The sequence below is a fragment of the Patagioenas fasciata genome, chromosome 2 (assembly GCF_037038585.1).
Source record: "Patagioenas fasciata isolate bPatFas1 chromosome 2, bPatFas1.hap1, whole genome shotgun sequence".
In the NCBI taxonomy this organism is placed as follows: Eukaryota; Metazoa; Chordata; class Aves; order Columbiformes; family Columbidae; genus Patagioenas; species Patagioenas fasciata.
Window position 1 is genome coordinate 152,253,289 of NC_092521.1, and position 288,358 is coordinate 152,541,646.

Genomic DNA, 288,358 nt, shown 5'->3' on the forward strand with positions numbered 1-288,358 from the left:
CTGTGTTCCAGCATGAACTTGTTTTTCTTAAATAGATTTGACACTATTCCTAAGCACATTTCACCAGGACCCTTTTACAATGGCATTGACAGTCTTTGTCTGTTTTAGAAGTTCCTCAATGACTACATTCTGAGATTGCTTTTGTTTTTCAGATCATGTTAGGAATTGTTGTCACCTTGCAAGTGAATAATACAATCAATTTGTAATCCATTACTTTTCAGCTGATGAGTTTGTAGCTTTCTCCAGGATTTAAACATAACGTATTGCAGTTTGCCCTTATAAAATCAAATTCCATTTCTAAAAAAACAAAAAGTCTTTCTAGCAGGTAGTAGTCTCTATCTTTTGGTCCCCATCCTCTTTACAAAGTAATTTTTGAACCTGATAGGAAATTTGAACCAGCTTTCACAGACGGTGTGGTCTTGGAAATAATTACCTCCTACAAGTTTTGTAAAACCTGAGGTAGTTGAATGGAGAGGAAAGCAAAATGAATGCCCTTGGTGAGGTGAAGGCAGCCATATGAACCACAGATCATGCTCTGTAGCAACCAGCCAGCCAAGTGTTCTGTTCATGCCATGCTGGCTAGTTAGTGCTTGAGTGACCTCAGCCTTGCATGGGGGTTTTTTGTGGTGAAGGTGGAGAGCAGAAGATTCAGGGATGAAGCATATAATTCCATAAGAAATCCAATTTTTGTTTTGCTGCTCATGAACTCTTGCCCTGACCTTCAGGCTGGAGGAGAAGGCTGGGGAGTAAGGCCAGAGTTTGTGGGTGCAGGGGCACCCAGGTGGTGGCTGCCCGGCCCCTCGCTGGGCTCTGGGAGCTGCGTTCCTCAGTGCCCGAACTCTTTGCACATTCCCTTATGTGATATGAAGGATTTCTGTTCCTGCTGCCTGCCCGCGGGCTCTGTGGTCTTTTGCACGATTTCAAACGCCTATTGGCTGCAGTTATTGCTGCAGTTATTGCATTGGTCGTTAAGCTCTGGGCGATACCCTTCATTGCACTCAGGCTTGTCTGGCTGGATGACAAGAAGTCATGCCTTCTTACATCAGCTGCCCCTGAAAAAAAAGGAATTAGGAATTCCCTCACTTAGCCAAACTGAAGTATATTTAATACCACCTTGTGCTTTTAGCAGATTTGATTGATCAATGCTATTGATACTTCCTAGCACAAGAGTATAAATGGATAGCTTAGGAAAATTTGTCTGAAAGTTAAAATGATCGGTAATCACTTAAAGACATATGAAAGTATTGCCTTGGTGACTCAAAATCAGTGTGCAAAAGCTTCCAGGCAATGAAGTCATAATGTATTCTCAAAACCAGCTTACTCAGGAGCTGGGTCCACCCAGAGATGGCATTTGCACCATGTTTGGCTAATTCTATAGATTGGTAGTAGTACGTTTATAAACTTGTGACTCTTTACTGTAACATTTACATTTTTAATATAAAAGACTTTTTACAAAACAGTAGGTGAAATGTTTGCCCGAGCGTAGTCAAAGATGAGCTCATTTGTTACTGGCACGAAGAAATGGGGAATATGAAGAATTTGTTAACATGGAGAGAAGGGAAATTGGAAATTGTTTTTACAATCTCAAGGTTGCGGCCAGAATGTGTAAGCAATTTTTCTTGTATATTTTTCCTCACAGTATTGTAGAATAGGGTGTAGACTATTACTGTTAAAGTAGAAAAGTAATACAAGTTGTAAAAAACAGTTGTAGAGGTTTATATAAAATAAAAAAGCTATTCAGGGTAAATAATACCAGCTATTCCTTCTGCTAAATAGCAGTTTAGCTGATCAGCTTCATGGGCACTTTGTCAGACAGTAGAAAATCAGGAGAAAACAAGATAATATTTGTGATTTCCTTTTATTGTCCTTCAGTTTGTTTTCATTGCGAAATGTATGTATTTTTTGGCAATCACAAAACAACCAAAATCCTACTGTTTTGGTGAAAAGGACTGAGCTAGACAAATAAAAAATCTGGTTGTGCCACATTTATTTTTCTATATCAGTACAAATGCAATATTTAGGTGCCTGGAGTTGTTAATGACCATATTCATGCATCTTAAATTCTTGTAATCCATTGTTAGTTTGTGTGGGTTTTGCTTTTTAATTAGGGAGTAGGTTTTTGTGGAAAGGCAGGGTTTCAGCTCAAGAGGCAACCTACATGAGGATGTAGAAAGAGGGAGAGGACATGATGAATCTGTTGATGTTTTTGTGCATGTTTTTTTGAAAAACAATGTTCAAACTCTAATCCTTAGAAAGTAAATGACTACTAATTTTTCACTGAGTCTCTGATATCTGTGTTGTGACCTCCTACTTGACTCCTGTTTTCTGAGTAATGATGTGCTTCCAATTATGCCAAGTGATCTGAAGTTAGTTTTTTTTTAAAATTGGACACTGTCTTGGCCCTAGAAATTAACAAGTAGAAAAGACCATTTTTTAAATGAGACTCAATGCAAGGGACAAAGAGGTTTGCAATGTTGTGCATGGGTATCTGGCAGAGACACGGTTCATTCAAAAATCTTCAAGGAAAATAAAGTAGGACAATATTTTGGTTAATAAGTTATAGATTAGCAATATCTGGATAGTTATTTTCCGAACAATGGCAGTAACAGAGGTTCTGCTGTACTTTTTTAGAAATGGCTTTCAGATGGGAATCATGGTTTACAGTCCAAGACTGAATGTGTTTTAATAAGTTTTTATCAGTAAAGAAGATAGTATTTTAGAATATGAACTGCGTTACTAGACTGTGCTTCCCTGTATTTGTAGATGGTTGTTTATTCTGTTTTGTTTCTTTGTGTTTACTGCTGCCCAGGCCTTTGGGCATAATTTGGAGGAAATAATCAGTATGGTGTAATAACCAGATGACTGTGACTATGTCATCGTAATATTTGGAGTACCAGGTTAGAAAACTGTGATTTTGAAAGACCTAGTAAATTCATTCATATGTTTTCTTTGTGCATTGGAACAAGATATAGGTCAGGTTATGAGAGGCCTTAACATGGTAGAATATCTTGTCAGTGAAACTTAGGCTGTTTTTCCTGAGTTTGTTATACTTTAGTGGGGATTATTACATTCAAGTTTTTTTTCTTTTAAATTCCTACATTATCTTTCTGCATCTTCAACCTCACTTCCCTCTTCATGTAATAATTTGCCTTGAAATATCTGCTATTAAAATATGTGTACCCTGAAAGAGAAAGCTTCGGAGAAAGATAATCTGGAAGTGAGTTATTTAAGTATAAGAATAAATTTTGAATTGTTTTAAAATGCTGACTTTTACAGGAAGAGTCACCGAAGTATTGACTGATTCTCTTTATGTCTCTGGTGATTCTTCCATACATAAAACATTCATACGTTGCTTGTATTTTTTCCAGGGAGAGAATATATCTATGCATTTTGTTGTTTATATAAAATGCTTTTTCTAAACTAGTTAATTATTCTGACCTTAATAGTATAGCAATTCTGTACTCATAGAAGCTATATACTGTCCTTTAAAACCTGTTCATTGGTTAGTTGAATTAGTTTTAGGAGTGGATTTTAAATATAAAGTTAATACAGTTTCTGTGCAGGCATCAAAAAGATACAGAAGCCTTTTAAGGCTTCGATATAAATTGGGCATTCTAATTTGTATTAGAAAAAATAATGGAACTTCAACAGTGATATTTTTCTCCAAAGCAGTACAGATTCAATTAAGACAAAAACAAACCACAATAGAACATTTATCTAAAATAGTGTGTGCCAATTGTAATGGACAAAGTGGTGACCCTGCAAACAAGAGCAGAGACTCAGTCAGGGCTATCCCAGAACCACTTTTCACCTTTGCAAATTAGAAAGGATTTTGACTTTCTGTCTAGTAAAACAAAAACCAGAGAATTATTTTTAAATGCAGGAAGAAAAATTGCCAGCTACACTTATTATATGTTTAGCCTGTAGTGCTAGACATTTGAAATAACTTGATCTTTAAAGTAATATTGCAGATCAGTGTGTCTTGTACTGTGATTTCAGACAGTGTTTTTAGCTTTCAAACATAAACCCTTTGCAAGAGAATGCTACTGACATGCCCAGATGCCCTTTGCTTTCCTAGCGGTTTCTAAAAATTGCCTCCTTTTTAAGGCAAAAAAGGGAGAAAGAGTTGGACTGTTCTGGGGTGGGAGTGTGAAATGGAGATTGTTTTAAAATTAGAAAGAGAATGTCATAAGTAGTCTCCATTTGTGTATTTCTTTTCCTAGAGGAAAAATGAGAGGTATTGGTGGAAAGTATTTTGGACAGTAACTTGGTGATATTAATCAGGAAAGAGAGTGTGGCTGTTTCCTGAAGATGGGATTCTCACACAAGGTGCTAATACAGGCACGCAAAAGACACTACAGAGTTAAGGAGAATTTAAAATCCTTTTCAGGTATTCAGCTTCCAGTTATTACTATGCTAGCTCCATTCCACTACTTAGGCAATCACCAATAGTAATACTGGGTAATTGCCTACATAGTTTTTATGAAAAGTAACATTTAAAAAACCCCATCAAAATAGTTTTTCTCCCGTTATATAATCAGAATGAAAGCCAAGACTGACATCAGGGCGTTTACTCTTCTTTGTGGGTCATTTTGAGGCAGAAATTCAAGCACCTTGGAGCGATCACTGGTTTTGAAGAGACTGCTTCTATCGTTTATGGTGGTACGGTAATATTATATGGGAAAATGTGAAATGGCGAGAGGAGTGGAGATCAGAATAAAGCCAAATCGCTACAGGCTTTGAGCAGCAATGGGCTGTAAAATTAATAAGGAGCAACAGTTGGATGCTGCAAGGTTAAGCTTTAATCCAGTGCCTAGTAGAAAAATAATTTATTTATCTAAATTTCTGTTTCATAGTGATTGTACTGTGTGAGTTATTAAATAAAATAGAAATTCTTCGAGTCCATTTGATACATTTGATGACACTGACATCTTCACTCAACTTGGATGAAAAATAAGTCCTCCGTGGATGAGAATAGGGAGTATGATTCCATTCCAAATCCATTTACAGTAGAGCTTCAAATTGAGGAGGAAAGTTGCCTTTTTATCAAAATTATTTTTTATTGAGAGAAGCAGAACTGCGTGTTACATATACATGTCTTCTTGCATAGTGTACATTCTGATACAGTTAATTCAGCCAATTTTCTGGTATTATTCTCGAGATCTGTGCCATGGATATTAGAGTCCTGTGTATGGGTACATTTTTCCTCTGATTTTTTCCATTTCTTCTTCTGGTAATAGCTGTATAAAATTGAGCATTTTAGTTGAAATTTAGAATCATTAAGGTTGTTCTGAAGGATCTGAAGCTCTCCCATATTTTGGTAGTTACTTATGTTATTGTAGATAGAGTTGCCTCTAGCTGTTATATGTTCGTTTATTTTTTTAGCTCAAGCAGAGATGGAGATTAAAAATATCTGTTCACAAACAAAAGCACAAACAAAAGCCTCTTGTTTTGCATCCAATTTATACATAAATGAATATTTCAGTTTATTACAAGAGCTGTTGATTTTCAGCAAACCTTCAGCTCTGAATGCGAAATTTGGGGGATGAAGCAGACCACTTTTTCAAAATGCCTGCACATGTGCTCTGTTTAGATTTGGGAAGAATAAGACCGAATAGTTTGCACGCAATTTTTCCTGGAATATCAAGTAGCATCTATTGCTTTGGTAATGAAAAAGGTTGCTGATTATGATGCCAAAAGACTGTCTTACTGGGTGCTTTTCAAATCTTGTTGCTCAGAGATGGAAGGGGATTCTGTCCCTGTTGGAAAATCACACCTGGCAAGACTTTAGGATCCCCTCCCATTGCCATCAATAGATTTCATGTACGGAAAATTTGGTCCATCAACAATACTGTCAGACAGCAGCCAGTTAAACTGGATTTTACCAGACTCTTCTAAAAAAATCTAGTACCCGTGACATTCTAAAACATAGTTATATTAATGACTTTTTTTTTCAGTTGAGATTTCAATGTGAAAGGTTTGTGATTTGTTCTGATTTTGGTAAAATCAGAAATTTTTCACACTGAGAAAAAGGATGGTCTTTGTATGCCAGGGGTAAGAAGCAGCAAAGCTTAAGATTCTGAAGAAATCTACTACCAATTGGCAGTTTGCTACAGCTGTTGAGTAAATATAAGCATATTTAAGCATGGTTAGCTCAAAATTATATACTTTAGTTATTAATTAATAAAAGTATTTGATTTTATTTTTTACATTTTGGTTCATTAGCACCACTAAATTGGAAGCCACGACATTTAAGAGTTAATAAGAGTTTTGTGCCATTAAAATGAGTAAGTGCAGAAAAAAATCTGAGGATCTGAATCTGCGGAATTTACACAAGCAGCCCTTTGCATCTCCTGCTGGATATGCTGTACTGTACAATAAGTACGATGTAGAAATTGGTGCCAAAGCTGGCTTATGGACTGGAAGCAGGCTAGCCTATTTGTGAGACGCTTTGCCAAAGCTAATTTACTTTGCTGAAAAACAGGCTAAATTAGACAGTGTGCAGCATTAAGCAATGCGGTTAAACTGCTTCCAGTTACCCAGGCTGGCTCCTTCTGAGCTGCTTTGGCGATCGCTCCACATGCCCTGACTCAAATTGATGTGTGTGAAATTTTAGTCGTGTAAGGAAGGACTGTGGAATCATACCCATCCTTTCTTCTCCAGAAGTTCTGTCCTCAGATACATGCAGAATGTACAACTAAGCATGTCTTCAAATAACTACAGTATAACTGTCATTGCATTTGACCTCAGAAATGTGATTCTCTGAGTAAACACAGAAAATGGAGGCACTGCAACTGATTATAATTAAATATAAGTGGCTAAGCACAGATCTGTGGTATAAATAGATGTGTTACAGCTGACAGTTAAAGTTTGAGTTCAGCTTACGTGTGAGACTTTGCATTACTCATGTAAATCAATGTTCTCACTTACCAGAGAACCCTCATAATTTACCACTACCCATAAAGTATCCTCTCTGTAATCAATAGTGATTCCTATATGGAATTACTGTGCAAAGCAACCTTTCTTCCATCCATATCCTCAGCTTGATTGCCATATGGTTTGGCACCACGACAGAAAAATATCCAGTGAGCTCAGTAGTTTTCTGCGTGGAAGGACTTAGCTGTCCTAATTTGGTACAAAAATTCCATTCAGTTTAAAGTAAGCAAAGCTGGAATTAAATACTCCGAATGGTAAAGGGTTGAGCAGAACCTTCAGGGGGAAAACTATTTGCAATCTCACTCTGTTGAGACCTTATAATTAAATTCAGCTTAGTTTTATTCTATATTGAAGTAGAACATGATAATTAAAAATAGTGTTGTCTGTCATATTGCTAACAGTAAAGCATGATTATTCCTCTCGGCAATAATCCTAAATGCTGCACTTGAGACTGAGAGCAGACCATATTCAAATGAATCTCAAAACATTTTACTGTTTTCTGTTTGTGCGAGCACACGGCGGTGCACATGCAGACGCGCTGTGCTCAGCTCTGCAGTCTGCCAAATGGGTATGCTGGGCGCAGGGGGGTCTGCACCCCGTGGGGAGCCTGGGGGTGCCCCTGCGGGTGCCCCTGGGGGTGCAGGGCTCTGGGGCGCTCGCCCAGGGCACCTCATGGAGCTGCAGTCCCTGCCCAATGTGATTCCCCCCATAAACCGGGCTGAAGCTTCAAACAGTGAGGCAGTGACCCTGCAGCACGCAGGAACCCGCATCCTCCGTAACTCATCCCTTTACTGGACAACCCCACAAGTTCACGGGCAATCCCCGTGTGAGGGAGATCCCGGCAGCAGGCAGAGGTCTCAGTGAGTGGCAGGAGCGCTCAGGGCACCCGCATTGACGTGAGCCCCTCAGGGAACCAGTGCAGACTTGTCTTGTAATGGGGTTAAAAGAAGCTGTAGCTGGAAGTTGAGAGTTCGGTGTACTCACAGAAGCCTAAGCTTTGACACCTAGGAGGCTGACAGGACCAAGACAACAGAGCCAAGTGAATCCAGATTTTACAGTCAGTAAAGCAGAGGTTTTTCCGAATCGCTTTTGTGGCTTTGGATTGCCTGAATTCCACTTTCGGTGCCTGGTGTGCATCCTGAGTGTGTGGCTCTGGGTTCCAACAAAAATATAGGCTACATCTCAAATAAACAAAATTTAGAAAATAATTGGTTTTCCATTTTAGTATGTGTTTGCGACTACTAAAGTAAAAAAAAATTCCTGTCATTTTCTAGTCACCTATGTAACACCTCTGGTGGAACTGAGCATACTTCTAGTGACATAAAACAGACACTTCCAAGCATAATGTTTTATAAAACTGGGATTATCTAATGGGGTAATGGAAGAGTTTTCTAATAAAATATGGTAAACATGATAAAAAAATGGCACTTTAGGAAAAAAAAAAATCATAATTGTCCTTGGCAATTGTCCTTGGATTACAGCATCGAGGAGTGACAAAATGTATTTGAATTAACAAATCTATTTAAGCTACAGAAATCTGTGAAGTGCACTTTCCTGTTCTCGTTCTGTTTCTCACATGAAAGCCACTTATTTTTTTGTTTCACCCATATTCATGTAAGGATAACTATGTATTTATATGCCATACATTTTTTCACATAATTTGTGATTTATAAAATACACATACCACAAACCACCGTATTTTGAGAGTAAGCAGAAGCACAACTCTTCACTTCAGTAAGTATCTTCCCATAAAGTGTCTTATGTGTCTTTTTCTACTTTTACCAGCAGAACAGTGCAGTATTTTTAAAGTATCTTTTTGCTGTACAATGTTAAGACTATGGGAAAATACACAGAGGCTGTTGAATCGCTAATGATTGCTTTGCATCAGTAAAAACATACATGTACTCACAATATTGCTTTATTAGTGGGTTCTTCAGTGATAGTTTGCTCAGTGGTACAATAATATCTCAATTTTAAAAGGTTAAAAAAAGGAAGACAGATAAAGGATGGACAAGTGCTGAACAGTAACTCTACTAATTCTCATATTTGCAGCAGTATCTTAAACTCAGCAATTGCTCACAAATACCGCGTTTGTGTTTAGGTTGAAGTTTGCTGTTCTTATTTTAGGTACAAGGAAGGACAAGTTTAAGGAGGACAAGCCCCTTCAAGCTGTTCCAGCCGTATAAATTGAACTCATAAAGATTTATCTTCGTAATCCCTGCCTCTGCTTTTCTTGACCGCCTCATTGAGATGCGTGGTGCCCGATTTCTCAGTATTCCGTGCACAGCAGCGCTCACACTCACAGCACAGCTCCCGCTGCCTGCAGCTTGCAGCTGCGAGTGCTCAGCACTTGTAGAAGCTACGCTCCATCGTACCAAGCAATTAACAACCACGCGTGCAAAGTGAGCAGCATCGCACAGGAAATCAGTGCAAAGGCGGGGATTCGGTTCCCCAGGGCTGCACTCATGCCTTAATCATGAAAACGTGTTCTCTGCAGTTGTCTGCTTCGTTCACTACGTACTTCCAATGGCTGCAACAAAGACAGTACAGATTCTGCAGAGCACGCTCGCTTTTACTATGCAATGATTCATCCTCCAGCGCGGGTCTTTTCTATGCACTACACAACACGCAAGACCCACGGAAAACTCCCTCTACTCTCAGAGGAATCACATGCAGTTCCCTCACCACTCACATAATCCACCAGAGTCCTTGTCCCTTTGTCTGTCTCTTCTACCACCAAGAGAGCTGGGTGCACGAGAGTGACAGGATTCCTGATCCAATTCCTGTGCTAAATCAGGCCCCAGATTGCAGCAGCAATGAGTGGCGGGAGCAGGGAAGATGGTTTTGAACGCCAGTAGCCCCAGGGCTGGAGCGTGTCCAGATGTTTCATGGAACAGCTCTGGCCGGCCAGTCGCACACAGGTGTTTATTGGCTTGAAGTAAAAATCAGGAATACCAAGAATAATTCATCCACCACTTGGCTCTTCAAAAAGAACAGGAACGAGCACAATGTGCAAATCTAAATGGCAGATAACAGCAGCTATTAGCTAACAAGCATGCTTTACTCACGGAGTTGCTTGCGTGATGAACTTTTTATTTTCCTGGAATGAACTCATTTTAGTACGAAAACTGATTGCGCATATTGTCAAATGCATGTAGCCAAGCAAACGTACAACTCATTTTTTTCACTAACATCTATCATTTTTAGGAACAAAAGATGCTGCTGCTACCTGCAATAAGTACAAAACTACTTCTTAGAAATGTGATTTTCAGTTTACTTTCTCTTTATAATTATGAGCTATTTAAAAGCAAAATACATCTAACCGAATCAAAAGTAGCATTGCACACTTACATTAAATATATTCATTTTCACATGAAAATTACTTTAAGGAGCAAAGAATTGCTATATATGTGGAAAAATCAAAGGAGAAATGTAAGAAACTATTCCAAAGAGGTTCGCTACGTTGCACAGCACAAGCTCTGCGCAGCCTCTGCGTGACCTAGACCGCAGCCAGCTCCGCACGATTTATTGCTTAACTTTAATAAAGCGAAATCCAAGCGCCTTTTCTGTTTTGTTATTTCCATTTTAACACTAGCAGTAGCAGACAGAGAGAGTTTAGCTTTAGCCTGGGAGCTAAAAGAAATACTTCCAACATACATATGTACTGTTACAGTCTGACTTATAAACGCGCAGTAGTAACGTCGGCAGGAATTGAGCACTAAAGCTGGAGACGAGTAAATGGAGAGAGATGCTGCTGTATGTGCAGCCCCAGCGTAACGAGGACTCTGGCTGCTCTGGGAAACTTGTCATGTCGGTGAGTGAGGTCAGGCAGCGACAGACGGCTCTTCCAGCCCGAAATGGGGGCTTGCCCCGAGTCTAGAAAACTGAAAACAGTTCGAAACATGCATTTAAGTAGAAATGAATGTTATTAAAACAAATTGTACCCATCATTTAGAAATGTAATCTGAAAGTACTGTAGCTCCTGGCTTCTGTTCAGATGATGTCTGGCAGCGTGCTGTGTATCATCCACAAAGTATCTTCCAGAATCCCCAGCACCCTGGCTTCAGGGACCGCTCTAAATCTCACTAAATTCTGATGATTCTGATGTCATTTTCTAAGCTTAAAGTGTTCTTTCAAGTGACATCAATCATGACTCAACCTGGCCTCTCCTGCCATATGTGACAAAGGCTCCTATTTTTAAACTTTCAGACAAATACAGCCTGTATAACTTCTTTTTGCCAAAAATACGTCAGCTCAAATCTCACTATTCCAAGCATATTCTGTTCTTTTGGGCTACTTGTCAGCTGGTCTATTTATATCAGCTTTGTAAGAAATTAGATGTTTTTCTAGAAGTAAAATAACAGACTTGGAGAACAGAGCTTCCACCTTGCATTATTAATAGAATTCATGATAATCTGTGGTTATATTGTCAAGAAGCACAGAGACTAATTGCACAGAGCCAACAATTCACTCAGCGTGGTGGTTAGAATGGATAAACGGATAAAAATGATTTGTATTAGTGCCTGCAGTCTCTTGTAAATGTCAAATACTTTCTTGACATTCTAAAACCCAGGCTATACAGCGAAAGTGGGAGAGTAGCATTTCGTATTAATTTAAAAATGCATAAAACTGATTATCCTCTTCTAGCACTCAGTATTTCACTGTTTCATGAAGACTCTGGATGCTGCTCATAACTGGCTCTACTCTTTCAACTCATCATGTCTCTCATTTTTCTTTTAGCAGAGCAGTAAATGTTTTACTTCAGATAAATAAATAAAATTTTACTTCCCGTGTAAGAAGATATTTACAAAGATTCCTCACAACCTGCTTTTCCACTTGGAGAAAGTTGCAAATATTCATCTCCCCTATTTCCCATGCGTGGCGGTCCTGCACGCCCATGAACCAGCTCTTCCTTTTGTGTAAATCCCAAATGCATGCACGTATTATATCTTCAGGTATTTCACCACTGGCACTTCAGCTTTTTCTCTTCACTTTAATCACCTTGCAGGGTTCAAAGAACACCCAGACATATTCTCATGTGTTAGTCTTTAAAACATTCACAAAATGCTCTTGTATAAAGGATTTATGATATTTCCTCAGTTAACCCCATTTGTGTCCTTAGCATACATCTGTTAGACTCTCTTTTGTTACTCTGCTATAGTAGAATGATGCACAGGTGTAATTGAACTGGCAAAAGTGTTCTTACTTTTCTAAACCAGATCACTTTTATTTAGTACAACTGACATCTTACTCATTGTTCTCGTTAGTATCCATATTTATTCCAAAAGAATTCTGAAATGAAATCATCAAAAACCTACCAGCTGCACAAGACTTCTGAAACCTCTGTCGTCTGAGTCTGTCTTACACATTACAAAAACATGCAAAAAGGCTTAGAGATAGTTTCAAAAAAAAAAAAAAAGAAAAAGAAAAGGAATATCCAGGTGGCTTTTTAACTGTGGAATACAATAAAATAAAGTTTGGAAAGTATTACACAGAAATATAATAATGAAAAAACAAGATACGCAGTTTACAAGTTGAAATATATAGTGCTGTGCCTTTGCTTGAGCTGAAATCAGCAAAGCAGCCAGAGCTCACTGTGTATGGGTTTACTAACTGCTTGGCAGCTCTGAGGTTACAAATGTATGACTGGCAGCTTACAGGCGTGCTGGTCAACACCAGAAAATCTTTTAAGGCTTAAGGATAATTAAGGTTAATTATTCTGAAACACTGTTTCAGAAATTTCAGTAATAATTGCCTAAAGTGACAGAGATGAATTGCTGCCTCCACTTTGAGAGCACTTGGGATATTACTTCAAAGTGTGTGAGAAGATTTATTTGGAACAGATTGTAGGTGTGAAAGAAATGAAACCCTGGATGAACAGCTAAGCAGGAAAGGGCATGCCAATCTAACAAAATCCTACAATTTGCATTAAATAATTTAGACAAAGAGTCAATAAATTCATCAGCAACTCATATCTACTATCATTTGCTTGACAGGAATTAGATGCATTTGGATTGAAATTCACTCCCAGATACTAATCTCAGGTATTAGTCCAAAGATAATAACCAGACAGCTCTTAGATGTTTGATTACTCACCGAAATATTTATCGTCTTTGCTGATCGCATCTTATCTGAAAGCCAGACCCTGAGCCCAGGCAAGTCATCAGCTTGGTTCCAGGGTAGGAGCTGCCAACCCCATTGTGAGGAGTGTTATTGAAGTCCAAGGGACCACACATGAAACGAGGCTCTGAAGTTCAACAGTAAAAGTCAGGAAGACCTGGCATTAGATTACAAGTTTTCAGAGCAAAGATTTCCTGATTTCCCAGGCACAGAAAGAGAAGAGGTAAAACTCTGATATTGTTAAAATAAAAATGAAACTTTTCTACTAGGCTCGCTATCATCACCGCATTTTTATCCACTGCCATCTCATCTGTGCCACACTATTCAGCTGCATGAACAATCCTGTGGTTTTAAGTGGTACAGACAAAAGTCATTTGAGGCTAGCTATAGGGAGAGTTCCTACTATCACTCATTTAGGGGTTGAAGTGGTGTCAGCTATCTGCTGATATTTCATACTTGTCCCATACACATAATACAGAAAGCAGGAGCAGCCATTAGGTACGAATAGTAAAGCAATCTGGACTAAGCACTTTCCAATAGCACAAAATGAGGCAATTTACCAGGAAGAGAGGGAGTTGCATTTGCATGAAAGAAATCCTAAGTTATTCACAAGGTGCTAAAAGAAAACGAAGAATCATCAATCCTGAACACTGGAACTGTGGGATCCATAAGGATTTCACATGACGCGAGTGGGCTCAAGCCAAGTAAGTGGAGCTGTGGAGGGAGCAGAGCAATAGCGCTGCCTCCCTGCAATGCACTCTCAGATTTAGGGAGCACCTGGCCTCTCATGTTTTCCGCTTAGATTTTGTGACAAACAAGTTACTGTAGCTGGGAGCGACCCAGGAGTTCTGCAGAAAATCTGAGCGTGTCTCACTGGGGATACTTAAATGTGGTTGCAAGGACAATAACACCAAGTGTACAAATGCATTACAGTTTGCCAGTGGTAGCAGAGTTAATACCAGATGCCACCATCCCACTGGTACAAAGTAGGTGAACGTGAAGGAGGCTCAGGATGAAGAATGCACCCACCTCATCAGTGATACACGGATACTTCAACCATGCATGTCGGAGGACTCACTGGACTTGAACAGACTCTGAGAGCAGGCAGAAGATGACTTCTGGAAACCACAAAGTTGAGAGCTACATTCAGACCATGACACTGTGATGGGAAACCATGTGCAGAGTCTGCCGCGATAGCGTTAAGAGCTGCGCATTGGAAGTGCTTTATCTGACACAGAGCGTGACTTAACTGCTCCCTGATAAATGCTTGTAAGTGGAGGGTGCTGGGGTGGAGAAAGCTCTTTCTTGTAGTTAAGGGGCAGTAAACAGCACCTTGCTGCTTACATCATCTTCCCATGATGTTTTCACCCATGAGTTGCTCAGCTTTGCCCCAGGCTTGTAGACTTCCCAGTGGTACAGAGCCCAGTGGCACCCCTGCTTCTCCCTCCCAGCGGTCCTGGCCAGCCTCTCAGCTCCACGCTGCCCTTGTTAAACTATTGCCCCTGACACAGAGAGGCTTTTTGAGAAGGCTGGTTAGGAAGAAAGGAAACGAGATTAAACAGAGTAGTCACTTGAGAACAGTTGCAGAAATTTTGTCTTTGGTAGCTTTGGAAGATAGGAACTCTACATCTTTTATGGTTACATTTATATAAAGAGTAAAGGCTTTAATTACAGAAACTCTTGCTTTCAAGCAGGCAGGAGGGAAGCCAAAAGAAAAACAGAAGAGTTTGCAGTCCTAGTGTCTGATAAGCAGAAGTGTTACATAAACTTCTGAAGATTAAAAACGGAATAATTTTCCTCTTTTACTAAGTTACTGTATAATCTTATCACAAATAGCATCTCTCATTTCGAAGGGGCTGTGGTGTTACCAAGGGCAGTCTGTACCGTGGCAGAGACTGGCAGCGCCGGCCCCGCTTGGCGCAGCTGCCCTCAGCTCCGCGCCGCCACAGCGCCGGGCCCCGCGCCTGGCTGGCAGGCACGCCGCGCGCTGTTTCAGAAGCGGGGTGCAGTGCAGTTGGACTTTTGAAGGGAAAATAGAACTTGATACTTCAGTTCCCACAGGATGCCACCACACAGACTATTTTCTGTAAAGCGAAACCAGCGGAGTGGTGTTTTACACCACAGTATCGCATAAAAGGCAAGACAGTTGGCCCAGTGATACTGCTACACAGACAAATTCCTGTGTCTCCTGACAGGTTCACATTTCTTTATCTGGCAAGCATAAAGTTATAGTCTATGTACAAAGCAGTCTTTTCATTTAGGGAACAATTAAGCTAATCCCAGCAAGATTTCATGTTTAACTAGGTTTGTAGTGAACAAGTTTGCCGTCTGCATTCAATCAAGCTCTTTTGACTTTCACAAAACGGATAAAACAGCCTATTTGAAATGTAAAATTCTAAGCTTCCTGAGATGTGGGAGAGTCCTGCCTGAGTAAAACTATGCATCTATGTGTGCTAAAACTTTAGTATTATATCGGTAGGCTTATTTCTTTAATCTGTCATTAATCCTCCAATTAAGCAATAAAGAATGTTTTGGTAAGGCTGCTTTTGTCATTAAAATAAATCGGTATACAGGACAGCACTTGATAAATACATAAACATATATACTTATGCACACATGCACAATAAAATAAAGTTGCTATTGGCAAAAGGTAAAATCAGCTGCACTCATGACAAGACGCAGACTCTTGGCCTTCAAAGTCTCACCTATTCAAAAGCATGGTTGGAGTGTGTGCTTTTTTCAGTTTGGTTTGAGCTGGGGTTGGATCCAGCTGTGGCCAATGATGATCTGAATTCAATGAAGTCAATAGAAGACAATAATTCAGGTTCAGTTCTGTTTTTTGACAAAACAATGGTTCAAATCAATCTTTGGTTTTGGTTCTACTTCCAGCTTAACAGCTGTGTAAGGAAAAACATCTGGAATAATACCCCAGCAGGGCCAATGACTGAGGCTGCTTTTCATACTATCCAGATAGCACCAATAATAACAAAGCTTTCAGGCCAGCTTTCAACAACAACAAAAAAAACCCAACCAACCAAAAAGACTCCTTTTGTGCCTTACGATCAATAGTAGCCAGGACTGCAAATGGGACTTTGAACATACTGTCTCCATCTGCACCCGTCAGGAGAACGGGCCAAGACCTGTTGTTCTGGCTGGGAAGGAGACAGGCAGAGCACAGCTCATATTAATACATACACAGCTGAGCTCTCTCCCCCAGTCAAAGTGGCTTCACGACTGCTAGAACCAACCTTCTGCTACCCCTCTGCTGTGCCCAGGCACTACCCAGCATGGATGGGCTGAAGCCCTACCAGGACGCCCCCAGGCCCTCCTGCGGGATACTGAATCCAAATGTGCCACGACAGCCTCTGTGGCTGGTTGGCGAGAAAGGCGGCACTCACTGGATCTCGTTGCACCTCCTTGGCAGCCTGCACTGCTCTGCCATCTCCCTGACTGTTCTAGTGAGCTGCTTTGAACCAGGCACTACATCATTGTTCCATATTCATGTGGTGCCTAACACAGGCCGGTCTGTATTTGGGAGTAGGGGTTCAGAAGTTGCATCAAAGTAGGTTTGATGGGGAAGCATAACCCACATGCGGTATGCAGAGCTCTCAGAGAGAGTAAAATATGAGAGGGTCTTACATGCCCTATGGAGTGGTCTCAACCCATGCTTCCATCTGTGCAACTGCCCCATCATAAATGTGCGTCTTGATCATAAAACATGACCACTCCCACCACTTGAGGCCTAGACCAATTTCAGGGAATCATAATTTCTTAGAAATAAGCCAGTAATGCAAATATAGGAATGGAAGGGGACACACCATGAAATTTCCAGAGGTCACACAGAGAACAAGCAGAACTGCTCCTTGTTGCCATTTTCTTAAGCAAGAAGCACTGAAGCCAACACTGGCTGCATAAAATTTAAAATTGCTCCTGTTGTTTTTTACCACACGCTGCTCTCATGTATCCAACGGGCACAGGGAGCTCTCAGAGCAATTCTCGTTTAATGGAACAAAACAGTGTTCGTGTGCTTCTCCATCTGGATCAAATGCCAGCTCTTCACCCCCATTTCAGAAACACATCTCCAGTGTCCATTGGGAAGGATGTAAAAAATGTCCTTGTATCAAATTTTTGGTTTCTCACTGTTTTTCAAGACAAATTAATTGTCCCTGACCCCCTTGTATGACTGAGATTACTAAATTAAAGCCGTATAGGGGCCAAGAGGAAAAAAAGAATGAAACTCTCAATAATCAAACGCAGTTTAGTAAGTTTGTGTTAAACCTGCGATCACTGTACTCTTGCTGTAAAAATTAATGAAAGTGAAGCAACAGCTTTGCCAACACCACGAGGATCTGGAGTATTCCTTCTGGGTACTACATTTCAGCTCTCCATAATTCCAATAGTTTTGGCTTTGCTTACCAATAAAGATTTACTGGTGCTTATTTATATTTACCAAGGAGGGAGCAGAAACCACAGAACATTCGCAGCCAACTTCCCAACCTCCTTGTTCAGTGACTTACAAAACCAAAGACGCATTTCCAGGGTAGCACTCGCATTTGTAACATCCTCAGTCCCTCTCTGCCATACCCACAGATCCTCTGCCTCTAAAACATGTACCAAATCCATCCAAACTAAATTTCCATGAGACTGTGTATAATCCTATAGAAAGCTGGTTACATCTTTGCTAAACCACAAATCTAAATTTCACATGAGGAAAATCATAGCATGCCTTCTGTTTTTTTTAGCATATTCAAGTTGTGAAAATTAGTACAGCTACTGAAAAGAAATAGACCTAATTCTAAAATAAATTGAGACCTATTTTCTCTGTTTATTTCCTATCAAGAAGTTTTCAAATACTGTTTGTGTCATTTTGAACCCTTTTAGAAATCCCGAAGATATCCTTCTCCATTCACTATTGGAAGTGCAGCTGGCAGCTTTGTGCCACTAAGTCTTTAAAAATTTTTTTAAACAGACACATGTGTACAACTAAAATAGAAGCAAAACAAAGGCTCAATAATCACAAGGACTTACCCTCTTAGTTAAGATGTTGGATGTCAGCTACACAAAGTATTTTATTATAGAGATGTAAAATCATTCCATACAGTCTTCCAAATATCCAACTTGTATTTCAGACACAGATACCAAGAGGGACAAAGTCTCCAGCTGTCTAGAACTCCAAATTCTCTCATTTGTACTGTCATTTAACATAAGACAAAATTTAAGACCAGACTTTAACTGTTTCCAAATGCTTTTGCGTATGTTTCTGCTGAAACCTTTAACCATAATCTAGCACCAGAATTCTTAAACACCAAATACACTCACTGTGTTCCTTTAATTTTGTGTTCAGATATTTTTCTGTTGAATGCTTGGTATTATACATTAATCATGGTAATATATGATAAATATTTAATGACTTTGGGAGCAAAAGGATTTGGGTAAATTGCAAGTACAAATGATTTTAAGTGTTGATACACAGAAAACTTTTAATCCTGTGAGGAAATGACTATAGATACTGTAGTAGCAAAACCAGACTCAGATTATAACTTTAACTGTAATTCTCTGAAGAAGCTATTAATCCTTTGAAAAAATCTCTCAAAAACTAAACACGAGCTTTACTGAGGAAAATATTCTCCATGCACAGTAGAAACCTGAGCCTAAGTACATGTGGGAAATGCAGAATACTGCACTGAAACAAAACAGAAGGTGCCTAAATGTCTTCTCTCTAATCCTAGTACGTGTTAGGCTTTTTTTTTATTTTTTTCTGGAAAAGACATAACACAATGCAAAAAGTAGCTCAGTTTAAGCACTACTTTCGAGTCCTACAAATCAATGCAACCTCCTGTGGGACTTATGAGTGGCCTAGGAGATAACACTCCAAGCACTTTGCAAGCCCAGGCAAGCTGGTGTCTCAGTTTGACCCACTGACTTCAGCTTTCCCTCTCAGAAAGAAAATGGTATATTTTGGGGTGGGCTGCAGAAAAGGGTAAATGTATTTTGAAGGAGAATTTGGCTACAAGAATGAAAAATCAAGAATTTCAGTCCTTGTTCTAGGTTGCTTTATTTTTTCATTTAAAGATAATTGTAGTATTACAGTGAACAGAGAGATCTATGGAATAACTTACTACTTAGGTATTTTGCCTTTTAAAGTAATTAGGCATATATGTTATTGTGCAATTTACAATAAAGAAAAAACACCTTCAGTGATGTATCAATAATTTATTGTTTTGCATAAGAAGGTAAGATCAGATTTCAGGTAAGACATCAACCAAGGACCTGATGGCAAATTCAAGTATAGAGCTTGGTACAATATTAAAAAATACTACCATTTATTTGACTATGGCAAACAGCTAAAACACAATAAAAACATCTGGACTTGACTGTCAAAACATACAGTTCTCTAAAAACCCACACAGCACAACTTGAATATGTGGAATATTGGAAACACGTTTAGTCGTCTTTGTTCCCAAATTCCTAGGAGTCAAAGGAACAATCTTCCCACCCTTGGTATCCCAGAACAATTCAGCATATGGGCTCAGCGTCCATCACAATAAACGGGTTCGAAACTGTTGGGCTAAAACATTTTTGTGCCTTGACCTGCTATCATCCCTGCCTGCCTCACCGATGCCAGTGGCTTCCATTTTTTTTTTTAAGCAAGCGCTACAATAATGCTGATTTTCAAGAGCAATCTAGTAATTTAGTTACAGCTATTCCTCACCCCTTGAAGATTCTGTGCACATTTTACTCTGTTGGCTGGATTTATGTTTTTGTGATTCCCTTTCTTTCGCAGGTGTTACAGTTCAGGAATTAGCTCCTGGCTGGGAGACGGGGCAGGCAGCCATCCATCCGTCTGGGGAGCTCCTGCCAGGACGGTGCTGGGGATCCGAGGGTCAGCGTCTCCGCAAAGGCCGCGAAGCAGCGCGCTGCTGACGGCTGCCCCGCACGGCAAACCTGCTGCCGAACCTCCTCCCACGCCGCGGTGGGAATTCAATGAATTTCAAAAGGACGAGAAAAACAGCCTGCAGGACGGCCAGGACTGTGCCGAACAGGGAGCTTGCAGATTACTCTAGCATCTATTTCTTAAAGAGAAAAGCAGGTTCCTTATGTGAGCATTACCGCACGCTAATGTCCTGAGACAGCCCAGGTTTGAAGCAGCATCAGGAGTGTTTCCGTGAGGACTAAAGCCTGTCGCATTGGAAATGGCCAGACCCCAAGAGATGCCGAGTGCCCTCTTAGTTTGGGTTGGTTGCAAGAGATGGTGAGGGCACTCGGCGTCTCGCATGCAAAGGCAAACAGACCCACTGAGTTCCAGATCCCCTGAAAAATAGTTTGATTTCCAGTATCTAAAAAACCATGTAAAATGTTTTTGCAACTCGCATAATTTCCATGCAATTAATTTAATCCACAATTTTCTATTTATGTTACAAAAAAGTTGAAGTCCACCAGGAAAATGGTGAAATTTGACAAAAGTTACATTATAGCTGTTGAGCAGTGTGTGTCTGTACTGGGATTCAGTACATCTGTAACTCTTGCATAAACATTTCCAGACTCCTAGGGATTTTGCTGTTGTTGCTTGCATTTCATTTATTTTATACAACTCTAAGCCAAATGCAATGACCCACACATTAAATACGCATTTAGAATAAAACTGCAAAATCTGATGGCTTTATCAGCGTATAAACTAAAATAAAATATTTACATGGAATGTTGAGCTCCATTTACAGAGACAGTGTTTCAAATTACAGACTTAGTAATCTCCTTAGTAAATGATCACATTGACAAGAAATTTAAAAACTTAACATCCCTTTTCAACCCTTTCATAAATATATAAAGTTTCACTAAATTCTTTTCTCTTTAAACAAGACAGCTATATTCTCTTTACAGATTAACATGAAATAATGTTTTCCTGTTTGAATGCCACAGATGTGATGATCTGAAGTCGGTAAGTTCCTATACACATTCTGTACTTACAGGACATATTCACAACACATCACACAGGTGTTACTTGGTCTTTACAGAGGTACTCATTTCCTGCATATCAGTAGTAAATAAACAAAAATACCAAATTATCTATATTAAAAATACATAATCTAATATACATTTGCTGACACTGCCACATCAAATTTTAAAATGAGGTTTCCAACTGTGTCTGGCCAGTGACAAGAATACTTTTCACAGTGAAGTCTACATCATTAATTTTTTAGGGGTGGAAACAAAATATGTTACACTACTACAAAGCATCACTACCTAATAAACGATAAAAATAATTAATCTCTTGCAACTGCTTCCCAGATGTCCAAAGTTTCCTTGCTAATTGTCTGAAAATTTTTGATGGGGAAACTGTTCTAAAGGATGCCAAAAATTAATCAAATCAATTTAAAGGGAAAAAAAAAGTTTCTACTTTGTTGCTATTTATATCATTTTGCCACTGATTTTACAGAAGATTAATCCCAAAGACTTTGAAGTTATATACATAGTAACTCACATTTTTTTCCCTATTTAAATAAATATTCCTGCGAGTTTTCTTTGTTGTGCCACAAAGCATGCGTGAAAATGTTTTCAATCCATGTGTGCTCACAGCACGGTATTTCACAATTAAGCCACTGAATACATCTTTCTTTCCATGACTATGTAAGTGCAAAGGAATACTAGAATCACTCTGTACAGATAAGACACGGTTCACATCCAACAAAGTAAAAACACTTATCTTGATACATAATTAAAACTATGATGTCTTCCTCATAAAAACCTTGGTCACTTTTGCCTGTTTCAGTTCCCTCAAGCACTTCAGTGGTAACGACTTCCAGGTGCAGATGTGCTCTTTATGGGAGCTGTTATGCTTAAAACCACCAAAGTGCTGATCTCCAGTATTAATTAGTATTTTCTGCAAACGCTCCATTAAAAAACTTACCTTGGAAATACACAGATGATGACAGAGGTGACTGGCAGTTTTGTTACACTAGCATTAGCTCGCTTTATGGAGCATAGTAAGACTTGGGTTTAATCTGAGTGTTCCACCACAAAATTGTGGGCAGGAGGACTGAAGAGACAGGAAAACAAGACCAGTTCCAAGTGGATGAAGAGTGCACCTGCTGCTCAGGTCGAGTTAGAAGCCCTCCTACCAAGACAGCAGCCATCAAGCAATGCCTAACCATGTCCCACAGTTAGGTGCTGAGACAACAGCAGGTGTTTTGTCTTTTTGAAACGTTACGAATGCAGCCAGCTCACAGGAACCCAGAAGGTCTCGGTCTCCAACTTGTCGAAAGTTGTTTTAAGCTCACTGTAAGCTGTAGCGAGGTCATCGTTGACTATGACCTTGTCGAAAAGGTGGCCGTACTGGCTCTCCATCACATGGGCAGATTTAATCATTTCGTGAAAATCTTCTTCCTAGTAAGATCAATGCAAGGCATAGTCAGTCCATGGCAACATCCCATCAGCTCATTCTGTGCTAAATGCAAAGCTACTTGCTTATTTCTTATCTCATCAAGAGACGGAAAGTGTACTTTTAATTAATAAAAAAATTACAGAAATTACCATTACAAGTGATATCGGGGAGAGTATTCTCACAAGTAGAATGCTCAACAGGCAATTCTTTAATCTCTTCCCTTGCAGTGACATAATTAGTCACTGCATGTTAATTACAGAGACATTTTCTGTTAGCATCACCAGTGGAAAGCGTTTCTGGCTGTTTACTGTGATGACACATTTAAAGTTTCATTACTTAAGTCTCATCTTACTATTAGCCTGCAATATGTTATAGTGCAGCACGGTAGGAGCTCTCTTCCTATGCCTGGTTCGACCTGGCTCAGTGGATTTCTCTTCATGTTTGAGGAGGGATCAAATCTTAGGAATTTAATTGTTTACACAACTCCGAGCGATTAAACCCATCCTAACTAAGCAATGTCCTGAAGGTTGCTCTTAAGAATGAACTTGTCTTATATTTTATATACCATAGGACATATTTTTAAAGCACATTAGTTCCAAATTATTTCAAAAGCATATTCTACACAGATACAGTCTGTGGCTATATCCATGACCCAGTTTGAAACAAAATCTAAAAAGTCCCAAGTAACATCTGAGGGAAAAGGATACACACCCTAAATGAAGTTAAAAAGTCTAATGATGATCAGGTTTGCTTTAGCTTCAATTAAGATATGATTTCATTATATTTAAAGGAAGTAAATAAGTTACTATGGGGTAATTTGACTTTTTTTTTTTGGTTATTGGTAAAAATTTGTTACTTGCTTAGATTGTTCACCTTCTTTCTTACAGTGTTCATTTCCTTATAACATTTTAGAAAACTGTTTCATCCACAAATATGGGCTTTTAATTAAAGTATCATTTACTTTTAAAATTGATACTTTATATTTGAGACTCAATAATACACTTGATAAAACAAGGACATTCTTATACTTGAATAGAAACATCTAAGCCCACATGCAAATCTGTTAAAGGAAATCCACAGCATTATTTCTCATAAAAATAAAATTGCATTGGGAGGTTCTTCAAGGATGTAAAATCAGGTGACCATGGAAATGTAAATACCCACGAGCATATCAGACAATGAAAACACCACAGTAAATTTGTGATGTGAAGGACATTGGGAAACAAGATACTACGTGTAAGCCCTGACAGGTACTGTTTACGAGATCCAGTGATCACCTTTATTTTCAAGGTAAACCACTACAACAAAACTCTTAACAAGTTCTCATGTTTTGCCATGTCTAAATATACTTACTGTAAATGGTTTTGCAGTTCCCTTATCATCTTTACTTGAAATAATCTTGGCGTTTTTTCTGGTCTCTCTCAAACGTTCAAGTGATGGAGGCTTTATAAATATAACAAATGGTTTGAATTCGTATGTCCGTAAATGTTTCACTGTCTGAGAAGAGGAAAGGTTTTAATTAATTAGTTTATTTCACAAAATGGAATTTACCATAATAAAAGAAAGTCTCCACCAAAATAAATCCATAAAGCCCTTCTAGAAAGCTATTTTTCATTTACTGCCATCCCACCCTGGTGACCAGTACTGATTCATATAAGGACAATTTTCATGTGAATGGTAAGAAAACTCCCCACTTCCATGTGGGCTGCTGGCAAACCCCATCAGTGGGCACAGGCTGGGCTGTGCTCCGCAGGGCCACTGCCAGCGCGAGGGTGGAGGGGGAGAAAAATTCAACACGTTTTAGCAGGAATAGCACTTTTTGTAGCCACTAAAAGTAGTGGGAAAAGGTGTCTGTGACACTCAGTCACAACAGGTCAATGATTTGTTCTCTTCAGTACTGTGTGTCCATGACGTAACTCCTGCCGTTCACTCTTACTGAGTCAGCTGAGTGATGCTGTGCATGGAGTTAGAGACAGGTCTACAGTTCAGACTGTGCACAGGGTGAAGCAGCGATGGGACAGCCAGCGGCTTTCTGTCCTCTTCACACTGCCAGGGCCCACAGGAAAATGCCGTGTTGGCGAGTGGGATCCCAGAATGGCTCACAGGTCTGGAGATCCAAGAGAATTTAGCGCTTCGGTGGAAAACAGGGCCACGCAATGCTCTGGCAGAGCAGCCTTGCAGCACCAACCGCAGGAGCCCCTTCCCAGCTCCCCTCCTCCCCCAGCGAAGGGTCCAGCGTCCCCGTCAGGTCCCCTGCCAGCACAGCCCCCTGCCCTGCTCCCATAGCACAGCCCCACGTCTGAAACCGCCCCAGGAACTGTTCACAAGCTGACGGGGTTCGGAAGTCACAAACCGGCCACCTTTGGTGAAGAAATACTTTGGCTGGGTTTAAACAAACTACTCCAGCTCCTGGAAGCTCTGTGGTTATTTAGTAGCATAAAAATTCCCAGTGGAGCTGTTTAGCAGAGTTGAAAAGCAAGGTCAATGCAAGAACAAACGGGTTAGAGAGGAATGTTCTCAACCATTATCCAGGCAACAACACATTTAGTGCGTGCCTTGACTCGTGTCCACCCTGCGCGAAAACCCTTTGCATGAACGGTCCCGCTAAACAGGTGAGAGAGCGTTGCTGGACTGGATGACAGCTCAAAGCCACTCCGAAATTGAAGTTTCAGAGAGAACCACTAACACAAACCAGCAGAAAGATGAATGAAAATATAGGATCCCTTTGTAAGTAAAACTTGGTATGCTGCAGGCTTGAAATTCACTTAATTACCGAGCTGAATACTCGCTAATATGTACTGAAGTTTCCTTCCTCTGTTCCTTTCAGAGGGTCTTGCTGTGATAAAGGTACCCAGCAAGAACACTCAACAGTCATTCAGTGTGGAATAAAATATACTTTTTGGAAACTTTTTTTTTCCTGGCATCCCCATATGCAATGTGGGGAACTACAAGAGTTCAAAAAACATGCTTACTTACATGAGGTTGCACATCCAACAAACATACTTTGTTTTTAGCTAGAACGGATCGAACAGAGTCTAAACTTGTACCATAGTAGTTGTTCTTATACTCGCCATACTCGATAAACCTGTGGCAGAAGGTAAAAACAACTGGAATCATTTCCATTTTCTCCAGAAAAAAAAAAAAACATGTCAGTTTGGTATATGAGATCTAATTCAGGAGCAAAAATATTTTACTTTACATGAGAGTTTTACCATGTTTTATAAAGGAAATGCTGTCAAGTACTTCAGCATGTCAATTTTAAGAAATCTTCTACTTTACCACTTTCAAATCAGTAACACCTGCTTGTATTACAGTTAAAGAGAAAAAAGTACTGCAGTCCAACAGCCCACTAATGTTTTCCATCACCTCTTTTGCTGAACTAATGCAATGCAATAAAACAGTGGATAAGCTAAACAATAGAAACTACTGAAATTTCATTGCACACTACAGAATATCCAAATTCTCTGTCTCAGAAGAGGAGGAGGAGCGACAATGGTGCTAATGGAACCAAGGCGGCTGGTTATGTGCTATAAAAGTACAAGTACTATTTGCCAAAGAAGCAAAGCACAGTTTGAAGTTTCAATAAAACCCACAGCTTTGTGTCGAATACACTTTTGCCCTCTGAAACACCAGGGCAGAATTTCAAGCTACGATATTTTACAGGCTGCTGGAGAGCACGATGCTACCATTGTCTTCATTTTAGTTTAATTTCTGGCAGGTTTACAGGCAGGGGCTTCATGGTAGATCTCTCAATTCAAAAGCAGAGGAAGTGCCTGGCCTGAAAGAGAGCAGAACTACGCAAACATTGACTCAGGCATGTTTGCAGCACGTCCCGGCCCCCCCTCCTAGAGCTGCAATGCTTCATTGCTATGACAGACGATGACCTATTAAAAGTGTTCCCCTATCCTGAACACCTACAAATTCAGTGTCTTCTTCATGAGCTGAAGTACTGGAAATACTTGTACGCTTAGAAACAGTTGCATTTGCATGTACTGCTTTTTCCCTCTGTGTTTTTGCTAGCTGCTTTGAACTACCGATATATCAAAACGTAATTTTAACACATCTTCAAATCACTGCAACTTATATACATTTCAACTTATTATCTGAAATTACAACGAGCTTCATTTTGTAATAAAGCCATTATTTTAACTGCAGTTCTAGTTAAAATCTCTTCAACATACTTGTTGTTCTGCACGTCTGTCTCAAACAAGTGCTTGGAAATGAAAATGTATTCAACACCATCACTTTCTTGGCTTCTCCTTGGTCGGGTAGTGTCTGCAGTTTCATTAAATTAAAAAAAAAAAAAAAAAAAACAAAAAAAGAGGCACAAAACAATATAATGCAAACCAGTCCAAGAAACAATGAAAAACACACAACACCCTTGTGCAATACCAGGCATGGTGCTTCCCTCACTTCTGAGGGACATAAGGCTGCTCTGGATCTGGTAGGCGGCACTCAAGCACATGACAGGATTGAGTTTAAAAGCATGCAGGAAAAGCAGGAAAAAACTTACAGGACAAGTATCATATAATAATTTTTATTAACTAGTGGAAAAATCCAATGAAATGAGGACAGCTGAATAATAAAAAGAGCAGCAGTCCGTAACAATTACCCCAGCCTTGTGACTTGTTAAACTTATTAGCATACAAGACCATAAAGGGAAACAAAGCTCACCATCCTGATTTATAAAATGTTATGTTCATTAACAACACTTGCAGCTATGGCATATGAAACATGATAATAAAAAAATGGGGTGTGAATTTTATGTTTTAGTGCTTTTCTTTTTCTGGTGATCAAAACTGAATCCCTTTTTCTTTCAGTAGCCTTGTAGTATTATTTGTTCTTCTTGCTGTCCCTCAAGTAAAAGGTATAAAGGTTTTGCTTATAAGTGAAACTTGTGAGGTTGCCATTTATAGATAATGAACCCATTCAAAAGTCATATTTAATACAAGTTGTATGTTATAACATCATGTATTCTCTGTCACATAGGAACACAGTCACGAATGCCATCCGATATCCCGCTCTTCTAAGGTTAACAAGAAGAGAAACATTTCCAAAACAAAAACCCAAATTCTCCCTCTGAGTCCTGACTTACTGAATTTCAGGGAGAGGGATTTCTTTATGTGTTTGTTTTAAATTATAACCACAAATTTGGAAGAGAAAAGAGAGAAGGCAGCTTGATGAATACTGGCAACTTTTAGATAAATATTTTTGGGCAAATGATTGCATATGCTTCAATGTGTTAAATATTTGGGAACATCTGGTGCTTTGTTGTTGTTTTCAATAACCAACTGAAGCAAATATGTGGAAATGACGTGACTTACCAAAACCAAATGTATTCATTTTTCTACCTAGGAAATTCATTCATACATATATTTTATAGAATACCTGTACTTGCAAAAAAAAGTGACAAAATTTCCCAACTTCAGAATGTTGGACCCATATTTTTGAAGGATCTCTATAGGGGGCACAAGTACAAGTAGAAAGCAAAACAAGAAAACAAAACAAAACAAGTCTAACGAGAGCGCTCAAGTCTTTCACATTAAAGAAACCCCAATAAAGTACTGTGGAAATCAAATTAGAACATTGTTATACAAAGTAACACCACTTGGTCAGATGGGGGAAAGAGGAAAAAAATCCCCAAATCAACTTTTCTGAAGTTAATCAAAGGGATTTAATTCATTTATTCACATAATTAAACTGTTTAACATCACTCTTAATTTTTCAGCCTAACATAGAAAGGCCATTTTGCTGAAAGCAAGCATTGGTAACGGAGTACGTTTCACCGCTTTACAGCCAAATCCAGGGTGTTCTTCACCTGAGTTTCATTTACTAAATCTCACTGACATTAATCATGCTAAACTTGTACTAAAAATCTACTGCAATGCCTCTGAGCCAAAATGTCCTATCGGTTTAATCAATGCTATTTAAAATACAACTGCGGCAGCACTTTTAAAAATTAGAAAAGTAATTTGGATGCCAAGCATGCATTTAGAGACCCAAATTTCAAAGTGCCTTAAGGTAATGCAATAATAAAGGAGCATAACACATGTATGGCATTAGGAGAATAGAAGTGTCTTTCTACTTACGTGGCACTGTTACCCCGTAATGCTGGGTGTCACTGATCAGCAATTTTCGTTTAAGTTCATTCAGTCCAACCCCCACAGGACCTGCAAGAAAAGATAGTGCAGTTTCCCAACAGCCAGTTCTATCTAGTCTTCAGGTCTAAGCGCTCTCTGAGGTAAGACTACATAGCACACAGCTATAATATATACTGGCTTTTAATCAGAGTCATTTGGAAACACCCATGGTTCCAGTCTCTCCTAGAACATCCAGTGCTGACAAATTTCAGTGGATGTAGTTGGCAGTTACTCTGCTCTGACATTACTACTGAGGAAAAATCAGTGAAAGAGTTGACAGCACAGCTAATTTTCCTACAGCAGCTCCCCTCGATATGCACTTACCTCCATCCTCAGCCCTACTCCAGACCCCTGCACCCTAACCTGCAGCTTCCCAGCAAAAAAAATGGTTTGGCTTTTTATTTTGCCAGCACATCCCCAACTCATGGACTCGAGGACCCCAGCTGGCATGCAGCAAGTCTCTTCACAAAGCCCCTCCACACACTCCACACGCCACCGTGGCCTTTCCTTGCTCCCTGCAGCTGCCCCATCCCCTGTCAGAGCATTGTCCCCATCATGTCCCCACACCTGGGAGCACCTTGATCCTCCCAGCCCGGTGCAGGCAGGAACACCGCTGGGCTCCGGCCGGCTGTGCTGTCACCGTCCACCTTTCGACTGGGCCAGGGTGGCATCGCACAAGGAGAGGAAGGAAGGGCAATGCTCGCCAGGTCACAACCCGCTTGGGATGTTTGGGTTTCTGTCTTGGTTGTTGATTTTCTTTTAAACTATGCTCGTCTCCTGCCTGCTGTGTGAACTGGTCCAAAGCAAATGTTTCCTTCTTCACATAGCTGCCAAACAGAGACCACTCTTGGAAAGAGGATGGCAGGAAGAAACAAAGACGGCACGGAATTTTTTCAACCCGTCTCCTCCACCTCCACTTAAGTACTGCTGTCCTAGAAGCTACTGAGCAGGCATTCCTCTTGGCTTTTGGGTTGTGCCCAACTCTTAGTGACTTGCTAGTGGTGCGTCAGGTCTCAGTGAGGACACTGTCCTGTGAGGTCTCAAAGGCTCCATGGGCAATCGCTGCCCTCCATGCAGGGCTCCAGCCTGCCTGGCCCCTTCAGTGGTGGGACCACGGTGTCAGGGGTGTGAAGGGAGCTCAGCTCTGCGTGCTCATACATTTCTGATGGGCATTGGCTTTGCTTCCACAGAGCCAGGTCAACAGCAGAACAACACAGTGAGTCACTGGAACCATATCCCAAATAATACAAGGATAATATGGTGGTTGTAAGAAGAATTTCTGCTCTTCTAGTAAAAGTGACACATTTATGCATGGAGAGCCTCTTAAGAGAGACATTTTATACATTAGAAATACAAAACCTAAAAAACATTATAATGAAGTAGTGATATATTGGTTAATTACCAGTAAGAGTCAAAAAGCAAAGATGGATGCTTCAGCACCTTCAGGTGCCCATTTGTAAAACTCACTATCTGCCCTGTCTCAAGTTAGAAACACAAAATGATGAAAAGCAAATGCTTCCTACTTCCCTACCATCCCCAGACTATGGTCTCTCTGTAAAACCTTAGAGATTCTGCATTTCTAATTTTTATATGTTTACATAAGTTAAACACACGACTACATTTCAAGTTCCATCTCTGACCTTCCTGTAAATTAATCTATCAGTACGTATAAATGTTTATTTAATATGGTGTACAGCAGCCTCTACTGGTGCATGTCTGCAGAGGAAAGCAATGTGTCATGTAGATAATGGCATTACTTTTGCTCTTATTAAAAAAAAAAAAAAATCCTTTTTTAATAGTAGCACTATTTAAGGCAAATATGGATTTTTATCAGAAATATAAATAAAATTCTCAATATATCCTAGCAAAGTAGAATGAAACAAGTGGAGTTCAAGTAAAAAAAAAAAAAATCATTGTATTTCTTTCAAGAAAAAGACTTTTCCCCCTTGAATCTACACAAATATTATTTCCTCTGTCTACATGCTGTCAAATCAACAATATGCTTTTAGCTCTATTTATATATAAAGAATCCAGGCTTTGCTTCCTGTGACGGATGCCTTGGCAACTTAGATCAAATCTGTTTCCAGACCACAACCTTACTACTACTTTGTCTCCCCTTCCATTTAAAAATAATCTTTAAATTTACCTACTGCATATTGCTCTACTTCAGTGCTGTCTTCACAAAACTCTCATAACTCCAACATATGGACATTGAAGACTGATGCCTAATTAGCAAAACTGTCCATTATGCTGATTTTTACACTACATCTCCCGAGCATAATGTACACTTCTCTTCTGACTATTCATTTTAATACAGCAGAGAAAGATGTTGGTTTCTAATAATTATGAATCTGAACATGATTTGAACTCAAGAAGTCAATGAAGCATCAGGATTGAAAAGGACAGTCCAGATTCCTAGGGTAAAATGCCAGGCATGTGGGATCTATGACTACAGCATAGATTTGGTTTACTATAAATCACTCCAGGCAGCAATATTTAGAGTTATGGCGACAGATTTAGAGATATTTTGTTTATGTTTTTAAAGGAACATTTATGTTGCTTGCTGTTGCATGTTGAGTCATGTAAACTAAGTAATGGTCAACTACTGCACAAATAGACTGCTGTGCCTATCTCACTTTTTTGAGGGACAATTACAGAATTAAATGACCAATCATTAAAACTTGCAGTAAATTTTGTACCATTCAGACATGTCTGAAAAAAACTGAAAAAATTGTTTGATGTCCATTCAGGTCTCAGAAGAGTTAACCCAACCAGACATTCTTTTCCCATAGACACATACTGAGCTCCTAGAAGTGTATTTAAAAGAAAAAAGAGAAAACTGGTCTTTCATGAAAAGATTCTGGGAGTTAGGTGACAACATCCCTGCTGAGATCCTAAAGACCCCGTAAATAACACGATGTGACAGAGGTTTTGTGGCTCACTTATTCCTGCCCTTATATGTATATACACATATATGTATAATATTCCTTCCCTATAATGCAATGATTGCACACACATGCCCAACTGTAGTTCAATGAGAGATGCAGCAAGAAAGTAGAACCTCATTTTTTGTGTGTCCCAGTAAATTATAACTAGCAGTGGGAGCGTACCTTGTGATCTGCTGTTCACTGAAGCAGGATCAGTGAGTTCATACTGGTATTCCCACGGGCAAGGCTATAGGCAGTATGTTACATCCCATGCATTCATCACTGGACCATGCTGACCTACCCATGCTTTCAACCAGGAAGTTTAACGAAGATAGCAATTCTAGGTCTCTTTTGTCGTTGTCCAGATGGTTCATGTGAAGTAGTTTGGCCATGGTAGGCCATTTTCCCGCACTACCGCTGTAGATCTATTAAGTATCTGCAAGCCACTACTGAATACATGTTAAAGGTAAGTTAGGTGATGCAGAAACCTAGGAGCCACTTCCATTTCATCTACCCTGCTCTGAGACAGACCGCCACACAGCTCCTTCATGATAAACCCCAAAGGGGATTTTTTAAAAAAACATAAGCAATGTAACAATAGAGAACTTTTCCAGCCCCAGATTCCTTTTCTTCACGGTGATGACCAGAAGGACACTGTTGTGGAGGGCACTGACAGCCTAATTCAGAGACAGAGAGGCTTTTCTCACTGTGTCACAAACCAGTAACTGTTCCTTCGTGGTGAGACACCTCTGCTCCTCGCTTCCACCATGGCCCACACAGGACAGATGCATCGCGATGGGTGATCACAGCATCTGAGAGGCTTTGCACGCATCTGGTGATACCACTGCCCACACATGACTGCGTGCATGCTGGGGGACATGCTCATGGTTTATTCCTGCTGAGCTTGCTTTATTCTAGTGCTGCCCCTTCAGAAAGCTCTGACTTGGCTGATACTACACCCTGTATAGTATGTGCCACATACATTCTGACTCTTAGGAAATAAAATTTGTGCTAGTCGGGCCCTCACAGTTACTGAAGCAGAAACCTTTGTCAGCAGGACTTTTTCCTCGTTAACATAAATGAAAATTCTAGTGTCTAAATAATATGTTTTGTATTGAAATATTCTGCCTTTGCCTGATAGGCCTGTAAGGTATCACGCTTAGGATGCAGGCGGTAGATGCGAAGGAACACTTCAAAGATTTGTTGCCACCCTGGGAACAGTAAGTTACCGAAAGACAACTGGTGACACAATATTGGATAATTTTGTTTTTAGCAGACTCATCACATTCATAACAACTAAAAGCACAGCAGAAGCATCTGTATCATTGCTGCTTCAGATGATGTCATTTTAGCCCCAAGGATAAGCAGGATTTTATTCATGAACCTACATTTGCAGACAAGGTAAATCCTTGACAAACTAATACATCTAGCCGAACCAGAGACTAGTACATATCACGCTACAGGGTGCTAAAAATTACTGTGTGTGCAATTTGCATTCTATAAATTAGACTAGACCAATTTAAAATGAAGCCAAAAGAAATTTGCATTTCAAAGTTGTTGAACTCCCCCTAAAAAGGGGCAAAACGAAACCTAAGCAAACGCTTCCAACAATAAATTATACATTTAGGTCTAGCATGACACAACAGACATTTAATGCCCCCACCAATCAGAGCTAGAAATTAATTATCCGTCCTTTTGTTTCCTGGTACTAATATCTAAATTGTATTTGACGGATTATATTGAATGCTGCTACTGGCACACAAAAAGCTTTTTTAAATGTGTTTGCTTCTACTATACCTGCATTGCTTAGCTCTGCTAGTTTTTCCACATTTTGCCCAAGACATTTTTATGGTATTGGCCAGACTTAAGCTGCTCTTAATATCCAGAGAAAAACATTAGAATTACTGAAGTCTGCAATAAATTCCTGAACTGCTTTTGTTACTGAAAAAGCACACTTTCTTCATTTGATTTATTACAACAAAAATCAAACTAAATCTCTAGGTATTCCTTAGATCAGGCATATGCAATTTGTTATAAAAAGTCTACTTATCACACTTTTGCACTGCACTCTGTTGATGTAACTGTAAAATCAACTCAACCATGTTATTACTTGTTGTATATAGCCCACAATCTCACAGTGATCACACTAGTAGGTGGCTGAATTTTCGTGCTGGAGAGTGACAAAACTGTTTATTAAAAGCTGAATTCAATGTTCCCTTGGATATGAGTGATATAAAAACACAACAACTCAACAGTTCAAAACAGTCCCTGATAGAGGGTCATATTTCTCTGCTCTGCTGCTTTCAGAATGGAAGAAACTCTACTAATGAGGTATCAGCCTATTTGCTACTGCAAAAGAAACAATAAGCCGTGATACACTACCCATTGGTATGAAAGGTTTCTCATGACTCCTTGGTACTCCAATGGTTACCTTTGAAAAATTTAAGATAACGTACTTTCTGTTTTTCAGGAGAGGGAAGCAATGCATTTTGATTAGCTAATAAATGTTCTAGGGAAGCCATGGCAGTGACAGATTATAGAAGAACAGAAAACTGATGACATCTTGAGTCTTCTGCAGCTATGCTTACATCTGTCCTTGGCCTACAGAAGTCCACCTCTCATCCACCTTTCTCTCTACTTGTCTGTTTACTTATTCTAACACACTACATGTTTCCTTCTACTTATATATTGTCTTTGCTGACCACAGGTACTTATTCTGTTCTTTTTTGCCTCTTTTTTTCCACATAGATATGTTGATTGATCTCTAAGAGCAGAATGCTAACCTAATTCTTTTGAGTTTTGGTACAGCTTGACTGCCAGGCTCAGAGTAGTAACCACGGTAGCTATATTTTAATGTCAACTCCCTTTGGTTTCGCAAGACTTCAAACATGACCTCCTAAGCATCCTTACAAGCAAGATGGGACATCCTGTTTAGATAGGTGGACTACTGTCTAGACAGGTAAAAAACTGGATAGATGATTATGTTCAAAGGGAAGGGGTTATTGGTCTGCATGCTACTGGGTGACTCATTACAAGTGAAGTTCCTCAGGTGTCTGTCTATCCTGGGACATACTCTGTTTCATATCTGTATTAATAACCTGGAGGAGGACACAGAATGGGCCCTTATCAAGTTTGCAGATGCCAAATCAGGTGATGCAAGTGACTTGCTCAAGGGCAGGGCTTCCATTCAGAGGGATCTTGATATGCTACAGGCATGGGCTCGCAGGAGTTTGTGAAATTTGATGAGGGCAAATACAAAGTCCTGCATCTTGGACAGATTAAGCCCCACAACGTTCCAGGCTGGGGACTGACCGGCTGGGGAACAGCCTGGATGAATGGGACCAATGGGTCCTGGTGGGCAGTGGACTAAGCACAAGTCTGCTATGCACACTGGCAATGAAGATGAACAGCCAGTTGGGCTGTAATTAACAGGAGCACAGCCCACAGACCGAGGAAAGTGGTTCTTCACCTTTAGTCAGCACTCATTAGACGTGCGAGAAATACTCTGCCCACAATGGGCCCTGCACTACAACAAAGATGTCGATAAACTGGAGCAAAGCCAGCAGAGGGCCTCCAAGGTGGTTGGGAGCTGAAGCACATGAGCTATGAGGAGAGGCTGAGGGAACTGGGTTTGTCTAGCTTGGAGAAGGGATGTCTTCAGGGGGACCCACCAGCAACTTCCAGATACCTGCTGAGAAGACGGAGGCCGCATCCTGACTGAGGTGCGAGGTGGAAAAACAAGAAGAGACATGGTGGGAAGACAGGTTCCCAAAGCTGTCATGAGCAACCCGCTCTGAATTCACTGTTAATCCTGCTGAGTGGGAGGCTGGACCAGGTGACTTCCTGAGATTCCTTCCAATCTAAATGATTTTGTGGTAAGCATTGCACTAATCAGCAGTCCCCTGTTTTACCAGGTCAAAAATAAAGAAAACAACTTACCAACCAAAACTACAAGTCTGTATTTGTCATTAGGTTGTCGTCTATATTTTGCAACTTCTTCATATGTTGGGATATCTGCTGTATCATACTGATCACTCTTCTTGCACTCATACATAGATTTGTTTGTTTTTTTATCTTTTCTGCTAAGACGAAAGCTTCTTCTAAAACCAGCTGCAATAAGAACAGGTTTTTTCAAAGTAAGAAAATAAGTCTCCTCAATACATTTGAAAACAGTCTCTTCCAAACATTCAGGGATTGGTGCATGGAATAAAAATCGTACTATATGCTTATAAGCCTGGTCATTAGAATGGTTTTTTCCTGCAGTTTTATACTATATCAGGTGCCTATTTAAGATGCAAAATTAAGATTACCAATAAAATCATAACAGTTGTAAAAACAAGCTTTAAAATATAATTACAATAAGTTGTTAACATATTTAGATAATTTGAGTCTCTTATACATTAGTATATACACACAAGGAAATTAATGCAATCTGGAATCTCATAACACACTTAATGCATTTCCATTAAATCACCATGGCACGCAGACACCAAATACAACATATGATGGAAATACATCTGGCAGTTGAAAGGGTTAATGAGAATTAACTCCCTGAACTTTTTTTTTTTTGTGCTTAGTTCCATGCTGATAGCATAAAAAAGTGCACAAAACCTTTCCCGAAGATGTTTAAGAGTAAAACCAAACATTGTTAGTTAAATTTCAAACCACTATGAAACATCTTAGACAGCACAGTACCCATATTTGGGATATGTTAGCACGAAATTAAAAGATAATATTCCTATTAAATTTGCATTTACAATTGCATCAACAGTGTCACATCAACAGTGCCTATCAAGAAGACTGGAAATTCCATATAGATTTCAAGTAGTTTCAAAGGAGATAATAATAGGTATTTTCAAGCAGAAGACCACAAAAAAACCTTCTACGCTGTATGTTAAAAACTAATTTACTCCTCTGTTAGTGATTACCTTACAGTTTTCCAAGTAAATCCTTTACATTGAATTATATTACATTTTACTGTTATCTCTGTGGCACCACTTTTGTTGGAGAAGGAACTACAGAAAGGACTGCAAAGGACTGCAAAACTGATTTCATTTGGGGGGCAGGGGGGCGCGGTAATAAAGTAAAACACAAACTACATTTGAAATACTGGAAATTTCCCAACATATTTTTTTTTCTCTCAGAACATTTCATAGGACAGTAAACACATGTAAACTTTTGGTGACCCCAGATTTTTCAGCAGTATGTTTTCATAAACTTGTAACAGCACTTCTGTTTAGGTGTTTGAGAAGTAATCATATTACAATATTTTCTTCAAAGGTAGTATCTGGCAAATTCACGACTCAGTTCTGCAAATATTTAAAACCAGATCTGAAGCTAAATCCTTCAAGGCTTAGTTACAGGCTTAGCATTTTGCACACACACAGTTCCACTTAGCATAAATCTTTGCAGAACCTGGATCACAAAGGATGTTAACCACATTATTTTATGGATGTGAGCCCCTACACCTATGGGAATCTACAACACACGCATAAACACAAAAAGGGAGGAAAAATTTATTTGAGAACACAGTGATGTCGATCCATTTGTATCGAAAATATGAATAAGTAAAACGAAAATTGATGGAAAAGGAGAAGAGTTAACATCCACAGAAAAGGCTGGTGACATTTTAAGAGCTACAGTATGGTCTAGACTGAGAAGGACATGGGCAGGGATAGAAAAGGGACCAAAATATGAGATATGCACACATACTGAAATAAACTGAGTTATGTTATTTTATTATTTAAAAGAAGAACACCAACACTGAAGGGACAGCAGGCAGAAAAGTCCTGTTGGAGTGCTGATAGCTGTGAATTACACACCCAAGAGAGGGCCAGGGAGAACTTGTCTGCCCCAGGGTGAAGTCCGTCATGACATGAGGATGTTTTGTTGCTACATAACTACACCTAACTGTATAGACACATAGAAAGAAAGGTTAAAAGTGACATCAGCAATACAGACAACCTACAAGTTTCCTGAGGCCTCATCTAAAAGGATCCAGATAAAGATTAAAAACAAACAAACAAACCAGTTGCCCTAAAAGCAAGCTGAAAATGGTTCCCATTTTTTTTCTGTATAATCATTTTACGGGGAAAAAAAAAGGACAAAAAGAAGAAAACACAAAGAAAGAAGAATTCTTCACCATTCTCTACTAAATGGTGTACAGAATAAAGAGCTTTGTCATAAAAAAGAGAGTCCAAATATCTGGAACAGGTTAAAGAGTAAGGGTAGTGATCAAACAATGCTAAAACGATCATCCCCAGTCTAGTTTGGTGTTGACCTCATAAATACGAAGAGCTCTGTGCCTCTCCATAGTTGCTCACAGAGCTGTTACCAACAGCCCGTTAACCTTGGCTTACACATCAAAATGCAGAATCTTTAGGAAAAATATTATTTTTGCAAAATCTTTGTATCAATTCAGTCTCTGTTGGTAGGTTTTAGTGAGATCATTTGTAACTTGTTCCTCTTTTCTCCATCCACTTTATTCAGATTTCATTACCAAACTACCTGGTGGTAGGTTATTTAAGAATTTTCATCCTTTCTTCTCTTAAAAGAGGGAAAAACAGTGTTGTTTTCATGGGGTTTGTTTGTTTTGGCTTTTTTTTTTTTCCACCAAAAAGGATAAAAATCTTTCAGTGCTGTCTTAAGGCTGAGTTGTCCCTTGTCACTTTGAGAGACTGCTCGTAAAGCATCACGAAGACTCAGCTGATACGGTTCCACTGCAAACATAGCTTTCCTTGATTAAAACATTTGCTATTTCTGGGACTGAAACTCACTGGTAAAATGAAAATAGTAATATTGTCTTGTACTTGTAGAAGGCTCAACAAGTTCACCTAGGACTTAGACTTTACAGGAAAGCTATTATACTAATTAAAAAGAACAGACGAACATGGGAGCCAGAGATAACGAAGTAGATTTCCTGTATGGCTGATTTCTCTGCAATGTGCTGGGGAAGAAGCTCTGTAAAACTACTGAATATTAAAGACCTGTGATATGCCAACTGCTTCGTCGCTTTAAGACTATTGTCAATTTGAAAGTCATTTCAAGTGCTCCTCAAAGCCCAGCTGAATAGCCCTATAGAGAAAGCCAAGAAAGCTTGCTTTAAGTAGCTTTCAAAACTGAGGAAAATGTACAGTACAGACAGAAAGGATGAGACTGTTTCAAATATATCCAAAGTTTTTATGATTCTGCTACTGCATTCCTGGAAACATGACTCTCTGTCTCTCACATCTGCCATTATATATCCCCACATATGTGGCTTAAATTTACTACGACCTTCAGAAGCTATTTTATAAAGAACTGTTAATAAATGTTTTTTATTGAACTCTGCATTTATGATTGTGTTATAGGTTGGGCAGCTATGACTGTGTAAAAAGATTAAGTTGAACTGCAAAAACATCATGCTTGCTACAAGTAAAACCATTTATGAACAAGCAAAAATATTCCGCTAATGTTTGCATCTTTAAAAGTTTAGGAAAAATGAAAAAAAATCCTTCATATATTTAAATTAACAATAAAGCATTATTAAATATATAGTGAAAATCACTACAGAAACAATAAACCAATACTGATATGCCATAGAAAAATAAAGTTTATATAAAATGATTAAGTTTAAAAATAAATTCTTATAAAGAACAAAGGGAGAAATAATTGCTTGCCCAGAGTATTTGATAACATAAACCTCAATGAATATGAAAGGAGCTGCAGGCTACACTGTCTGTGGAATATGGATATCAGCAGAGATTAACTTTAGTTGCCAAGTATGCAGACTATAAAATAAAAGGGGAAAATTCTGTTACTAAAGCAACATAAAATTCTGAACACTGGGAAGCTTGCATCAGCTCAATGGTTTCAGCTACATGATCAGAAGCTTATTGAACACGTAAACCCATAAACTACTGCTGGAATGTAACAGGCTTGGTGAAAAAACAGTACTGGGAAGAAAATATGAAGAACAAATGTTCTCAAACTACAAATGTCTCCAAACTTTATAACACTTCTCAACATGAAATAAAAGTCAAAAGCCGCTACTAATAAACCTAATTAAGGCCCAACAACAATCCAAGAGAAACTACTTACATCTCTGAGAAAAAGAATGAAAAAAATTCAAGCAGAAAAGTGTGATTATTCATTTAATCACTAGCAATATGCACTTGGTCATCTCAGAACAACATCCTTACATTTACATGGAGAAATCGACTTGGGCCTCACATAGGAATCGAAACTATAAACAGACAATGCATCAATCTGTCTCCCCTAAAATATTTTAAAAGGATGCTGACATACAAAGTTGTGCTTATTTAATCATATCATTCTAAAGAAGAAGCGAACAACTATGCTGTGTGATTTTAAATCCAAGTATATACATTTAACTATAAAGTTAATTTCTCAAATTCAGAGAAATTACACTAACAGGAATTTAAATTCACATGCATTTCATAAATTTCCAAGTAAGGCTCTAGAAAAAGCACTTACATACACTTTTGTTCATTTTTATTCATTAAAACAATTGCTTAAGTGTATGTTTAACTTATGTATAGTCTTCACTGAATTTAGTCTAATTTTACAGAACTTGTAGTGGAAAAATGCTGTTTATGGGTAAATGGATTTGCAAGTACTTTCTGTATTTGTATTACTGACAAAAGTAAGTTTGGTACCGTGGTCATTACCTAGGTTTGAACACAATATTTTTACTAGATGTTTCTGGATTTTTTTCCCCCCGCAAATATTGCGGGTTTTTATACAGAGTATTTCTATTGTTGCAGAGGAACTGCACAACCACAGAGCAGACTTCTTGCTCTGCCTGCTTCTGGACTGATTCCCAGCTTGCACATTTAGACAGGTTAATAAAAACTTAGATTATGTCTGGATTTTTAAGACAAAATTGAGAATAGTAAACAGATGATATTCATCTATATTTACTGTATGTTCATAAAGGTTCAAGTAATGTAACTAGAATTTAAGCCTGGCAAAGGTGCACTCCTAATGTTCTCCCCAGCAATTCCTCAGGAAATTACTGCAGAAACATACAATACTATACTGTGAGTTAAATATTAGAATTTGGTGAAAAATCATGAAATTATCAGAGTCACTTTAGAGGGGAGGGTTCAAATTAATAGCAGTATAACCTTGGACATAAAAGATCTGACCCCAGATGGTACAGACATTCTGCTTTCTGAAAGCTGCCTCTCCATGACCACCTCATGTGTGTTTCAAGCACATATCCTTTCAGAGAGGGTCAGACGTTCACAGAACATCCTGGTTCATAGTTCAAGATGCTAACAAATACAGAGCCCTAAACCCATAAAAAGCCATAAAATCAACTGAAAATTCATGAACTGATATTAGGATTGCTGTAGCTCACTTGATTTGATTACACACTATCAAAACCAGCATGAAACATGAGTTAGTCATTTCGGTTTTAGGAAGTAATCAGTGTATCCATAGTTTGAAAGCTGTTTCTAGACTTTAGACATACAAACAATTTACCGTACTTCAACTTACCTCATACTAACTGCCCATATGTGTGAATACAACCTGCTGTGAATTCAAAGTAATACAGGTCAACTCCTCCATCAACAGTTGGGCTAATTCGGACTACCTTGCTCTTGTAACAGCTTACAACATATCAACAGTCACTTAGGTGTCACTAAAATACCCTGAACTTGGTGTGATACAAGCTCTTCAGGAATAATGTTTGAGGTTTTGTTTTCAGGGTAGTGTATTTAATCAAGACTTTATGTTATAATGATGAAGAAACTTGCCTAGAAATGCTTAGTTACTTAGTAATCAAGGAGTGTTCTTTGCATCTGGAGTAACAGTAGCTCCTTCCATAAGACATCTCCTCCTAGATGACTGAGCCTTTTTGGAATGGTAGACCAGAATGTTTCACTGAAAAGCTACAGCACAAAGAAAAGGTGGATTCTCTTTTGCCACCTTCATTCTCAAATAAAGTATCAGCCCACTAAGATCTGATTGCAAAACTATGATAGTTTGATCTAGAGAATTAATGCAATCTGCATTTGCGGAGAGAAAGAAACGATGAGAGGGTGGGGAGAAGGTCCTTTCTGTTTTAAAGAGAAGATGCAGTTCATGTGGAATCAAATCCAAACTATAATTTTCCAAGTATACTTCAGTCTCTCAATATGATTACAATTCAACATTAATTTAGTTGATTATCTAACCAAGGTAAGAAGTTTATTTTCAGCATGATCAGATGACCCTTAGTTCTGCAAGTACATGATGAAATTATACCCCATTAAGGTTTTGGAAAGAGGTTAAAGTTCTTTCAATTGCATGCTTTGTGTGTTCCTGATGTTATTTATATACCACATTTAAAAACAGTATAGAGCAATATGAAAACCATCTTTAATATACCGTACTGGCCTAGGATGTTTCAGTGCGCCCAGTGGCCTGGATGTACTAAAGCCCTTTGACAAGTTTCTTCCCACTCTCGTAGTAGAAGGATGAAAGCCTTGGGAAAAGGGCTGGTTGCCACAAAATCCGCTCCAGCCAGCCTTCAGCTGGCAGGAATTCTGGACAGTTTCAACTAAAATATTTTTACATAGCTTTTAAAATGGCACAAATTAAAAAGCTGAAACATATCATGGAACATTCACCTTTTTTAAATGTTACTTTTGTTTGAAAATTGGAATCTTGACGCTGAAGCCAAAGGACTCCTTCCCCTCCTGACAATGATACATTGAGCTCAGACTAGCTTTAAAGCTAAATCTAAGCTATTGAGTTATTAGGACTTATTTTATTTTGCAACGTGGAAAAAGAACCGGTGCCTGCAAATCTGTTCTGTATTCTCATTGAATCCTCCCCAAATTATTAGACAGACATCTACAAACCAAGTGTAAGCAAAACTTGGATAAAACCTTGAAAGTGTGTCTTTAAAAACTTAGTCAATCTTTTCACAACAGAGTAACCTTCTTGCTTCATTAGACACATTTCTTACCTAATGTACTTTAAAAGTCAGTATTTTTCCCCAATTCATAAATATTTTTTATTGACTTAAAAATCAAACCAGTATTTTATTAGCTTATGTTGAACCAGATAAAGGCAGACACTACATAAATCCTTTATGTCAAATCCAATGAGCCATTTCTGAAACCTTAATATTCATGCTTTTCTCATGCAGAGTAAGGACATTTATATGCAGATTACCCCCAAAAGCACAGTGGACACAGTAGTTCCAGGGAAAAGAAGCTGAAAGAAAGGAAGAAATTGTCTGTTGTAACCAATTGCTCACCTAGGTAGGATCCACTGTTGTGACCAGCACATTCAGCATCTTCTGGACGAAGGGTAAAAGCATACAGAATAAGAGCCAAGAAATAAAGCAGAATAGTTAGAAGCCCAGCAAAAACCACAGAAGAAATTACTTTAAAAATGACAATTGTACAAAGCATAGCATTAAAAAGCCTTCAATAAGCCATTTTCTTAAAAACATAAAACAACATCTATTGTTTTATATTTTAGCTGGAGATTATTCTGGAATTTTGCAGCATGCACAGTGATGTTTTTACCTTTTCAAGCGAAAATTGTGATGACAGCAAACATTCTAAAAAGAATGCTAACACTGTATTATTCACACTTTATCAGTTAATAGAAAATATGATGCCACTTAAAAGAAAGCAAAATGTGTTTGATGTAAATCAAGCTTTTTTTGTAAATTATACATTATCAGACTTTAGCTTTAAGTTTTGGCTCACTGGATTAGACAGAAAGGTTTTTGATCAAAAACACATCCTCTCACTTGATATAAAATAGCTATAAAGTATATTTTTTCATGCCACAGGCCCTTTGATCAAAAATACAAGCTACAATTTCTAATGCCTTTATAAACAAAGGCCTCTTAAGTTTAAAAAAAGTACAAGAGATCAGCTGCTATGACTTTAACATATGCTGCAAGCATCACAGGAACCGGCTACGCTCAGAGAGAAAACAATAAAGACGATACAACGTGGATGAACTTTCTGCCATCTCAGAGAAATACTCTGTCACTATTAATTAGAAATGCAAGGCCTCTCATGGCCAACGTAATTAAGTCCGAACCATCTCCTTCCATCCCAGCCCACTACTTTCCTACACATATCTTCCCAAAGATCAAGAGAGAGAAAGCAGTTTGAAACAATAGTTCAAATTACTGATCTTTATACGAAACAACCACCAATATTCTGGTATTTTTATCTACTTTAAAAGATGATTCAATGTATTTCGTGGCAATATGAAAACATTATATGTAACATCTCTTAGAAACGTTCGACTATATTCAATTTAATTTTAAACACATGTTCTCTAAATAAAATTACTGGGTTATGCAGGGAAACTTTTGTACATGTACCTTCAATTTCCTCTGAGAAGCACAAAGGAAAAATAGGAAAGGAAATCATTAAATGGAGTGAAAACATAACTTAAGAAAGAAAAGTTAAATTGAAGAAGAAAAATGCACCTACCACACTCAACCGCTTCCTCATCTTAGAACAGCCAAAAAACAAAGTATTATTGTTTAATACTTCATAAATAGGAAAAAATTTAGCTATGTAAGCTACTCTAAAATCCTCTTGATAGTACCTATTACACTGAAGCATAGACCAATATACCAGCACTGTGTTTAACTTACATGTTTAACTACACTCAGTTAGAAAAGAACCTAAAAAGACACTGAAATATTATATAGACTTGAAATTTCCGGCATGAGATTTTTTCACTGCTTATTTGCTAGCAATGACCTTAGCCAGTTGTCATGGAAGAGCTCGTTTGTATCAAATACAAAGTTTGATAATTCCACTTAATTGGCCTTAATCTTGAATTTCTAAGAATCACTACCATGAACGTGATCTCAGTATTTTTCTGCACTTATAGTAACAACTGCTACTGCCCTAGGAGCTGGGTTTTCAAGAGGTTTTTGTATTTTTTGAATGCCTATAGTGGTACCTGAAAAAAACACTGAAAGAATTTACATACTCATTTTTCCTCTGACAGTATCCTAATACAATAGGTGCACTTCAGATTTTCTGATTACCTACAGTAAGTTAATAAATTTCGGCCTCCTTGATAATGGAAAACAAACATTTTTACAATCCTCATTGGCCTTTTACAGAAAACAAGATAAATATAACGAATTTTTGTTCACAAAGATATTATATACTAAGGCCTAGATTTATATAGATATTTTACAATCTACATCTCACTCAAATTTCCTTTCGAATATGGATAAATACGCCTAAAATACAAATATTTCAAAGAGTTTCCATGAAGCATGTCTTTCTGTGGAATGCAAAGAAATTATTCAAGAGATATTTTACAATCTTTCACGTGTAACTTATGTACCAAACAAAGGGGAGGTCAAAACCCTCCTGCCTGACTACATGGAAGAGCTTTTTCCATTTCATGTTACGAACTGGATACAAGAGTCTCTTCTGCCAGGGGAAGAATACTGTTTTGCAGAATTCTTTCTTGGTACTTTTTTCTCCTGAGGACTTGTGTTTTAAAATATTAGTTTGGAAGACTTCTATGAAGCCTATTTGAAGGTTATTTCTACACTCAAGATGACTGTACAGTTTTTGTAGGCTGGAAAGTCCTCTAAGGTGAGCACTGTTTGGTTGACCACATCTGGTGCCTTAGAAGAGTGCCGACAGTTCTGTGAGTTGAGAGCGAAATTGCTGGATCCTTTTCCCTTTGCTGACCTTAAAAGCTCCAAGTTCTTGAAGTGACAAATGCCCCAAAGCTGGACTCAGAATGGCAGGTTGGCTTACAGGTACTATTTCTTTCTCCTCTGTGCTGAGAGACCTCTTACACTTTCTGATATGTACGACAAGTTTTTCTGTATTTCCATGGCTTTTAATAGGCTGCAATGTATCCCCTGAGAAGAAGTCACTAATGCTCAAAGCCAGTTCACATCAATACATCTAAAAAGTCTCCTGAATTCCACAAAGTTATTTGATTTTACTAGTAGTTGTGCATTTCAAAGTATTCTGTTTGGTATTTTATCACTGGAAACAGAGAAGTCGTAATTTAAGAACATCAAAGACTGGGCCAGGAAAAAAAGAGGTCTCTATGTACAGACAGGTTTACACTCACTCAGCCTGACCTTTGGAGACGTGCAAGAGTGGAGATGGTGGAGCTACAGCAGCAGGACTGAGAACATCTGGAGGGAATGCAGGCCTCTGGGCTACCCCTGCTAGGGAAGGGGATGGTCTTGTCCATCCATGGTATACATTAAAGACATTAAGATTCCCAAGTGCACCAGCTGATGTCAGAGAGCACAAGCCAAAACACAGAGTGAAGGAGTTCTGAATTTTTTGTTGAAAAATCTTCCTTCTTAATACTCCTCTTGGCTTTCTTGGGTTGCTCCACGGTTGAACGTAACAGTCTATAATGAAAAGATCCAGGAAATCAATGGGTCTTCACAGCTTCATGCAGCTACGAAATAGTCATCAACTTGTAGCTCCCAATTTGCACTTTACCAGGAATTTTACCAGGGCTACTGCCTGTCCTTAGTAAAGCCAGAGGTTATTTGCCAGGGAACTTTCATAGAATCATAGAATAGTTTGGGCTGGAAGGGACCTTCAGAGGTCATCTAGTCCAACCTCCCTGCAATGAGCAGGGACATCTTCAACCAGATCAGGTTGCTCAGAGCCCCATCCAGCCTGGCCTTCAGTGTCTCCAGGGATGGGGCATCTACCACCTCTCTGGGCAATCTGGACCAGTGTTTCACCACCCTCATTGTAAAAAGTTTCTTCCTCAAATCTATCCTGAATCTCCTCTCTTTTAGTTTAAAACCATTACCCCTTGTGTCATAACACACCCTAGAATTTCGAAGTTTGGAGACACTAACAACTGGGATAGATCTTCTGAGGCTAATCTAGTTTCACTAAATTGAAGCAGGACGAGAAAGGAAATAGAGGTGTTCATCTGAAAAGAACAAATTCGAGACTAAAGGTGGACAGAGACTTAAGAGGAGGAAATCTGATGGGAAGCAGGAAAATAAAAGCAGTGACAAAATGGAAAAAAAGGTAACACAGAGCAAATAAAACACTGAGACACTGAGAAAAGAAGAAATAATATCAATTAAATGCAGTGTGATAAGAAGGGAGAGTAAGTTATAAAGGAAACAATCATGGAACAGGCTCAAGAAACAACAACGAAGTGTAACCAAGATATAAATGGGGAAAAAAGAAATAGCAAACACAAGTGCAATGGAAGCTTAGGAAGCAGGTGTTTTATTAATTTCAGAAAGACTTCAATGTAGCCAGTATGCTATACTATAACAATGCAAAACAGTATTACATACACTGTATTTTTTGTATGTATTTTAATAGAAATATACTCAGGTTTGGTTTTGGGGGCCTCACCTAACTTATATTACTTACGAAGCCCAAAACCAGTGCTACTCTGGGAACTTCCTCAACTCTTTGGAACAGCCCAGCACCAGATTAATTTTTTAAATTTTTGCTGTCTTTCAACAGTGTTTTCATCAATGAATCTTTCTTACATGTTTCTCAGTCTAAAATTAGATCCAGCAGCTCTGTTCTAGTTTTTTATCACAAATAAGTTACATTATTGCTTAAATTCTATTTCACTCTAGTAAACAAGAAACTGTGAGGTACGATGATCTGCATTACAGTGAATCTATTAAACACTCCTGATCTTTTAGTGACAGTCCCACACAGCAATTGACATTTATACTGTTTTGCAGTTTTTTATCCTATGACTTTGTAGATTGAACTATACATATACATTCATGTTATAGAAGATTTACAGTGACCTAAGTTAATCTCTCATAACATCATCAGATAACAGTAGGTCTAGCAAGATAATCTGGAAAATGAAGAAGGATAGTCTTGCAGAGAAGGACAGAGCAAGAGTTTATGAGATCCATTTCCACTTCTGTCTCATGTGACCTTGACTCAAATGTCATCCAGCTTCAGGTTTCCTTAGTTTCTCTGTAGTAGCAAGAAGTTAATATTTGTAAAGACAGGAGACTTCTGAACAGAGATGCTAATGTTCTAATTTAACTCTATGGGTCTAGTTTATTTTTTTGTTCTTACTTTTAACAACCTGCAGGTGGGCAATCAAGTTTTAAATATGAACACAGAAAAATACTGAGAAGAAAGGCAGAGTTAAGATTGTGCAGCAATTATAACATGGCAAAAGAGTCCTACTCTACATTTATCCTAAATGTTTGCTCTTCAAATACAAGTGGAACAAAGCATTTATTCTTTTAGCCTGTTTAAATTGTTTTGTTGGCAGAACATGATCTTCAATTCACAAGACACTCATCTATGGATAAACTGGGTTACATCTCAGTTGAATGAACAACATTTGGCTGCAGTTAAATATTTCCTCTTGCTCATACAATGCCAATCACATACGGTAAATCAAAATGGAAAGTAAAATGGGGTTTAAGACCTAGAAAAACTATACGATGATGGCTTTGCCACAGTAAGTATTTACATTTAGCATTAAATATACAGAACAAATGCATTTTCAGTGAAAAGACATCTCTGAACAGCTCTGTCATATATGCTACGTACATATACATAATTATATATAACTATACACACAGGGTATGAATATACACATAAGCATATGCATGCATGACACAAGTTAACAGAAGTTACAGGCTACACTAGTATAAAATATAAAGTTACCAGCAATTTTCATACCAGAGACAACACATATATATCATAAGAATAAACACAGTAACCACTGTGGAAGCAAAACCATGCTGAAGGCATGTTGTGTCTTGGTCAATTATTGTAGTTTATAATAAGTGCAGAACAGTAAGTTATTTGGTTGTTAGTCAAAGAAATTTACTTTTTTCCCTCAAAACAATAGGTGATCAGTGTTTTATCTACAAGTCAAAGTAATCTACAAATGCAAGAATGACCATGTTTGTTGGCAGTGAGTATTACAGTCAGAGTAGTAGTCTTTGTGTTCAAAGCTAACAGGCTGGGAACTATTAAACAAATGAACTCTTGCCCATGCTGAGTCTCATGTCACTCCCAATTAGGTGGGATGCGGTGACAGGAGAACTTACAGAGCCAATTCCAGCTGCAAATTTGCGCCCAAGCTAAGCTGACCTCCTAAAGCCAGGAGCGCTGCTCAGGGTTACTGAGGAACAGCAGGTGAGCAGTTTCAGACACAGCGAGGCTGGCTGCAGGCAGCCAGGCACAGCACTCCTGCACGCCCCTCTGCACCCCCCGTGCGAGGGACACTGCACACCACCGTCCACCACACAGAGGGTTAGTCCTGCTCACACCCTCCCATGCATCTCTGTTCCTTTACTTGCATTCCATGTTCCTATTTTCTTTTCCATGCTGCTTTTTCTTATAATTTTTTCCCCAGTATAATTTTCCCATAGTATTAATCCACGAGCAACACTGTTTTTTGCCGAAACATCATCACTGTTAAGTATTAAAAACAATGCTGAAAAGGCTTGAGAAGTGTGGTATCCCTCCATCATCTCTGCACTAACTCAGAGCCTGGGAACATCAATCTTGTCGGCAGGTCTGCACGTGTAGCTGTTACCTATCTCATGCTTTTAAAAATTACCAAATCTTAACAGCGAACTTATTGAGGTTTTCTACCAGTCATAAAAACCCAAAACAGGCCAGAGTTTATATCAGTAATTTTTCCATTCACAATTTCAAAGTCTTTAACAAAACAAATATGTTAGTGTTTGATTTAAAAGGAATCAAGAAACAACTATAGTGCAAATACTGACTAAAGTAACGCTCTTGCATAATACTGTTAATTGTGCTAATTTAATAATTTCAAAGCCCATCTTCTGTGGGATTTTGCCTAAGGGGGTTTATGGGCAGCTTTTGCCCATCTGTTCTCTCACTGCTCTCGTTGCAATACTTTCTCCTTTTCTTCATCCTCAACATGAAATTTCTCTTCCCTGTTTTTTCCTTTATTTCTTTATTCCTTCTTTTTCTGGGTCTTCCTCTCAATGTAAAATCCTCTCTTGTCAATGTAGGTTCCATATATATTATCAATTTTCTACCACCTTACACCCAGATACCACCAAACTATGCACTCTCTTCACTTGCAAATGAAGAAGCGTGATTTCACTTACCTTTCAATGTTTAATGTATACTGTTTTGTCCCTTCCTCCAGTGTCCATATGTTAAATATTTTTCACTTTGACTGGTGCAATGTGAGAAACAATCTCTTATCTCTTTCAATAAAATAGCTAAATTCTTGGAGAGGTGTACGTATGTATCTTCCACAAAGCTAAAGTATTTACTATTACTTATACTCGCTTTACACATAGACACAATGAAACAAGTTGACTTGGCTATTAAAGCGAAACTAAGATTTGGCATTTCCATTATAAGCTGATCCTTTTAATAGTCTCAAATTAGGTTGGGTTTCTGTTGTTTTCAATGTAAACAATTCTTTCTGAAAAGGTTCCTTGGAAAAGATTCCTCCCTTTCCTTCACATGTGCATACATAACAAGCATGGTCAGCTTCTATGTATCAAAAAAGGCCACTTGTTTTGCTTCCAAATTTATGATACACAAATATGTGTACAGATTAACAACTCTGAACAACATGCACTGCTATGCTGAAAAGTATAAAACATTCAAAATCGGAAACAGAAAGAACACTTTCCAAAAGTAATTCAATCTAGCTCCTCACAGGTTTTGAAACACACTTGATTATCACACCAAATCCTGATGGACATTAATGTTACTGTGAATACAGTTACTGACTGTGTTCCAGAGAGCTTGCTTTCTAGACAAATACAACAATCTTTCCTACTTCCAGAACTGGCTTGAGAGGGGAAAAAAAGAAGTTGTAGGATACTTCTTGTATGTTATAAGATTTTAACTAATTTTTAGATTATTTTTCAATTAAAAGGACACTACTATTGTGGAAGCACACCTAAGAAACCAGAGCTGACTCACCTTTTCTTGGTATCCAAGAAAATAGAATATTTCTCCTTGATTCTCCCTATTAAAAACAAAGGTATGTACCCAGGTTTCTTCCTCATTACAAAACATGGGATCTGTGGCATGAGGTGACTGAGCAGAGCAGGCTGACATCCAGTGTTACTTACCATGTCTCAAGAAAGTTTCCTAGTGCAGCTCCCCATCCATCAGGAAAGGGACTTTTACTGGCAGCTCTGTTGAAGTCAAGGTTTTCATCTTTGGAAGGCTATGAGATTTTCAGCTGGCAAATTGCCCTTTCCCTCCAAACTGCTAATGGAATTCAGGTCATACAACTTGATGGGATCAATTGCAATAGGAAGAAACCTCTCAATAGACAGCTAGTTAAGGAAGATCTATAGAACACCATTTTCCCCACACAGCTACCCTTCCAAACATTGGAGAACGCTATATTAAGCTGAAATCCCGTAGTACAGGATTAAAAAAGAATCAGAAGAAATCAAGCATTATCAATTTCCCACCTCCTTACAGGGGATCTTGTTAAATACAACTTTAGAGGATAATAATCAGTGAGGCATAGCCCACAATACATAAAAGGGTTTAAAAAACCAGACCCAGCAGTCCTTTCCAATTCTCCGTTCCCTGTGTCACCTTCCTTACTTGTTTCTGCTACCGGCAATATGCCGTTTGCTCAGCTGAGTAATGCACGATTTTCCAGCATCTCCCAGGTTTGGTAAGGTGATCGCTCTACACAAATACCGACACGGTCTCCACATCTCACAGCCTCACGGCTGTGCTTGGCAACATGAAAAATATGCCTAACTTTAGAAAGATCACAAGGGTGCAGAGTTTCCCAGCTTACGTGGAATCTTGTTGATAAGCCAGGCAAGTGGAAGGTTTTCCTGAGAGCAGGTCAAGCAACACCCTAGTCACACACTTTTTTCTGTAGCTGAATTCTGGTCCTTAAAATGGCCACCTCTATGAAGGATCTGAATTCCCTTGCAGCACTAAATGCATGTTTAGTGTTCAAATGAAGGGATGGACCTCTACTCAGAACAGCACTTCCCCTCTTCCCGTGGAAAACTGGCAGATGTAGCAGCAGATTGTCCCAAGAAATGAGGAAGAGAGAACATGACAATCCTACATTACTCTGCAGTCTTCCCTCCTTCAAGACACACCACTGCCTTCAAGATGGTGTTTAGTTGGACCTTGTTTTCTCTAAAGAAAGTATAAAAGACAGTGACAGTAGGCATACTGCTTGACCCTAAGGCTCTGTCATGTTGTAAAGTAAAGTGGAAGAAGAGGAATATTTCTCCCTTGTTTAAGCTAATTGAGGCAAAGACAGTGGAGACAGCAGAGACAACAACAGCCGACATCATATTGCGCTTCTTTGGGTTGTAATTTTGGCAATTCCGAATCAAGTTCAGACTGCCTATTTGGAAAGGCAAGATGCATCTTGTAAAACCTTTCACTTGAAGATCACTAAAAAGATGCACTCCATTCTGAAAGGAATCATGCAGTGCTGCTGCAGAAGATGATTTACCCCTTCAAAAGCACCAGTGCCACCTTCACTGAAGGCTCTTGTTGAGGGGATTATCCAGATTCAAGAACAGTGGACAGGGAGAAATAGCTATACCCTGGGATCAGACACTTTGCCAAAACTGAGGCAGAGCAACTTGACCTAGAACCTATAGAAACAACAGGTTTACTACAAACTGAAGGAGCTCTTCTTTGTTTCCATGATCTATGTAAATTAGAAAAGCTATAGCACAACCATGTAATCTGTTATTGTAACTACAAAGCTAATCAAAGGCTTTGGAGTTAACAATAGCATTCAGGCACACAGTCAAATAGTAAAATGGAATGAAAGATTATTAGAAAAATAAAAGTAATTGTTAAACTTCAAAACGCAAAAGCCACAGCAAGGAGTTAGGAAAATTGCAACAGAAACCTTGGTGAGAATTTTTAAAGTTAAAAGCATTTAGTTCTGAATTGAGTGTGCCAGCATCCACTGTTTGCCATAGTACCCATACTTTCTGGTTTAATGTGAGAGAATGAAAGATGCTTGGAAATTTTAGACCACTTTCTGAATATTTCTAGTTAAACTCACAAACATGTTTGTATTTAAGATTTAGATCCTACTGAAGCATGATAGTTCCTTACATTGTACTCACTTGGTTATGAGTCTGTACAACTGAAAGAAATAACAGGTCAAGTAAAATATGCAATAATACTTAAAACAGATGTTGATGTAAATTCCAGTGGAAAGAAAATACTGTTTCGATGTACGCGCTTTCTTTGAGCTTATTTTTCTTATATTGTGCAACTACTGTATTTAAAAGCAGAGACTATTAAGAACGAATTTGTTTAAAAAAGAGTAAGTGGTTCTGTGAAAGCCTGTCAAAGAACTGAATGTCCTGACTTAAAAAAATCTATGCTGCTTCATACGACACACAAAATCACCAACTGTATGAGGGAGAGAAGGGGAGACTATCTGACCTTTTATCTCAGTCTCAATATAAATTTCACTGTATTGATGCAGTCCAAGTTATATAAACCGTTGAGCCAATCCTGTACTACTTCAACAGGAAAAGAACACTCCTCAACTTTTGAAAAATTACATATCAAAACATTAATTGGGCTTGGTGCTTCAAAAACTAAGTCAGAGGGTTGGGAAAAACTGTTAGCTGCTTTTAAAGCTTTTAATGTCAGCTATTATATTTATTTTCCTACTGATACAATGTGATGAAGAAGCTATTTAGCTCAGGAAAAATGCATCCTGTAGTCACAGGGCTGAAACAAACCGCTATTTTATAAGGTTAGAGATCAGGAGTATGATTTTTATCCCAGGTTAACAGACTTACATGATTTTCTGTTGGAAATTTTCAGTGGCTGAATCTGTACTTCTGGTCTTCTTAGTGCAAATCTCCTGTAAAATGGGAGGTGGTGAGGGAAAGACACAAAGTCCTCAGTTTTCACCACAAGTTTAGGATTAGTAAACATTTAACATCATGAGACAACAGCAAAATATCCCAAAGACTTTAGAAGAAATTAACTTAAAATGATGCAATCTATTTACAATCTAAAAAAATAAATCCTCAGCTTCCAATTTTTGAAAGCTCTCCAAAACCTGCTGCAGTTCTTATTCCTGCATAGTACATCAGTGTGAACACAGATACTGATGTGCTGTTTTCCATATGTTTTTCCTTTCAGTCTGGATCAGTGTCATCCTATCAGTTTTTGTCATTATTAATTCTAGCCAGACAAATAAGGAAATCCAAAGTATTCCAGCAACAGGTTTCCAAGTTCAGTTGTCTTGCTGCAAATGCAGGTTTATCATAGCCGCGTAATCTATGAGCATTACATATGACAATCATGCTAACTTAACAACTCGGTAAATACGTGTCTTCTCTTACTACAAAAAATAATGAAACTACACTTCTCAGTAGCCCACCTCTCCTGGAAATGCTTTGAAGGGATCAAGCCAGCTCTGGGATTGGCATCACCTTCGTGTTTGGCCTGCCACCAGGTTGCATCATCCTGGCTCATGATCTGAAGGACATCTCCTTTTCTGAAAGCAAGGCCAGCTTCTTTACAAGGAATTGCTTTATCCTCTTTGGGATCATAGTCAAATAGGGCTCTGATAAACATCTGAAATAAACCATGTTTTATCTTTAGAATAAAAAATATTAAATGCAATCCAAAGGTATCTCCTATTTTTGCTTTTACTGTTCAAAAACTTCAAATTAAATAACATAAAGCAATAAACATTTACTGCTGTAAAACATCCTTATAAACATCTAACATTAGAAGCTCATATGGAAATATTAAATTCATTGCTACTCCAACTGCAATCCCAATGCAGGGAAGGTTATAAGATCCAATTCCCAAAGGCAAACAGGACTTTGCAGGTGAACAGTGTGCCCATATGGGGAACAGAAGGGAGGATATTTTAAAACCACCGTGCTATCAAGTGTCTTCCGCCCAGTGTAGGATGGAAGAAAAGGAGCACTTGGAACTAAGCCAGGTCCTCGAAGAAGACTGAAAAGTACCTTATGTCAACTTCACGCCTATACAGTTAGGGCTTAAGAACCATGTTTCACCCTCTTTTAAATTTAGTGTGCACTACACATTGTTGCATTAGAAAAACCAAATCTGGAGGTGCAATCACATTCTTGGTTCTGTCATCCAAGCAAACAATATATATTTTCAGCATAACAATTACTGCAATAGCTTCTGAAATAGTCTTGCCTACCTTGCCTTCCTTTACTGGCATTTCTTCCTTTACACTAGGTATAATTTTAAATGTAATTGCTCCTTGAGACTGAGCCTGGTGAACATTTGAAAAGAAAATGAGAAATAATTAAAAAGAAAATGAGAATTAAGCTGTACATTTCAAAGAAATATTAAAAGGAAAAGAAACTCAAATTAATTTAAAAATACTGAAATTTAATGAATCTCTCCTCTCCCAAGCATGATCCATGGAATTTGACAGCTTCACCATTCCAAACTTTGCATTGCAAAGAATAAAATACCTGCTTGAAATGCTTGGTTTTATTTGCTTCACTGGTGGCCAGAGATGGAGTGTTAAAAACTGGGACCTGCATGTTTCAGAGGTCCCACTTCTGCACTGAAAGCAGAAGCAAATACTATAGCAAAAATATATGCATATTAGAAGCAACCACAGGACTCCTGGCACAGTTTGGACATCCCTCGAAAAATCCAACTAACATTTCATTAAAAAAAAAAAAAAGAAAACTGAAAAAAAGAAAAATTCAAATAGGCTTATGCCATATTTATCATATAAAACTATTGGGGGGGATTTATTCTTTTGGCAACTTTAAGATACTTGAAAAGAAAAACATATTTGAATAGACTACGTGTACTTAATGGAAAAAAAGCCCTCCACTATAAATCTTGAAACAAGTTAGCCATCATCAGCCACCTCATCCATTCATCTTTCCCTATATCCCACTTAAAGTGTGTCTGGCTGCATTTTACTTATTAACCACAATATATTCCCACTGCCTCGGTGACATTTTGCTGTTGAAGGAAGTGCTAATCAGCTGGAGCCTCTGCTGCTGTTGCACGCAGCCGACAAGTTCCATAAGACCGGGAGAGCGCCACAGACAGCCAGCGATTCAAGCAAAATGGAAACAGGCCCGTCCAGTACCGAGTGAGACATAGTTCTGCCGGCACGTCTGCGCCCCAGAGCGCGCTGCTGGACAAGCAGCAGCCAAGTTCTTATTGCACCAGCCGTAGGGCTGGAATCAATAATTCCGTTACTTCTGAAACAAGCCCTAACTAGCTTTTGATGTTTATATTGCACCTCGAGGAGGTAAATGGGGAAATTGTTCACACCTTTTCTAGGGCTATTGTGCTTCTAGAGATTTTTAAATATTAATTTCTAAAGGAAAATGTGTTTCTGTAGGGAACATAAAACCACAAAGCAAGTATAAATATCAGCGGGCTAACACTTGAAATGAATCATCACAGTTATTGAACCAAAGCTGTGAGACAGCCACTCAATTCAGCAGGACAGCAAGGTATTTATGCACACAGAAATGCCTACACCATGAATATAGAGCTGTCATGACCCTCACAGGTTTCTTTGCTGTAAAAATATCAAATATTTCAGACAAATTCTAAATTACTTAATGTGCAATAGGGCTCTATAAGTGAATAATTAGGATGGCTTCAGAAAATCTGTAGTTCAGAGGACTACAAACAATCATATAAATGGCTATACACTGCAAATCAATACTAAATATAATCTTAATATACCACTTTGTTTATTCTATCAAATACATGTATTTTGAAGTAATTTTCACATGGAGTTAATGTGTTATTAATAATTATGAATACATTTAAAAGTTTTAATTCAACAGATCATGGTGTGCCTGAAAAACTGTAGATTGTACACCGAGGACTGCAATATTCTGCAACATATTTATAGTCATATTACCATCATAAACTCTTTGCAAGTAATCTGAAATTGCATATATATACGTAATGCATGGATAATCATTCTTTAAGAGAAAGGAAATAGAGGTGTCACTGGAAGAAAAAGCATTATTGTAGAATATACTTTTTTCTAAGAAAACACAAGTCTAATTACTTTTTCTTGACTCCCCTAAATTAATTAAAAAATGTTTGGTATTTACCAAAATATGTATTATTTCTTCAGGTTTTTTATCATCTACAGGAATCCCATTGACTTCCCTCAGCTCATCACCAACATGAATAAGACCTACAGAAGGCAAAGAGGAATTGTTCAACAGTAGCTACATATTATACAAAAGATGCCATTAACATGCAGCTTTTTTCTCCATTGCTTATCCACTTTAAGCTATAACTTAAAAGCAGGAATATATGGTGAACATAACAACAGCTCCTGTCCTCACAGATAAGTTTGAGATGGTTGATTTACCCACCTCCCGTCCTTCCTCCCGAAAATAAGAACAATTTCTCTGTGACTTTTCCAGACTTCTACGCAGATGTTTGAAAAATGTCTGTGCCAACTCTTTTCCTACTCATAATACTTTCTTATTGCTACACAGCTGCAAGTACTGCAAAGATCACTTAGGCTGTGAGTGCTAATTTGCGGCACAAATGTTTCCTAATTTTACAATATATATCTAGATTTACTCCATTACCCCATGGAAGTGTGAAACACGGCTGTCCTAGATTTTCCTCAATGCAGAGAGGCACTTCAAAGTAAAATTCAGGACCTCTTGCTTGAGCTCTTGCAGATTCTGAGCACCCCAAACTAGCAATAGCAGTCTAGGATGTGCTGGTATTTTGAGAATTACCAGCTGAAACTCCAAATGGATGTACTAATATAAAATCATTCAGCCATCCTAAGTTCCTCAGCGGGTTGTAAGCTTGGCATATCCTTTCATTTCCAAGTGCGTATCTTCACATGGAAACAAACCACTATATATATTAAAAAAACCCTGTATCTGCTAACTCAAAGATGCCCAGTTGCAAGTGAATTGGGGAAAAAAGAATCAGCATGAATATCTTCACCAGTGTTGAAATATCACTCTGGAAAGCTGTCCAAACCCCAAATACTTTTGTTTGTGATAGCGATGTATTTTGTGTGTAGAATCTGCTTCCATTTTACCTCATCTTCTTCTGAGCTATAGAACTTGAATAACTAGTGGAAAAGATCAAAACCTTACCACTTCTATCTGCAGCTCCTCCACGCATTATCCTGGCCACCACAATTGCACCACTCTGTTCATCCCTTTTAATAGTAGCACCCTTACAAAAAAACAAAAAAAAAGTTATTTGGTTAATCTTACCATAATTTTAATTCACTAGACTAAAAAAGCCATTTGCTATGTAAAACTGCAAAGAAGTTGACATCGTATTATAGCAATGTGTGAATAAGCCAGAAATGGTACTTGCCTATGAAAAGAATATACAAAATATGTTGCTCTGTTACCATCCTATTAAAACATGAGTTCTTTTCCATTCAGAACTGACTCATGCAGTTTGGAAAAATGATACAAGAAGTTTACTGTTCGACTTCATGTTAACTGCAGCGTACCTTACCTGAGTCTGTGGCTAAAACTGTACTAAACTATTACTAAGAATTGATAAATTGTTTTTCCTACATTAAAACAGGCCACGTTACATACTATGGCTATAAAAACTTTATTTCTGCTCGTAATAGTTGTGCTTTATGCTCAGAACTGCCTGTGTAACCCACTCATCATAGTTTTGCCTTCCAGTGTTATCAATGAATAAAGACGAATCTGAGAAATGCCCCTGCACACCAGGGCTCACCTGGACGACCCGCGGGACAGCAGTGCGGAGGAGGGGAACGTTTCCTGACTTAGTCATGGCTGTTTTCACACACTGCACAAACACAGCAGCCAGGCATTCAGGTAAAATGACATCATGTAGTTAAATTTCCAGCAAACAGCTGTCTAGATGAGAAAAATGCCGGGAAGGACACAGTGGTGAGGAGAGGCCTGTCCTGCCAGGCAGAGGGGAAAGGGCCCGGGGGAAACGCTGGCCCAGCTTGGAAGGCAGAACCCGCAGAATAATGACATAGACTTTAGTTAGTTACGACGTACCATACAATCACCTCCAAAAAGGTTATTTGATCCAGTATTTTCACAAAACAACACAGAAAAGGCACGTCCTGGCCAACAGCTTTTTATCTGCACATGATCACTTTGCCATGTCAATGTATTTGTTACAGTTACCTGCGATAGCTCTGACTTTTTTAATCAACAGAGGTATTTAGGACTCTGACAGGTAAGTCAATTTTCTGAAAAATTCCGTATTTTTATTATTATTATTTCACCTCTGAGTACAAGACAGTGGTTAGAATTTCCTGTCATCAGAAAATTGTTGTGCTTGAAGTAGAGTACAGAAGTACTCTATAAATAAAGTTCCTTTAAATAATTAAATTGCTTTTACAGCTAGTTCATATATTTGTTTAGACTAAACATGAATATCATGTTTATCACTGTTTCAACTTTTAAGTGTTTCATGGATGTGAAGCCGAAATAAGTACAAGTAAGTAACGGGGGTATGTTTCACTGCAGTTAAAAATTGTACTGACTGTCAACAAACTTGTTTCCTTTTCCCTCTGCCTGTAAGATGGAAAAACAGCACAAAACAAAAATGGGAGATTAATTTACATTTTACTACATGCAAGCTGCATTTATTGCAAATAGAGAAAAATTAAAACAGACACCACACAATATTCTCTTTGTATGAACTTCTAACAGTAGCCAGCAAAACTGATGTGCTGTGTTTGTGCATTTTATTTTATATCTTAAATTTATTATTATGACATTCTATCCATAAGCAAAGTAATTCTGCAATTTGTCATCCTTATGTGTTGTTTATATTATATTGGCAAACATTTGTTTGTATTACAGTTTCAACCGAGTCTGAAATTCTGAAAAGATAAAGATTTAGCCGCAGCTAATCTCACTTTAAAAGCTCATTATTAGATTTCTAAGCAAAAAGAACTGCACACCATTAGGAACACATTAAACAAAGCATTAGCCCTTTTGGCCTATATCTCCATATTGAGTTCTGACATTGCAGCAACGGCTATTAATTTGGAGTTTATTATTAACACCTGGAAGATTACAACTGTTTACAAGTACAAAGCATCTTTTTGATGGATATTAAAATAATTTACACATGATGATGCTAGAGCCAAATATAAATACAGGACGTTTCTACCATATTGTCCCCAACAAACAGAGGCTCTCCTAATTAATTACGGGAAAAGCCCCGAACAGAAAGGCTTCCTGCCTTTTACCTAAATGTCAACACTACTAAATGCAAAAGGTACGGAATGACTAACAACCTTCCACTACGATCACCCAGCTACCCAGACCCTAATGCTGCTGTCTGAAAACAGGTACTTCATTTCACCCTGTTTTTAGACAGACCCTAGAAAAAAAAGACCAGAGTACTGACCCAGCCAGCATATGGAAGCAACGACAAGGTTCCTGTCCAAGTGGAACGGTCACCTCATGCTTGACGTGATTATCACTAATGGCACAAAATGAATTTTCCTAGCACAGGTTAGACAATTTGACAGATGTCCCAATAAAGAGAACAAGTAAATTTGAATTTTCAAACAAAGTACAAAATCAAGTTTGAATTCACAGGGAAATTATTTAACGCAAGTTAGCTCGCTGTCAATAACTCCTCTGTGGCAAACTCAAAGGGAATGGACAGACCCACTAAAAGCACTGTTTGAATTTATGTATTTTTGCTGTACCTATAGTACACAAAGAAAAAAAGAGAGTTACTTAAATTCCCCTTCCCTCCCAATTTAGGATACTTAAAAGAAATCATCAAACACAAGTGGATTTCTTCTTGAAAATCCCAAGAGTTGACTTTCTGAAAAAGCAGCTTCTCTTGTAATGGTGCCAGCCCTGTTTAAACTATGAGGTATATATAATCTGGCAAGAATTTATCCATATGAGATGTTCAGCTCCAGTACTTTTAGTTACATGTGCAATGCAGCTCCTCATTTAGAGCTTTAAAAATGGAAGAAGGTTAGACTGGACTTTGAGAGCTGGAAAATATTTTCAGTGTTGCTAGCCAAAAGTGTAAGTTACCCTAAATGAGACATATACAGATGTAATAGCATAGCTCAGTTTAAAATACTTTTAAAGGGAAAAATAAGGAGTTTGGGAGCCATATGGTGATCAGACTGAGAAAATGTTTAAAGGTATACCATGCAAAAGCACTAAAAATAATACAAGCTCCTTCAGCAAGGCTCTTTCACTTTTTTTTTTCCTCCCCCATCTTTAATGTAGTAACACTGATTGATGAGCATCACTCAGGGGTTCACAGATGTGAGCTTTATTAGTTCATCCATTTATCTGCTGGTTCCAGAATATAAACATTATAAGCCTTTATTTTTAAAGAAAGAAAGACTAGCCTGTAAAATAAATTACTAATAAGAGAGTCTGAAACATCTGTAATATTTTTGCATACCTTTCTGTTAAATAAAAGCACGTGCAGATGCTGAATGCAAATAAGTACTTCAATAAGCCTTATTTTAATTCATTCTCTATAGAAAACGCAAATACAAATATCAGTTACCTACTTTATAGTGAAGAGTTATTTAAAAGTCGATGTTCACATACATGTAGACTATGCACACTAAAGCTGTTCTTACACTCAAATTAAGTCTACCTGTAAAATAGTCCGGTTCATTCACTAATAAGAACTGAGCTATGCGGACTCAGAGTGAGAGGCAAGCAAGAATCTTCATGGGCAGAACAAGTAAAGGACTCTTTTAAATCTCCACAATTCATTTCACTCAAGTTCAGCTATGGAAATCATGTATCTAGTTGAAGCTAGGTGTCTAGGCTCCTCCTGCACTTAATGAAAAGAAATAGGCAGCTCTGGAGAATTAATCATCCTTTCATTAAGGCAAGCATCTTTAATAGATGCCATGGTTCATCCTCTGGAGCTGTCTGCTCTTCTCTTGACTTTAGACACAGCACAGAGACTAGTTCTCAAATGGCTAAATTTACGTGAAATGAGTCTGTGTGACAAAGAAGCAATCATCTTAATGTGAAGAAACATGTCTATTCAGAATAACTACATGACAGCTACAACAAACCCAGAATACAACTGGAGAGCTGGAATTAGCCAGGAACTGAACTCCTGGTAGTGTGGTTGTACATCTCGGATCTCAGGAATGCTAACCAGGAACAAGGCAGTGGCTGAAAAAGCCCTGGAGAGGTAGGCATAAGTAAACCCTCCAAGATATCTGATAAAAAGCCTAATTATAATCACGTGAATTTTGGACTAGTTCTGAAGAGAGATGTTTCTACTTCTCTTTACATAAGTTTCGAAGATGTTTTAAATTACTTTGTTCAGATAAAACCTCCTGACACAATTTCACCTCACTTGAGCGAGACACTGCTAGAACGGCATTTGCTAATAGAGCATTTAGAAAAACAAAAGCCAACAAAAAAACTCCACCACAACTGTGGAAGGATTAACAATTTTAAACCATCTCTTCCAAAAAACTGGAGGAAAGTTCAGCATTGACTTCTGAACTGGGGAAATCTGGCAAACAGAAAGCCCTCCCACAAACCATGTGTTTCCCTCTCTTTTGAGATGATTACTCCTTGGAACTCGGGCCTCATTAATATGCGATTAACACAGGCTCAGAACACCGGTGAGGTGCTTAACTCAGAGAAAAGCACGAACAAATACAAGAGGAAATGTGGTGCAGCTTTATATAAAACTGGTCACTATATATATTCCAAAGAAGTTACGAGAGTGCCTAATTTGCTTCACAGAGAGTACAGTTGAAAGTCATCCAAAAGAGATGTCCAATTCAAGAACGTCCAGAGTGTGCAACTGATTTAAAGCTTACTGCACTGCAGAAAAACAATCTCCACTGTTTGTGTAAAAATAGAGAACAAGAATGTATCTGCGGTGAAACAAAAGTTCAAAGAGCTCAGTATCTTCAAGTCAAGAAACCAGGCAGTCTCCATCCCAGAAAAAATATTGTATGGTACCTTCAATCTCAAGCTCAGTATGAAGGATCTTGATATAACTATGCAAGTGGAAGTCAGACTTTTCGACTGGAGAATAGTGAATAGACAAGCCAAACAAGTAGAGACTCTTTGATCTGTGCTAAGAATACCCAATACTTTAGAACAGGGGTATCAAAATCATTTTCACCGGGGGCCACATCAGCCTCATGGTTGCCTTCAAAGGGTCAGATGTAATTTTAGGCCTGTACAAATTTAACTATTCCTACATTTATAGAGGCCTAAAATTACATCCGGCCCTTTGAAGGCAACTGTGAAGCTCATAGGTCTCCCAGTGAAAATAAGTTTGACACCCATGCTTTAGAACAAGTTCTGAAGGAAAAGCCACTAAAAAGACATGGAAACAAATAGAAAATTAGATTTTAAATAGTTAGTAAACATAGATCGTGGCATATCCTTTCTTTAATGCAGTAGATCTAATATATCTAGTATAAACCTGTCTCTATTTATTTTGCTGTGCCATATTTTGGTAAGACCTTATCTGAATTACTATCCATGCCTCTTCTCAGCCCTTACCTAAGTGAAAAAAAGAAATCTAGGGAAGACAAAAACAATAGATTTGTTATGTATTGTGGTGATGGTGTCATAATAAGTCACTATAAATCTGCCACAAAGAAATGAATGTTTGACACTAACATTAATAATGCCAAAATGGAATGCAGGTGCATTATGGAAAAGGAGAAGGACACTATACACTATTCTTCGAAGTCTTCCTGTAGAACAAGTAACATGCAAAACAGAACTGACCATAAACTTCTCTGACAAAAAAGAAACATTAAGATAGACAGGGGATTTGGAAAGAACACAAAAACTCCTCTCCTGTACAGATAAGGTACAATCTAGAAATGTTGGCTTAAGGGCAGCTTTTGGAAGTCATTCAGGCCAATGTCCTGCTCAGGGCAGGACTATTGTCAATGCCAGATGAGGTCAGGCATTACATTATGGTTGAGGTTGGAGATCCCACATCTCCGGTCACTCTGCTCCAGTGCTGGACTTTCTACCTAATGAAATACTTCTGTTAATTCTCAGCATAAGCCTCTCATGGCTGCCACTTGTGGCCACTGCCCTGCATTTCAGCATCTTTCACTGCTGAGAAGAGTTTGACTCCACTGACCTTGTGAGCTCCCCACTCTCAGGTAGTTGTAGGCTGAAATTACCTTTGTCCTTTGCCTCTTCCTAGCAATAGGTCTATCACAGATTCCATTATAAAGCTGTTTTCATCTTGGTAAATATACTAGGTAATCTTAAACCGAAGGACTGAGTTATCTCACATTTTTTATATTTTCCATGGCCACAGTCCTGTCTAGTAAAAGAAAGTTCTAAAAAAAAAAACCACCCACCACTCCTCTCTGCTACCTCTTTAGCACAAGAGTTGTGCTAAGTGGGGATGTACCTTTTTAGGAGATTGTACCGGTTTTGGCTGAGACAGAGTTAATTTTCTTCATGGTAGCTCATATGGTGCTATGTTTTAGATTTGTGATGAGAACAGCATTGATAACACAGGGATGATGTAGCTATTGCTGCGCAGCGTTTACAATGTCAAGCGCTTTTCTGCTTCTCACCACCGAGTGGGCTGGGGGTGCACAGAAGCTGGGAGGGACACAGCTGGGACAGCTGACCACAGCTGGCCAGAGGGATATCACACACCATATGATGGTGTGTTCAGCAATAAAACTGGGGCAAGAAAGTGGAAGGGAGGGATGTTTGGAATGATGACGTTTGTCTTCCCAAGTCACGGCTACCGTGTGACGGAGCCCGGCTTTCCTGGAGACGCAGATGGCTGCACACCTGTCTGTTGGCGGAAGCAGTGAGTGAATTCCTTCTTTTGCTTTGCTTGCACATATGGCTTCTGCTTTATCGATTAATCTGTCTTGATATCAACTTGTGAGTTTTCTCACTTTCATCCTTCTGATTCTCTCCCCCATCCCACTGAGGAAAACAAGCGAGCAGCTGCGTGGGGCTGTGCTGCCAGCAGGGTTAAACCACAGCAGACACACCGGGATCTGGAGGATCCCACCGGATGGGCAACAGTGGAATCTGAGGAACAGTCCAAGGATAACCCTCAGCTTAGGCAACTCCACTTTTCCCTTTAGGAGTGCTTAAAATCTCAAAAGCCAATATACAATGCATGTATTTCATATAAGTTTTCAGACAATCTCTGTTTTGTTTTCGGAGTTGCGATTTCTCTGAGACACTTTGAGATATTAACTTACAGTATCTAATTCACAAAAGTCTTAGTAGTAAATCATGATTGAAACACAAAACTATGTAAATTAAGATTTTATTAAGATTTTTCTGACAAATTCAAGAAAAGCACCAATAAGGGTGTCTTCATTAACATTAAAAATAAGCTGCTCAATTAGAACTCATTTCATACTATATGTTCAAATTTCTTCACACTTTTCAGAATTAATACTCTTTCTGATACTAAAACCTAAAGCTAGTTGGTTTTTTTCCTCAAAGAACTTCTTTGCTAAAAAGAAAAGGAAAACTTAAAGCTGTGATTTAAATATTCAGGGAAAAAAAAAAAAAAAGTTTTACTATGTTGAAACAAAGTAAAAACTTTCCATACAGTCAAACATTTAATTTTGACCATGGGCACCTACAGTCAGTCAACACCAAAACTTCCTTCTTTATCGATGCCAGAAATCCATCAAGAATAAGAGTAATAGTAAAATATCTACTGCGAGACAAGCTACCCCTGCACATCTAACAGAGGCATCGCTCTCCCACTGTCATCTCCAACACAAAATCATGGCTTTCGCAAAGTAACTTTGAAATATTTTTTAGAATTGCTTTCCATTAAAACAAATATCCAGTACAACATAAAACAAAGCTCTCACTGGTTTGCAGGAGAAAAGGAATATAGTTAAATTTTATACAAAATGACTTTCAGTCTACAGCAAATAAAAATAACCAAATCAGTAAAGCATTTTAATATTCTCATAATACAACCTACGTTTAGTCCTTTCATTTTTCCAGATATCCCCATGAAGATATTAACTTTCTAGTATTCATAGTCCAAAGTACAACAACAGACATCTTAAATTTGACCAGATTTCAATTCAAGTATTTTAAAATATGTTTTTATGCTTTCTTTTCAGTGTATCGAAAGGTCACCTTTTTTTACATGAATGGTAACAGGCACAGTTCACAACAAAGGTCAAGATTTCTCTGGGGATTCATTCTCCCTCTCTCATTTTAAAACAAGTTCGTGATGTGAATTCAAGATAAAAGATGAATATATTATTGATCTAAATACTCAGACTTGCCCACATGTATAATGCTCAAACACCATCAAAGAACACATTCTTATTATTCATTTCATGTGCTTTACTTATAATGACTGTGAATGGAAGTCACAAGTGTATTACTGAATGTTATGAATAAACAGGCGTAATGTCTGTCTGTCTGTGTTTCAAGTTAATGTTACCCATTCACACTCATAATCTCAACACTCCCCACCCTGTGCACTCACACGAAACCCCAAAACAAAAGAAAGGGTTACTTACCAATGGTTCCCTGTTTTTGACGAGCCTGATTATTTTAACTGAGTCTTCCTCCTCATCAATATCATCAGGCATTGGGGGCAAGACAGGATCGTAGTTCTTCTGAGCAACAGTATCATGTACAGAGAGCAAAGCCTGCAAACATTAACAGTCAGTATGTTATTTGACATCTGAGACATTTATGAAAGACAAAGCAGAGGATATTATTCATAGCCTGACTTTTCCAGTGTAATGCACGTAGATCGAATATAATTCTTGTATACAATTTTAACACATGTCAAACTGATGAAAAACTCCATAAAGTATGTGTTTTCATATACAGAACGTATGTATCTACTAAACTGTGGATACAGAACAGTGTCTTCATACACACAAAAATACCAAGTGCTTTGCACATTATCCTGAAACTACGAAAAATATGAACAGGAGAAAGCCCAACTCTCCTAAAGTATGAACGTTCTACTAGTCCTAGATAAAAAGCCTATTTGATACAATAAGCAGTTCTATGAAACAAATGAGCAAAATAAGCATCTACCAGTACTTCTGTTCAAGCATGAGATGTATGACAATAAGCTGTGGCCCAAATATTCCCTTCAGAGGAGCTCTGGAAGCTTACCTGGTTACCAGATCCCTTTCATACTAGCTCCCTGTCACATAAGATCCAAATTACCTTAGGAATTCATGATTGAGATTGAGGAACATAATGTTGAAATGATTCGGTTCAGGCAGGTGCTTATCAATCACCTGTCGCATGTCTTGCCTCCTTTCTTTTTCCATTGCTTCTCCAGGCCACATTTCACTTGAACAATAGGTTTTTCAAAGAAAACCCTAATGAAGTCTGACAAAACGGTCGATCTTAAAATAATTTATGAGTGCAAGGAAACTGAAAATCTTGAAAGTCCAACTTAGAAAGCTCATTCTCCTAATGCTCAAAAAAAACTCAGCTATAATCTAAAATTCACAGCTTTTTCTAAATACAGAACTCTTAAAGATCTTTTCTGTTTTGAAAATGTTTCATAATTTGTAACACCTTTTAAATTGGTGAAAAAAACAGTTAAGTAATTCTTTCACTTTTGTAGTGAAAACTATGCATTATAGCAGGAATAACAGCAACAAACATACATATCATTCTGTCTACTTTTTCCAGTTGCTTCTGTTTTCAAGTAGTTGCTCCTCAATACTTGAATATTTAAATTTTGACCTGATATTTTTTCCCAAAGAGTCAATATTACAAAATATGTAGTCTGATTAGTAGAAGTAATTTGCAAATTGATAACCTTGCTGACAATAGAAATAAAGCATTTTGGAAAACGTGCAGATGTTTGGGATACAGCAGAACACATCAACATTGTAGATATGGATGATATCAGAAGGTTTCATAAGAATGACTGTAATTATGAATCTATTATAACAATTACAATAATAATTAAGAAGAAATTCCTTAATAAAGAACAGAAAATGGCTACAGTTCTCTGATACCAGTTTACTTGCTACTTAATAAAAGGCTGAGTACACAAATGATCGGAAACTTCTCAAGGATAATACAAATGTTTAAAAAAGCATGACACTTCCATTGCAATATTCCAGATTTTTTTCTTCCTGAATGGATTAGACTGTAACAACAGAAAACAATTCCCAGGCAATGCTACAAGCTATCATGTCAAAAGCAGAAGGCGAAGAGCATATCTTGAAATTCTGAACTTCAAATTTGAAGTTAGGGCCTCAACAAAATAAACAGAGAGGAAGATCATACCTGCTTCATAAGAAGTTGCTATTGTTTTACTAATTTCTACGTATATTGTACAATTTGATGAAAACATTTCAACACACTCTAATTCTTCCCAAGATGCAGTTATTAATTTGTACTATTTACCATCAGAAATTACCATCTCCCTCCCACCAAATGTTAGTTTTACTTTAGATCTGCGCTAAAAACCTCAGGCCAGCAACTATGTTTCCTCCTGGCAATGTGTATTATGAAGCATTACACATGTAAAGCCATGCAATCAATGCAGTCCTCTAAGGATGTATGTGAAACATCAAAGCTATACTAAAACAAAAGTAGTGTTTGCTTTTACTTCAGGTTACTTACAGTTAAGACTTCTAAAACTAGTCTTCTGCAATTACATTTTTCGACATAATGTAGGGCACATTCATGGTCTGGTTCAATTTATTAAGGTTCTACACTGCAGTTTAAAAACAATCAGGCAGATAGAGAAAACAGATGAAAATAATCCAAAGCGCCAACTTCCAGAGTAAAAGGCAGCAAATTAAAACATGTTCAAAAGAATCTACCCTTGACAATGAAACTTTCAGAACAGATTCTGTTCACTGCTACACTGAACTATGCCACCAGCGTAAGATATTTCCCTGCTCTGACTGCCAGATCCTGGACACCACGCACAAAGCAATGATGCAGCCCATTTATTATAAACCGATGTCAATAAATGTCTGGTATTTATGAAGCTTTTCTTCACTCACAACTGGAACTTACCAACCCCTTCCCTCCTCCTCCCCAAAAACATACTAAACCACAATATACTACAGTTTTCAACATAAGATCTTTTCCCAAAACTCTAATACTACTTTATCTCAGTGCAAAGATGCATATTTTAGGTAAGAACATGAATGTCAGAAATTATGTCTTTTCTCAGTCAAGCTTCCAGAAGAGCTTCTGTGACCACAAACTTGTTCATGCTACACGCTGAACATGCCGAGATTTCTTTCCTGCTTGTCCTCCACCATCGCTTCTTGTAACACGCTTCGCTCTGTCCACTGCAGCTGCTCTTGAAATAGTCAGCAGTGCAGACACGGGGCAATAATTAACCTGCAAACAAAGCCTCAACTAGAAGCGATCAGAGCCCGTCCTCCAGAGAACATCCGTACGCTCTGAACACAACGAAGACATGAGGATATGCACAGCTGCTCTGTACTGTGCAATTAATATAATGTATGCTTAGTTAAAAAAACTCTGTGTCAGGCTAGACTTTTATAGAAAAGGTTGGGACTTTTTAAAAAACAAACAAATTACAAGTGTGAAGAAACAGAAGTTGGATCTTATGAGGAACAAGATATACATGGAATAATTGTGCAGGAAACGCACATGGCAATGGAATGGTAGTAATGTGGGGTTTTTTTGTAGATAAGATTAACTTATTCACTGCCATTATACTATTTTTTTTTCGTATTTTTAATACTTTACTTATCATAAGAAACTCTGCAGATTATTTTTTAAATGTTTTTTTTGTTTTCAAATACAAAGCTCTTCAGAACTATGCATGTATGATCCAAAATTTGGGTCATGTGTATTTAAGTACCTCTGGAGAAAAAGATTTCATTTCAGCTCTAAGTTCTATGCTTATGATTCACTAATGTAAACATGGTCCATATTTAGAACTTGAAAGAAGGTATGATTCAAACTCCTGCACTACCTAAATATAAATATTGATGTTCAGCTAAATTCTTAGACATGATCTAGCTGGAAATGAATACTTTCATCAGACCTCTGAAATGTCTAATAACTAGTGCTGTATTTTTCATATTAAAGCTATCACTGATCATTTCACAGTTTATAAATTGAAATTTTACACTATCAACTTACACAAAGCAAATCTGACATTGGAAACATTCAAAGTTCTTTTTCTCAAACTGTTCTGAAACCTTAAATGTTTATTTAAATTGGGAATGTTATTAATGAAAACAGTTCTATATTTTGAAAAACGTGTATCATTTAACTACACTGACTACATTTTTGCTCCTGTAAAACAATGACAAATTTTATATTATTTTTTGCTTCTGTTTATATTTTGAGATCTGTAAGAGTAAAAATACCCCATGTAGCCTCTGACTTGTGAACACAGCTCCTTAAGTTTTTAAATTCTCATTATTTAAAAATCTCAATTTAAGCTTTACTTTTCTGAAATGTTTTACATTTACTAGTCTAGAAAAACATTTTAGAGAACAGTAAGTTAAGTAAAGAAGCAAGACAGAATGGACAAAGAAACAAAACCAGTCTCTTTCTTTATGGTACTTGACAAAACAAGATGGGGAAAATAAATAATTAATAGTTAAGATTATCGATATAAAGCTTGTAGGGACTCAAAGCAGCCTTTATGAAAGCCAACAGCCACAGTAGATGGTGACACCACCAACCCAGCTGCTGGTGACCTGCCCATGGAGCGGTCCCTGCCCTGGCAGCAGAGTCAGCAAAACGGAACAAAATGGTCCATGACTTTGCTGCCCCAGTGCACGGCCTGGAGCATTAGCACTGGCCACCTTCTCTGGTAGTTCAGCCTAAACTCTATCAGGTGAGACAGAGACGTTTTTCCACCTCTTTGCTTTGCTGGGGTGACAGTAACTTCCACTGAGGTTGGCACACAGAAGTTGCACCAGAGCAGAAAAGTAACTTCACCAGCAAAGTGCCCCTGGACTCACCTGGCAGAGCTCGTCCTCCAGAGAGCTCTACCATATCGTGGTTTCCTCTGTGATGGGGTTACAGAAGACTGAAAAAGACAAGCTAAAGATGTCAGTGGAGAAAATTATTCAAGACTGGAAAGACTGATTTATGAGTAGCTTGCATAAAGTTAAAATCAAGTGAATGAAGTCATTCCAGTGACAGATATCAAAGAAGGAAAGCTGAAAGAGCTGGGAGGAGACTGAGCTCAGTGAAGGAAAGACCATCAGAGCATCAAAACGGAAGGAGAAACATAAGAGATGTAACAGCCAAACATGTGCAACAATTTAGAAAGCAGTAGAATAAAACCAGCAGAAAGCTGTAGCATAATGGTGATGGCATACAGGCTCTAGGCTCAGAAAAGCAATTTGACTTGAGAACAGTCTGGAGAAAAGAAGGAATAAAATATGAGGCAGTCAGAATCAAGCTACGCATTTAAGAGCAAGTGGTAAACAGCACAAAATTTAACAGCAGAAGAGGGAGATAATTTAGATTGGTGGGTAGGGGGAAGAGAACAACCTTTCTTCTTCTACAGGAGTCTTTAAACCTACTATCTTGAGTACATAAACTAGACTTTACATTGATGTATGGGTGGCTTCCACATCCCCAATACCATTCTCCAGCAAATGAGTGGTGAAACAGCCATCAGAACAGGGGTGGGCATGGCAGACTCTGCCCCACCAACAGTGCCCACTGCGCCAGCACCCGCAGCCCCGTCCTGCCGCAGGAGAAGGGTGGACGAGAGAACAGGAGGGCAGGTGAGAACAGGCGTCTCGACGGGCAGGTGAGAACAACTGCGTTAGCTGAATTCTCCAGCTCAGCTAAAGCTTGAAACATAACGTAGAAGCAGAAGCAAGCAATAAAACCCACGGGCAGGAGAAACTCCGTTGTGCTGCTGAAGCAACCAGAGGATGGCTAGGATAACAGCGAACTGAATTTTTGGTTTTGGCAGTAGAACCAATGAGTGAGCCAACAAGCTGCAGTAAGCACTTATCAGGCAAAAAAGTAATAATATTCCTTCTGAAGGTGCAATAATCTAATCACTTTCTTACAGAAATCTGAGATTTTCTCCTCTGAATAAAATTCCCAAGTTAAATATGTACAGTACATAATGCTACAGAAATCACTGAACTTCCAAAGAAACATGTTTTAGTTATGCCACTGAAAACCATATACAGTGTTCATTTGACACAAGCAAAAAACTGTTGACAGTGATGGTAAGGAATATCAAATAAGTCCTATAAATTAAACATGACTTTCAGTTTGTAATCAGGACACCAATGGGTGCACTAATTCATAGGAAAATAAATCAGAGTTAATTTACTTCTTTCCATCCTTCAAATTTTGTAGTTTTCCTATGTATTTTCTATAAATTCCCTAGAAGTGGAACTTTGTGCGGGAAGGCAACAGTTAGGTATGTACAAAGCAGAAAAAGCATTCCGTGCTTGCAACTGTCCTATCTGTACTTAAACCAGAGTTGCCCTCTAGTTCAAGCTTGTACAGCTGGCAATTAAATCCCTTTTTTTCCTAATTTGACTTTGATGCAGTTGGGTCACAGTAGTGATTAAAAATGTTTAAAACACATACTGTACATGTGTGGGATTGTGTTCTTAATATCTACCACATATTAATGTTTTTAGCATAGCAACATCTCAGTTGGCTCAATATTCAGTATATATTACTTTTTCCTGTACTGTGATGGACTTTATCCATGACTATATGAACTTCCTTTCACAAAAGGGTAATTTCCTTGCCTGAAAATGCAGTTCCTTGATTTCAGATTCACCAGTCTGAACTGATGGGTTTACCTGCAGCTGGTGGCCAGACAGCAATAGCCAACAGAAAAGTGAACTTTCTGCATCTTCAGACTCCACTTCCTCTGGCTCATTGTTCGCAGCCCCCGGAGACTCTTCTGAAGTTGAACTGTTCTCAAGTGTTCACAGAAACACGCAGCCTGTCCCTGTCATCTGCTAAAGGTGTTACTGTTCCTCCAGATGACAGCCATTTGTTTTTCCTCAGTTGTGGACAACGGCAGAATAAGTTCCGATTTTAAATCAACAGTGAAGAATCTAACAAAGTATCTTTTACATTTGTAACATGATTCATGCAGCTAGAGCATTCTTGAAGCTTTAAGCCCTATTGAAGTAACTTCCAAGAGTACAAATAGATGGTTTGCAGAGTGGAAAATGCCAAGACAGGAGCACTCTTCCAATATCTTGACAATCCTTCATCAATTAATTTTTTGAAGAAGTGACAGCATCCTACAATATTGTCTACAGCGGTAGCATGCATCTTTTCTTGGTGGAAAGCCACCCGAAGACACCCCTTCCCAAAAAATCATGTGAAAATATAAACTAAAGAGAAGTAAAAGCTGAAGTTGGAGTTGCCCTTTTTGAAAAAGTGTCTTTTAGAGATGACCCGGCCTTTATTTGACAGCAACATTATATATAAAGTCTTAAAAATAAAACATCTACTGATCCATGAGGTTAAAAGAATCTGGATATACTTGATTTCTCCAGAAAATAACAAGATATATTCATTTATGATACGGAGGCCTTAAATTCATCTACAGAGTACTCATACTATATGGAGACCTAACTAAAAATAATCAACCAGTTTAGTTTTTAATGTAATTACTTTTGCCTACTCTGGACTTTTTCTGCACTGAACACTAGAAGTAGTATTTCTATATATTAATTTCACTAAATTCAGGTATCATTCTGGAGAACTGAAAGCTGCAGTGTGTATTATCTTCATCATTATATATAAACAAATATTTTACAACTACTTAATAAAGCTGTAACTGAAGAATTATAAAATGTTAAAATAGACATGGTACATTAGGATAAATCCTGCCTCTTAAATAGAAACATTCTTTTGAAAAGGCCAGGAAAATAGCAGGTATAAGAAAAAAAGCTTGCAACTTTCTAAAATATCTTTGATAAGGATACTTACAGATTTATAAATTTACAGGTTACAGATTTACAGGTTGATCATGGGAACAGTTTTGCTACTGACTAGAAACCCAGGAATAAGCAGAAAGGGGGAAAAAGTTATTACAAAACCATACTGGACCACTACCAAAGATTGATCAATTAACTAGAAAAGAGGAGACTGTTAAATGAGTTAATGGAGAGTTCAAATAGAACAGTCTGGCAAATGTAAGGGAAAAACACCACTGAAATCAGCATTAAAAAAAAAAAATGACAACTAAAAAAGGGACTGTTTGCATCGTATTATGTAGTTTCTCCATTTTCACTAGCTAAACAGAATTGCTACTTGAATGGGATGTGATTTTATCCACACTGACTTCTTCCTCCTACTAATTCGCCAGCTTCAATAATGTTGCCAACTTTCACATGTTGCATTGTGAACGCTACAGTTACGTGTGTGCAATCTAACGTTCTCACATGGGTTAAAGTTGGTTCCTTCATGTGGGGAAGTCTTTATATACAACCAAATCATTTCTTTGATTTACTTTTCAAATCTTCTATTTTCTGCTGCCAAGCTGCCTGGCTTCACCTTTGTTCCTTATATCTATCATTTTGTTTATTATATGTTGACTGCTAGTGAGCATTCTCATGTCCATACGCCTAAGAAGACTGACAGACAAGCTGTCTGTTGGACATCAGCTGAGTTATCACGAGACAGACCTGAGAGCATTTCCAGGGTCATATGATATACTAATGCAGTATTCTTTCATTTCCTTTATATCATCTTATATCTATGCTTATGATACATTGTATATTCTTATATGTATAGCCTGTCCCCTCCTGGCACATTAACTACTTTCTGTCACAACTGCTTTCTGATTTTCTCCGCCTGTCAAGGCTTTTCTTGCTGTTTTTTAAAGGACTATTTTGCTATTACATTTTTGTTTTACTTCATACCAGTAACATGAACATTCAAGAATAAAGATGGCAACATATTCTGCTGGCACTCTCCACACGAAAAAGTTTTCTATAAAAACCTCCTTTGAATAATGAGTGCAAGCAGAAATGGAAATAAGAAGTCAAGGTCTAAAGCTGAGAAGAGTTAAGAATAAAATCTATTTTTCCTCTAACAAGGTTGCCAAAACGTGTGATGGAGGGCTTCCCAAAGCAGCAAACAGTTTAAAGGCAGGAAACGCTGGGCAGAAGGACCCCACTCACTGGCCAACAAAAGTCTCCCCAGCACGATCTCCTCTCCCCAGCTTATCCATCAACCAACGTTATCGAACCATCGGTGCTGCGGTCGTTGCTCACTGTTGCAGTAATCTGCACACAGTGCTTAGGGGGAAAAGAAATATTTCTCTCTCACTGCTGATATTTCACAGCATACCATTCAAAATCAAGCAGGCTGCTGCAGATTTACAAATTAATGGCATCTGATCTCGCAAATGAGGAGTATGTAGGTAACTTTTCAGTTGACACACGAAGTACAACGCATTCCAGCTTGGTATTATAATAAACTGGTTTGTATAGTAAAATCTCTCAATATATTATAAGAGCACAACTCTTGTAACCAGTCCTATCAGCAAACCTCAAAGACCACTGGTGATTAAATAGTTACAAATCATGGGAAACTACGCTTCCGGAACAAATATTATAGTTCGCATTATCATGTGTGAGCATGAATATTTCATAAAAAGAACGGTCTCCCATGACATGAGTAAAAATAGGAAACATCAGTATATTCGGTAAGACGGGTCTCTAAAGGGACAGAGTCAAAATGTCCTCCAAGTGCCCGGGATACAGGAACAGCCCAAATGCAGCTCAGATGTTAACTGACCTGAAATTTGTATTTGGGTTCTCCAGATGCAAAACCCAAACAGTTGTAGGCAAATCCCAACAATTTCCAATGGAAAATGTTGACTCTGCAGAAACTGCATATTTCAGTGAAAAAGCCCTGATGGAAAAGCCTCCGCAAGTCCAATAACAAAAGAAACGTTGGAAAGAAGACAAAGTTTAGATTGAGATTTTTTTTTTAATTACATGTTACAATAAATGCTTCATGAATTTTCAAAGCAAAACCAGATTTTGTTTTATATTATTATAGCCCAATATTTTCTTTGAGTGCTTTGTATGTTAAAGTTCTTGTAGAAAAACGTCTGCTGTTTCCTGCACAGTAAATCATATTGTCAATTTTTACCAGTGAGTGTAAGGCAGCTTTACAAGGCTCTGCTGATAAAGGCTTACAACATTTGTTTTTTTAACAGAACATGTAGCACTTTGATCAGAACAGTCTATTAGGCCACTGTGCAAATCCAGTAAGCCTCAGATGTCAGGGATGATGGCATCAGAGAATTTACAAACTTCCCAGTAAATACAAGAAGGACAGAACAGGACAGGACAACAGAAAAAGTACGCTTCAAGCTAAAAGCAGCACTTTTTCTTTTCTTTCTTAAAGAAAACTAAACAAATATAGGAACCATTTCTACGAAGAACAAAGTGCCCTGGCTTCATTATTTGCAGTTTTACTTTTGTTTAACTCATAGTTCTATTCTGAAGGAAAGCCAAGGAGGTACTCAATAGATGAAAATGTTTACAAATGCGAATTGTTTATGCTTTGTGAAACCGAAAGTCATGTACACCTCAAATGAACTGCAAATAAAACAGCAAGCATAAATCCTATTTACAATTTTCTGGTGTATGCATCTTTGCCGTTTGAAAGCAATTGAAAAAAAACCCTGAAAACAACTGTATTTTCTCTGAACAGCATATTGAAGTTGTCCATGGATAAGTTAATCTGAAAACATTCCTAGTCATACAAGAGTGGTTTTCCCTTCACTCTGCAAGTTATCTTGAAATTACTTCCAAAATTCTATTCATTCTACAGTAATGAAAGAGAAGCCAAGAAAAATACTTCAGGTATGTCCACCGCTTGTTCCCTCTATGGCTACAGGTACAGCACCCAAAGTGATCCAAATACCTCACATTCCTGTGCACCACGATGCACTGAAACCATTCACAGTCCTGCCTTGTGCGCTTGTTTAGGTACCCGGTTCGTGTTTCAGGCTGGCAGCTGGCAAACCTTTCAGCACACATAAACAGGAGATCGACTCCACCACTGGTATCCTTAGGAGGTTAAAAAAGCCTAATTTCCTGTGGGTCAGAAGAGGTATAAACATCCTTCGGAATAGTTTTAGCACAGCGGCATAAGCTTTTAAAATAACTATTGTTCTGCCCATTACACCGACAACCACAAAGGACATATTTCATATGAATTTAAAACACACTAAATTTACTCTAATGGGGAATAACTTCAAATGGTAAATTGCTCATTTAAACATGTAATGATCAGGAATGTAACTGCTGTTATAAACACGAAGTTAAAAGCTAGTTAGACCTGAATAATGTATCCAAGCCTGTCTCAAAGTTAGTGTAACTGGGATAACATTGTTCAATGGACTAAAACATGGTTCACTCTTGTGACAGACATTTTTGTTTACAGCCACACCAACAAAATAAATCCCTAAAATGTTAATTCCTATAGTTAATTGTTTTAGTTATTCAGATTTCAAATAATTTTAAAAATAAGTAACAATTATGTCCTTGTGCTATGGCACTGTTCCAAAAAGAACTCAACTTTTTCCAGCTTGTCAGAAAAAGAACCAAGATCTACTATTCAAGAAAGAAGTGCAAGAGAATTTGGAAGTTTTAAAGTCTTTCATTCTTAGTTAGATCATCTGTCATATTTACTACATGTCTTTTCTTACAGCGCCTGTCACTGGGGTTCTGCCCCATGACTGACAGAGTAACTCTAGTGTGTGCTTCCCTTCTTCCCATTTGCGTTCCTACTGATGGGTAAGACCATTCGCTAACTTGATTGTGACATGTGCATTGCTGACTCATGGTCAACCTGTTGTCCACCAGGACTCCTGGGTCCTTCTCTGCAATGCTGCTTTCCAGCAGGTCCACCCCCAACTTGTACTGGTGTCTGGAGTTGTTCCTCCCCAGCTGCAGGACCCTACACTTGCCCTTGTTGAATTTCATCAAGTTCTTCTCTGCCCAGTACTCCAGCCTGTCCAGGTCACACTGAATGGCAGCACAGCCTTCTGGTGCACCAGCCACTCCTCCCAGTTTGGTATCATCAGCAGACTTGCTGAGGGTGCACCCAGTCTCTTCATCCAGGTCACTGATGAACAGGCTGAACAAAACTGGACCCAGTACTGACCCCTGGGGAACCCCACTTACTATAGGCTTCCAGTACCTCACACATAGATAAACAAATCCACTCCATTTCCCAGAGCTACATGTTCTGTTCTACTTCCAGAGATCTGTTTTAACCATACAAGATAAACCACAACCAATGTTAGTTCATTTAGTCATGGTAACAGATGCCACATTTTAGAGCAGGAAAAAAAACCCTCTCAGCATAACTGGATATTGTATGCAGTTTTTAAAACACCAGAAATGCCCGATTTATTTTGTCTGAAAGAAAATGCACCTGACAAAACTTTAGAATGACTTCTAGGACATCTTGAAAAATCTCAGGTCTGATAAATGTAACTGCCTCGGAGAAATTATTTTCTTCTTTAAAACACTTCTCTATGGATGAAAACCATGAATACCATAAACTTGTCGAAGTTTAATAATCAGATGCAAACACTCAGAAATACATTCAACAAAACAATTTTGTAAAGTGAAATTAAAATATACAAGTATTCATCTAACCAGACATTTGCTGAAATATCTCCCAGCCTTTTGCAGCAAGTTAAGCAAAGCTGCGAAGTTACAATCATCTTCCTAGACCTGTCCCTTTACACCACCAAACTGGTGGAAGCAGCGATGCAGTGCAGGAAGCTAATCCCAACTACCCTTCACCATACCACGAACACTGGAGCACAGCAGCAGGGAAGGGGAAGCTCTCCTGCTGGCGCCAGCCAATGCTGCACTTATAAGTTGGGTCAGGAAAGTTTTCCCGGCAGAGTAACACACAGTCAGTTTCAGTCAATCCCAAATTAAGCCATATACAAGTTTTTAGATAAAGCCTATGCAACATCATTGGAAAAGACATGTCAGTTATCCCAAGTAATTCCAGATGTGTGGGAAAGAGTTGTTCTAGATATCATTTTGCTCCAGGATTCTAGAAGGAAAGAAATAAAGAAACCCTCTCCAGCCATCAACCTAATGGCAAAAGGCTAGAAAACCTTACACAATGTATGGCATAAGCTCCGATACAGCTGAACAGACTGGGAAGGAACTGGAAATACTGTCACAGCCTCAAGCCTGGCAATGTTCAAAAAGAGACTGCACAACATCCTCAGACACATGGTGTGAACTGTGGGGTTGTCACATGCAGGGACAGGAGTTGGACTCCATGATCCTTGTGAGTCCCTTCCAATTCAGGACATTTTGTGATTCTACTGAGTCCCGCGTAGTCTGGTCAACATGACGGAGAAGGGAGTGGGATTTTTACCATCTCTCTCAGGTATGTTTGCTGTGAGAAGGTGGATTAAGAAGATAACAGGCAAAAATATCATGTGTACTGGTCAGTTTTTTCCCCTAACTCACAGGAACACCTGCAAGTGTGTGCTTGGTGCGGGATCAGGCAGTCTGGCCATGCAAAGGGCTGGGTACCCTGCAGTTCGCAACCTCCTCCTGCAGCCAAGACACACTTGCTAAGTTACAGCAGTTACTCAATCATATTAACCACACTGAGGGTAAAGCACTTCTTCTCCTGAAATCCCACTAAGATTATCACATTGCATTTAATCATTTCCAAGTAACAGGCAGCGAGAGCGAGCGAGTGAATGAGACCAAGTGAGAGAGAGGGGGAGCAAGACAGCAAGGCGGGGTCAGAGAAAGTGAAAAAAGAGAGAGACAGTTGTGGCAAAGAAACTGTCTTCAGACTCAATCCACTAAAGCTTCAGAAGTATGAAATACATGTGGACAGTCACTAAGGAAATACCTTCAGCGAAGATTAGTATCTCTGCAATTTGATGCACCAACATTTCCTCTTGTAATCACCATTGGCATCGCTTACCCTTTCAGAGAAAAGCAGCTTACCACTTTGCAAACTATGGAATAACCAACTGCGCAAAAATCTTCGAAAAGGAAGCATAATTGTTCTTAAAAATTCTGTAGTACTTTGAAGATATGATAGTGTCTCAGGTTTTGAGATCGGCGTTTTACAGGGACTATAAAGAAACAACTGTCTAAAAAAGGGCTCCTTTCCACTCCACAGTTTTTTCCCTAAACTTATCAACTACTGCATTTAATTAGCATTGCAGTATCCAACTACAGCACTAAATTCTTCATTCTCTTTGGAGTGGAAAAATAATGTGATAGTGTGCACTAACAATGATACACAGGGGGGCTTCTAACTGGATATAAGGAAACAGTTTTTACTAGGAGGATAATTAGTAATTGGAGCAGGCTGCACAGAGTTATGGCATGTCTGCTCCCAGCCATCTTCAAGCCATGATGGGAGAAAGCCCTGAGCAGCTGCTCTGAACTCAGTGTTGACTCTGCTTTGAGCAGCACGTTGGACTAGACAGTCTCCTTCCAACCTGAGCAATTCAATGGTTCTATAGTCTACTGTCAGATAAGACATATCAAGTTCCATGCAAGCACCACAGAGAACCCCAGAAGTTTTCAAAATTAGATTTTTTTAAACAATAATATCCATCAGGAATTTTGTTTGGAGTAGCAGGTTGTGTTACTTACACGTAGTGTCATTGAATCAATGGTATGACTGAAAACCTTCTAGCAAAAGCAAATTTTTGATAGATTTATGAAGTACATGAAATAGAAGTTAGCAAAAGACAAAAAAAATCAAGTATCTACTTTATGGGCAACATTAAATGTGTTTCTTCATAACAGGTATTTCTGATTAACATTGCATCCCTCCTTCAAAGCAGGCAAATTGGTTAGAGCAGACAAAAGCCCAGGCAGCCCGAGGGAGCAGAAGCAGGCGTCCGCGCAGAGAGCACTTTGCAGGTGCAACACGTCCTCACCTTGAGGTTGGGTTTGGAGAGGAGTTTCAGCAGCTCTCTGACCTCACTGCTCAGCGGTTTGCTCTGCAGCTCCTCCGCCAGCTGGGTGGGAGATGGAACCGACACAAAGACCATTAGCAAAGCGCTGTTTTACCCAGTGCATCAGTGACAACCCAGAATCTATCTTGTTCAAGGTTATTGCTTTCCAGCGTGTTCAAACAGAAGCCAGCATGAAGAAAAACACCATCAATCACCGCGCTTCTTTTTCTGGCCCTCAGTGGACCAGATTTAAACCAGGCCTTTTGGCTCAGTTTAACACAAGTAATCATTTCTGGCAAGGGTGCAGCCAGATCACATTCTGATTTATAGCAACGGGGGCAAATCCCAGCACTTCATTTAAGTGAATGGTCCTTTGCGTGCAGACAAAGGACTGCTTGTAAAAATGACTGGATCAAACTTTGACACTGTCTATAAAAAACAGTTTCGAATGAGGTGGTGAAATCCACACTGCTTCCAAAAACCCACAGTAGCTGTGCTGTTTAGGAGTGGGATAAGAAAGCAAAGTGCCCCTACAGTACAAGCAATCTGAACCCTTTATTATGTTTACACATACACTAGAAGGAGCTTGTTAAATGTGAAGCGGTTTAATCATAATATAGCTTATAACAGGTCATCAGCAATTCAAGCCTCTAAAATGCACAAACTACGTCCTACCAACAAAATCAGTAATTTATGTTTGGTTATACTACAAAATTGCGGTTTGGTGAACAATAGAGCAGCAGTCTATCGTTCAAACCCATGGCTATTTGGCTCATGTCTTGAGTTTTTTTTATCATGACATTCTCAAGTAATTTGGACTCAAGAGGCATATTTTACTGCAGGATTTCAGACTCGAAATATTTTTCCAGAAGAAAGAGAAGCTAAAACATATTTCACAACACTGAACTTTAGTTTAAAATTCTGGAGCTACATGGCTCATAATCCAAAACGTGATTTCAGGTAATCACTTATTTTCTTTGCATTAAATCAGTATCATAAAAATGTCTCAAAGAAAGATTGGTTATTTGCAGCAAGTAATTTTACTTGTCTAGCCTAATTTTAAATTTGTACTTTCATTTTGTATAAATTTTCGAGATAAATGAATAGAAGTATATTTTGCATAATTATACATAATAGACAATTCTAGAGGCAATTATAGACATCAGATACAGTTTGAATACTTTTTTTTGTTTTTTAACCTTCAAATTAATATAGGGTCAACAGGACTGAAACAAAAATTCACCACCTACAGTCCCACAGCCTTTTAACTATAATTCATAGAAAAAAGGCCATCAAATACATCAATGCTAATCTTAGCACTATTTGTGTCTTAATACCAAAAGATTAGAAAACTATCTCTGAGGAAAGGTCAGAATGAAATATTTTTGACACATAAAGCCAAGTACTGAGGTAATCTGACTGCAGCCTAGTCTGCATGTTCTATGGAAAAGCTCTGCAAAGCTGAAAATAACCTGTGACAGGAATGACAGCAGGTATATGACACAGGTTGCCCCTTGGCTCTCTTTTCATTCTTTAGTTTACATTCCTCATCACTACAGAATAAAACCCGTGCATTTGTGTTTCATTGATGAAGACTCGTAATTGTTCAGTAAGGATGATCGCTTCAGCATTTCTCTCAAATGAATCGTGCACAAGCGTCTATTAACTACAGCAGAACTGGTGCTTGCTTTGATGGTGCAAATATAAATGCAAGTACATAAGGTTTAGAACAATGAGAAACAGAAAGAATATTTTGTTACTGCTTTAACAGACTTTTTAATCTCATAATTTATAAAATACTTGTCCAGATGAGAGAATTAAAAATTTGTTTTCACTCATATAATTTACAAGCTTTTTAAAAATATTTCCCCAGAAGCCTTAAAGGCACATATAACACCCTGTGGCAGAAGAGGAGGAGGAAGATAAAGACTGATAGAGAAGAAGGAAGACAAAGCCATGTTTCCAGATTAACAAACAGATATCACCAGAGCTGCTCATTGTGCTTCTAGCAGGTTTGGACTGGAATTTTGTTGGTGGTTGTTGAAGTCCCAAGATCTGTGACAGCGACCAGCAGCAGGACAAGCTGCTGCTGGGAAATTCAGCCTATTAGTCACTGGGAGCGAGGGGAGAGAAGGTATGGCAGCTAGGAATATGAACATGTTTAGAAAAGAAGCCTCATGACAACTGCTTTAAAAAATAATACAAGAATAAAACCCCACTCATTAAACAATTTCATTAGCCGCACCTCAAATTTGAGTTCTATTAATAAATCAAACAGGAAATATTCACTTGCTAATATATCCTTTGTTTAACTATAGAACAGTTCCTGTCATCAGGAAGACACAACATTAATTTAAAGCCTATTGAAATAAAAGTGTGTTTTATATCACCAACGTGCTCTTAAATCCCCGAAGTTGACAACTGCTTAAGCAATTGTGCCAAAAATTGAATAGCACTTGTATTCTGCAACTTCATGGGTTTTGGAGTTACAAAACCCACTGCATGTAAATTAAAGTTTGGTGATAACTATCGAAACACAAAAAATCATCCAGCATGCCAGCCTGACATCAGCTGCCAAAGGACATCCTTATTCTATGGGACACTGCCCGTAAAACCAGCTGTTCAGCTATACATAAGCAAAATGCAAAACCAAGCAGAGGATCTTTAAAAAGAAGCTGTGCTTAAAAAGTAGGCAGATGTCTAGAGACAATCATGACCCAACATATGTGCATTTTAAAAATACTGCCATATATACATAATAATACATTCATAGGGTTAAACCCCCTGATGTCTCTCAACTGAGAAGTGACAGAGTACTTTAATTTGGGGATTTGCAAAAGCATACATTTTAAATGGGGCTGAACAAAGAATGAGATTGCTCAGCATTTCTGGAAATATCAAGAACTAAGTTTTGCATCCAAAAATAAGAAATTATTCTTATTAAGAATTTTAGCCCAGAGCTCCATAACACAAATGTTAACAGGGACTATTAATATGTCACCAAGAACTTAATGAAGAGAATTTCAACCAGCTTTCTAATTTTCAAAATTACTATCAACATTATTCAAAGCTACTTGAAGGTTAAAAAAATATTACTAATATATGCCTGATGTCAAAGCTAATGTATTATTATATTTGGTATGTTACAGGATATAGCTCTCCTCATACTGAAACATGATTAAATTACATTATATCCTGTTTTCAATAGACTTAAAATAAGTTTAATTTAGTTTTTCGTTAAAATGCTACCATTCTCAATTCATGACATGTAACTGTTTGTAAAATTTAAAAATCAAAAGCTATTAATTATATAAGAAGATAGCTACGATTCTAAAACACCTATAAAGTATACGAAGTTTCAAACATGCTGTATTTGAAACAGATTGTAATACATCTTGCCTTTTGCAAAAAACAACCTGAGATCATCAACTGCAACAAAGATTTCACCTAAACCACAGTTTATTAACCATTTGTCTATTCTGGCCTACCTCAGGTTCAGTCATAGTTTATACAGGTGTGTGCACAATTCATCTGAATCCTAGAATTAACCAAATAGCAAGAAATGGCAGGTCGGATTTTTTTTCTTTAAAATAAAAATTATAGTAACAGGAAATTAACTACTCCATCAATGCCGACCACTTTTACAATTTATTTTTTGGTTATGAAGGTAATTTGGAAAGCTCCAATATCAATAAATCACTACTGTACTTTTTCTTAAATAGGTTTGTTTTTACTTTTTTTAAACAAGCCTCCTTCCTGGGCATTTCATATGCTTCATTTCTGTAGTACTATCTGTCATTTTTCATGTTGTGTCAGCAGTGCTGCTATCTCATTTGTCTTTATTTTTCCAAAGCATTCCTCTTGTCTGTGACTTTCTCAAAACACTAATAGCTGACAGCTTTTCCCCTCCCAGTAGAGTTCCAACCTGTAATTTCTATTACGTAGTTACTAAAGCAGAACAAGAGGCTATCTAGATGCAATGTTTTTATAACAGGCAAGTGAATAAAAATCAAAGCAATATCAGCAACAAGCCCGGTGATGACAGCACCTTTGGAAACATTTGCAGCTTCTCATGATTTCAGCTCAGAGGATTACATTCATATGTTTGCACTATGAGGAGTTCTGCTTGCAGACAGTTTTTTGGGAAACTTGGTACCAGTGATCTCAGCAGGGGACACTTACATCATCTGCCAAGGCTGCTGCACCGTGGAGTATGGGCACGGGGTTCTGTTTTTCATAATAATGCAGTTTTTCATGAATCTGGAAGACAATGGCACAAAATGATAAGTTTCTTTAGCAGCATGAGACACTGTACAAAACGACCTTGTTTAACTAACTGATCTGTTGAGTGTCTGTAACTAAAGAAACATCCTTATAGCAACCTACAGGCAGCAATCACATTAATGTAATTTATCATCATCCTCTGTTGAAGTGCTAAGAATATGAAATCAGATGGAAAAAATGCTCAGTATGTAGACCAACCCACAGGAAAACTAAACATTTGTGATTTTTCTCTCCTGGCTTTCTCTGTCCATATTTTAACATATTGCTTTAAGTATCAATTACATTTTATATTGCTGCTGAAAACACAAAGCATAAAGTGTTTATCCCCAAGATGGATATAAAAAACCCTGTAAATTATGATTTATGAAGTGAAATAATAGCCTGCCACCCACGTCTTGACAGACAGCTTGGTAGAGCGGCTGCCGTCATTAAAATAATTCAGAAACAAGGGCAAAATAGTGCTAATATGAATTCTAACACATCTGAAAGAAAAAGGCAGCCCTTCAGCAAGTTAAAGTCATTTAGGAGCATTTAAAGTTTTTAATGGGGAGTTATGAACATTAAAAATGCAGTGTGCTTTGGTTCTTTCAAAAGGGGAAAGGATACACCATCATTTAAATATCCAGCCTCTTCCCTCCTCCGCAAGTCATGCTTTTCAAAATTTAGATTTTTTTTCCAGTGTGAAAGCTTTAAAGAGCCAAAATATCTTAGAGCTTCTAACAAGTTTCTTAGAAGTTATTTCAGAATGACATCAAGTCCTGTATTAAATATACAATTTTATTTACATTTCTTTCCTGAACATACACAGATGTACAAATATTAATTAAAAATTTTAAAAAGAAGACAATAGTCTGAACTGATGCAAACACATCCCATTCTTAGATTTCTGCTTTAGCTGAGCTGCTCCCAAGGAGGCATGGGCTCCAGATGGTTGGAGGAGTTGCAAACGGAGCTAAATCGGGGACTTGTGTGCTTGGCGAGGAGGGGAACACGAGATCTGGCACAGGCCGTGGGGCACAGAGCTGGGCTGGGAGACCCTTGTGTCTTTGAGGAATCCCAATGATACCCTGCCCCTGCCCGGCGTGCTGCTGGGGGGCCACAGGACAGCTTTAAAGAGCAACCAAGGCCGTGGTCTTTGCACACAGACAGTGTTTGGAGCTGACTGGATTATTTCTGATTTTCCCTCCGGCCTTCACCCCTCTGCCACATTTACTTTTGTCTGCCCGCCCCGCCGGCAGCACCTCCTGCCCAAGACTCCCCTGGCCTCCCCCCTGGACCTTTCTTCTGAATTTAAACTGAACTCCTCACAGCTACACCCATCACAAGATAATGCCATGTCTAGGACACTTTTCCTGTCTTCTGCTGTGCTTTGTAACCCTTCCTGAGTCGGTATGTTTTTACTCATTTAGACAATAGGTTCCTTGAAGTAACAGCCAGACGATACTCTGCTAATGCAACGTGCCAGAGCAAGATCTAGGTCTTGGTTGATTCCTTCACCATTTCTGTAATCTTAATAAGATTATTTCTGTACTTCATTGGTTAAAGGATAACAAAGTTCTGAAACATCAAGGCCAAGCCTGAAGACATCACAGTTGCTAAATTGTAAATTTGTTCTGTACAGCAAGTATTTGTACCTCATCTGGAAACTAAATGCTAAGCGCTATTAACTCCAGAACACGAGTCTGAATTTTACATAACTTATGCAGACACTGTTTACTCAGCAAAGTAAGACTAATCCATGTTGGATGTCACAAAAAGTATAAGTGACTGGACAATTTCATATTTCTAGCTCACAAAGCACAGAAACTAAACAATAGAAGGAGCTGCAGCTCCCTGAGTTTAGCAGAAATTTGTGATTTACTTAAACTGCGAACTTGAATAACTAAAAGGCATAATAAATCAAAAAGTCTCAAATCCATCATTTTTTTGATTGCTTCGTCCAACATCTTGATTTTATCCAGGCTGAGCTTCCGTCAGCTCTGAGGTTAAAAGCACATGCCTGTGCTACCCTATGCCTCTCAAAGAAAACAGAAGTGCCTCAGCTGATGAAGCTGGTTTAATCCTGGGAAACCTGCAGGTTTCTTTACTGGTTAAAAAAAAAAAAAAAAAAAAAAAAATATTGCAAATTCATGCAACAAATATGGTTTTAAGACAAGGTACTGTGTAATTTTAACCGTTTATTTGCTCTGCCTATAACCAGCAAATGGTTGAAAACAAATTTTTCTCTAACAGTGGACACTGGAATCCAGTTAAGCACTGAAGAAAAATTATTAACATTTTATTTTATTTTATTATGGAGGAGCTGTAGAGAGTAACTGCCTAACCAAATCTAATCAGAAGCTAATCAAGTAAGCAGGAAAATGTAACTATTACTAGACAGCTGTAGATATTACCTTTTGCTGCATCATGTTGGAAGTTCTATTAATTCACACGATGACTGACTCTGAGGATAAACATTACATGTTCTATGGTAACAGACATCGCAGCCTCAGCATACTTGCACTCAAAGTGCAATAATGGTGGGCTTTTTTTCAAAAAATATCTGATTTTATTTAATAGTTAGTATTTTGCCTTGCATGTTAGCTGCGTCTTTTTAATCAGATCTCTTTATGACAATATCTATCTTCCATCTCTTTGTAACTTAAAGGATTTACCTAAGAAAATTAAAAGAGCACTGGTCTGTGCACAAAGCTGCAATCAATGCAACATACAAGGATTACCCTTCATATCAGTATAAAATTATCATATGCCTCATAAAAATGGTCCTTCCTCCTGCTCTCCTACATTACCACCTACCTCTAACTCCTGGGAAACTAATGCATTCTTGATGTATGGAGTGCTTATATATAACAGCTTCCTGAACTCAGTCAGACAGGAGATTTGGTGCAATTCAACTGACAAAGTAAACATTTCAGTAAGGCAAAAATGTATTTTCAGGGAACTTCTTCCCTCCATGTGTCTAAAAACGCCTTCCAAGATGTTTTGGTCTGTAATTTTCCCCATGGATCACTATAAGGCTGATTGGCCTCTAGACCCCACAGTGTATTTTTGGCCTTTTCTGAAGACAGGTACAACACTTGCCCTTCCCCACTCACTGGGGACCAGGTCATCTGTTGTCAAAAATGAAATTAAACTGTAACAGAAATTAAAACCCTTCTGAAACACTTCGAGGTAAGTATGAAAATGGATTCAAAACGGTAGAAAAGAGAACATTTACCTATTCAAGTTAAAACATTTCATATTTGCAGTCATTTGTTTGAGCTTCATTCTAGAGAATTTTATCTAATATAAAAGGCAAATTTATCTTATATTCCATGGCTACACTGATGTCCAGTAACCTTAATACTATCGTTTTCTCTCTACTAGAAATGTGTGGAACGTATGGAGAATATACGACTGGATCATTCTTAAAAAATAGAAAATATGGTACATCTGTTTTAAGTTCTTCTGCCATTTAAGCGTAAAGATTGAACCCTGAAAATCTCTTCAGAATCTCTTCACAGATGAGACCAAGTCTGTTAAAGCAAGAGTTATGTATTGTAAATAAAACATATAAAGCTGTTCTGCTGAACAGATGACTAAGTTGCTGGGGATTCGGCTTTTGATTTTTACCTATTCTTTTCACTGCAGGGTACTTTGGGAAGACTTATGAGGTTCTGTGAAAACTAACAATCTACTGTGAAGATATGTCCCAGGAGGGAAAAATAATCATTTGCAAATTTATACAATTTTTGGCACATTGGTAAGCAAGGGAAATTGTTTCTGGAATTTCCCAGAGAGACTGAATTAAGCTTTCTATAAAGTATAGCAAAGATATGTTTTCTGCAGTGTCCCCAGCCCAGACTATTCCAAAACCTACAGAGAACAAAAATCTTAAGCAAAGAATTCTACAAAATAAGCTTAATTTCTCTTTTCAGATTTCTTAATTTTCAGGTACAGTTCCAATATTATATGGCTGAAAACAACAGGGGAGAGGGTGTGTGTACAGAGTAATATCAGTTTCCAAATACCCCAGCTCCTTCTGTGAAGGAATTCCCTTAATACAGGAATAATTTTCCTAGTATTTTGCGGGCTCTGGTACAGAGTTGTGTGCAGGACTTTTCTGAAAGACTCCACGGAACAATACTACACACCTATGAACTACATACCTGGCTTCAGAAAGGGTAGTTTGTATTGGTATTACAGTCCAAGATTTATTAGCAATCTCTTAGAAAGTTCTCCACCTACAAAGTTTCTGGAAAACTTAAAACGGAGCTCCACAATGGACCACTTTCCTTAGAACATAATGCCACCCAAGAAAAGCAATATGTCAGATATGTTACCTCCTTTTTCTGAACTTGAAGAAATATACTCTTTAACTGCTTGATGTACCTACAGCTTCATGCACAGAAACAGAATATTTTGAAGGAGATACTGAAAGTGTCAGCAAATTGAAAGTAGAGTTACCTGTACCTGCTTTGAAAAAAGTTCCCCATCAATGTAAACTTCCAAAACAGAGACAGAAGCCTACTTATGGGAAATAATTCTGAGATGTAAACAGAATATTAAGACTTTCATCTTTCAGTTTTCACAATCTTCTCCATTCCTATCCCTGCTATATAATTACATCAGCTTTGTCTTTCTGTCCTCTCTTCTTCTCCTCTTTTGCATCTCAAAAATAGTTTTTCAGCTTCCTTTCTTCTGTTTTCTTTGTTTTACTCTCTAAACAGAGATTATTGACAACACATTTAAGTCGCCTGGAGCTACCTTGTTGCCTATATGCTTATATTGACATGAATACTCCACTCTGAGGGTACGTATTCAATGACCACACACCTCTCAACTGTTTGAGTAAGCACTAAACATAAATTTTACAGATGGAATAAGTTAAAAGAGTGCTTATCTCCCTTCCTCCAGATTATTTCACTTGTTGCATGGATTGATCTACCTAAAGTTTAGAAGGAACTAGCACAGAAAAGTAAACCTGACAATAAGATTGCGAAGCTTTAGAGCCCACAGGTTTTGTTTGAAAAGCATATGCAAAAATCTTTGTTGGTGGAGAGAACAAGAAGTAGCAAAATGCAGAAAGGACTCGTATCAAAATAAAGCTTCTATTAATAATCAAGAGCAGGCGAGAAATAAGGTGCCTAATAGTTCACATGCGACAGAGTCTTTTTTGACAGAACAACTGGCACAGGTAAAGAATAAGTGTATATAAGAATATATACGCAAATACTTATAACGCCCAAACTACTGTATCAACATCAGTCAGTCATGCTAGCACATAAAACAGAAGAAACATCACACACATTTGTGAAAATATTCTGCCAACCACACAGGGGTGTCACCAACTGCGTCAACACCTTTGGATAAGAGCTTTTTTAATGGCAATGACACGATCCTGGCAGTACGCACTGAAGGGGATCCGGTGAGAAGTTTGTACCGACCGCCATTCTAAGGCAGATGGTAATTCTCAGAGTACGGCACCTTTTAAGAAACATCAGTGGCTTATATCCTTTTATTAGTTATAGAAACATTTTGTTACTTGACTACGATTTCACTGGATGAGGTATCTCTCAGTATGGAGATAAGGTATGTGCAAAATTTGGCTAATTACATGCATGCATGAAAACATGCAACACCACCTTTGTTTAATGCAACAGAACAGTGGCACCGAGGGTCTAATCACCACACCTTGTGCGTTTCTGGGGCTTCACTCTGGACTAGTCTCATCTCTTCTGCTGAATACCCATTAACAGCTGATCTCTTTGTTTTGTTCCAGTAGAAAGGAATCCACCTCATGCTGATGCAAACCAAAGCAGCCAAGTTGAATAGATAGAAAATTACTCTAAAATTGCTCCTGATCTGAATTAGAATGCCAATATAAACACACATACAAGCACCAATACGTGTCTGGAAGGCAGGCTTCAAGTACATTATCGTAGAAAATCCATAACAACGGGCAGAACATTTGCCCTAACTGCTCTCTTCATTGTATTTTTCATCACATATGGACAACAAGTGTCTGAAATCAAAGCACTGACAAAAGTCATGCAGCTTCTGTATTTACTGGCTTGGTCACTTGCACAGATGCATAATGAAAGACTCTCTTACACAGAGAAGCTGTTAATTGTCCACCAAATTTTCAGGTTCACACACCATTTGCAAAAAAGTCTTTAATTGCACTAGTGGCATCACAAACTAGGGAGATGCTACTACAAAGAGGATCATGTTCACAGTAAGAAGCCACAACAGATGAAGAGAATGGAAAAAGAAAGCAAAAGAGAAACTGGTGAGTCAGTAAGTGCTAATTTTGGCTTCATCTGCAATTTGTGTCCTGCATCTGCAATATGTGCAGCAAGAGAAATCATTCCAAGGCAATCATGACTGCTTATTTACAAATAGTCCCAACATTTAGACAGTGAGATTTCAAGATGAGAATTAGGGTTTTCTTTTGATCACTAATAGTGATCACTACCTAAACTCTGGGATGTAGACAGTGAGCTCACTTTCTAAACCGCCCGACAACTTTGAGTCAAGGTAAAACAAAGTACTTGGAAGTAAAAAAAGAAATCATGGGTTACAATGAAACAAATGAAAATAACCATAAAAATATTCACAAACTATAATTACATACCATCGTCTATGCTGAAAGAGTATGCATATTTCACTTGATGTGGAATTATAAGTAAAAGATTGTTTAATTCCCTCCCTTTCTCCTCCCAGAACCCCACTGGACGAGATGAAAGGAACCAGAAAAACTAGCTGTTTTTTTTTCTTTATTTTCATCATTTAGCGGGTGTCTGCAAGCCTATTTACACAGCACAGAAAGCTGACTGAATGCAAAGCTCCGTATTTGTTCCCAGACCTTCCTATAGAATTTATCACTGCAGCTTGGGCACACTAATGAACTTAACTAATGAACAACTCTGCAGTAATATGGCATGATGAACACGAGGCATAGGAAAACTGAGCAGCAAACCAAATGTCAACTCATTTCAAATACCCAATGCAACATCTTTGAAACTAGCTTTCTCGGAACACGTACAACCTTTAAATCACATTCTATTCAGGCCAATTGACTTGAATTGCAGTTAGAGGCACAGAATATTGCTAAGAATTTAGCATTATGTATTTTAGAAAAGAGAAACAATAAAAATGCATAAATCATAGCTAACTACATGAAGTTTGCAAAGAGAATTTCATTCCCTATAGCAACCTTAAACTGTCTCAAATATAAATTAAGTGATTGCACAGTGCAGAAAGGCTTTTGAGAGAATGTTACAAATATCAAAGCAAGGCTCTATAGACATATTAATAGAAACAGATATTCAGATACCTCGATTCTGGCCCAATTTTCCGCAGCAAAAAGTTTCATCAAAACACATGAGCAATTCTCTTTAAGCCCTTGTTTCAAAAAACAGAAGCATTAAGTTCATAAGAATTCAAAAGCAGGTTAATGGCATGGAAATATTTCTGCTTAGACAGTTACAAGTGGGTAGTCAGAAGTCATTCAGACAACTATGTTAGACAACCTTCACAAAAGAACTAAAAACTTGCACTATAATAAAATAATCATAAGCTTCTTTATCACTATAGCATGAAATCACTTTAAAAAACCAAACAAAAAACAAAAGCACACACACATAAAAACCCAAAAATCCAAAACAAAACCAAACCAACCAACCAACCAAACACCCCACCAAACCAGAAAGCCTGCAGACTGTCTGGTATAAACTGTTGTAACAGGCTGGGAGGGATTCGTTCTGCTCACAGCATCCTGTGTGGTGCTGTGTTGCAGATCTGATGGCCCTGCAGTGCTTCAGCTACAGTTGAGCGGTGCTTGTGCAGCCTGAGGCCTCCTCTGTTCCCACAGGGCACAGGCCAGGGGTGGCCAAAGGTCTGGGAGGGGACACAGCAGGGACAGCTGACCAGAGGTATTCCTTGTTTTTCCAAAGCAGCCGTCCCCTGGGGACTGGATGGGCCTTGGTCAGCCGGAGGTAACTGCTTTTATATCACTTGTGTCCACCCCCGCAAACCGCTAGAACAAGGGAATAACCAACAAGGCTTCTAAATTCTTTGATGGAAACCCAAAAACGCAGACTATTTAGCTAGAGACGTTAATACAGTTTGAGAAAGGTGTTTCTAGCTCTGATAAAACTTGGTAACTAGCTCATTTAGCACACCTTTACCTGAGCAACTCATTCATAGGAACTACACGAGGCTCAAAAGTGAATTTGATAGGATTTCATTTCTGCCAGCTTGAACATTTTATCCATTGAAGGTTAAACCCCCACTCATGTTAACACTGCAGGGAATGTTTCCGTGATGACAGGAAAGAAGCCCCTTATCAAGGTCCCAAGTTGCAAAACATGGATGTGATTTCTGCGGAGTTCATTTTTGTGCTACACCAGAACATGAGACAAAAGAAATCGTCAACACACTCTCTTTTCCAGGTCATATGTGTACTTGAAGTCCATTATTCGAAAAGAGCCAAAAAATAAACATGCATATTGAGACCAAGATGCTCTAGCAAAATCTTTGCAGTTGTGTTAAAAGAATGCAAACCAGGCTCCAAGCACAGAATCACAGAATGGTTTGGGTTGGATGGGACCTTTAGAGATCATCTGGTCCCAAGCTCTCCTGCCACGGGCAGGGACATCTTTCACCAGACCGGGTTGCTCACAGCCCCATCCAGCCTGGCCTTGAACACTCCCAGAGATGGGGCATCCACAGCTTCTCTGGGCAGCCTGTGCCAGGACCTCACCACCCTCACAGTAAAAAATTTCTCCCATTTGTTCAATTTAAATCTACACTAGCATCTGTTCAGCCCTTAAAGATAAGGTTGCTAAGAGTCCAGGATTGTGCTGGGTGACTTAAAAAGTGTCCTTTACCCAACACTCAGAATGACCTACATTCAAAACAGAACTCCAGAAATTTCTAATTTCATTGCAATTTCAGAAATAAATTTTCAGAACTGTGCGCTCAATTACAGTAATTTTCTAAGTTACAAAATGTGGTAATAGAGTTAGATTAGATCATATTTAAGGGTAGTTTTCTTGTCAGGTTATGTTTTGTAAAAAGTATACAATAGTGTGTTATCTACAGATTTACAAAGTTACTGGAGCAGCATTATTTTAAATCAGGTGCTACCAATGCAAATCAGCAGCATTGCCTGGAGAGGCCACAGCTCCAACTTACATGCTAAACAAGCACTTGCTGCCGGAATTTTGATTCAGCAAGGACTTGGCTGTGAAGTGCTCATCTGTGTGACAGAGTTGTCATGGCAGATGCACTCAGTTAACACTGACGGTAAATATCATACAATTATTATGAATTAGATTGTTAAAGCCAATAAAAGAAGCACAGTATGCTAGAAATGAAAGAAAGCAACCTCATGGGAAAAGAAGGCAGCTTTTCTCAACCTGAAATGAACAAATGATGTATTGACTTTGTTAAGGACAAAGAGAGCCTTGCTAAAAATTCAGGTTGTGTAAGTTATTAGTTATTCCAGCTAAATAACCAGTTTTTATTGTCTAGTTAGAAACTGCAAGATAGAAAAAATGCCTGTGCACATTGCAGGAAGTTCTACATTAAAACTCTGTTCTCCATGGATTTTTTTTTTTTAATCTGTGGTTTCATCGTTTCCTCCTCAATCATTTAGCACTGTGCCTCATTACCTCATTTGTCTGCCCTTCATCCTTGATCAGCTCTGATGAGCATGGGGCACACGAAGCAGATGATCACAACAGAAAATGCTTCAGGAAGAACAGCTGCACCCAGGGGTGTGTGTGAGGCCGTCTCACAGATGAAGCAGTTCTGAGTTGAGTCTGGCAAGGTCACGAGGGCATTGCCAGATTTGATTTTGTCTTAAGGAGATCTAATCAAAGTCTCAGGCCTGTGAGGGCCCATCTCTTGATTTTTTTTTTTTTTTTTTGTTGTAAAAAAGCATCTCTTCTACTCTTTCTGTATTGAGAAAACCAAGACAGACATTAAGCGAGTAGTTGATGAACCAGGTGATCCTGCTCTTACATCTCTGTGCCATATACATTGTCTCTGTGTACTTGAATTGCACCTCCCTGTCACGCTGCTTTTTTATTGGAAAAAGCACTTCATTATCTGTTAAGTTCCTAGCTAGTGACACTTTTAAGAAAAACATCCTTCATGAACAGTGGGGTATGCCTGCAGATCTGTCTTAGATCTATGTCTTATAATATTTTTAATTTCAGAATTTCCTGTCTTCACGCTACTGTCACCAGAGAATTTGAAAGAAAAATAATAAATGCCTCCATTATGTCTATATAACACACCTTCTCCTTAGCTTAAAAGCAAACAGAGCCACTAAAATTAAGTTTAAAAAAAATAATTCATTGGGAACATTTTGGAGCAACAGCTATAGCACCAGAGAAAGGGTTTTCCTAATCTGGAGAGCACACTGTAAGCAAGCAGTTGTTCATCTCTCAATAAGAATTAAATGCAGAAAAAATACAGCTGACAGGGAGGACTGGTGAAGTTGTTTTTATTACCCATTTTGAGAACAGACAAGGACAGATAAGAATGGAGAGGTGTGAGTGCAGTTAAGTGTGGGATTAGCGGCACAGAAGTTCAGCAGTAACATTAAGTCCAGACGCAGACATTTCAAAGTAAAGGTTCTAGGGTATGAGCCTAATATTACATGGTGAGTGACCAACTTCCCGCCTCACCACCACCTCCCTGAATGACAATCCATCCATTCTCTATTTGTAAAACGGAAAAGTAGCATTTCCTTGCTTAACGCGTGGCTAAAAGCAAGACCAGGTAAGTACCTTGAAAAAAATGTTCCACATATTTAAATTCCTTGGGTGCTGTAGAACTTGTTGGGGCAGCTGATGAAGACCAGACGCTTTCATCAGGAAGAAAGGAACAGATGTATCCTGAAGCTTTTGGTTAATGTGGAAATTTGAAAAACACAACCTCTCTGTAGGCACATATAGAACCTGAACAAAACAACCTGGGAAAACAACAGAGGCCATATACACAATGGCAACACCACACCCAACCCCTTCTGCCCACAGACAAGTAACACCAGACCAGTTCTGTAGATGTAAAATGGTACCAAACACTCTGGGTAAGGCTTGCTCATCAAACTGTGTTCTGCCAACAGCCCTTGGCAAGCAGCTCCGTGGGGGTGCAGGCAGAGCCCAGGACGCACAGGGCACCCCCAGGAGACGGGTGTCCCTGCAACATGCGGAATACAACCACTGCTCAACAAAGCAAAGGTTTGGGGCAGCGCCTGCAAGTGAGAACCTTCTCACCAGCTCGGCCCGCTGGGAGACCCTGCAGCCGCAGGAGCAGCAGCCCGGCACTGGGCTCGACCTCGCCATCAACTGATTTCCTGACTTCCCAGCCCATCCCGGAGAACAATTATTCACTTTGTGATGGCCTCTTCAAAATGAAAACTTAGCTATTCCTCCCATCATCATTAAGCTAAACCCCAACTCTTCCGCTCTTCCCCCATGACTCATGTGTTGCAGCCCTCTCCTCTGGAATTTCTACACTCTCTTTTATTAGCGGCCTTACCTGCAATCTGCCTATGATCAATACATTTTTTCCTTAACTACTGATAATCCACAGCTTGCCTTCTGGTTTTCATACAGTTGATAATTATTATCCAAATAGGATCCTAAAGCCAATAGGAAGTTAAAGATTAAAATAGAAAATACATGAAATGTTCATTTCCTTATTCATTCCCGCTTCCAGAGTACTCTAACATGCTTATTTGTGATGCTAACCCCTTTATGGCTTACCTTGTGAGGGGCTGCCCTTTTTTTTTCTTCCTTTATTTTTAAAAACTTTTATCTTTAAATTATATTTGAATACCTCTGAGGTTTATTTTATTTAGCCTACAACATAAGACAAGAGAAAGAACTCAAGAATAAGAAAATGCTGGTCTGAATGAATATGAAAGCATATGGTAATAAAACTAACATATTAGCTATTTTATTTTTGCAATGTTAAGCAAAATAGATTAAATACTGGCTACAAACCCAGTTATTCCTTGCAGTTTCTTAAAATGTTTATTTTTCTGTAAGAAACACTTTTCACTTTGAATTCATTGTTCCTTATACAATAAAATAAAGCTGCTATTATATGAGATTTCACAGACTCCATGCAAATAGACTTTTTTTTCAGTAATAAGAAAAGGTTTTGATGAGTTTGCTTATAGGAAGAGGGTCCCTAGGCAGACAGAGGAAGTTCAGACCAAAGCCAAACAAGTTGCACTTGCTCCAAAATAAATCTCACTGACCCTTTAGAGCCAAACAGCCTACATGGCTACTGTACACAGTATTTTCAACATTGTTTTTCTGTACTTTTAACCCCATTTCCAAAGGAAGGAGCATCAGAACAATTCCAAATTCGAATGAAGACACTCTCTTGTGTGAGCTGAGGACATGAAGTCCTTGAACAGAAAGAACAGAACATCAAACTTCTTCTCCTTTGAAACAAGCAGTCTTCCAACCGGGCCCACGGATGCGGAAAGATCCCTACCCTTCTCAAATGCATTTTCAAGCAAAGCAAAATCTGAGCAGTAAACTCATCAAGTACCAGTCTGAACTTGCTCAAATCAAAGTATAGCAATTATTTTCTTCCAAAAGTCACACCTATATAAAACATCTTAAATTTGGTAAACGTTTGAGGAAAAATTTTAGGGGAGCAATACGGAACTCAGGATTCCAGGTCTCAGACCGCTCTTCCCAATTTATGGCTCCTCACTCTTCTGTCTATACATTCCCATTCAGTGGCAACCTTTGCCCACCCCCCCCCCAGTATTATTACTTTAACAAACACACTTTTTGAAGGAAGCATTCAGATATAAATGAAAAACAGAAATACCCTGTGCAGAACTGCAGACATAGCACACACACACACACCAAAACTGTTGAAGTCACATATAAAGACTGCAATTTAAAATTCTAATAATACTCTGGATTATGACACCATCTTTTATCAGAAGATTTTTCGGAGGGGTTGGACGAGATGACCTCTGCAGGTCCCTTCCAACCCAAACTATTTTATGGTTTTGTGATTTCAGAGCACATCACCAAAGGAACTAAAATGGATCAGTTTCCTCGTCACTAAAAGACAAGAACCAATCACGGACACAAAATGTACTTCATTTTCAAACGAATACTATTAAAATGATATCTAACAGGAAAAAATTATTGTAAATTAAAGTTTTTTGTTATTCCAGCTACTAATAGTGAAATACTTACAAACAATTGCAACATTTATTTGAAAATCATATCAGGAAATGTGCTTAAGTTACTTTTAAAATATACTTTTATCTAAAGAATACTTGATACAAGCAAGAAAGGAATTGCAATTCACACTGAAGCCCTTGAGCCTTGAGAAAGAGCACTCAGCAAAGTTGCACAGTTGTAATTAAATACAGATGGAAATAATCCCTACTGCAATGATCAAACAGCTGATGTTTTTACAGTGTTTCTAAATACAAGACTTGAGGAAAAACTTATTTAAGATGCTAATGAACTAAAATTCATCAGAAAAAACAATATATACATGTCTACAGTATTTCAATCCCACATTCCAACAATAAACTTCGTTTTTATTTCTTTCTTTAAGGAAATCTTCTATTTTTTTCACACTTAAATACTCTGTTGATACTTCCTTTTTAGGTATCTCCTCATTCTGTGTATCAGTAATGCAACAAAGACTTGCAATATGTATGCCTAACTAATGTGAATTATTATTATGTTTAACAAATAATCCAAAGAGTTGATCTAAACCATCAGGAATTAAATTTTTTGAAGTCTTCATATTGGTCAGACTTTAAGAAATGTGAAAGTCTCCCCAGGTTTATGACAAATCTTTTTTAAACAGCACTAGTGTAATGTTACTGTTTTATATAGCAAAAGTGTTTCTCCATTTGGGGTTTCGTACTTTAAATTTAAAGATCTTTATGAATTTGAGACAAGCAGTTTTTTCTCAGACAAGTCAGCTTTCCGTACTACAGAAAAACATAATTATAATATCATCTAAAAGAAATAAAAATAACTATGCCACTAAACATGGACTTGAAAAAGAAAGAACCAGACTGGATGCAGCTAGAACGTAAAGAACAAAGATCACGTCAAGATCTCACTGACTGGGTTTTGGAAGCTGTCCTTGTCTGAAGTCCTTCTAAGCACAAAATATACCAGCAACAACTGCCATCTTATTGCTGAGAGACATATAGAAAAACTGCAATCCTGAATATTTAAAGAACTGCAATTAAAAAAAAATCCCATTATGTCATATATACGCTTTATGCTGGTATATTGATTAGCAAAGAAAGAGCCATAAAGTGAATTCCAACATAAATTTACAATACTTTCTCTGCCAACACTAATACCCATTCATGTTAAATTATTCCCAGAGTCCAAATTAAAGGATCGAAGAAGTAACTTGCTAAGAATATGGATTAAAAGAACACTTTTCCAAATAAAGAAACCATCAGGGCATGTTATAAATGAACAACTGTACAGTCCAGCTTTGTCAAATAAATACAGCTGAAGAAGCATCTTTAAAGCAAGTCAGGACTGAAGGATGAGAGTTGTCTTTGGAAATCTGCTCTGCATGGGCCGAAGAGCTGCACAGGATGAGCAGGTAGACTCCAATTAACTGCTAACAAGTTTCCTTGAAAGCTAAGTTCATTAGTTCATTTAGATGCTAGAAACAAAAAAAAAGATGTGCCCAGATTTAATATTTCTCTCAATAAATGCCTTGTCCATTCCTTCAGAAAACACAAAACCTTAGATAAACATTAAAATGTTCTCATTTGAGCACAGGTGTGTTTTACTTGTAAACAATTTGCTTTGAAACCTTCATTTCTCTTGATACTACTATTTTTAAACGCTCATCACAAATTCGAAACAAGCTCTTTACTTTTATGCCATTATACAGAACCTAATTTCCAGACATTTTTCCAAAAGTAATGATTTCCACTGTTCTGTTAACAATATAAATCCAAAGCGAAGAACTTTCTTAAACCTGCTCACTAAGTGAACACATCTCTAATATAAATAAAAACTAAACTTCTCATTGTCGGACTTTTTTTCAGCAAACTCCATTCTCTGCATAGCTAAGATTTTACAGAAAGGCTGATTAAACAGTAATTAAAGAAAACAGATAAAATCCCTAGGATTTGCTGCATACAGACTAAGAAACCTTGGCATAGACCTCTGCTTTTTCACTTTCACTATTCAGGCAGAGCCTGCTCAATTTAAATCATTAAGAGTTTGGTTTATTCCTGCTTAGTACAGTGAACAGTATCCTCACAATCTCTACTCAATGCAAGTTAGTCAAAAATCAAATTCGGTTCAGATTCCCCAAGTTCCTAATAAGAGCAAAGAGATCATTTCTGTACATTTCTGTGATGCAGAATTAACCCATTCAAAACCCAAACTTTAAACACAGACACAGCTATCCTTTGAGCTAAAATTATATATACCTATCTATCTATCTATATATATGCAAACAGACATACATTTATCAATTAGCACCATCTAGTGGGGTCAGTACAATTTATGTGATATGGGAAATATGTAGTTCACTGTTCAGGTTTTTCTACATCCTCTGCAATACATTGTCATATAGCACAATTCCAGTAGTTAATACAATTCAGATGTAAAAACAAACAAATAAACAAACCATAACATACCCCAAACTCGCTTTTTAATTAATAAAATTGTTACTGCGCTATAAATAACATTTTAAGAAAATGCCTACACTGAAAGCTGCATGTACATATATATGAATATTTATTGATAGGAAGCAAAAAACCTTTTAGGCATTCATACACATGCAAAACACAATTACTGCTTAATTACTATTTTCTCTTTTGACTGCTCTGTTCCCCCATCACACAGCTCAAGAAAAATCTACCAACCTTTGAAACAAGGAACCCTGAAGCATGCAAATGATGACCAAAAAACCTTCTATTTAAGGAATGCAAAAGCCTCCATCATCAGAAAAGAATTCTGCTGTAAATACAAGTTTTGATAAAAACAGATCAAAGTGCCACAAACACTGGATCACAACCCAAAAGGCTAATTTGAAATTTGCGAAGTAGTTAATTTAAAAGAGGTCACCTCCACTAAAAATAGATCCTAAGAACTAATGGTGCTCATTCAGCCCATTTCTTAAATATGAAATCTAGAAACTGATTTTTAGTCAGCTTTACATTGAAAACTGTGAGGACTAAAGTCAGGCAAATTAATACCACTGAAGAGTTTCAAAAGCAGAAGCTAACAGTAGTAGACACCGCACCCCATACACACCCGTAAGCAGGACACACAAGTAAAACGCAGCAGCACATGAGGGTGCCCAAGTGCAAAACCTCCACCAGCCTCGGCCAACAGGCAAGTGACCTAAAACCATCCCTGGTCCCTTCTCCCTCCCTGCTCACAGTCCAGGTTAAAAAACAAACCTGAAAACAAATAATCACTAAAATGAAGTACAGGCTTAAGAGTATTAGGACAAGTTGCAAGTGTGAAATTGAGCATTTGCTTAAATGCTCTTTAACCAAGCCAGAGTCATGAAAGTGAAGAACGCCCAAGGATGTGCTTCGCACTCAGGTCTGCCTGTTTCTAAAAAGGCGATCGCCACTTAGCAAACCTTTCCAAAGAGGTAACAACAAATCAAGGGGAACTTGGAAAATGAGAGAAAGACTCATCTCTGGTGACATCCCAGACCCAAAGTTAATATGAAAATATGAATTTGTGAAATCTTAAAAAACAGACAGCAAAATTAAAAAGCACTGTACAGTGGTTAGTAAAGAATGATCTGCTCTTCCCTAGCACACTTGGAGAAAGTCAGTTTTATTTTTGTTTCTGGGAATAACGGTAAAAGTGAAAATTCAGAAAACTAGAATATGTTGGTAAAATACGTAGATATGGGGGGAAAATCAAGATCAATAAAAACCAGCAGTGGAAGACTTGCAGTGAGTACTCAGAAGTCACAGAACACAAGAGCAGAAGATCATGAGGTCTGCACAGTGCACCCAGGTGCCAGACTACAATTCAAATTAAATGGAAAGCAAAATAAAGATACTCTAATAAATTTATTAATACCTGAATGCTAGAACTAAATTGTCCCAAATAAGTACAACCAGATAATTTAATAGTGTTCATGAATACAACTAATTCTCAGCATTCCCTGCAGAGGATGGAGAAACTCCAGCATTGAAGTGGAATGTCTGTTGTAGGATAAAGAAGAATATGAAAAAATAATCACAAAATATTGGGGGAAAAAAAGCGCAGTAATTTAGGGAGAGATTTAATGCCATTTCCCTGTACCTTTTCGGACCACTGCAATTCAGGCTCTTGCACTAAATCATCCAAACTTTCAAACTCATTTTACAGGAAGCTTCAAATCAAAGCAAACATATTCATTTCTTTTTATATTGGAGGGAGTAAAACAAATATATTTGTACAGGTGTACGAAATTATAGCCATGTCATATCTTTAAATTTTGGAAAGCTGGTAGAAAACAACAGAAATTGCCTAACGACAGAGGAGACGACAGTAACAAAGATAAGGGAGCTGGACTGGCACTTCCACTATTATAAAAAATAATCCAGAGATAAGTTTAGCAATTTTATTCTTCAGGAAATAAGGATCTATCAAAATACAGATCAGTGATATGAAAGTATCAGTTACTGGGATGCCAAGAGATTTCTGGAGAGTTTTCAACCAGGACCTGCCCCCAGCTCCAGCCCCCTTTTTCAAGTAGAATGCAACCAAAGCATTAACCAGCATGACCTAGCCTGATTTACATCAAAATGTGAATACGCACCACTGGAAATAGGCAAAAATTTAAATCCTATCAGGAAGAAGTATCTTTCACCAGATCATTTTTTTTGTATGTTTATGCCATAGATGAGTTATAACAAAACCAAAAGGCAACACATTTTCTTTTATATCATTCAAAAATGTCAATTTGCACTTGACAGAACAAGAAATTACAAATATTGATCCAATTTAACTGAAGTACTCTCTAACTGTATCCATCCTCGGATGATCAGGCACAGTGTATGAGAGGTCATTCTGACCCACTTTCTTAAATGTTTGGAAAATGAGTGGAAAAGCTGAAATAAGTAAAAACCAGCATGATATTCCCACAGAGAAGCCATGACAGAATGGTTATGAAAGTGTTAATAGAAATAATAAAAGGAGAATAAATGCACATAACACAGAGGGAATGAAAGGTGTCGCATACATTAAAAATTCATTTAGGAGTAGAAAAATAAATATAAAATAATCCAGTTCTAATAAAAGACCAATACACATACTCAGAAAACACAGAGACAGACTGAGGCGGAAGAGAAGACGTGATCAAGCAAGAGGTCTTACTCAGTGGTTACCTCACATGCGACAAGAAGAAAATATTTCCCCTTTGAGAGAAGATAATAATAAAACTTCGTCAGATTATTAGTTAGAATTAGTTAGAAATTGGTAGAAAGTGGATGTTTCAAGATGGAAGACCATAGGCACAAAACTACAAATTTTTTTTTTGTTTGGCATGTGCTCCAGTATTATTTGTAGTTAGTCTTTAATGATATACCAAACTTGGGTATGACCAGCTTAGTATTTCAGATGTCAATTACCATGATGACAGTCTTGGGTTACATTTTTCCTAGAATGTTTGAAGCTTGGAGATCCAAAATTGCACCCTGATTTATGGTTTGATCCTGATTAAAGCTGTGTATGTTTGTAGTGTAACGGATTATTTAATCACTAATTCTCAACAAAACCTGTGCTTTTCCATGAAACCCAATCTGTAAGACATATTAAAATATGAATAAGATATCCCTACTAAATGTAAAGCAGTACTGAAGCTATCTCATACATAATCACTAGCATTTATAGCTGGCGGGTTTTTTTTAAGCCTAAATTTCAATATGATTGAGGCAAAGTCGTGTTTGTGAATAATGACACCATTGCTGTTTACCTTGTGCTGGTTGCAATTTCTAGCAAAAGTCAACAAGAAAAGTTAGAAAGAGATACAGAAACAATATGTATTTACTTTCCAAAGGACAAAATAGGTCTGTTTACCCACACCATTCCCACCGCTCAGTAGATATCAGGTTCTTCATGAAGGGTCACACTGTACCTGAGCCACTGGGGCAGAAAAGAGTCAGTGGCTCCAAGGCTCTCAGAAGCAACAACTTCAGGTCAGACATCTATGAAACCGGGTGAACATAAAGGCAGCAGGAAGGAAATCAGAAGAAAAACAACCTAAAATTGAAGGGGAGAGCACAAAGTGCTAGCATCGGCCTAGCATTCTCTGAAACAAACAGTTCTGAAGCAAAAACGTGTTCCTGCTGACCAGCAGATGCATAAAGAGGGATGTCCTGATGCAGCCGGTACAGTGCGTGAAAGTACAGATAATAACAAATGGAATTCAGAAATCAAAATTAATTATTTTATTCCTTTGCATCAATAATATTGGTGGTTGCATGTCTGTGTGTGTGAGATCCAAGTCCAGAATCTGATGAGAGCAGGATGTATTTGTGTTTCCCTAACAAATTTAATTGTGTGTACTTTGCTAGCAATCTTTAATCTGGAGCAGCCAGCAAGTAAGAGGAGACCCATTTCTGGAAGGGCTCAAGTCTTAAACAGTGGCTGGGTAAAGGGCCTGGGCTTTAGGCTTGGCTATTCAGTCGCATTTAGAGCCCGTGCTGGTATCTGAGAAATCTGTAAACATTGTTCTACTTAGAAATCTGGAAAGTGAAGGTGTGTGTGTTTTCAGTGGTGAACTTCAGCCCTGATCAGCTGGAGAGGAGAAATGGGACCAGGCTCTCTGCTTGTTTTTTGGTGCTTACATGGGCAGAAGCACCGCTCTGCCTGTGGAAACCTTCCTGGCCAGCTGGGCTAGTGGCACAAGCACTCAGCATCGCTGCTGGTCAGACTTGCAAACGGGAACACAGGGGCCACATCCATCTCTCAGTGCACCTGACCAGCTGCTGCAGCTGAGACAGAGCAGTCCTCACGTCCTGGCGTCAGCTGCACTCTCAGAACACCCTTCAACTCTACCACTGATGGAGTATAAAAGATTATATCTCTCATCTAGTTTGCACGTAATGAAATAGCATAACTTTGCACATACATGCAAACTAGGTGAAAGTAATGTTTTCCCTAGGAATTTATATGGCCACATCAGCATGGCACACAAATATCATTTTATGCAGTTACTGTCTTATTTCCTGCGATGGACAAGGAATTAATCCCATTTTTATTTAGTAGACACGAAATAGAGGCAGCCTGCAGACATACAGGGGAGGAGACTCTGAGGGAAAAACTGTGTCTTAGTAAGAAAAATGGAGGGTAAGAAGACAGCTACAAAGCACAGGACCATAACGTATGCGTGTGCAACCCTAAATGGCCCACTGAGGCACCACTGCTTTTTGAAAACAAATCCAAGACAGCTCTAACTTTAGACAATTCAATGATTTAAAAACTGCTGCTACAGGAAAGTTTTTTATACCACAGGTCGCTTGAAGTGGTTCAGCTAGAGCAAGAAAGCACGAAACCATCCCTCTGTAGCACAGAAACGGACCGTGCCACCATTCTGAAGATGCTGCGTCAATCTGTACATTTAGGTTTTGCTATTGCATTGAAGGCACAGTGAAGTTACAGCAATTGCCCATTGTAAATTACTCATCCTTGACTTGCAGAGACAGCAAAGTCTTATGCTGTGCATGTTTTTAAATCATATTTCTTCAGCACCTCATGGGTTGCTGTGCAGTGCCCTGCACCACACAGGTAGCACCGGTGTGTTAAGCACTCATGCGCTGCATCTCACAACTTAATGTAACTTAGATTTGAAGTGAACTTCTACAGACATCACCACACCTGCAAAGAGAGCACTGGATTCCACAAAGATACACAGAAACAACCATTAGAGAAAAGCCTGTGCTTAAAAGAGCACTGCTGTACAAACGATGCTACCTGTAAGCCTAATGAAATAGCGCACACAGCGTACTACGTTGTGCTCTTCTTCCAAAGCTTTAAAAAGGAGATGACTGAAAAAAAGTTTTTAAAAAGGCACTTAAGGCAGCAAAAAATAGAGAAAAGTAATGAGGCACAGAAAAACAAAAGTTGAGTAAAAACTGTGTGTATACCTGCATTTCATACACAGCAGGAAAGACAGTGAGGATGTGTGCAGTATTACACATATTACTGAACACTACAAATTGACTTCATGAGGATTAGCTAGAGAATGGATACAACCAAGATTTCCAAAAAGAAGGAAAGTTAATGTAAGCAGTAACAAAACCTGCTGGGAGGAAACACAGTCAGGCATTTTTGCTAAATCTTACTTTTAAGGTTTTTATTAAATCTTATTGTATCAGTTTCCATGCTTCAGAAGGATTTTATAGCTATCACATCACATCCTTCTTAACTCTTACAATGTTTTTGCACTGCAGAGCCTTGTTTGGGTAGTTATGACTTTCTGTTCTTAAAAGGAAAACAGTCCAAGACAGTAACAAAAAAATTGGTTTAAACACTCTCTCACATGTTCTGCCACAGAACTTCTGGTCCAAGGGAAAAGAACACTGTAGAAAAACAGTTTAAAATTACATTATCCTTGGATGTCTTGAATTTATCAGACTACTATTACTGAGCAGCTTATGAGACCTTTGTTTGGCCTCAGTTTCACAGACCAAAAATGTATTACTTTGGCTGAATAAATACTGTACAAGCTCCATAAGATAAGAAAAATCTGTGTATGAGCATAGATTTGGGTTCTGAAACTCCTCTTCAAACTGCTGCACCGGTTTTGTCACCAGGCTAGTACATTGCCCCCTTGGTAACAATGAAATTACAAATTATTTGTCTTAGAAGGATTGATTTACTTCTTTTATGTCCAGTACATTTTGGCTGGATTTCTGCTACTCTTTGGAGGTTTCCCAGCAGAAACTTTAAATCAATTACCCCTGATCCAAAAAAATGCCTCTGTCTGGATTTTAACCCAAACCCAAAGTTTTTTGACATTCCAAAGCACTGATTTATTCACAAGTTTCAAGTAATAGTCATAGACCAACACTTCACACCTCTGATTTAATAAGCTTATCTGCCTTATTTTTCACTTCAGAAGTCTGTGGGTACACCATACATGTAGAGACTTCTGATACCAACCCAACTTCTACAGCTTTTATGAGACTAAACTGCCAACAAAACAATTTAATTGATACTTTGGAAATTGATATTTTCTTATTATTATTTTTAACATAGGAGGAGTTGATGACAGGAACAGGACTTCCTTAGAAAGATCTAGATGAAAATCTACAAGTGCCTATTACTAAACACACTAGCAACTCTGATGTAGAAACTGCAAGATGCTAAAGATATTGAATGTCCAAACTTCTGACAAAGAAATTAACACTACTTATCCAGTTAAACTTCTACCAAAAAGTACGAAATAAAAACATATGAAAAAAATACAAAAAGCATTTACCACAGAAGAACCCATTCAACAGACTTCAGGACTAAACAATTACTTATGTCCACTAGCTGTCTGTTTCCTAGTTAACTATCTACTAGCTACAACTATATGTTTTTAGTTGAACCATCACATAGGATCCATATTTCACAACTGCACTAACCCATCCATTTGGCACTAACTCAAGGTGCATTTTCTTACAACCGAGGTTACACCATCCAAAGCTACACCTAACCACTTTTTCAATGAATTGGAGGTGCGTTTTTTCACTTTATTAAAGGCACAAATAAGCACAGACATGGATGTGCGAACACACATGGCAAAACAACTTTGTCTTTACTCAGAAAAGAAACACAGTAAACCTGTTACATTTTATAATATGTGGGAAGTTGGGGAGTTTAACTATGATTTCCAACAGGAATCCATATTTATTTTGCTTATTTTTGCCCAGTTATTGCCTGATGTACTGCATTTATATACAATAAAAGCAAAACAAGTCAAAGGGTTCAAGACACACATCCCCAACCAGAACTCCCCCACCTCAACAAGAGAAGCAACCATTCACCCAATAGCTAGCTACCTTTTCCCTAATGTTTCAATGAAAACAATATCAGCCTGAATAAAATAAAGATCCTGTACTATTTTCTATAAATCTTCAATTACCTTATTTTGATTAATCTGATCACTGTTCCCATGGAAATTAAGCTTAAAGGCAGCTGACAGCCTCCAGCTAAGAGTGATCTCTTCCAGTTTTCAGTTGCTGGCTATTGAGCAAGCCTCAAAAAAAAAAAAACTTTGGCTTAAAAAGTAACACTCTAAATTTATGTGGCATTTCATAAGGAATAACACCTTGCATTACACTTTTTTTTGAATGCAAGAATTTTAATGGAAGCAAAACGACTCATTGCTTCAGTGGTAATTACTCCAAATACAAATGCAAAGTATTGTCAGTCATCAACAGGCTTTCTTACAGAGTATTATTTTTCCAATCATTTTCATCTTTAGGTAAGCAGAAAGCATGTGGCAAATTTATATTTCAGTGTATGAATTAGATCATTACCTACAAATGCTTTGGATAAGAAGAGTACAGAAATGCTTGCACCCTCCCATGTATATTCTGTACGTACAACCCAAGCAAGAAGCTTCAAAAATTAACCGGAGATCAAGTTGCTTCTCCATACAATGAGCAAAAAGAAAACCCTTAAATTTCTTCCATGCAGTTTTTGTATTTCTTTGCAGATTTGGTAGCCAAATACTGCCCATATATACCTTACTGCTACATAGTTCCATAGGACTGAAAACTTTGTGCAGCGTGTGTTTTGCCAACAGGACTCGAGGCAAGGCTGGCCCGTGCCTCTTTCTACAAGAGACACTTGCTGAACAAGGACAACCTTACAAAAATCAACATTTCCTTGATCTATGAAGAGCTAGATTTAAAGAAAGACAAACAGCTGCCACCTATTATCTAGTATATCAATATTAATGAATTCAACTATAGTAAATTCCTTCTCCCCTTGCCAGAAATAGTAAAAGTTTTCGGACCAGCACAAGGGACCACATCTGTGCGATGTTTGGACAGTCTGCATTACAAGAGCGATCACTTTACTCTTGCCATGGCTGGGCTTTGCAAGCTTTCTCTGACCGAAAGATGTAAACTATAACGTAAGAAGCAACTTTGCTTGATTCTCCTCTAGAGCATGAAGAACAATTCTTTTTCATTGGTTGTGGAGTGCTGCTGGCTGCCAACCACCACACTCACACCTCCTCCTCCTCCAGATGGCCAGGTGGTAAATGCTTACTCACATTGCCTTCTCCTTCATTTTTCCCATCTCCAAAGCAAACAGCACTTCAGACCTTCACATGGATTTACTGAACTGCAGCCTATTCCCTTTACCGGCGAGGCACAGCTTTTTAAAAATAAATACGGTTGAGAACTCAGCAGTAAAGAACCTTAAGGACTTCAAGCACCAAAGCAACGTTTTAGTGAATGAGCTATCAGTTTCAATAATTCCACCCACTCCAAGGTGGTCCATACATCTCTCCAACTCTCCAGTGCTTTCCCCCCAAACCACAACACACCCACTCTGTTAGATCTAAGATTAGGTGCTACCTATGGTCTACCAAAGCCCAGTCCCACTTTCCAGGCTTGCTGTTCTTGACTAGTGCAGCTGCTCTGAGGTGGCTGGTTTGGTCTGCCCTGAAATCAGAAACTGCTCTTACCATTCTCTTAACAGTTGCAAACACACTAGCCATCAAAATTCCCTCACAAACACACCCTGCTCTCTCCATCTTCTATAAAACATAACAGCAGAGTTCTTCCGATCTGCAGAAAACACAGTTCCAACATTAAGTTATGAAGACTGTATGAATATTAGTTCTAGAGAAAGTACACAGAAGAACAAAGTAATGAGAAAGTAAATAAGTTGTCTATGTTCAGCTGATGTTTGAATATCAGCTCCAAACCTGAAATGCAGAAGCAGTCAACACTATCAGGCTGCCATGGAGCCAACCGCATCTCAGTAAAATCTCCAACCTTCATTCTATATCATTTGTGTCATGCTCAGGTCTTACACTACCTAATACATCCTCCTCAGCCACCATCACCCTCCCAGTCCTTTGCCACATACACAGGTACCACTCCCTCCACCTATGGCTCATCCCTGTCAAAGTTGAGAACAAGTTGTCACCCACGACTCATCAGAACAACTCTCATGATCTGACATCCTTTTCCTCTAGGTTCTTTCAGGAAGAAGATCCCAATGTGTGGATGCTTGAGCTGGTGTCCTGGCAGGAGCACTCGCCATTCATGTGCACAACATGGGAGGTGACCACACACGGCACAGGAGGTGACCACACACGCTCGGTGCAGCCACACCTGGGCGGTGGCTGCAGAACATCGCAGGGCAGGGGAAGCTGCACCATACGACCCCTCCACAAGTGCCAAAAGAATCTGCACAGCTCTCATGGAGTTTGTGTGTAAAGCTCTGGGTAAAAACTGTAAGTGTATAAGCTTGCCCATGAACTAGGCCTGTACCAGTCCAGACCAAAGATTTAGCCCATCATCTGCAGAGTGTTGATTTTATTACTGTAAACGTGTCAAATCAAGCCCTTCTGCTTTGCCCTATTCAGCTCACTTTTTGTAAATGTTATCTTTATTTTTCTCATTCCCAGCAAAGTAACCACAGTAGACTGAAAGCATCTGCATTCACATATTGAAAAATATGAGTCTTCACACTTAAAATTTCCAATACTTCTATACCACAATTATTGTAAAATTTGGGCTACGCAATCCTATGATTCAATTTACATGCCAAAGAAATTACACCAGGATAAACGTGACTATTTTATTTCAGAAAATTTGTTAGCCATTGACATGGACAAACATTAGCTCATACAAAACAATTTCTCAGAACTTCAAGTCAAGTCATATCCAGGTGAAACTAATAGAAAATTAGCACAAACTAAGGCTTTGCAGGGCCAGCTACCAAAATGCTATGCAGTTATAATAAAATCAGACTAGATTCACAAAATATTCCTTATTTTGCAGTAGTTATTTTCTTTTCCAGTGCCATATATACTGCTTTTTGGATGTACCAACTCTTCCCTATCAAGAGGAACAGCAACACCACTTGCTGTGGCTTCTTTTGCATAACGCAAAGTACAGTACTGGCTAAAGATCTGTGCAAGTTCTGAGCTGGCCAAAACCAACCAGTAAACACCCACTGGTTAAGAAATACTTTAATAGCAGCACAACAAATAAGCTTACTCAATTCTTTAGCATTACATCCACAACCGGAAATGTTTAAGGAGACAGGGAAGTAGGAGCTTCATCCTGGAGCTAAACAGACAAACAGTAAAACACATGTCCGGCGCACTAACAGCAAGCAAACACACAAGGAAATTCTTGCAGCTCCTCTAAAAATAAGCTAAAAGTGTAATTTGAACAGATATTTATTTATTCCTTCTGTTCCTCTAAAGAAAGAAAAAAAAAAAACAACAAACAACAGCAGAGCATGTGTGTACTATTTCAGGTTTCAGCTACGTTCATGTTCATAATTACCCTGAAGGATCATCTCTTCACATTTCTTTTCTATAAATCTCTACAGAATTACTGTAGAGGTTTCTGCTATATAAAAAGTCATCAGATGTCTGAAGATTTTTTGGTAGAACTTAAAGAGATTCCTGTAATAAGACAAGGAAATAACAAATTGAGGGAAGCAGACACAAATTTTAAACATTCACTATCTAGAGCCAGTTCTCTCTTCCAAACTGTCAACAACAGTTGTGGGTTCCCTCTTCTTTGCACTTTGCAAACTAAGATCTAATCAACAGATTCCTTTAGAAAAGGGACAGCAAGAACAGTTGCATCAGTTTTTGCTGGTTTTACTTACTACAATAGGAATGTTCTGTAGGGAACAATCCAGTATTTGCAGGGGAATGGGCCGGATGATCTAACACAACTTTTCCATTTCTGACTTCTTAGAACAGTTTAGGCTGATCCAAGTTCACAAAGAGATTTCTGTCCAACAATGAATGAACAGAACTCCAAGACAAGGTTTGGGGCTTTTTATTTTTCTTTTTTCTTTCTTTTCAATATTAGGAGAGCCAGAACAGGAAACTGTATGCCATAGTACACAACAATACAGAAAAGACTATGATAATTAAATACCCATAAACTTAAAATATCTGTAGAAAAAATAGTTCATTTTACACTTACACCTTTCAATCAATATGGAGCATTTTATCCATTTTATAACTTAGGAAAAACCCCTCTTCTAATATTTGAAATTATTAAGCAGCAAGGTAACAAGATCAGTGAAGAATTTTTTTAAGCAGTGTGTCTATCTTAAATAGAAGAAAAATACTGCCTAATTAGTAGTATACTCATGCTCATTTTCTTCCAAAATCAACACATACCAGGATCGCAACATCCTTGGTTTTAAACTAGTACTTTTTTATTATTATTACAAAATACCTGTCATCATTTTCTGCTTGAGGAGTTAAAAACATTTGTCTTTTGCAAGTACAGTTGACTTTAAGAAGTTATTGCTAGGAAAAACAGTCTATCAAAAAAGACACCAGAACCCAGAAAGAAAGATTTGGCACTTGTCGAGCCTTGTAACAGGGAAAAACTATGGCAGATGGGGTTCTTCCCTCTGCTCTTACAGCTCTCTTCCAAAAAGGCTATGGACTGCCTTCTCTGAAACTCAATAGGATCCTTCTAAATCCTTCTAAAAAGGTCAAACAAATACCATGAGTTTCAGATACTACTAATCCCATCTTGAGGCAGGGATATGAACCACATAACCTTTTGAAAGCTCTTCATGCCCTTCTTTGCATACCTGAACTTCAGAGAAATCAAAACGTGAGGTTTGGTAGCCTGTGATATGCACTGGGTCAGACCAGGTGCTCCTAATATTCTCAATCCTTATAAATAAAAAACTTTATATTTTGAATGAAATTAGTATTGCATATTAAAGAAGCGCAACTGGTAATAAACATTAAAGATAAAGCTTCAAGAATTAAATCTATTTTAAGATAGTGTGAGACTTAATAGGACATTAAAAGAACCAATTTACAGGGTCAGAGTTACATGCACGTTTAATACTTTGACCTAAAGCATACAAGATAAATAATAAAGATGGTTGGAACACTTCAGTGCCCTCTTGTTGTAACTGCAATAAAATGACCATTCGCTGATCCCCAAAATTGTGTCTGCCTGAAGAAAGCTTCCTCATTAGCTGTTTTTTTGTCAAAACCAGAAGAACCAACCCACCCTGCAATCAGAAGAAGCTTGATGCCCATGGCAAACAATCAGGAGAGCCAGCAGGAGAAACAACAACTCCAAATGGAGAGTTTACTCATGGTGAGCAAAGCAGTTACTCTCGTGCTCTCTTTGCCTTCTTTTTGGGGGAACGGGCAACAGAGAGCAAGTGAAGGAGTTTGAAAAGGTTTAGGATTTGCCTCAACAGAAAATTAGAGCAAGTGTTGAAATGTCAATGTTTCACAGATCCATGCTCATTTTCTAGCCAGCCTTCTTTAATTCCCAATCCAGAAATAAAACTAATTTAGCAACTGACCTAACACTTTGCTTAGATGCACAGCGCTGTCAGCTCGTATTAGAGAGACGACCAGCGATCCCCTTGCAGCGACCTTCTGAGCCACCTGAGTGAGGAGTCTGGGACTCACCACACCTCAGAAAATGCCATGAAATTCTTCAGGCAAGCAAGTATTGCCAAGCACTCTTCCCGCTTTGTTCCTTTTGTGCATCAACCACCAGAAAGTACTTATGTTTAGTTTTATATGTAAATTCTCAGCTATTTTGAAAATCATTTTGGCCAAGTATCAACATTATTACATCTTTTCCCGGAATAAGATAGCTGAAAGAAATGGAAAAAGGTGACTCTTTCAAACCTACCTCAAAATAATCCCAATTTTAAGATTCCTCTAGATCAGTAACTGAGAAGGGTAACAAATTCTGCTCAATGATGTGCGAGTCTGGACATGTTCACAGCCTGGGTTACTACCACCTACTGACTCATTTGAGAGCTCAGAATTTCCTTCCAGTTTGAATTAGCTATGTAGTAGAGACTGAAGACATTATACCATTTTGTAGGAGTGGAACATTTCTAACCAGCTGATTCATCCCAATTTTCGGCTATAGGTAATTTTAACATTATCAAGGTAGCTCTGCATAGTCCTATGGCATGCTTTGATTTCTTGTTGCTGAACATTTTCATTGCAGGATGCTTTACTGAAGTATTCTTCCAAACTTATTTTAGGTCGTACTTTAGTCCAAAATATTTATGTGCAAAACACAATTTTCAATGGAGGCAAGCCAATAAAAGAAACAGCTTACTAGAATTTCAGTTGACTTTGTTAAAGGAAATTATTTTAAATTAATGTGGCTACTGAACTGTTGCCATACTTGACCTCAGAAAATATATTCCTTCTAATTTTTGCTGTGAACATTTATTTATTTAAGCTAAACTCCAGGTCTTGAATGTTGACCATAAAGAAGTCTCAGATTTCCTGCTACTATTTTGTACTCTTTTTTTCTAAACAAGGGCAAACAACATATGTTTGCTGCATTAGTATTACACTGCCAAAACATCACTCTTAAATGAAATCATCTATGTATTTTTGGTAGAATCTTATTTAACAACTTCCACCCCTGACAGAAACAGAGTTAAAACAAGGCTGGTTTGTTTTCACTGAGTAACAGTTTGTCACCAGTTTACTAGATGGCGCTCAAAACATTTTTCCATATGCTCTTCTCAAAGAAAATCTGACTTAAATGTGGTTTACCTTCACCAGTGAATGAAGGCTCTTTTCACCAAACATATCCCAGAGGAAGGTCAGGTCTTCCTGGCTGTCCACATGTGGCTGCAGCTGGGCTGGCAATGCAGCCAGCAGCTCGTACAGACCTATAAAATGAAAATAAAACACAATCTGTAATCTAGGGGTGATCTCATTAATTTCACTTAACAGTTCTGTGTAATTGGCTGCCTGGATCATGTCATTTTAACTGAATAGGGAGTCTGGAGTAGCCAGCATAACATTAACTTGTACAACCAAAAGAAATATTTTTAAAAACTAAGAAGCAAGTACTAGCAATGTACTTTTTACCTTGTCACAGTTGTCAAGCTTCTACATCCATATATATTTACACAAGGTTATGCAGAAAATTCATAAAGGTTTTGAAAAAAGGACATAACCAGAAAAAAACATACATTCCTTTTCTTAATCGTTATTCCATTTCCCTTGATGTTAGCCAAAGAGTGAAATGAGTCATGAATAGGAAAAACTTCCTTAAAAGAACAGAAACTGGATAGGGTGGTCCATTAAAAAAAGGTTCGTGGTTTCTCTAAATATTTCTTACTAATATATTGCTTAATATTTTTTTTATCCCGTGTTCAGTAGGAATCCACGGCAAGACAAGAGGAACCACTCTGTTTTGCAGGGCTAAACCTTAAAAAACAAAACCAACGCAGCTTTCCCAGACACACAGAGAAATATTTCGGTAACGTTTTTAATGTGCAGGTATTTGAGATTCTCCGTAGGGTTAAAGCAATTGCTGTTCCCGGTTATTTGTGGCACACCTCAGCAGCGGTCTCGGAGGGGCAGACAGTAGCACACTGTTCCACAGTAGCACGCAGCATAAAATATCCATCATGCACACAGGCCATCAAACTGCTGTCCAAGAAACGCAGCAACAGTGTTTGCAGCAGCTCTCTTTGGGGAGGTGACCTGGCATGAGTTGATATCAATTCATAGCACATGTTTAATTTTCCAGTGGGATTACTTGGGGTAAAAAGGACAAAATGCCTTTTTCTCCTGTCTGCTGTCTACAAAAACACCAACAGTCTCCTGGGATCCAAGATACACGGTCCCGCTATTATTTTTAGTCTGAGTAAGTGCTGCTGTTCATCACAAGGACAGATTTACAAGAGATTCTACTGGTAGAGAACACTGTTGTAAGTTATAGGTTACCTATCATTATTATGCATATTATCTCCCTAAAACTTAGAATTCAGAATATTTACTAGTAAACATAATTTCACAGCCTTTCAAGGCACTATATATCTCTTTCAAAACTACGTTGAGTATCTTCAGGATCTGATTACTTATCATTTTCATCTTTTTACTGCCTTTCAGTAAAATATTCTGGAAAAAAAAGCACCTTCCAAATATATTCTTGTTGTGGTCCAAGCATTTTTTGGTGGTTGACATTAATTTCTCTTAGAATCTTGCTTGTATTTAAAACTGCTCCTGTTAATGCTTCAGAAATACTACAAGAAGTGGGTATAACTCAAACCACTACAATTTTACATGGGTAGGTAAAGAACACTGTGCCTTGTCTATTGAGACACAGACAGTGACGGCACTGACACACAGAGAAGAGACATTTGAACGGGACTCTTCACTCCAACCTTGCAGAACTTCAGCATTTAGCAAAAATGGTTATTTTTATCATGCAATTCATGCTTCAAAAACATTTTCATTCAGAAAATTAAAAAATTTCTTTATAGTCAGCCTCATCTTTCTGCACATTGCCACTACTGTTACCGCAAATACATTTATTTGAGAATAACCTGAAGGTTGTTAAAAAGTTGAATAGAAATTTAATGTAATCTTACACTGTGGTGTAGCCGCTTAGGAACTATTCACGTGTACCATTCAGAAGAAAGAAAATATTAACTTTAGCTACTCCCTTCAAATAGGAGATGCACAACAGAATAAGCTTTTTTTATCCTTGATCCAGCAGATCTGCTTAAATTTCACATATGAACAACTATAAAACTCTTCTATCCTTGTAACTATTGTTCCTCAAAGCTTTCGTAATTAAGTCCCCAGGGAAAATAAAATGAAAGTCCATGTTTCTTGATTGATTAGCTGTTACAGCAGTGACACAGGGTGAGACTGAATCTGCTTATAATGAGACTTAGGCTTCCTGCACAGAACTCCCAGAGGAAAACACCGCCCGCCAGCACCTCAGGAGTGATGGACCTTGTGGCTGTTTACGCACAGAGAAGTTTCCATGTCCCACCCAAAGGTGTCTGTGGGCTTCACTTGATCATACAGCCCTGAACTGCCCCTTCTAGGGAAATGAGTGTCTACATCCCTAGTGTGCTACTCCATCGAGAGCGATGCACGCAATCTGTGCAGCTCTCCTGGGGAAGCGAAGAAAATTCAACAGGTGCAGACTGGTTTTCTCCAACCCTATGGCTATGTCTGTGCTGTGGCCTGGCTTTGGCTCCACAGTCCAGTGTTCACAGCTTTCACAGAATAACAGAACAGTTGGGGTTGGAAGGGACTTCTGGACAACATCTAGACCAACCCACCTGCTAAAGCAGGTTCACCAGAGCAGATCACACAGGAATGTGTCCAGGCAGGTTTTGAATGTCTCCAGAGATGAGACTCCACAACATCTCTGGGCAGCCTGCTCCAGTGCTCTGGCACCCCCAAGGTAAAGAAGTTTCTCCTCATATTCAGATGGAACCTCCCATGCTTCAGTCTGTGCCCATTGCCCCTCATCCTATTATTGGGCACCACTGAAAGGAATCTGGTCCCATTCTCTTGACACCCACCCTGGAGATATTTATAAGCATAAATAAGAAAATCAGGATCCAGCTCTTCTCCGTGGCAGCAGAACCAGAGGATGACTCTGCCCAGCATACTGGAGAACACCACACTCCCACTTCTCAGACTCCTCTTGAAACTGAGCACTAGGTATCCAGGAACAAAAAAACCTCAAACGCAAAATCAGACAGAAGGACAACTCAGGGTATTCAGTTGGGAAAAACATAAGACAAAGATCTAGAATATGTCCAAAGTTAAAACTGCATAATTCCAGATCACCTGACTCAGCTACAGCCTCCTTCTAAACAGAAGGTTATGGCAGCAGAAGATGCTAGCACCTCTAAAGGTTTACATTCTGTCCTGGTTTCAGCTGGGATAGAGCTGGTTTTCTTCCTAGTGGCTGGTGTGGTGCGTGTTTTGGATTTAGGATAACGTGGATAACACACTGATGTTTCAGTTGTTGCTAGAAAGTCATGGATTTTTCAGCTTCCCACACTGTGCCAGGTGCATGAGAACCTGGAAGAGGGCACAGCCAGGACAACTGGCCAAGGGGATATCGAATACCATGTGATGTCATGTTTAGTATATATTTAGGGGGAAGAAGGAGGAAGGTGGGGGCAACACGCTTGGAGCAGTAGCATTTGTGTTCCCAAGTAACTGTTCCGTGTGATGGAGCCCACCTTTCCTGGAGATGGCTGAACACCTGCCTGCCCATGGGCTGTAGTGAATGAATTCCTTGTTTTGCTTTGCTTGTGATTGCAGCTTTTGCTTTACCTATTAAACTATGTTTATCTCAACCCACGAGTTTTCTCACTTTTACCCTTCCAATTCTCTCCCTCAGCTCAGCGGGGGAGAGTGAGCGAGAGGCTGCGTGGAGCGAGATGCTGCCCAGGGTTAAACTACCATAGCTTTACAGACAGGCTCTCCTTTTTTCTTGTTACTTCTGTGGCGCCCAGTACCATGGAATTCAAACTTTTCAAATGGGCATTCACATTTTTGCATATGAAGAACACCACTATGTGGTTCTGCACAAATACGCCTCCAACTAAAATGCTGTGTAATTAAGAGATAACTAAAATGCAAAGTGTTGTTCTTATTCATTGCAGTGTGAAGAAACAGTGAAAGTTATGGTTGGCATAGGACTTTACCAGCAAATTGGATTTAAAAGAAAGTGCTTTTGTGATATGGACAGGGACAAAACAATTTGTCAACTTACTGTAAACTAGTAATGAAGCTGAAAGAACCACATTGGCAACTACACATTGGCATGATTTAAATTACCAGAACTGATAACCTGTCAAATCCATCTTTCCAACATGTGAAGGGCTCAAATGTCTTCAAAAATTAACTTTCAGAAAGGACATAGTTATACCCTCTATATTCAGGTGAAATGTTTTGTAAATTAAAAATGCATGTTCGTCATGTAAGCAATGGAATGCGATGTATCTCTGCACCCCAGCGCTGAATGCTACCATTGTAGCCATGTGGCTACCAAAGCCTCAGTTGTTCTATTGCTCTCTCAATTTGATGTTTCTCTTGAAGTCCCACCTCCTTGAGTCATATGACATACATGGACCTTCCATTAAAGAAGCTATTTTACATAACTTTTTGTGGGCATCTTTCCAAAAAACGTATCTATAAGTTGTGTTTAAAAAAAAATCCTGGTGTTTTTAATGCCTGATGTTGGCAACACTGTAAAGGCCCTTGCAAAATAAAATTTGCTTTTTTTATACACACTGTTGTTATTCTATTCAGGTTTTTGTATTTTTTTAGTCTGGTTTGCCTAAATTTAACCAGCTTTTATATTTAAAGGAATCATATGCCCACTGGGATTTTCTAGTATCAAAATACTTCAGGTGTCAAAATTCAGTAAAGTAAACATGACTTACATAGGAAAAACTCATTTACTCCAATTTTTAAGAGCAGATGATTTATTTAAACGTCTCAGAAGACCTAAGCATACATTAAAAAAAAAAAATAACCATGAGCTTAAACATGGAGTTGTAAGACTATTTTGCAGTTATAAGAGAAGTCCGGTGAGTCCTACAACTTGGGGGAAAACAAACAAGCAAAAAACTCCACCAAACCACAAACAACAACAACACAGATAAAAACCCCCATACCACACGCAGGAAAAAACCCCAAAATAAATCACAAACAAAAACCCAGATCACAATGTAATCATCATCCCTGGACATTCTCAAATCATTGAAACAGAGGAGGAAAAAGGGTTCTTTCTAGATAAAATAAGGTCACATAATCCAGTGGCAGTAATAAGAGTCAGTTCCAGATAAACAAGAGACCTCCTAGTTTTAGATACTAGCATGCTGCTATTTGTATTCAAGTTATTCAAATTAAGTACAGTATTAACACTTATGTGAACTAAGTAAAAGCCTGTAGCATGGAAATACTAATAAAAGAGACAAGCATTGCACATAGGAATGCTATAAAACCCTTGTAAGTGTGGAAAGGGGGGAGGCTGATTTAAGGTACTTATATAGTCTATTAAATCTGATTACCTGATTCAAGAATAAAGAAATTTAGAAGTAATAAATTAATATTGGACATACAATACACTTTTCATTAAATTTAGTTCAGCCAAGGAAAGTGACACAGGCAATTAAAAACCAATGACTCGATAACCTTGCCTACATAAATAGCCCATTTAAGCTATACACATGTAGATAAATACACACACATAATCTAAAATTAAAATTTACAACAGCTTGTCATGGACAGAGAAACTACGCTGAAGATTTTGGACTTATTGCAAGAGCAAGAAAGATAAAATGGCTGCAGAATAAGGCTTGTAGCATTCTGCCAGCTTGGACGAAGGAAATAATTTCAAGGGAAAAATCCAGCTATGTTTGAAAACACAGCACTGTCCCTGCTTAAAAAGGTAATAAATACATTTCAGTTTGTTCTTTTAACGCACTTAAGCGGTTCCTGTCTTCAGAATATCTTCAGCTTTTCCTAAACTTAATTAGTACAATTTAGTTTTATTCGATCGGAAGAACAGAGCGTACAACAGCAGCAATTCCAATTCTAAAATGCATAAGCTACATTTGCACATGCAACAAGATTTAAGACTAAGCAGCAACGGAAAGCTTTTAAATCAGAAACAACGGGACCTAAAGAATTTTTCCAGTTCTAGAAAATTGCTTCCTTCGTAGTGTTATATTCTATAGAAGACTGCTTGTTCCTAGGAGGAGAATAAATGGCTAAGCAATTGATGAAAGTGTTCCCGTACTGAACCACTCACACTGCAGATTCCAGATGCTCTACATTCTTGACATCAGAATGGAAAAATTTACTGTTAGTCTAGAGAAATTTAATATCACCATTCTTGTCATATCCTTCATAGCTTCATTATTAGGACAAGTCTGTGGAAGCTATAAACTAGTGCTAAATGATAAAAAATATGGTCTCTGCGTTCCATCACACTTGCATATTACAAGAAAACACCAACTTTGTTTTGGTTAGCGTAAGGAAAGAAACGGGGACAAATGGATGTGCATGTACTTTTGTATGTTAATTAATTTCCTGAATTAGCATTCTGGACAATGATGCCAGACATCGAATCAAAAATTTTTACAGTAACTGAGGGATAATAAACACTAAAGAACATATATCTAAGCCCAGAACAACACTGTAAAACTTTATTGTATTAATAAAAAGGGACACACCAACCTTTAAATTTTCCACTTTGTCAAAGGTAAAATAATCAGCACCATTTGCTGCCATTTATAACAAGCTGACATTTTTTCACATTTGAACTGTATTTTACAGTTCTATAAAGGCTCAGACAACACTTGCCTTACACAAAAGCAAACAGCACTGCAGTAGAAACACTCCTCCTGACATCCATGCTGCTGCGTATTAAAATCACTCACTAACACCAAATACTGAAAATTATTTCATTCTGAAATCTGAGATGAGTATTCATGAACAGGTTCAAATAAAAACATATGGAGTACACATATGCTTTAGGACAGACATACTGCACCATCCTATCAGGCTCCAGTTGTAAAAAGACCGCTATGCGCTCAATTTTATGTGCTACAAATAGTTCTTTTTTTATGTTCTCTTAGGTTATACCACCAAATATATGGGCTTCCTGACACTGCAAAAAGTTAAAGACTAGCAATTCTTCGTTGCAGAACTAGAGTGATTAACTCATTCCAGCATGTACCTTTTTTAATTTTGCAGTTTAGTATTAAAAAATAAACTAATGTGATATTTCAAGGTACTGAATAATGAGTAACTAGATAATCATGATATGCAAGTGATCAGTATCTTTGATAAAGTATTTGTTTTGGTTTATTTGCTAATTCACAAAACAAAGTCAAATGCTGAAATCCTTACAAATGGCACAGCAACAGAAATATCAACATTTTGGATTTTTCCTAATGGAAACAAGAATTTTGCTGTAGTGTCCCTCAAAGAACAAGACTACACACTCACTAAGGGCAATACAGTCTTTGAACTGTATCTAATTTTTATTACTTTAAGCTACAGTAATCTGTTAACCCACCTTAAAACAACATTATGACAGAAAATGTTGAAAGCGAGCAACCATTTAAGCCCATCACTTAAAAAATATTTTTTCCTTCAAACTAGAAAGTCTTTAATTTTGGAACTTGGCTCCGGGAGCTAAAGAATCCGCAGTTGTTTGAAACAGTTATTGGTCTTTTAGGATTTGTCTCAACATGTGTATTTCAGATTAGCATACCACATACCATTACATTCTGATGCGAGTTAAACAGTTGATCCCTATTTCCATTCACACAGGGCGAGACTGTTGCTGCAGAGCTCTTGTTTGTACCTCTCATCAAAGCCTCTTCAAAATTGAAACCCCTCAAAATGTAGTTACTAGACATTGTGTCAACAAGGATACTTTGAAACTTCATTAAATATACTTCCATGAGTATTCAAAAGCTCTCCTATTATCTGCAAGAATAACACATAGATAAAACTGACCTGAAGTGAGCTATCAAGTGTAAATTAATAAGCAGCCTGTGGAAAGCTCATACAAAGATCTGACGTTCGTACTTTTTTCAAAACCTCTTGGCTCCTCCACCGAAGCCTGCATACTATGACACCTTGAATAACCTCAACTAATTGACTGGTCCTTTGTACAGACATCAGCTTGGCAAGTCTTTGTTATTTCTATCTAAATCTTCAGCAACGCTAGAGGAGGCAACAGCAAGTGCCTGGCAGGCAGTCAGGAAAGAGCCGTTCCAGCACTAGAATGTCACTGGGCAAACTCACCATGTTTAACTCATTAGTCACCAGTTGCAAGGTTAAAAGACTTGGCACTGGGGAGGGGTGGCAAGGAGTACTATATGTGCCATTTTACATCTGCAGAAGGATAACACAATATCTCATTAAGAGACCGAATAAAGATTTGCAACAGCAGAAGCCAAGACTATTTCAACTCAGTTGTGCCTAAAACTATGGGAGACACCATCTGATTACCAGGTATCTCAACCTTTCATATTTTGTCTTGAGAACAGAAGAAAAAGTCCTGCAATCCTAGGCAGTACTGATGTCCAAAACCATGCCACTGTATTATTTCAGCGTTGTGATTCACTGTATGACTGAGTTGAAAGTTTAACACTCAAAACAAGTTATGCCATTATACCCATCAGTCATACATGCATACACGTACAGTTGATATCCAAGTCTATAGTTATATAGGAATATACGAGAGAGAGAAGTACATCATTTTATCTCAAAAGTTTAGAAAATTCAACTATTAATTGGATTGGTTTGGGTTGGTTGGGTTGGTTGGGGTATTCTTGTTGGTTGGTTGTTTGCTCGGTTTTGTTTTTGTTGGTTTGCTTTGGGGGTTGTTTGTTTGGTTTGGGGTTTTGGTTTTGTTTGGTTTATGGTTGTTTGCTTGGTTGGTATGTTTTTTAAACCAATATGTTATTCTAAAAGCAAAATCATGTTTGAACCCCTGTGTTCCACAAAAGGCAACTAACAGCTAGCAGTGCAGCTTCACTGTCTCTTAGTAGTACTGAATTTCTTTCAGATTAACAGCTTCAGTTTTATTAAATCAGCCAATACTTGATGTGATGTTGGGCTGAGAAGCCACAGAACCTTTCATGCGACAGTAAATGCAGACGATACACGCGCTCACGATCTCCCCTGGACGCTGGCACAGCTACACACGAGTGCAGTCTGCCCCGGGCACAGCACAGCTGGCATCGCCGCCAACTGCCAACCACTCGTGTACTTACAGCTTTAGGTCCAACAAACGTAGCTATACATTTAAGCCTCTGCTTAGAAACAATACAGGCTCTCGTACTTTCAAATTGACCACAAAACTACACGTTGCTCACAGAAGAAAAAAAAAAGTAAAAATTGTTTCTGCTGCCAGTTCTTTTTAATTTAAATTTGCGTCCAAGAACTGTAACAGTTTTAAAGAGTTTACCATCAGTAAATATAAATGCACACATTTTCTGATTCCACACTGCTGAATCAGTCTAGTATAACATAAAATATTAACCCAAAACAGAAGTTTAGAGCAATTTCATTCTACTTTCAACAAGTTTTCCAACAGTCACCATAAAGATGTTGATACCAAAATAAATATTCTTTCCAACACCAGCAAGTTATACTTTTAAAAATTAAATCTGATAGCAATTAACGCTAGCCATACACCTCATACTTTCCCAAATCTTTCATATTAACATTAGCCTATAAGCCATTTAATGCCTCTGGCAGCTGAGGATGGGGCGAATTCAAGAATGCACGGTAAAATATTAGCTGAATTTATTAATTTAGCATAAATTTTGCCTCAGTAGCATATCGGTTTTCATGAAAATCTAGCCATATTGTGCATTTCAACGTGGTGAGAAATTTAAGTAGCCTTGAAGGGAGGCTGCGGCCGAAGGCACTGACACGCTCCACCTGCGGGGACACCGCTGCCCGAGCCCTGAGCAGCCAGCGCAGGAGCAGCGAGCCCAGGGGAGCCCGGGGAAGCCAAGGGGAGCCCGGGGTTCCCCTCCTGCATCTCCCACGTCCAGGGGAGCAGAAGCCGTTTGGACCAGGATCTCATTGTCTGCACAGCTTTGCCCTGGCAGCCTCTGACGGAACAGCTTCTCCCAGAAATCTTTCCTTCATCACTCTCCTAAATTCCCTTTCCCTTCATCTCATAACAATGAACCCAGATCTTTGGCCACCATGTCATACTATTACTTTTTTAAAACCAGCTCCAAAAATACAATTCCCTGATTTTTATCTCCTTTCCCCTTCTGAAGGTGAGTTTAAAAGGCTAAAATCTTTAGCTTCTTCAGCTTAATTTGTCCTTCCTCCCCTACAAATGTTTCTGATGTCCCCCACTCAGCCAACCATTCAGCTTTTTCTTCTTGTTACTACTGCTTCTGTATTTTTCTCTCTACCTTTTCATCCTTTTCATTATCAAACATTCTTAGAAAAGATCTGTTGAAACTGGCAAGCTGATTAAAATGCATTAGTAGCAAATAAAGGGAAGTCATCCATATGAAAACAGTAAAAGCAAGGATAGCAGCTTTTGGTGTTCAGATGATTTTAAAATTGTCTTTGAACTTCACACTGCTTGCAGTGGTCTCAGTCTACTGGGAGGTAATCCATAGGGACTATGGAGCTATCGTATCAAAACAATATTCCAGCAAAATATTTCTACCAGCATACAGTATATATCAACAGCATGCAGCTTCAAAGAATGAGAACTCAAAAAGGAAGAAACATCACAGAATGCACCTAAAATGCAGTTTGGAAAAGTATCCAACATTTAGAACAAATTTCATATCCTCCTTTCGTATTATTACAAAACTGAGAAGAAAACACTAAAACAGGCAATATTTTAAAGGCTACGTGAACTTACAATTTGGTGAGTAATGTGTTGTGTTTTTCCGATTTAAATAACTAACATGTATTCAGTTTTATGGGCTTGTAATACTGAAAAGGCTCCACTATCTGGCAGGGTATTAGCTCCTATATGTACTCAAGAAGACACTAATGTAAACCCTGCACATTTTTTCTTTCTATAATTTACAATATTCAAATTCAAGAACTGCTTCTGACTTTCATTATATTTAAGCAATTTCACACAGTTTTACTTGGTGGCCAAACTTGGCCCATAAACGTGATTTTACTGCTGACAATACATGAATCAAAAACACGAAGTCTGCTTTGCACATTCATGCGCTAGTTTTCAAGGACAGACAGAAAGGCATTTTTAAACTTGTCAGCTGAGCGAGCCTGATATAGGGCTGAGACGAAAGAAATCCGTAACAGTTTTACGATGTTTTTCACACTAAAACAACACTTAAAGCATAATGATGTCATGTTGGCTCCACCAAAGCCAACAACAAAGCTGCCATCAACTACTGTAAAGCCAGGACTGCAAACTTAAATCTTCCTAAATATATCAGATAAGTGGATGCCAGATCTTGCAGATTTGCTTTACCTGCAAAAGTGCAAGTCTTCTTGCTCAGTCTTCAAACTCTATTTGATGGGTTTGCACACAGAGCTCACGCAGACTTTTGCAACACAGAAAATATTTAAAGCCTCGGATGCAGCCTGAGGCAGGAGCTCAGCCTTCTGTCCAAGACAGTGGCTTTAAGCTATCTTTGACCTGACACTGAGAGAACTATAAACCTTAAGGAAGGAGCAGGATCATGCACACATTCTAAACAACACATATCCTTTAGTATTATTATTATATAAAAATGGGGTTTCTATATGGTCAATGGAGAGTGAAAGAAAGAAGCATGTGCACACATAAGACTTCCTCCTCTGTCTTAAGAAGCCAGATCACACTGGTAAGGTACAAGATAAATTTCAAAGTCACTTGATGAACCTAAATTAATTAAAACAAATGTTTTAAACAAAAGATTGCAAATATCGTAAATATTTTATCATAGTTTAAAGTCTGGTAAATGCCTCTCAAAACAGATGTAAGCTCCATGTTCAGGAGAATATCTACAGGTTAAAACATGGTATAACAAAAGCATGTATGTGAAGGAAGCAGCCGCAAGGACATGGTGACATCCCTAATAAAGTCTGTCGACAAAGTAAAAGCAATGCAAAATTAACTCAAGTAGGTCAACCTTTAGTCTGATCTAATGTGACTGATCATGAACACTGTCCTGATTTTTACAGTGGTCTGATGAAGAGACTACATAAAAAAAATTTAAATCATCAATGATTCCATGTTAGTGCCCGAGTTTCCAATAGTCCATGACTTGGCAACATTCCGATACGCACAGATGATGCACTTCCAGTCACTAGCCCTCGGTGAATTCTTTCACTGATTTTCAAATCCAGGTTTACTTTACTGCACCAGGATATCAGACACAAAAACGAGTTAGGTTGGGGTTTTGTTTGAATGTGTTCATAAAACAGAGTCTTAGCAGACAGACTAAATGAAGTTGCGTCCCTACCCTAGAGATGCAGTTTTGTTAGGTCCCCATAAGTGACTTGCTGACACCCCTGTATCCCAGCCAGTCCTCTCACGGACCAGAGCACCTCCAGGTCGTTACAGGCCACACCACCAGTTTAGGCCGGCAGCACAAGAGAAAAACTGGTCTGTCCACCAATGAACAACAGAGGTAAGATTGTAATACAGGTAGTGTCCAATCAGGACAGAAAGCAGTTTGATGTAATCATCCAAAAAATACTTAAATACCTATAATCTCCATCAGGAAATACCATAAAGAAAGTGGAAAAAATAAATACTGCTCTTTTCCATCCAAATGCAATTTTTTCTTTAAAGAAGCAATTTATATCTTGCAGCAGAAAACAAGTTGAACTCAATGAGCAGTATTATTTAACAGCAAGATATTAATGGTGCGTACCATATTTTACTACAGATTTCCTGGGAGACTGGAGACAATTGAGCTTTATCACACACAATTATTAAAGGTGTATTTGGAACATCATAGATATTAAATAGCACCATGATTAGAGACATTTTAACACATGTTATTTTAAAATTAGGATTTTTTTTTTCCCCCACTTCTTGAAGCCCTTTTCTTTCTTTATTCAGAGAGTATGTCCATGACACTTACTTTTGGACATGTGAACATTCTTAAAACAATAAAACAAGCAAAATCGTCAGCATCAGGCAGCAATCACATCCCCCTGCTGTTCATCTCAACATGTTCTTGAGACTTTGAAAATGTCAGAAAGCATTTGGCCAACTACTTAAAAAAATAAGGCGAGTTTTGGAAGGACACAAAAGGTTGCGTGATAAAGAAAGCAAAGATCCAGAGTGGAAAATCAGCCCAACTAGACCCTGGCAAATATTCCAAAATTCAACTTCAGCATACTAAACAGTTTCAATTGCACTTATTTACATGGGGGAAAGGGGAGAAAAGAAAGGTATGTGGAGGGGTAGGGTTTGGCAAGATCAGTCAAATCCCTTTAACACTGGAATAGGGAGACCAAAAAAAAGCAAATAAAAACAAACACAACCCTCCCTCTCCATGGTAATAAATAAAGAGCCACACCCAACTCTAAAGAGTAATCATTTCATCTAAGAGAAATTTTACATGGACCTGAAGTGTGGGGGAAAAGGGGGAAAAAAAAAAATCACTGTGCCATACAGTCTATTTAAAATAGGAATCAAACACAGTTCCTTATATATGTATTTTTTCTGGATTCCTGACCTGAAATCTCCCTCTTTGTTTTGAAAAGCCTGCTGTTACTTCTTGTGCATAAAACTATGTGATCTAAAATAACAAGCACACGGGTGGAAAGCAGGGATCTTTGTACTGTAACCTCAGCCAGGTCACCTATTCACCAAATATCTAACCTTGAGCAAAAATACTAACTTTAATTGTCCCTAAAACAGAGACAAAAATACTGTCAAACAGAGAGAATGTACATATAACAGCTAGATGAGATTTAACCTTTGAATATAACCTAATATTGCGACAAAGAAGGTGAAAACTACAGAAAGCTGCAGATCTGCCCTCCCACCGTCTGCAGTCACTGACAGGACCTGGAGCAAGGGAAGGAAGAGAACTCGAGACAGGATTTTTCTTCTCCCAATTTGTTAAAGAAGTGTCAAAACTAAATAGTCTGTGTTCAGAAATAACTCCACTGATAACCATAACTCACAGAGGGGATAGTCTAGACTGCTGCAAATATCAAGGCATGTATGATATCATCTTTTTTTTTTTCCTCCTCCTTTTTCAAGTTAACATTGTAGGAACCATGCTGAGGTGAATTCAAATTCTTCAGATCCATATATAATATCTGTTTGGAGTTGTTCTTTTTTGGGGGCTTGGGATGGTGTGGAAGATGATGGTGATGGGACATTTAAAAATGATTTTGTTTTACCTGTGGTGTGTCATATCTAAATTAATTCTAGGTTACATTTAAAGTCTGTTAAGCGTCTGTTGGGACTATAATTAATTATCTTACTTGATGAATTCTTGAAATAGAGACCGTAGACTTAACAAATAAGATCTGGAGGAAACATGCAGTCCTCCTTGGCTTGCGTACCTGTGTCACTTCCAGATCCAGTTGATAACGCTGGCATGATTTAGTCTGCAGAGTATCACGCACGAACGTCAGACCAACACTCTGCAGCCAAAAGGCAGAAGTTAATTTCAGTTTAAGTGCTTGCAGCCAAGTTGTCTACGAAGATTTATGCTATCTCCCAGTTTCTCCTAGAAAGAACAGAAACACAGTTTTACAATTAAGAATATTGTTAGACTGTAAATTACTGCAGTTTACCAAATTCAATAATTATCACAAAACAAGCTTTCGATTTAAGACTCTCAAAACAAAGCGCTTTGCATTTATTTATGACTGTTAAGATTTTTTTTCCCCAAGTAAAACAAGTTTCATTTTATTCAGTCTAGCCTGTAATCCCATTCTGCTGTAAAAATAATTTAACACATTTCTCTCATGTAAATTATACTATTTAACTCTAGCATGTCAGGTATTTCGGGAAATAAAGTCTAGGGTTATTTTATTAAAACTGTGAATAATTTCAGTCACTCAAACTTTGCTACTACTTATCCCGGAAAAAAAATTGCTGACTAGCATAGTAATTTATTCAGTATTTCTACTTAAGCTCCTTTCAATTGTTTGCAGTTCATTTAAGATCTGACATGCACTTTTTATTTGTAACCTGGAAATATAAGATGATTTTTAACTGAAGTTGTAAAAAAGCAGAACTAAGGTAAACAGCAGTTTGATTCGCGGAGCTGATGGAGCCATTACCATGCAGACCATGTAAGGAATTTTTCTGTAATTCATTACTACAAAGTCAGTATTTTTTTTAAGGCATATTTTTAAATAATTGCTCAGGCCTACCAATACTAAATTTCGGGTCCTTATTTTAACCAGTTCTTGAGGAAAATTCAGAGCAAATGTAACAATAGTAAAAACCAATTTCAAATATAAATGAACGTATTTAAATTCAGATATGTTAAAATATAAAACTGGAACACAAACTTATGAAAAGAAATTTGGGGTTAAGACTGGACACACTAATAGCAAGGCAGGGGCTGATGTGTTTGCAGGGAGAAGGAAGGGAGAGGGGAAAGGAGAAGCTAACAGAAAACAAGGGTTTTCTCTAGATTTCATTAAAGAAAAGGGATCCTCGAAGAAAGCAGCATAGTTCTGCTATAGCATAAGAAAATAACTAGAAGAGCATTTTGCTGCTGCTGTTACTGGTTTGTTTTTTGTTGGAATTTGTTGGGTTTTTTTTAAAAAAACACCCCACATTCATATTAATCAGAATGACTTTTGAAGCCATCTTGGCTCTGAAACTGCATATTTTGGACACATTTGTACTTGGCAACAGTCTTGTGGAAGAGTAATATACAGGTGCTGTAAACACTGTATGCTGTTCAAAATTCTGTTTTTCACAAAAAAAAAAAAAATTCCCGCATTGCTAAAAGTATTGCAACATATTAAGGGCCATCCACAAGATATTGTTTAGTAAGTTTTAAATCACAATTGTTAGACATACGCTAGTTGTTAACTCATCCCTAGACTTAAGCCTATAGTTCAAATACTCTGACATCATCTTAAAGTTCATTTTGTTGTGGGTTTTTTTTGTTTTTGTTTTTTTTTAACTCCCATAAACATTTACCCGAAGATTGTGCATTACAGTTTTCAAAGTCCAGTGAATCTGGTTGATTTGTTTGTTTTTTTGCAGGGGTTCTTTGTTTTGTTTCATTTTGGTGTGCGGTGTTTGAGGATTTTTTTTTGGGGGGGGGGAGGGGGAGTCAGGGGGTGTTTTTTTGTTTTTTGCTTGTTTTAAGAAGACAAATGCAAGATAAGTTACAGCCTTGGATAACTTTCTATGATGAAAAAGATTGAGTAAAACTTGAAAACCTTAATTTAAAAATTAATTAGATTAATCCTAAATTAAGATTGTTTAGGGTTTGTTTTGTTTTTTTTTTTTTTAGTTATAGAAGTTCATAGTGAAGAGTTTTGACTAAAAAAAGCACCAGCTTCCAAAAAATATTCTGACATTCATCAAGTCAGAACAAACTCCATTAACTTAAAATTTAAAACAGAGATAATGAAGTTAAGTATTTCAGAGTGAAAGCTCATCTTATGATGACAAAGTTGTAAAACATCTATACGCAAAGCTAGCCAGGGTGCAGTTTAAAAGAAGAAAGAGACATTATTGCCAAGGACACGCTGTATCAATTAAGAAGGAACATATTCACTTTGCATTAATTCTGCTTGTTTTCTTTTTAACACATATAAACGCATAAAGGAGCAGTCATGTTCTGAGCTCACTTCCAGTCCCAGCGCGAGCAAACGCGGCAGCCGCACAAAGGATGGAGCCGGTTTTGGTTTTCACATATGTGAAAAACTGGTTAAAAGAATGATTTACTATTAATGGGACACCTTTGGTTTATATGCAGCTTAAAATACTTCCATCTATTATAAATAAAAACAACAAAACCCATGGAAGATGTTCTCATTATAGGTGCATTATTAATCAGAAATTCAGGTTCCTTAAGAAAAGTTCACTGCAAAACGTGGAAAGTCTTGTTGATCTATGTACGTGTCATATATTTAAACTCGGTCAGTTTCTTTATTTTTCTTTGTTTCACAGTAAATCACTCAATATTTAAAAAAATTCAAGCTCCTTATTATTTAAGAAATGTATATACGGCATAAAGTTATTCCCCCCAGATCCTAAATATATATTAATGAAAAATAAATGACCTGATGAAATCCTTACCAGTAAAATGCTTAATATTTTGCTGGAATGGAGTGGGGATTTTTTTTTTCCTAACTTGCAAATTAAGCTACATTTTTGCAGTGACGATGTTATTTTCTTTGGCTCGCTTTATTTAAAATGCTTTGGAAGTTTTAGCCGGAGCCCAGCCATAGGCAGTGCTGACTGCTGTATGGAATCGATTTGCTGCAACACAGAAATACCAGCTGTTCCAGTATGTCCTGAGAGGGATTACCGAATATTCCTAAATTGAAGTTCAATCCATCTTTCCATAAAAATCAGAAGCCGACGCCAGGAACGTAACGGCAGTATCAAGTGCACCTGAGGCATTTACAATACCCAGCAGGACGGTTACAAGCAGCCTTTAAAAGGGGCTGTTTTTCGGGATTTCATTATCCTGCACCTCGCACCCGATCGGGTGTTGCTGGCGCCGCCCGCGCCGAGCCTGACACCTAGCGGCGGCACGCGGCACCGCCCGCCCGCCCGCCCGGCCCACCTCAGCGGGTCCTGAAAGATCCGCCGATTCTGACCGCGAACGAACAAAAAACCCAAACAAAAACCACCAAAATAAAAATTAGGCAATAAATTACATGATTTGAATTATTTATGTTTATATAATGGAAGACGTTTCAGGGCTGTTCAGCCTGGAGAAAAGGAGGCTGGGGGAAGACCTTATCATTCTCTACAACTACCTGAAAGGAGGTTGCAGCATGGAGGCTGCTGGTCTCTTCTCCCAAGTAACAAGTGATAGGATGAGATGAAATGGCCTCAAGTTGCGCCAGAGCAGGTTTAGATTGGATATTAGGCAAAAATTCTTCACAGAGAAGGTTGTGAAGCATTGGAACAGGCTGCCCAGGGAAGTGGTGGAGTCCCCATCCCTGGAGGTGTTTAAAAGGTGTTTAGATGAGGTTCTTAGAGACATGGTTTGCTGCTAGAATTAGGTTATGGTTGGACTTGATGATCCTGAGGGTCTCTTCCAACTTAAATGATTCTATGATTTCTATTTCTAGGGCTTGTACAATAAATATTAACAAAACCAGATGCCTGTAAAGGAACGGAGAGGTTTCCCCACCTTTGGGTGACTCCCACGTGTTATATGGGCACATTCACCCAGCCAGACACAGTTGTAGTCACTTCACCGCCAAGTTCGTGAAGGTGACATAACTTAATCAGGGTGCCAAATCCCCTGGATATAAATAGCCGGGAGTGAGACAGAAGCCTCCTGGGAACTACTTCCAAAAACTGGAAAATCCTAGAATTACAGCTCTCCAAGGGAACTGTTTTTCTGCATATCCCCCAAATATGAAGGGCCCCTTACCAAGGAACAGGGGATAAACCTTGTTCCTGATCACCCATGCTGTCAATACAGGAGGACAAGTAAATGACAGACAGAGGCAGGGAGATGAAGCAGGGTGGGAGGCAGCCAAAGAGCATCAAGATCAACAGCCTTTCACAATTTTAGCTTTAGCAGCTTCTTTCTAGCATCCTCCACTGCTTTTCAATGGAACTGACCCCATTAGTCACACACACATTTTATTTGTCAAGTTCATTTTTCTACAAAAGATGAGGTAGGAAAAAGGATTCAAATTTGTCTTTATGGCAAGCATAATGCCTTTGGAGGTAGCACATGTGACTTCTTGGTTCTACCTTTGACTCCCCATCCTCAAACTGCCTAGTACCTATTTCTGAAAGGTTATTTTACAAGTTACTTAATATTTTTAGCACTTAATTGAAGATGAATAGATTTCTTTGACATTTAACAAGCAGGCTGAAGACTGACTGATTTAAACCAGGTAAAACCATGAAAGGTATGAACCTAGCAAAGTCACAAAGCAGGACACACACACATAAAACCAAGTTCTTCGATAAAAGATACGCTCAACCTGTTTCTCTAAAGGATGCTACAGTCACAAAGAATATAACCTTATTTCCACAGCTAAGTCAGCATGCCTGCAAATGGTATTTGAACTACCAGATAGAGATTTCATGTGGAGACAGGAAATTTGACAGCCACAGTCTTGCATTCATCATGGGGCCTCAAGCCACTGAGTGACTAGGGACATGTACACAAGCCTCCAAAACCCAGTCAGCACAGGAAATTGCCAAAGGAGGTTTTCTAGACTGGGAGAAGTAAATCTGTTTGGGTAGACAAAATCTGACTTGAAAATGGTGGTCTGCTCTCTTGGAAGTTGTATGGTAACGAGTTCTATTGAATCCTTAATCTCTTCTAAGAAAATTTCCACCTCCTCAATCACAGGGTCTCTGACAGGCTACTGGAACCTGCTGGTGGCTCCTGATGAGCTTCCAAAGCTGGTCAGCTGCCCTGGTAGGTGGTACATGCACGTTGTCAGCAGGAACCCTCAAAAAAATCTTGAACTGGAATTACTGCATAGAGGACACAGCACACAAACACGATGGGACCTCAAAGGCATTGCAGAGGCAAGAAGCTGCCTCTGACTCACTCAGCTGTAGGTATAATGGAGGCAAAAAAAGTGAAAAAACAACTCTGGGTACAGAGTCCAGTTAAGAAACCAGGAATATCTATGGCAACTACAAGTGTTACTAATACACCGACATAGAGAACATTGACAGGTCCAAAACAAAAAGCACAGCAGTTGCCTTCACTACGTTTCTCCTGGTCTTGCCATCACATCAGTCTTTCACCATCAGAAGAATGTTTTTCTGTACAATGTTATAGTAGTGCTCCACATTTTGTTTAGCTTACGTAAACTTTTTGCTTACCCCACAGGGATGTTAGAAACAACCTTGCTTTCTTAAAAGGCTTTAAGAATAATGGATGAGAATTTAGACACTCTTACGCATCCATTGAGAATGCAAAACTGCTTGACTTATACATTTGTGGGGACATCTTTAAGAAATACTCAATTTGGAGAAACCATACCTCTTGTAGTGTGCCTTGCATTTCCATGGCTCAGTTTTAACTGTGAAGCCCCAATGCATCAGAAAAGAGATCTGTTTTTTACATACTGGAAAATTTTCACAGATGGAGAAAAAAAGATGGCCTCAATGATGAAACCTACAATTACTATTAAAAAAAGAGTACTGAAGAAGTCATGTGCTGAAAAACAGTAAGACATTAGAAATTAAAACCAATTAGTCTGTGGTGCTTATTTCTGTGTGTGCTCAGGTCCCACCATACTGAACAGTTTAATCAACACCAGATAAAATTGCAATGGTGGCAAGACTGTTTGCAACCTGCAACTTCTCTGTCTTCAGCACAAAAAACCTGACAGGAGCTCCTGTCCAGACTCAGATTTTAAATGTCAGTGTTGGAACTGAGCAAATTCCTTTAAATGTATGAAAACATTCCTTTAAATACATACACTAAAGTTACCAGTTTAATTTAAAACAGCACTACTGTAGTCGATGTCAGATACTCTTAGACAGATCCAATTTTCTGCAAATAAAATGTACCAACTGACAGAATAATATTAGTTTAATAAACTAGTCTAATAAAGCTATTCATTAAAATGTGACCTAAACTATGTCTCAGATCAAAGGTTACTCTTTTGGTTTGAGTTACTGCTTTGGGTACACTTTTAACACTTTTCCCCTACCTGCAAACCATTCCTTTTCTTAGAAAAAACCTGTCAGCAGGTACCACAGCCTCTCCATCAATTACCTGCACAAACAGTTTTGTTCTGGCATGGTTTTTTGACAGTGTTTGAAAAATGTAACTAAACAAAGAAAACGATAAACCTTAGTGGCCCCAAAAATACTGAAAAAATTGGCAACTTCAATAAATTTCCATAAATGAGAATCATAGAACCATTTAGGTTGGAAAAGACCCGTAAGATCATCAAGTCCAACTGTTCCAGTTCAGCAAAACCTGCTGCAATGTGTGATCTGATAACCTCAACACTCCCCAATGGACAACTATACAAGTTTTACTCCAAAAGGCTCTGCAACTCCTGTTCTGGAAATATAGTCCATATTTTTATAGTAGTATAATTCAGTTTGATTGCACATCCAGAAAAGCTGATGGAAAAATCTCCAACATTTTTGATAAAAATCAAAACAGGACTAAGTCCATGCTTAATAGAATAGTAAGTATTCAATTTATTTAAGTAGTTCAGTGAAATATTTGCATCAGAAGCATACTTGACTGCATAGTCTTGTGGCTCAATAAACATGCATGCACCAATTTTGAGGTCTGTTAAATAGCCACATCAAAAAATCATCCTCAGAAATATATAAGCGTTTGAATACTATTATTTCAAATTCAGACACATCCTCTACAATGTTAGAATATTATTCTAACTCAATGTTATACACCTCTAGAGCTAAATAAGGCATGAATGTTTTACAATGCTTCCATATTTTGTTACCAAAGACCAGTTTTGAATAGCCCTTCTTTTTCAGATTAACTGATCTTCTGAACAGTTCTCCTCTTTCAGCATAACTTTCCATTCTGTTAAAATGCCTTTTTTTTTTTTTTACAGAGAAGATGGGTAAAGGGGAGAGATGAATGAGTAATTAAACAATATGTATTCATTTTTCCAAGCGCAAAAGCAGAATAAACCTCACTTTATTAACATATGTTTTTATTAAAAAACCCACTCACTACAGTAATTCTCATTTTAATCAGTTTCAGATTGCTTTCTTTAAAGTGAAGTTTTAAAACTTAATATAAGCAATCTAAAAAGTATAGGTCTTTAGCTCAATTTTGGAAAAAAGTTCTGATTTATTAAGTGGTAATTTATTAGTTGCATCTTGAGTGTAAGTAACAAAAAACTTCCTTATGTGTACATGTGTGCAGTAAAAACAAAGTACCACACATGGACAGAGAGCTAGTCAGAGGAAGCATGTATGCTTTATTTCCAGAAGTTTACAAGCTTTGCAAGCCAAATTGCTCTGGGATGCAGATTGCAGAAGAAAACAAAGGTGAATCTGAGCAGCCAGGCACTGACATGTTCCAGAGCCGCTGCACTGCTAGTACATCAGGCACACCAGGTGCTCCTCGCAGTCTTCTGTTCCTCCCTGTAAGCTCCCTGCGATTGTATTTCATCCTTGAATTCTAAGTCCCAAATGCCACCGCAAAACTCACCTGCTGCCTCACACCCTCCCCTCCTTGCCGAGATCTGAGAGCACCATTGCATCGAGCCCACTGTGTGATCTGCCACCCAGGACACCCTTCCTTCCTGCTTTATTTTCACTATCTTCATGTCCCTTTTTCTAGGAGTGAAGGTCCCTGCTCTCAGACCTTGCTGTCCCAATTCCACCTCACAGTTTCTGGCTTCACACCCATAGCAACCTTACCCTTTCCCTGGGTGACACTGCTGTGTACTTACCATTCTCGCCATGAATTCATGATCCTCCACTAACTAAACTTGCTTTTACCCCTCTCTTTGCAAACATCCCTACCTCTTGACACTTTGCTTTACTTCCCTTTCAGTTTTCAGTTTCTCCAGTCTCTGTTTTCACTCCTGTCCCACTACTGCTGCAGCCCTAATGACCCTCTGTTTTTCACACCATTGCTTTCCAAACCTAGATTCGGTTTCCAACTCTATTCTTGACCAGCAAGTCCTTGCTTTCCTGCTCTCCAAATACCTCTTCCCTTTCTTCTAGAACATGGATGAGCCTTGTTCACACAAGCAAGAAGCCTGAAGTTATGACATGCATAAGCAGGCGCAGATGGGAACAGATCAGATGGGGAGGACTTTTCTGCCTGCAGCTCTGCACCCTCTTCAGGCAGGAGCCACCCGCAAGAGCAGGACTTTTCCTGTGTCCTGAGTCACATACAATCAATACTCAGTAACATCTGGAATACTCCCTAAAAATTTTGGAACCAATCATATATAGTTTCCCAAGTTAGATATTATAATTCAAAGAAATACAGTTAGAATTCAACTTTACTGCAACACTTCAAGCTTGATTTATTCTATGAGTACAGTCACTCTGCACATTTTAGTTATGTACAAATTTAATTAGCAGAAAATAGATCAATTAGAATTAACTGTAAGTTCTGTCTTGCCAAGCTGTATAGTCTAAGTTACAGTCCCACTGCAATCAGAGTGCCAGTCTGCGAGATTCAAGTTTATTTTCAAGTTTAAAAGTCACTTAATTCAAGTCTAAGATACTGACAGATGAAGAAGAGTCAGATTGAAGGCAAGGGGTAAACTGTATGTCAAGTTCACACCGCAGTGAAGACAAGCTCTCAGATTTCATTTCATTTGGGGAAAAAACAATCACATTCAGCCTTTATGAAAAAAATAATTTAAAATAAAAGGTCAATAAACACAAATAGTAACAGAACTTAACTTGGCAGTGATACCTACATGAAGAATTTTTTTCTGTTTTTCTTGTTCAACTCACAGTTTAATACATTACTTTATGTCTTAATGTATACCATGAAAACACAGGATATGCAAAGAGTCCAAGTTAATGTTGCTGTTGGAAACTTAATGTTTGCATTTCCTGGCTTTTGCAAGTTTAACTAGGTGAACAATACCACATTGATTCTATTTTGGCATTTGCTACAAATACCAAAGTATTTTTTCTTATTTTGTCTGAAACGGTATAAATCAGAGCTAAGCTGTTTGATAGTGAACCTTTGACATTTGTTATTCATAGTGTCCTCTCCAACCTACATATCTTACAGTTTATTAGGCAATGCCAAAGGTGATGCTATATAAATCAGTAAGCATACCTGCTCCAGCATGTGTAGGTAAATAAAAAGTGTAGAAACACTTAAATAATCTGATGCTTTGAAAATTAAAAATATTGTGAATACAGAAATTTTGATGAAGCAATGGAAAAATATTGTACAGTAGAAATGTTTCTTCAAGAGGGTGTCACTGTAGATTCTCTAATAGTGCTGTAGAAGTTAAAATAAGAAGGTGCACTGTTCTGTATATCAGCCATTCCCTTATGCAGCTATGAGTGGGTATAACCAGAGGCAGTTCATTCTTCCCTCTGAATTCAAAAGCTAAAATTCCTAGGAAGTAAAAAAAATGGAGGGATGTCAAGTAAATGAATTCAGCTGAGTGCAGCTACTTGAGGAACCACATACATTGTACAAAATTTATAGTCACTGCAAAGTAACTGGTCTTTTCAGGCATGTATTGATGTGTGTTCCTTGCACTAGCAGCCCTGAGACAGTAAGATAAGGAAACCAACGTGGCTACGGCTCAGCTGCCACTCTTGGCTCCTGTTTTGACAGATGATCTAAAAGCACCATACTGATAGAGGTCAGTTGAGTACTTATTTTTTTTACCATCCTGCATTCTCAGACTCAGACAATTCACTGGAATTTGGTTTTAATAGCTAAGGTAAGAGATCTGTCACCAGTGCCACCTTTTCCAGTCAGGTTCCCACCCTTGGAAATGATGTTGCATGAAAGACTCAGGGGCTGCCCTACCAAATTTAAATAGTTACAGAACTGTAACATTTCTCTGAGGATTTCTGACATTGAAGAGGTTATGAAAGGACAGTTACTGAATAAACAAAAACAGCAAGGAAGCCTCCTCTCCCCTATGCTCCCTAGATAGATGGGAGGGGAGGGTAGAGACAGGGTCATGGTATATTTATCAACTTTAAAGCCCTTCCACTGTTCTTAAACAATCCCACTTCTCCTTTCTAAACATATGAAGATTCACAGGGCTTTGTACCAACCAACCATCAAGGACTCACATTACCATTAACAGTTGTGAAAAGCTCAGGTGGGACTTAAATGAAGAGACAGATTGGAGTTACAACTTATATCAACTGTTGCTGTCGTGACCACACCATCAATAAATACCACACCGACAGAGAGGAAACCTGCTGTCTGATGGCACCGAGCAAGGCTAGAGAGACACAGATACTGCACTCAGAGCAGAATCCAAATGAGCATGTGAGGGCCGAATCAAGTTTAACTATGACGGCCAAGATACCAGAAAAATATTTCTGCAGGTAAGTATTCAAAATAAGATTTTTTTTTTTTAATGTGATGAATTGAGAACATTCTTATAACCTTAAAGTTTTCTGAGCCAGAAGAGGGAGCTCCTGCACTTTTCAAATAAGTCAACATGGTTTTCATCTTGCCTTCAGTAACAAGAGAGCAGTTCTCATCTCATGCCACACAGAGATCTGCATCTGGTTGCTTAAAGAGCAAATATACAGGAAGAATCTAATATGAAACTTTAAGATACATCATACTCTAATTATACACAACTGAAAGATTTTTAGGAAATCTTAAAATTAGCTTTATTTCCCCTCATAAAACTGATCATTCTTACATTAACACAAAGCTGAAATAATTGTCTGCAAACTGTTTAGTAAGTGAAATTTCATGATCTATAAACAATGACACAACAGGTATGAAAGCCCACTGATTTTCCTAACAGTGAAGGGGTGTTCTTCCTATCTTGAAGTTGAGTAAATAGAACACATATCTTGTCTAGAATTACAGGAAATGAAGAACTGGATTTTGATAATTTTAAGCAAGTTAGGAAACTGGAGAAGTGCTGATTAAAACAAATATTTGCAATTTAGTGCTGCAGAATGAAGCTGCAATTGTAGGGTGTTTTTTTTTTTTATGAAGGCTGTTTTAAAAACCATCTCAATGCAGACTAGTTATTAATAAAGTACTTATTTTTCTGCTTTTCTAATGAAGATAAATGACAAATATTTCACAAATTCTGCAGCCTGGTTCCTTACTATAAAGGGAATATTCACCCAAAATAAGAGGAGACCACAAAAAAGTCAAAGGGGACAAAACACAAGTTCATCAGAATATGTTCCTTATATCAGATTGATCACTGTGATAGCAGTTTCATTTTCTAGATTGAGGGAAAATTCATGGAATAAAATGGGTCGGATATATAAAACATCTCACTACAATGAATTTCTAATTTGTTTCACTACATGTGTGTACTGTGAAGAGAATTGCCTGGTTTACAACTGAACTAAGACACCTTAATTCTGGAGGTAACTGGCGTTTCTCTTTCAGTGACACATGTCCAACACTGAAATAAGTTATGTGAAAACTTCTCACTTGAAAGCATTTGCCAGTTTGAAGAGGAAAGTTATCTAAGATGTATGACACAATTTGTGGTGAATATAGGAAATTGGGTATTTCCATCTTCCAGTGGTCTGAGGTCCAGGTAAGCACTCCAGTTTCCCACTTTACACCCCTTTCTGCTGTTTTCATCAAGATTCTCAGCCTTCCAGATTCCCAGGCCAGGGCTTTGGACCTTGATATGTGGTTCCATTTTCCCATGGTAAAAGTGACAACATTCTGGGTTTCCTCCCAAAGCAAATGAAGCATTTTTCTTCCGCTCCTTTCTGATGACTGCATTAGCATTTCCCACACAACTCTCAGCGTAATCTGAAATATAAAACTTTCCATCATCACATTCCAGAAACCAATTAGCCATCTGCTCTGTGTAACTTCTAATTTGACAATCTTAATGTTCTTGAACTAATGCTCCATGCTTAAAAACAGAATTGATATACAGCAGACTCTACTCATCAATTACAAAGTCAGTCTGACTGTGATAGTCTGTTCTACAAAATCTGGAAATTCAGCTTTATGGTATAGAAAAATGATGCTCAGAATTTTCCCATGCATCTGCCATGACCTTCAACTAGGGTGGTGAAGGAAGAGAGAAAGAAAAGCCATGAAGATAAAAAGTAGGGTAAAAATATTTGCTGCCAAATTTCACATCACTGTCAGCTTTTACAGTATAGCAATATAATTATGTAGTCTAAATTTCATACTGTTTTGTAACTACTCTTCTCTCACTCATCAGGCTCCAGATTCATGAAAAATTATTACAGTAAAACTCTATTTTTCATGGTATATTATTTGCCAAAATATCACTGTCAGAGCTCATTTCAGGTATGGTAGTATGATTAGAGCATAACAAGAGGGTTTTGACACATAACTTAATTTTTACAAATATTGTAATTGTTACTCATAACGTTATAAACTGGTTTAAGCAAACATTAGGACCTAGAAGTTAATTCCCTAAGTTGTTCAGTGCATACCAGAAGCTATTGCATCATTATGTAGCCCACCAGTCTGAAACAAAACAAAATACCATCTTCCAACCAAAAGTAATATAGCCATCATCAGCAAGGGAGTGGCAAGGAAATGGAAGTACAAAAGCAAATAAGCACTCTGGAAGAGTTTTTCAGTGCGTTCTAAATTCTTGCATCAAACAGTTCAAAGAGGGGGAGGCGGAATCAACCAAATACAGAGAATACAAGGATAACTCACATCTGGTGGTCTTTGCTGTTAGGCAAATGGACTAATGTGTTTGATTAGTGCTGGTCAGATAAAAGGTTTATATAAGATTTTTACTGGCTAACATTTTGACTGAAACTCTAGAGATTCAAATTAATTTATCAAAATGAAATTTCTCTTCATTTATGTGTCAAGCATAGGTAAAGAAAATATATTTTCTTTTGAAATAACTCAGGTTTTAAATACACTGTTACTCAAGACATTCTTGAAGCCCAAGGCTGTGCTTCTCCAAGGTCAGCTCCTGTGGTCACCCACATCTCTGCTACGACACCATTGCCTCTGCCCTGCCCCTGGCTGGGAAGTGAGGTAGCAGAGAGAGGAAGAAACAAAACTTTTCACACTGTTTTCTAGTCTGAAAACAAGTAGGAATAAGAGAGGCTCAGTTTCTTAGTTTGTAGATACAATCTCCATTCACTAAAGTAATACAAAAATTCAAGTGCCACATCACACTATTTCAAGCAGAGAGCATACACAAAAACAAACAGCTAAATGAAAGTAACCAAATTTAAAAAAAAAATTAAAAATCAAGGGTTAATCACACATAAAATGTACAGGTAAATACATGTAAATAATCAAACAGTGCATTTTGAAGATCAGCAGTGTTGATCTGTGTTGAATATATACCATGCATGTTGACACAAGAGGATTAATAAGAGTGTGAATCTTCTCCCTTCTCTTCTGGCCACGTGCAAAACCCATTCAGGCCCTCATGAGCTACAAACTTAATGAAAAAAACTAGAAGTTCTAGCTGACAAATCAATGCAAACACCACAATGTTGACCGGTGATTTTAAAAAAAAAAAAAAAAAAATCTCTCTTGCACCAAGATGCTTGAATAAGACAGAATAACTCCACTGGGCACGGCCCAGCCTCTAACCTCCCTATGCTCACAGGCAACAGTAAACACAGGATTTGGGTTTGTAGAGTATCTAAGTCATCAAACACCCTGTGATAACACTATCACTTGCAGCACAAACACCATAAGATCTACAGAATGTCAAAGATCAAACTAATTAGTAATGTCATGGGTGCTTATGCAATAAGGGAAAAGCACAAGTATTAAAAACAAACAAAACCACACTGCCACATGAGGGGGAACTTAGAAAAAACAGAAAGGGGAAGGAAAAAAGAAAGTCCTGCAGAAATAAATTTGCAACTAGAGGTTTTGTTAACTCTGAATAAGAGAATAAAACACACCAACTAGGCACTCCGTAAGTTCTTTATAACCATTATAAGCATCAAAACATGCTGTTCAGCACTGGCTGGAGAAGGAGACGAGTTGAGTTTTAGCCAACCCCAGTCTCCTCCCTTTGCTTTTTGAGACCCAAGGAGTTCGACAACCTGCCAGCATCAGCCGGTCAGCTTGATTCCTGACACCAAACGCCAGTAGCGATCAGTCCAACCACCCTCTCCTGGACCTGACACCACCAGAAAGCAGCCAGCCTGCTGGACCAGCAACCGTGCTTCATGGAACCAGCTGCTTGGCAGTTCTTCACCCTCTTCACTGAATTAAGATAAGCGAGATCTGTCTGTGATAAGCAGCTATGCATGTGGAATTGTTTTTGTCTTATCTTTCAACCCCAAATAAACCCACCCTTGCCTGTGGGTTCATGGCAAGCTGCCAAGTGAGGTCTTTATGTGTGCAAGGGGAGAACTATATGAAGCTAAAGGGAAAAAAAAATTGTCCTGGCCCTCACTGAGAGCTAAAGGAAGCCCTGAAAAGCACAGCGCAAACAAGTATGACCAGGGAACTTGATAGCAAGTTCACTTCCAAACTTTGCTAAAGACACCTGCAATATCCAGTAGTCTCACCATAAAACCCAGCTTCGAAGTAGAGAGTTGCTCCTCCTATTAAAAAAAAAAAAACAAACACAGCCCATGTATTCTGTTAGCACTGGAGTTACCCCGTACCTAAGCCCATATTTTACAATCATAAGTAATCACTCTCCAGATATACTCCATCTCACTCACTGTACAGGACTAATCACAGCCACGAAGTATTTGCTTTGTCATTACTGTCTGATGTATTTCTCTTATTTGCTGCAAATCCTCCAAACACTGCTCTGATCCTTTCCTTCTGCATTTCCACACTTGCTCAACATACCACAAGATATTGAAACATATAATTAGTTTATTGAAACACTAACTAAAGTGTGATTAAACTCACTAGAGCAACTCACAGTTGCAGAGGCAGGAACATGATGCAATTCTCTGTTGCAGTTATCCACTGTCTTAACAATACCCACCTTCCCTTTCCCACAATTGGTTGCAATAGCTATAAGCCTTACAATTTCAACAGTAACTGAGATGGATGCATATGTTCAAAAGGCATATTGTGTCATGTAGTACCATCAAAACATTTATACAAGAAGAACTAAATTAAGCTATAAGTGCATATCTTAACACTGCCCACTTTTAGCGCAACCGACAACTACTTCAGTGATACTATTTCAAATCTGATTGTGAAGAAACACAGTTTCCCGCAGCCTTCATACAAAAACTACATACATTATGACAAATCATCAACACCTACACGGTTCACTAGCTAAATGAACCGTAGCTTTCTGAAACATTGCACAACCCTTTGCCCCTGGAGCTTGCAGTAACCAGCAGCCACCATTTGCCCCCAGCTGCAGCGACCAGCAGCAGGAGGGCACCGCGCTTGTTCCACAGGAAAACTGGCATTACCAGCTCTGCTGTGCAGCCTTAAAGACCTTCTAAGCCCATTGATATCTAACAGGCCACAGACACCAAACTAGCTTGACAAGAGTGAAATACACTAATCTGAAACAAAAATATTTCCCTGGCCCACTGCTAACAATACACAGATATTCCCAAACTTGTTTAGTGCAAACCTCTCTGTTTCCACAGCTCTCCTTGCACTAGAAAGGAGAATCTTTCCAAACTGAAGGAAAAAATCCAACTTGTTTTTTCCCTGTATTTCCAGGAGATAATACACAATCAGCCTAACACCAGAGGGAGAGGAAGACCTATATCCATGTTTGTTTCTATGCCATAAGTGTGCTGTCTTGTCAGCACACAATGTTCTCCCCACTTTCAAGAAACTGCATGTCTTCTTTAAAAGACCAGATCAGAAAAAAACAAGTCATGAACAATCAGCAAAAAGAAAGTCACATGAAAGGACCAAAAAAAAAAACATGTTGAAACTTGCTGTCTTATTAATCTGCAGTGAGGTGCTGGGAGGCTGCCAAGTTAATTAATCCAAATACACAAACAAGTTAATGATGACCTGAGGGAGCAACACTGGATTTACACATCGAAGGAAACACTATGTAGGAAAACATCAAGAAACTGCGTGTATTTCAGAGCTCTATGCTATTATTTCAAAAGCTCTTTAATTCACCAGCTGGAACTCTGTAATGAACACAGAGAAGCGGAGCCTCCCTGAGGAACTTGACTGTGGTCCCTGTTCCCATCACAGGGTGGGAATTCACTATAGAAACTTCAAAGAACTGAGAAGTACCCTGGTTATAAGCGCTTTTGGAATATCCTACCATGTACCTTCTAAGGACTCACATGGCTACTGTGGTCAGCAAGTTCACATGATCTAAACAAGAACTAAACAAGAAATACTTTATTTTTTTTTTTAAATTATCAGAGTGTAATGGAGAAACAAAATTATTACCTGGGTTTCTGCTCAACCTAGAATTTCCATGTTTAACTACCAGACAAAAGGTACCTTCATTCTCTAAACAGAAAGGAAAGATATTTGTTCACTCCTGGCTTTAAAGATACACATGAAAACATTTTGGTTCAATTGCTGGTGAACTAAAAAATTGTCAGCCTCTCTGAGAATAGTGAAATTACCCACTTTCTGAAAATATCTTCAAACTAAATAGTGGGGAGGGGAAAAAAAAGGCATTACTTCCCTTTTCATTAGTAGAGAGATCAGTTTACAACCTAAGGATGGGATCAAACTACTTACATAAACATGGCACAGAGCAGTGTACAAACCCACTGACAAACAATTCCTAAGATAATTGCAACATGTATTGCATTTTTCCTAAGCACTCTGTTTAAAATAATGCTCTAAAATCATGGTAAAAAAGGGCAAATATCTTGCCACTTTGCCCCAGAAGAAAAATACATTTTCCAGTATCGACATGACCAGAATCACTATAATGCCTTTTTGCCGCTACCTTCAACCACATTCATGTTCCACTGCATTTTTATTTCATTTTGAGGATACAGTAGAACAGAAGCAGAACTGAATACAATACTGATGGCTGATTTACTATGAGTTAAGTGTCTCCCTACTGCAACCTTTCTGCAGGGTCAGGAAGTTGAGAATCCAGCTGCAAAAAAAAGATTTCTACATTGCATTGTAGACAAGCTACTCAAAACCAACTGGATTTTCTATTAACAAAATGTGTTTATTGTAGGACAAACTCAAGTACCCTCAAAAACAAATATACATTTTACACACTGAACAATCACCCTTATAAAATAGATCCAAGTATTAATTATTTAAAAGAAGTCTCTCCCCTTCTTTATTCTTGCTGCTATGCCAAGCATTAAAATACTCCTTGGCTCAGTTTGTCTTTAACACATAGGCATATGCCAGTATTTTACAGGCTATAATTTTGCTTAGTACCCTAGAAGCAGCTTTCCCAATCTTCCATATTGCATGTAATTTAACTAATGACATAACAGGCTTTACTTTAAGAGTTGATAGAAGCATCACAAAACATTCTGCTGAGATCTGAAAAAGGTACACCTCACCCAATAACCCCACCAGACTTCTCCACGCTTTCTAAATGTTTTCACCTACATAGTTGTATTTGGTTGTGTAGAGAGACAGCTGTCATTCAGGACAGGTTCAGTTGTCATAAATCAGTGGTGGCATAATTGGCCTGCAGAAATGAAAATTTCTTATAATAATACTTGAAATGTTATTTCAGTGAGTGTAAAAACATCCACACTGTCTGTTTAGGCAGCACTCATTATCCACCATCAAGTCTGAACTGTAACTAATGAACCAATGATTACTAGTCTTTGCTGGGAACTCACCTGTCCCAAATCCCAGCATAGGGGGGGTGTGGTAGGAAGGACAGTTAAAACCTTGTCACCAGCTTGTGCACCCTACAGCCATCTTTTTGGTCCCACCAGGACAAGCTGCAACCTGCGCGTAACAGACTCCTCCATTCCATGTCAACTGTGGAAATGCTTGAACTCATAATACTTTGATGTGATACATCATGAAAAAAGAGGTTAAGAAAAGAAAAACACCTGGGAAAGTACCTGACGTCTGGTTTTAGACTTCTATCAATCCAGAGTGTATTTGCAATGTCACGACTACTGTCTCTGTTCTGCTGTTTCTGATCCACCTGGGACCAACACAGCCTGAAAGTCAGTGTTGTGCGTCAATGTGAAAGTAAGCCACTGGTTACCCAAAACTGTTTGTGACCCAAGCCCACTCACCCACATTCTTCCCGTGCTAGCAAAGGCCTGACAGACACCACCCTCCTGCTCTTCAGTCAACTTCACAAGAGGAGATAAAAAACAATAATTAAGAAAACCTCAAAACCCTTCAATATTCAGCCAGAGTAAAGGTCCGTGTAGTACACAATCCTATCTTCAGGAGAGCCAGGGCAGAATATCTAATACTCACTGAGGACAGCACAAGTATTAATGAAAATTATTTTCTCCCCCAGTGACCAGCAGCACAGCATCTGAGCCAGGCTGACTCTGTGCTCTAACCACTACTACTGACACATCTGTAAAGCTCCTTGTGCCCATTTTTTTAAATTTTGACTCATCACAGTATCTTGTGAAAATAGGTTCTACAACTTATGCCAGGTGTAAAGCACTATTTTTCCACTATGTTTGGTACTCAAATTCTCAGAAACAGTGAATAAATAATTTTCTATTAATTTCTTTGCACTATTTATAATTATCTTTCATGTCTCCTTTCAAGCACCTCTTTTCAAACAAAAATTGGTTTATTAACTATTTTTTAATGGAGAAGCCATTTCACACTGATGATGTTCCCTCTCTTGTCATTACATTGGCTAAATATCCCAGTATGTTTAGAATTACATCGGTCCCAGAAAAGAAGTAAATGTTCAAGCATTCACAAAATTTGGGGGGGAAATAATTTTGCCCAGGATTTCAGAAACAGGCTGTGGATTTTTCCATTTCCTTCCTGTCTGTACAGAACCTCAGGATCTTCCCAGCGTTTCAGCAAGTATGTAGGAGTCAGGGCCCAACTGCAGCCCATACACAATAACTGGGTCACAAAATTCAACACTCATCACATCATGAGACTTGCACTATCTGATGGAACAGGACACATGCTCTACTTCTGATTACAAGATCCTGCATCTCTCTTGTCTTTCTTGATTAGGGAAAAAGAAAGAACTCACGGCCTCACCACCCTATTGCAGAGTTTTCCTCCTGGTCTGTAATTTTAAGCCAAGGTATTTTTTGTCACCCAAACAGCAAAAGCAGGCATTTTCTTCATAGTGCAATTCAAAAATATGCTTTCATAGTAATATATGTTAAAAAACCAGTGTTTATAAAGCCTAATACATATGCATGTACACAACATTCTTCTATGCTTATCCCATATAAGAGTGAAACAAAACCATTTACAGCAAGATATGTTGTAACCATGCCAAAAGCAGTAACTCCAAACTGCATGTGAAAGTAATGACAATCCAAAAAACTGTAACGTGAATAACATCATAGGGGTTGTCACAATCAGTCATCAGCTATGAAATAAAGATACAATAATATTTTGATATGTTTAAGCATAGCTGCATAAGCCTGTTTTCCCTGGCACGGAATATGGCAAAGAAAACGTGTGATCCTCACCTGCAGCTTGTGAGCCCTCTAAAAATGCAACAAGCAAGATACTTTATTACAAAAAGCCATCTTTCCAAAGGACTTTTTATTCATGGCATAACAAGGAAATTGTTATTTGGAAACAAATTAAGTTTTGCAGTACATAATATCTAGCTAACTTAAAACCCTAGAGCTACCATTTGATACTTTCTACAAGATATTTCTGCCAGAGAGGATTTTTGCCTTTTAGGCAAGATGATGTTAATAAGTTCACAAATTAAACCATAACTCTACATCACATAATGGAGTCCTTCAAATTCAACACCTCTTGAGCTAGTCATTACAAGTTACACACTACAATCACTTCCTAATTGATCAAGAAATAAACACAATATTGATGAAAGTGCTAAGAAATACATTTAAGATAGCAAATATCTAATGGAAAACAAAAAAGAGAGAAAGGATTCACAATGCTCATTAAAAAGAAAAAATGCCTTCTGAGATTACTCAATTGGAAGCTGAATACAGCTATTCACTCGAATTAGCACATTAAGTTTGCATTTTTTTATACGAATTCTATTAATACACAGACATCGTGATGCAGAAGTCTGCACATGCACTTGTATCCATTTTTGCTTCATTTTAAACTGGAATGTCTCATCTTTGCAAACATATTTACAGAGGCACAGAAACATGACTACTCCTGCCTTTCTCTAGATGCATCTTCGTTTATCTGTCCCACACACTTACCTGTGCTAAATTTGTAACCAGATCCTATATAAATGGGTAGAAGTTTATGCACACTAGAAAGAATTAAGAACCAGCTAATTGTTTAGATACCTGTTAGAAAATAAACTGGAAGATTCCTGGTTTTGGTTCTTGTTTTGTTTCTTGGACCTTATCTAATCATAGTTTCTAGTATGATCGTATTCACATATTTTCTCCGTACCTGTTCAACCTGACTGCTTGAAAAGTGCAATTTCACTTAGATTCAGGAGCTGTACTATCAAAGTAATTACATTCTATGTAAGAAAACATCTAAATTCTTAATCCCTTCACATCTGTAACTAGTACCACAGCCTATGACTTCATATCTCTTGACTATGAAAGATTTGGGTTGGACAAATCCTAAAAAGCATTGTGCATTGGGTCAACCGTTCTGAGACAGTTCCTTCAGAATACAACCTGTGACTAAGATCTAATTCCAGGTTAACAATTTACATCTTGCCCACCTTAGAAAAGCTAGAAGAATTTTAACTGGAACTATGAAATTAAGGTACCTACTCTACCAATTAAGAGTGCAATGTTACTTGCAATCCAAAAACACCTGTGTGTGCTGACTGCTTAGAGAGCAACCATCCAGTTACATGACCCAATTTTGGGACTGCCATACAAAACAGATGGTTTGGAAAGATGCAGAGATCTTCCTGTAGCACTCCACTGCAGAACACAATGCTAAGGTTAAGTTGGAGTGAGGCTTGCCTTCTGGTTTAACAACAGCAGCTGCCTTGCTCACATCAAGGTCTTTTTACATGTAGAAAGGGGGGAAAAAAATTAGGAAGGATTATCTGACAAAATGTTTTAATTTTACTCATATCTCAGGAACATACCCCTTGGGGCAGCACGAGAGAAAGCTTCCAGACATTCACATGAAGATGTAAAGGCCGCCATTAAGTGCTGACTGGAGGTGGACCCCTACATATCAACATACTGCTGGTGAGCTAATGACAGGCAGGACTGCAGTAGACAATGAGGGGAATTAAAGGGAGGTCAGGTACACAGTATATAACTGAATAACAAAGAGGAATCCTGTAGAAGAAAAAGAAGAATGATGTGGTACAAGCAACAGTCTTGTAAAATCTCTGCAGCAGAACTGTTCTGCAGACAGAAGCATGACTAGTTGTGTATTATACTATAAGCGAGACAAATGCTACAGTAATCAACAAAAGAGATCACGCGATCCAAAATATTTTCAGTGTTTAAATCCATAAGATGGACTATATCTTACAGCTATTATCAGAGGATTTTAAATTACTAAGACTTAAATATAGCCTTGATATGATGCTGAATTTGGAAAATATTTTCCTGCTTATGAGTTCAAGTGAGAGACAGAATAATGGCATCATTCACAGAAAATCATGATGGAACATAACAGGAATTTTAGAAATGGTGATGGAATTATGGAATGAATTGTATTATTCAAGAAAGAAAGTAATGTGCTTTTTAAAATTACAAGTTAAGAGTCTCTAATAATTTACTTGAAAACTAATAGTAATAATACTAATAAAAGACTCTGCAGCGCAATTTAACAATAACACAATTTTTTAAGTTGAAGATACAGATTCGGACACTGCAACCAATGAAAAATTTACTCCGTTTTTGTAATTGATATAATCACAGCTTTAGCTAGCAGTGACTGTATGTCAGAAGAATATTAAGCAAGACGGCAATGTGGAAAAGCCAGTCTTGAACAAATTATTTCACAATCTGTATCCAAAACACATACAAAAAGGTAAAAGTGCCAGTGTTAATCCCTGAAAACAAGGCACAATAGTTCAGCTGTTCAAAATGAAATGTATTTTTGTGCACAAAATTATAATTATTAATTACAATAGTTATTAATACTCTTTACTAGCTTTTCATTGAACTCAACAACATGGGTAATAAGAAACAAGGTTTTTTTTACTTTCCTCAGGTCAAATGGGAATTCATTACCTTCTTTTCCTCCGTGACCCAACAGATCAACTAACACAATACTTTTACCTGCTATTGTCTCTAGCAAGTGAGCAACTGAAAAATAGGAAGAAGAATCCCTTCCATTAGAATAGTCTTTTAAAAAGTATCTGTCTAGAATGATCCATTTCATTTTCTTTTTTTTTTTAACCCTAGTGCTGTGTTACTTTCAATAAATGATTTATTGGAGAAGATGCCTCTGTAGCTTCTAAGTTAGGACTGACATTTGAAAAAGTCACAACCAGGCACAAATAAATCAAAGTGAAGTAAGCCCAGTTTTCAATGAAGACAAGAAGGGTACTGATTTCTTCTACTCCACTGATTCCAATGAAAGCAATAAACATTCACAAGAACTTTTAAAACAATGTTCTTCAACTATAATCACTAGTTCTGCTATTCCTTTTCTGATAGTTTCAAGTGATTTTCTTTATGGGTATTAAGAGATGAAGTTATTGAACTTCAATATTAACACAACCGGCTCTCCGCATTATCTCAGTTCTTCCCAGACAACTTCCTCCACAATTAATGTATTGGAGAACCCGTTGTGTTCATCGCATCTCTCAGCGCGAGGCAGACACCACCCAACTTCTTTACGATGCCTTTGGATGCCTTGGTCCTTGCCAACCAGCTGCTCCCCCTTTCCCATCCAAGGAGCTGCACACCCTACGTTCTGAGCAGCAGCAGAGGATTCCCTTCCCCAGTCATCTCCTTGCCTACAACCTAAATAAGGGTACTGTCATATCCTTCACCCCACACTTCTTCCCATTAGAGACAGAATGGTGCTTAGACCATCATGGCTCTTTATCTACCACTCTTCAGAGAAATTCAGCTATAGAGTCTGTAACATATATTTTCTTTCTTCCCCCAGATATTCTTCAATCTTAAAGAAACACATTATTTTGAAGCAATATTTTGAAAAAACAGGTAGGGTGTTAAAGAAACAATTACACATCTGTAACATTACCCTCCATCACCCCCAGCAGTATAATTCACAGAACAGATTTCACTGCTTTTAGTAGTTTCAATGCTGTCCAAAGGCAGGACCGAACTCTGTAACCTCAGGAATGTTCACGGGTTGAAGTAGCAAGAAATCTTTGGTTTACCTTTCTACTGCAGAGTACCCGAGCAAATGATTGTTGGTTACCTAATGCGAGCCTGAGCCTAATGTTCATACAGCTGCTGTTCTTCAGCTGTCAAACTGAAGAGGAATACCAATAAACTACACAACTCTGTCAAAGCTGATTTAAATGCAAATGGCAATCACCACATGCAGGGGAATTACAAGCTTCCGTAGAAAACACTTGTCTCCCAGCAAAAAAAGTGATGTTCCAGCATGTTTCAGGTTATTACTTAAAAACATTGGAACTGAATATCAGTAAATACCAGCTCATGAAAGAAGATTTTAGTTAAAAGGCATGTGCTAACATAATATTGCTTTCTGACTTGTAAATGAAACTGAAGTAGAACACCTCCACTTGAAATATTTAATTAGGCAGGAAATCCAAATCTCATTTCCAATTTTCTTTCACCAAAACCTCTTTATCCTCAACATTACAGTAACCTCATTTATTCTTAACATCAACAGGTGCTGTTTGAATTCAGTGCCAAAGAGAGGATAGGACATAAGCATAATATTACATTTGGAAACATGAGTGAAATTTGGCAGAAGCTAAATGTGTTGAAGTATCTAAGACACTGCACATGTGCTCCTTGCAGCGAACTGTGCCAACTGTGAAAATGAAACCACTTTAAGGTAAGATGTCTTGCAGGTCAGATGTGTGGTCTGCGCTTACTTCATATTCCAGACAATACAGGGCAGAAAACCCAACCCCACAGTGGCCCTCCCTGCACACATTTTCCATCTGCTTTCCAGGCAGCCCCAAAAGGTTGCAATCATACCAGCGTTAACCATATTTTTCATTACTGATAATTAATAGCACCCCGGAATTGTATAACTAAAGAAGTCATTTGCGCATGAAGGCAACCATTGCCAGTTCATCCAGTTAAATTTTTCGCCTTTTTTTTTTCACTTTCCAGGTAACTCACTGACTAGGAGCCAAAGTTGGCTAAATTTCACTCTTTTAAAACTTTGTACAGTTGGAAGCAAAACTTTTGAGGGTTATCACATAGGGAGCAAGCAACATGGAAAGAAACACAGCAAGTTCATTTTTGAATGCTTCGGAAGTTTAACAGCCAGTAAGCTTCCTACCAATTAATAGGTTATCCCCTTGTAAGATCTCGTATTTTCTGTAATCTTGTCTTCTTTATCACAAGAGTGAAGGAATTCTTTGCACAAGTGTTATCCCACCACTTAGGAACAAAAATGAAAAAGAGTTCTTTAACTTAGTAAATAGATTCATAGTTGGATGACTCAGTATTGCCTGCACATAAAGAAAACAGTTTATTTATTTTAAACAAAACAGCTATAAATTCTCTTTTGTTTTCCTGTATCAGGATTCAAAATCACCATGTCTGTCTCAGGAAAAAACAAAAACAAACAAAACACAACATACAAGTAGTAAAACTTCTTTTCCTAGAAAGAAAAGTGAAGAACTGAATCTCTGTTCCAAGAGAATTCCTAACATCAGCCTGCAGGTACTTTGCACAGGAGTGCCCCATCCTTCCTGATGAAGTTGCATTTCTGGCTGCATGAATATCAAGTTGATGGATGTGAAACTGTAGGCAAGAAGTCTGAATCTGCAGCCTGGTGGTTAAGTCACTACCTAAGCACAGAAAACTGGGTTATGTCACTCCTGTAAGAAGGGAAAAATGTGGGTTTGAGCTCCCTCAGGTTGAGAAGGACCTAGAATCGAGGCCTACTACTTCTCAGACCAAGAAGCTAATCAACTGCTAGTCTACTACATAAAGACAGGTATCAAAGGCATCTTCCTAAAAGAAAACTGCAGAAAGTGGTATGGAATTTATTTTCTGATCAATATAACTGTTATATGAGTGTCTAAAGTATACCCTGGTCTCCTACCAACCAGCTTCACTGCACCAGTGCTTCATATCATGGATTTCAAATTCTAGCCAGGAGATCAGAATCTCACCAGCACACGGCCCCCAGGTGCCCTCCTCCTGACTTGCTTAGCCAGGAGCCTGAGCTTCAGAAGCTGCAGTGCTGAACACTGGAAGGCTTAAGTTCTGTTTTAAACCTGGGATAGAAAACCTTGCACTGCTTTTTAAACAGTGTTAAGTGTTTATTTTTTAAACCCACCAGTCTTTAGGATTTTAAATGGGAAGAAAGTAGGTCAGGTTTTGCTACTGAAGCTTTTTCAGACTTTAAGTTTTGTAGTTAAACTCTAAAAATATATCCACCTTTTACATCTCATTAATATCTTAAGAATATAAATCTTTGAAGAGTACTTTGATCTATCAAGAGCCCTAGAAGTCACAAGTATCTATAAATATTAGTCAGAAAAATATTTAAACATAATTCCAGTTTTTTTATTCCAATGTAATATGTCTGACTTATCTTTGATCACAAATTTTTGCAGTTACTCATTAAAAATGCACAAAGAATTTGTCTCTGCACAGATCGGCCACAGAATACTGATCTGAACATTTAACAGCCTAGGGAAAAAAAACCAACACACTCAAAGTGGAACCCACGCACTTGAAGCAATCAAACATCTGCCTGCCTTTCAACACCACTTTCATAGGATTGTCTGCATTGCCACATTAGAGGATATACCACAAGTCCCTACTGTTTGAACAGCCTTGCCACTCTAAGATAATGTTTGGAGTGTTTAAAATACAATTTTTTTTTTTAATCTTTGTGTTTCTGTTGGTGCACTGCACCAACAAGGAAGCTACTATTCACTTATTTTATCAGCAATAGTACAAAGAATATGACACACCCTTCTCAGGGAACTGGAAAAACCTGCTGTGTGAAAGTTGAAAAGTCTGAGTACCCATACCTTCATTTTTCTCCCCATTTCAACAACAGCACTCAAAGGAAACTGCAAGGAAACTGCCTTAGTCTAGCAAAAGTAAAGCTAAGGAGAAAAGCAAGGGCTGTGTACAAAAACACAGAGTTAATAAGCAAAAAAAAAAAAAAAGGACAATCTTGGCACAAGAGCTGATTATTACCAACTGTTGATGAATAAAATTAGGTTGAACATTACAAACAGATTCCTCATGCGTAAGGCAATTTTGCATTGGAACAGGCTTCTAATCAAAGAAGTGAGAGGAAAAGGCCCAGCTGCTTCTAAGGCAGTGGTTCCATATGTCTATAACTGTATGACATAAAGCCTACAAGAGCATGAAAATAAACTCAATTAACAGGGAGGTCCTTTCCTGTCCCACATTCCTAAGAGAACAATAACTGTCAAGCAAATAACATCATTCTGATACAATTCTAAGATACAACTGTCTGCCAGGCAATACCCAAGAATAATTATACCACAGAAAGCAAAACCAGTTATTAATATCACGGCAGGACAAACTTTGCCAAGAATAAACTTCACAGAGTATCTTTCCATAAAACATCGTAGACCCATAACCTCATGCTAAAAACGTGCTCCCTCTACAGCCCAGAACTGCAGCGAGCTCACCTCATCAGTGCCTGCCCCCAGGTCTGGCAAAGCTGAGCCTGGCAGAGCTGAGCCTGCTTAGTCTCCATGCAACAGGGCAGCCCCATCACCTGCACCCCGGTGTTTTGCCGGCCGGCAGCAGGTCGTCTTACCCAACAAAATATCACATTTAACACACTCAATGGGCTCTTTATTTGCTGTCATCCTTACTAGATTCAGCTCAGGCAGGATGATTCCAAACTGGCTGTCACCTGCTTTGCTACTGAAAGGTTTAAATTGTCACTTCTGCCCACATATCGTTAACCAGGAAAACAGCAGGAACTACGATGGTCCAAGACAATTGGCAAGACACTATCAGTCTGCAGAAAGAACATTCTATTACATTAAGTTTTATAGTTTGAAAGAGCAAACTATAGGAAACATTTTTTTGCTAAACAATACCTGGTTCAGTTGTAATAGCCAAGACCCAATTATTCAAGTAAGTACTTCAAGCACATTTTGAGAGCAGATTCTTTGACTGCTATCAAACAAATGGTCCAGACATATCCTGTCAGAGACAAAACTTTGTCAAGAGCTAGACCACTACACCAGAACAAGGGTTGCTTTACAGCTATTTGTGACTCTCTTTTCTCTATACGTCCTCTTGGTCGCTTCTGGAGAAGGTATAACAGCTCTTACATTCTCATTATCAGACCTGCAGTATAGAATTTATCCTTAATTAGCACATAATTTCACTTTAAATTTAGAATTCTAAGGCAATTTCCTTTGTTTTTTGGTTTTTTTTTAGTTTATTTCCCCTCTCCCTCTCCCATGCAAAACCATCATGGTTAAACACATAGGAAAGATTTGCAGAACAAGAGCAAAACTGTTCAGACACAGGTTTATGCAACTTTATCTCAAACTATATTTTCTAAGCAAAGCACAGAGCATGGTAGCTGCAAGAGAGCATTACAATCCATTTTTAGACATTTTCCTACTCTTTCAGTTCATCTGCTTACACTAGAACATCAATGCTCTTTTAAACTTGTCATCAAAATAGCATACACTTTTATTCACTATGAGAGCCTGCAGATCTGATTTATAGTATATCCCAGACATATGACTGCATAATTCAGGCAAGTTTAAAAAAAGTATGCTGAAAGAAGATCCTACCAAGGACTTCGCACCAGCCCTGCTGAGCATAAGAGGACATGTTTTACTTGACCTGCCCTACTAATCTCAGCAAGCTGGACGTTCGCAACAGATGCAAAGCTCAAATGACCACTTTCAAATCCTTGTTGCAGCTTCACCTCCAGCCTTTGATCATTTTTCCTCTGGAAGTAACAAATGAATTTCTGCACCTTGGCCCATGTAACAGCCTCCTCATAATTCACCAGCTCATCTCCGCAGCATCAGCAAGTGGGATTACTCATCTCAATTTGAGATGCATTTCACATACAGAAAGGGATATACTAGATAATAAGACAAATTTCAGTGATCTTAACCATTTACAGACTATTTGATTATTTTACATGCATTCTGACATTTAAATTTTGACATTCAGCAGTCTGACACAGAAGCAGCTAAACTGTAGCGTGAAATCTACCTGAATCAGGTTTCACTCCTCTAAATATTACAAAACTGTAAACACACAAATCGCTTGAAGTGTAATTCACTTTTGCACCAACTTATCTTAAGCTGGAATAAAGTTAGAAAGAATATTTTGTATCCCAAAAGGTCTTTACCTTAAGATAATTATTATTAATAATGGGCAAATTGAAGTCTTCAGAAACACTGTAAGCACTGCAAAGCATACAAAAGGAAAAGCTGTTTATACAAAACTAACTTAATGCTCTCAGAAAACATGCAGACATTAAGAATTGCACCTATCTCAAAAGACACTCACCTTCTGTTTTCTGCTTCTCCAGGCTGCACCCACAGACAATCTACAGAATTCCCTACCAGATATTCTGATTACTCTCCTACGCTCACCCCTGGCTGTTTTCCAGGCAGCCTGAATTATTTTGCTATGATACTGCAATGACAGCAAAGGACTCCTGTGTTCCAAGTAGTACAGCGGGGTTTTTTTTGCATATTATTTTGAAACAATACTTTTTCAAATATTGTCTTGGAAATATGACTGGAGTGATTCCCGCACACAAATTCTAGATCTCAAGTATAGTTGTTTATGCTGAGTCTTGAGCTGATAAAGTCACACAAGCCTGCCATTTCTATTAGTAAGCTTTTTTTCCCCTCTTTCTTCATTTATATTTAATACCAAGTTCATAGAACTACATAGGACATTCTGGCAGATGGTACAATCACACGTCAAGTCACAAGCCAAAATCTGCCATGACAAAATGTCAAATCAGTGATCCTCTGATGAGACACCAGCAATGGAGCAAGAAATCTGCCTCATCTGGATGGCCAGAACACGGCCTCGTTGAGCTACATGGAAACAAGGTCTCAGCATCAAGTCAGCAACTATTACAAGAAGAAGTCCAAGCCAGCCTGACCATACTATCCTCTGCTCAGTATTGTCTAACAAAGAAAAGGAAAAGCAGAACAAACACCATGCCCCATGACAACGCAACTTATTGACTGGGAACCACCCACCTAGACAGAGGGACTGTGGTATTAATTCATATGCTGGGACTGAAGTCAGTTTGTTACTTAGAGACCAGAATAGCTCATCCCTTCACTCCTTAGATAAGAGGCTTTTATTTAAAGTTTTTACTATCCCTTTTTTAGTTACAAGATTCCTGTAGGATCCAGTGGGTTAGATGAGCTTTTCCTTCAGCTTTACTTCTCCGAGGGGTACAGTTCTACCACTCTGTGCCCTTCCAACACATGATCAGGAAGATTGTTTCATGCAATGTGCTGATTCTACTGAAAGAATGGTAAGCACCTGACATTCTCCTTTCTTCATTTCATTATTCTTTTTGCCCCCTCAGCCTGAGAAAGGTTTCACTGCCAAAGGAGGTGAAGACTCATTAGTGAGAGAGGTTTGTTACAGCAATTATCTAAAACTCAAGGTCATATGTTTCTCAGTACCAGCAGCAGGGGCACGCACAAACACATTCAGCCTCCTCACAGTGAGGGCTCTCTTGTACTTAAGTACATACACTATGAAATAATTTTTATGTATTGTAAACACACATACAAGAAAGAGTTTATGCATAAAAACTTACTGCCTCCAGAAAAAAATAAATTACAAACCAGAGGAAATTTGTAGCTTACCATGTATTTGTAACCTCTAGTTTCTAAATGGTAAGTGGCTTTGCAACAACATGAACACTAGATTTTTAATTACCTTTCCTATTACAGTCTATGCCCAGTAAAGAAAACATCACATAGTAAAAAAACATCACAAAGTTTGGCAGGAGGTAGACAGACACGAGGCTTTCAGTCAGTCTGAGGCATGTTCTCACTTCTCCGTTCGCGGAGCAGGCTGTGTGTGCCTGCCACATGTGCCCATATCAAAACCCATTGCTCCAGTCAAGCATTCCAGTGGGGAGATAACATCTCCAAAACTCAGGAATGAGTTTTGGAGAAGAAAAGGTCATATCATGACTTAGCAATTCAAAACAATGTATTATTACATGTAAGGTCTCTAAAAAGTGTTCCAAGCACTGCAGAGAATCTGATTCTTTCCAAAAGCAGCAAAGAGATAGAGAGGAAGACGACACAATTTCCATTACCTGAGAGAAGATATAAAGCAGCAACAGCAGCAAGACACTAACGTTTCTTAAGGCAGAATCACAACCAAGCCCTGCTTGAAAGAGGAAGAAGGTAACAGTATACTTTTAATTCACATATGGTGGCTAGAGCACATAGGTCTTAAGGCCAGCGCTAACCCAAGGGCACAAAAGGGAGTTTAGCCCTTGGCTTACTGTGCTCTCAAATGCACATCTAAATAGGAGGGAAATCAGCATTTGGGTTTGACTGGCCAGTGAATGGGAGCAGTCCACTGCAGGGAAAACACTAAAGACATCCGGGCTGTGCAGTGAGGACACTGTCCTGGCAGCCCAGGTGCCGAGGCTGCTGCAATCCTGCAGACAGACCGCAGCAGTTCCCACCGCATTCGCTGCCAGCACTGTAAGAAGGACACGTTCCTATTTCTATCCCAATGCTGAGGGACCTTATGAGCTGCAAACTACCAGCTAAACAAATATTTAGCCATAAGTAACACTATGCAGAATGAGATTTGCTTTTGGTCAGCTGGGGATAACTTTATTTATTATTTTCATCTTCGCAATGTGGGTAAATTAGAAAACTGTAACACATGTAGCTGCTCTGACATACTGGAAACTGTTAATGCAGACACACTGAACAGCCACAGAAAGTCCAATTACTTAAATGAATACTTTCCAATTCCTATAGTGTGTTGGTCTTTGAGCATCTTAATGTGCATACCACGTTTTCTTTTCAGGTATCCGGAGACACTCCACTCATATAAGCAAGAAGGTGATATTTCTTATTACCACCATCCCAATTGACCAGCTTGTGAAAATGTACAATGCACCTGCTGGCACTACCTGTCACTCCAGAGACTTTTACCTGTGATGACAGCAGGTTTACTCTAATAAACTGCAGTGTTTTGATAAGTAATGCATGTGTCTATTGAACTGATACATACATTTTAAATATTAATGCTATACCCAAGCTTGATGAAAGCATTAGAGAAGACAGAATAAGTGATTTAATAAGGCAGGACATTCAATTCTCTGATGTAAGGTAGCAGCATGAAAAATTGTGAGCTTAGTCTTTAGATGAAGCAACCAGGATGCCGCCTGTTCTCTTTCAAATTTAATTGCTACCACCCATAGGAAGCCAAAAACAGTAGCTGGAACTCATTAAACGGTGTGATAAAGCTGCGAGTCTGAGGAGCAAAATGTAAATTCTACATTAATGAAGTGGCATTTACTCAACTGTCATCATCGATTACACTTATCCACCTACACAACAAATTTACAGAATTAAACATTGTATTACAGCTGCTGTCTGCCTCTATTCTTGGAGCAATAAAAAGTGTATTTAACTAAAACCTATCTTCCTATAGGATGTTTTAATTCTGACCAATATAAAAATATAACACCAAACAAACAACAACCACCACTAATACCACCTTTGGTTTGCTGAGCCAGAAGTGAACAACTAGTAAACAGTTACTAGGTTGAGACTACTTGTCTTGATATTACAGATGTTGGTTATCATGTTTCTCTGTACTTTTTTCAGTCGATTCAGGTCATAATAGCCAACAAGTAATGATTTGGGTCGCCCTTCACTATCACTTCTCCAAGTATGAAAAGTAGCATTTTGCAAGGTTTCTGAAGTTTCCTTGGTAGTCTGTTACCTATTACATATAATTAGCAGATCAGCCAGGTCCTACGCTGAGAAAAGGTTATTGAATTTGCAAAGCCTTCCTAACAGGTACCACCTAAGACCCCTCTGCTGTGTGGAATGTCAGGGTTTGTTTCCTTCCAAAATTCAAATATTTGTCTATACATTACTTTTTAAATCAGATATCTAGGAAAAAAAAAGTTTTACCACTGCTATAATATTCTTCTGTACCTAAAATATCATGGAATCAGGAGTTAAAATACTTAATACTGAATGCAATACACAGCGTTAGAAAACAGCTTGGTAGCTTCTAGGAAACAAGAGCCATTTACAGATGGCACAGTAAAGTTTTCAACTTTTTTCCAATTACCAGACTGTTCCTTTGACTCCCATTTCTTTCAGTAACTGCCTTGCAAATCCTTCCCTTTGTGGCACTCACAGCAGAACTTTCCAGGTCTAATTGCCCATGAAAACATTTTCCTCCACTGTTGCAGCCCTGAAATCTGCTATTTCCAGTCACAACTTCTCCTTCAGTCTGGGTGCCAGCATGCCCACCATCCACTAGAAGTAGTTATCTTCCAGCAGAAACAGAGGGAAAGTACAACAGTATTCAACCATGCACATTTGCTAGCAGCAGCCATCACTCTAAACAAAGGACAACACCCGTTTTTTCTATACTCCTTCCAAAAACATGTTTGCCAGATGACTGACTTCTATCTTGCCTCACTGCTCAGCTGCTGCACGTTATTTTTGCTCTCTGTTGTAATGATCAAGACTTCTTGAAGCTGGAGTCTTCCCAGGGCGTCTCAACAGACCTGTTCCAGGTCTCCTGGCCCAGGCACATGACTCTCACACAGTCAGATGAGGGACCAAAGGCACCACTCAGCACTCATCTCAAAGCATGCCATTCACAGTTTTATCCCAAGGCTTGTCTGCCATTTAGGATACCCTCGCTCAGACTGGTCATGGCAGCTGGAAGGTGGTCCAAGTCACTGTCTATATCACATTTCAAACACACAACAAGCTTTCGAAGCAAGGAGCCAGACACTGCAGCTTGATCTGGGCAGATTAAGCCTTGCTGGGCTGTAGTACTTGTAGTGTCGTCTTGATACCAAGTCAAAATTTCTAGCACATCTAATTTTGATGTTATTAAAGTAACCGATTTGGGTCTTTGGAGAAGCAACCAATCTTTGAATAAGAAACCTACAACAGCTCTGCAGTATAGACTCGATGTTCCTTTCCCCATAGGAAATTAAATGCTGCGGGACTGAAGTTACAGTTTAGCTATATGTGTACTGGAGGTAACACAGATCTACTGATTCAGTTAGCCTTGGAGATTAGGCAGCAGAAGGCTCCTTTCAGGGCCTCTAGGATCTACAGATGGCAAGGGAGCAGCAAAGCAAGGACAGGCTGTGCCCCAGGCAGACAGCTAACAAAGGGCGGCTGTTCATCCTGGTGGGAGCAGCAGTAACTGTGCCTTGGGCTGGTGGGAGGGAGAGAATTAGGGGAGGAGCAAGGATTTTTAGATATGACCTACTAAGTAGAGATTTCATACCCTTGTTAGACTTCAGACTCTATTCACCTTAACAAGGGAGCAAGCTGCTCATGCAGAAGTTGATTTTGGTCACTTCTCCAGCACTGCCAGCCTGAAGATGGTGCAGCTTCAGCATTCCCCCTTTCCCATGCACATTTCACTTAGCACACAATCCTAACACAAAGTTAACTGTGTTCACAGCTTCCCAAATGACCCAGATTACAATGAGATAATTAACTGCTCATGAACAGCAACTCATTGAAAACTTCTATCACAGTATCTGTTAAGCCACTGAAAACCTTCATTACTGTATCTGCCAAACCTCTGAAAAGAAATTTAAGACTGGTTCTTTAGATCAGTTCTCTTTTCGCAACTTTTCTGGACTGTGATTAAAAAAGCAAGGCTTTCTGTCAGTGGAACTTGCAAGGTGTTCTCTAAAAACACACAAAACTCCTCTCCATCTGACAGCTGGAGCTTCTGATTTGACCACATGTAACATGTGAAACAATTATATTCCACTCTCTTGCATTTATAATTAGTGATGTCAAGTCCATTTCTTTAAATAGCATTCACAGCATATTGTCTGTGAAACAGCAGCTCTGCATTTCATATCTGAAACTACATTGTTCCTTTTGGAACAGCTTCATTTGCTAAAGCCAAGCTCAGTCCACCAAACACCACATTGTGAACGCAATAAAGATTTTCTATGCTCCTTATATAAATGGATGTATACATTTCCAAGTTCTGAGACATAATTAGTAGCTCCAAAGCAGTTTTACTCTACACTTAAACTTGTTACACAATTTACAGTGCAATGTGTTTTGTAGACTGCCATCATTAACTGTTGGCTGTATTAGCAACACACTTTCCTATTTTTTCCAAAACTTACACCATCATATATAATGAAATAACATAAGCATATTTAGTCATTCTTGACTCAAAAACCAGAAGCTGTCCTTACAAGACAATAAAGCAACGCACAATTAAGAATACTTGGACCATGTATTAGTACAATGGTGTTTCACAGCTTTATTTATTAATACTAATGATGATATAAAATTATTCTTCGTCTTTCATACTAATTCACACGTTGCTTACAACCATCAATAACAAGCAACAGCCTTGTCCAGTATCAGAAAATTGCGGACAAATGAGCAATCATAAGGTAATCCTACCTGGATCACAGTCTTTACTTCAACAGGGACTTAAGAGCTGCATTTTCCAGATGCTGGAGCTGATAATTTATGGAACCTGAAGGAAAAAGGAAAGGATAGTGGTAACATGACACTGGTTCTAGTCAGTGTTGGAAATAATATGTATTTTCACATTTTTATTCTAAATGTTAGGGGTAAAAGTTTAAAGTAGTTATTTTCCCAACTGTTTCTCTATAAAGCCCTGCTTCAGAAATAAGTCAGAAGAGACTTATTTAAGACAGAGAGAAGATTTCAAAGTTGCAAATCTGTTTTGCCTCCATACCTGTCCTAGACAAACTGGTCTTAAATGAGTAATTAAGCAAAATTATGATTTAAAAAATAGGTACAGGTATGGTTTATCTAATGTATAAATATCCATAAGACTTCACAGATGCATAATCACATCTTACATGTGAACAATATGCAAGTTCCCGTACAAAACTTCAGGTGTAAACCTTCTCCCATTGCACTTAATGGGTCCATATTGAAAACCCTTTAAGCACTTGTGAATTTATGCTTGCTTTGCTTCATGATAGCAAATCACTCTGCTTCAGCAAGTCAGCAATAACCTCAAAACCATTACTGGCTGTGCACACTGACATTCAGCAAATGTCTTTTTCAACACTCTACCTGGCATTATGCACCACCTGCTCCTCTTACAAACTGAAAGCACCTGATGTCTCCTCCTGGCAATCAGCTGCAGGAGCAGAAATGGAGCAGCAGATCACACGTGGAGCACATGGAGCAGATCAGAAATGGAGCACAGAACACACGTGGGGAACAGAACCACAACAACCCTGTTACATGCATGGCAGTCACCTAACAGTCAAAGCAAGGTAGAAAACATCAAGACGGGCCTATGCTTTCCATGTTTGTATGTCACTATTTCTTCTGCAGTTTGCAGCGTGCAATGTTCACATCTCCAATTTCGTAGTTCTATGCTACAGTTTGTAATTACAGTTTATGCAGTGGTTCAATGATTATCTTTAAATACTGATGTCATTGAGGATGTAAACAATGAGCTCATTTCAGGAGGTTTTGGTTGCAGGCTTATTACATCACTGTCTATACTGCACATGGTCCAGAAACAAGAAAGCTTGAATTTTTGTTCTTTAAAAGTAGCAAACACCTATCAAGGCTGATTTTATTTTTTCTTCTATTAAAATATGGCATACTTTAACGGGGTACTGCCAATGCTGGATTTTAACTTGATCAGTTATTTTATGCAAGTAACAAGAACAGCAATAGTGGGATTACATTACCTTTCATGGCTGAATGAAAAAGCAACAAAAATCAAGATGTTGGCCACAGTAACAAGATGTGACCCCAAGAGATTAAATATACTGAAACCCTTTTACATTAGCAGCTCATCTTTTCTCCAGAGCTAAAAACTAGGAGATAAGGTGGATTCTACCCATGATCCATAATGTAGGCCAATAAACTATTTTGGGGACAAAAACCTGTAGTCCTGAAAACTAGTTTGCTCAATGCTGTTGCTTAAGAACACATGGAATTTGTTAGCCTTCCAAAGTGGGGGGAAAATTCAAGTTGTGTTCTGTGGTAGCTGAGCATACCGAACATAGATATTCAAGAACACTAATGTAAAGTTTTGTGCATCTTCAGACATGCTGTTTTTGCTTTCTGCTGGTTTTCCCCTAAAGCAAGACTCCTGGATGAAACAGAGCATGTCAGTGTGTCTCTGTCATTTATGGCTGTCTTCGGAAACTTACTTGTCCAAGAACTTTACTTGAATACCTCATGAAAATGCTCAAAATGTTTCTGTAGAATAGGCGAATGCAAAGTCAGAGTTGTTCTCAGATCTGCCACACAACCAACATGACACGGGACAGAGCCAGTGGCCTGAACTATCAAAGGCTGTTAAGGATACTGCACTGTAAAAGTTATTTGACATGTATTAAGTAATGCTTGCTCCCTCTCTCTCTACTTCTGTAATACATGGCAGAGCACTGTACTTGGTAAGTATTCTATATTGTTTCTGATGTAAACACAATCCAATGAAAACAGCTATAAATGAATTCTGTTAGGCTATATTTCTAAAACTAAAATTAAGTAGGAATGAGTTAATACACTGTATCTTTTCCTTAATGAAAAAGAAACAGTAGCAACCAGGATGAAAACTTTTCAGGAGATGGGGTGAGGAAGAGTGTATCCACCACAGGCTGGAATTAAACCGCATTAGTACAACCATGTGGGGAGCTTTCAGGACTCCTACACATCATTCACATAGTTCTAGATGGTGAAATTTGCTGAATTCACTGCAGCAACTTTCCAAAAGATACTCTAGAAGACAACTAACAATACTCTGCTAGCAGCAAGACCAGATTTTTTTTTTCCTGCTTTTACTTATTATCATAGCGAGTTCTACAGTAAACCTGAAAGCAGAGGAACCAGTTTAGAAGGAAGATGCTACTATACTTTTTATAGATTCCTTCTGCTCCCTTACATGTGCCAGAGACAAATGAAAGGTTCACAGGTGCCCAGGTGCTTGCCACATAAAAAGGGGAGGAAAAGCACAGAAAAGCAGAACTAAGGCTGGAGTTTCAGTGAAAGATAACATTGCAACATCATAAGAAGAGATGGGAGTTGCAGTAGATTCCAACAACATCTTTGTGAGAAGCACAGTACTCCCACAAGGCACTCAGGAAAAGACTAAGAAGTTGCCACTTAGAAAACATACTTGTGACCGTTTCCTATCAGGAGTTGGGATGTCCTATAAATGTTTATAAAAACACAAATAAGCACATTCATTAGCCTGCTTTCTCTGCACCTGGTATTGACTTTTATACTGTACCCTTAAAAACTTACAGCTCTGACACCTACTTAATCTAAAATTTAAATTCCAAATAGCATGCTACTACACATTTTATCACAAACACAAAAGCGCCACACTAGTTCAGGTTCAAGGTCCATCTAACACAGTATCCTGTCTCTAATAAGGACTGTTAGTGGATACCTAAAGAAGAGAACAGAACAGAGTAAACATAGGGCAACCCTTCCTTGATGTACTTTGCCAGCTGACAGCAATCTGCAGCTCTGGGACTTCCTCTGTCTCCTTTTAAGTGTATACATGTAAATATAGACACATTCACATTAAAGTCCAAAGCTACTCTGAGCCTGAAATCATTTAAATCAACTTATCATCATTTAGGCTACTGCTTTACTCCTTCTCATTCTGAGGAATAAACAGGCACAGTCGAAACTGAGAAGTCTCACTGATTCATTCTCTAGTTCCATGAGATTAAATCCCAAAACGTAAGTTACCTGTTGCTTTGAAACAGCTTTTACAAGCTACATGCAATCACCCATTCTGAATACAAAAAACCCTTACTCAATGCAAACAGCAATATCAAACAAAATAATAATGTTAATTCTAAATGAGATTAGAAATTTGATCATCCACATCAATTAGAGCAAACAACACTTTCAGTCAGTAAATCACCTAGCTGAAATTTAAGATCTTTCTGTAAATTTGGCAAAGATGTAAACATCTCTCCATAAAAGGGAGCTGAAGGATGATGATAATACCTCACAACAAAATTCTAATTACTATATTGTAAAATCAACAACTACAAAGCATAAGTTTAAAAAAACCCACCTCATTAAAATTGGGTTGTTGATCTAAGTAAACTTAAAATAAGAACTCTAACCTCATTAAAAAAAAAACTATCTACAAAAAAAAAAAGCTGAATTCAAGTACTGAAGATCATCATGAGGTCTAAAGATGCCAGTCACCGCTGTTCAGACTATTCAGCCTTCTTCAAAAGAAAAAACTCCAAAAATCACTGAAATCTATTGCCCCTGAAGTTCTTCTACAGTTTATTTAGAGGGAGAAAAAGGCAAAGATGTGGTGGGCTGCTTAAGAAATCAAATCAAAAGCTCTGAAAATGTAGAAAGTCAGTTTGTTATAAACAAATTAAATAAAACAAAGCTAGAAATTCAGAAGTGAAAGCACAAAAGTAGCGTGCAAAGGCGTCTACTGCTCTTCCGAGCTCTTACATCAAATATGATCATTTACATTCTTCACATGCAACATACCAAATTAATAATGCTAATTATTGCTCAACACAGACTAAACATAGGCGTTAACAAAATCGGTAAGGAGCTGGTTCCACAGGTGATTAAGTTATTCTCAGCCAATTCATAACAATACCTCATGGTACCGATAACCTACAAATTAAAGTTTACAGGTCTCCCGAATCCGGCTGCGTAGTCTGAATGTCACTTAGTGGTTTAGTCACATCCATTACTTGGTGAAAACGAGCTCCTTTCGGCTCATCCCGCCAGGTTTAAACGAGGCACAGCGGAGCACCAGCCCGACCGAACTGGCCGCTCCCCCGCCGGTGGATTCCCCGGAGCCCCGAGCAGGGCTGCGCCCCGGGCCTGCCTCCCGCGGGCGCGGATCCAGACCTGCCCCCGCGGTACCGCCGCGGCTGCCGGTGCCCGCGGGAGCCGCCTCAGCCCGAGGGAACCCCCGGGCTGGCAGCGGGCCCGGCCCCGCAGGGTTCCCCTTGCCCAGGCACCTCGCTCATGCCCGGGGGGCTCACGCGGGCGGCGGCCGGCCGGGGGGGCGGGGGCCATCTTGGAACCGGCGACCCGTACAGGGGGCGAGGACCCCCCGCTACGACCCGGGGCCGAGCCCCCACAGCCCGGCACCTGCCACATCCCCTCACTCGCCGGCCGAACCCCCGCGGTCCCGCCGGCACAGCACAACCCGGCACAGCACAACCCGGCACAGCACAACCCGGCACAGCACAACCCGCCGCACCTCTCGGCGCCCCCCGCCCCGACCCCGGGGAACGCGGGGCCCCCGACAGCCTGCGGACCCCGCGCACGGCACTGCCCCGAGGAGGCGCCTGCGCGGCGCGGGGCTGCGGCTCCTACCTGTGGCCAGGCCTCCCAGGTGGCGGCGGGCGCGCCTCAGCCTCCCTTTACCCGCGGAGCCGCACGCCCCGATTCCCCATCGCCACTGCCGCCGCCTCGCTGGGCCGGGCCAGGCGCGCCGGGCCCGTCCTACCGGGGCGGGGCTCCGCGGCGTGCGGGGCCCAACGGCCACTCGCCCAGCCCGGGCCCGCCCCCCGCCCCGTGCACAGACATACGCCAAGGAACGGCTCGCGCCCCATTGGCTACAGGCGGGAGGACCGCGCAAAGCGGAGCGCCGATTGGCCGCGGGGGAAGGCGGCGGCCCGCCTCGCGGGGGTCGCATGACGCCAGGTGGCGGGGCGCCGGGCGGCTGCGGGGCTGTGCTGTGCTCGCTGTCCCCGGGGTGGCGAGTCCGGCGGGTCCGTGGCTTTCGCGCTGCTGGGCCCCTCGTGCGCCTGCGTGGTTTTGTCTTCCCGCAATTGGAAGCTGCGGAATTTCGCAGCGTGGCAAGAACTGGGGCTCGGGGAGTCCGCGGGAGTGTGCGGCGGGAGCCCAGGGGCAGGAGACCCGCCGGTGCCCGCTGCGGTAGCGCGTCACGCCGCGTGGCAAGAGTCCCGCCCGGGGGACGGGCCAGGCTGCCCCATGCGTGGCTCTCCTGCGGTCTGGGCCCTCCTCGGCCCACACTGACGTGGGACCTGCTGATGCTATGCGTCCCGGTGGACACTGTGTTGGTCCGGGGGGCAGCGGGAGCGGTGCATTCAGCAGTGGGTTCTGGCCTCCTGCTGTACGGAGCTCCGAGGCCACACACAGAGAATGATGATCTCAGATTTGTCTGGGGTGAGCTCAGGAGAGCGGCGGGGCAACCGTCGGTAGGGGCTGGGGGTTGGACAGGGCTGGGAGGCTGCACCAGAGCAGGCGACAGCCGACTTGTGCGTGAGAAGATGAGACTTTATTCATTAAATTAATCTACTCTTAATAGGATTATTTTTCACATAATAAGATACACCAAGGATTCTTCCAGTGTTCTCCAAGTGAAGGAAAGCTCTGGTATTATAACTACATGTGTTTGCAGCAGCAGTGCTGTCTGATGTCCACAAAACCCAGTGTTCAGTGCACGGGACAGTCAGATTGCAGAAGTGCAACCCTGATCTATACCAGCCTCTGTTGATATTGGTTCTCAGCTAATCTCAAAATATGTCATTACAGGTGGTTTTGGACAGCTTTAATTCTCCTGTACTTAGTGGGGATTTTCTGCATTGTCTTCAAGTAGCATTTCGAGTGAAGTGTTTAATTGTAACAAAAACTTTTTGAGATAAATAAGCAGTTACAGGAGACTATTCGTTTTCTTGCAATTTCTTGGGGCAGATCTTTTATTAACAGACACATATAGTTGTGTAGTGTATATCACAACTAATCTCCTTCAAACTTCTCTGACATTTGTTCCTGTTCAACTTAAAACATTTTTGGCACACTGCAGGATCACATTATTTCATTGTGTTGTCAGTCATTTTTGGTTTAGATCAGCAAATCATTAACTATTACTTCCTTCATATCTTCAAAGACTTGGGCTGTGATCCTTCCTTTTGTGATCCATCAGCAGCTGAAACATTCCAGAAAGGAAACTAGTTGAATGTATGTGGTTAGTTTTTGAACAAATTATTCTCAAAGACAGTAATTACAATGCCTAGAGGTGCTAGACACCTCAAAAGGTTGCCCAGTTTCTGGATTAATAGATTTTTTTTTTTCATTTTTTGAGATAATATTTTAAATATTCATCTCACTTCTCTTTAAAATATCTCACAAGAGTAAGCAAATGTCAAGCTAATAATCTTCTTTTTATGCTGAGTACCACCCAACTACTTTTAATATCTTAAGCCTTAACCTCATTTGCAAAATTAATTAGAAAAAAACACTCCGACTTCTGATACTTTATATGCCAACTTTTAGTTGAGGCCAGGCTGTTGTAGGGGAAGCTTCAGTTCCCCAGGATGAAAGTGCTGACAGATACTAAGCAACGGAACTCCAAAACAAGGCTTCCAGCCAGAAAGATGAATTGCTATTGTACCCATCCAAGTATTACCCTTCTTTTCCTATTGTCGGGATTGGCAAGAGTGAGTTGAGCCCTCCATTGGTTTTGAAAAGGAGCGTATTCTCCACAAACTGAAAACACAGCAACTCCTGTAAGCTGAACACTCCTGTGTGGCAGCAGATGAGATGAAATGGAGAGAATGAAGAACTTTCCACAGGCTGGTGCCTTTTCCAAACCCCAAGCAGACAACCATCTCCAGAGGACATGGTCCAGCATGACTTTCATTGAGAACTAAGTATGCCAATGCCATTAAATCAATTTGAGTCTGATAGTCTAAGAGCCAGACTAGCAAAAGACGGCTGGAGAGTTACATTCAGGTAGGTCAGATGTCCTTCTCCCTTTAATTTCCTCTGAGGGGTTTCTCTGGTGAAAAGGGACTGGAAGAAATTACACTTAAGAAGCTGATGTGACGCACTAGTCCCCAAAATACTTTAAACATGACTGATGTGGTTGGGAGTTTTTTTTCTCTTTTGCTGGCATTGTTGGACACCTGCAAAAGCAGCATCCTACACCTCTCTCGGAGGATGCAGCAGCAGGAAGACATCTCAGCTGGTACCACATCAGCACACCCCTGTGGGCCCACAGGATCTTCCTGGTTGCCTCTGAAGATCTATCCGATCACAATGTGTTGACACATCTCTCTTCAGTTGCTAGGTTGTTGCTACGTAGCAGCTAAAACATATTAAATGCTTTCCTAAAGTTATTTTTCCATGCAGGCAATTGCTCTATCTGGCACAAAGTTGTTGCGTGATTGCTAATGAGGAATGAAACCGAGCCAGTTTCTCTTCAAACCATGGCCAGCCCTTTGGGACAATTTGAGAACTGCTTTAAATATGTTTAGTTGTGTATGTGTAGAAACTGCTTTGGTGTTCTTCACCTCCTGACACTGACACTTTTCCTGTGCATAACTGAGATTCTTGCATAATTTAACAGAACCATCTCAGGTGTCTCCCACTCTGTTCAGAGCAGTCGAGCTGTGTTCTCTGGATTTTGGCAGGCAGCTCGTATCACATTACATTTACAGAAGAGTTTACCAGACTTGCTTATTTAGAAAATTCCCTAGAGAACTGGGATTTTTTTTTTCCAAACACATATATTTGAATGCCTCCCAAAATATTTACAACAGCTGCCTCCGTTTTTTTATTTTCTTGATTTTAGTCTGATATGGGTACAATCATTATTATTCATTTTTCTGTCTCAAATTCCAGCATTGTTGGTGCAAGTGAAATAAATAGTCATAGATTTTTTTTCTGATGCTTGCCGGGGTTTTTTGTGTTACTGTTTCATCTCCATAGTGTTCCAGCAGACAGGCTTGTGGCCGACACAAGGGACTGGCTGAATGGAAGTGGAACTGGAGAAAAAGCTGTTTCAGTCATTGCAATCTGAGGATACTGGAAAATATGTAAAAATTGATTCATTTATTAAAATCATATTTATTTTGTTTTCTCCCTTTTTCCTATTATAATTACAAAACCTTCTGAAACTTGTTGTTCAGCAAAACTCTTAAGTACATCTAGGCACAGTAGATGAATTACGCAAGTGATTTTATTGGAAGAACATGCACATTCATGTGTACACATTGTTTGCCTGGTCTTGCTATTACAGATGCAACCTGTAGTAAAATCCTAGTTTGTTAAAGCAAAGGAGTATTCTAGAGACTCCAGATTTCTGACTGATACAGTAGAAATCTGTCATGTTTGTGTAGGGCACACGGAGCTTGAATACATTAATATGAATAAATACTAAAATGTCAAAGATTATTTTTCATCGGTTTAGGTTGTTTTCCTGAGGAAACAGCGCTTGTGACATTTTGATGTTCATGAGCAATCTGTCTGTGAGCCCCCCTTAGCACTTTCTGAAATTTTCTAGCTGCATTTAAGGTAATTCTGTATTTCTTCTTTCATTATGTTTATAAAAATCTCAAAATACATGAGGTTTTTTCCCTTCAGCTTATAAACTTCTGTTGTCTATAGAGTTCTCATAATTTTTCTGTGAGATCACCTTTACGATTTTCTGGTACATGAGAAATTGTTCTCAGGATCCAGCTATCGTAAAGGTGCATACATGATGTAGACAGACATCTTCAGGTCTTACCTTTTTATTCCTCTACATGGTCAATGTAGAGGCCATGCCATGGCTGGTTTTGCTGTGCATAAGCTATTTTGAATATTCAAACAGTTTTGATAAATAACCAAGCTCAAATTTATCCCTTCACCAAATATCTCTCGCTCTTCTTGCTCAGTCTTATGGTTTTCCTTACTGCAAACCACACATATATCCTTTCTGCCATTCGTACCACCAACTTCTCACTTACTAAATAGAAACTAAATAAAGTTGATTGAGCAGAAATACAACTACTTGTCACACAACAATTTACTTGTTAGATTGATATTTCAAATTCTGTTTTCTTTTGAATTCTTTCCTGCATGTCTTCCTCATTATCTTGCTTCCAAACCATAACACATAAGCTGTTCTGTAGTTTTTATGCTCTTTTATCCAGTTTCATGCTACTGAGACATACATATATATATATATATATAAACTCGTCCAGTCACCAGGCTACAGTCCAACTTGCTGAACTTTGCAATACAGCCGTTGATGCTCCTCCATCCCACTTGAGAAGTTCTGTTGCAGCCTTCTCTGACTTGAAGTCTTCCTGTTCTGAAAAGCTGATTATATTAATTATGAATGGTATTTCAGGTTTTAATGGTGGCGGTTCTCCACCCCATGTAATTAAAAGGTTTTTAATACAATTCCTCACTGTATAATCAGCGTCTGACGATTCCTTGTTTTTATTTCTAGAATCTCGCATGTTAATGATTTATTAATTCTGGTTTGCAGTTAAAACTATTTCATTATTGACATGCAGACATCAAACACCTCAGAGTTTTGCTGCCACCTCCTGATCCCTGGCACACCTACTGATATCTTATTTAATCTTGTTTAATGGTTTGGATTTGCTTAGCTAAGCCACCTACCACCACCAAACTACACTGAACCAAAAGCAGACATATCCTTTCTGCTTCTTAATATTCATATTGTATTTTAATACAGTGCTTGAAGAGAAGAAAAACACATACAGTTGAAACTAAGGACTAAAAATTAGTGTTTGCAATACTTGTACACGAAGGTGTACTTGTGAGTTAAATGCTGATGTTAAAGTTTCTTACAAATCAATTTGAGGATTACTGGGGGAGTTGTGAAAGAATTAAAAACATAATGAATGTGAAGTATAGGATGTATCATCCCTAATTAGGCTTCCACTTTATTTTGCTGAACTCCTGGGAGGGTGAACTGTTCACATCACAAGACAGTTAAAATGTCACTACTTTCTTTATCTTTCCTGCCAGTTACAGAAAACTACTGTTATTAAAGAATTTGGATGTGGCTGCAAGCCAAGAACGTGCTGCTTTGTGAACATGATCCTGCATGAACTTTTTAGTCTTCCACTCACAGACTAAGGAGAACGCTGATGCTCAGATCAGTCAGAAACTGGTGAGTGTGATCCTCCAGTCTCCCGTGTTCTTGAATGGCAGACAGAAGTATGAAGGATAGAACTTGGCTGGATCAGCAGCTATCATTTCATTTCAGTTTGCTGTCTGATTGCCTGATCTCATTTCCCTACATTTTCTCTCCTAAACCCTGTCTAATCCCCGCCTGCAGCCGGGAAGCAGAGTGCAGAACACCTGTGCAAACCGGAGCCATGGCAAAAGGCACAACCCGCTGCTCCTTTCCCTTGGGGCAGTGCGTGGCTGTAGAATGGAAAACAGATCACCCTTTGGCAGCATCTTAAGGTAGCATCATGTACAGTCACAAGTACTGAGTTTAATCTTCAGCAAATGCATTAGAAAAGAGGCAACTGTTCAGGTACAGACACAACACCAAGATTAACAGGAAATACGCAACTATAATCTCACCAAAGTACATCACCTGATAATGAAGAAGGAGACAGATGTATTTTTTTCACAAACTGGCTTACACTTGTGGCATGTTCTGGATTTAAAACTTTTCTAATAAATCAGTGAGACTATTCAAACAGGAAAAGGCGGTAACTGATGCTGAGTGCCTCTGGCAGTCTATTCTAGGGGAAAGAGGTCTGCTTTGGAGATAGCCTTGCCCTCCCAATTCGCAAATGTCTTGTGTATGTGTCTGCAAACTGGGCAATGTCAGAACTGGGGAGATGGTAGCCCAGAACAGACAAACATTGTCAGCCCTGTGGACGTTTCTCTAATTAAACACAGTCACAGCAGCCATAATGTCTGAGATGCACCACCACCACTGTTGCGTTTAGTGAGCAGTAGAGAGGATCTTTCTAGGCTGAAAAATGAGTGCCTGTTACTGATAAGATGCTCATTATCAGTCCAACTGTTATCAGTCATTGTTAAGCATACTCCTTCTCTATCAGATTGTTAAACTAATGTTTACTAGGGTTGCCTGACAAAAATGGAGAGCCACGTACTCCTCCATGTAACAGGAAAGACACCAGAAATTAATACAAATTTTCCTCCAGGACCTAGCAAGATCTACACCTTCCTCTTACACCTAGCAAGGTGTGGTCAAGCCTACCTTTAATATCAGGATTGCACCCAGGTATGTTGCAGTTAGTCTTTAGCAACAGCACAAGCTTTAGAGCTTCCTGACACATGCCAGACACCTTAGTTGGCATCTGTGCTCATTCATTGTATCTGGATGACTCAAGCACAGGCAAAGGCCTTGCAGGCAGTGGTGTGATATAGCCTCAGATTTACCTCATCCTAAGTACAAGCAGAGTTGCAGCTCAGGCTGCAGCAAAGCTCACATCCAGGAAGAACTGGATTGCAGATGTCCGCTGCATAAATCCACTGACAAACCTGTTCTTCCCTCCTGGGTGAAACAGTTGTTGCTTCTCAGCCTTCCCAGAGCTTCTCCTCTCTACTCAGGCACAAGCTCCTACCTCTGAAAGACCCAATATGACTGTGAGCCACTCAGGATCAGCAGAAATAGGGACCATAAGTCTGACCAGAGCTGATGAATGCCGTACTCCTTCTTCACGCTTTCCTCGTGACAGCTCTGGAGAAGGCTGAATTAGGAGCTCTGCTCTTTCTGCAAATGGAACATCAGTTCCTTCTTAACATGAATGAGAGAAAGGCAAGTGTCTGCAGCTCAGACCTGGCATTTTGTCTGAGTGATGGTCTTTCCAAGTTAACTTCTTTACTTCTCTAGACTGGATAACACACTGTGGTTCTTCGGTTTCTATTTTTGGCTAGCTCATCTAGGATGAATTGTAAGCAAGCTGGCTGTGTTTGCTGCCTGCCAGCACAAGCCAGAAAATCTAGTGCAAAATCTCATTATCAATCTTTTATTTTCAACTCACTTAAGTTCTAGTACCATTCAGGCTTGCCAAAAGTGCTGTTCTGCCTCTATAGGGGAATGGTCTTTTCCACCTGGAGAGTACTTTTATCCCTGTTTTGTTCTCTTTTTTTTTGTGCAAATATGCACACACATAAGGGAGAGGCGGGAGGAAGAAACAGCTCCCCTAAGAGGCAAACATCCATTTCTCTCCCTAAGCTGGAAACCTATTTAAATCTGCTTGCTGGGAATCAGCACTTCAGCTGATTCCCAACACATGCACAAGGTAGGGTGAGCAGCTCTGCCGAGTTTTTAAAGAGCCCATACAGCCTGTTACACAGGGTTTGACATGTCCAACACAAGAGCCAGCTTTCAGTTCTTTGTGCTAGTCTACACTGATTCAGACTGGAAAAGTCTGTAACAATTGTCTGCATCATGTGGCTGTTTCTTGCCCAGCGAAAATATTAACCAAAGTGTTTAGTCTGAAATTAAATGTAGGAAGGGTATGCTCTTTTTTTTTTTTTTTCAATAGGGAAAAAAAATAAATCACTTTTTTATGGAGAAAGTTTGATCTGCAATTGAGCAAGGGAGTCCTTTCTCACATGCTTTTTACTGCACCAAAGAAAATCTACTCTCATTCGGCCAAATGTTAGGGTATTTTAAATCTCAGTTTCTGGATACACTGCTGCTTAAGGGTTAAGATGATCCCGGAGGAAGCTTATGCCTGTCGTAGTTACAGTCCTGTTGTTTGTGCATCATTCCCACAGTTCAAATAAGGCTCTCGAACCCCTCTCTGCTCCCAGCCTGGGCACACACTCTCTGTACAAGCCACTACACGCTGCAGCCCAGGATTACATGATGGAGACAGAATTTCCCAATAATGGTTGTTTCCAGCTGCTACATGCTGAGCCAGAGCCAAGCAGCGAATGGAGCGCAGGGACACTTTCCTGCACTTTCAGTGGCCTCTCTGCTGGCATTGAGGCAATGTGAAGGAAGCAGATATCTGATGCAGAGGCTGACAGAGCAAGAGCCAGATCTAAGGCCTTGATGTGGAGATCCAACAGACTGTACTGGAAGTAAGAGCATGTAGGATGAAAACCGGGACTTGCAGAGAGGTCAGGGCTGGCAGGACAGGAATACTGTTTTGAAGCCACCAAAGGAAATGACAGCTGGTGGAGACTGAAGATCCAGAACAAGGGTATTAGGGTTGAGCAGTCCCAGATGGGAGAGAGCTTGGCTGAGGAGTCAGGGGGGAGTTCAGCTCACCTGAGCAGGGAGAGGTGGAGTGTAGGCTCAGTTGGGAGTTTGAGGAGTCGTTTTTAATGAATGTTGGTGAACAAAACAGAGCCAACAGTTGCAACAAAACAAAAAGTAGCCAAATTATCTTCTTATTGTCAAAGGTCTGTAAGTGCAGAGAAGTGTCTGAGAAGAGAGAGCCCCGGACATGAGCAGCTGCCCGGCCTGAGCAGAGGATCCACCCTAGCACCACTTGCATGGGGTCAGCTGCTGTGGCTCCTCTCGGCACCATTCGACGGCACAGGCACCACGCTGTGTCCGCTCCACCAGCTCTGGCGGGGACACGGGAGTCCACGGCGGGAAGGTTTGCTGACAGAGGGAGTTTCTGGAAGTGTCACTGTCGCTGGCATGGCAAGTTGATGAAGTCACCTGCTACGTGTGCATCTTTTCCAGGGTGGATCCTCTAGATCAGTGTGATTTTTACTTGTTCTCTGCCACAATTTGGTGGTCAGGCTGTTGTCTGCATTCTGATGCCAGATATTAGGCAGAGAAGGCTTGGCCATCTTGAGTAACAACATGGCTTTTATCGATTTTAATCTACCAATAATAATAATCATGGCAAAATAAAAATGGTGAAATTTGCTGTGACTGAAATGTGTCACAGGCCACAGCACTGATCAAATGAGCAGCAGATAATGGTTATTATGCTTAGCGTTGCTTTCTTGGGTAGACTCTTGTGCTTAGTTTGGAAATAGTTCCTAATCTTCCTCCTCTGACCAATGCATATGGCCATGACTGAGTGCTCAGGCTTGGCTGATCCTCTTACTCCGGATTGTGTTTAACAAAAACTCCAGCTGTCTCCAGGTTTTCTGTGTGCAGAAGGTTATTAAGACACACAGCCTTTGGCATCCCTGATGCTGATCTTCATTACTGTCTGCAGCAACATGTCACCTTTCGGGTTGAGCCAGTCTACTGTCATTTAAGATCAACCAGATACTGATACCATCAGCATTTAAAAGTCTCTTGTATGTGGTGTTTTGTAGACCATGAACAAATACATTCAATAAGGCTGGTGCTAACATAAAGCCTTGTGGGAATCACTCTTTTGGAACTCTAGGGGTGGATTTGTGGCCCACAGCTTCATGAAAATGTTTACTGCAGAGTAACACCCCAGTTGCCATTGATACTCCTTGAGGGAGGATGACAAGTATGTCAGATGGTACACAGGGTTACTTTGAGCTGAAGTCAGCTACACGTTTCTTGTTCTCTTGACAGCCCTTTTTGACATACTTAGTGACTGTGATGGTGCCGATGTTTTGTTCAGCAGGAAATCTGACAAAATGTCACTCATGAGACCTGACCAGGGCGTGCCAGGATGGTTCCTGCCATGTCAGGCTGGTGTGGAGACAGACGGACAGTGCTAATGTTTCTTATCCAGTTTCTGTAGCAATTACAGAATTACATTGTCAAACATGCATATTAAGCTAGGTTAAAAGTATCCCTTAATTTCAGTTTGTGATTCTTAAGATCTCCTTTTTCCTGGTAGAACCTAGTGCTATGTATCACCTTGTATGTCCAAAGCACCGTTTCTGCATCCTTGGCTACAGCTACCTGAGTGTGTCTGCAAATCAAATTCTGGGTTATCAAGTCAGCACCCAAAATGAGGGATATGAAATTAAAGACTAACACAATAAGAACTCCCCTGCTGCAAGTGTCTAACAGAAGCAGAGCAGACTCCACGCCTCCAGGGACAGCATTCTGCTATTTTACTTGTAAAGCAATCCTGTTTCTTCATGCAATCAGCTGTGTCATTCACTTTCAGAAACAATGGGAACAAGGGTCTGGCAGACAACAGATGCTTTTGGTTCAAAAACTGATCCATACCCACACCAAGACTGAAAAACAAATATGCAATGTTGTAAGAAAAAACTATGCTAAAAGTTAAAAGTACAAAATCGGCTTTGCCAAGTTTTAATGACTAGTTGTGCAACATCAATATTGTTTGAATGTATGTTTTTCTGAATACAGATACATTTATGTGCTCTACCTGTTTGTCAGCTCACATTCTTTATCATCCTGGGGGGTGTTGAGAAAAAATTACTGGAGATAGGAAAAGCAGGAAAGTTAATTTTGACTTGTCCATGCAGGCAGCTGGAGCATGCCAGCGTTACTTCTTCACTGCCATTTAGAATACAAAAGCCTGACAGAAAGGCTTAAAGGACATTTTTGCAAAGGAACTCCTGGAAGCAGCTATGTTAAGATAAGACTACGTGTCCACTGTTTTATAAGGAAAGTTACAGTCCTCTACGTAACAATGATGCACCAGTAAAATATTACTTGGTTTTATAAAAAAAAGATTGAAAGGTAGACTTAAAGCAAGTTGACCAGACTTTTCTTCAACTTGATAATTCACATGTAATTCTGGAAAGACCAGATACGGTCTTGCAGCAACTAATATGGTGGTTTCTCTTATGGAACAGACCAGAGAGCGAGAGGTGGAACTCTCTGTTTCTGGGTTGTTGATGCTGCACATGTGACAGCACTTTGCATGCCGCCAGTGTCACGGTGTGTGCAGATGGCCTCTAATATATTCTGCTTAAGATACTATATTGGGGAGATCCCGCTTTTTGCACTGATCTGGTGGGAGCTCAGAACCACTCTCCTCTCTGGGACACTTGCCAGAGAGAGCATCAGAACTGGAGTGTTACGAAGTAGGCAAGTAAAATGCAAAAATATTGAGGGAAAACTTGTGGATCAAGTATGCTACTTACTAAACCTGTTTGTCTTTCTAGACATCAGCCAAGGCTTTCCTATAAAAACCGAAACAGCTTGTGTGTGCTATGTAATGTTTTTCCTCTCAGAATCGGGTTGGCAGTGCCTCTTTAATGTGCAGCACTGTGAACTTAAAAGAAATCTCATTATCAGCCTTCCTAGCCTTAAGCACTTCATCTAGTATTCCATGATTGCTGGCTTGCAGATGCTGCAGTTAAGGTGCTGGGTGGTGGGGGTTTGTTTGTGTTCCCTTAGGTCCTTTTCTTGCTTATGTGTGTGGTTATAAACATCTTACCCCTGAGAAAATACATGAAAGCAATCATATAGACATTAATTAGATGCCATTTGATTTTTTATTTTTTTTTCAAATTCTGGAGTCACAAAGCATAACTTTTAGTTACCTGGTTTTGTTCTGAGAGTAGTAATTTCTTCTTCAGGCATATATCAACATGATCAGAAATATGTATTATTTCTTGTCCTGAATTCTCAATTGCCCCCAGCCAACTTTAATAAATATGGAGACACTTAGGCCTGAATCAAAGAGTTTTGCACCCTTGAGTAACAGTTCCAGTTCCTCTGTTGTGGGTCTCGGCACTGTACATTTATCATGTATTGTTCACAGAGATCCCCAAGATAGAGATCAAAAACTTATAGTTCATTTCAGTCCATTTTTTACCTTCTCAATTAAAGACAGAAAACTTAATTCTGATGTAGTCATATCCAGCTGGCTAGGTAAGTAACTTCTTTCCTACCCCAAAATAGCTCGTACAACAAAACCATATCACTTAATTTGAACTACATCCAGATAACATTACATGCTCATGTTGTATATTCACCATTGAGAAGACTCCTTTTTGCAAACAGTTTTGCAAATTCCAAGCCTGTGACTTTACACCAGCTGTTGGTGTGGTATTTGGGTACGTGGCTTTCATCAAAGTAGGCGCTAGTAATGATCCATTGGTGTCAGAAACAGCTGCAAGTTGCTGGGTTTTCAGACAGAGGCTCCGCTGCAGCCAGGATTCACTGGTTGCATTACTTTGGACTTCAAAACTACCTCTTGCAGTTCCATTCCCATCTCCATGCAGAAAATTATTGCAGAGTGCAGTAGTATGTGGAATGGCTGCGCTCTGCAGCCGCAGAACCTCCTCTGTGTTGAAGCTTTTGAAATGGCTGAGTGGAGGAGGAGGATTTTGCGGAGACTTCTGAAGATATCCTAATGACTTTTAGCCTTTGATGTGCTTGGATTAACCAGATTCAATTTCTCATTACATACAAAATATTATAAGGTTTTCTAGTGTCTAGTTTGTTTCCTTTTCCGTGTCTTTATAGTTTTCTTTCCTTCATGTTTAGTTTCTAAAGAATCAAGGCTTAGATGTCTGTGTCTTCCCAATAATTCTTGGATTTGTTAGCAAGTTCTGACCAGAGTTGACACAGGTCCCAAAGATAAGTCTGAGTTTACTCAGAAGTAAGTTCAATTTGTGAAAGCAGGTGGCTGATAAAGGAAATAAATCAAAATTGGCAACCCCACACCAAAAAAATACAAGAGCTCAGCTATTATTAGATGTCAGTGAATCTGTTCAGGGGAGCAATGTCTGTCAGCACTCAAACCATCATAAAAGCTTCCATCAGAATTTTACATGGATGGAAAACAGAGAAATCACAGTACAGATCCTTAGTGCAGAGAGTGTTGTACTATGGCCGTATTTTTGTCCAGTATGAAAGCAGAGATCATAGAATCACAGAATAGTTTGGGTTGGAAGGAACCTTCAAAGGTCATCTAGTCCAACCCCTCAATGGGCCATTAAATATGACATGGGCGCCCTCCTTTCCTTTCTGTCCTGCACTGTCCCAGTGTTCCCCAAGCTGCACACCTGGAACCTCACTCCTGTCTCCCAAGTTATCTGCCAGAAGTTTACGGAATCAGATTTGAATTTTGTGTGCTTGCCATCCAAATCAGCAATTCGACTACACCATGCCTGCTCTCCTGTAAAAAAGCTGTCAGGTTCATACGCCATTTGCTATTTTAATTTGATTGCAAATGTTCCTGCAGTTACCTAAGGCTGTCTGCATCTCTTTCACACTTGTTCTCATTTGCTTTTCCAGTCTGTATTCTTATCAAGAACACATCTGTCTGAATTAGTGGTGCACTCATCCTGTGACCATAAATCGCATTCTCACTAATTTAATCCTTACCTTAAACTAAAAGTTCCTGTTTCTCATAAATATTCTAAAACTGCTTGGTTTTCTAAGCCTTATGCCTTTCTAGAAATCTAACTCTGGATTTTGACAAGTGGCTTTTGGCATCTTTAGGACATAGTGGTCTGGATGTCATAAAACCTGAATGAAGAATATTTATAGTGATATTTTGCTGTTAGAATTTGCTACTATTAACAATTCCAGACTGCCAAAGGTTAGGGATTAATCTGAAGAAAGAGCTGCATCTTGGCAGGGTAGGCTTGGTGAACGCCATACAAATTACTCAGTTTTAAGCTGCTTTAGTGATCAGAGCCTAAACTGCTGGGCTCAGAGAGAGAAGTGGTAGTCACTCAGTGTGCACAGTGTTCTCCTCAGTTCCTCATTCTGCAAATGCTGCAAGAGTGGATCTAGAATGCTGGAAAGGTGTTGACTGATAAACGGATGATTGTGGAAGGGCTGGCTACCCTGGTCACAGTTGTCTGTCTGACAAAGGCCAACATTTAAAGCCACATAAAGACATCTCGGTGAGTGTTTGAATTTTCAAGGCATTGAGCAACAGTATCTCTCACCCATGAAGAAAGAGTAAGAACACCAGTAGTGGCTGTTTCCAGGTATAGAGCCATACTTTTATGGAACATAAGGGCCAATCAACAATTTCCCAATTCTTATAATTTTTTTGTATGGCTATAGCTTGAAAGCCCAACCTTTCCATGGCTGAAAATTAGCTTGAATTATACTTTCTGCCAGTCTCAAAACTGTGTAATTCTGAAAGTGCTGTCAGTGACCAGTTACCTTTTCCCCATCAGCAAACAAAACTTGCCACTATCTTATCTTGTGGCACATGTGTTGGTCATTGACTGTGGGCACAGCGGCCACAGACCCTCTGATGCCTTTCTCCCAGCCTGTGTCTCTTTTGCTCTATCCCGATCTTGCATCAGCTCTGCTACATCACCAGCTTTGGCTTCTCATCTCAACCTTCCTTGCTTGTCCCACGGTCTCTGTCACTGCTCTGTCTCTGTCACTCTTGACACTGCTCTCCTTTCTTCTCTCCCTCTCCAGCTTGTCCCTTCCTTGGGTGACCAGTTCTTGTGGGTTGCCCCAGACCAGCAGCAGGATCCAAAGGGGCAAAGGAGAAATGGGCTGAAGAGAAGCACCTTGGTCAGCCCCAGCAGACGAGCACAGAATCACTGAAGGTGGGATCTTTGAAACACCAAGATGTGAAGCTCTATCAAGACCAAACTGATCTTGCTCAGGTCTGTAAGTCAGGCAGACTGAGCTGGATTTCCAGAGTAGCTAAAGCACTCCTCCTGCCAAATGTCATGCTTTTCCTCCAAAGTACGGGGCCTTTGGGACTGTCTGAAGAAGAGGCTGCCATTCTTTGTAATGTGAGGGAAACAGCACATTTTTTCTTGTTGAAGAGCAAAACGATTTTGGCTGAAATTTTTATACACTCAGTCTGAGACAATTCTTGATCCACATACACATGCGTCACACGTATCCAGCCTTAGGCGGACACCTGCTGTGGAAAATGTGAGTCCTGGCGGCTCAAGTCTGACAATGGCATCAGCAATGGAAAATACGGTCTAATAGTGGGAATTATCAGCAGCATTTAACAGGTGAGTTTTCCCAACACCACCCTAAATTGTCCCTCCACTGAAAAGCTTTTAAAAGATTCAACAAACTTTTTTGTCCTTTGCAGCAATTTTCCTCTTAAAAACTTTTGGCATGCACTAGTTCATATAAAATAATGATTTGCGGAAACAGAGGAAGTTAAAATCCCACCCATCCTTTTCTCTCCTGGCTTATTTATTTTCCATGCAAAATTAATGAGTTTCCTGCAACAGGGCTAGATCCGCTTACACATTGTGCAGATAAGTTAATATTTATTTCCTTTTCCAAAGGCGAGCAGACACCTTTGCATTCCCTGTTTTTTAAAAGTGGAGATCAGTGTACAGTTTGTCAAATGACACTAAAATCAACCATCCTAGATTATAAAATGCTAGTTCTACATTACCTACTGCTGTTAAGCAGACTGGTAAATCAGGCTAAGCGATATTGCTGGATGCCAACATGGAAGCTTAATTTAACTGGCTTAATTTATTTTACCAGCAAGTACTTTGGAAAGAACACATCTGCTTCTTTAAAGGACTTCCCTTAGTTTAGCGCCTGTCTCGTGTCAGGCTCAACTGCTGTGTTCATTGAAGCTCACGGAGACCAGTTTCCTACAGAGTTCTCTCCCACGTCTCGCTTACCCTCCCAGTTCCTTCCTGCATCCCGGTGCCATCGCTCCTTCCTGCGGCATCCCTGGGCTGCCGGGGGTCCCTGCAGCAGGGCAGAGGCTGCTGCCCATCTGCAGCTGGGGGGACTGAGCCCCCTCCCCTGCAGGCATGGTGCCTTTGCTCTGCTCTCTGGGGACGCCAGGCACACGTTCCACCCATGTACAACTGCCAGGTCTCACTTCTGGACTTGCTCTGTCACACGCCAGTAAGTGGACAAATGGCGGGTGGCAGGAGGAAGGCTGGGGAGGAGACGCGACAGGCAGATGTTGTGAACATACACGCTACATTTCCTAGGGAAGTCAGGATGAACGGAGCTCCTTACTGCCAGGGCACCATGTAAGAGAATTATATACAAGAAATGCTGTGTGTGACTTGGTTCAAGAGCCAATGGATATTTATATTGTTATTTAACCTCCCCTTCTTCCAGGGTCAACCTCAGTGCATCACTTACAGCTCCTTCTCTCTCTCTGGTCAGGTCCCCCATAATAACCCAGAAGAGGAAAATCTTTCTTTTTTTTTTTCCTTCAGATATGAATTTAAATTTTCTGTTTTAAAAGGTAAACTGGACAAGCAATATGAAAAAGTCACGGCTGTCTCAGACTGCTGAGTTTCTAACTCCCTGCTGCTGGAAGTGTGAATCGGGGCAGCGCAGCAGCAGTCGGTGGAGCTGTGCCAGTGTAAACGAGGGGAACTATTCCAACCATGTGTGCAAACTCCACCAGAGATTTACTCACCTTCTGAAACCAAAGAGCTGAAAGTTCATTCCCATTTCACTTATCTGCCAAGGCTGAAGTTCAGTAATTCATTCTTTTACCATAATAAATAATGAAACAGCTATAACAGGGAAGCAGGGAAGGCTTTGATTAGGCATTTTATAGCAAGTACAAGAAAAACATTGAATCCTGTGCTCAGGAACTGGCAGCTACAAGAAGAAGGAATGTCTTGGTTCAAACATGTCTGTTTGAAAAAGAAACCTGGAGAGTTTCTTTCCTGTGACTTTACAGGCAGTACAATAATCCTGGCACGTCAGTAAGGGAGCTGTCATAGATATAGTTTTTGTTGTCTGTGCTCACACTGCCACAGATAAAGAATAAATGAGCCTCTGACTCACAGTGCCAGAGCAACTTGTCCCTTATCCGACATCCCGTCTCAGCTAGAATCAATTTTTCAAGACACATGCTAACTGCAATTGAGGATTTCGGAGCACATAGCAGGCAGGCAGTGTTATTACTACATTACCTGTATACCTCATACTTCAAAAGCCTGTGTTTGAAAAGCAGACCTGCTGTTCTGAGCAGTATCAGTAGTGAATGTTGCATTATATAGCCTCACAGAGAGCATCCTGCATGTTCAAAGGGTTGCCTGGATCTCAGCCCTTCCACTCCATTAGAGGCAGTGGGAATTTTGGAGCTGGTACTTTGCACCTCTCTGAAAAGGGGCCTCCTCCCACAGAAACAACAAGCAAAGGGAAATCAGAACAACTCATTTCCCACTTGCCATTTTTAAAAGAAAACAAAGCACAGATGATTGCAGGAGTTCAAAGAGAGGATTGTAAAGTCTTTTAGAAGTGCCCTGAGGCTCCCAGGAAGGATAAGGTCTGAAGGGACTCAGAGTTTTATGAAGTCAGGCAGGGACTAAAAAAGATGAAAGCCTGTGGTGCCCTTCTTTTCTCTTTTCCATACTCATCAGTAGCACATGATTGAGAACTAATGGAGCGGCTTAAGAATGCTGGTGCTGCTGCTGCGAAGATAGGGTTTGGGAGAGAATTTCTCATTGAGAAAGTCAATATGTCTTTTACAGGAAATACACCATCCAAATTCTAGATATGCAACAGTGATCCATGAAGGAGGTTATAAGTATTTTCCCCATAAAGAGTCATTTTGATTTTTCGCCCTTAATTGCAGTCTTTGTAGTTCTCAGGCATTTTATTTGTAATATTTGAAAGTTGCAAATGAATGCCAATGTGACTTAGAAACTCTATTTGTTCGTTTTACACCTGGCGTCAGCCTTGGCTTTTAGTAACCCGAAAATTTTGATTATCAGTTCTTGAAACTGAGTTACAATGGGCTTCGAGGACTTGACATGCTGCAGCACTGCAGCTGCAGAGCCTACAAGGAACAGGAGGGGGGCACAGTCAGCGAAAAGTCACCTCTTAGATCAGGGGTTTGTGAACTCTGGTCGCCAAAGACCTGTTTATATTTTAATGAGAAAAATGTCTCTTGGTTTGAGATTACACTCGCAGCTAAGTGCCTGACTTGTGTGCTACAGACTCTGGCTCCATTTTGTTTCCTCTCCTTCTAACCATGTCACTCTCGGACTTGCACTGACTTACTTTCAAAAAGAGAGATGGACTTTTTGCTCCCTTCCCACATAATTTTGTAGCCTACTAACTTAGGTTCATTGAAACGATTGATACAATTCTTTTCATCTGAGAAGGGAATTAAAGTGGTCTCTTATTTCAAGAGCAAGACCCCTAACCTCTACACTGTTACACAAACAGTACAAGGTCCATTTTGAAATAAAAGTGACTGTGGTTGCTGCTCTCTTAGATGGGAAGAAGACACAGAACTGCTCAGCTCAGCAAGGTGGCTGTATCCATAGGCAAATGTGGCAATAGAAGTTTGGATACAAATGATGCCCAGGTGCCTATAAACTCAGGCACATAAACAGGACTTTTTGCAATTGTTCTGGGATGAGGTATCACATATTATCTCAGGGTTTACTTCAGGCATGTAGAGATTTTTCTTGGACTTCTCCCACTGAGGTTGTCCTGCCTTGCAGGTAGTGTGCCTGAGCATCTTCTCCGCCACCACAAACAAAACTGAGTAGTTCTGGCCTCAACAATAACAAGGCCTTTCTCTCCAGCTTTACCTCTGTTGTCCTCTACTGCATGCCAAAGCTCCAGGCTGGATGTCCAGTCTGGCATGACCACCTCGTGATAGTGGTGCAGGTAGCAACTCTCCACATTTCCCACCACCAGACTTAGAGAGTTCTCTGAAAAAGATTTTAACATTCATTCCCCTTTGAACAGTCTCTGGGAAGAAGGACCCAGAGAGTCTTTTTGTTCGTGAAAGGACAAACCTGAAAGTACCTAATGGGAATAGAAAGTAACTGAAAGTAGTAGGTCCACCTCTGCATGGGATTCCTGGCATCAAAAGCTTCTCTGGGTCTTCTGAATGGTGGAGGTTGGGCTCTTGCACCTTCGTGCCTTTGGTCTTTAATAGACAAGCAGGAAAAGGAATTTTCAAATGAGAATTTGTGAAGTTTCTCTTCCTTTCTAGATCTGTGGCAAAGTATACCAAGAAAGGTTTTATCTTCTGGTCAGTAAGAAAAATATTCATAAAGGTATACAATGAGATTATTATGGTGTGGAGACGGGCAGGTTTATAGCTGTGAAACATTGTCAAGTAAGAGCTAAAGGAGGACTTCAGTGTGAAATATGAAACTGATTTGGCATTTCATGTGTCCTCAGGTTCCCCTAGGTATCTTCTATATTTACCATCACAGATTCATCCCACAAGAACAGAAAAAACAAAGTTTAGGTGGAAATTATGCAAGCGGAAAGAAAACTACCATTGCACAGAAATGATCATGAAAAGAGAAGACCCTCTTCCTTTCAGTTGTTGCTTCTCCAAAGATGTTCCTGTAGAAGTAAAATGCTTTTAATAGAAATTTGGTAATTGCCAATATCCCTTGAAGGTTTTTTCTACTAGCTTCAAAGTTAACAAGTAAATTAAAGACCTGTACTTGTCATGAGCTGACATTTGTCATGACCTCATTTGTCATGAACAGGCTGGAGCTCCATCAAAAGTTGTTTCAGCATGGCTACACATTGAGCTACAAGAGCCCTTATAACCAGCCAGGGAAGATGCAGAGTCCTGGCAGGTCACTGAAGCCAGGTTCTGGTTTAGCCTCTCACCCCCCCTGCTTCCCTGGCAGGGTGCAGGGTGGGACACCACCCCTGCCATGGGAAGACACGTCCCCCTCTTTCTGTCTACCTTTGTCATTTCCCTAATGGTCCCGCTCATCATCACAACATTCTTCATCAGAAGTTTGCCACATCCTCTAAACACCAAACTTCTCATTTGTAAAAAAAGGAAATGAAATACCGGTGGAATTGGCCTTTTTTGAAAACAAAACCAGGTCTTACATAAAGCAGGAGCTAAGTGGGACTCAGCTAACACATGGCCCTTACACAGGCTCCTGCACTACACCATGTTCTGTTCCTGGTGCAATGTACTGTTGCAGGCTCTACATAACACTGAACAAAATGTGATGGGCAGCTTTGCCAGCGGGGAGTCTGCTCTACATGCTCAGAAACAGAAAGAAATATTTCGCTTTCCTAGCCACCGTAATAGTTTTTCCTGATGTGAAGAACGAAGAGAAAATAAGTTCTGCAAATAGTGACGACTTCCTCCTCAAATTCCCGTTGCCATTTTGCCCAACTTCTGCTTTCCTTTTCTCATGGCTCCTTCTGGTGGCACAGAGCACACCTTAACCAGAAGGTAAATATCAGACAAGAAACTGGCTGCCTCAGGGTTCACGTCTATAACACTGTTGCTCCAGATTTATTCTGTGGTGGGACACAGTGAGATCTGACACCACAAGAGATGAGGTTTGCAACATAGGATGCATTTGGTCCCAGGGCAGGGAACTTCTGTGTGACAGCTGGAAGGTGTGTGAACCCCTCAGGCAGACAGAGCATGGGCCCCGCAGCAAGCGCAGCCCCTTCCTGCAGAGCAGGCCGCTCTGTTACCTGACACACCACATGCTGCTGAGCAGGAGATCCATCCAGTTTTGCAAGAGAGATACAGCAGAGGTGGAAGTTTGTGGCTTAGCTGCAAAAGTCTGTAAAGAGGCTATTTCATGCGTCTAGGACACAATTGGGCAGATCTGTGACAACAGGATGAGGACATAGCACTGCTTGACAGTTACCTTGGGAAGAAAATTCGTGTCTGCATGAGCTACTACGGAAAACATGAAATATGAAGGAAGAGCTCTCTGCCAGGTGAATGATATCTTCCAATGTACATCTCTGCCAAGGACAGCAATGTTCAGATTTGCATGAGCAACAATTGTTCCAAACCAGCCATGGCACTGAGGAATCCAGGCTGGGACCAGAGTGTCTCAGAAGCCCCCGCCCCCCCTAGAGCTGTGCTGCCTGCAGGAGGAAAGACTGAACCTGCAAGAAAGCTTACGTGTGAATCCTCTGTAGGCCTTGAGAGCAAACACATGGCAGTGGTTGAACTCACCATCCCAGTAGCCAGAGGCTGTGCCAGGGACAGATGCAGCAAGTCTGGCATATTCTGGGCATGTTGGACTTGCATGTGAGTGCAGACTAACGGGGCCTGTGCGGTGGCCATTTGCCCATGATTTCCTCTCCTCTGGTGGGCTCCCCCAATGGTGCTTGTAGCTAAACCTGCAATGTAAGCTCTACAAATAAAATGTTTCCTAATGTGCTCGGTATGATCAGTATTGTGTTTACCTCCTGATGAGCTGCCCCTGTAAGCTGTAGGTTGTGCTCTTGCAGCTGTTCTCACAGCTGCTGCTGCGTGGCTTCCTGCATCAGGGAAGGAAGGGGGAGATGCTGCTGGTTTGTTTGAGCAGCTCTGCTGATTGCTCCTTCTCTCTCCTGTCCACCCAAATTACTGCATTGTGTCCCCTGACTTTGGTGCTGATAAGGATTCGAGGGGTGTCACACAGCTCCTTGAGGAAGCCAGACAATGATGACGCTGATGATGATGCTGAGTTAGCCAAGTTGTTCTTTTTGTTTGTTCAGTGGAAGAAATAACAAATATACCTATGGATAGAACCAGAAAAGACAAAATATTAGAGGTAGAAAAATCTCAAATGTAAAAAAAATGCTGGACCTGTAGAAAGACTGTCCTTTGAGCAATACACACAAGATACTGCAGTCAGGCTGTCTGCAAACTGAAAACCTGATTTGAATCCCACTCCTTCACTGTCATCAGTCAGCTGGAGGAATGAAGCAGCAAGTGGCTGAAGCAAGGACTAGGCTGCAAAAGGATTTTAGGTGCCTGCACGTGCAGGTAGGCATTCATCAGGACTTCTAAAAGCTCCCATGAAATAGGGACCAATTCCATTGAGCTGCTGAACACCTTTAGGATTACAGCCATGAGTGATCTTAAAGGCATATGCAGTATTCTAAAAGGCAAACATTTAAAATGTGTTTGCTCTGATCCCCGAAAGAGCAAGGAAAGTGTCAAATCAGAAAGGCCAGAAGAACCCCAGACAGCAAAGGAATCTGCAGGGCGAGAGGGATGTGCTGCTACTTCTGCCAGGCAGGAGCATTTTGCACAGGTTGCCACTGCCCTCATATTTTCCTCAAAGTCACCCTTTCCTTATTATAAACATTCTTAAATGAAATGTATAGTTCAGGAGAGCAGAACCGGGTGTACTTTCAGGAAGAATTTGTAGCTTGAGAGGTTTCTGAATTCCTGAATTCCTCCCTGACTTCCTCCAAATGCAGGTTTTGCCAGCCAATCAATGACAGTACTGCCACAAGAATATTTCTCTCACTTCTTAACAGGTGGTCACTGGCAAGTTACATCCTTAAGCCATCTTCTGTGTGCTTTAACATGATAAATGAAAGAGTAGTGATTTTTATTTTACAATGTTCTGTTTGAATGAGAATCACAATTATGGATATACAAAAAAAAATATGCCGTATTTTACTTCCCCCAAAGTCTGATTCTGTGCCACTCCCCCGCCCCGTGGGGCGTTACCTGCATGGAGGTTTTCGATCGCTGTGTGTGCTGAATCACTCTTTGGAGATGCCAGATCTGTCCATCGACTCTAGAGGGAAGCAAAGACAAGCCGGCTTCCAAGTTAGCCCTCTCACTTAGATGTCTATAATGAGGTGGGCTGAACACGAACCCTACTGTAAGCTGTATGCTTCACTTACTCCTTCTGCTTAAAGGACACAGAATTTCTGCCCCCACTGCAGCGTCCTCAGCTAAACGTCTTGCAACATAATGAGGAGTGAAAAATCCAAAAATGCTTAAGATGCTCATGAACATAAGTTCAAAGGTCGAGAGAGGTTCTCCTTCCCCTCTACTCTGCCCTGGTGAGACCACATCTGGAATATTGTGTCTGGTTCTGGGCCCCTCAGTTCCAGAAGGACAGGGAACTGCTGGAGAGAGTCCAGCGCAGGGCAACAAAGATGGTTAAGGGAGTGGAGCATCTCCCATGTGAGGAAAGGCTGAGGGAGCTGGGACTCTTTAGTATGGAGAAGAGGAGACTGAGGGGTGACCTCATTAATGTTTATAAATATGTAAAGGGTGAGTGTCACAAGGATGGAGCCAGGCTCTTCTCGGTGACAACCATGGAACACAGGAGGTTCCACTTAAATTTGAGATGAAACTTCTTCTCAGTGAGGGTGACAGAGCACTGGAACAGGCTGCCCAGTGAGGTTGTGGAATCTCCTACTCCGGAGACATTCCAGACCCGCCTGGACACCTTCCTGTGTAACCTCATCTGGGTGTTCCTGCTCCGGTGGGGGGATTGGACTGGACGATCTTTCAAGGTCCCTTCCAATCCCTAACATTCTGTGATTCTGTGTGATTCTGTGAAACAAAAAACATAAACTCCACTGCAGTTGTTTGAAAAAGAAAGTGCCGGAGCCGCCTGGGTGGTGGTGCAGGTGCTGTCGCAGCGGGTCGGGCTGCCGGCAGGCGGGCTAAGGGCCGACACGGGCAGCAGTGCCGGGCGGGGGTGGCAGCGCTGGGCCTGGCGGGAACGCGGCGGGAGCGTCGCGCCCCCTGCTGGCGGCCGGGAGCAGGCGCGCAGCCCGCGCTGCCCCGCGGAAGCGCCTCCGGAAGGACGGTACTCGCAAACCGGCGTCACGCGTTGGTTGTTCGGTCCCAACACCCCTGCGCATGTTTTCCTCTCCAAATTGTGTTGAATGTGAAGACTCGCCTTTCGGGGTACCTTATCTGCATTAGTTTCTTTACAAATGTACTTTTAAAACATTAAATGCTGGAGGCAGCAGAAACATATTGCAAGTGACAAAATAATTTAATCTCCTCGCTTGATTGCAGATAAACTGTAAAGCAGATTTTATCTGTTCTTAGCGAAGTAGAAATAATTGGGATACACAAGCCCCTAAAAATAACAGAATAGCTAAAATCTCTGCTTTTTCTAGAGCAAATGTAGCCCTTTGGGAAAGTGCAAGAAATACCATCTGTGTTTCTGAAACTCTGAAGTTAATTTATTGCAGACATCTCTCTATTTACTGTAAATGGACATATTTTGTGTTGCAAAACAACATGTTGCAGTGATGAAAAATAACCTAAACACTCCCATCCAATTAACTCCAAAGGTTTTTCTACCTGAAAAAGCTCAATTTAAAAGATCAGTTTGTTTTGCATCAGGCATCAAACCTGTTTTTCCAAAGTTAGTTTCATACACGTACTGAGAGCTGTTCACAGGGAAGGCTGACAGAGGAAACTGTGAAGGAGTTCAGACTCCTATGACAGATTATATTTTTCTGATTATCAGAACAAGAAGTTTATTTTATTAATAGATACCATCTTTGTGAGAGGCTTTTTCAGAATGGACAACTCTACGGGCTTTCCTGACAAACTCTCCTTTTCATTGTACCTGCTAAGCACCGTTGTTCCCTGCAGTTCACGTTAAATGTAAAATAGCTTTTAGAAAAAAAGCTTTTCCATCACACTATTTAACTGGAATTTGGAACATAATTCTGAGATGATGGAAATGAATACTTGCTTGAATACAGCATCTCCCATGGGAAGCTGGGGGAATATAGCACTTGACTTCAGCTGACAGCAGCTAAACATCTTTATTTTTAAACTATGGCTGGAATTGAGCCATAAAATATGGATGGAAACGTGGATCTGAATTTCTCCAAAGTTCAGTGTGCAGTTTGGGTCCATTACAAAGATAAGTTTGGAAATAGATTTTAAACTAAATTTTTTTGAAGTGCAGAGACTCCCCAGTCAAATGTTACCCTGCAAAATGTAAAAATGGAGGCAGCACGTGAAAAGCTGAGGCACTGTGGTTTTATATTTGACTGCAAATATTTGATGTGTCTGTTTTTCTTGTAATGCTTGGCCTTTGAATGACTGAGAGCTCATCCAGACATCAACTGCTCCTGTGGCAGCAAAAATCTCCTTGAAGAGTTATCTCATTTTTCTCCCAAACCCAGACAACTGGGTCATGAGAACGCAAAACATGTGGAGTTATTTAGGCAAGCGGTGATGTAAACACGAAGAGGCGAGCCCCAGAAGGCAGCGCTGTGGCAGAGAGGGCAACAAAGCCGGGCACTGTCACTGCTGAGACGAGCTCAGCGCAGAAAAATGTTTCTGGAATGCATATGTGATTCCTCATCCTGGGCTCATTGTCTGGGAGTTTAGATCAATAGTGCAGAAGCAAAAATTCCCATTGAGCTGAAACAAAACAAAACATGCGTTAAGAGGAGCATTGCCATTCAAGAGCACGCACTTCCCGGTTAAAATGAAGGTCAGTCATAAATTACATCTTTCATTCCCTCGGGATTTCTCTCTTGTTCTGTTTTGGCAGTTTAAGACCCCTTTGATATTTGAGCGAGGCCCTCATTTGTCCCTTTGCACATCTGAGCTTGATTATGGTTTATGGCAATGGTAATTCTTTACCTCCCCAAGGCAGCAATTTTGAGAAGAGAGAGGGAAACCAAGTACAGTATGATTGTTTAGGAGAGAGGCATGCTGTGTAGTGTTTGAACCATTTCTCCATTTTATAGCTGTGTCTCTTCTCCGTGGATCACCCTTGCACACAGCAGCACTGATGCTGAGCTCTGCCGATGGGAATACCCAATGTCCATCAATGAAATCACTGTGTCTGGAGGCAAAAAAAATCGGGCTGTGTATTTACATATTGAAACGCTGACTTCCGAGCAATAAAGTTGTGGTTTGGAGAGGGTTTTAGATGCTGGTGAACATGGAGTAATCAGGTATCAATAAGCACTAAAGTTATTTTTCTGGCTGCAAAGTGCAGTATCCATGTCTCAGAGGGTGCCCTCCCCACCTCACCCACCTTACAAAGTGGAGTGTTCTTGCTCAGCTTCTGGAATGCAACTTTGGAAAAGAAGGGTAGATTTCCACATGATCAGCTTTGTGCCAGTGAGTATTGCCAATCAGTTAAGCCAAAAACACACTGAGGCTTTGCATGAAGGAACAGGATGGCTGGAACTGGGTCTTGTGCTGCTTTTCTATGTACGCAAAAGACAGAGGCAAATGTTCCAGGCAAGAATACGCTGAGAGCATTTGAGACAATGTGAAGGTGGCAGAAAATGTTGGATGCTGATTTGCATTTTCCTACGGGTGGTATGAAGCATTTTGTTCCAGGCAATTGCAACGGCAGTAGGATTTTTCATGTCAGTTTGTAATATATGCTTCATTCTTTTCTTGCTTTCACTTCTCTGGCTTATACTGTGAGCTCTGTGAGTTTGTTGAGGCTTTTCACAGAGTTTGTAATGCGGTGGGCTATTAAATACAAATAACTGCTCTTGAAACTGGCACCACCAATCTGCTCTCAAAAAAAAATATTCTTATAGACCTGATGGGAGATTTAAAAAATTATTTCATTGCCTTTCAGGCACTACAAATGCCATCCTGTTAGCAAAGACAAGCAATGGGTACTGCTTCTTCCATAAAGATGACCACGAACATCACACTGGGAAGTGCAGGCAGCTGGCAACTTTTGCAAGTTTAGTGTTTGATTCCAGTACCTGGCAGAAGCACAACAGGCAGAATTGCCAATGATCTTCTGTTTGCTTGTGTAATATATTTTTAAAGTCTTCAATGTGTTTTAAAATAGGTCTACATGCATTTTAAATGGGTCCTCCAGAGTGCTGTAGAATTTACCAGGTGCACACTATATTTTGCCGTGAAGACACCCAGGAAATGTGATGAACAAAGGATACTTGTTACATTTTCCCTGGAAGGAGGACATTTCTTAATTCCTCATACATAAGCCTTTCCTAAAAATAATGCAAAACTTCTACAGTGTGGGAGAGGAACAAGGCTGTAATCAGCTCTCACTTTTCCAGCAACACAATGAACCTGCTCAAGGAGAATTTTATAAGCCAAATTTTCCACTGATCTAACGCTAAGGAAGGGTCCAACATGGGATTTTTCCCTTTCCTTTAGTATTTGAATTAGACTTTCAATATTAACTTGGAACATAAACCTTGTGAAGGAAAAAAAATGTTTATTGCATCTATCTGTGCATTTTCACTGAGATGCAAAGGTTGAAGAGCTGGGAGCTGTGGGGATGCCCAGCGCTGCGCTGCCCGCAGCCAGGTGGGTGCTCAGCTTGTGGTGGTGAACGCTGCAGAACGAGCACTCTCCTTCATGCTGCCATTCTCTCATCAATCAGCCAAATCATTCTAATGAGGAGAGTTGCATCCCTCTGCTGTGAGCCCTGCTGGTTTACAGAGAGAGAGAAGTAAATAAAAAGGAACAATGCTGGCTGCTGCTGTGGGAGGGAGACAATAGTCCTGACTCCCCTCCTCACCACCACCCCTTAGGAGGGAAGACCAGGGTGGCTTCCTGCAGGCCCCTGGGGTCATTCCAGATCAGAACTCAGATCACACATTGGGCTCATCAGCATCTGCTGAAGGCAAAAAGCAATTAAAATAGAGAGCAGAGGCATGTTGTTTTCAAGGCTCTAAGAGAATGTTGCTAAAAGGATGGGATACAAAGCTTTGCAATGTCTGAGTAATTAATGCGCTATAAATACTAACCTGAGCTCTAATAGCAGGATCAAGTCTTAGCTTTATGCCTTTGGATTTTTCAGAGTAAGAAGGGAGATTTTGGGTTTTGAGTAATACCTCTAAAAATTTGTGTCTTAAAAGATGTGTTTTGGTTCCTTTTCTTCCTCCGTACTAGCTCAAGTGTTCTTGAAATAATGAAAATTAGAAACTTGTTTTTCTGTAATGAAATCTTAAGATACTTATTTACAACACAAATCTGGGAGCTGAAGCTTTAAGCAAACTGCCAACTACCATGAGACGACTTACAAAAATATGACAGCCAAAATTATGTGCAGCCCTACTCATTGTTTTCTATATTTTTCTCATGTTCCTTCATATTGTTCCCTCTTTGTGATGACTGAAACAAATCATTTAGGTCTAGATTACATATTATGATACCCACAAAGCCTCCTTGCTATTGTTTAGGCCAAATTAAAAGCGCTTGTTGAAAATAATTGTGGAATGGCATCAAAATTCATTTTCATTTTAGTGAGGATTTAATTATTTCTATTGTGATAAATTATTCATGTTAGATACTAAACTTATATATTTTAATAAAAAACATTTGAAAACTTCATTCTGGCGGTTCTTGCAATGCTCTCAGGAAAGTTCCTTTCGATGTTCTCAGCACCTTATCCCCTCTTCTTCAGTGTTAGTTTTACTAAAATGTCTTCACCTTGCCCTTTATACAGCATACTTACTTCTATCTTTGGCTCCAGTTTGATGAATTATTCCATTCCTAAGTGCCATCTTCAGCCTCCAGCTAGATGTTGTGATCATATTTTTGGCATTTCAGACTCAAAAGAAAGCCCATTAAATATTAGAAAACTCATCTTCCCATTTACCTTTCCTCCCTTTCCATGAGCTAAATTTACTGTGACTTTAGGAGATTCCCTCAATGCTCTTTCAGCCCTGAAATTGCTTGTTCCTCTAACGCTCCCAATTCTGGGAAGTGTCATGCAAGGCTAATGTTTCTTCTGGCAAAAGAGAAGCCATGTACCGCTGCTTGACACGCTTTCTCTAGGAACCGGCAGCTTTCCTTTCCCCTGCCGTCCTGTGGGGCTTCCAGCTTCTGCTGGCCTGGCAGGTCCAGAGCTCAGGTCCCAAACCAGACCTTGGTCCATGACAACTGCAGATCCTGTTGGGGCTGGACTGGAAGGAGCTTCCCTGACACGTCTGAGTAACAGTGACTGCAGAAAGGTGTGTGAAGTTGCTAAAGATAGTAAGAAAAGAATTTAAATATTCACGTAAAGAAAGCAAGTTGTGTGCTACAGCACCTACAGCCATGGATTACAAAGGTGCCTTTCTTAAAGCCATTATAATTGCATCCCATTTGATTGAAGTATAACATGGGGTGAAATTTCCAATAGGTCTCTGACCATGACGAGCTTCTAGGATTCAAAAAGACATACATCAGGTCGAGCACACCGTGTGTGACATTGTTAAGTCACGAAAAATATCTAGAATTATTTATATTTCCATTTCTGAGCCTTTCACCTTTACTTGCTTTTGTGTTTTCAACCTTTTCTTTAAAAGAAACAGAAATATAACTTCAAAGAGGGGCAAGAAGAACAAAGAAAATGCCTTGATTTCAGGAGCCAGGTCTCTAAGAAATGCACCAACCTCCCTGAATATTAAAGTCCAGGGCAATAGCAAGCAGAGCACAAGATCTACTAACTTGCAGTAAGCCTTGTGGATTAAAATCATCTTGGGCACTTACTAAATTCTTAGTATTATCCCAAAACTCATTCCAGAATATTAAAGTTACTTTTGTTACCTCCTTTGCTATCATACAGGACACAGCACTAGAATCAGAAGTTACAGATGTGGAAATTTAACACTTAGGAACCCAGTAACACTGCACAACTACTGTGGTTGGTTTTAGGGGCTTTGCTCACACAATTGAGATTATCTTAACTATAAATTAAATTGTAACTTCTCAATGTAACAAAATCACAATGTAGCAGAGGGAGCATCAAGTAGTGCGAGCAGCATACACACACACACACATATCTTTACTTTTATTCACACTTCACACAGAATAGAAAAAGAGAAGGGACTCCCAAGTCCTCATGACTGCCTCAGTGTGAGCCTACCTGTTGTGTTTTTGTACAGCACACATGTCCTTCATTTATTTAATCACCTGCTCTGTCCCAACACCCACAAGAGGCCCCTTGTTCCATGGTCCCTGCAAAACCAACTGGCTCTTTCATGTGCGGTGGGAATGATGGGCTCGGGAAATGGAGGCTGGGCTGTGCTCTGAGGGTCCAGGCTCTAAACATGTACTGCACTTAAAATCTCTCCTGGATAAGATTATTCAGGAAATGTACTGTTAAACAAACCAAATGTTTTTTGATACCTCTTCAAAACATTTGGTTGTGCTCTCCCACCACTGAAACAAATTCAGAAGTTATTTACAACAAAAATGTTCATGCAAGGCAGCATGGGAAGTTTTAGTTTAAGGTCACAGAAATCAACTTACACCTTGTTATGTTTGGTTGCTGTTGACTTCACCAAAACCTGAAACTATAAAATACATATTAGCACAACGTAAGTTAAAAGGGTTACCTTAATGTCTTGGAACCAAGCTTTACTCTAGCTACATCAATGTAATAATACATGGCATACTAAGCCAGTGAAAAGGACTTCTAAAAGTTATAGACAAATTTCATAAATATATAAGCACCAAAGTGCACTGCTTGATTAAGCTTATCTAAAATGAAAAAATGTATACTAAACTGAATGGGTCTAAGACCAAATATCCATGTTTTGGACAGGCAGTACTTGCAACCAAGCTGCAGAGGTATGCAGCTACTGGAAGAATAACTGGTCCACAATGACAAGCAAACACAGCATCTTCTTGTTTCTCCATCCCCTTCAGTGGTTGCTGGTTTTTAGAATTCACATCATGAATTATTTTTCTGAAAGAAAAAACAGAGCTCCCATTGGGCAGCTTTAGCTGTCTTCCATGTGTAACTGGCTTTTCTTGGACAAAATTATCCCATTTATTATTATTCATACCTTTAAAGGTAAAGAAAATTCTTCCCCTACTCAGCCCAGTAATGATGTTGGAAGGAATAAATAATTTTTTAAAAAAGGCCCTCTTCGATGGTTACTGTTGCAAGAAACCCCACTCAACTCAGACCAAGGCCAGCAATTCCGTCCTTTTGTGCTTTTCTTCCTCTTTGATAGAGACCAGTACCAGATGCTGGTCTGCCTCAGTTTCTTTCACTACATTATCAGAAGGCTGCCTTTTCTTTGTCAGATACAAAATTATGCGGGCTAATAAAAGAAAACAGAATTTGTCTGGTTTGGAGGAGCCAGTTTGTCACCAAGACTTTGCCATCAGTAAATAAAAATAGAAGCCTTTATGCAAACCAGCAGGATTTTAGCCAGTGTGAAAATAACTGATCTACTGTCGTCTTTCAAAACCTATGTTTGCATTCAGTCACTCCAGACAGCAGGCAAACCAGTTGTTCCTTAAAATGTTATAGTAGTTTGTGCAGACACTGTTGTTACCCAAGGATTTCACAGCATGCAGACTTTTAATTGCCTCTCCTTCCCCTCCGCAGATGAAGGCATCTGGCATGTTAATCTCTAGCACATCTTACTGGGGAACATATTAGTTTGTAAAATAGAGCAGGATTACAAAGAAAATTGCTGAATACGTATGATGTTGTGGAATAACTTTTCACAAGTAGCCTTACTCATACTCATCTCTATCTTAGCATGTGTTTATTATTTTGCAATATAGGTTATATTCAAATCTTTGAAGAACTACATACCTGACCTATAATGGTTTTCTCAATGAAATAATTGATCTGCAAGCTCCAGCATTATATTATTTTCCTCTTTTTAATTTCAAGTTATAGTCTTCTCAGACAGTGCAATCATTTCTGGAACAAACTCAAGTCACTCAGCACATAGTCTTAGTACTAATTAAATTACAGCATCCCATATAGACCACCTTTATTTGCAGAAGACTATAAACAAAGTCTGTATTTGCTGAGACAAGGATATTCTCACTGACAAACCTAATAAACTTCTGTTCTTTAATCTCTACAGTGAATCAGGAACATCTCATTCCATCCATCCATCACTTCAACCTGAAGGTCTTTTTGGGATGGCTTTTTCATAGGATGAAACTCCCTTCAGATCAGGTGTCTGTTGTTTCTCTACCATACAATATTCTTATCCTGTCCAACCACAACTTTTGTGACACTATCAAACTGAAATCTCTTTATATTTGCAAAATATTTTTCCAAGTGTGCCAGAACATGTCTGGACAATATGAACGTACTGAAAACCTCTCTGATCCATCACATGGCAGAACAGCAGCATCTTTCTGGTCAACAGCTTGAGATAACTAATAACATGGTAAGGCAAGGGGCTAGGAAATAGGGGCAACAAAAGCTGTTAAGAGTAGGAAGATGAGGATAGGGCTAGAAATGAGGGTTTATATAGCAGCAAGACTGCGCAGGCTATTGAAAGCAGAGGGTACACAACCTAATGCAAGTTGCTAATGACAAGCCTATTTAAATAGTCCTTTCTAAAGGCAGACTACTGAAATATTAGACAGGATTCTACCACAAACATTCTATACTTTCTTTAAATGCTTAGTACATTTACATATTTTTAGTGTGTATATATATTTATTGTGGTACATGAAATAAAAGAATACTGCTGTCAGGTGTCACTTGTTCTAGATTAAGGTAGTTTTTAATCTGAATTCATAGAGCCAGCTTCTATTCCTACAGAAGGACGGCATCCATCCATATCTCTACAGTTCTTGCCTTGCCATGCTACTTCAGTGCCATTAACCCAAAACAAGCTGTGCTGGAATATGGTTGCCACACAGCCTGTTGCTGTTATGTGTGGTCAGAACACTTTTGTGGTCTATATGCCGTTATTGAGGACTAGAATTCAGATCCTCCACTGTATTCAAACACTAGGGAACCTCAATGTCTAGAAAAACCTTAAGTGGTATTGGCACAAATACCTGGTGGTCCTACATAGACTAGCATAAGGTAATACGAAGCCTGATGAAAACAAGATAGAACAGCAGGGTCTGCAAAGACAAGCTATCAAGGTTAGGTTTGTGAAATGTAATTCATTAGCAACTATCATTAAAAGCTATTTCTATTCCTCTGACCCATCTCCTACAGTCAGCTCTCAAACTCCTGTGAGTATGGGCTTGTAGAGAGCAGCTATGTAAAGTGAGAGAGTAGCTGCTCCGGAGATGGGATAGTTTGTCATGAGGGGTGTATCCATGGAGAAATGAGTAATACTTATAAACATCATCATGACACTGCACTAGATGTGAAGTTAGTAAGAGCAAAAAAGTACACATCTAGTCAGTTATATCTATCCCTTTCCCCAACACAGGCTGAAAATGCATAATCCAGTTCATTTATGTTAAACGCCAAACAGGACATGCATCCATGGGAAGCAGTCGAAGTCAGAGCATTCAAATGAGGCTGAAAAAGCAAAGCCTCTATTCCCAGATCTGTCTCTGGTTTGGGGCAGATTACTACCAAGTGCCATTGTCTATCAAGAGGGATAAAGATATTAACATTCTCTGTAAGGTACTTCGTGACCTGTTGATTGGAATCAGTCTTTTATGAATCCTATGAACATATATATATATTCAGCATTTTAAAACACTAAAAAATAAAACCAGCATGGCATAAAACCAAATCTTGTTTCACGTAAATTGCCGCTGTGCAGGTAGTTCCTGACATTCCCAAAGAAAACCCATATATTCACAGGCACAATGTGAATGTGTATGGCACACTGCCACAGGAGGCCTCAATTGAATACCTCATTAAAAAACCAAACAAAAGTACATTCCAAATTGAACAAGTAACATTTGTTGCAGATCTCTTAAGGCTCATTTGACCAGGAGCTTGGTGTATTACACAGTGAATACAAACCACTTACAGGCTTGTGGGCTTCAAACTTGGGTGCCTGTATTTTTCCCCTTGGCCACAGGTTTTTTAACAACTTGAATCTAAAGCAAGAACACTTTAGGCTTCAGAGAAAATCCCCTAAAGGGAACAGGATTTAAATTAAATATCCTTCTCATGGAGTCACATCTACTGTTGCATGTCACTTTAAGACAGTTTGAATTCACTCAGTTCAAGAATAGGAACAGGTTACACTTTTATAGAAAGTCCAGTGACTCCTGAATGCACAAAATTTCCCATGTCCACATGGTCGACTGACTTTTGGCAGGGCAAATTAACCCTTGCTAATCCCAGTACTGCAGCAGTACAATGCTTCCAGTTGTACCTGAGCTCTTGCATGTAAAGACAGCCTGACTGCAACCAGGTATCACATTCCTTGTGACTGACAGCATGGACTGAGCTTTCTTTTTTTCATCTTGCAACAGTAAACTATGACCATTATAACCACTTGGTTTGAATCATCTCAACTGTTTACCATGAGTCCTGCTAACAAAGGTGCTCCTCTCTTTACACAGGTGGGTGGTCTCTACTAAAAAAGCAGCTCCTGTTCTGCCCCACGCCTCCCAGGCCTGAAGTAACCATTCCCTTCATGCTAGCAACAACTCTTAAAGACCAGTAGCTAAGTAAAAGTACCATGCGTTCATCAATTACAGTAAATAATCCCACTTGCTATTGGACGGTGAGCAGCACAAATCTCTGACAGGATTTCTGTTACTGAGCAACTGCATAAGCACAAGAATTACTGCTTTTTTTTTTTGTTTTCAAACATCTGAGAGAATGATTCAGCCCCAAATACTGGCTATAATTTAAAAAAGGCATCACAGGAGTGTCATGCTGATTTTCAACTCAAAGTGTTCTTATTGTATAAGGAAAAGGAGGCTTTAAAAAAATTAACGCTTGCAAAACATGAAAAGGATTTTGTCTCCGGGACTGACATGCCTGATCAGAATGGGTCTCTAAGTGGTATCAACTTGTTAAGAACCATATAACAACAAGAAGGTAATAATACAAACAACAATTTGATCTAATACACCTAGTGAGATTTGAAAGCATTTAGGAAAGAAATTATCTAATTTTTTTACTACATTCAACTAAATCAACTATATTAAGTGGTTTTTAAAAATGTAAGCTACAGATCTGTCATGGACTATGATGGAAATAATTTTGTAATGCTGTTCCCATGTACCACATATCAATGGAAAACCTCAAGCGCATTACAAGAGCATGAGAACCTATGCATATGAAGCTTGAAAAATGGCACCTATGAAGACTTTAAATGCTCTATGACCAGCCTATTCAGTATCCTACTTTGAAAAATGTTGAAAATTAAGTATTAAAAATTCTTCAGGCTCTTACTTTGTTTCACAGTCTCTACCTAATACTTCTGTCTTCCTGATTTAGGCTGGCCACTGCAGGAAGCTGTGTCTCTGCCTCTAAAAAGATAATAAATGGGAACACTCAACACTGCTATAAATTGTTCATGGCCAAGTACATATATTGTATACAACATGAATGGTGGTAAGCTGAGAGAAGTCATCGCACTTAACTTCATATGCCTCGAAGCGAGTTGTAAGTGAAACTGAAGCTCCCATCAGAGTCAGTGGGATCACCACCAATCCCGCCTCTAGAGGGAGACTGATACAAATTTCCTCAAATGCCTTCTCGTGATACAATCTCTGTCTCTAGGTGCCTATTTTCCTCCAATACTGATGAATCCAATAGTAACATTGGTGACATTCAAATTAAGCATATTTCCATATATTAAAAGCTTTGAATGATGTAGCAAACAATAGGCTTGCTACGATCAAGGCGCAAAGATTTGACGTGATGATTTTCGATGCTGCTGCTAAATAAAGATATCCAAGTTTGTACAAAACTTTACTAAATAACTGTAGCGATGACTGCAGCATATCAACAGTCTAGTCTTGCACAAAGAGATCCCCCCACCCCCCCCCCAAAAAAAAAAAAAAAAGGAATTGTTCCACCCCACAGGATCTTTGGAAACCACTACAAAAAAAGGCTTTTATTAGCCCCACTTCTTCTACCATCATATTTTTGTAAAATCACACAACACTGAACTACTTTTTCACACAAACCCCACAAGCTAAAGCTATGAATGACTAAATAATCATAGAGCTCCCTTTTCCACAAGCCTGGACCTCTCCACCGTGTTTTCTTAACAGCTAACATGCAAGTAAATTGTGTCGCCTGCATACATCTTGTTTATACAGCTAGAGATTGAATGAAACTTCATCTGAAAACCAACTGAGGTAAAAAAAGGCATAGAACAGTCACCTGAGAAGCAGCCTCTGTTTCTGACTTCCCTCCCAGTAACACAACAAATACAGACAAAGCAATCGATGCACAAACTAAAGCAAAGGCTGATCTGGCCTTCCCCCAATACAGAAAAAAAGAAGATATTTATACCGATACTTAAAACCACACACATACATTAAAAAGAAAGCTAAGTGAGCAGTCTGATTTTAGGAAAGCTTGTCTATCCATCCGTCCATCTATTAAAAACAAACTCCCCACCCAACAAAACAGAAACAAATCAACATTAAAGCATCTATTGATATTTCTTCACTCACTCCTGAAAAGGAAGAAATAATTGTATAACTACTTCTTACATAAAAGACCAAGAGCCCAGGATCTAAACAAAGTTAATTTCAGCAACTGCCACAAGCTCCAAGTTAAGGATTTCAGCAACTGCCATGAGCTACATCTTATCACTCAAATTTCTCCTAGGAAGTAAAATCATCTAAGGAGTAATAGATATTGGTCTTCCATACAAGACTCATCTACGCGAAGTTAACTGTAGATATTTGATCCTCTTGCTAACAATCTTCCAAATGTTATTGTTCCAGAATTAAGAGTACCTTGTTCCAATTTAGCTTAATCCATTCAGTGAAACACACTTATACCGCAAAAGCTAGTCAGAATTGAGATACTTAATTCTGAAACTGGAATCCAAGACCCAGCCATCTGGGTTTAGATTATAGCTTGCTTCGTCGTTTGAATGGATGGTTCCTCAGGTGCCTGAAGATGCCTGGTCTTCCTAGTCTAACAAAACAAATCCCTTGCATTCACCAAGAGATTAGCAGAAACTGTGTGGGGAGGTGCCTGAACAGAAGGGTAAACATCTCCACAGAGACAGTTACAGATCGTGATCACTTGCACATGGGATTCCACCTAGAGGTTCCTATAATCATCTCCACACAGAAAATTACTTTCCACATAGCACCCACAAGTAGTTTCTTCGGCAACCACCAAACCATACATAATAAACTTAGTTTACTTGGCAGGAGTCAACACTGAAATGTTTTGAAAAACATCTTGATCACTAGAGTTTTATGTGCTGGGTACACTTAAGAAGTATCACTACAAGAGCTGGGAATCATCCCTCCTCCAGTTATGTGCTGTTATTTGGAAACCAGGTGGAGGTGCTACTACATAAATTCAGGAAATCAGAGCAGTGCTCTAGATGCATTTCACTGGAGGTTTTAATCAAGAATAGGAGTTTCAAAAACTCCATCTCCTCACGTACCAAATAAGCTACAAGACACCCAACATAGCACTTTACATTAGGCACGACTATTTGGTAACCTGAACTTTTGTCATTAAGGCTCCTGTATTTTACGCACTCAAGTAAATTACTGGATCTAATCCAGAGTCATATACAAATCAATATTAAAAAAAAAAAGTCAGGAATAAGTATGATGCTTTAAGTTTATAACCTGTTTTATTTCAGGCAAACTTTCCATTGCAGGCTAGCCCTACAGAGCTGCTGTAAGCTGCAAATTATCATTTCTGTTCTAGCAATACTGTGTGTTAATTTAGTTTGCATATCTTCTATTCTAAACAAACTGATGCTGTTAAAAAAAAAAGTTATTTATGTCAAGATTTATACTACCTGAAAAAGCAGTGAAAATGGCTTACCACTTCAATAAAAGGATATGGTAAGTTCATTTGGGTCAACACATAATATAAGGGTTATTTTTGAGTAACAACTTTGCATGTGCACTTACCTCACAATAACTGCCACAACTGGGAGTTATTTTACAAATAGCCAAGCCCTAGAGATATATTATTGCTCTCAGTTCATGAATCTGAACTTAAACAGAAATTTTACAGATTGTGATCAATTAAATGAATTAAATGCTAACATGTCAACTTTCAAATAAAAACTTGGGAGGCTCCAGTGTATGTAAATACTAGTGAGTTACATTTTCCCTTAGTTTAGCAACATAAAAAAATCAAAAACCTCCTGTATTTTAGTTTTGACACTGTGATAGCTACGGTCATGAAGTAGCCTTCTTTAAAGACTTAGAAGGCTTCTTAAAGCTTGTTTAGTGTTAGCTGCCTAAGTAGAGCAAAAAGAGGTGTTATTTGTGAGTATTCTAAGGCAAACAAACCTGTAATTGTTTGAGACTGATAATATAAGAAATTAACTGTAATGTTATCTATAATGACCTTTCTATGACTTTTTCCCCACATAGACAAGTTCAAGTTCCCTTCCAGTTAATAAGCAGCAGCAGTTTACATACCCAACTCTAAAGTCCTTACTCCTTAGTCTTAGTTTTCCTGAGTCTTCCTATTTTGATGTAAATTAGTTGCTACTACAGACTAGGAGAAGAGAGAATGCCAAGAAACATTCAGTCAAATCACTTTTTTGCTACTAAAAAATAGCAACATTTTTTGTTGCACTTCAATATAAACAAGGCTGTCCTGAATGCTGCAGTATTACAACAACAGCAGTACCCCTGAGATTATCCAGTTTTATCACCTCAGCATTACTCGAGGGAAGGCAGTGGAAATGCTATACAAGTAAACTGTTAATTAGCTCAGTTACACTAATCCCTGATGTAGCATGGCAATCAGAATAACATAAAATTTGCTTCATGTTGGTGAAAAACTATTACTAAAACTATTCACATCTACATAACCTTTATACTTGCACCTGAGAGACACACAATTATCCAAGTAAGGAGACTAGAATTGCACATCTTTCTATTTAGTTAATTGGTACAGAAGGAAGATTTGACTACAAGATACAACTCAAAAATAAAGTTATTGCTATAACATATGAATGAGCAGTACAAAATGCATGTGTATGTGCACACACACCCACAGAGGTTTAGTAACTACTAGAAATAGCACACAGAATTAATTTGAGATTTCTGCCATGCTGTTAGCTCCTCTCTGACCTCTAAACCAGGTTCTGTTATAACCTCATCTGTAAGAATGCCTTACAGCTGCAAGCTACTTCTAATCTCATTTTCTTCTTCCATCTTTCATTTGTACTTATTTCTCACCATTCCAAGTTGTTCACTATCCTTTACATGCCTATTACAATTATTTAGTAGACCAGTATAGAGCTAAAGTGCACTAAAATGAGGTTTCCAGAAATTTTATTACTGGCTTTTAGTTAAGATTATCTTATTTGTCCTTGTATTTAACTCTTAGTAGTTTTGATTGAACCCTGGTGGCCTTTTTCAGGATGTCCAGACACTATTCAAGTACAGTCATCTTTTCCTTATCCATAAATGGATTAGTTGGTCTGAGTATACATGGTGTACCTGCCTGCAGAGCTGTGCTATGCACACCAGGCAGGCACTGGTACCAAAACCCATCTTTTGCTATAGTGCGCCTCCTTTCTAAACAGGCTTTTGAGTATAGCTCCAGAAGAACCACACAGTCCTACAGCTAAAGCCTCCGTGCGCTGCATTAGTTATGTTTTCTCACCTTACCCCTCCATTATACCAGATAAGCAAGAGATGATTGTAAACAGGGGCCGTCTTTGCGCATGCATCAGACAGAACTCCAAACTCCTTGAGTAACCTAAATGGTTTGTTTCTACTGGGTCCTTCGCAGTAAAGCCTAAGCATTTGTGAAGTGAAAAGAAGTAGTATCTGATCTACTTGCATCCACTATTTTTCAATCAAACAGGAATTCACCTGTAGCCATCTGAAGCCAACCAGTAAAACATTTTTTCCCGTCTTCAGAATAGCCTTGAAGCATCACCATGTTAAAATTGAGCATCTCACATCTGCCTCAATTACTTAATTAAACACTACAAACCTACGTTGCAAATACTATTTTTAACAGCAAAACATCAACTTTATTTCATCTATTTTCTAGTGCATTAAAAAAATAATAATAGAACACACAGAAAGGTTGGAAGAAAATCCCTCTCTGCTTATACTGTTGTTGTAAGGTTCTGTGGCTAACCACATTTCTCACCTAGTGGAATTTTAGCACTGTGGAGTCCAAACATTTGACCGTTTCATGTTACATTGGTTTTCAGTTCTGGCGTATGCTTTAAGCTTCCCACTTCCTTCTTCAGGACATTAAGTAAAGTTCTAGAACTATCCAAAATTTTCATGTAAGCAGCTTCAGTTTCAGCAAGAATTTTATCAAGCTCATTCCGTGAAGCTACCTTTTGGGCCAGGTTTTCACAGACGCAGTCCAGTTGATCTTTCAGGACTTGGATTTCATGCTGGAGTTTATTTTTTTCCTCTTCCGCTTGCTGGATTTGTCTGTTTAGCTCTTCTTTTTGAATACACAAGTCTTCAATGCACTTCACAAGTTCATTATTGTAACCCTGAAGAACAGCTCCCTGCTGAGTCATCCTCCGCTCCTGTCCCTCAGCCCTGCCACTGCTCCCTGAAGTCCCCTCTCAGCAGCAGCCTTCTGCACTCTAAGAAAAAAAAAAACAAAAACAAACAAGCAAACAAAAACAACAAAAAAACACAGTAAAAAACAGAAAGAAAAATTCTGTAACAGAGTCACCATGAACAATGCTACACTAGCACAGGCAGAGCCGAGCCACGAGGAAAGATGCTCTGGTTTAAGGTTAACATGCTAGTTCTGAGTTGTACCATATCTCTTCCCTTTTCAAGAAGGGGGCAGGACACAATTCAGCATCAACACTGTACGTTGACTGAAAAACGGTCTCTCCTATGATATCCTCATTCCAATGCTCAACTATGGTATCAAAATACTTAGACTATATTTTATAACATCTTAATACCGTTTTGACTAGGTGATGCTTTGTACCTCAGACTTCGAGAGTTTGGTCAGAAATCACCAAGCGGCCCTTTTCTCAGAGAAGACTCAGCGGTCACCACCAGCAGCATCCAACCAGCCCCTGATGGACGGGACCTTCTTCCTGGCAAATCGAGCGTCAGCCACCCACTTCACTCAGCGAGCCCGGGGCCACCTGAAACAAACCCACCTGGCACTGTTGGCTACTCACAGCCACCGAGGCAACACTTCCACGCGTGTGCCAAGCCGCGAAACGAGCCGCTCGCTCGTCGGGGGCGGCCGTTAGCGCCCCTCACCGCCGCCCCCCACTCAAACCTCCACCCCTCCGGCGGCGGTTTCACCGCGCCCAGGCCGTTCTGCCGCCAGCGTCTCGCTCCCTCAGCGGCCGGGGCTGGGGCAGCCCGGCGGCGGTGCCTCGGGGGCCGGGAGCACAGCCCCGCCACGGCGGGTGGGGAGAAACCGGCGCCGCCACAAGGCCGGGCGGCAGGGCCTGGCCCGCGCTCGCCGCCTACCCTTGGACATTTTAACCACCTCTTCACCGCCGAGCACTTCCTCGCAGAAGACGAGCCGTACACAAAATGGCTCCTGCTTATGCATCAAGACCCTGGGCGGAAGGGGAGGAGGGGGGAGGTAAGAGGAGACCTTCCCTTTCCTATCTCGCAGCCGGGCGCCCCTCCGCTCCCCCCGCCCCGCCGCTTCTCTCGCAATTCTCCCTCTTGCCCCCACCTGCCTGGCGTTCCCGCCCTATCGGCTCCCACCGAGGAAGCCAGCTGCCCAGTCACGGCCCTGCTCCTGCTCGGCAGCGAAGCGAAGGGAAGGGAAGCGAAGCGAGGACCCCCGGGCGGCGGGGGCTCCCCTTGGCCAATCAGCCAGGCACGCCCGGCCAACGGCTGCTCCGGCCTGCGGCGCCTCGAAGCCGCTGGGTGAGGGGTCACGGAAATACCCGAGCGTTTCCGAACGCGGCGCCACCCTGAAGGGAGCGTGAAAACAGCTCTACGGAAATAACCGATGTTTTCCGAAGACAGGTAGTGTTCAGGAGAGGACGACGAGGCGGGCTGGCTGATAGGAGGAGGAGGGAGGGGAGCAGCGTTACGGAACGAGCCGATGTTTGCCGAAGGGAGAGATTGAAGGGCGTTGGGCTCGGCGAAGGTTGCCGATGTTTCCCGAAGGCAGAGTCGCCCGAGAGCAAAGGGGACAGAGGGGACGGAGCATGTCGGAAAGAGCCGAAAAGAGCCGACGTTAACCGAGCGCGGCGTCGCCCGAGTTTCCCGGATGTAGTTGGAGGAGCGGCGGTGGCGGCGGGCGCAGCGGGGGGAGGAGGCGGCCGCGGCGGCAGCAGCAGGAGCGGTGGCGACGTCCGTGCTCCCGGAGTGTCTCAGCGCGCGCGGGGCCGAGTTGCTGGCGTCTCCCCCCTCGCTGTGCGCAGAGGAGATGGGCCCGTGAGCGCTGCTCCCAGCCGAGCTGCCTGAGCCGCCCCCTCCCTCCCTTCCCCCCTCCCTGCCCCCGGTCGGCGGCGAGGCGGAGCGCTGCCTCCCCCTCCTCCCCCCTCGGCGCCTGTGGCCCGGCCGCGGCCGTCCCCTCCTGGTCCCCTCACACTCACACACACAGGCCGGGCATTGATGGTAATGTATGCGAGGAAACAGCAGAGACTCAGTGATGGGTAAATCCCTTCCTCCTCCTCCTCTGGCCCGTGGCCCCGCGGGGTCTCCCCCTCCCCTCCGCCATGTTTGGGCCCCCTTCCCCGGCGGCCGGTAACGGTTGTTCGCTAACGTCTCTCTCTCTCTCTCGCTTTCTCTTTAGCTGTCACGACCGCAGGGGGGACTCGCAGCCCTACCAGGTACCTTGAGCGCCGGCCGCTAGGCCCAGGAGGAGGAGCAGGGGAGGAGAAGGGGGGGGGAGCTACTCCAGCGGAGGCTTCGGCCGCCGCCGCAGGCCGCGGTGCAACAGACGCCTCGGTCCCGTCCCTCGGCGCCGTTTCGAGCCCGGGAGGGGGCGGAGGTGGGGGCGGCAGCGGCCGCGCGCGGCGGGAACGGGGCTCCGGTGCTCTGTTGAGGCCTGCGGGGCCGGGGCCAGGAGGAGAGGCCTAGTGCGACCCTGGGAGGGCTTGGGCCTAGGAGTTGGGGAGGGAACGGTGCGACGGGCGGGAGAGCGACCCGGGGTCGCTTGCAGAGGAGTGGAGATCCAGGGGGAGGTGAGTGTTTTCCTTTTAAAAACAAAAGGCATTTTGTTCTTATCCCACTCCCCTCCCCAAGTCCTTTCTTCTCCCCAAAACTGCTGCTGTGGACTGTAACCTGAGCAGAGCATGGTTTTAGACCCTGGATAGCTGGGGTTGCCAGTAAGTCTTAATTTCTGCAGTTGCCAGCTGCTAGGCACGTTCAGAAACCATCAAACCCTTAATCTGCTGACAATAACTTCAATTTCTGTAAGGTTGGATACTGTATTCCTCTGCTGTGTCTACTGAAAAAAAACCCAGTTCCTGGGATGTGAATCTGGGGAATGGCTTATATTGTGATATTGCTCTCCTTGGAGCACAGAATAGAATTGTTTTATTACATGTCTGTGTATTTGTATGACTGTGAGGTGTAATCTGACAGTCTGTCATTTGTCCGTCTCAACCACGACAACAGTCCAAGACAGCTGTCAGTGACTGTTCATGTAGATGTAAACACTTGCCACTGCAAAATAAAGCAGGTCAAAGTGAGGCAGAACATGTAGTTTTTGGTAAATACTTCAAAATGAATCCTCACATTATGTGTTTTGGGCCCCTAGAATTCTAGGGCTTTTAACTACATCTGCCACAGGATTGGTAGTACTGAAAAACACTACAGAAGTTGAAGGTAGTGGTGAAACTGAGTGGCCTTGGCTACAGAAAGGAGGCCATATTCACAGTTTACACTGATTCAGTGTAACTTTCTGCATATATTCTTCATACCAAGTGGAGACTTGTGCTTCTCCCAAAAGTGCAGAAGTACTGCGGCTCATTTACTGCTGAAAGTGTGTAGTCCATCAGTGAAAAGATAAAGTAGTCTTATCTTAACAGCAAGTGCTATGTTGGATGTGATAGAGGGAGAAAATGGTTTGAGTTCTAATTACAGAACTTGTTGCTTTAATGTAGGTAGTGAAAATTAGAAAGACTATTGCTGATTGTTTAAATGGGAAATGAAAGTTAATTAACTTTGCAAAGTGTTTTGGAAAGAGATCTAAAATTTAGAAATAACATTTTAACATCAGTTCTGTAACTTCATACCTAATATAAATGCTTGTTCTCGTGTGATCTGTTACAGGCTCTTAAGTACTCATCCAAGAGTCACCCCGGTGGTGGTGATCACCGTCATGACAAGATGCGAGACACCACAGATCCTTCACCACCGAATAAAATGTTGCGGCGCTCTGATAGCCCTGAAAACAAGTACGGTGACAACACAGGGCACAGTAAGGCAAAAAGTGTCCATGCTCACAGAGTTAGAGAGAGGGATGGTGGTGAGTTATCTTTAATTAACCTTTATTTAAGCAATTTCTCACAAATATTACAATTCAGCCATTATTGCTCAGGTGATGAGTGTTACACTAAATGTGCCTGGTACTGTGCTTGGAGGATGGCAGTGTAACCAATGCGCAAGTTTAATTGGAAGCAATCATTTAGACGCTCTGATACCTATCAATTTTCTAATTTTTACAGGTATCGTAGCTTTTCTAATAACCACAAAGATTAAATAAATGTCTGGGTTGTTTTGTTGTGTTTTTTTTTTTTTTTCTTTAAACTGGTATGTCTGACTTACTCTAGACATACTGCAACATGTAATAATGTGCAATGTTATGCTAACAATAACTACTAGCTGTTTCAGAGACTTTAAAAAAAAACTTTATGTATTATGGTGCTATATTGTGCAGTTACCTGCTTCATAGGCTAAACCCCATAAGAAATGGAGAAAAAACTTCTCCATATTTACCTGCTGTGTTGAACGCCTAACACTCAGAAAAGGATAGCACTTACTAGAGCCTTTTTGGCAGGAGCTTAGAGCGCAATGTTCACAGACAGGTCAGCCTCCTCTGTTTTTACAGGATATTGTAGACTGTAGTGATATCCCCAATATTTTTTAACTGATGTTGTTTTCTATCCCTGCTTCCTAGAAAAAGGAAGGAGTAGGATTTTCCATTTAATAAAGAATGTAACAGTTGCAGTTCACAAAATCCTGGTTACTGCCTGAATTTGGAAGCGTATTTTCTGTTTTGCAATGACTGTGTTTTGTCTGTATCAAGTTATAAAGTGAACTATTGGAGAACTTAGAGCTTTCAGTCAATGTTTCTTTGTTCTGTATAAAGTTCACAACTTATGGTGTACAGATGTATTTATTACAGCACTGTTGTTACATGTTAGAATCGTTAAAATATCTGTAAGTACCTGTTAGGAAATACTAGTTCCACACCACAAATGTGTTTATAGTACCTGAGTGTTCTTACAATTCCTATTTATTTTTCTTTCTTTGGATTAATACAGAGGCTCTGTAGACCACTGATAATGTGATAATACTGTGTAGAAGGATTATAAAAACAAACATCTTTTGTTAGTACACTGTTTTCATTATATCTGATTGTACTTGAAAGTATAGGAATCTCAGAATTAAATGCACTTGCAAAGCCAGTAGGCTGCTCTTCTGTGCTGTGTTTTAGGACACAGAGGTGTCCTCTCTTATTTCCTGTTCACCTGTCCAAAGATGCTTGTCCTCCATACTCCTGCAATTCTGCTTAGTTTTGCTACAATCAGTAATTCTTTCTGCTTCAGTGGAGCTACATTTAGTGAAGTTATGCATACATGAAAACATCTGGAGGTTGAGGCTCTTTATGGGGAGCATATTTGCTTTTTTGTGCGTTGGAATTGTTTTTAAGATAGGAAGGACATTCTGAAGTTCACACTGAGTCCAGCTGGATTTAATAGTTGGTGAATGACCTGAAGCATGGATGTATACAGTAACGATGAAAGAAAAGTAATTGTTGTGGTATTGTAAGTAGAAGGAACATTATCCTGCTGTACTTTCTCCTTCCCCAGGCTGTTAACACAGTGGAAAATTTCTTTTATTCTGATCTGAAAGTGGTCCTTTGTACATCACATGTTATGAGACTGAAGAAGGAAGCAATCTTAAACAATCTGAGGGAAATTACTAATTTTAAAAGATACACATGTACTATTTAATGGAAATACAAAGTTATTTTTCTTCTTAGTTTGATTAGTTTGGCCCCAGTTTGAATTTTTTCAGATGTATTCAAAACAACTACAGTTGTGTTAAATCTTGTTTATTGTATGTAGTAAACCAAAGCTGAGCAGATGTGAGCAGGAGGATATCAGCTTTGTTTTCCAAAGTAATTATGTGTAAGTTTGAGCTTATTGCATCTTATTTTCTGTGTCCCACTATGATTTACTGAATTTTTCTGTCAGTATGAATTGAAGGTAGGTGTTATGCTTTGGTATAGATGAAACTCTGTGGTATTATGGATATTGGCATATTGCTAATATGCAAAAGAAATAATAATGTGCCTTGTTCGCGATTGAATTACACTGAGGTACTGTTATTGATACAGTATTCCCTTAGTTTTGCAATTACAGGCATACAGTAGAAAAAAAATTTAAAAAGCTAAAACTTTCATTGAAGTCCTTGACTTGAGAAGTATTAATTTGTTGTGCTACTGTCATTTTCTGGCTTGTTTTCTTTTCTTTTTACACTCTACTGAGGGAAAAAAAGTTGTTTTTTTTTTAATTGCTGTGCATTTCATTATTGTAAAACCAGTGGTGCTTGATTTGGAACTACTACAAAGGTGTTATTGCCTTCCTGTGATCTAGCTGAACTTAACAAAACAAACCTAATTGAAAAATCTCCGTTATTTATTTCCTCAAACAGCATTAAAGTTCCAAACAAACAATCTCTTTTTCTCTTATCCGTTAGAAAATAAAATAGAACAAAAATCTGGATTATTACAGCTGAATGTAAAGCCGAATTAACCTAATCTCTCCCTTTCGAGTCAGTGTTTAAGAAATCACTCCTTTATTCATGATATTTGCTCTGAAGTGAAACAGGAAGATTCAGTGGTGTAGTATGCTGATAGCTGGGACTCATTTAGTCATGACTGGTTATTTTTTTTTCTTTTGTGGTAAAGGCAACTGGCTAAATGTCAGTTGAAGATTCAAGTGTACACCTATGAAATGTAGGAGCTATAATTAAATTGATTGAAAATTAGTAATTCAAAAATTGGTAGAACGTCCTCCTGTGAATACTTTTGGTACCTGTATAAAGGGATTTGTTGTTACAGCTTATTTTTGTATTATTCCTGGCAGAATCTTTTGTGTTTGTAGAACTGTAATCCATGGTAAGAAGTACAATTGCTTTCAATTAAGGTTTTAAAACGTGTGTTATGGGTAAGCCCTCTGTACTGATACAGTGCAAACAAAGCATTTTCCAAAGTTGCTTACTGCACGATTTCTGTGGAAAGAGACTACATATAGAGATGACTGTTTCTCTGAAGAGGAGCTTTACCTTGGGCTAAACATGGTAGAGTACTTGCAATTTTTTGTCACATTCCTGGTTTCCAGAGTACTTGTACAGCCAGCATATCAAAAAACAGCAGTAATTGTGTTCTTGCTTTCAGGTCGTTGTGCATACAGACATTGCCTCTGTATGCAAGTGTTTAAAACATAATGAACAGCTACCCCCCTCAGTGCATCTCTTATTTCTAGGTCAGCTGCTACAGGCAAATGTGCAGTTGGAAGAGATGAGGGGGTCTTACGAGACTAACTCAAGTGTGAAGTTCCTTAACAGTAACAAGTAGGAACTTCAACCTAGCGCTGTTTACAGGAAATAGAACTAGGAAGGTCATTGTAGATCTGGAAAAGTGTTTCCATTAAAGTAAAAAGGAAACTACAAAGCTCTGAAGTATCTCGTGCTTGAGGATGGACAGACTGAGAGCATAGATGATCCTTGTAGGCCTTTTTCAATGCATAAATTGGGTGATACTGGTTTACAGGAAAGAAAGTGATGCGATAAGTACAGTACCTTTGGGAATGCTGTAAAGGATGCAGATATACAGGGGAGTTGGACTAGATGACCTTTGGCGGTCCCTTCCAACCCAGATTATTCTATGATTTTATTTAGGAGTGAAAATTGCAAGATGCAGCCCTTGGTAATAAAGAGGTTTCTTTTTACATCAGTGTATGGGGCAGAATGACCACTAAGATACGTAGTAGAACTTTGTGCAAAACAAGTTCAGCTAAGCCACATGTACTCAGAATTGTTTCTTATTGTGAGTAAGATACTGAGTGTTTTGCCATGTTTGGGTTTAAGAGACTTTGGAAATCTGTGTTTGCTTCTTGTAATGATGTTATTGAATTGTTTAAAATAACAAATGGAGAGCATTAATATACACAGCATGAAATCTTTTGCTGGGTTGTGTGCTATGTAGGCTGTTTTAATAAAAGTTGATTAGAACTTGAGATATTTAAATTCCAAAATATAACTGAACTCTTCTGAATATGTTTCTTTTGCATATTTTTTTTAATTGGCAATTAAGAGTACTATCAATGACCACTGTTACTGACTGTAATAAGGTTCTAGAGATTCAAAATCTTACTGCTATTAGAGACTGAATGGACTATTTTAAGTCAAAAGTTCCTAGTTTTATTGAGGTGGTGATAGTACCTTCTGTAATTAAGTGTTGACTCACTTTGTTTCCAGTGATCCCTGAAGGAGTTCAGAGTCCTCAGAGCAAAAGGAACAGTGAACAGCCAGAGACGGAGAGCTGGCTTTTCTTTCCTGTCTTGGCAACCCTCACAGTAGGAAAGGACAAGAGCTATACCTGTTGATTTAATTAGCAAGAATAAACGGGGCATTAGGGCAGGTACAACAGAGTGGCAGCTGCCTGGGCTATGTGCATTGGAAAGAGGAAATGGCAGGGAAGGTGAGAGTAATGAAGTATTATGGAGGGTCAAGGAAGAAGCTAGAACAGCTGCTATCTATTTAGTTAGTATTAACTGCTGTTAATATTGAAGTAAGTATTCATCACTATGAAAACTGTTTCTTTACTGTAACTGTATGATCAAAACTGGGATGAGGGAAGTCTTGTGATCACAGATGAGAGTAGGTTCTCAATGAAACCTGCTTTGAACATTCCCTCCACCATCCAAATGTTAAAGAGGTGACTTGCTCCTCTGGTTGGTTGAAAATTGGCTGTTTGTATGGCTCTAAAGGAGGTGGAGGTTTAGTGGTTCAGTTGTTTCTTCAGATAAATGAAATTGCTTCCAGGACCACTCACCTCTTAGAAGCTTTTATCTGGATTAACAAAAAAAAAAAAAAAAGGATGAAAAAAGTAGATCTCTGTTGTTTTCTAATTTTGATAAAAGCTTTCTTTCAAGTCTTGCTAGTACTAGTACCTTCACTTGGTGGAGGGTGCAATTTGAAGTTGCCTTTAAAATTTTTGCAGTTTTAGATAAAAAGTAGCTTTTATGTTTACCGAGTATATTTCTGAAGTGAATTTTTGCTGGATCAACTGTTTAACTGTGGTTTTATTGTTGGGTTTTTTTTTTTTCTTGTTTGGGGTTATTTAGTTAGTCTGCTGTGAAGAATCTCTGATAGAAAAGAAATTATTAAGTATGTGATCACAGAATCACAGTAAAGGATCTAAATTGTGTAGGTACTTTGTTTATTTTGACGTTTAGAATGTTAATGTTCAAAATTGCTTTTGAAAAATAGCTGCAAAACCTTTAAAAAGCGTAAGATTTAAGATATAAACCCCTAATTTTATATTATTGATATTAGGAAATAATTGTGATATTAGTAAGATGGTATGAAGTGCTAAGTCTTTATGCATTTAGGTGGGTGGAAAGATTTGTGTTTCTTTTCATGAAGTTCAAGTATCTGGTGTAGGTTGTGGGAGTAAAGATGCATTAATGGGAGACCTTATCCGAAGTGGAAGGTGCAGGAAATGGCAATTACCAATACTGTTAGTTTGTAACCTGTTGCTGCAGCCAGTTCCAAAAATCTGTTGCTATTAGGACTTTGACAACTTCCAATTTCACTTACTGTTCTTTGTTTCTTCTGTTTGCTAGTATATAAAATATATAAGGTTTTTCCTTTGTGGTTTGTCTGTTTACAGAAATATGTATCTTTAAGTGTTTTAAGAACACATAAACTTAGTATTTGGATTGTAAGTGTAGTATGTTTAAGTCAGTCTAATAGTCGACCTGGTAAGCTTTTGTATGTAAGCTTATTTTATGATTTGGAAAAGGGAAAATACTGTCTATGAACGAGATTTGTTAAATTTGATTATCTTTGGTACATAGCTAATATTAAGGCAGTGATTTTTACTTAGCAACATGCTTTCTTAATGCTTGTAGCCTCTGACTTGGCAGAGATGGAATGTTGAGCCTATTAAACTTGTACTTTCAGGTTGCTTTTCTGAATGTGAAAAGAAGCAATGATGACTGTTACGTTTCTGATTAGCTGCCTGCTACTAGGCCACAGTAAAGACAGCAATTTGTAAATTATGTAGCCTTTTTTACTGGGATTACCCTGTGTTTTCTAATGTCTCCCAATTGAAGTTTGTAGACTCACAGAACAGTTTAGGTTGGAAGGGACCTTAAAGATCACCTAGTTCCAAGCCCCCTGCTGTAGGCCAGGATGCCTTCAACTAGACCAGATTGCTCAAAGCCCCATCCAGCTTGTCCTTGAACACTGCCAGAGACAGCTTCTCTGGGCAGTCTGTGCCAGGGCCTCACTGCCCTCATGGTGAAGAATTTCTTCCTTGTATCTCAGTACAAAGCCATTACCGCATGTCCTATCCCTACATGGCCTTGTAAAAAGTCCCTCTCCAGCTTTCTTGTAGGTCCCCTTTAGGTACTGGAAGGTCTCCCCAGAGCCTTCTCGAGGCTTAACAACTCCAAGTCTCTCAGCCTGTCCTCACAGGAGAGGTGCTCCAGCCCTCTGATCATCTTTATGGCCTCCTCTGGACTCAGTCCAACGGGTCCATGTCCTTCTCATGTTCAGGGCCCCAGAGATGGACGTAGCACTCCAGGTGGGTCTCACCAGAGCAGAGTAGAGGGGCAGAATCACCTTCCTCCCATTTTTTTTGATGCAGCCCAGGATACGGTTGGCTTTCTGGGCTGCAAGTGCATATTGTGGGATCATGTTCAGCTTCTCATCAGCCAACACCCTCAAGTCCTCCTGAGGGCTGCTCTCAATCCGTTCTCATTCCGAGTTAGCTCCTCAACTACTGTTTGAGACACAGCTGCTTTCTGAGAAATATTGTTTATTGACAGTTCACATTTGTTTTCCCTGTAGTTTCTACCTATTCTGTATAAAGTATTGAGTAAGCCAAGTGTCATTAAAACTATGTAGGACTTGGAAGAGAAAGCTCTGCCTCTGTTTTGGCTGAGGGAGGAGATCATGCTGTAATTACTGTGGAAAATAGTAATTTAATGCCACCCAACTTACAGGGTTAACTACATTTGTTTATTATGTCAGGCTTTTTTACAATTTAATAGGCACTTCCAGGGAAAAACTTCTGAATGTACAGAGAATGTGCTCCTTATATAGTTCTTCAGTAAGGAAAAAAAATGCACTGGCAATGAAAGGCAGTTCTCAATAGTGATGCTTCTAGGCTTATGCTTTGTCAGTAGTTTGTTGTAGCGTACAAATGAATCCTTTCTGGGCTTAAATGTAACACTTGAAAAGAGGCAAGCATTTATTTGTATTGAGTAAGATTGTTATCCTCCCTAATGTTTTTTCTTGATTCTGAAGGGGTCACCAAACTTTGTTGTACTTGACTGCAAGTGTTCTGTAACTTCAGTCTTAAAGGATTCTGTTTCCTTTCTTGAAGACCTTTAACAGACTTCCTAGCTTTTAACAATAAAACTACACTAGAAAAAGCATCTAAGTTCACTAGCTGTTCCTTTATCCCAATAATCTTTTGAGTAGTAGTGAAAGAATAGTGTTTAGCTCTGGGCTTCTTTGGCTTGTTTTATGCATTTTGTGCAGGTTTGCTTTTTACTAGTGTGTTTTTCCATTTGAAAGCACTGACCTAATCATACAGGGAATTCGTGTCTAGTTTTTGACATGAACCTGTATCCTTTCACTACTTTCGCCTATTAAGAAACCACTAACAACTCTTGTGGCTTTGCTGAATATTTTATCCATTTTCTGAATTCAGAGCTTTCTGCCTGCAGTTGTATGCACAGGGAGTAATTTTAGAATTATACCATAGGCTAAAATTGTTATTTATTTTAATTTTTGTTGGAAGTGTTTCTTTGTGAAACAGTATTTTGAAATTAATCTGTAGTAAGTGGAAAGTTTGTGGTAGTGAATATATAGGGACCAAATTGCATGAGTTTTTGAAGCGTAAGCTTCTAAAATAGGCTACTGATCCTGTACATTTTGAACACTTCTTAAATTATTCAAAAGTGTCCTGAATGGGATTCTTATTTTCCTGCTGCAGGAAGTTTTTCTTAGACTTTCAACAGCAAAACCAAAAAAGAACAAAAAAAACCCCAGTAAAATAGCCTGGAATTCTCCTGCATACACTTTTGCATCCCTCCTTTTCCTCTTGTGCAGTGTTTAATTTTTCTCCCTACTTTCAAGCTTGTGAAGTGAGATGCATGTTTTAAGGCACAAATTGTACTTACCTACTGGCTAGAAGTAGCTTCCTGGAGCAGTATTCAAGAATAATGTTCAGATGGAAAGTCTGTCCTGCAAGTTACTGGAAAGGGAGATAAATTTTTGAATAGATGAACTGACAGGAGACCCTGCTATTCGCTCTTCATTTTTATCAAAGAGATAAGAGATCCCTGGTAAGCTTTTGTAGCTTTGGCTTATGTTTCCATGCATGCAGCAATGTTATATTGTGTTTGAAGTTAATGGAGGCAAGAGACCTAAAGACCTTTGATGCCCCCTTATTACTTTGGATAACCATGCTGTTCCTTACTGTGACTGCTGTAATGAGAAGACTTGCAGAGGAACAGTATGTAAACATTTAATATTGTAATGTTTTCTGCCTCAATTTTGAAACCTAACTTACCTCATTTCTTTAGCAGAGGTATGGTAAAAATGTTAGCATCCTGGTTTTGTCATCGCTCAAAAAGAGAAATGAAATGCAGTATTAGAGTGCTTCATGACAAGGGCAAGGCCGTCAGAAATTAGTTTCCAGAGCTAAAATCCTAGTGGGTGAGGGGCAGCAGGAGTCTTCAAGAGGTTTTTTTCCTGTCTAAACTTTTGTTGTTAATTTTCTGATACATATCAACTAACTTCTTTGATCTGCTGTCTTGGGTAGATGTGAAGTAGGCGATTCTTAGCTGCTGAGTAAAATATTTTGAGATCTTTAACTAAGAAATATTGCTTACATTGGGTGTTTTATAGATCAAAAACTGGCAACTGATAGATCCCAAACCCATAAAACTTCTGATCATCAAATGAGCTGATTTTTTTAAAAAATATTTTAAAATGTGCATAGGTTTGCTCTTGGACCTAAGTAATAATGTGTTTTTATCTACAAGACAGAATAGTAGTATCATTCATACACTATCAGTAATTTGAGACTGAAGGGCAAGTAGTAAACACTGACTACTACAGAGCTAGCTAGGTTATGTGAAAGTGAAAATGCTAATTGATCTACAGGAACATGTAGAAGTGGTGCACTGGGTAAAAAGTTACAGGAAGGAGATGACAGGATGGAATGTAGGACTTTACAGAAAGTGGATACTGTGCAGAGCGATGACTTTTAAAACAGATGTGAAACTCATACACAATTAGGAGTATAAATATTGAGTGCAGTGTTAGCCAGAAAGGATATATGATCAGAGGAATATCAAGTAGGACTAGAGAGATTACCTCTTAGTGCTAATATGACAGCTATTGGAATACAGTCTCTGGTTTGATTCTCACGGTTTGGAAAGTATGCAAAACTGCAGATTTTCAAAGAAGCAGCAAGAAAATGACCGCAATTGAAACTCATGCATTAGAAGGAGAGGCTTAAAGAGCTCTTGGTATAGTTACAAAGGAAACATTGAGGGTTTATTTGATTAATAATTACAGGGAAAAGAAATGGCATGTGCACAAGTTCATGAATATAGTAAACAAAGCTGCAGGATCTAGTTAGTTTAACCTAAATATTCAGAAAATAGAAATTTGCACAATTTTTAATGTTGTTAGTAACAATTGGAATGACTTATTGTGATGATTTTTGCAGCACTGGTAGTTTTGAAGTGAGATGATGTAAAACCAGTTTTCTAAGGTTTGTTTCATGCGGAAAGTTGAACTAGTTGATCGGATGTCCACTGATAGATGAAACAGTAATGTGAATATTTCTAGTTTAATTATTGTAGATCAGTGGACTTCAAAGTAAAAGGGATTAAAAAATTTTAATTGACTTTGTAAATAGCATTTCTGTGATGATTTTTTCCCTCCCAAATGACTGATTTGGCTCATGGCATCTGAAGATTATGAACCTGTGAATGTGTTTCATATTCACTTGTAGGATTTTCGGTCATTGAGAATATGTTGTTTTGAGTGCTGTTGTGGGGTCCGATGGGACTATGTTGGGTCTCTTGGCAGTAGAATTCAGTATTTGCAAGTGCATGCTACACTGGTACAGTTTTAAGTTTTGTGTGCTTTATAAGTGCATACAATTTTTAGGAGCAGGTATCCTAAAATATCTTTGGGATTGAATATAGTCTAGATGATCAGATCTCTGAAATTTCTTACTATCTAATTTGTTCAGAATTTATCTGCAGTTCAGTACAGTATATAGCAGATGTAGTATGTAGAATGTTTTTCTTCAAAGATGATGGCACACTTTCACTTCAGTGCAGGTTTTTGATGTTTTTCACTGGTGTATATATTTACCAGTTTGGATTTTAGTTAGTTTGCCATAACTGCACAGCTTCATCTAATTCAACAGTATTTGAGTATCTTGAAATTGTTGTACTTGTTTTACATTTGCGGAATTTGCATATGACGTGACATCAATTTCTTCTTAAATTTCTTTGCCGGAAGAACCTGTTAAAGAAAGGTTGACATGCTTGTCTTGCATGCTTTTTAGAGTGATACATAAGGCCTTTCCCTTCCCACCCTCACCACCTCCCAGCACACATTTGATTTCAAAGTTAAATTTGTTAATTTGAAAGTTGGAGAGTAATTGATAGTTTCTGTAGGTAAAGATTTCTCTTTGGGATAGAGAAATGCTGTCCTCCTTAAACTCCCTGTGTGTAGATCATGTTTATGCAGGATAATGTGAAGTGAATGTAGAGAATAATTAAGCTAAAATTATATTTTTGTTTCCTCCCCCCAAAAGTATGTGGTTAAATTTATCAGATTATGGTTTAGATTTATCAGATTATGTTGTTTTTTTTCCATTTCCACATATTTTCTTCTTATTTACAGTTCTAATTTAAGTGTACTGAGAATTAAAACAGATTCAGAATCTATTTTCTTTTGAATTCTGATACAGAAGTTTTCACTCAACAAAAGTTATTGTGTATCACAGAACTTCTTGAAGAGGCGTGTTATAAGCAGAAAGAACTTGCAAGATGTATTAAATAAAGTGTTCCTTGAAATAGTCAACAGTCTTTGCCAGGACAGCTTTCAAGTATATAAGATAATAAAGTCAAGATACACAGTGAAGTATCTGAATGAAACTTTATTCATTGGTTTTTTCCTTGCCTCCATTTGAAGTCTGCTGACATATCTGGATATTTTTCTTGTAATTAATTGTGACCATAAAGGAAGCAGAGTGGCTAATTGGACACAGGACAAGGACTTGCCGGTGACATCTAGTTCCCTGCTATCCATTTTCCTGAGTCCTGTCCTTAGCTTTATCTTTGGCTGGGAATGAGAAAAACAGATCTGGGCTTAGAGACTAAGATGGCTACAGTATGAGATGAGAAGCAGTATAAACTAGGTTACTTCTGCTTATATAAAGATTAAACTGGTTTTATTTAAATCTTAAGCAAATATTGAATGGAAATCAGTCACTTATCCTTTGTGCAGTAATTTTTGTAAAATTTTGAATAATAGTGGTAATAATGCCTGAACATGGTTGAACTAATGCAGCTTCTTACTGGGGAAAAAATATAAAGGAATTTTAAAGAAATTTGTAAAATTACATTTTCCTGTTTAAATATTTGTGGTACTTGTTTTAAAAGTGCAGAAGAAGTTGTATGTTATGAAAATGTTGTGTCATCTCGCATGTTTATGTATTTGGTTAGAAAATGTTAGCCGCATGTGTTTGATCAGTTCATACCTTCTCTGGTTTTAGGAAGCAATGGTTGAAGACGTATGATTTTGTGGCTCAGGAAATTCCTACTATAAAATCAGTGTGGGTTGTGTGTTTGGGTTTGGTGGTTTGTTGTTGTTTTCTGTTTATTTTGTGGGTCTAGTTCACTGGATAACATGAAATTCCTTCTTAGCATTTTCTTGCTTTTAGACAGTTAACATAGCTACTGAAAGTGTAAACGAAAGCGGCTCATCTGTGCCTTCTCAAAAAGTCGAAACACTGCTGAGTTTATGTGGGGAAGAATAGAACTTGGAGGTGTTTCTCCTTTGGTGTGTATATAGTGCTCAGCTAATAGAATAGAAGTTCTCACCTAGTGGGTCCTGAAAGGGGAACGATGTTGAGTCACTTCAATAAATTAAGAGGAAAAAAAACGTATTTAGCTGTGTCATCTTTGTATATGTTTTTTAATACCAAATACCATGCATCTTGAATTTACTCCTATTTGCTGTTGTCCCTTGAAGAGTGGACTTCAAAACTGATGCTGTCACTACTCTGTATAGTTGTCTGAGGAGCTGCCTACCAGAGAAAAGCTTCTGAGAAGATAAACTGTGAACATGCATATTAATTTCTGCAGAAACAAAGTGCAATCAGCTAGTACTTAAAAATGTTTTTTAAAACACACTTTTTTTTTAGTAAAAACTTGAGTAGTTTGTGGCCTGTTTTAGTGAAGTGAGAGCTTCACATTTATTCTGTAGCTGTACCTAAAGATTTGAGAAGATTTCAGTGATTTGGGTTTTGACAGTAGTGCTCTTTAATCTCTTTATACCAGAAATGTGAAGATCAGACTTTTTGTTAAAAGAAAACATAATTTGAAAAAAATATTCATGCTAATGGGCATGTTACTCTTAGGCTTTACTACATTCAAACCAAGTTATTATGTTGATTTGCCAGTATTGGCACTTTCTGATGGAAAAGATCTCAGCGTAGTTAAACTTCTCAAAAAATCCCTCCTGCTCCTTTTTTGGGCATGTTACATATGTTGCTGTTAGAATTTAAATATCCCTAGTAAGATTTTTGTTTTAAGCTTAGTTTTTTGGAAGAGGAACATTCTGTATTTCACCATATTATAGAAATCTGCTATATGTAGGCATGTCGGGCTTTCTGAAAATAATTTTAAGAAACTATTTATAGTTCCAACCCAGTTACACAGATTAGTTCCTCTGCCTTGGTTTCCTAGATTTCTTAAGTATCATGCTGTTTTCTCTGCTCCAAAGCAAGTGTCTTCCTCAGGGCTTTCCTAGGTAGATTTGTTACTGAGTTTGCTAGAGTGACAGAGGTATGAATTACTTAAATCCATCAGTGGCAACAGTGGGGAGACGGAATTATGATCTGCCCTACTCATTTATTATGTTTCAAAAATACCTATTCACTGCTACATGGAAAAAACCCAAAGATTTTTTTTAAGGCATATAATTTTAAATAATGCACATTTGTACATAAACTCTTCCGTACAAATTGGGTAATGTGCTTTACTTTTTTTTTTTCCTGCTGTGTTTATTTGACATAATTATGTTCTTCTGGCTGATGATGTGTTCATGTCAGGTGTCCACCCTAAATAACATCAGCAAGAGGCTGGATCTTTTCTAGTTAAGTAGTTGAGGAGTTTGCTCATTCAGATACCTGCTGCTGACAGGTTAACACAGACTTAATTTTCAAAACCGCTCATTTCTTTTGAAAGAATATTATTTCTACTTGAATATGAGAAATAATATGATCCTCTTCAAAGTCAAGTAGTGTAAAGTTCACCTCTTTTACTGGCAAAACACTGCCTACACTAATGATTTCAGTCTCTGTATAGTCCTTTTTAAAGTGTTTACTTAACTAGGGAAGTAAAAGGAGTCACTTAGGCAACCAGGGAATCGTAAAATAGATTTTCGGTTTGTAAATTTAACTTTAGCTTTTGTGGAGAGGTATATTTTCCTCCAGTAAGGAAATTCCAGGAAAGACCAGTTGAATTTTAAATATATATTTAAGATTTATTTAATGGGAAGAGGGAAGAATTGTCACGTATTGTACTTTAGATATTTGAAAACCCTATTGCACAGTAGCTTTATTAAGCTGTGCTAAACATCCAGCCTGAAAGTAAAGCTGTGAATCCATCTAATTAAAACCACAGTGCTATATATATTGATTCTTAGGTGAATCCTTGCTTGCTGCCTCCCACCCCAAACCCTAGGCCAGCGTTCTTTTTTTTTAATGAAGAACTTCAATGAGGCAGAAATTGATTTAACTTTTTTTTTTTTTCAGAATGTAATTAGCATATCTTCTTTTCAAAAATGACTCTCAGATGAAAATTAAATAAGCATAAAATTGAAATCCTTATACTTGTTGCATATCTTATACTTTAATAAATATATATTTGGTATAGCATGTCCTGAGCTGAATGAGTAGTTTGTCAAAGCCTAATCATTTCACAAGTTATCATGTAAAATTTTATTGAGCAACTGCTACTTCTAATATTAAATATTTTCAGGTTAGTGTGGGTTTGTGATGGGTTACTACAAATTTCCTGGACATGGCTGTAGTCTTAGAAGAGAAGCAAAGTTCTCTTCAACTGGCAAATATTAATAGCAGTTAAGCAGTGATCTTGTATTGGAGTGGAGTTTGGTCCTTGTCAGATACGGATGTTAAGTAACTGGAGGACAAATAAGGTATTCTTGTGTTAGCCTACAAAATAAAAGTAGAATAGAACTGAATGAGACAAAATTCTGTATGCTTTTGGAGGCTAGTCAAATTTGATGTATCATGAGATATGAATTTGAGATAATGTGACTTAGAGTTAATATTTTTAAGACACATTTAAGAAGGGAGGTAGGGAGATATGGTGTTGTGTGGTTTTTCTTTGTTTTTGTTTTTTTGTGTGTTTTTTTGTTTGTTTGTTTTTGTTTGTTGGTTCCTTTGTTTTTTGGTTGGTTGGTTGGTTTCATTTTTTGTGGTGGTGTTTTTTTTTTTTTTTAATAGGTTTAGTCATTGATTCTGCCATAGCCTTTATATTAAGGATGTAAGTGTGCTAATGATATCTGTGACTAACCTTTTTCCAGGATTGTAGTAGTGTTTTGTAATAGAGACTTCTTTTTTTACTCTTTCTTCAAGTCCATGAACTTGTAGAGTTGCTGAGTCTGAGTGGTACACACTCAGTTGAAATGAAGGAAATTTTTAAGATGGGATTAAGGTTGTAAACATTTGTCACTGCATAGCACTACCTATGCTCAGAAAAAGCTGCAACCTGATCTTCCTTATTTTAAACCGAGTAATGGAAAGTTTCCCACAAGTTAATTTATAAGTACTATTGCTTTCGCAGAATCTTCTGCTGAAAGTTCTTTGTCTCCCAGAAGCTATCCCCAAAATATTAAAAGAAAATTGAGAGCTGCCAAACAACATGGCCTTGTTCTTATTTAATCTTATTTTTACTCAGAGGATTTTGTCAGGGAGATTAGGTTGTCTTACCTTGCTTAATTGGTTGGAGTGTCTGAGTGGGAGTACTAGTTTGGCGCTGTTGATGCATAGAAAATGGAGGAATAATTTCAGAGCTGTACACTGTTTTTTTTTTTTTCTTTTCTCCTTTGTAAGCAGAAATTGTTCTGCATGACCTCTGACTTTATTCATACTTCTTTCAGTGATGACCAGTTTCTGGTGTTACCAATCTTTCATAGTATTACCATGTGTTTGCCGTCTTAAAATATTGGAAAACCCGGTTTTTAGAAAGTGTCTGCACTTAAGCAATTTTCATCTTAACATCACTGAGGTGTATGTTGTTAAACATTAGTGTTTCTTCCGCTGTGTTAGTTTTATCTTCTTTGGGAAGCTCCTTGAATGAAAAGTAAAAATTGTCAAATATATATCATACCTCCAGAGTGTTAGGGGATTTGTGTATCTGGTGCCTATTGGTAATAATTTAAAAATATCACAGATGGCCAATATATTTTTAGAAATGTCTTGAGTTTTGAGAGAAAAACTCTGTAAAATTGGAATTATCTACTGACATTTAATGTGTATCAGTGATTGCAGAAATAGAGATTTCAGGGGATCTGATAGAAGTGAAATGATTTTTTGTGACATGCACCGAATATACATTTATGCGTGCTGTTTTCTATTAAAGCAAACAGTTTCTCCATCTGTATGGTAACTGCTTATTATCAGGTGCTTAGCCATAAACTTAGTTTCTACTTATGACCCAGTTTAAAAACCTTGGTATAGAATCATAGAATAGTTTGTATTGGAAGGGACCTTCCAATGTCATCTAGTTTAAGCCCCCTGCCATGAGCAAGGACATCTTCAACTAGTTCACGTTGCTCAGAGTCCCGTCCAACCTGGCCTTGAATATTTGACATAACCCAAAATCCTGTTCTCACCTTTCTTGCTGTGTTTATGTAGTGGGGTTGTTATCTTTTAAGGAGGTTTTAGTCCGATCTGAGGCACAAACCAGTGGCAGTCAGTCTTCTGCTCCCCGAGGCTGGTGGCAGTATGGTTGCCTGAGGCACGCCAGTGTCTCCTTGCAACACTGTTAGATTTCCATTGCCGGACTTGAATCCCTCAGTACTGTGTTACATGGGTGGGGGGCTGTTCCTTTGCATTTCATGATATATTGCTGCAGAGGGCTTGAAAAACAGGGAAATTCAGTCACAGAATCACAGTGTGTTAGGGATTGGAAGGGACCTTGAAAGATCATCCAGACCAATCCCCCTGCTGGAGCAGGAACACCCAGATGAGGTTACACAGGAGGGCGTTCAGGCAGGTCTGTTGCTCGGATGCTGCCAATATACTGGTTTTCTTTGAATAATAAAGTTGATAGGGATTTGAATAGAGTGCAATGGAAATTCATGTTTCATCCCTTATGCTTTTCTGAAGGGGATGACTTGGGACATTTGAGTATCGGTTCTTTCAAAAACTCGGGGAATTCAGTGGACTTTGTTCAGTGAACCTGATAATTTTCTAAATTATGTATAGGTTGAAAAGTGATTTTTCACTGCTACTGAGAGGACGAAAAGAACAACCCCAAAGTTACTTAATTACCTTTCTGTAGCTGTGACAAGAAAAGGAGCAAACTAGAAGGGGATGGTTAGACAGAAATAAGTTTATTTCTGTTCTACCAGTGAGGACAATCCAAGCTGTTACATCCATTTAAACTGAAGTACAACCCTAGGAAAACAATCTTCCTGTTAGCTGCTGGAGCAGTACATCACTGAATTGTCATGTGAGAACTCAGAAGTTTGAATTGAATTGGAACCTTACTGCCTTTTCCTTTCCCTTTTGATGGCCAGATAACTGGTTTTCTCTCAAGAGCAGCTTGTACAATTTGCCTCAAAATTAAACTTCAGTTTCTGAAATAAATTGGGCAGATCTAATTAAAAATAAAAACGTAAGCAGAAGACAGCAAACCAGCAAACTACTGTTACGTTATGCAATGTGTAAGATAAAATTTGAAGCTAAAATTTTTCATTTTAATAATCAGTAATAAGTTGGCATCCTTTCAGTAGTTTGCTAGTAAAACAATACAAGTCCTTGACTTTCATTGGTTTACTGGTCCTGGCATTTCCTTCTGGAGATGTCATTGCCTTGCTAGCATTTTAGAAAAAAAATTCTATTATGAAGAAAACTGTATGCTTACAGTATCATTTTCATCCCTTATTGGTCATCTGTCCCACTCTGTATATGTATAGCTCTTAGTCTTTTGTATACTAGTATTATGGACTAATTTCCATGAAATTTTGTGTGAATGGTACATTGGAGGAAAACATGAAAGCTTCTTTACATTGGGGTGATTATCCTGTGAATCAAACATTACAAAACCAGGCTTTGCTGTCCTGATTAGGAGATGCCGTAGGGGAGGAGATGAGGCTTTGTAAGCTCTTTTGCTCGTAGAGCTTCTTGTTGACTGGTATAAAATATTTATTCTGAGGGGCATTATGAGTCTGTAATTGGGCAGTTGGGCAGTACAGTGATTAGGGTGGATTTTCTTTCGTTTGGCAGAGCACTGTGCATTCAACTTGGTATGTTATGAATTTCTGGAAAATGTTACTGCACAGTTGGTGTATTCTCTGAGGCCTTGGCTCTGCTAGAAAAATGGCAAGTTTTTATGCTTGTAGTTGCCTATGGAAGGCAGCCATATTTTATTTCAATACAGCAGGCCACATAAATATGCAGTGAAGAAAAATTGTTTTGTCGTATTACTTCTATGTGTGGCAAATTAAAATGGCCATGATATGCTGTTCAGTTACTGCTGAGATGTGAGATATCGTGTTCCTATTGTGTTACTTTTTTCTGAAGTTCTGCATAAAGATTTGCACTGAGGTAACAGAGATGTCAGTTGCAATACACTTTAGACATTTTTATTTTAGGCTTATCCTAGGTAAGTTTTTACCATTTTTACTGTTTAAACAAGTCTTAATTAGTTATCCCCATAAAATATCACTACTATAAACTCTATTGCTGTTTTTTCTGTTAAAAGATAATTAGTGTCTGTCAGCTGGGCAGTATTTGTTCTGTTGAAGAAGTCTAATATATTCTGTTGAGGAAGTTCTAATATTGTCTCTAGTTCAAGGAATTTGATTGCATGTTAGTGGAGAGGTGGAATGTGGAGTCATAGAATGTATGGGTTGAAACAAGTTGAATGAACTTCCTTGCTTTTCTGCTGCATAGTGTTTCTTTCCATATGCCTTGTTTCTAGGCACAGAAAAGATGATTCCTAGAGCCTTTCCCAAATCCCTCTTCCCTGTGCAGGGAGTGAAGGACTGCCTTTGAGTTCCACTTAACAGCTCTCGTTGCTAGGGAGCAGTTTATGTGGGTCCTTCCCATCTGGTGAACGTTTGTAAACTTTCCTTTGTGTTATCTTCATTGACACTTGTTTTAATAAACAAATGTAGAGTTAGGATATTAACATGGTATTTGACTGAAAAGGAAACATAAATGTTTATGTGTTTTGGGCTATATAAAGTTAACTATGGTGTAGCGCAACGCTATACTACAACAACTACTGTAATTTTACTGTTTGTAGCCAGCTAAAACCTTGGGTGTGAGTGGAGGTGTGTGAGCTTGTTTACTATCTAATTTCTCAGCATATGCTTGTTTGAAGAGGATGAAAAATAGCCTTTTTTATTTTTCACTGTTTGCTGGTCTGGAATGTAGATTATCTTTTGAAGATGACTCTAATGTATCTCAGTGTACTGATTTGTACACTTCAGTTCAAGATTTTTGTGTTTATGATACTGTATAATGTTATGAGCTAAAAAGAGTTTTGATTACGCTAAGACACTACGATGCCAGAGGACAGTGTGGAATGCATGGTGATGTATTTGACCTTATTTTAGCTGGTTATAAATAGATGCTGTAATTGCTAGTACAGATGTGTAGGTTTTGGAAAGGAAAGTGTTTCAGCTTGTTCTTGAAAAACAGCAGGGGACAAGGGGAGAAATCAGTTGCTTTATTAGAGCAGTCCGATCCTTAGCAGAACTCAGAATTTCAATGTAATTTCAAAGAATTGAAGTGGTGTTAATTGAGCCATAATTAAATGTGATAATTACTAGAGAAAGTTGACATTGTTGCAAAATGAAATATTCTTATTTCAGTCTATGTTACGTCTGTTTTCCAAGTCCAGTGTAGTGTTGGAGCTTTGTTGCGGTTCAAACTGTCTTGGACTGAGCAGTTTGGATCTGGAAGCTACTTAAAAAATGTTGTTAAAGTGAGTCCTGATGTGGCATAATCTCAAATCTGTAGTAGGCATTAAGTCACAGTCTGGTTTTTGAATTGGTTCCCAGAACCATGCTTTTTGCTTTCTGATGATTTTCATGCACTAGTGAGGAAGACGTGATTTTTCGTTTGAAAGACTTGAAGATAGTTGTGGTGATTTAACCTTGTCTCTGTCCTGTCTTAGGACCTGTTCATCACTAGAGAAAGTGTTAGTGAAGGCTTACTCACATACTTGCACCACTACAGTTACATAAAACTGTAGTGCTGCTGCCCTTCTTGGCCATCTTCCAGTTACAAATAGCTCTTTCCAGATTTAACTGCTTCCAAAGTAATGATTAAGCTGAGCAAAGTCAGTGATGGTGCAGTAAATGTTTCCATGAGGAGTTCTGTAACTGAATTGGAGGATTTATAACACAATTATGAATTTCCCTGTGGTGCATCAAAGATGTATATTTGAAATTGTTCTATTTTAAGGTATGCTAATAAGCATTTAAAAAACAGTAGTCTTTTTAGCCCTCTTTCTGGAATAAAGTGGGAATAGTAAAGACGGTCTGACTGTAAGAGGAAAGAGTGAGAAGTGCTACAAGGGAATGTCTCAAGGGACAGTAACATGCTGTCTACCTTATCAGGCCTGTTTCTGGGATATGGACTAATCTCAGTGACTCTGTTCTCGTGATCCACTTGCTGGGCATGCAGCTGGGGGACACACAGCTGATTGCAAGTCATAGCCGTCTTAAAATGGCTTGGGCTTAGGCTTTGTTAATGTTGAAAGCTAGCATACAAGTGAGCAGTCCCTGTCTTTTCAGGGTAGACCTCTACTTGCGGATTGCTTTCTCCATAGCATTTTAATTTGGTGGCCTTTTAAAGATCTTGAAGCAACTTTCCCTGGCAACCTGAGCTGGCAAGGTTTGCTTGCCTGGGTTGTCAGAATGCCCAGGTGACTGCTATGCAGATATGTACCTTTTTATACTGAACCAGTAAGGTTTTAGTACGTGCTTACCTTGGTGACATGGTTTTGGTGTTTACATGTGATCTTTAAGCGCTTAACTTGTATGAAGTGCCTAAAACTCCTGTTCTCCAGAGCATCATCTGCTATAGTCTTGGAAGCTTCCCAGCAGCAAACAGCAGTTTGACAGCCCTTTCATATGTTTATTCTCTTGAAGTTAGGTATTGATCCAAATGCATAAAATAAAATGCAGGTATAGGGTTCAACCTGCATCTATAATTATACTGTGTATTTGTTCTAGACGCTACTGGGTATGTATTATGGTTGGCCCTTGTAAATGCCCCCATGTAGCTTGTCCTGGCAACCCCAGGCAGTCGGTATTGCTGGAGCAGCTGTGGTCAGTTTGTATGCAGCTGAGGCCAACTCAGGTAGGGCAGCATCCCTGCTGGAGCTCTGTTGGCAGGACTGCAGCTCTGCACAGAGAGGCCCAGGCCTGCAGCACAGCGGGCGTTCCTGCTATCAGGGCCAGCTGTAGGTGGGTGTGATGGCTGCAGCTGCTCTGATACTGCTCCGAGGTGCTTTGTGACTCAGTGCTGGGGCTGGGAACAGTGTGAAATGGTGGGAGGATGCTGCCGAACTGTTGGACCACGTGGGGGCTGGAAGTCTGCTCAGGGAGTTTGAGGGGTTTGTTTATGGGTTGGACAGAATGGGCTTTAAAGGATTCTGTTGATTCAGTCCGTATGTTGTTGGCTCTTATTCATGTTTGGAAAATGCGTGTTAGATTAGATTCATGGGGTGGTGTAGTTAGACCACTGCAGTATTTAAAAATCACCAGCTACATCTTGAGTACACTGAACAAAACATGGTGTTACTGTAAGGGATTACAGTAAATTAACTACATTGGTGTTTTCTGAAGTTTTGAAGTGACTAATATCAAACTGTTCAAATAAGCCATCTGTTAAATTTTCATATTGTTTTTTCCTTTATAAAGGGAGATGATTTTACCTCATAGTAGAAATTCTGTCTGCATTAAGCAACCTACAGAAATATATGGAGAAATGTAATGGCTATCTCAGTAGAGTTTGGGAAGGGTACAGCAAATAAAGACTAACAGGGTAATTACTACAAAAATATTAAACACCTATCTCACTGCGTAATCAGTGTCTAAAAAAATATTAAGTGCATTGATGTGACTGATTGAGAGGAGTACAGTCTTGTAATGTACTTCCTGCGTACATTTAAGGGAATTAAATGTGTCTTTTTATAAATGTATATTGGAGTCTAAATTCTGAAATTTTCTAACCTACATAACATGTGAAGTCACATCATTCACTCAGTTTTTTTTGTTGTTCACGTGCTTCACAAGCACATGCTGTTATGAGTATTGCTTTGACAAGCTAAAGTTACCCCTGCGGTACATCATTCCACCTGTCCCTGAGTGTGCAAGTTACTTTTGGTGTAGGACTAATTGTCTTGCTTTTGAAAGGCTGTAGTTGAGGACAAGACTTTTTCCTTCCCCACCCTTTTTTTTTTTTTTTTTTTAACCTCCAGATCTTTAAAGAGAATGACAAATGGTTTTAACCAGAATAGTGTAGGAAAAGGTTCAGAGCTACTGTTGGTTCAGGTTGCAATAGCTCATGCATGTGCAAATCAGTGTTTAACCTTTGTAGGGTGCTAAACAGATAGTAGTGTATAATGTACTACTTTGCTTTTGTGATGGACTGTTTCTCTAACCCACACAAGAGGGGAGGAGGAAGAAGTTTGAAATAATAATTTTGTCAAGGCTTGTGTAGTCAGAAGGCTCAGAAGATAGAATTTGCAATTCTGCACCATGGTATACCATTTAGTCACCTTCTGATTGTGTAGCACCCGGAAGACTTTAAAGAAATATTTGTTTTATTGACCCCATTCACTCCCATCTCTCAGTCCACTGTCAGTGGACTGTTCTTTATGGTAGTTGCCCATAAGATACAGCCTTTGCCAGTTGCAGGGCACTTCGACTTGATATTTAGATTGCTGTACAGTATGTGAAGCTAGTGGTACCTAATGTACTATCCCTGGGTATTCAGAAACTTCTCAGCAGGCAGAGGAAAAATAATGACAGGGAAAATGTTATACTGGAATATTTAGGTTTTTGTCTGAAGTGTGTAATAAAATATTTTTCTTAGTTTGATGTGGTTTATATAAACATTTAAAACTTAGGAAGAGGAAATCAGATAAAGAAGAATGGAAGAGTTTTTACTTAAAATTTTTTGAGGAATGGGAGGCATTAAGAGCAGGACATTTAAAATAAGATTGTGAAGGGTTTAATGGAAGGCCTTGCTTAATTTTGATTAGAACTGTTCAGGTGTAATTGGTGACTTGAGCTTTGGAACAAATGTAGATGTAAATCACATTGAGAATTATCTCCGTACTTGTTTGCCAGCTGTTTTTTTGTGTTCAAGTCATTTCATGGTGAGGAAGAGAACTGGGTTATCTTGAGAAGCAATTGTTAGGGAGGCCAGAAGCAGGTGTCGGTTTGGGAGATGCTGCTTTTGGTATTCCAGATGTCCATACCTAAATTGCAGGGATTGAGATGCAGGAAAATTGATCTATATGCGTAAACAGAAATAGTTACCTAGAATCAGTTACAAGTAGTCTCAGAAAGGGTCTAACTGTAAGCTGTTGATAAACCCATTTAAACTTTCTGACTTGAGAAAATACCTCTTAATTTATGAATTGATGTGATAGGACTCCCCCAGCCATCAAAAAATATAAAGACTATATTTGTTTGTAGTGGAATGAAGTCTGAGAGTAAGACTAGTAAAGGGACATACTGTATTATTGTAACTAGAAAGGCAAATGGAGCTTTTTGCTATATGAAAAAGAAATACGCTTGTGGTCTCCTGAAATAGTTGTATCTGAACTATGCTGTGATGCAAGCTGTGGGCAACTTGCCTTCTTCTCTTCCCTCTTCTTTCCCCTTCCACCTCCTTAGGATGCATATGGTTGATTTCTTTGAAAACATACGTGGTGAACAGTCTTTCTTTTTTCATTTAGGGACCAGTTACTCTCCACAAGAAAATTCACATAACCACAGTGCTCTTCATAGTTCAAATTCACATTCTTCTAATCCCAGCAATAATCCAAGCAAAACTTCTGATGCAGTGAGTATTTGTGATTTGCGTTCATCCCTCTGTCGCTCCAGTTATACACATTGTATTTTAATCGTTTTGTCTAAAACAGGCGACATGTATATTACTTGCTTCATGGAGTTCTCCAGCATCAGTGTTTATTTTATAAACGTTCTGTAAACCCAAGCTGCAGTTATTGTATGTTGTAAAACTCTTCTAATTGATAATCATTAGAGCTTTGAGGTAGCTGTTTTGAATTTTAAAATACTAGATTATTTAAATGAAGTAAATATAGAGAGAAATATTTTCCGTGAACTTGGGTAAATTCCGAGAAGGCAGTATGATTTTACTTATTTAGGATGCATTACACATTGTGAATTTTAGTCACTTTATTATCCAAATTTTAGTAGTTAGGATGGTGTTTGTTAAAAATTTAGGTGAAAACAGAACAGGTAACTGTGAATTATAGAGAAATATTGAAAAGATAATGAAGGATTTTTGAGGAGGTTTTAAGGTGCAAAAAACTAATGTTATCAATATCGATATTACTGTATCCCACTAAACATAGCGTCAGATTTTGTTTCAGGGTTGATGGGAATAAAACAGAAGAAACTGTTGCAGAATGCAGCAGGAACATAGTGGTGACATCATTAAACTGTCAACATGAAACAGGCGTTTAGAGATGGTGTAAATGGAAAGCAGTGATACGGGTGGATATGAGGACGCCATGTAGTTTTAAAGATGATAGAAGCTTTTAAATTTGTGTACTCAAACTCTCAAGTAGTCTTTTGTCCAACACTTTGTATTTTAAAGGCTTACGATTCTGCGGATGATTGGTCTGAACACATCAGCTCTTCAGGCAAAAAGTACTACTACAACTGCCGAACAGAAGTTTCACAATGGGAAAAACCAAAAGAGTGGCTGGAAAGGTATATGTGTGTGCCTGTTTTCATTGTATAAAGACCAAATATTCTTAAGCTCATTTAAGAGCAGTTGAGCTTATCTAACAGATTACTGCTATAGAAGAGTGTGATCCAAGACTACTGTGTTCTTAGCCATAACATGATCTTTGGCACCTGTTATATCCCTTGATGATCCAAAGCTGGGGCAAGGGGGAAGTATGGTTTGTTGTTGTGTGGTGTGTTTTTTGTTTTGTGTATGTATGTGTGTTGTTTTGTGGGGTGGCGGGTTTGCTTGTTTTGGTTTGGTTTTTTTTTTTTTCAATGTTAGTTAACTGAACTGTTGTACTGAGGGCTTTGACAAGCACTGGTATAAGGAAGCAGTAGCTGGAGTTTGCCTACCCCATCTGTAGCAGCAAGCACTTAGGATAGTTTAATTCATCTCATTCTAACCCGTGGAAAGTGTTACATTATTAGATGGTGTAAGTTCTTAACATATGTTTTCTTTTCTCTAGAGAGCAGAGACAAAAAGAAGCAAGCAAAATGTCAGTTAACAGTTTTCCAAAAGACAGGGATTACAGAAGAGAGGTGATGCAGGCAGCAGCTGCCAGTGGGTTTGCCAGTGGAAGTATGTGGTTTCTTTACAATAATATATTCTTGCCTTGTTTGCATTACTGTTTTCTTTTCCAAACTTGAAAAAAAAAAAATCTCTTTCCTTAGCTGTTTTTCTCACCTTTTTCTATAAAAAGGCCAAAGTCAATAGCACAGACAGCTCTCCCAAATGTTTTCTTAAAGTAACTTTGAGCCTTTACTGGTACAACACTTGCTTAATGCTTCTCATGGTACTGATCCTTTTTGGAGCTTTTACTGCCTAATTTTCCTTTATAAGTAATTATTGAAACAATTTGCATGGTTTATGGTATAGTTGGACTGTTGTGATCATTGAGACCTGTCAGTTTTGTATTCTAAGCTTAAAAACAGCGATGCAGAAATCTCTTGTAAAACCTTGATTTCACGTTTAATGGATGATGATATCAGCATTTTCAGAGGCTTATGTATGTTATTGAAAGTGTATTTTTGCCATGCTAATTCTCTTAGCAAAGGCTTTCCTAGACTATGAATTACTATTACCTGGAATGTTTTTTTTTTTTTTAAATATTTGTTAAATTTTTCTGGGAGATGGTTATACTGTGTGATTCTTTCTTTGTGATGGTGTAGTTTGGGTGAATTTGTAGCATAGTTCTCATGGTGGTTTAAAAGTAAAATCCAAAGTATTAACCTTCCCCCACAACTTACTTGGGACTTGACAAGGCAAAGACGTATAAAGGGCTGGCACTTGCGTGTGTTGAAACATACTGCATGTGCTAAAACATAGCGTATGCTGCGAAAAGATAGCAGAAAGGCATATTGCAGTAAATATTTGGTTTGTGACAGGTGAAAATCTAGAATTTTATTAAAATAATTACTCTATATTTGCCTAATATGTTCTCTGTGTAACATAGTTTAATGTCTCTGATTGTGTGACAAATGCAGATTAGTCACTCATTTAATATAGTCTTCTTGAATTAACTCAATTGAAAGTAAATTCTTTGTAGTAGTACTTAAGTGACTTGAAGTGGAATTCTTTGAAGACTAGAACTTGAAACTATTAAATTATACTTGGATGTTCAGGATTTTCAATGAACAAAAGAAAAATGGCGCAAATTAATCTCTTCACGCTAAGTGTAAGATGGAAATAATAGATTTTGATTTAGATTTTTTAGGAGACTTCAAAAGTTAACTTGTTATAAAGCAGCCTTTCATCAAAACACACTGCTTAACTGGAACTCTAAATCAAGCGAAGGTCAGAGAAAATGCGTTTTGTCAGTGAGTAAAATTAAATTTTGCCTTTTTGATGCTGATCTACTTGAGTCTTTTTTTTTTAATGATAAGTTCAATCAGTTCTAGTTGTTGGTGTGCAGCTGTATTAATCAAGATCACTACAATCTTAGAACAGTTTCTAATTTAATCTTTCTTTCTTATTGCAACGTTACTTGGGGAATCCTGAATAAAGTGGAAGAGAAGCATTCCAGTGACGCCAGTAGTATGCTCCCACAGAATATTTTATCTCAAACAAGCAGGCACAATGACAGAGACTACAGACTGCCAAGAGCAGAGACTCACAGTAGTTCTACTCCAGTACAGCATCCCATCAAACCAGTGGTTCATCCAACTGCTACCCCAAGCACTGTTCCTCCTAGTCCATTTTCTCTACAATCTGATCACCAGCCAAAGAAAACCTTTGATGCTAATGGAGCATCTACTTTATCAAAACTGCCTACATCCACATCTTCCATCCCTGCACAGAAAACAGAGAGAAAAGGTATGTCTAATTAAATTCCTTCTAGTATTTAAGGCGATGCGTTGCATTTGTGTTGCTTCTTCAAAGTATGTTAGTTCTAGAATTCAAAGATATTTTTTGTGTTTATTGTGTGTGCTTAGAACCCAGTTACTGTTTTGATGTGTTTATTTCCCTTTAAATCCTGTTTTCTATATCTTACTTCAAATTGACACTGCAATATTTGCCGTTTATGGCTTTTTCTGCAAATTTTAATTTCAAATGATAATTTGAAAGATATATTTTACTAGGACATACTTTAGTTTTTGTCCTCCCTCATGTTGTTTTGGATCTTTGCCATTATTTTGAGTTCTTAACAGAGGTGTAGTTAGACCATTTGAAAGTCATTTTGGACCATTATATTTTATGAACTGCTGTTACTGTTTGGAATGCCAGTGTCAAACTTTTCAATAAGCACAAGTGCAATGCTTACAGAACACAACACAGTTTTTTACGTGTCTGTGACAGCTGCTTTTTTCATCTGTGTCTTGACATACTGATCTTTAGTTCCAAAGCTGCTGAAAGTTTGCTTTGCTGTACACTATGTAACAGAAAAATTTAGTCATCAAGTGAAGATCAGGATTTTGCTGTGCATTGTTTGGGACCTTCAAAAACCTGTATTTTAATTGGATTTACTTCATTACTGGGGAAGAAAAGAAGATTGTGAGAATGGAGGTGTGTGTTATTAGTGGTAGTGTGATACTTTGATATAGTCAAGTTCTTAGAGATGATTTTGTACAAGAAAATTCTATTTTGGGGGCTGTTGGAGGGGGAAAAAGTAATTTTTGATCAACATGTCTGCTTTTAATTAAAATAGTGCTTAATTAGTATGACACTGAATTCTTTTTTGAAAGATCGCTTGTTGCCCTGTTGATATTTCCAGGTCTGTCTAATTACAGAAGAACGCAGTGCTAAAAAGAAGACCAAAAAGACTTGAATCTGTCATTGGTCTTACACTCTGTGTTTGCTTTCCTGCCTTCCACTTTTCTTTATCACAGAATTTCAACTGTTACACAGAGCTAAGTGCACTTGGCCATCCAGAATATCTAAACAATACCATACATTGGTAAATACTACAGTTCGAAAACTGTGCATGTGAAGAATTTCTGTTCAATACAGTAAAGCAAGAAGTGTCCCCTTTTGCGGTTCTTAAACTGAATACTGTAGTTACCTACTTCAGTTCAGCCTCCATGTCTTGATTGCAGTTTGATGCATTTTACACACAATATTGCAAAACATCCGTGTCCTGTGTTTTTTCCTTTAGCCTGTCTTCTCTAGTTTCATTTTTAACTTTAAAATATCCTCCAAGTAACCCCTTGTTATTACTTAGTTCTGGCATGTACTTTATTCTTGTTTGGTGTGTGATCCAGCTTCAGACTGGATAGATTCTTTCCCTGCTTTACTGCATACCTTTATTAGTTGCTTCCACTTAAATTGAGCAACCGAATCTTGCTGCAATTGAAAGAATTTCCCATTGTGACAACTGCTACAAATGTTGGCAGGGAGTTCCAGTATTTCTTACGTAAGACATCCATTGGAGAGCACACAATTGGGTCCGAATAGTGAAAATGATCACACAGGGTGGTCTTGACACTGTAAATCTTACTGTAGAGTCCATGTTACCATGGATGGTTCCATATTAAATAACCAGTTAATTTCTCTGTTCCTGCGTAGGTTTTTAAAGATCATATGGGTTAAATGGATAGATCCTCTGTAACACTCTTGCCCCGTTGATGTGTTTCATGGCACTTCATTGAAAGCAAATACAATACTTCCTGAGCTTTCAGACAAGATTAATTACAGAAAGTTAGTAAGTAATTGAAGAATTAGAATAGAATGTTAGGCTTGAAGTACTTATTTCAGAATATGTGACTTTTCACATGTTGCTTGGATACCTCTTTTCTAACAGAAACAGAAAAATTCAGTGCCACTTGTATCATAAGAGATCATTCAAAGAGTATGTTCAGTAGTCTCACCATTTTTTTTTGTGAATGGGCTTTCTTTTTTTTCAAGTAAGAAATTTGACCAGTGTCATTTCTGTAGCATTTTATGTATTTAAATTTAAAAGAAGGGAGGAGGCAATGCTGTGTATTGGAATTTTGTTGGATAGTTTACTTCTGTTACTCATTTTTCCAGAGGTGACTGAACCTGTAGTACTATAGGTGCGCAGTGTTTAAAAATACTTGTTTGTAGCTGTTATATAAAATGGAAGACAAAAACAAAACCCAACTTTGTCCTGGGACACTCAGTTCAAACACTCTTCTAAAAGTATCGTTGTAAAATTGGAAAATAATTTGAGGGGGTTATTTTTACACTAGTAAAGGAAACAGCCTTTGATCTTTTTCTGTTTGCCAGCTGTGCCATCCCTCTCTCTAAAAAGAGGTAAAACTGTATTTTTTGCTTATAAAAATAGCTTGGTCCAAATGACTGAATAGTAAGTGCAGTAGTCCTTGCCTAAATGAGTTCTTGCTTCTTGTCAATGTGTTGCTGGCAGCCTTACACCAGCATGTATGTGCCACTGTGTTAATAGTTCTGTTCTTAGTGTGTATTTTTTAATGCAGTAATAGTTGTGAAAAAGAAAGAACAAAAAAACACAAAAACCAACGACACCACTTTTTTCAGCTCAATCTCTTTTGCTGCAGGGGTATGTTGTAGTCCCACAAGGAGATTGAATAAAATCCCTGGCTGAACTCTAGCTCAGCTGTTAGCGATAGTCCTCTGCCCTCAATGGCTGGCAGTAGTGGAGAGTTCCTGGGGAACTATTTGACCTCTACCCTTTGGTTTGAATGTTCCAGTCAGAATCTGCTGCTTCTGTTTGTGCTCACTGTGAGTGCTTTATGCAGGTAAAGTGTGGGGTTGCTTTTCCTACTTGTTTGGCTGCTTTATCTGTAGGGCACATCACATTTTCCTACTTTTAATTCAGTTACTGAATGAAATGTTGTATTGTCTGTATCTTAACAGTGTGTCTGTCTGTAGGATACATCTTCTCACACCTTTCCTCCAAGCCCCATCAGGCAGCACTTCTGTTTCTAGTGCAGTAATACTTGAAATTTTCCTGACAAAACTCGGCAAGCTGGGCAGTGCAACTCTGGGTGGGTTGTGGCCCTGGTGCCGGCGGATTAAAGTGGTTGGTCAGTGACAACTGAGCTTTTTCCTCATCCTTTTCTCACCCTGTGGTTTTCTTACTTGTAACACTTGCTAGTCTTCAGCAGTCAGTTATTAACATTGCTTCTGGTATTGTTGCATCCTCTTTGGCTGAGTTTTGCAGTTTTAAGTATATTACACAATTCATACAGTAGCTAGAAAAAATGACGCTAGCAAGACTGTTAGAGGTTTCTTCCAGTATTTTGTACTTGTTTGCTGCACATTGATGTTACATCTGTTTTGGCAGCAGAGATAAAATATGAAAATTCAGTTTTAAGACTGAAGTAATCCAAATGAGCTTTTTTGTATTTTAGACAATTTTCATGTATTTGAGAACCCAGTCACTGTTATTGCCATGGTTTCATTTGGCCAAATATGTTTAGAAGATGCATGGCTTTTAAATTTTTATATATTTTGGTGTGGTTTCAAGTCCTTAATAGATCAGAACTAACTATGTAAAAAGGTAATTGTGACTCACTAACTTAGAGAACTTAGTTGGTGGGCTGTACACTTAAGGTACTTCAGCACAGATGAATGTGTTATTCTTAATCATCAGCAGTAAATCAAACGGTTCAGTTAGTGGTTCTAGGTGGTAGTTGTTTAATCAGTATAGCAGAGGTGAGGTTTATGGGGCAACAAGGCATTGTATTTCTGAAAATTTTGTAATGCAGTTTTCCTCCCCCAGAGAGCGCAGTGTGAGAGCACAAGTGCATGACTGCTGGTAGCAGAGCAAAGATACAGCTCAAGCTCTAAATAGAGTGTTTGGGTAATACTGTAGTGTTGAATCTGAGTGAATTTGAATGCATTTGTTTTGTTTTAAATGGCATAAAAATTACATCAGTAATAAAAACGATTGGAACACTCAAAGGGTCACACTTGGGAATTATCCAGTCAATGGCAGTGGGTAATTTCCATGTCATTTAAGAAAATCTTTGTTGAAATAAATCAGCTGTCCCTATATGTGGCAGAATAAGAGCAAGCTATATATAGCAGTATTTTAAAGCTACTTGTTGTAAATGAAGTACAAGTATATTATTGTGAGGAGGAGGACTGCGCAGGAAGTTATTGCACAGAATATGCATTACCTCTTTTTGTTTGTTTCTTCCCCACTCACTTCTCTGTCACACTGACATGCCTGAATAACTTGGCACACGGTGGGTGAGAAGGGAGCGAGGAGGTACTGGCAACAAAAACTCCAGGAACTCCAGCAGGTAGAATGGAGCGACTGAGGCACAACAGCCAAGCAGGAGTGTTGGTGTCCAGTGCTCTTTGTTGAGAGAAACTGAACAGTCCAAAGACTTAGTTTTTTCACCCCTTCTGCATTATACCTGGTGTGAATAACTTTAACTGTAACATAAATAGGCTGAGAACTGCCTTCCAGAATGACAATCAGAGCAAAAGTTCATATAATAAGGGGCAGAGATTGATGACAGTGAGATTCAGCAACATTTTAATACACTGCCTCAGACTCTGAGGAGCTAAGCATTTGCCTTCTTGTATCTGGGTTGTAACTGAAGAATGTTACGGCACAACTGCTGTGATATTTTTTTCTGAAAGGATTACTTGGTGTTATTATTAAAAAATCCACACAACCTGGAAGTATACGGTGTAATGGTTCCATTCTGACATCATGTTTCTGGGGCAAGCAGTAGCCTCCACTTTACTTCAGATACCTCTTTGAGAAATCTGCTGCAAAGACGCACCTTTGCCATGCAGGCTCTTGTCATAGAGAATACTGCCTGATAACATGACTTCTCTCCTGTTTGTCCAAAAGATGTGATCGCAGGTCGCACTCCAGCAAGAGTAGGTTGTGAATAGAAAGCTCTTTCCTAGTCATTGTGGTCTTCAAAAATTTTCATAATAAAGAGGTTTGTTCCTGTTCCATTTTAATGTAAAAACAACTAACAGTTCTTCGCATTAATTTGATCTCCACATCTACTTGTTTTAGTTGACCATCTAATTAGGGGTTTTTTTGGATAGCTTTATTTCTTGCTCTGTTTATTTTTTTTCCCCACAGTCCAGAAACTTGGTTGGTTATATACTGTAGTTCTGTATGTAGGCTGCATCTAAGCTTGGTGATGTGGTTGTCAGGAAGTATACTGTATTTTCATATTGTTGCAACAAAGTGAATGGATTATTTTTAGAAGTTTTCTAAAAGCTTCAGAAGTTGAAACTTTTTTTTAACATCACTGAAATGATTTAGAAAATAATCTATTTTTTTATTTATTCAGAGGAAGAGTTAAAATGTAAATTTTAATTAACACAATTTTCAGCAGTTGAAACGGTCACAGCAGGCCCTGTCCTGCTTTTGGTTTTAATTTTTTTGTATTATTTAGAAAGTTTTCCTTGGGACTTTCATGATAATAGCTGGACTTTTCTGTGAGGTTGACGAACCATACTCATAGCAGTTGTATGGAAATCGGTGTTGACAGTGAGGAGGCTGCAGAGTTACTGTGTTCTATAGCAGGCAGCTTCAGTCATTGTTCAAGACTTTTACTGGCCTTGCAGCATAGTTCATATTTTCTTGAAGACACAGACCAAATTTGTGTTTTCTGTTTCTAAAATTCCAGTTGTACATTCCAGAATTAGTCTTATTGATGTACTAGTGATTCACATTAGGTTTATGAATAACTGCTGTGTAATCCAAAGCCTTATTTTACACTGTAGATTGCTTGTTGATGAACATGAACTTGTTGTTGAAACAGGTGTCGAGACCAGTGTATCAGCTGTAAAACTGAAGGACTTAGGTTTGGAAAGTATTTACCTTTCTCAGTATGCTGAGTGCATTTTGACTGTGTTTCATGATGCCTGAGGCTTCAAATGCATTTAAGAACTACAAGACTATTTTTTTAAATCCTAGTAAATGTTTCAGAAACTAGGAAATAGCATTTCAGTGTTGAAAAGTAAACTGTGTGGCAAAACATACCATGAAGCAGTCTCTCAAAGAAGATCAGAAAAAGGGAATTAGGGAAGAAAAGGAGGGAGTGTGAAGTTTCTGCTGCTGTTTGTGTGAAAATGCAGGAGAAATGCTCATACCCCAGTGAGTGATACCTGAGGATTTTTGTGAAACACATTTAATCTTCAGGAGTTTTGACTAGTTGCCTTAACTTTAAGGGTGAAACTTGCAAGTTCTGTATAGCACCATAAAGTAAACCAGTTTTAAACCTTTGTAATTAGATTATACAAGAATGGATGTGTAATATTTAGAGACTTTGTTTTATCAGCAGTGTTTCTTTGATTCATGTCTGTGAAATCAAATGTCTAGTCTGGACATCATGGAGTAAGATAGGTTGGTTTAAGTTAAGGTAATGAAAGTTGTGAACTAATCTGTTGTCTATGTTTTTTGGTATGTTTGTTTTCCTTACAAAAAAGTTTCCCTTTATAGAGAAGAAAATACCATTCAGGCTGCTTAATGCAAACAGAAATACTTGTATTTCCACAAGTAATTTTTGTGCATTTTTTTTAGCAGAAACAGGTTTATACCTTTTATTTCAATATGAATAGCTTAAGTCATTTAATTTGTGAAGTGCAGTAATGGTCTGAGCGTTCATTGTATTAACATCCTCTGTGATGTTAAATAGCAGTCATAATATGGTGTACATGTAGATTGTCATGATCACAGAGATGTATTCTTTCACAACCTTCGGACTGTTGGTTTTGTAAAATTAACCATCTGAAAAGATCAAAATGTTAGCGTTAGACACCATCCTTTTCTCACATTGTTTTCTCTAGGTGTTCAGTCTGGGTGAATGTACAAGAAATATCTTTCACAGATGTATTTGAACGTATACTTAAAAGACCTGCAATAATACATCTACAGAATAGTGTCTCCATATGATTTAAGATAATTGGACGGTGTTGTGTTGATGTAATTCAGTTTGCATTTTTATAGCAGAGGAAGTCCCCCAAACTAACCTACACTTACAGACCTCTTGGAATTCAGTGGTTTTGTGTAACATATTTCGAGTCATTTTATTTAAGAAAAGAGCAGATACCCACAACTAGTCTTATGGTGTGTCTTCACTGCTTTGTTAGCTCAAGTTTGCCTTTGATTCAGTTTATTTTGTGTTCAAAACTGCATCATGGGTGAAAAATACTTCCAGCTGTTTTGGTGTGGTTTGAAGCTCAGGTATTGCTTAAGTACATTAATAATATAGTAATGTGTTGCTTCTTTGCTTAAAATAACTCAATCTAACTGTGAGTACAAGCCTGAATATATATAATATGTTTCAAAATTATTACTGGCAGTTGCATAGGGTGTTTTTTTGTGTTTTTTTTTTTTTTTTTTTTTGTGGTGTTTTGGGTTTTTTTCTGTTTTGTTTGTTTTTAAATTAGGGTCTTTCATTGGGTTTGTTTGGGAGTTGTTGTAAGGTTCTCAAAACCACAGGGTAGAAGACTTGTACTTAGAAGTATTAACATGCCTCAGTGTGCTTAATTCCCTTGCTTTTGTCTGCCAGCGTATCTCGTTTTCCTTATTCGGACTGTGACAGATCCAAGTTCAGTTTAAACTTTGCATGTTTTTGTTTAGTATGATAAGATTCTTGTTTATTTCATGTCTGTTGACGTGCAGTTGTCTTAGTAAGTTTACTCTGAACATCATAATGTAAGATTTTGTGTGTAATACTTCTCTACCAAAGACTTGTACTAGTGGCTGATTGTTTTAAGGGGGGCTAATAACTACTCTGCTGTCCTAGTCACGTTACTTGAAAACCCTAAAAAAATTTGTAACTGCTTCTCTTCAGTCTTTAACGCTTCTTGTTCCTCCATAAGTTTTTCTTATGAAAATTCCTGGCCAAATGACCAGATCGCTTTACAGATATGTTGAAAGCAAACCCCTTGTCCTAAGGACCTTGTGACTAGGTAAGGCTGCCTCTTTTTTAGAAGTTTAGAACACCAAAATATTGCTGTTGCAGCCTTGCAAGCTGTCAAATTTGGATTCTTCAGCATTATTTTCTGATTTAAATTTCTCAACTGCTTGACAGGAAAAGTTTTTTTGGAGTATTTGTGACCTGTTGTGAACTATTTCTATGGTAACTGCATGGAAGCAAAATTCCCCTTTCTTTTCACTGAGATTTCTAATCTGATTTGGCTTATGTATTGATACTCAACTTAAGTCATTTTTTTATTTTTAGGGTTTTTCTCCAAGTAGTCTTAAAAGTTGCAATTAAGGCTGCCACAAAACAGAAGCTTTTAGAGATTTTGTAATATTTTATTATTCTTACATTAAAAAAACAAACAAACAAACAAACAAAAAGAAAATGCCTGAAATGTGGAATATCCAGGTTGACATTCTCTGCCCAGTTTGAGGTGAATTTAAAATCCAGGTCTTTGATATTGTAGGCAAACATCCTGGGTGAGATCTTGGATCCGTGTCCATCTTCCCACTCTTTGTCCGAGCTGTTTGGTGCTATAGAGACATTAGTCTTGACTGAATTTGGGGCCAGGATCTCTGATGGGGTTTAATAGGAATGAGAGAAGGGGAAACTAAAATTGAAATATGGTGGTCCAGGCTTTGTAAAGGAAAGATATTTGAGGTGACTGATGATACAGTGACTGATGTAGTAAGTGGAAATAATTTCAGTGCAGGAATTTCTCACAGTACTGGAATGGAGGAGAAACTATCATGTTAACTAGAAGTCAAATTTAAAATTAATTAAATAACTCAAATTAATTAGAAGAAAATGCCATACACTATAATTGAATTTAAGTCCTAAGTATTTCTGTTGATAATAAGTGTTGATAGTTGCTAAAATGAGATTAATAAATAAAGGGCGTAGGTCTTGATGCTTCAGGAGAAGCTGACAAGTTTGAGATTGATTATGGGCAGATACATTTTTAGATGTTTTTCTAGTCTACTGTGGGGATATTAACAGCTCTTGTTTTACATTTCTAGTGCAGCTCATTAGCCTGTCTGAATCCTGAGCAATGTAGCTGGGTTGTGGATGATAGTCTTGGTGTTGATTTTGTAGCTTCTTGTAGGTTGTTTTCTGAGTAAATGAAGCATGGTTTATACCCTCCCATCAAATTTGATATATTAGCCTATCTGTAAAGTCCATGGGCTATAAGGTTTTTGTTTGTAGTATACTTTCGAAAGAAAGATCAGACTCTCCTGGGTCAAAACACAAGATACGAGTATATGCACAGTAAAAGAAAAAAATCACCGAGGAATTTTTGACCCACCTTTGTCCTAAATGTTCTGAGACAAAAGATCTGTTTGTAATACTGGCAGCTTTCAGTCCAATAGTGTAAATTACACTAGATATCAAATATCTTCCATTTTTAGTATATTAATGCTTTTATTTCTTTATAAAGATAGTTAAGCATGAGACCTTCTGAATTTAATACAAATATTGTACTAGTGAGAGTTTGTCAGGTTATATTGGGGAAAATGAAAATTACTGTCTGTCTTCTGTTCAGAGTCTGCGTCTGTGGACAAGTCTGTATCCCATTCTTGCACAACTCCTTCTACATCTTCTGCTTCTGGACTGAATCCAGCTTCTGCGCCTGCTTCATCTGCTCCTACAGTTCCTGTCTCACCTGTCCCGCAATCACCAATTCCTCCGTTACTTCAGGACCCAAACCTCCTTCGACAGCTGCTGCCTGCTCTGCAAGCCACCTTGCAGCTTAATAATTCTAGCGTAGATATATCCAAAATCAATGAAGGTAAGGATTCATTAAAGTTGACGTAATCTCTTATTTACACCAATTATTATAGTACTAGATACTAAGCTGTAGTAAATTCAAGCCTTACTTTAAATGAGAAGTGAATAAATGAATCCCTAGATAAAGTGGGCATGGTTTTTATTTGTTTGGGGGATTTTGGTGGTGTGGTGTTCTTTGTTTTTTGTTTGGTTTTTTTCCTGTTAAACCTTTTAAAATTAGTCGAGTAACATTTAAAGTTGTTAGGCTAATAAATGCTGATGTATGTGAGCAATCTAATTGAGACTGGTGATTTAATCGCTGTATCAGCATTCATCTGTTGCCCAAAATTTAGTTAGAGCTTTTTGTTCTTTTGTTTCGTGCAGTGTTCTTTGTTTTCTGTAGTTTGTGCTGCTATTCTAATCATGTGTTTGCAAATACTGAAACTTCTAGGGATTCTTTAAATCTTGTTGCCTGTCAGCTTTTTTTTAGCAGAATGTTAGCCTCTCTGAATAAAGACAGCATATCAGTAATTTTGCTAGCAAGTTAAATTTTGTGTGCAAAATCAGTGTATCCCTTTGATTCTTGCCTCATTGGCCTAGTTTATTAGAAGAAAGTTTAGAACTAGCTATAGTTCCATTTGCTGTAAGGACAGGTATAGTTGATGCACTTTGAATGTAATTTTATCTACTGTGGTGTCTGAATGTGGCAGGTTACTGATGAAGAAGGTGGTGTGGGAATTTTTGTTTGCTGCTTTGAACTTCTTGTGCACTGATCACTGATTTAAATAAGCAAAACATTTACATGTAGTGCCCAGACTTAATTAACTTTAACATTTTAAAAGTGCAAACCATGAAAATCAAAATAGTTAAATTACTTAAAATTGTACTATTTTGTACGTTATGATTATTTAAAAGGAAAAGCTGTCAATTGACTTCCTTTTAATCAGCAAATATTATGACTTCATTGAATACTAATAGGTGAGCAGGTTATTGGTTGTTTGTTTTTTTTTTTTTCCTGTGCAGGGAGAAGCTTTTAAAACTCTAGTGCACTAGGCTGAACTACAAAAGTAGGAGTATCATGGTTAAAAGAATGAAAGTTCCCATGAAAACTCCAATTATATTTTATTAGAAAGCTGCCAATTGAGGTTCACAGTTGTTTTCTCTTGCCATGTCTGAGTAGCAGCTGGGTCTGTCTCGGAACGAGTGTGTTTAGTAGTATTCTGGTGACAGGGTGACTTCACCTTGCGCAGCAGGACAGCCCTCGCTGTGCACACGATGCAGTTAGTCTGTGTTTGTGCCGGTGAGTCAGTTTTTTCAAACTTGTGCATGGGCAGTCTATGTTCAGGAAATATCTCTCAGCGCCCAGAGACCTTTTTAAAAAGCTGAGTTCAGAAGGTGAGTCTCATCTGCTCATACTGTAAGATGTTCTTCCTGCGTAGTGCACTTTTAAAACAACTGGTTGAAAATTATGAATTTTTTTACTGGAGGAGGAGAGATGGGACAGCTAAACCCAGAACAAATAAGGTGGTTTTGTTGTGGGTTTTTTTAAGAAGAAACACTGAGTGTCTGGATTTTTAACTTGAAACATCTTTTCCCTTGAAGTCTTCACCCCTTCCCCCCATCTCTTTTAGTGAGTTAGTGATGCTGCTTTTTTGCTTTTTTTAAAAAAAATATTGTTATTTTAAAAAACCCTACACATTCTGCTTGCTGCAATAAAAAATTGAACAAATGTTCTCCTTTTGTTTACAAGAATTAGTATTAATCCATAAGGTCAAGCTGAAGACCTAAAGCTATTTTCTAAACAAATTTTTAGTGTATATCTCAAAGATGAAACTACTACATAAAGGACTTGGTTAGACATGCCAAGCATTCATGAGTTGAATTTAAGTAATTGAAAAGTAGTTCAAGTGGCACTTTGGTCTATTGTGGATAAGGGGAACAAAATCAGAAAGAAAATGTGGCTTAAACGTGTTTAGCCAGTTTGAACAGTTTAAAGTGATGTTCGGTTGTCAGTAAAAAAGAATGTTTGTTTTTAGTTCTAACAGCAGCTGTGACACAAGCCTCTCTGCAGTCTATACTCCATAAAATTCTTACTGCTGGACCATCTGCTTTCAATATCACTTCCCTAATTTCTCAAGCTGCACAACTGTCTACGCAAGGTATTCAGAGTCTCCTTTTCACTTATGTAAAATTGTTACGTTGCATTTTATAAAAGCTGATACAATTGAAAGCTGTGTCTTGCTGTGTGTTTGGACATCTGGTGTGGAGGATGTCGAATGACTTCTTTTTCCAAAGATAGGGTAAGAAATTGTTACTTGGGGAGCAGGAAGCTGGCACTCAACTAAGTATATATGCTTCTCTGTCTCACCTTTTGGTAGTTCCTTTCTGAAATGCGTGAGACATTTTCAGTTTATTTTGAACCTTTATTAGATGTCTTTTAATGTTCAGTATTAAACACAACTCTTCCTTGGTTGAGCACTTGTCCTGTAATACTGTGCAGCTGTGACTCCTCTTAAAAGAAATTTAGTTTATCTGGTGGGGGCTTTTTTGGTAGTCATCTATAAATAGTATTTTTCAGCTTCTAGGCAAGATAGTCCTTCAGGTGTCTTCAGTACCTTATGGTTTGTAACTTAATAAAACTGGAAACCAAAACCATAAATGCAATTATGTTATTGAGTAGGTTACAATGCTAATTTTTAGCCAGTAATTAAAACATGAGTGGGAGACTGTTGATAGATGCCTAGAATGGGTTTCTAGATAAACTGTTCATGCATTCTTTCAGTTAAATTGAGTTGAGTGCTCTAAAATAGGAATTGCAAATGAAACTAATATAGTCTCTTAATGTGAAAAGTATTGCATAATAGCTGCTTCTCTCTCCTCCTCCCCTTTAAGTTTTAGAAGTGGAGGGTCGGGGGATAACAGAATTCTTTAGCTAGGATTGTTGATGAACATTTGATTGTTCCAGTTGTTCACCTTCCAGCTGTCTCAAGGTGAATGTGTTTTGTATGTTACTTAATACAGCATAGTCCAAAGTATCGAAAGAAAATCTAAGTCACATTTAAGACAGGATATGGTTTTATTAAAAACAATTTTTTTTTTCTTTACAGCTCAGCCATCTAATCAGTCCCCAATGTCTTTAACATCCGACGCCTCATCACCAAGATCATATGTATCTCCAAGAATAAGCACGCCTCAGACTAACACCGTTCCACTTAAACCTTTGATGACTACGCCACCGGTATCATCGCAACAAAAGGTAAGCTCCTTTTGATTTATGCCACATTGTAGTAAGAAACCATTACAGGTAATGTTAAATATTGCTGCCATACATCCGTGTGCTAGTAGTTATTTACAGGATGAGAAAATATGTATGTTATCTTGCCCAGTAGAAACAGAAACAACTGGAAGCAACTACTTGGCTGTATTTTTGCAGTACTCCTCTAACATGGAATTCTAGTACACTTCTCTGGTTTTGAAGAAAATCTTGTGCTCGTGTCAGGTGCTGTCTAAAGATATTACCGAGAGATCAGTAGTTTAACATACTTAAATGGAAACAAATCTGACTCCTATGGCAGCAGCTCATACAGTTCTCTAGACTTCAGCCCATGAAAGATTTTTAGAATGGGAAATTCTTGGGGAAGTTGACTTGATGTAGTCTCAAATTTGACTGAGTTATTCTAGGTGTTTACAAGGTCAGTGACGTTATGTCCCTTTCCCTTCCTGCCTCCTCACCCTCATTCATTCAGAATTCCTTAATTGGATCAGTGACTAGGAAACATGAATTGAAGCTAACAAATAAGCCCCTGTGGTTCTTCCTAAGGATGAAAATAGAGTAGGAAAGTAGGAAAAAGGTCTTCTGCGGGATCTGAGCTCAGTATTCCATATCTTACAAGCAGTGATATTGAGGAATAAATACTGTTGAAGCTGTGATTATCTGTCTATCTACCTGCTCCGTCCAGCAGATCAGAGATAGTGTTTTGCTGTGTACAGGTGGGGACAGTAGGTCTAATTAGAGGCACTCAAGATGAACTTCCCCTTAAGGATTGTTCTTTTTCCTTGTTTAAAGACTTGTGATACATGCTATAGAGCAAGGGAGGGAAGGGAGGAAATGGGTTAAAGGACCTGTTATGACAGAGAATTTTGTTACTAAGGGGGACTGAAGGCAGGGCTATTCATTTACACCCTCTGGTGGAAAGTAACCTTTTATGTTTGAGATAGTTTTGTAGTGATAGGAAGAGCTGCAGGTCATAACACTTGTGCCTTTTAGGCAAGTTTAAAAAAAATAGCAGTTTACAGTGTTCTGGTTGTGAAAAAATGGAAGATTGAAGAAGATTTTAGTTGAAAAAAAATTAGCAGTTTACATGTTGTTCTGGTTGTGAAAAGTGGAAATCTGAAGAGGATTTAGACCTCTCATAGAGGTTTGCTGTTTTCATGCAATGGGAGCTTGTCCTGTCTCTTGATTGTACAGATGTTTCTTTCAAGTTTGAGACCCTCGGATTTTAACCCATTCTATCAGTATGTTGCTCAGTGTATGTAGTATCTTATCAGTGTAAAGCATGGCTCTAGACTTTGGGGTGAGATCAGTCTTAATTTTTTTTGTAAAATCCCTGCTGTCCCCCACCTTGCTTAGCTAACTAAGGTATCTTTCTTTCAATTTTCTGCTTGGAAGATAGCCTCTTCTGTCTTAAAGACCTTTAAGAAATGCTTTTATCTTCAGGAGGATGGACTGCATTCCTCATTATAGTCTGAATGACTCTTTTCTTATATTTGAATTTTTTTCAAGAGTATGAAGAAAACCAAGTGATTCTCCCAGTTTGCTGTGATTGACAGTGGTACTGTGAATTGTGAAAACCTCATTTGTATACTAATCCTGCTTGTTGTCTTTCTCTCTGCCTTTGGAGTACTTCCTGAATCTATGTGGTCACATCCCTTAGCTAGGTGACAAGTAATAAAATTATCAAACAACAAATGTGAAACCAAGAAGGGAGATGTGTGACACTTTAAAATCCTGGAATATGAAAGAGAATCTTCTTGTTCACTGACAGTAACTGGAAATTGATCTCTTCTGGTCTCCACAACCCAGAGATCTGGATCTACTTTATTTATAAAGTTCTGATTATCAGCTACATTAAAAACACTGGAAAAGCTTTATCCTTCAGGATCTTCTTTATCTGGTGTGTTTTTTGAAAGAAAACTTGAATGAAGGGTAGCTCTGCAGGATTTCCCCCTGCTCTTGCCTCCCCTCCACCCCAGACATTTATCATTGCTTTATAATCTTATTCTTAATATTTATCATCCTGTTAGAGATGTTTTCCTAAAACTGTGCAGACAAACCCACTGCCTTTCACCCAGTATAAGGGCCAGCATTATACCTATGAAGTAGGTGATGTGTTAGTAAACTGTACCTTAAGAGAAAGTGAAGGTAAGCCAAGTACTGAAGTAGAATCGTAGAATAATTTTGATTGGAAGAGACCCCTAAGATCATCAAGTCCAACCACACCTAACGCTAGCACTAAACCATATCCCTAAAAGCCGCATCTATATGTCTTCTGAACACCTCCAGGGATGGTGCTTCACAACTCATTCCGCAAAGAATTTTTTCCTAATATCCAATCTTAACCTCCTCTGACACAACTTGAGGCCATTTCCTCTCATCCTATCACTTGCTACTTGAGATAAGAAACCAACACCCTCCATGATACAACCTCCTTTCAGGTAGCTGTAGCCCGCGATAAGGTCTCCTCTCAGCCTCCTTTTCTCCAGGCTGAACAGCCCCAGCCCCCTCAGTTACTCATCACACTTGTGCTCCAGGCCCCTCAGCAGCTTCATCACCCTCCTCTGGACTCCATCCAGCACCTCAATGTCTTTCCTATAGTGAGGGGCCCAAAACTGAACACAGGATTCAGGGTGCAGCCTCACCACTGCTGAGCACAGAGGGAAAGTAGGGCCAGTCTGTCTTGTCTGTATAGTTGAATATGCTTTTGAACACATGAGCCTTCCCTCAGGTTTTCAGTAGAAGCAAAAAACTTCAAGGCTAAATGCAGGTTTGGGAAGAGTTGGACTGAGTTTAGTGTAAGTTGTAACTAGAGCAAGGTTGCCACTCTTCCAAAAAGAAAAACTGAAAAAGTGTTCATTGGTTTATGCTTTATTTGATATGAAAATCTCCACTTACATGCAGGGCTTTGTGATTACCTGTAGTTAGTGACTTGGCAAGCAGGGTGTCACCTCTGGTATTTTTGAAACAGGGTATTGTGTGTTTTATTGATAGAAATATAGAAGTTTTTCCGAAAGTGATGGTATCTATATTTTGATGAGCATAGTGTGACACATTCTGAAATTACTATGTTTTAACCCATTTTTCCTTAAAATGGCATGACGGTGAGGTGAGATTGCACGTGTGGCTTATTTTTCAAGCACATATAATGTGATTGCAGTCGAAGTGTTAAGTGTAGTAAATTTCTGAGTTACACATTCTAAGCGATAATGTCTTTGCTTCAGAATACTGTTACATTAGTCCCGATGGCGTTTTGTGAATTATTATATACATTGGCAAGTTTTTACTCTCATCCCTCTGTGAGGAAGTTATAACTCTTACTACACTAGGATATCATAACCATAAATGCTTTCTCTTGGTACCTTGAGTAGCTTCACAGAGCAGCTAAACAGAATTAATAGTAATGCTTGACAGCAGGATTTTATTGTTTTATTATGTTTTATTTTGGTTTTTGGGTGTTACTCAAATCTGGTGCTAAAAGAACTGTTTAAATATAAACATGAATTGTTTGTGTGTTAGTCCCAGAAGTAACAAATTCTGGTTCAGCAGCAGATACCTTTCCAGTTCATCAGGGAGAGAACTTGCTTGATAGTTCATCTATTTACATAATACAATTCTGTAAGAGGGGTTTGAGATGAGAACTTAAGGGGTGATAGTTCCAGTGTGAGCTTGTCTGTTTTAGTACTCCTTTGGATGTGTCAGTCAGGTTAGTTTATCCAGTTCTAAGAGTATGAGGTAGATTATGCACAATCCAGGTGTGGTGCTGTGCCAGGACACGTTTGGTTTCAGAGCACAGGCAGGTTGGTTTTGGGTGCCTCTGTGCAGCAGGCACAGACAAAGCTGAACTGGCACCCTGTGAGCAGAGCCAGTGCCAGGTGTGTGTCCTTGGCTGGCTCTGGGAACAGTGTGGTGCCATCGTGCAGTCAAGCCTGTTACATGGGACCGCAGGAGTGTGCCTGTGCTGGTAGGTGTGCCTGGAGATGTGCTGCACACACATGGCAGCTCAGGCGGCACAGACTCGGGCATCCGAGGCATTGCGTTTTGCTGTTTAGCTGTGCCTGTGTTGTATGTTCAGAAACTTTTTGGAATTTCTGCAAAATAACTATGTAAAGCATATTATACAGAGCTGTCAAGCTCAGTGAGAATGCTGCTTATGAATTTTTTTTTTTTTTTTTAATTTAGCCCTTATTATTTTTCTGTTCGTAGTACACTTACAGTCTTTGAAACACTTGGAAAACAGGGACTAGTTAGGAGTTTTTGTGGCTCATTCATGTAACAAATCTCAATTCTTCTTTACAATCCATTTTTGGTTTTATTTTTACCAGCCAAGGAGCTGGTTAGTTTCCAGTTCAGATCTGAAGGCAATTGTATTATCTCTGATAAACTTTCCTTTTGAAATTGTTACTTCTGTTTGAACAGCCTTGATGGTTATATCTGCTCACAAGATGAGCAAAACTCAGGCATTAATAGCAAAGTTCTTGATGTCATACATTTCATAAAGATACGTAGGTAGTCTTTTCATAAATCAATTTATGAGCTTCTACTGTTTCGCCCCCTTAACTGTATAATTCTGTTGATTTCAACACACGAGTAGTCTTATTGTGATCTTGCTTTGTCTTTTCAGAAGCATGACCTTTTCATGTACTTTTCGGACTTTTTTTTGGCTTTTGATGATAATTTTTAAAGGTGGCTTTTCCTCGTAGACGTATATGTAGGTTTGAGATTGCATAAAGATTTCCTGTGTATTTAAATAAATGAAGTTATGTCTTGAGTTTACTTGAGCAGATACTGTCTGACTTGCCGTCTGTGGTTTGTTTCACAGGAGTCTGTTTCTGAAACTCAGAATTTCTGGAGGTTCAGATGACCACTAGTTAGTAATTGACACCAGTTTGATGTCAGCAAATGCCAGACAGGCTGCCTGATTTATGTTTTTTGTCTGTATTGGATCCCTAGAAACCATTTTTCTTTCCTCCTTCTTTCTTTAAATCGTCAGCTTGATTTTCTAGAATGGGGGATACATTTTGGAACTGTTTCCTCTCTTGTATGTACTTTAAAAGGGACAAGAGTTATGCAGAGTATGGGACAAAAAATGCATCTTGAACTCCATTTACTGTAACTTAGGGCACTAGTATATTACTAAACTTTTCATCCTGTTATACTTCAGGAATTAACAGAAAAAAAGAATCACACTCACTGCTGGTGTCTTAAAGTCTTTAATGTGAATGTGTACTGCAAAGGAAAAGCAAAAAGCTACTGGTGACTTTTTCTTTTCATTATCCATTGGTTAAGAACTGAGAGAACAATTAAAAGGAGGGAGTAGCAGACTAATAAATATACTTCAGATTTTTTTTTTTGTTTGTGATATAGCTATGACATAATTGTGCTTTTGACACTGTGTAATGTATTTTCAAGTAGATGTGATCAAAAATGAAATTGGGTTGAACTGTTTTACCTAATAAACTTAAAATGTTTTGACAAGTTAGATGGATCTAAATTTGCTTCTGTTATACCTGTTAAGTACTGTTTGTATTTTAGTTAAAACAGTTTTCTATCACAGTTGTGGAACTAGAAATGATTTTTCAAAACAAACACCCTGTGAAGAGTATAAAAATTCTGTCAACAAAAGACCTTGTATCAAAAAACCCCACTGGTCTTGTAATATCCATGTTTTCTTCTGATTCTTACACTTGGTATTTACTCTGGAAGAAATCTTAATGAAGTTTTGAACTTTCCAGGTTGCTACTCCAGGTGTTAAACAAGGACCAGTGTCACAGGCAGCACCTCAGCAGCCGGTAATAGCTGACAAGCAGGCAGGTCACGAACCAGCCTCTCCACGAAGCCTTCAGCGCTCAAGGTATTTTGAAATACTTCTCTTTGCTTTCCTCTGGTTTTGCTCTGGATCTGATGTGTGTTATGTGTGTTGCAATGTAAAGGTTCTTCTTGGGCCTATTTACTGAACATATGATTTAGCTCTGCTGCTACTGAGAGGATGGAGCTCAATATCTTTGCTACAGAGCTAATGTGGTAGATTCTCCATTTTAGGAACACCACTCGAGTTCTATTCACAGAAGGAAAATAGAATTCATATTTCTGCCCTGTCACTCTGGAGTCAATTTTACAAGTGCTTCCTTGTATTGTGATTTCTGAGTTTGGAGGTTTTGTTTCTTTCTGTGCAGTTATGAGATTAAATGCTTTAACTCTCTGTGGTTTGCGTAGTGTTAGATGTTTGTGGTGTCTTACTGCAGTGTAATATGATTTTTAAATTAGTAAGAACTTTTGTCTGCCAGGTGATTTTGCTGCTGTAATGAAAAACATTAAAAAATGAAGTGAGTTTCATAAATGTTTTTCCTTGGCCAGACTTTTTTGTCAACATTGCAACCTATTCAAATATTGCGTGATATGAACATTTATCAATTAATGCACAAGGTGAGGTTAGGATCTGTATCTTTTCTGAATTTTTTCTTTTTGGGAAGATCGGCTTTTCATTGTGTAGAATGCTGTGCACTTGCTCATATTGGTTTCAGGGGCTATAAACAAAGATCTGTCATAAGATCCTTTTCTGATGGAGTCATGGTCTAGAACTGTGGCAGGAGGAGATTGCAGGTTGACTCTTTAAAAAATGCATTACTGCAGTGGATTCCTGTGAATCTACAAGGTGTTGCAGTTCTTAAAACCTGGATTTCAGAGTGGTTGGATAAGGTATGTGATATAATATTTGAAAAGAAAAAAAAAAGACAAAACCCGACCACCAAAATTCACACCCAACAACAGCAAAAAACCCCAAGACTCTTTCCTTGACCGCATACCTGAAGCTACATGGCAGTGCTTTCCAGATCATAAAGTCTTGAGATCCTTTAACCTGTGCTGATGGGATTAATAACAAAGGGAACCTTTGATTACATATCATCAGTGCACTTACTTACAGATTTCCAAATCTGTGTTGTTTTTTGCTGGTTTTGTGGGGATAAGGAGATTGTTTTGTGTTTGGGTTTTTGTTTGCTTGGCAGTCCTGTCCCAGTGACTGGCTTTACTGGAGACACTGTGGTATTGGTCAGTTTGAGCGTAAAAACAGGAGCAAGTAAGACGTTTTAGAGTCTTTAGCATTTGCTGTCTTACAGACACTAGATTCTAGTCTTTGGCAGTGTAACATACAACTCCTTTTCCTCTATGGATAGAATAAGGACATAGTGTTCCACCTCTAGTCTCTAATAGTTATGGATGTTAAAATCTTTCCTGAATTACAGTACCAAAAGTAAAATTGTACTTGACAACCAGCTAAACCTTTTTAATTTTAAGGGAACTAGACCTTTTTATAAGGAGCGGTGAATTTTTGGGGAACAGCACTCAGTCACAGATCCTTTTGTCCTTTACTGATCACCCTTTCCTCATAGGAAATCTTGTCTAGTAGAGTGTAAGTCTTGCTCTTGGAAACATTCACCATGACCTGGAGTCTGTGTGAAGTGATCCTAGTGGGCATTTGGACTGCTAATCCATACCCCACCCACCCTCCCTTTGGGTTATAGGACTTTGTACTTTGGCATAACCCTTGCCCACATCGAGTTCCCTTTATGGACCTACTGGCCCTCTGCAAACCATTGCTCTGCTTGCCATCAGCATTTTGCTGGAGAGGCTGAGTTTGTCCCAGGAACTGTGCTGCTGAAGCAGATGGGTCGTCGTGCAGGTGGCATGGTCCTGTGTTTGAGGAGGACACAGTGCACAGATAGAGCAGAATGTGCAGGCTAATATCAAAGGTATTGTGACAGTATTAGTGTTGTTTAGTATCCTGTGTCTCTCAAATTGTTATGCATTTGTGACTTGTATACTGTGCATCATGAGGTCTTGCGTTTCTGTTTCTTTTGGATGTCTGAGAGATGATTCCAAAGACACACCACGAATTATGACTGCTTTAAAAATGGAAACAAATTAGTGCTTCCATAATTAATAGTATGATCAGGTTGCTGGTATCTCTTTATTTCCAGAAAGGACTTGGGAGTGTTTTTCCTTTACCTTAGAAAATGCAGAACTGCTGGAGGGGGAGGTATTTCCTTCCATTTTCGGTAGGTTGTAAGATTTTGTAGCTTGTAGTAGTGTATTTCAGAACCATCTTCTTCTCATACAGATGGTTTTGCCTCTCTGGAAGCATTCCGTTACCTGTGGCATAGTCAGTCTTTAACTCAGCCAGCAGCTAAGGCAGTGTTTCGCTTTATTGAAGCCTTTAAAAATACAGCAGTAGTTTGGAGCTGTCTGTCATTGCTGCATTCGGAGCTCCCCCTGCTGCTAACAGCAGTACTAGGATATTTTGTGACAATATGTTTTATTCATAGTTAAGCTATGACTTTGTTTTTGAGAAACCCACAGATTTTATTTATTTTCCTGAAGTGTTTGTGATATGTTAGAGTGATTTTTATTTTTTTTAACTGATGAAGTAGCAGTCAGAGAAGCCAGGTTGATAAATGGAGAAGAGGCAAGTCATAGGGGAACTTCAATCCTATTAGAACTAACAAGTAAATAAGCGTTGAAGGTGATGCCTCAATTCTACTTAGTTAATACATACAGCCTTGCTCAGCATTATTGGTATGCGGATGCTGTTTGAATACATAGAAACAGAATAATTTAGGTTCGAAGGGACTTCTAATTGTGATCTAGTCTAAGTCCCAACTCAAAGTAGGACTGGTAAGTTTGAATTGCTAAGGGTGTTGTTCAGGTGATTTTTTTTTATATATGTCTGAGCATCTTCTTCTAATGTTAGACTACCTGGGCAGTGAATTTTTTTTTTTGCTTATGTCTAATTAGATCTTCCCATGTTGCAACTGGTGTCTCTGCCTCTTGTCCTATCAGTGTGCATCTCTGAAAAGAGCCTGCCTCTCTGCTCTCCCCATAGCTAGTTAAAAACAGTAAGAGCCACCTTCAACCCCCTTCCTCAGTTTTCTCTTTTCCAGACTGAATGAACTTCTGGCTTTTCCTGACACAGCATGTGCTTCAGCCCCCTCGTTATCTGTGTGATCCTCTACTGAATTCCTTTGGTGTGGCAGTCCTAATTTTTGTCTCGTTTTGGGCTCCCCACTACACAGTGTTCCAGGTGCTGTGGATCTCATAAGCTCTGAAGAGAGGGGAGGAATTGCTTTCTTCAGCCACAGTCTTGCTAACACAGCCCAGTGTGTGCTTGTCCTGCTTTGCCACAGCAGTACATTGCTGACCTGTGTTTTAACTTGTCCACCAGGATCCTCAGGTCCTTTTCTGCAAAGCTTCTTTGTACACACTCACCCTGTGCTGTTCAGTGGGGTTGGGGCTGTTCTAGTACTATTGCACAGGGTTATTCCACCCCCAGTGCAGGACTTAGCATTTGCCTTTTTTTAACTTGGTTTCTGCCTGCCCGTTCAGGTCCTTCTGAATAACATTCTACCCTCCAGCGTATTGACTGCTCCCCCCAAGTAGGTGTCATTTCTAGATTCACTGAAGGTGCATTGTGTGCCACCATCCAGGTTATTTTGATAGAAGTTAAACAGTATTTGCCCCAGTATTATCAGTGAAGCTCAGCACTAGTCACTGGCTTTTGATTGGTCTTTGTACTGCTGGCTGTAACCTTTGAGTCCAGCAGTTCTGTTTCTTACCCACCTTACACATGAAATAAGGACTGGAGAAGTGAACAGTTTGGCTGTAAGAACATTATGGGAGATGATGTTGCAGGCCTTGCTGCAGTCAAAGTAAACAACATTGCTGCTTTCCCCTTATTTTCTGAGCTGGTCATCTAATAACAGAAGTCAGGGAGGTTGGGTCAGGCATAATTTACCTGTGGTAAATCTGTGCTAGCTCTTTTATTTTGCCTTTTAGTCTTCCATGTAGCTAGAAGCCCTCCCAGGAGGACTTGCTCTATAACTTCCCCAGAGATTAAGGTCAACTGGCCAGCTGGTTGGCCAGGTGGTCCTCCTTGTGCTTCTAGAAGATTGCTTTAATGTTTGCTTTTTTCCCCTGCTCACTATGCTGCTGTAAGGTGGTGCAGCGTCTGAGTTACACTGGCCAGCTCCTGATGACCCTTGGGTGTGTGCCCTCTGGTTGTGTGGATACACGTCCAGTTGGGTTAACTGCTCTAACTTCTTGCTCTGCTGTAGATAATACTTCTCTTGCACTGATTGCTGATGTGCTTGGGCATGTGGGAGGCCTGATGGTGGATGATACCTGTAAAAGCCCAGGCAAAAAAAATCTTGCCAAGTGTTCTGGCCTTTTTCGTGTCATTTTTCTCTAGGTCCCTTTGCCATGTAGAGGGACAACCCACTTGTTCTTTAATCTTTTGTTTACTTCTGATGTACAGCCCTTGTTGCCCTTCACATTCTTGGCTATTTTCAACTCCAGCTTCAGAATCCAAATGCCATTTTTTCCTAAGCAACTGAACGTTTCTACAGTTAAGCATTTGCACTTTTAAGTGGTTTTGAAGTAGTTGAGCCGATTCCTGAGGAGACTACAGAGCACAAACCCCAAATAATACTTCCCTCCCCCCCCAGTTACATCATATATTCCCTTTTACAATTTCTGCTGCCTAAAATCAAATTCTTTCTACTTTTTTTTTTTTTTAAGATATATATATATATTCTAAGGTTTAAAACAACTTTGAGACTACTGAAAAGAATGAGGTTAACGCCTTTGATGTTGCAGAATAGTGTGCTGTACCTAGTTTGTTGGCTGTTTGGAAACCTGTTGTAATTCTTTGCAAGTGTGATTAAGATAAATGGCTGGGCATTGGTCTGCAAGGATAGTTTCATTGTGCTAGTGTGTTTTCAGTCCTCAAGGGCTTAAGTTAGGTGATGAATTAAGATTCCTCTCAAATTTGTTTTTTCTTCATATTGCTTTATATCACTCGCAGGCAAGTAGTAAGATTATCACCTGTGTTGAAAAGCTGCTGCCAGTGGGAGAGTGATTGTAAACATAATCTTATGAGTAATGGTAGGTACTTACATAATTAGTACTACCATTTCTCAATATATGTAGTGCCAAAGAACATTGTAACTGTGAGGTACCATCACTGCTATGGTGCTAGTGATGTTCTTTTGTCCTGCTCAAGGTTACTGCTTCCTTCCTCTACTGTTACAAGGGTGGAGAGGACAGAGCAGACTGTTTCATCCTGACCTGTCCATGTTCATCTGCTGTAACTAGTGCTGCTCCCACCTTCTCCTTGCAAAATAGAAGAACAAAGCCCCTTTCAGTGAGTGTGTATGGGGTGGAGATTGAGTGAATGCTGGAAAGGGAAGTAAGAACACAGAGGCCTTGTTTTGGCAAGGGATGGGGGAATAGAAAAGGGCACGTGCTGAAACATCAGCTTCTAAGGTTGCCCACCATGGGTTATAGACCCCTCCCAGTACAAGTTCTGGCTTCCTAGAAGATCAGATCACCTGGACAGCTGTGCTTGCAAGGAGGAAAGAACCCCCCACATTCTAATCCTTTGTTTGATAACAATGATACACCAAACAGCAGTGTTGATAATGGTGAAAGTCGCAGTGGAGTTGCCTATGGCTAATAATACAGAAGTTGAAGAACAGTGGTGAACTCTTACAAGTAGAACTGTGTTGCTGCAGCTCTCGTAGCTGTGTAGGTTGTGGTTGGATCCATACAATACGAGTGTGTGGTGTTCATGCTGGCCCTGACACCTGGGCTTCTGGATATATGGAAAAGTAAATTTAAGTATCTGATTTTTACATATTTTGGGGCAACTTCTGTAGCTTGTTGGGCTTGATGTTAGGTGTTAAGGTTATAAAACATAGCTTTATTGGGAGAAGTGATACAAGTGAAACAAAGAAACCCTGCTTCTTTACCTAGAGAGCTTACTGTCCAAACGTAAGGTGGAGGATGAGTATTTGCAAATTGTGAGTACAAGAGTCTTTGTAGACTAGTCAGTCATACCAGTTTACCAAAGATTTGCCTAAGTGATACCCACCTGTTTTAGGCATTGCAGCAGGAATAGGCTTTTGTAAAGAGATGGGATTCTTAAGAAGTCCCTCCTGTACATGAGGAACATTGTGAGGTAGAGAGGAAAAATGTCTTGTGAAGTGAGAGGGTAATTATTAGAGGAATGCAGTTTAAAACAAACAAAACACAAATACCCCATGTTGCAACGGCTAGAATACTTGGTAGATAACATAATCTTGGGCACTGTGAATGGCAAAAGACTGTTATTTTGAGATCAACATGAAAGGTTTTTGGTAAGAAATAGAAAAGTTTTTGACCAAGACTTATAGTTGCAAAGTAGAATTGGAAAAGCTGTGTATCGGTGTAGTGTTCAGATAATGTAAATGTGTTTGCCTTGCATATTGAGATCTGAAAGAGGGCAGTGGAAAAAGACTTTGTCCAAGGCACAGTTTTTGATTCTTCTTACAGTACACATATCAGGTGAACATGTCTCCATGCATCTGTTCTCCAGCTACAGGTTACCACATCAACCAGAAAAACAGCAGTGTGAATGTGTTCCAGTAAAGCAGTCAGGGTGGTAGCTACAAACATAGTGCTCCTGTGGTACTTCTGTTCTCTTGAATGCTTTAAGTGGGGATGTACACTATCACAAAGTCACCTAGGTGTTTGTGTTTTGGCATTGGAAAATGATTACATTCCTCATATGGCTCTATTTTTAGATCAGGACATCAGGCTTTGTACTTAATGAGTATTATGTGAGTTGCCTATATTCTGTAGAATAAACCTGCTTGGTTGCATCTGGTAGATCATTATTGAAAATCTTAGGTTTACAGCTTGTTGAAGGAAAAACATACATGTATATATTCCATATCCAACAGTAAAACGTAGACACAGCTTACAGCTCTGGAGTAGCTATTAAAGTTAAAAAACAATCAAACAAAACCCAACAAAACAAAACAAAAACCCAACAAAACCATTATATTGTAGCACTCAAACAGCTCCCATACAAGTAAGAGGTTTCTGGAAAAGTGGCATGTTTGGTCTGCCAGAAGTATTTACTTGTGGTTTAAAGGCTTTATGTATTTTGGTGGCTGGAAACAATGAATTTGAAGTGTTTATTTTTCTTTTGGTTTACATGTGTTTTTAAATGCCTTTTTTTTTTTTTAAATTCTTCTAGTAGTCAAAGAAGCCCATCACCAGGTCCAAATCATACCTCTAGCACTAGTGCATCAAATTCAACACCTGCACCGCAGAATACATCTGTACGACCCACTTGTTCATTAACACCTACGCTAGCAGCACACTTCAATGAAAATCTTATAAAGCATGTTCAAGGCTGGCCTGCAGATCATGCAGAAAAGCAGGTGAGTACACCTGTGCTTTGCTTCCCATGAGGGTGCAAAACATATAGCTTAAAATCTGGTTTTCTCATGCAGGTTGCTTTTTCCAGGAATTAAAAGTATTTTAAAAAATACCCATTTAGCAGTTTGAGTATTTTCAGTCTCACTTAAAGTACCAGTGCTTTTGAAATTCTCTCAGATTAATAGCCATCCTCATAACTGTTACTGCCAAAGTCTTGTTGAAATTTATAAAATAAAATAAAAAAAATCAACAGGTTTTTATAATAATGGTATTTTTGTTATGTGGAAAACGTTATGAATTAGGTGATGGAGTTAAAGTATTTGAGACTGCTCTGCAGTTAGCTCTACACAGTGAAAAAGGAACTCCTGCCTTGTTTGTTGTACCTAGTTTTTAAGATGATGTAGAGGACTCGGACTGAATTTGCCCTATTTCTACGTAATTGGAAATCCAGTTGAATTGCCATCCATATTTTATAACTAACTGCATGAAACCTGTCCTGTTGTGGTAATACAGGAAAACTGGATGCATGTCAGCTGCTTGGAATGTATTACTCAAAGGAACCACGTCGGTTGAGTCTAACACTAACTCCATCCCAGCCAGACCCAGTACAGCAGGGAATAACATTGCTAAACAGTAATAGTGCAGGGAGAGATTTATTTGAAATAATAATTTTTTTCCAGTGTGCCACTTGCAAGAAGTCCTTTTTCGTAATTGCAGCCTGATACACAGGACCTCAGAGTAGTTATACTTGTCTCCTTGGTGCTGTTGAGGAGTCCTAGGGAGCTGTACATCCAGTTCAGTGAAAGGACTTTAAGAAATGCACAAATTTGGGATAGGTCATGCTTTCTACATTTACATTTGTGCTTGTCTCCACCTGACCAAGTGGGGATATTAAAATATCTCTAATGAAATTATAAGGTTTGTTTGGAAGAGAACACCTGAAAAGGGTTGCAAAGTTTTTTTTCCTGTATGAGGTAGCTGGAAAGAAGATGGCATTCAATTATTTTTGTCACTAAGGCTTAATTTAGATGGGAAATGTAAGTCTGCCATTGAAATAGTAGATGGAGACAAGCAACTACTTGAACAAATAACTTTGGAAACTTGGAGCCCTGTCATGTACTGTCTTTTCAAGATAGTTCGGTAGACATTGGTTAGGATCAAGGAAATCTCAGTCATCCCTGCCTTAGCATGGGCCTGCATTAGAAAACCTCTTAGCAGCCAGCATTGTTCATTTCTGTTTCTAGACGGGCTTTTGTAGAGAATTTAATGTACTTCTGAGGTATTGTTCACTTTTGAAGTTAGAGAGCTTTGCTGTTTCAAGACACTCTCGTCCAGCAGTCCTTTGGCCACAGCCAGTTGTTTCCGATGCACGATTCAAAATCCTAACCTTTATGTGTAACCGTTACAGGCATCAAGATTACGAGAGGAAGCCCATAACATGGGAAGTGTCCATATGTCAGAAATTTGTACTGAATTAAAGAATTTAAGATCTTTAGTTCGAGTATGTGAAATTCAAGCAACTTTGCGTGAGCAAAGGTAAGTGTCTGTTCTGTGCTTATTTTCGAAATGGTCATTTTCAAGGTGGCATTAGAATTCCTGTTCTGGCATTGTTTTGTGTGAGCTATATTTACTGATGACTTCATGCTAATACTTGCCAGATTTGTGAGTTGTCTTCCCTGTGTACTTTCTACCTGTTCCCTACACAGATACCTTTTGGTCTCCAGTGAGTAGAACCAGATATACAACTTCTCTATTTTCACTTGGACAGAAAAGAAATATCTTTCTAGATACATCAGTCCATTAGGAAAAACTGATTAACTCTCACTAGTTTAGCATACTTCTAAAATATCTGTCCATACATGATGCATAGATCACATAGGTATGCATTTACACAGTTTATGCTGGTCTTAAACATCTGTAGTTTGCATGAGACATTTGTTAGGTCTAAAGCCAGAACAAGTTTGAAGAGGTCTTGTTGATATCACAAGCTAAGGAATAAATAATGTTTGTTACTTAGGTAGTCTGAGAAGATATTGGGGTTCTTTACTGAGACACTGATTATCGTAAAGTAGACTTCTGCTGCTTCAGTCAGTGGTAAAGGGTGTCTTGTGTATCACTGAAGCAAAACACAGCCACATTGTTCAAGACTCTTGTGCAAGATTTAAAAGTTTAGTCTTACAGTATATGCTGAAACTTTTCACCTGTAGTCATGATTTCAGGATATTTTGATATTCGGTTTCTTTTTTGAATGGTGTTATCCTATGAAGTCACACTGCAGTTTGAGTGCAGTGATTCTGATTCATTACTTTAAGCCGCTTTACTAGTGTTGCATGCAGTTGAAACAGCTGGCTTTATTTTAGAAGCTCTTCCCGTTGGCAGTTAGTAAAACTCCTCGTAGTCAGAAGTAGGCTATAGTATATTCGTAAATCTTTCCTAATACAGAATCTAATGTCCATTCTTTCTGAAATCTTATTTCATATCTTCATTACATAACCTGTAGTTTCTGTAGAATATTTAATGAACTACTTGCTTTCTTACAGATGAAATAAAACCTCCTAAGGCTTCATTTCAGTCTCTGGGTGCACATTTGATCTGAAATAACATGTCACATGTCATTGGTCAGCTCACTAAATATCACGTTGTTCCTTGTAAGCTGTGTATCATTAAGCTGTCATTGGATAATGATTATTATGACTTGGAATCTGTGATAACATGTATCTCTTATTTTTGCTGCAATCCCAAAGATGTGGAATATATGGCATAAGTAACAAGTTGGTGGGGAAACTTTTTGCAAAGGGTGGAATTATCAAAGCCAGTATGTTTGAATAATGATATTATTTCTATACTTTTTAAATACTTTTTAAAATTAATTGTAACAGGGAACTTTGAGCAAAGCAAGTATATTATTTAAACCATAACTGACAGCATGTGGAAAGGCACTTTCCTTGTTTCATATGCCTGCACTTCTTAAATTTAATGTTTTTTTCAGCATGTGTATCCTAATAGTTTTTCCACCTACTTTTCAGTAGAAAATTTACTGAATTGGGCACATACTTGAAAAGTGTTCTACAAAAGTCTCTTGAAGTGATGCATTTTCCACATCTATTAAAGGTGCTTCAGACTTTATAGAATGTTTATATGAAACTTAACTTTCCTTGAATATTTTCTTAATTTATTCACATGCTTGCATTATACTTCAGCATCATGAAAAGTTGTTAAAAAATATTCCTTGAAGTCTGGGAAACAACATGGAAACCAAATGGTCATTAATCACAACAGTAGTTTATATCAATTCAGTAGAAAAAGGAACACTTGATAAGGGAATTGCTAACAATATAATTCATTTATAAGCCAGATGTAGTTAGCAGCTTTTTTCCCTGTAGGTGTCTTTTAATGATCAAATGTTTTGAGATTGGAGCTTACCATAGCTAGAGACTGCCTATAGAGTAAACTGTTATTGTACCAGCCACAGAGCCAAATACTAGAAAGTAAGTGTTGCGCCTAGGAGAAAACTTCCTGGTTTGAAAAATATGTATGAGTGCTTTGGGTTGTTGTACAGTCTGGAGAACTGCATGATGCATCAGAATATTTAGTTACTCGGCATACTCTTCTAGTGCCCAGCTTTTTCTAGGAGTTAAATTCAAGTGAAGAGCAGACTTAACAGCAACTTGATTTTTTGAACTAAGGAATCAAATACTGCAGGTCTCTATGCATCTGCATGCAGTGCTCATAGGTGATTGAACAGGTTGGGCATTCATTTACAATATTTGAAATGTATTGATAGATCTAAGGAGCTTGGCATCATTTACTGAGATTATAGAAGTGCTTATGCAGATATTAATTTCTGTATAATGGAAATGTTTATACTAATTTAATTATTTTCTCTTGCAGGATACTATTTTTGAGACAACAAATTAAAGAACTTGAAAAGCTAAAGAATCAGAATTCCTTCATGGTGTGAAAAGGTGTAAACAATTGCACATGGTTTTGAGTACAGGAACTATTAAACTGATGCCCAGTCTTAACACTTTTGAGCTGCATTTGAGTAGACTTTGGACCGTTGAGCTGGGCAGAAAAGAAGTTGACATGGGGAAGGGGACAGGAGGGAGTCAAATTCAGGGGAAAGATACAAGAATGATTTGTAAAACCCTTGAAATGTAGATTTCTTGTAGATGTATTCTTCACGTTGTAAATATGTTTTGTAGAGTGAAGCCATGGGAAGCCATGTGTATCAGAGCTTAGACATCCAAAACTAATCAATGCTGAGGTGGCTAAATACCTAGCCTTTTACATGTAAACCTGTCTGCAAAATTAGCTTTCTTTTTTTTTTTCTTTTTTTTCTTTTTTTTTTTTTTTTTTTTTTAGTTAATTTATCGTTCGGAAATCTTGCATTTCCTAAAATTCAATGCAAGCGCCAGGCGATCTGTGTCTAAGGCTGCAACAATTTGGGTAATGTACAAAATATCGTGAAACAACTGTTTCCACACTTGCACCGAATCAAGAGCAGTGCTTCTCCATTTCTGTATACAGAGAAATGTTTTTCATTTTCTGTGTTCCATTCCCCCGTGAAATCCTAAATCTGATTTTATCAGTTTTTTAATGCTTCTGATTTTCTCTTTTCTTAAGGCACTGTTGCTATGGCACTTTTTCTATAATCTTTTCATTCCTGTGTACAGTAGCTTAAAATTGCAGTGATTGAGCATAACCCACTTGTTTGTATAAATTATTGAAACGTATTTCCATTTGCACCCTGTAAGAATGGACTTATAGTACTGCTGGGCATGTGTGCTGAAAGTACATTACTTGCTCAAATATAAGGAAATAGCCCAATGAACATGTTAACATGGTTGTGGGAGGGGAAAGAGGAAAAAAAAAAGCTAGTCAGATGTGAATTGTATCTGTTGTAATAAACATGTTAAAACAAAGAAACACTGGTTTTCATTTCCTTTGGTCAACACATTAAAATTTGGTCTGTTTGGGGACTCTTTATTAGAACTGTTCTTGTTGAACATTTTTGTACTTAAATAATTCCTCAAGGGAGGTCTTGTTTAAAACTTGTAAACAGGAAAATGTGTATAAAATATTTAATGAAATATAAAATTCAACAAGAATGATTTAAGACACCTCCCCAACAGTTGTCATATGTTAACTCCTGGTTTACCTGTCTTGATATTATGACATTTCATTTTGAAGGATGTTTGTGTTGTAGCTAACTGTTTAAGTCTGGTGCTGACTGCTGTTCTTAACCATCACAAAACGCTGAATTTGTGTAATTGGAGCAATCCACCGTTTGAAAATGGTGGCAAAGCTCAGCTTTGTATATTGTTTCCTAAAGTATATTAAAAATAAAAAAGAAACTATTGCTACTACAAAATAAACGTGACTTTTTCTTTGCTTAAAACCAACAAAAATAGTACTAGCTGAGTATTTGCAGAGGTGTATATGTTACAGTAGCCTGTTAAGTAAGAAAGATTGTAGGTGATGGATTGAAAAAACTTAATGATAAAGGTGATGCTACATGTTTTGTTCCTACAAAATACTGTCTTTCAGCACCAGAAATGTTACTTGATTTTGCCTTGTCTCGTGTTGAGTGGGCTCAGACTGATTTTTAAAAGCAATTTTTAGCAAGTGGAAGCTGAATGCTCTGTCCTAACAAATGGAACAAGTTGCAATAACTAACAACAACAACAAAACAAAACATAAATCAGCATGGTGTAATTTGTAATTGTTGCTTACTTTTCAACCCAGAATGTGATGTTGTGTTTCATATAATGCAAATGTTTGGTTTTGCGCATAAACTGGTAATAGAATAATCTTGAATGAGATAATTGTAACAGACATCATTTCTGCATTTTTAAAGACCTAAGGCCAAATGACAGGAGGTTTCCCAAGACTCACATTTGCCAAATGTCCCATTTCTTGTAGTGCTCATGGCCATGGGGTTGCCCAAGTGTAGGGTGACAGCATGTGAAATGGCTGGACCTACAGTCATCTTTGGCCAGTTCAGGTATTTGTCCTTAGTTTGGGTATTTTGCTTGTTTCGTTACTTGGTGAGATGGAGATGGCTTCTGTCTCGGTAGGTATGCTGAGCCTGTTTTCCACCAGCTTATTTAGTTCGCTTTTTGATTCCTGTACTGCCTTTTATAACATCCTGTATCAATGAGCTTCACAAGTTAATTTTGTTCTGCAGAAAATGATTTTGCATTATTTTTTTAAACCTCTGGTTTGAATGAATTTGCATATATGCTTAGCTGCTGTCTGTTCATCTTATTATTCATTGTTTTACAGAAGAGTCTGTCTTCTAGCCTAAAGAATACTGGTGTATCACATGAAAACTTGCAAAATGTATGAATGGTCAAAGATAATTTGGGAGTAACAAGGATTAACATGCTACTTTAACCTCTTATAAATAAGCGCATGCATATACGTATGTACCATGGAGACTGCTGAGTAGGGACAGCTTGCCAGACTTTCACTAGCATTAGCCAGATTGGGCAAGAGGATTGCAGGCACTGCTCTGAAGTGGACACTAACCAAATGGTAGGGTCTGGATTAATGTCCTTCAAAATGGCTTCACTACAAGACAAATGCAATTTGGGTCTTCCTGTGTGATCTGGAGTCCTTGTGCAGTGACGTGGAAACTGACCCTCTGTCTATTGCTTGAGGGGAGGGGTGGGAAGCAACAACAAGATATTTCTCCCTCCTATCAAATCTCTTATCTGAAGCTGGACAACAAAGAAATGGGCAGGTGCACTGAGAGCTGTCACTAGGTTACCAGCTTATGGTTTATTATCTGTCCTGAAGCTAGTGCTGTCCTTCCAAATGTAGTCGATGATATATAATGAAAGGGGCTTTATTGGATCATTCTATGCCTGCAGTTCCAATAAAGTGAATTTCTTCTGGGGCAAATCTTGTTTTCTTCCTAGGCAGGTGTTCAGAAAGTGTTTGGATGTGGGATGTTTTTTCTATATTAATTACTTGATATGGGTGGTCAAGGAATAGTGATGAGAAGCTGGTGAAAGGCCTGTTGTTGCATATGTTGCTCTTGGTTTTCTTGTTACACATTTGCTAAGCAACTATTTAGTGTGTTAGAGAAACAGTCCTTAGAATTACTTAAGAGATTGACTCCCACTGCGAACAGTGCTGGTGGGACAGTATTTTACCATCTGTGGTGGCATGCTCAAGGAACTCCAGCAGGAGGGCTTAATAGCATTATAAAACCACTTAACTGATGCAAGGGACTCCCATGTTTGATGCTTTTACAATTACACCTTCTTTTTTTTTTTTTAATTTTAAGGCCCTCTATCTTTGAAGGTTTCTATATTTTTTGTAGCTGGCCTTGATCCTAAGACGCTGTGGTCAACTGCTCAGGCTCTTCTCTTGCAGTGATGTAGTGTCTCCTTTCCAGGCTTGTTTTATTAATTGTATCTCCTTTGGTGGACACAGATGCTGTCTTCACTGTTGTAGCTGAAAGCATCCTCGGAAAGGGTATGTAATTAAGATAAGAGAATTAAGAACTTCTCTTTGTCTTGGAGCAGCCTCATTGCAGGAGTATCCCCAAAGATACATGAGAAACATACGGGGTAGTTATGCCATATGTCCCAAGTCCGTAGGTCAAAGATGATCGTATTTACTGTCACCCTTTCATTCTAGTGTCACCTTACCTAGAATGACATCCTGAGGACTTAACAGAGCAGGGTCCTTTGTTGCTGTGAGTTCAGCTGCAGTGTCAATGTTGCATGTTCCGCTCAAGGAAGGAGCGATGTGCCCCAGGCGTCACTGTCACAGTGCCTTGGGAGTACTTGTGAGTCAGCCTTGCAGAAGGGGTGGTCACCTACAACCCTGTATTAACATTTGACTGCTGTATATGTACTTAAATTTCAAGTCCATTCTTGGAATTAGGGACTAAATGTTTCTGTGAATATGTCATGAATATATTCCTGGAATAACGTTCTGTTCTCACCCAAACACAATCTCATTTACAGATACAAGATAATAATGAGGCAATTCTGGATGTTTTAAAAATGCTGCCTTGACTTTTGAAAGTTTCCTGAAGAGGAATATTCTGAACTAAGGCGCCATTTTATTGAGATTAGGACTGTTCTTCTGCCCATAATTACTGATTAATAATATGTGGGGGTTTCTTTTGGTTTGGTTTTCTTATTTACTTATTATTTTATAAGAATCAGAGCTTTTGATGTAGGAGGATTTGTTTTTTTCTTTTCCCAGCCTGACTTCTTTGGCAGTTGTTTTCTTTTGCAGTTAGTTAAGCAAAAGCTTTCATTTGCAACCAAGATCGGTATATATGTTGACTTCTTTTGCAAATAAAATAGTTTTCAGCTGTGATGCCGTTTTGCATTCCAGTTACACATCACTGTTTTCGAATACCTGTTAAGTTCCTCTGTCTTCCTTCTCTCTGGTCTCCTAGAACAGGCATTTGGAAAGACTGAATCTTCCATAGCTGTAGGTGCCAGCTCTATTCTAACTTTCCTGGATGCCCATGTTGCTGCTGCTGTACTGATTTGGCTGGAATTGTTCCTAGAAGCAGCTCCTTGCTACAGATCTCTGTGCTGCCCAACCGTGGCTTCTAGTTTGAAGATCTTACGTGAGGGAAAGGCCTGATATGGACTCGCTAGCAATTAGGGCTCCAGCTAGCTGAGGATCTGGAAGTCATGAAGCACTTGTCTCCTCCCTGATAAGAACACTAACCCAGCTGATTTAGGATGTTCTAGAGAATGATTTGCCAGGTTTTGTCTCCCAGGGGAACTAGTAACATCCTGGCAAGTCTTGTTGCATTCCAGACAGGTTCTGCCTGGAGCTGCTGGGTCACATGGCAGCTGTGCTACAGGGCTCCATGGAGCAGGCTTTGCACGCCAGGATTGCAAACATGGCTTGAAAAACCTTTTCTTCACAGCAGTTCAATACACGTGACAGTCTTTTGTCACCTTCTGTTAGTCACACATGCCAGAGAGCATTTATGAATGCATGCCATCTACTTCTACATGCAGCACCATGCTCAAAGGTGAGTCCCTTTGCCCCAGTTTGAAATCTCAGGATTTGGGCTGAATGGAAAGTGTGTGTTAATATAGTGAAGCTCAGAATGGTCTGTTATGCTCATCTTTTACTGTATGTTACAAGAAAATTCATCTGATTAATTATGGATAGTACTGTCAGTCATCTGCACCAGTAGCTAGAATGGTGCAGGTCACTTAAATTGATTCTCTTCCTCCCAGATTTCTGAAGTTGGCACATTTAGGTCTGTGAACGTGTTGCCTTTCAGAGCTCTGAAGAGCTTCCTTCTCCTGCCTGGCCAGGTAGATCTGCTGTCAAGATCTTACATGCTTCTCCATCCAAAAATCTGTGATTGGATCTTCTTTCAGTGTAACTGGAACACTGTTGGAGGTTAACTGGGGTTCCTGTTCCGCTAGATGCGTCCTTATTAGCAGCAGAAAGCTTGTGTACTGGGAAGAGTGATGTGGCGAAGCAACTGAAGCCCGTGGCAGATGGTGCTACAGAAGGTGAATGTGTCGTCAGCAAGTCTGGACTACTTGGTGGTGCCAAGGGGCTCTGATGTCTGTCAGCTCCATCCAGGTTCCTTTAGCTGCTGCTCTGCATCCTCGGAATAAAGGCTTTTGCCTTCCACACTTTGAAAGATTTAATTGAACTTTTTCTTCTTGTTGGGGATTCAGTTCCACAGTAAGTCTTCTATCTTTCTTTAAATGGGAAAGCTATTAAACCACTGACAGCATGTTCGTATCTTCACTTGCTAATTAAACTGCCTTTCTGCGGCAATCACATTGCAAGTAGAAGCACAGATAACCAAACCTTTTGATACTATTCTTTTTTTTAGGAAAAAATTCTCAGAGGTCACTTTGACCTAGGGCAATATGTAAATTTCACTTCATTTTAAAAGGAAAATAAGTTTGTTGTATATTTTGTTCTCATGTCTCCTGACATCTCTTCACCTGAAGAATTAGAAATGTGTGGGTGTGTGCAGGGTGCCTGTGTATAACACACAGCGATAGGACAAGATCTTTAAGGACTCTTGTTTGCTTCATAGGTGGTTTCACTGGAAGAATTGCTTGTTGAGGGTGAGGCCTCACACAGTGGGAGAGTTTATCTGACATCCAGCTCCCTGCAGAAAGAAAACACCCTTCCTTATTGCTTCCCTGCTCCTGCCGAGTCCCCTTTGCCAGCCCTGAAGCAGTTCAGGGAGCAAAGCCCCAGCAGAAACCCGCCTGGTAAATGTGTCTGCAGAGGCTCAGACCCAGGGTAACACATGGGCAGGGCTGGCACCTTCTGGCACTGGAGGGCAGAGTAACGCTCAGGGCAGCAGTAAACTCAAATGGTAAACACTAAATGCTCTTTAAACTTTGTAGATGTGCAAAGAGAAGGGCTGGGGCATGGAGACTGCTCCAAGTCAGGCATCGTTTTCTGAGCTTGAATGTGTTCATGTTTTAATCTAAATATTTTTCATCTGTATGAATGTTTACCTGCTGAGCAGCTGATCAAAATCCTAACCTGCCAACCAAACTGTCCTATTGACTGTTATATGGATTTTCAATAAGCATGAGTAAGCGCATAATTATCAGCCATGCTCTTGATAATATATTTAAAACAAAGCACCCATCCCAAAGCAAGCAGTGTGTCTTAATAGGTTTGCAATATGAATGGAGAATTGTCTCCAAGGAGATGATAATCCTCTCCAACTGTTGTTAAACTAACACTGAGCTGTTATTCTTGCTCTGGATGTTTTCTTCAGATACCAAACTGCTCTTGAGAATGAGGACAATCAACTCGGCTGTCCTCATCTGCCATCTGAGGAGTTTGGAGCGTTTCCTGAACTCTGAGTTGTTTCGTGAGGGTTTTGCAGGCTCCCCTGTGGGAGCCTTGTGAGCGAACACGTGTCCTCGCTGCGGGTCCCCGAGCCGCCTGCCATCGCCGGCATCTCCCGCAGATCACGGGCCAGCTCGGGTGCTTGGCAGATCTCTGTCTGCCGGTACATGGAGAGACACAGGCTCTGTCTCTGCATGTGCTTTCCGTCTCTCTCCAGACAATCTGCATGATTTGTGTGGCAGCTGAAGCTGTGTTTGGTGCCTACTCAGGCGAGAACACAGTGTCTGAACTGGTCCAGTTCAGCAGAGACAGACTGCCCTGGTAAAAAACCCCGCTTCAGCTGGTGCTGCTTTACTCAGTTGGAGTTTTTAGTGCTGTAGTAGCTGAGGAAGCCCCAAGGTGCGGGAATCTCTCTGGCACCCACAAAGGATCCAGCCCTAGAGGGTCAGAGCAAGAGAACCACCGAAAAAGTTCAGAAAAGCACAGCAGGGTGTCAGTTCTCTCCTGAAATGCACTGAGCTCTGTTACTACGGCCAACTTGTAGCTAATAGTGGCAATTCTAGTCCAGACCCTATACCTCTGGAAACCAGGTTCCTTCTACTTAAAAATCAATGTTACGAATTTTGGAACTCTGATATCCTGCCTAGAATAATCTTTGGTATAAGCCCTGAAATCCTTTTCTTCTAACTAACAGGCATAGATTTCTCTCTAATTGTTAATATATTTGAAATTGTTTAGTTTTATAGTGCCTGTTTTCACCACCGATCACCCTTAACCAATATAAGATTAAGTGGAGTTTAGGTGTAGAGTTCTGATTTTTTGTTTGTTTGTTTTTTTACCTGTAATGACAGCCATTGTTCCAAGTTACTTAGGATTGTAAGTATAATTTGGGATAGTTTATTGAAGGGTTGTCAGGCACTGGAACAGGCTGCCCAGGGAAGTGGTGGAGTCACCATCCCTGGAGGTGTTTGAAAGATGTGTAGATGTGGCACTGAAGGACACGGTTTAGTGGTTCACTTGGCAGTGTTAGGTTTACAGTTGGACTCAATCTTAAAGGTCTTCTCCAACCTAAATGATTCCATGATTCTATGAACAGAAGGCAACATTTTGGTAGCTGGTCAATAGGAGTTTTCTATATGCTTTTACAGTTTCACATGACTGATCTTCATGGCATTGGTAAAGTGTAATGGTGATCTGAGTTTCACAAAAACCTGACTGCTGTAGTGGAGAATGGGATGATAAACATCATCCCTGAATAGTACTTAGTGAAGGACTTCGCTTCAGGCACGCTATACATTGATTATTTGGCATTTTGTAATCTGAAAACAGGTTTCCATTATCATGCGTTGACACAAATAGCTGTTACTATTTTTAGGTAACTTATTCATAACGCGAGAGTACCTCGTGCTCCCATCCAGTTTGCCCAGCCACAAGCACTACATTTTGAAGGATTTGATGCGGAGATATCAAGACATAGAGAGGCTTAAACCTTCTTCACGCTTGTACAGCTATATGTTATTTTAGATGAGGATCAGCTAAAAGAAACCTGTCATTAACTTCTTAAATAGTCATTTCATATTTTTTAATGACATTCTACATTTTTGTACTGCCTGGTTGAACTCTGGTGGGATTTGGATTGTTACAGGAGTTTTCTCAAGGGAAGTTTTGTTAAACAAGTTTTTTTCCAGCATTGTCTACCCTGGCTGACAAGTGGAAATATTAATGTAACCTCATATTTTGTACCTCTTCATAGTAGGGGTTATGAGATTTTTCTCTTTAGAGCGGGAGTGATTATTTCATTTATATAGAGTTATTCAACAGAGAGAATTTCTACCTGGGAGTTTAATGTAGTTGTGACCTACTTTTGTAGTGCCTTGATTTTTTTGTTTGTCTCCACCAAATACAGCACACACAAATGAGAAATGTCTTAATAATTAACAGCGTATCCTAAAACCCCGAAATTTAGAGAACACTGTGAGAATCTATAACTTTCCCAAGGGGAGGAAAAAGTTAAAAATTAAATCAGATTTGCCTGCTCATTTTGTTACATACTTGAATTCTGCACAGGCTTGAAGTTTTCAGTGAGGCTGGATTCAATTTCATTAAATACCGTATTTTTCTGTGTGCTTTTCCATTTTGTGGAATTTCCTGGGATGAGTGACAGGATGTTTGTGAATTTGGGGAAATAGTTTTAACGGAATCTGCTTTTCAATGTTAATCTAAAACTCGGAAATAATGAATGCATTTTAATAAATGCAGAAGTAGGCTGCTGCGGCTTTAGACTTTCCTCAGCTGAGAAACCCATCTGCTAATTTTGCCCATTTTGAACCATGCAGGCCATTTTATTTGAAATGTTGCTCCATAGGCTTGTTTTTCTTCCCTCCCCCACTTTTACGTCTCTTCAGATCCTTCCTGTGCCCTGTTGCACCAGATCTCCATCTCTGGTCACGGGTTGTGTCCCCTCTCCAGGCCGTGCAGCAGTCTGTGACAAAAGTGCGTCGCTGTGATATTTCAGTTGTGCAATTTCTCCTCTCCCAGGTAGGACTTTCTCACCCATTGCAGTATTATGAGTTTCATCTGTGTCACGGCCTCATCTTCCTCTGCCTGATTTTGTTTCTCCACTGCCCTTCACCTCTTTTGGTCAGTGTCTCACAAAACCCAAGGTCCTTCTGTTGTCAATTCCCCTGTTGCCCCACGGCCAGCACTAGGAATGTTCTGGTCAGGTGGGGGCAACAGGTCTCTCCCTGCACCCCAGCCCTCCTGTCCCATCCACAGCCCCATCCTGATTCCCCCCAGATGTGCTCCAGCTGTGGCTCGGTGAGAGCAGGGGGCCTTGGCTCTGCCGCTGGGCCTGCGCACGGCCGGAGCCGGCTGGGGACAGCACCAAAGCAGCAGTGGGAAGGGTTGTGCTGTCTAAAGCTGAGCTCGCCACCCTCTCTGCGATCTGGGGCGGGTGTCCCCTGGGCAGCTGGGATGTGAGGGCAAAAGAGCTCTTGTTGGGGACATCACAGGTGGTTGTGTTCTGCGCTAATGTGTGTTTTCCCCTTCTCTTCACCACCCACATCTTATTTGTATTTCCGTGGTATTTCCCAGAAGAGACCATGCAGGGGCTCCTCCTAAGGCCAGTTGTTTGAACTTCTGCAGTTCTTCACTGAAAACAAACCCCAGCATCTCCCTCTGGAAACTTTCCATCTTCTTCTAGTGCTACAGCTGGTTTCTTGTAACCAAACCCCCAGGGAATCCAAACTTCTTGAACCAAACTTGACTTCAGCTGAACTGAAGACATGAGGTTGGGTGAAAAACTGAACCGTTTCATGATTTTTTTTTGTTCTGCTTTTGCTTGCTGGCATTGTACTCTTTCTGCGAAATATGTTTTGGGGCATGGGGTTTCTAAAGGGTGCTTCTTAAAAATAAAAATTTAAAAGTCTGTACTTGGTGTGGGTGGGTGGTGCAAGCATGTCTGTGCCTCCGAGTTTCCTCTGTGCACAAGGGCTTGCAGCACGTGGAGGGAAGGGTGATGGAAGGGTGATGCTTTGCCTGCTGTTGGTGTTCTCCTCCTCGCAGTGCGCATCCAAATCTGCCCCCAGAAACCATGGCATCAGCTCCTCTAAAATAATGGCAAGCAAAATCCTGTCAGGCCCCCTGCAGGCCTTTGGGTACTCCTATATCATCCTGGAAAATATACTTGATCTTGAAGCCTGCATTTGAATTGGTTTTGCAGGTTAGTGCACTTCCCTCCCCCCCCACCCCTGCTCCGCTTTGTTTTCCTCCTTTATTTTAGCTTAAAAAAACCCCAAAGTTTTAATGTAAAATATAATAAAAATATGGTCACATACCATTTGCTACAATAATAAAAGGATCCAGCCATGTAGGCTTCATTCTTGCTACTGTTAATTGACTGGAGCGGATTGCACCATTTTGCAACGACTGCAGATTTTGCCAGGGCTGCCCTGGTGGTGTTGCACGGCCCTCTGTCTCGTCTGTTTGGATGCTGCTTCTCTCAAGAATTTGATCTACTTGGGGACACAACTGGGAAGTTACTGAGGAAAACATTATTTTCACGTTGGTGAGTGTTGATACATTCTGTCCCTCCAAATCTCCATGATTAAATGAAGAGACTTTTGACCCTGGAGATGACAAATAAATTCATTTGGTTTGCCAAACTAGAAATGGAGTGTCTTGTGATGAGAGAATGGTGATGAATTTTTTATACCTCCCCCACCCTTGTTCTCCCTTTCCACATCCATCCTGCTTCCCTACTTTTGTACATGGCAAAGCCACTTTGTTCCCTTGATTAGTGGTCTTACATTTCGACATCCAAGACTGCAGAAATGCTGTCCTGGGGTTTGTGTACCCAGCCCTAAACCCCAGTGAGCCTGGAAGTCACCGTGCAATTTTAAGACTTGCTCCTAACTGGAGGGACAGGGTTTGAACTTGCTTCTCTTATCACTGCGCAGTCTTGACAGTCTCCAGTGTCAAGCCCAGAGAAGGGAAACTATGGGCTTGTTCATCCCAAAGCACTGGACTGGGAAGGTGTTCACTTGGTGACACCTCTGGTGGTAGTCAGGTCTGAGCGGCTCTGAAATGGCAAGATCATTTGGTACCTGTTCCCCTCTGTTCATGTACCCTTCTGCTCTGTTTGCTCTCCTGTAGGGGGAGAAAGGCAGAAAAGCCCCTCCAGGCCCAGTGCTTGCCCTTCAAAAACCCCAGAGGATGAGGTAAAAGGACAAGAACAGGTCACCCAGGACTGTCCTGACCTCCTTCCAAAGAAATGCAACTTGACTTCCAGCTGACCTTCAGGCTTTTACAAGCTTGAAGAGAGTTACAGAATTGTTAACAGCTCTTTTATTACACTCACAGATTGTGTGAGTTGCATTTTATTGGAACGCAGCACTTGGCAGGTTCTGCGTTTGGCTGCAAGGGGAAACTGAAGGGCCGTGGTTGCGCCACACGTTAACCCCCTGCTTCCAGCATCTCCCACGCTGCTCGCTCGGCAAAGCCAAATGCTCAGGAACAGCTGCAACCTGCTTCATTATGGAGGCGCCATGCTGAAAAATAGTGATGTTAGGCCAGTAGTGTCTGACCATGAAAGACTGTATCATGGGGTTGAAGATATTTAGGGACAAAAGAATGCTTTTTGCTCAGACTGCCATATACTACTGCTATGGCTTATTGCTCAGCTTTGAGGAGAGGTGATGCTGTTTGGGGCTTTGCAAGGTCAGGATCTACTTTCTACCAAGTGTTTTTCAAATAACGGATCTACTCAGAACAACACTACCCAAGAAAGAAAACCTCTCCTTTTTCTTCCGTAGGCTTCATTCTGCAATCTGATTTATTTTAATTTTTTAGCTGGTGCTTGCAGTGGTAATTCACACAATAATGACTTAAACAGCAGCAAAAGGCCCATGGCAAAGGCATTCTGTGAAGTAAGAATCTGGAGTCGCAGTGGCAGAGCATGGCAGCGCTCAGCCTCTGACGGGGTGAGACTCTGGCTCCTGCTGGCTCTTGCTGGAGGTGCTTTCACAGTGCAAAGCTGGTGGGAAAGGGGGACTGCCGGCTGAGTTACTCCCAGAAAGACATTGTCACAAGATGTTTTGATTCCTGTAGGAGAGCAGTTATGTGGGGAGTCCTCATTTCTTGAAGAAAGGTTAATATGTGCTTTCAGAAGTGTTTTTGATTAATATCCATACTGGCTATAAAGTGTTACTGTCCCCTTGGACCTTACCAGTCAGCTTTGCTTTCCTAGATGTTTCTTTTCTTTTAGCATGGCTTGTTGCTCCATGACACCACATCTCCTCTGCATTTCCCTCCAAGCGTCCCTTGCTTCTTACGTGGCTGCGTAAGCTCATTTTATTGCAGGCTTTAGCGATTTGGGAGGCAGAAAATTTGGACAAGAGGATGAGAATGCTGTGACTGCCTGATCTCTTTGCTCTCTGCCCTGATTTTGTGTCTATCTGTCTTCACGAAGGAAGAGGCCCTGGCAGCTGCCACAAGAGGTGGGATGTTGTAGCCTGTTTTGCTAGTCCCAGTGCATACTGGTGGGAAAACAAAATCTGTTGACCGGCCCAGCTTGGCAGTGCAACTGGAATGTTGCAATGAGATGATGAAGAAGTCTAATTGATTGATTTTAATGTGAGAACTGAGACTTGGCTCCTGTATGTTCGGCTTCCCAAGTCTGCTTGGACAGAGGCTGGTCTGTCTGCCAAAATACCTTCTCTGTACCACAAATCCATGTCTAGCATTAAGAAAACATTTTCCTGGGTGTCACTGGGGTGGAGATCCTGTCCATTACCTGTTCATTCATGAGTCAAATGTAGTCGTGCAACAGCAGGTGAAATGGTCACGAGGGTCTTCTGTGGCTTTGCGTTGTGCCAACAGTTCAGTGTTCAGGCTGAGTAAAAACTCGCTTTGACTCGGGAAGGATTATGTCAATGATCCTCATAATTTTAGTTGAGAATAGGAAATCATTGCTTCTGAATCCCAAAAAGGATTTGGAGCATTTCAGAAACTAGGAAATGGCCCTTGTTCTGCAAAGCCCTGTCTGTTGTAAAACAGGATCCACTGACAGCCACCGAAAGTACTGGGAAAGGAAGGAGGAAGCTACTGTGACAAGCAGGTATCTGAGATTCATTATTATTCAGTTTGAGCCTCTACCTGCAGCAACTTAGCATATGAGATTAATTAGTTTTTCTAAATTTCCCTCTATCAGTTGCTCCTCCAAGGAAACAGCAGAAGCATGAATCTGGGGGTAGATTTCTGAATTTAAACATGCTGACCCCACATGCCTGTGTAGCTTTATCCAGGTCACCCACTGGTGACATCTCTACGAATTCTCTTTGGTTTCCTATCACACCCCCATTCCCCAGCAAATCGTCTTCTGAGAGTTCAGCACTTCTGAGGTCCCGGGTACCAAAGGTCCCCAAGGTACCAAAGCAGCAGTGTTGGGTACTGTGGACAAGTGCTGATGCCCATCACAAAATATTTTCAGTGGTATGTTCAAATCAAAAAAAAAGAAAAAAAAAAGTTTCTGGAGATGTCAAAAAATGTAGAGACTTCACGGAAGTCTCTTGACTTAAATATGTCAGAATGCTTCTTTCAATGTTGAGGTGATATTGAGACACAAACTTGAGTCATTTATTCCTGTTTCTTTGGCAATGATTTTAAAGCATCCAATGATAAACACAATTTGGAAATGGACATTTTTTGGTAAGCTTGAACTTTGGCCACCTGTCCACATATGGGCTAGGGAGGTATAACCTTGATCTTAACCCAGTCCTTCTGAGACTGGAGAAATTCGGTGTCCTCGAGTAGGTCAAAACACAAACTGTCTGAAGAACTGACTGTAAAGAAACAGGGGGACATAGTTACCATCTCTTTAATAATGTTCAGAACAGGAAGAACCAACCACATTATGTTTTCAGAGATATTGCAAATAGACAATATGTGTCCAACTGGATAAGAAAAACAGCTAAAACAACAAAGATGAAAACTTTCACCTGCTTCCTTTTGAATGTTAGTGTTTTTAATGCCTAACACATACGAGTAAAAGCTAACAAAACCAATGGTGTCCATGCTGAGGAAAAAAAATGTCTCTCTGAAATTTTGGGCAGGTGTTTACTTAAAGAAGAGACCAGCTCACCTCAGCTCTCTTTCTGAAACAACAATCTTATAGTGGAAAGAGCTGATCTCTAGAATTGGTGCAGTGAGCCCAATTCCTGTTGTTGTGAGACAAGCTGCACTGACAACCTTGTCAATACCCTTGTTCGGAAACAGATGATGGGGGTTTGTTGTGGCTCTGATGCCCTTCCTTTTCACCTGCTTTAAGACTCTTTCTGATTTAGTCTTTCCAGATCAGGAGAAAACTGGTTTGACTGAGCTGAATTTATAGGGAATCCCAGCATGGCCATATAATCCTGCCAGCCATCTGCTGCTGTTCCTCTAGCTGTATCAGTTTAATAAGAGGTAGCATCTCTGCCTTCTTTTTGCACCCTAAGAAGAGAGCAGGACGCAGCTGGGCTGGGAGGGGGTCTGTGAGCCCTCAGCCCCAGCACCTGTGAGTGAACAGGGGACACCAAGGTGGGTTTTCACACAGCCAGCAGCTGGGGCTGGGTCTAGCCTGCAAGGCAGGAATGAAGAAGTGCAGTGCTGCTGGAGCTGAGACCTTCCTTGCCCTAAGGCCCAGGCCCACATGGTCACCACCAACATGCTGTGCTTCAGCCTGGATCCCAGCCTGGGTTGCCAGGGGCTGAACTCCACATTTTTCTGCTGGTGAGGGTGAAGAGAACAACATCTCCCAATGTGGAGAGCAGCACTGGGGAAATTTCCGTAGAGACAGACTGCAAGAGCTGGGTGAGAAAAGGTCAGATGGAGACAGGTCTGTCATCCCAAAGACCCAGATAGGGTGGATGTAGAGGCCTCGAAAGGCAAAAGCTGGGATGTTGGAAGTTTGCAGCAACATCACTAATGACAGAGAAAATTATCATCTGCAATAAGAAAGCAATCACTGAGTTGGTGATTGCACCTGCTCCTTAGTAGGGAAGATTGGCTGGAGTGTTGCCCGAACACAAAATAAGGACCAAATGTCACTGATGTGGAAGGAAGCACCACACAACTTAACCTCTGTGCAACTTGTGGCTATTAAACCAAAGAAGAAATAAAGGGTGGGAGCCCCTCCTCTGCCTTCACAGGGGTTACGGGCTCTGTCAGTGACGATGGGAGGGGGAAGGGGTGCTGTGGCTGCTCGTGTTTCTGCAGCCTACCATGCCAGGAAAATCAGGTGGATGAGGTTGCCTTTCAGCAACTAGCAATGTAATCTGAAGTACAGATCATTACCATTATGGAGGGCTGGAATCACCTTCATGTCTGCTGGGAAAGGATGAATGGGATGTAGAGTGATGAGAAATTCTAGCACCTGTTGCCATAATGAGTTTCATACATCTATCTGTATATTTCTACCTGTATGAATGAGATGGAAAATGATTTTTCCCACCTTCTGTGTATATATAAGTATATATATATATAGTAATAAGAGAAAGAAATTCTGGGTTTGAGGCTAACCAATTGAAACAGGTAAAAGGTACTGTACAGCAGTACAAAATGACAGAAGAACTAACTAAAGACAAAAGTCTTGAGTAAAATCAGATTTAGTAGGTAATTTTAGGGAGGAAGGCTACAGGAAAAAAAGGAATTAGGCAGACCTGGAAATTCCTTTTAATAATAATAATAATTTTTAAAGTGCTAAGAATACCAAAAGAAGTTGTTCCAGCATGGATGAACAAAATAAAAAACAATAAGAGGCAATGCTGGCTAAGATGTGATCTCTTCTTTCACAAGGTAGGAGTGTACAGAACATGAAAAGTAGGTCTCTGGAGAAACATGAGATGAAAATGAAAAGAACAAATGTGCACATTCAATCAAGAGAGCCCAGCTCAGGAACATGGATCAGGGAGCAGCGTGCAGAATGTACATTGCAGGTTGTCTGAGAGTCCACCCTGTGTATGATGAGCTGAATGTTCTCACTGGTGGTGGATCTGTCATACACGGCTTGCCTAGTGATGCCAGTCTTCCCAAACTCCCTTTCTAGCCAGTGGAGCCTCTTCCCATAAAGAAATTTGGACTGCCTTAGCCAGACAACTATTCAGAAACATTCTCTAGAGTAGCCTCCATGTTTGAAACAGGGAGATTACAGTCTTCATTATGGAGAGCTTTCCAGGATGTGTCCCAGTGTGTTGCTGTTGCAGAAAAGCAGCAAATTCAGAGGTACAAACCACATTTCAGTCTGCAAGATACACAGATGAGGCAAGGAGGGCCTGAGGTGTAGTGCGATGTCTGTATTTGTAGACTGCAGTTTGGAAAGAGTATGAAGGAGAACAAGGACAGTGATCTCCAAAACATGACCTGCCAGAGACGCCTGAAAAAACAGGGGTAGCTTAGCCTGGGGAAGCCTAAGGGGGGAAGAGAGGAACAGGCAGTATGCAAATCTTCAAATATATAGAGGGCTGTTGCCAGAAGAAAAATGTGTTCTGTGTCCTTGGCAGGTAATACAAGGAATAAGTGGCTCAGGCTGCACCGAGTAAGGCTTGAGCTGCTGTTTATAATACGATACAGTAAGTGAAGAGCTGGGGAGAACTGCCCTGGAAAACTGTCGGGCCCCTGCACTGGGTGCCAATGGAGAGTACGTGGGACAAGTATCTGCTATAGGAAGAGGGAGACGTGATCCTGTTCTGGACAAGGATAATGGCCTTGATGACCATTTGAAGTTCTTCCTAGCCCTAATTCTCTCTGGTGGTTGTTGTTGTTTTTTAATCAAACTTTATTTTTCCTTGGTTCTGAAGTGATAACGTATACCGGGATATTTTATTGCTGCCTGCAGCTATTTCCTTGACATTTCTGGATGATTATAAATGAACTTCCAACATCTGTAGAACTTGATGGCTTCAATTTTGGATGCTGAACAAGTCTTACACATTACTTTATGTACTGAAGCAGGAATTCAGAGTAGGATAGGGCAACAGTTAGTGTAACTGAATGCTTTCTGAAGCAGGATAGAGAAATATAGCTCATTTCTGTTCCTTTCCTCTGTTCTTAAGGGGTCAAACAAGATGGTATGTGGTGATTTCCACAGGGATATGACTAGTACTTCCAAACGTTTTTTCTGTTAAGGGCATTGTTCAAGAGAAAAGCAAAAGAGAAGGTCTTGCATATCAGAGTCTGCTGGTCTCCTGCAGTATGGCACTCTGACCGCAGCATGGGGCTTTCTGCAGAGCGAAAACAATCTGTTGAAGTAAGTGTGTTTTTATTCCAGCAGGGGTACTTCCATGGCTGTTACTGCTGGGCGTACAAATTCACTGGTTCATTCTGGCTGCAGGTGCTGCACGGCTTTTACCAACAACTTGCTCTGCTTCCCACCTCTGCCATGTTCAGACCTGGTTTGTAACCATCGCTCTTTGGTAATACATGAGAGCTTTCCTGTATGAACAGGAGCTTAGCACCATTAAATTCCCCTGAAGAATCTCAGTCTTAATTTTTAATGTTGGAAGAAATGAGAAGCTCTTGAACAAGTTATTGTGCCTTCTGCATCAGCTGTGGGATTGTTCTTGGTAATGGTCCAGTGAAGTTTAATATTGTGATAAGAGTCACGGGGGCTGGTGACAGAATTACGTGTTTCACAGCTTACAGAGAATCAACTGCCATTAATTTCACTTCCTTCAGAACTGGCATGTGCATTTCTATTCAGGATTGTCACCCACACCATGGCTGAGAAGGCACAAGTCTTTTAATCAATCATTTTGGCTGGTTTTCATCCTGGTCTTTGGGGATCTTCTGGAAGAAACAGGCTTGATAAGCTGAGGGTATCTCCTGACATATTATCTGCCAGTCCCTGCTGGTTGTTGGTGGAAAGTTATTGCACACCACCATGTTTTTAAGCAATCTGTGCTGAGGGAGTCTGAAGCAGCTGTGTAGTTTTAAGGATTAAGGTAGGACTCTGGTACA

The 288,358-nt window shown here is 39.2% G+C and overlaps 3 protein-coding genes and 1 long non-coding RNA gene across 15 annotated transcripts; 2 read left to right on the forward strand and 2 right to left on the reverse strand.

The window, feature by feature from the left end:
* Positions 1–19,254: 19,254 nt before the first annotated feature.
* On the reverse strand, positions 19,255–168,840 carry MPP7 (MAGUK p55 scaffold protein 7). Of its 4 annotated transcripts, XM_071805265.1 has the most exons (19): positions 168,716–168,840; positions 163,796–163,871; positions 128,729–128,895; positions 114,452–114,570; positions 84,578–84,655; positions 80,378–80,458; positions 65,988–66,119; positions 57,592–57,673; positions 56,572–56,657; positions 54,663–54,737; positions 53,862–54,058; positions 53,272–53,336; positions 42,757–42,795; positions 35,442–35,612; positions 28,525–28,605; positions 26,617–26,710; positions 25,412–25,520; positions 23,789–23,932; positions 19,255–22,437 (listed from the first exon to the last, which is right to left on the reverse strand). In XM_071805265.1, the coding sequence occupies exons 3-19, from the start codon at positions 128,763–128,765 to the stop codon at positions 22,258–22,260; spliced, it is 1,770 nt and encodes a 589-aa protein (XP_071661366.1). In that variant the 5' UTR covers positions 128,766–128,895; positions 163,796–163,871; positions 168,716–168,840; the 3' UTR covers positions 19,255–22,257. The 4 variants fall into 4 exon arrangements, with proteins under 4 accessions (XP_071661366.1, XP_071661367.1, XP_065687408.1 ...); XM_071805266.1 differs by lacking the exon at positions 80,378–80,458; XM_065831336.2 differs by lacking the exon at positions 42,757–42,795.
* Positions 168,841–183,308: 14,468 nt separating this feature from the next.
* LOC139827289 (uncharacterized) lies at positions 183,309–190,060 on the forward strand. The gene is made up of 2 exons (XR_011737766.1): positions 183,309–183,931; positions 188,067–190,060. It is a non-coding gene; the product is annotated as an uncharacterized lncRNA (long non-coding RNA).
* A 15,995-nt stretch (positions 190,061–206,055) lies between these two features.
* Positions 206,056–211,077, reverse strand: SSNA1 (SS nuclear autoantigen 1). 8 transcript variants are annotated; one of them, XM_065829982.2, is made up of 3 exons: positions 210,984–211,077; positions 209,396–209,558; positions 206,056–209,036 (listed from the first exon to the last, which is right to left on the reverse strand). In XM_065829982.2, the coding sequence occupies exon 3, from the start codon at positions 208,965–208,967 to the stop codon at positions 208,623–208,625; it is 345 nt and encodes a 114-aa protein (XP_065686054.1). In that variant the 5' UTR covers positions 208,968–209,036; positions 209,396–209,558; positions 210,984–211,077; the 3' UTR covers positions 206,056–208,622. The 8 variants fall into 8 exon arrangements, with proteins under 8 accessions (XP_065686054.1, XP_071661370.1, XP_071661369.1 ...); XM_071805269.1 differs by lacking the exon at positions 210,984–211,077 and adding an exon at positions 210,284–210,307; XM_071805268.1 differs by lacking the exon at positions 210,984–211,077 and adding an exon at positions 210,110–210,273 and having other exon boundaries at positions 209,370–209,558.
* Positions 210,296–270,131, forward strand: WAC (WW domain containing adaptor with coiled-coil). Of its 2 annotated transcripts, none has more exons than XM_065829975.2 (14): positions 210,296–210,408; positions 211,184–211,220; positions 212,668–212,863; positions 236,361–236,467; positions 237,248–237,363; positions 237,849–237,961; positions 239,387–239,695; positions 249,272–249,517; positions 251,532–251,654; positions 252,603–252,751; positions 258,505–258,623; positions 265,845–266,031; positions 267,438–267,565; positions 269,921–270,131. In XM_065829975.2, exons 1-14 carry the CDS (start codon positions 210,392–210,394, stop codon positions 269,988–269,990), a joined length of 1,917 nt encoding a protein of 638 aa, XP_065686047.1. In that variant the 5' UTR covers positions 210,296–210,391; the 3' UTR covers positions 269,991–270,131. The 2 variants fall into 2 exon arrangements, with proteins under 2 accessions (XP_065686047.1, XP_065686046.1); XM_065829974.2 differs by lacking the exon at positions 210,296–210,408 and adding an exon at positions 210,514–211,043.
* The last annotated feature ends 18,227 nt before the right edge of the window (positions 270,132–288,358 follow it).

Coding starts and splice junctions, on each gene's coding strand:
- MPP7 (XM_071805265.1), bottom strand. CDS start 128,765: ATGCCAGCGTTATCAACTGGATCTGGAAGTGACACAG. Junction 54,738..56,571: donor AAGAAATAATACATATTTTG/GTAAATACCAAA, acceptor AATGTTCACCAG/GCTCAGTCTCAAGGAGCAAT. Junction 28,606..35,441: donor CAGACTTGTAGTTTTGGTTG/GTAAGTTGTTTT, acceptor CTTTTCTTGCAG/GTCCTGTGGGGGTTGGACTG.
- SSNA1 (XM_065829982.2), bottom strand. CDS start 208,967: ATGACTCAGCAGGGAGCTGTTCTTCAGGGTTACAATAATGAACTTGTG.
- WAC (XM_065829974.2), top strand. CDS start 211,003: ATGGTAATGTATGCGAGGAAACAGCAGAGACTCAGTGATGG. Junction 212,864..236,360: donor AGTTAGAGAGAGGGATGGTG/GTGAGTTATCTT, acceptor TTTTTCATTTAG/GGACCAGTTACTCTCCACAA. Junction 267,566..269,920: donor GCAACTTTGCGTGAGCAAAG/GTAAGTGTCTGT, acceptor TTTCTCTTGCAG/GATACTATTTTTGAGACAAC.